Raw genomic sequence first — 288,358 nt, 5'->3', positions numbered from 1 at the left:
GAGGAGCTGGGGCACACACACAGACACACAAACATTACAAGAGGGGCTGGGGGCACACACACACACACACATTAAAAGAGAGGCTGGGAACACAAACACATTACAAGAGGGGCTGGAGGCACACACACACACACACACACACACACACACATTAAAAGAGAGGCTGGGAACACAAACACATCACAAGAGGGGCTGGGGGCACACACACATTTCACAAGAGGGGCTAAGGCACACATACACACATCACAAGAGGGGCTGGGGGCACACACCCATCACAAGAGGGGCTGGGGCATACCCATCCAAACACACATCACAAGAGGGGCTGGGAGCACACACATCCACACAAACGTCACAAGAAGGGCTGAGGCACACACACATCACAAGGGGGGCTGGGGCACACACACATCACAAGAGGGGCTGGAGGAACACGCACACATCACAAGAGGGGCTGGGGGCACACACACATCACAAGAGGGGCTGTGGTCACACACACATCACAAGAGGGGCTGGGGCACACACACATCACAAGAGGGGCTGTGGTCACACTCTCATCACAAGAGGGGCTGGGGCACATACACATCCCAAGAGGGGCTGGGGTCACACACTCATCACAAGAGGGGCTGAGGGCACATACACACAACACAAGATGGGCTGGGGGCATACACACATCAGAAGAGGGGCTGGGGGCACACACACATCACAAGAGGGGCTGGGGCACACCCATCCAAACACACATCACAAGAGGGGCTGGGAGCACACATATCCACACAAACGTCACAAGAAGGGCTGGGGCACACACACATCACAAGAGGGGCTGGGGCACACACATCACAAGAGGGGCTGGAGGCACACGCACACATCACAAGAGGGGCTGGGGGCACACACACATCACAAGAGGGGCTGTGGTCACACTCTCATCATAAGAGGGGCTGGGGCATATACACATCACAAGAGGGGCTGAGGGCACATACACACATCAGGTAGACTGTTTTTTTTAAAATAAGTCCACCGCTCTTTACATTATCATAGAAGGAAAATTGTCCCAAACGGGAACACTCACCATGCACCTCCTCCATATGAAATTTCAGTTTAAATGTGCCGCGCTCCAAGACCATAGGCAGCGCCATTTTATATCACGCGCACCTGCGCAGTACACCCTATTCAAGCAAGTGACGCACACACCGGAGACACGTAATACCGGAAGTTCGTACGTCATCTCCCACAGCCGACACATCATCCGATAGTGCCGGTGACTACATCCGGTGACGCTCCATCCGGACTGTGGAACGCAAACCGAACAACACATCATATTGATCACATCTGCATCCCACCAGGGCTTGTGTTCCATCCATTGAAACATACCAATAAATAGGTACAAGACCCATCCATAAACATTTTATAGTCTAACCCGTAACGGTATACAGACCTCTTCATATTACAAACATACACCAAAAGTTACAGTGATATTACGGCGATAGAAAACCCCCTCTCCTCCTACAGAAACAGTCATACTCCACATGTTCAAAAAATTCAGGAAGAAAAACCTCTTCCATCATACTCACCACATAGAGTACCATGAAGCTGGGCCAAAGGAAAGAAGATGGTAGAAAAAAACCTAAAGATGTATTGCTATTGCTCCCATCCCAGCGCGGCACATTTAAACTGAAATTTCATACGGAGGACGTGCATGTCTGCGTCCGGTAATGGGCGGTCAGTATGATCTAGGACCAGGATCCAAAGGATTTATTTGTCCGGCAATAAATGTCTATTGAGACTGATTGCCTTTATGAATATGGAAAACTCTGATTATTAATAAACTTCCCTGAAGATTCAATGAAACGCGTCGGAAGTAGGTTGCTTTCTATTGAAGTAAACCGAAGTAATGAGCATATTGGATGCAGGTTTACTAATTTAATGAAGCCCGCCTGGATGTGGTGAGACCTTTCCTTTTTTGCTACAGTAGGACCCCCACGGTTGGATGAGGGTGGTTTCCTGAACTTTAAGTGGTATGTTTGGATCTCATTTTCCATGACCACTCCAAGGTCCATTATATGAGTGGGCTAAATTTATGTTTGGAGTGGAGTGGGTCCTCGATGACCACTATATGCATGGATTCAATCTGTGTCGCGTGCACTGGGGTCGATCTCTGAATGGCCTGAGTCAGATGCTGTATGTTTTTTGCATTGATCATACATGACGGTATTGACTCATATAAGGCTGGGATCGTACTCCAGATGTGTGTTATTTTCTTTTAACATAAATCACGATTACCAGTGACCCTGTTCACTTTTTATTTAAGGTCATTAATAAATGTTAAGTTTTATATTAGTGTCTCCGAGGAGATTTTTGTATTTTCAACCTTGTTGCTATATTTATTTTATTCACATACACACATCACAAGATGGGCTGGGGGCACACATCCATCATAAGATAGGCTGGGGCAAACACACACACATCACAAGAAGGGCTGGGGACACACAGACACACATCACAAGAGGGGCTGGGGGCACACACATCCACACAAACGTCATAAGAAGGGCTGGGGGCACACACATCACAAGAAAAAGTGGGGCACACACATCTCAAGAGTTGCAGCACACACACATCACAAGAGGAGCTGAGGGCACACACACTTCACAAGAGAGGCTGGGAGCACACACACATCACAAAAGGGGCTGGGGCGCACACACACACACACACACACACACACAGACATTACAAGAGGGGCTGGGGGCACACACACATGGACACACACATTATAAAAGGTGCTGGGGGCACACACACATCAAAAGAAGGACTGGGGGCACACACATACATCACAAAAGGGGCTGTGGGCACACACACACAACACAAGAGGGGCTGGGGCAAACACACACATACATCACAAGAGGGCCTGGGGGCACACACCCATCACAAGAGGGGCTGGGGACACACAGACACACATCACAAGAGGGGCTGGGGGCACACACATCCACACAAACGTCATAAGAAGGGCTGGGGGTCACACACATCACAAGAAGGGGTGGGGGCACACACATCTCAAGAGGGGCTGAAGGAACATACACACATCACAAGAGGAGTTGCGGCACACACACATCACAAGAGGAGCTGGGGGCACACACACATCACAAGAGGAGCTGGGGGCACACACACATCACAAGAGGGGCTGGGGCACACACACACACATTACAAGAGGGGCTGGGGGCACACACACACACAGACACATTAAAAGAGAGGCTGGGAACACAAACACATCACAAGAGGGGCTGGGGGCACACACACATTTCACAAAAGGGGCTGGGGGCACACATACACACATCACAAGAGGGGCTGGGGGCACACACACACACATCACAAGAGGGACTGGGAGGGCACACACAGATCACAAGAGGAGCAGCGGCACACACCCATCACAAGAGGGGCTTGGGCAAACACACACACCTCACAAGAGGGGCTGGGGACACACAGACACAAATCACAAGAGGGGCTGCGGGCACATACATTACAAGAGAGGCTGGGGGCACACACACATTACAAGAGGGCTTGGGGGCACACACACACACATCACAAAGGGTGAGGGGGCACAGACACATCACAACAGGGATGGGGGCACACACACATTACAAGATGAGCTGGGGGCACACACACATCAGAAAAGGGGTTGGAGGCACACACACATCACAAGAAGGGCGGGGGCGCACACACATCAAAAGGCGGGCTTGGGGCGCACACATTTTAGAAGAGAGACTGGGGGTACACACATCCACACACAGATAACAAGCGGGGCTGGGGCACACACATTCAAACACCCTTCACAAGAGTGGCTGGGAATCTCAGAAATCCACACAAACGTCATAAGAAGGGCTGGGGCACACACACATCACAAGAGGGGCTGGGGCACACACACATCACAAGAGGGGCTGAGGTACACACACATTACAAGAGGGCCTGGGGGAACACACACACACGGACACACACACATTACAAAAAAGGGGCGGCGGGCACACACATTAGATCACAATAGGGGCTGTGGTCACACACACATCACAATAGGGACTGTGGTCACACACACACATTACAAGAGGGCCTGGGGGCGCACACACATTAAATGAGAGGCTGGGAGCACACACATCACAAGAGGGGCTGGAGGCACACACACATTTCACAAGAGGGGCTGGGGGCACACATACACACATCACAAAAGGGGCTGGGGTCACACACCCATCACAAGAGGGGCTGGGGGAACACATATCACTAGAGGGGCTTGGAACACAATCACACATCACAAGAGGGGCTGGGGCAAACACACACAAATCACAAGAGAGGATGGGATCACACACACACATCACAAGAGGGACTGGGGCAAACACACACACATTACAAAATCAGCTGGGGGCACACACAAACATCAAAAGAGGGACTGGGGGCACACATATATCACAAGAGGAGCTGCGGTACACACACATCACAAGAGGACCTGGGGGCACACACACATCACAAGAGAGGCTGGGAGTGCGCACACACACACACACACACATTACAAAAGGGGCTGGGGGCACACACACACACATTAAAAGAGAGGCTGGGAGCACACACACATCACAAGAGGGGCTGGGGCACACATACACACATCACAAGAGGGGCTGGGGGCACACACACACATCACAAGAGGGACTGGGAGGGCACACACAGATCAGAAGAGGGGCAGCGGCACACACACATCACAAGAGGGGCTTGGGCAAACACACACACCTCACAAGAGGGGCTGGGGACACACAGACACACATGACAAGAGGGGCTGCGGGCACATACATTACAAGAGAGGCTGGGGGCACACACACATTACAAGAGGGCTTGGGGGCACACACACACATCACAAGAGGGGCAGGGGGCACACACACATCACAACAGGGATGGGGGCACACACACATTACAAGATGAGCTGGGGGCACACACACATCAGAAAAGGGGTTGGAGGCACACACACATCACAACAGGGGCTGGGAGCACACACACATCACAAGAAGGGCAGGGGCGCACACACATCAAAAGGCGGGCTTGGGGCACACACATTTTAGAAGAGAGACTGGGGGTACACACATCCACACACAGATAACAAGCGGGGCTGGGGCACACACATTCAAACACCCATCACAAGAGTGGCTGGGATCACAGACATCCACACAAACGTCATAAGAAGGGCTGGGCACACACACATCACAAGAGGGGCTGGGGCACACACACATCACAAGAGGGGCTGAGGTACACACACATTACAAGAGGGCCTGGGGGAACACACACACACGGACACACACACATTACAAAAGGGGCTGCGGGCACACACATTAGATCACAATAGGGCCTGTGGTCACACACACATCACAATAGGGACTGTGGTCACACACACATTACAAGAGGGCCTGGGGGCACACACACATTAAATGAGAGACTGGGAGCACACACATCACAAGAGGGGCTGGAGGCACACACACATCACAAAAGGGGCTGGGGTCACACACCCATCACAAGAGGGGCTGGGGGAACACACATCACTAGAGGGGCTTGGAACACAAACACACATCACAAGAGGGGCTGGGGCAAACACACACAAATCACAAGAGGGGATGGGATCACACACACACATCACATGAGGGACTGGGGCAAACACACACACATTACAAAATCGACTGGGGGCACACATACATCACAAGAGGAGCTGCGGTACACACACATCACAAGAGGACCTGGGGGCACACACACATCACAAGAGAGGCTGGGAGCACACACACACACATTAAAAGAGAGGCTGGGAGCACACACACATCACAAGAGGGGCTGAAGGCACACACATACATCACAATAGGAGCTGTGGGCACACACACAACATAAGAGGGGCTAGGGCAAACACACACACACACACATCCCAAGAGGGCCTGGGGGCACACACACATCACAAGAAGGGCTGGGGACACACAGACACACATCACAAGAGGGGCTGGGAGTGCGCACACACACACACACACACATTACAAAAGGGGCTGGGGGCACACACACACACACATTAAAAGAGAGGCTGGGAGCACACACACATCACAAGAGGGGCTGGGGCACTCATACACACATCACAAGAGGGGCTGAAGGCACACACATACATCACAATAGGAGCTGTGGGCACACACACATTACAAAATCAGCTGGGGGCACACACAAACATCAAAAGAGGGACTGGGGGCACACACACATCACCAGAGGGGCTGAAGGATCACACACATCACAAGAGGAGCTGCGGTACACACACATCACAAGAGGAGCTGGGGGCACACACACATCACAAGAGAGGCTGGGAGTGCACACACACACACACATTACAAAAGGAGCTGGGGGCACACACACACACACACATTAAAAGAGAGGCTGGGAGCACACACACATCACAAGAGGGGCTGGGGCACACATACACACATCACAAGAGGGGCTGAAGGCAAACACATACATCACAATAGGAGCTGTGGGCACACACACAACATAAGAGGGGCTAGGGCAAACACACACACACATCCCAAGATGGCCTGGGGGCACACACACATCACAAGAAGGGCTGGGGACACACAGACACACATCACAAGAGGGGCTGGGGGCACACACATCCACACAAACGTCATAAGAAGGGCTGGGGGCACACACGTCACAAGAAAAAGTGGGGCACACACAGAGTTGCGGCACACACATATCACAAGAGGAGCTGGGGGCACACACACATCACAAGAGGATCTGGGGCACACACACAGACACACAAACATTACAAGAGGGGCTGGGGGCACACACACACACACACATTAAAAGAGAGGCTGGGAACACAAACACATCACAAGAGGAGCTGGGGGCACACACACATTTCACAAGAGGGGCTGGGGCACACATACACACATCACAAGAGGGGCTGGGGGCACACACCCATCACAAGAGGGGCTGGGGCACACCCATTCACACAAATGTCACAAGAAGGGCTGAGGCACACACACATCACAAGGGGGGCTGGGGCACACACAAATCACAAGAGGGGCTGGAGGCACACGCACACATCACAAGAGGGGCTGGGGGCACACACACATCACAAGAGGGGCTGGGGGTACACACATCACAAGAGGGGCTGGGGCACACACACATCACAAGAGGGGCTGTGGTCACACTCTCATCACAAGAGGGGCTGGGGCACATACACATACCAAGAGGGGCTGGGGTCACACACTCCTCACAAGAGGGGCTGAGGGCACATACACACAACACAAGATGGGCTGGGGGCATACACACATCACAAGAGGGGCTGGGAGCATACACATCCACACAAACGTCACAAGAAGGACTTGGGCACAAGCGGATACATATTTAAACTTGGAGACAGTTCAATCTCCTGGTCTAGTAGAAAACAAGTATCTGTTGCTTTGTCATCTACAGAAGCTGAGTATGTGTCCGCAGCCTACGCAATTCAAGAGATCATTTGGCTAAGACAACTGATGGATGATCTTGGTAAACCGTTAACTCAGCCAACGGTGATATATGAGGACAACCAAGGATGCATTAAACTTGCATGCAGTGAAAAGATCAGTGCTAGAACTAAGCATATTGACGTCAGATATCATCATCTACGTGATTTGATAGATCGTGGCATAATTCAGTTTGTTTATTGTGAGACTGATAAAATGATAGCTGACATTTTGACCAAGCCATTGCCACGACCTAGGTTCCAAGGATTGAAAACCACTATGGGACTAACAGAATAAGTAGTTGTTGAGTGGGGGTGTTGGCCTAATGCATATTTATCTGTATGTATTACAACAACTATTGTTTGTTTAATATGATGTGATTTTATGTCTGCATGCATATTATTCAGATGTTAACAAAGTTAAAAAAAAAAAAAAAAAAGGGCCTCATTCACAGACAGGATGTTCCTTCTTCTTCTCCCAGTGTGTTCATTCTAGTGTGGAGCTGGAAGCTGAAGGTCACAGCAGATTTCTCTCTCCCTCTCCCAGAAACCAGACTGATCCTATTCTCATGTTGTAAGCTGGATGTTCTTAATTCTCAATAAATGAACATTCTCTGTTGCTCTCTGTGGACATCACGCTGATTAAGGCTAGTTTCACACTTGCGTTCAGCGCATTCCGTCACTATGGAGAATAGCGCAGTCCGTTAACGCACTGCGCTATTCTCCATAGACTTGTATGGATGACGCACTGTAACGCAAGTGTCTGCGTTGCATCCGCTGAATGACGCAGCGTCGTTATTTTGACGCTGCGTCGGGCGGATGGAACGCTGCATGTAGCGTTTTTCTGCGCTTGGCGGAGTGTCAAAAAAACGCAACCTGCAGGAATCCGTTTGGCGTCCGTTGTTTTTATAATGGACGCCTATGGTGGCGGATTCCGTTAGAATGCGTCATTTGACAGATTCCGTTAATGCATCCGTCTTTACACAACTGCGCATGCTCAGATGTGTAAAGTCAAGGAAAAAAACCTATAACGGATTGCGTTATTTTGTACAATCCGTAGCATCCATTGTGCCACTATATGCAACGCATCTGTTGCATGCGTCACACAACGCAATGCTACGGATCCCGTCCAGCGCAAGTGTGAAACTAGCCTAACCCGCTGCTAACAAATACCAATACTGAACATGTGCACGAGGCCTTACACATACTGAGGTAAATACCAATACTGAACATGTGCACAAGGCCTTACACATACTGAGGTAAAAACTCACCAATACTGAACATGTGCACGAGGGCTGAGGCTAGTTTCACACTTGCGTTGGCAGGACTCCGTCAGGCCAGTAGCTGCGTTAAAACGACGCATCCGTCAACCAACGGATCTTCAACGGACCCACTGATGCGTTATTTTACTGGAATACGTTAACGCATTCCAGTAAAATAACGGATCCGTTACGTCCGTTGCATCTGTTATGCATCCGTTATCCGTCAAAAAAACGGAATCCGTCGGGATCCGTGTTTGTGCAAATTGGATAATTAAGGGGCGTTCCTCATGAAATTTGCATTTTCCAGTGTATATATATGGGAGGAGGCACAGTCTATCTAAAGCCCGCTTTACACGCTTCAATATATCTCACAATCCGTCGTTGGGGTCAAGTTGTAAGTGACGCACATCCGGCATAGTTTGTGAGGTATCTGCGTGTGACATCTACGTGCGATCAGGATTGAATGCAAAACCGTTGATCGCAAACACATCGTATCTTTGTCTAGAATTGAGCGTTTTGTTGCACGAACCTAGTGAATTGTAACATGTGACATCCCTCATACGATTTTGGTGTCTGAGGCTATGTGCGCAGGTGTGCGCTCTGCACCGCAGCTTAAAAAAGGTCCGCTTCAGAGCGCAGCTGAAAAGCTGCGTTCTGAAGCGCCTCACAATGTCTGTCATTCACTAATCTCTGTCAGTCGGTCACTATCTCTGTCCCTCACTCTCTGTCCCTGTCAGTCTATCCCCCTCTCTCATATACTCACCGATCCCCGATCCCCGGCGCTGCACGGCGTTCACACTGCTCCGGCGGATTTTACTGTTTTGAAAAAGCCGGCCGCCCATTAAACAATCTCGTATTCCCTGCTATCCCCGCCCACCGGCACCTATGATTGGTTTCAGTGAGACACGCCCCCACGCTGAGTGACAGGTGTTACACTGCACCCAATCACAGCAGCCGGTGGGCGTGTCTATACTGTGTAGTGAAATAAATAATTAAATAATTAAAAAAAACGGCGTGCGGTCCCCCCCAATTTTAAAACCAGCCAGATAAAGCCAGACGGCTGAAGGCTGGTATTCTCAGGATGGGGAGCTCCACGTTATGGGGAGCCCCCCAGCCTAACAATATCAGCCAGCAGCCGCCCAGAATTGCCGCATACATTAGATGCGACAGTTCTGGGACTGTACCCGGCTCTTCCCGATTTGCCCTGGTACGTTGGTAAATCGGGGTAATAAGGAGTTATTGGCAGCCCATAGCTGCCAATAAGTCCTAGATTAATCATGTCAGGCGTCTATGAGACACCTTCCATGATTAATCTGTAAATTACAGTAAATAAACACACACACCCGAAAAAATCCTTTATTAGAAATAAAAAACACAAACATATACCCTGGTTAACCACTTTAATCAGCCCAAAAAACCCCTCCATGTCCGGCGTAATCCAGGATGGTCCAGCGTCGCTTCCAGCGCTGCTGCATGGAGGTGACCGGAGCTGCAGAATACACCGCCGCTCCTGTCACCTCCACGCAGCTAATGAAGGCAATAGCGCGATCAGCTGAGCTGTCACTGAGGTTACCCGCTGTCACTGGATCCAGCGGTGGATGCAGCGGTGGCCGCAGGTAACCTCAGTGACAGCTCAGCTGATCGCGCTACTCACCTCAGTTGCTGCGTGGAGGTGAGAGGAGCGGCGGTGAGTAGCACGATCAGCTGAGCTGTCACTGAGGTTACCCGCGGCCACCGCTGCATCCACCGCTGGATCCAGGGTGGGGAAAGCAGGGAATACGAGATTGTTTAATGGGTGGCCGGCTTTTTCAAAACAGTAAAATCCGCCGGAGCAGTGTGAATGCCGTGCAGCGCCGGGGATCGGGTATCGGTGAGTATATGAGAGAGGGCTCCTAAACTCAGGAGTTTAGCGGTCACCGGTGAGTCTTCACTGGTGACCGCTAATCAGGACGCGACACAGACAGAGCCGCAGCATGACAATGAAGTCGGGTGAGGTTCACCCGAGTTCATTCTGACAGTGCGGCTCTGTCTGTGTCTGCTGTCATCTGCCATTCAGCTCTGCTACATGGCTGTCTGTGTCTGCTGTTAGCGGCCATGTAGCAGAGCTGAATGGCAGATGACATAGTAAAAACGCATCTCTACACATTACACACGCTTGGCAAGTCAATAAATAAAAAAAAAAAAAAAGGTGCCCAATGCATACGTCACAGAACACATGATCTAAAGGATCGCACACAAAATTGATCAATTTAACATAGACTACTAACGCACGTGTGACAGCAAATGAACGACCTACGTGCAATCTCATAAGATCCCGTATGCAACCTGGGCGTGTCACATCGCAAATGCGATTGTACAACTAATTGCAACGTGTAAAGCAGGCTTAAGACAGCCCAGAGAAGGAGAGAAATGGATGTCATAATGGGGAAGATCGTCCAAGCCTATATCGAATATTCCTATCAAGCAAATGTCTTGGCGTATCGATTTTCCGTAGAACAACAGCAACGTCATCTTCAACATAGAAGGTGCTGCTATTGGGTTCACCTCATTAATGAAAGCAGGATTTTCCGTGGTGTCTTCCACACTCTGTACCTTGAATTGAGAAGGGTACTTTGACTTTCGGAAGGGTGAGCTGAACTACTTTTTCTATTTTCTGTATTTGAATTGAGAAGGCACCCTGAAAAATTTGTCAACTATGTGCGCATGCCTTTTAATCGTCTGTTGGAGCGGGTGGATCCTTTTATCAAGCGCAAAGACACATTTTTCTGTAAGGCAATTAGTCCTGCCGAGCGCCTCCTCATTATGTGGCGCCCCTGACCTGGTCAGGCACCACTGAGTACTGCACCCATGCTGGGGACAGTACAATACAGGTAATCCAGAAGGCTGACCGGGGTGTGGAACACAGGCGCATAGTGATCAGCTCTCACACATGTACCCATGAGAGGACCCCTGGGGATCCCAGGAGGGGGAAAAGCCTTGACCTTCACTGGAATAGTGGAGGGGGCTAAAAGCCTCCATCTCCTCTCAAGGGGTGTGGTAAGAGAGTCTGGTTGCTAGGTGGCGTAGGCAAGAACAGGAGAGGAGGGGCAGTGAGTCAGTTAGAGCTGAACTCCATAGGGCTCAGTGAGGAGCAGACCTGTGGGGCTGTTGCTGTCTAACAGCGCCCGCGCAGTGGCTACTGACGGGGGAGAACGGTCAACTAGGAGTGCTACCCGAAATCCATCTTCAGCTAGAGAGAGAGCAACGGAGTGGGAAGTAAGGAGACTGCTAGAGAGTACCAGGCCCAAACGGGCGGCAGATCCCGAAGCGGAGATAGATTCAGCTTTCTTTTGCTAAACCTGCCGGTGTGGGGCTCTCAAAGCCCACGCCACAACACCACAAAAAGCCGCAGCCACGTAGCCACAGTTAGGGCCCATAGCTCACAGGAGGCAAGAAGCTGGAGTGATCTGGCCCAGGCAACAAGCACACGGCAAACGAAGGGGAGTGAGGCTTCAGCAACTTCCCTGGGTGACCCCCATAGGGACTCAAAGTCGGGGTCACCCCAAACCACCAAGGGCTAAGGAAGGCGAGTTAGTAGTCACCCTCACAAGTCAGCCTGAAGGACACCTGGTTCCCGCCTGGTTCATCCCAGCTACGCCCGGGTTACTCACCCTGCCACCTGAAGTGAGTAAAAACCCTGAAAGACATTCTGCCTGTGTGGAGTTATTCTGCGCCTTGTAGTTCTACACATCTACACAGGGCCCTGGGGCTTGCCTCACTCTCAGGAGGCTACTACAACTGGCTGCACCCACCATCAGCCCCAGGCATCCCTTAACCTGCAGTGGCGGTCCCCCACTGACCGCAAATCTGAGAGTGGCGTCACGACAAACTACAAAGAAGGTTTCCTACCTGTGACCAGACAGATCCAGCTGAGTGGAGTCCCTGAAGGTAATGCACCGACACAACACCTGTGGGGCTTCACATCTGGCGTCACGAACAGGATAAGGACTAGACCTGTTGAGACAGGTGACCATGTGCCTGGGCGGTCCGCTTGAAAAATTGGAAGCGCCGCCATATTGCCACCATGAAAAGCGCGCTGAAAAACAACAGCAGCCCGCGCCGGAAGAAGTTACCGCCCACGAAGAGGTGTGGCTACCCAGAGATCCCCTGCAGAGTTCTGACCTCGCTTGTGAAGAGAGCGGAAGCGTCCAGAGACGTCGGGACAGAAAGGGAGCCAGAAGCCTGCTGCTGGGAGAGGAGCTGCTGAAAGAGGCAGAGCGGAAACTGAACAGCTTGCTATTAGAGGCAACGGCGAGTCCACAGCTGGAGAGTCGTGCAGAAGAGGGCGCAGAAGAAATGGCGTCTGACCGCAGAAATCCAGAACCGGGCTCCGCTGCCTGGTGGTATCGGGAGCTGGCCCAGTTCTGCGACCGACTGGAGACCCGGGTTGTGGAGCAGATCCGGGAAGAACGAATGGAAATGCTGGAGATGACCGCGGCGGTTCGGGCCTATGAAAGGAGAGCCGCGCGCCGAGTGCCAGACAGGACGGCGATGACGCAGACCCCGATGCTGCCACCGGTGGGTGAGTCGAGTGATGCCCCGGCCAGCGCCAGTGCCCCGACCCCTGCTGCCACGCCCGCGGTCCCCGAAGAGGCGTCCGGTGCGGCGACGCTGAAGCAGGCCGCAGCCACGCCAGGTGCGGCCTTCCAAGTCCCAGCGGCCGCAGCGATGCCCTGCTCGGCCCACCAAGACCCGGTCCCTGCAGCAACGCCCAGTCCGGCCCGCAAAGAACCGGCTGCCACCGCGACCCTCATCCGCGCCGCAGGCGTAACGCTGACCCAGGCCGCCGCCCTGCTAGGCCCGGCCCGCCGAGACCCCACCGCCGCAGCAACGCTCGTCCGCGCCGCAAGTGAGGTGCTGAACCAGGCCGCAGCCACGCCAGGCGCGGCCCGCCAAGCCCCGGCCGCCACAGCGATGCCCTGCTCGGCCCACCAAGACCCGGTCCCTGCAGCGACGCCCAGCCCAGCCTGCACCGATTCCATCGCGACAGCGACGCCAATCCAGGCCGCCGCCAAACAGGGCGCGGCCCGCCAAGACCAGGCCGCCGCCATGCCGGGCGCGGCCCGCCAAGACCAGGCCGCCGCCATGCCGGGCGCGGCCCGCCAAGACCAGGCCGCCGCCATACAGGGCGCGGCCCGCCAAGACCAGGCCGCCGCCATACAGGGCGCGGCCCGCAAAGAGATTGCATCACCATTTACCCCGGCCTGCAAGGCCAGAGCAGACACCGCTCCCCAGTCCAAAGAGGTCCCTGCTAGGAAGTCCCTGATAGGAGAGGACCCCGAATACTGGAAGCTGAAGGCTGACCTAGAGGCCCAGTTCCCACAAGAGATGGTGGATCGGTATCTGCTCCCTCCGCACACCCCCAAGAGGGTTCCGGCAACCCCTGCAGCAACCACGCCAAAGAGTCCCCCGCGTGGGCCTGCTGAAGAAAGCCCATCCCCAGCACTGCCACCAAAGGAGTGCCAAGAAGAACTAAGGGGGAGAGGAGGCCAGGAAGCTGAGGAGCTGACTCCGGAGCCACCGGCAGTGGAGCAATACTCAGAGCCGGAGATGTTACCCTATTCCCGTTGGGATGAGGAGGACTTGACACCGTCTGCTGATGAAGACCAGCCCAGAAACCTCACCTGGGGCCCTGCAGGCATTGAGGTAACAGCCCAGCAGAACCCAGCCCGCAAGACCAGGCGTCGCAACAGAACAACGCTGTCCCCTGCACCACAGTCTCCAGAGCAGAGAGAAGTCACAGCCAGAGACCTACAGGAGAAAAGGTTCCTGAGAAGAGCCAAAGCCCAGGTCAGAGGACCCCTTTGCAGAGGAGTAGTGGAGGATTTCAATTTGAGAAGTGGATATGGATTCATTGTAGCACCTGGTGTGAAGGAAGGGATATTTGTCAACCGAAGAGATGTGAGCGCTCATCTGCCTAGAGGACACCCTGGCAGAAACCTAAAGATGGGGGATTCAGTACAGTTTACCATGCATCAAGGCGAAAGAGGACTGTACGCGCTTGACGTAGCACTATGTACCAGCAAACCTTACAGCCACCCCATGCTACAGGAAAGAGAAACAGATACAGGAAAGGAAACAGATGAAGATAGAGAAAGCAGAGACAAGGAACCTGCAGATGAGACAACAACAGATGAAGAAAGAGGCCAAGAAAGCAGCAGGTGCCGCAGCCCAACAGGCCAAAGCCCTGGTATGGAGGAGTAAAGGAAAGTAAGAAGTTCAGCAGTTAGAAAGTTAAAGTTTTGAAAAGTTTGTTTTGCAACGTTTACGTTTAAGCATGTGCCCACAAAAACTATTGTGAGAAAACCATAAACCTTAAGGCTATGAACTGGCTATAGCCACAAACTCTCGCAGTGTAAATAGTTACACCAGAGGGCACCACCGCCACCAGAGTCAGCCTGTTTAGGGGCTTGGCTCGTCTGCAACCAGGAGGAGCCCGTCCGTATATAGGGCCTTGGCTCACCTGCGACCAGAGAGCATGCCTGTTTATGGGGCCTGGCTCTCCACCACAAAGAGGGTACCTGGTCAGCACCAACTGTGGAGGCCGCCTCTACATCCTGCCAGAAGAGGCTGAAGGCGCGGATCCACCAGGCCAGGTATACCCTGAAACCACCAGCCCATGTAAGCCGCCTCTACATCCTGCCAGAAGTGGCTGAAGCCGCGGCCAACGTGAAAGGGTTTTGGGTGGGTTAACGGACTTGTGGGTGGAGGGTGGTGATGTATGGTACCTGGTGCTTTTAAAAATGTTTTACATGTTTTAATGTTTTATGCATTTTAAAAATGTTGTCTTGCAGCCCGAGGACGTGCTGGTGATAACTAAGGGGGAATGTGGCGCCCCTGACCTGGTCAGGCACCACTGAGTACTGCACCCATGCTGGGGACAGTACAATACAGGTAATCCAGAAGGCTGACCGGGGTGTGGAACACAGGCGCATAGTGATCAGCTCTCACACATGTACCCATGAGAGGACCCCTGGGGATCCCAGGAGGGGGAAAAGCCTTGACCTTCACTGGAATAGTGGAGGGGGCTAAAAGCCTCCATCTCCTCTCAAGGGGTGTGGTAAGAGAGTCTGGTTGCTAGGTGGCGTAGGCAAGAACAGGAGAGGAGGGGCAGTGAGTCAGTTAGAGCTGAACTCCATAGGGCTCAGTGAGGAGCAGACCTGTGGGGCTGTTGCTGTCTAACAGCGCCCGCGCAGTGGCTACTGACGGGGGAGAACGGTCAACTAGGAGTGCTACCCGAAATCCATCTTCAGCTAGAGAGAGAGCAACGGAGTGGGAAGTAAGGAGACTGCTAGAGAGTACCAGGCCCAAACGGGCGGCAGATCCCGAAGCGGAGATAGATTCAGCTTTCTTTTGCTAAACCTGCCGGTGTGGGGCTCTCAAAGCCCACGCCACAACACCACAAAAAGCCGCAGCCACGTAGCCACAGTTAGGGCCCATAGCTCACAGGAGGCAAGAAGCTGGAGTGATCTGGCCCAGGCAACAAGCACACGGCAAACGAAGGGGAGTGAGGCTTCAGCAACTTCCCTGGGTGACCCCCATAGGGACTCAAAGTCGGGGTCACCCCAAACCACCAAGGGCTAAGGAAGGCGAGTTAGTAGTCACCCTCACAAGTCAGCCTGAAGGACACCTGGTTCCCGCCTGGTTCATCCCAGCTACGCCCGGGTTACTCACCCTGCCACCTGAAGTGAGTAAAAACCCTGAAAGACATTCTGCCTGTGTGGAGTTATTCTGCGCCTTGTAGTTCTACACATCTACACAGGGCCCTGGGGCTTGCCTCACTCTCAGGAGGCTACTACAACTGGCTGCACCCACCATCAGCCCCAGGCATCCCTTAACCTGCAGTGGCGGTCCCCCACTGACCGCAAATCTGAGAGTGGCGTCACGACAAACTACAAAGAAGGTTTCCTACCTGTGACCAGACAGATCCAGCTGAGTGGAGTCCCTGAAGGTAATGCACCGACACAACACCTGTGGGGCTTCACAATTACTTTGAGGTAAGCATGTGGTACACAAAATGTAATGTAATTATTTTCCATGTATGATTGATTATTAATTTTTCTTTTGTTCTTTTACAGATTTCTTGCTACTGGAGAATCATACTCCTCCTTACACTTTCAATTCCGAGTGGGGATTTCTACAATTTCTGGAATCGTCAACTCCACATGCCAGGCTTTGTGGGAATGTTTGAAAGATGAATATATTCCTCACGCCACAGAACAGCAATGGATGGATACAGCTGAGAAATTCTACGAAATATGCAACTTCCCTAATTGCTGCGGTGCCGTGGACGGCAAGCATGTCAGGATTCTTAAGCCACAAAGCACTGGATCTGAGTACTACAATTATAAAAAAAAAAATTTCTGTTGTGCTAATGGCAATTGCCGATGCACATTATACATTTTTGGCCGTGGACATTGGGGCATTTGGCCGAGCAAATGATTCACAAGTTTTAAAAAATTCGGCAATTGGCCGAAATCTTTATGGAGGACATTTTGCTTTCCCGCAACCAAGACCGCTTCCCCAAAGTGAAGGACCACCACTCCTCTTTGTATGTTTGGGGGATGAAGCCTTTCAATTGTCCCAAAACTTATTAAAACCATACTCAAGTCGTGGGTTAACACATGAAAAAAAAATATTTAATTATCGTTTAAGTCGAGCAAGGCGCATGGTCGAATGTGCTTTTGGGATCTTAACCGCTCGATGGAGGATCTTGACAACTGCAATAAATGTTAAAGTAGAAACTGTTGACGAAATCATCAAAGCCTGTGTCATATTACATAACTTTTTGTTGTCCAATGGCGTTCCTCCACTGGAAGAAGAAATGACAAATTGTTCCTTAACACAATACAGCAACGTATCTTTCCGCACCACCAGAGAAGTCTTGCGTATTCGTGACGAGTTTGCGGCATATTTTGTGTCGGATATCGGTCGGTTGGAGTGGCAGGATAGAATGGTTTGATGTACTTAGATTTTAATCCGTGTTTGAGAATGTATATTTTGTTATTTTGTGTTAGTTAGAATTAAATCCGTGTCTGAGAATGTTTATTTATTTTGTGTTATTTAGATTTTAATCCGTGTCTGAGAATGTTTATTTTGTTATTTGTTGTTATTTAGATTTTAATCCGTGTCTGATGTTTATTTTTTTATTTTGTGTTAGTTAGATTGTAATCCGTGTCTGAGAATGTTTTTGGTTATTTTCATTGTGTTTATAGTGTACATTTTCCTAAAAGTTCTTACAAATATGATATAAATATTGCATTGAAAATTTGATATTGGTTAATTTTTTTTTTTTTTTTAAATAAGATTTTTTAAAACACAAAGTTGGTTTCAGTTTTTTATTACTATGACTGAAACTAAAACCAGTAGAACTCCAGCCAAGTTCATACAGTGAAAGTGTGACACCCGGGCAAACCTGGTAGTCATAGATGACTGTACCCCCCTGTACAGGAATCGCCTTCCTCCTTGTGAATTCACACCACACATCACATCTGCCACAAACGTCGTTATGCTATACTATCCCCGTGTCACCACAACTCCCACTGGGCCCTGAACTACACCTCCTCTACCCGTGTAGTGGCATGCATCTTGCTATCCCACAACATCGGCACCAGGCACTGTATGTGTACCATTATCCCATTTTTAATATATATTACATTTAAATAACGAAAAATTTAAATAAAAACAAACACAATGTAAAAGAAAAAATAATGATTTATTAAACATAAATGTGTGGTGCAGGGCATACAGTTTTGCTGTCCCACATCAGAAGGGCAGTGAGCCCCATAGGGGTGAACAGGCCCATGACGATTGGGAGGGTGCAGGGTAGTAAGGAGTTAAAGGTTTTGGTTAGGATGGGGGAAGTAGATGGGGGCATATGATTGGTGGATGGTACTGGAGGAGGGAATGGAGGAGAGCAAGGAAGGGGTGGGGGTGTAGTAGGAGGTATAAAGGGGGTGTAAAAATATGTTACCTCCCCTTTCGTCGCCGTGAACTTTGTGCCCCAGGACGTCCGTGCTGCATCCTCCTGCGATGGCTGACCTGGCCGCTTTGATGGAGATGGTGCGCGGGGCGTCGGAGGTCCTTGGGGTGGACGTGCTGCGGGAGCAGCTGACGGCAGTCTGCGGTGCTGGAGCAGTGTTGCCTGCTGCCCCGGCGCCCGGGCCTATTCTACGTGCTCGGCGGGCGCGGCCGCCGGAGCGCTACTCCCCCAGCGGGGGGGGGGAGCAGGAGATCAAGGAGCCCCTTTGGGGACCCTCCGGGGCAAGGGAGCTCCGCATCTGCCTCTGTGGTGCTGCCGGCCGCCGGGAGGAATCCTCGCCGGAGATCCTGCGGGTCGGAGGTGGGCGGAGCTTCGGCGAGGCCTACTTCCGGTCCGCGGCCTGCGAGGCCCGGACCAGAGTAGCGGCAGCCCCCGGTGATGTGCGGGCCGGGGGTGGAGCCCAGCGTCACGGATCTGCGGAGGAGACTCCCTGCAGGCAGCAGGGGAGGAACTCAAGACGCGCAGCGGAGGTGGAGCGCAGCGGCAGCCAGAGACGAGCGGGGGAGGTGTACGGTGGCCCGGAGGGCCTGATGCGGTCCCGGATTACGGTCCCCCCCAGCGAGGATCGGGCTGGGGGGGGTTCCCAGCGTCTGTCAGGAGCAGCACGGCCTTCCTGCAGCCGGCAGGGAGGGAGCCCACTGAGCGGGGAGGATGTAGCGGCGGCGCAGCCGTCACACAAGAGACCGGCAGGGATGGACGGCGGTAAGGCGCCACGTCGCGCAAAAAGAACGAGATCCAGCAGGAGACGCCCGGAGGCGCGGGGTGCGGTGACCGTGGGGGTCGACGGCCGCCAGGTGCGGGCTGTCCCCTCGCTGGTCCCCCCTGTGGCCTGCAGCGGCAGTTCGGACTCCGGAGAGGAAGAAGGGTCGATGGCAGTGGCAGGTCGGACGGAGCGGCAGCAGGAAGATCGTGGCACGGCTGTGCCGACTTCGGTTAAACGGCAGCCTGGTGAGCGGACGACAGAAATGTTTAATGCTGTGGGTAGTGCGGGCGGGGGTTCCTCCGCGGGAAGCGTTACGCAGGGGGCGAGTGCGGTCGGACAGTCTGGTTTACCGGGCCCGGAGTTTTGGGGGCAGCTTTTGGGGGTGTTGCAGGGGTTGTCGGCGGAACGGGTTAGTCGGATTGGGCCTGGGGCTCCGGTGGGGGCGTGGGTGGGCCCCTCGGAGGTGGTGCTAACAGAGGCGCCGGTGCGCGAGGTTGCGGCGCGGGACCCTGCTTCGGCGGTAGGTGCGGGACAGGCGGTCGGTGGGGCGGCTGACGTGGGTGCGAGTAAGGAGGCGGAAAAGGAAAAGGAGGATGAGGTTGTGTGGTTGGATAATAGGGCGCGGAGTGAAATTTATGTGTGTTTTGAAAGTCAGTTAGGGGTCCATTTGAAAAAGGAGGTGAGGGAAAAGATTTGGAAAGGGGAGTATGTGGAAATTTTTTCCCTGCTTCCCTTGGAGAAGTTTAATTTGGATAAAGTGAAACCCAGTGATACAAAAAAGGAGAAAGAGGATGAAGAAAAACGAAGGTATAGGTTGATCCCGAGGACGTTTACTAACTGGCTACAGGCCTTTGCGATCTTAGCCAGCGTGATCGGGGAAAAGGAGCCGGAGCATTGTTCCGCCCTATTTGGATATATGGACGCGATAGGGGAGGCGTATAGAGTGTACGGCGGTTTAGGGTGGTTAAGATATGACGAGCAGTTCCGGCAACGGAAGCCTCTGCGGCCTGGTGTCCAGTGGGGTCACAAAGATATTTCTTTGTGGATGCGGTTAATGACGGCTCCGGCTCAGCCCTTTCGAGGGGGTGCCGGGAGCCCGGGTGCGAGCGGCGGGTCCCCGGCTGGACAGAAAAAGGGGGCTTGTAGGCAATATAACGAGGGACAGTTTAAGTTCGGGGCCTCATGTCGGTTCAAACATGAGTGTTCCGGATGTGGAGGTTCCCACTCCTTGGCCAGGTGCTTCAAGAAAGGAAAGGGAAAGGCGGGGGAGGGGTCTGGAAAAAGGGAGGACGCCAGTGAGGGTAGAGGCGATGCTTCCCTATTTAAATAGATACCCGGATGTTCGGGCGGCAGAGTTGTTGGCACGTGGTTTTACGGAGGGTTTATGGATTCCGTTTGAATCTGAGGTGCCGGTGTTTCGCCCGGGGAATTTGAGGTCCGCGAAAGAGCATCCGGAGGTGGTGAAGGAAAAGCTGCAAAAGGAGGTGGAGTTGGGGAGGATGGCGGGCCCATTCCAGGACTCGCCATTCTCCAACTTACGGATTTCCCACCTTGGGGTGGTACCTAAGAAGGAGCCGAAATTTGTTTCATCATTTATCGTATCCGGCGGGACTGTCGGTGAATGATGCGATATCACCAGAGTTGTCGGCGGTATGTTATGTATCGTTCGATAAGGCCTTGGAGTTGGTAAGGGTTGCGGGGCGGGGGTCCTGATGGCAAAGGCGGATGTAGAAGCAGCTTTTCGTTTACTCCCGGTGCATCCAGAGAGCCTTCATCTCTTAGGGTGTATGTGGGATGGTGATTACTATGTGGATCGCTGCCTGCCGATGGGCTGTTCCATTTCGTGTGCTTATTTTGAGGCATTCAGTACTTTTGTGGAATGGGTAGTCAAGGATGTGGCAGGAGTTCATTCAGTGATTCACTATTTGGATGATTTCTTTTGCGTTGGTCCGGCGGGCTCTTCGGTTTGCTCCTTGTTGTTATTTACGTTAGAGCGGATCGCGCGGAGCCTAGGTATTCCGTTGGCAAAAGAAAAAACGGAAGGGCCGGTGACGGCTCTATGTTTCTTAGGTATCGAAATTGATACACTGGCGATGGAATGCCGGTTGCCGGAGGGGAAGCTTATGGATTTGAAGGCGTCGGTGCGTTTTTTGTCTCAGGCCAAGAAGGTGCGGTTGCGGGATTTGCAGTCAGTGCTCGGGAAATTGAATTTCGCTTGTCGCATTATGCCGATGGGGCGGATATTTAATAGGAGACTGGCGAGCGCAACCGCGGGGGTGAAAGCTCCAAATCACTTTGTCAGAGTGACCAAAGTGATGAAGGGGGATTTGTTGGTTTGGGAGGAGTTCTTGGACCGGTACAACGGTCGGACCCTTTGGATGAGCGAGGCATTGTCCAATAGCCAGCTGGAATTGTATACTGATGTGGCTGGCGCGACAGGTTTTGGAGCAATTTTTCAGACGCGCTGGTGTGTGGGAAAGTGGCCATGGCTTTGGGTGGAAACAGGTTTGGTAAAGAATTTGGCGCTGCTGGAATTGTTTCCCATTATTGTGGCGGTGGAGTTGTGGGGCCCCGTTTTTTCCGGAAGAGGGGTTTGCATGCATTGTGACAACATGGCGGTGGTGCATTCCATTAATGCACTGTCGACAAAATCCCCACCGGTTGTGGGGTATTTAAGGCATCTGGTGTTGCGTTGCTTGGAGTTAAACATTTGCGTGGTGGCTCGGCATGTGCCAGGGGTTCGAAACGAGGTGGCTGACGCGCTATCACGGTTTCATTTTTGCAGGTTCAGGACACTGGTGCCGGGAGCGGACGCGGATGGAGAACCTTGCCCGGAATGGCTGTGGGGCCTGGCATCGGTATAGCATTTGAAGGAATTAGGAGATCGGTGGCTGAGGCTACTTGGTGCCGATATCAGGCGGTGTGGAAGGAATGGGCAGAGTTGGAAAGTGGGGACTTCATGGAGTCGGGTTACAAGGGCCGAGTGTTGGGGGTCCTGATGTTAATTAGTGGGGACTTTTCGGCAGGTCGGTCCATTTCGGTGATTGGTTACAAGTTGGCGGCGTTGGTCTTCTTGTTTCAGATGCAAGGGGTTCGGGACTCGACTAAGGATTTTCTGGTGCGGCAGGCAATGAAGTGTTTTCGCAAAGGGGCCCAGTCGCGTGACATGAGGCGGCCGGTGTCATTGCCATTGTTGGTTCGTTTAGTGGGGTGTTTAGGGGAGTTGTGTTCCTCTCCTTATGAGCGGGTGTTGTTTTCGGTAGCTTTTGTATTGGCGTTTTTTGGGGCCTTTCGCATTGGTGAATTGGTCAGCCTGACTAAGCAAGCGATGGGTGGTTTGCTGATGGAGGATGTAATGCTGGGGGAGGATAGAGTGGAATGTCGGCTTCGTTTTTCAAAGACGGATCAGAGGGGCCGGGGGCGCTTAGTACTGTTGTTTGCTTTACCGGGGCACCAGTTGTGCCCGGTGGTACAAGTTTCAGAGTTTTTAAGGGTGCACGGTGGTTACCCCGGCGTTTTCCTTAGGCATGCGGATGGATTGGCTTTGTCGCGTTACCAATTCAATGCGGTGCTGAAGATGGCTTTAGCACGGGTGGGGGAGGAGCCAAGTGAGTACGGGTCTCACTCCTTCCGGATTGGGGCGGCAACGGAAGCCGCTAGGTGGGGTTTGAGTGAGGATTGTATCCGGCGGATTGGGAGGTGGGAGTCTTCCAGGTTTCGCTTGTACATCAGGCCTCACTTGGTCAGGTGATGGTTCGAGGGTGGGGGATTCCTTGTTTGCGTTTTGATTCTGGTATGTGATAATTTTCTTGTTTTGTTGCTGTTTTATTCGTGGTCTTTGTATTTTGTAGGTCCATGCCTTGTGTGGATCCTCGGGCACTCCTATGTGTATTGCGGAGCGTTGCGGGCGGATGTTCGTCGCGACGGTCGGCAGCTTGGAGTGGCGGTGACAGAAGCCCGAGTAAAGTGGCTTGGAATTCGGGGCATGACCTGGGGTAGAGTGCGCCCCGAGGTGGCTTATTATTGCCGCATGGATCGAGACCCGGATGTGTTGATTTTACATGTGGGGGGAATGATTTGGGAGTAAGGTCGGCAAGAGAATTAAAAAGGGACATAAAGCTGGACCTGTTACATTTGTGGAGGGCGTTCCTGGGCATTGTTATTGTGTGGTCGAATATTATAGCTCGGTCGCAGTGGCGTTTTGGTAGGTCGGTGGACCGTATCAACAGGGCTCGGAGCAAATTAAACCGGGCAATTGGCAGGTTTGTGGCGCGGAATGGTGGTTTGGTGGTGCGGCACAGAGAACTGGAGGAGTCCACGGAACAGTACCTAAGGCGAGATGGGGTCCATCTCACGGACGTGGGTTTAGATTTGTGGATGTTGGGATTGAGGGATGGTCTGGAGCAAGCGCTGGGGGTGTGGAGGGCCCGGGCCAAGTAAGGTGTCACGTGGCCGGTCTGTGGCGGGGTGATAGGTCCGTCTGAGAGGTTGGGAGTACCGATAGTCGGTTTGTTGGTACGAAGTCGCTCAAGGGGAGTGGCTTCGGATTGGATGGGAACTTGTGGGCGGAGGTCCTGCAGGTTCTGGGTGGGGGTAATTAACGATGGAACGTTATTACCCCTCACCTCGGCCGGTTGGTCACGGCCGGGGTGTTAAGAATGATGGTTTCCCTCTCGGATGGATCTATCAGTGGGTTTGGTTATAAGGGGGGTATATACAGTTAGGTCCAGAAATATTTGGACAGTGACACAAGTTTTGTTATTTTAGCTGTTTACAAAAACATGTTCAGAAATACAATTATATATATAATATGGGCTGAAAGTGCACACTCCCAGCTGCAATATGAGAGTTTTCACATCCAAATCGGAGAAAGGGTTTAGGAATCATAGCTCTGTAATGCATAGCCTCCTCTTTTTCAAGGGACCAAAAGTAATTGGACAAGGGACTCTAAGGGCTGCAATTAACTCTGAAGGCGTCTCTCTCGTTAACCTGTAATGAATGAAGTAGTTAAAAGGTCTGGGGTTGATTACAGGTGTGTGGTTTTGCATTTGGAAGCTGTTGCTGAGACCAGACAACATGCGGTCTAAGGAAATCTCAATTGAGGTGAAGCAGAACATCCTGAGGCTGAAAAAAAAGAAAAAATCCATCAGAGAGATAGCAGACATGCTTGGAGTAGCAAAATCAACAGTCGGGTACATTCTGAGAAAAAAGGAATTGACTGGTGAGCTTGGAAACTCAAAAAGGCCTGGGCGTCCACGGATGACAACAGTGGTGGATGATCGCCGCATACTTTCTTTGGTGAAGAAGAACCCGTTCACAACATCAACTGAAGTCCAGAACACTCTCAGTGAAGTAGGTGTATTTGTCTCTAAGTCAACAGTAAAGAGAAGACTCCATGAAAGTAAATACAAAGGGTTCACATCTAGATGCAAACCATTCATCAATTCCAAAAATAGACAGGCCAGAGTTAAATTTGCTGAAAAACACCTCATGAAGCCAGCTCAGTTCTGGAAAAGTATTCTATGGACAGATGAGACAAAGATCAACCTGTACCAGAATGATGGGAAGAAAAAAGTTTGGAGAAGAAAGGAAACGGCACATGATCCAAGGCACACCACATCCTCTGTAAAACATGGTGGAGGCAACGTGATGGCATGGGCATGCATGGCTTTCAATGGCACTGGGTCACTTGTGTTTATTGATGACATAACAGCAGACAAGAGTAGCCGGATGAATTCTGAAGTGTACCGGGATATACTTTCAGCCCAGATTCAGCCAAATGCCGCAAAGTTGATCGGACGGCGCTTCATAGTACAGATGGACAATGACCCCAAGCATACAGCCAAAGCTACCCAGGAGTTCATGAGTGCAAAAAAGTGGAACATTCTGCAATGGCCAAGTCAATCACCAGATCTTAACCCAATTGAGCATGCATTTCACTTGCTCAAATCCAGGCTTAAGACGGAAAGACCCACAAACAAGCAAGACCTGAAGGCTGCGGCTGTAAAGGCCTGGCAAAGCATTAAGAAGGAGGAAACCCAGCGTTTGGTGATGTCCATGGGTTCCAGACTTAAGGCAGTGATTGCCTCCAAAGGATTCGCAACAAAATATTGAAAATAAAAATATTTTGTTTGGTTTTGGTTTATTTGTCCAATTACTTTTGACCTCCTAAAATGTGGAGTGTTTGTAAAGAAATGTGTACAATTCCTACAATTTCTATCAGATATTTTTGTTCAAACCTTCAAATTAAACGTTACAATCTGCACTTGAATTCTGTTGTAGAGATTTCATTTCAAATCCAATGTGGTGGCATGCAGAGCCCAACTCGTGAAAATTGTGTCACTGTCCAAATATTTCTGGACCTAACTGTATGTATAAGGTTATGTTTAACAATGGGTGGCATGTTTGAGCCACGAGTTTGGTATACATATATACGGTTAAAATAAAGCTGTGGCCATTCCTGCAATAAAGTCGTGGTTATCGTCTTTATTTAAGTAAATATGGTACAGGGGGTGTGGAACCTGGTAACCTGCCTATCCCTTATAGATGCGTCAAGTAGCAGGCACTGTAATTTTTATTAAAATATGATTAATAAGTATACACTATAAAATTTAAAAAACAAAACAAAAAACTACAAATTTTGGTAATGTGGGGTGGAGACATCGCTGGAACCGCTCGCAGGATTGTTCCCTCCAACAGTTGGGGTATGAAGTGTTGATTGGGTAGGTGAAGGTTGGGCCAGAGGTAATGGTGAGGGTGTAGAAAAACTAAGAGAAGTGGTTGGTAGAAAAGGGCTTGAAAGACAAGATAGTTGAGGGCTGGGAGATGGGTGAGAGCTGGTAGATGGGTGAGGTATTGGAGTTGTTTGAGGGGTGGTATAAGGCTGAGTGTTAGAAAATTGAAAGGTGGAGGTTGGAAAACATGTTGGGGTTCAGAAGGAGGAAGAAGAATGATGGAACTGGTTAGGAAGTGCAGGAGACAGTGCGGTTGGGGATGGAGTTGTGGAAGTGTTGTCGTGTGGGCTTGAAAATGGAGACGGGGAATAAAGGCATCAGAAAAAAAAAAAAGAAAAAAGAAAAAAAAAACAAACACTCACATTGCTGCGACCACCGCCATGCCGACGACGACTCTGGGAGCAGCGAGGAGGACCTCTAATGTTCGGAACCTCGACCTGAAAAAAAAAAACATTAACTAATGCAATACAATAGCTAATTGTAGGTAGGTAGTGACGGTACCTCCATAGCTAACGTAGCTACGGTACCTACGTAGTTACGGTGACTACGCGTCGCTATGTGTGTAGTTAGGGTAGCTATGTGTCACTAGGTATGTAGTTATGGTAGGTATGTAGTTAGGGTAGGTATTTGTTGGTAGGTATAGTATGTAGGCATGTATAAAGCTATGTGAGGTATGCATGTATGTAGGTAGTAGATATGTCGCATTATTTGTGATGTCAATCAAGTGGATATACTTACATCCTGCGAGCTCTCTCCATGCATATCTGCACCCCTTGCGCGGACGTTTCCTCCAACCTCTGGTGTGCGGCGACTGCCGCTGCTGCTGCTGCCTCCTCTGCTGTAGTTTCCTCCTAAAAAGGTATTTAATTTTAATTACCTGGAATAGGTCAGAGCTTTGTGGGCTTGTAACGGGGTGCCAGGGGTGCTTCGGGGGTTGTAGTCGTGGCCCCTTTGTATGCCCGGCTAACCCCCGGCTCCGCCGTCACTATTGGGACAGGAGATTGCTTGGTGGGGCAGAGTGTGGTGGTACAGAAACCGCTGTCAGATGAATAAAGACTTTGCAGATGAAGATCAGCTGAATCAGAAGGCATGTTTATTGCACACATCTTCACAACAGTGGCAGCAATCTGATAGCGTCGTTTCACAACTTCTGCTGGGGGAAAACCTCTTCTTGTCGTCTCCTCTCGTGGGGATGTGCCCGGCTACTCTACTTCACCTGGGCTCCCACTCCGGCTACCGCAGACTTGACCCACTCAACTCTGTTTCACCATAGAGGACACTTTCTCTTTCCCTTTTCTTCGTTAGCTGTTCACCTGGTTCCCACACCCTGCCCCCGCTGCTCCTTCTCTCCTGTCCCGGACTCAACTGCCTCAAACTCCCACTCTCTTCCTTACAGCACTTTTTCACTCTCCCCTTTAAGCTGCCGGCTCCTCCCCTCTCCTGCACTGTTTCTATGGGGACAGCCGTCCCACCCGGCCACTAGGGGAAACCCATCTATACAGTAAAAATACAATTAATCAATAACATTAATATTAACAGCTTTATCTACCCCAGCGTGGGGTATCTTCAGGGGGGGAAACTGCGCCTCCTTGTAAGGGGTCCGTCCACCCCTTACATTCCTCCCCTCTTTTTGCCTTAGCCTCCCTGGAAAACACAAGCTTAGCAGCAAGGCAACCTTTAATAAAACTTTAAAACCTTCAAGAACACATAAACAATCACTGAGCGCACGAGTTCTGCGCCCGGAGTCCCTCCAAGGGAGCTCCCGGTCTTTGTAGGCAGTTTGCCCGGAGGCCTCCAACAGGCACTCCCGGTCTTTGCTGGTCTTCTGCCCGGAGGCTTTCACAGCACTCCCGGTCTTTGCAGGCAGGGGAGCACGGATAATAAAAGTCTCCTTCAACATCACAGAGGGAGTCCTTGCACAGTCCGGCATCAGGCTCCTTCCGGGCTCGGTAACTTAAACGTGGTTACAAACTTTAAACCTTCACCGGTTCTTCAACAATACCGGTTCTTAGCACAGATACGTCCCTCACCTCCGGTCGCTGGGATTCACACGGGGTGGTAAGCTCGTAGCCATTCGGCCCGCTGGGCCTTCACATAATCGGAAAGGGACTGACCTGGCAAGCGGCGCAGCCTCCGGAACGGTTCGTAGTTAACCGGTGTCTCCGATTCTTCTGGCTCTGGCTTTGGCCCCTCGGCTCCCGGCGGAGGTGACGGGGTAGCTGGACGGGACGGCTGTGGACTTCCGACGACGACCACCAGATGTGTCACCATACTTTGATGAATTGTCAATACCGCCGGCGTCTCCTTTTCCGGCTCAGCCATCAGTCCTGTACTGACTCCTGGCGATACTGCAAGTCTCAGCCAGCACCGGTCTCTGTTGCGTACGTCTCCGGTACTGACACTCCTCCCATTCAATCTCTTGTTGCCATTGTGCGGCCTCCTGGGCAGTGGGCATCCGGGTCACTCCCATGGCAAATAGGCCCCGGCATCCAACTTCTCTCCGGAACTTTACTTTCTCTCCCGGGTACAGTGTATGGAGGCGTTGAGGTAATCCTTCAATGTCCAAATTGACCCGGTTATAGAAAAAATTATCCCCGGCCTCGTCATCTTCAATGAACCTGTAGCCTTCAGCCTGATTGAACTTGACCACGGTGCCAACGGTACACTGCCGCTCAAACTCGTCGCTAAGGGGACCGGCCATCATCTCACGGGCCACGGTCTCGGCCAGCAACCTCTCTTGCACCGGGTCGGTTTCAGGGGGCAGGGACTGTCGACGGGTCAGGGGCGCCGGTTTCACCGGCTCCCAGAAAAATCCCCACTCGTCTTCCTCTAACTCCGGGGCATGCTGCTCCCCCGGGGTCGGAACTGCTGTGTGGGCTGGAGGTCCCACCTCCGAACTCTGGAGGGGTGTTTCCAGGGTTTCGCTTCCCGGCTGTAGTTGTGTTTTGTAGGTGGCCCGGACTTCCGTGGTTGTTTCGCCAGTCACGGCGTCGCATGAAGTGACCCACGTTACTTTTGCGAGCCGCTCCGGACCTCCTGGCACAGCCGGTAGTCTAACAGTAAGCGCCTCTTCGGCTGCAGTCTGCCTCGGGCGTCCTCTTCCCAGGCTGGTTGCCACCAGCGTGTCCGCTGCAGCTCGCTGCTTTATCTGAGTCTCCATCTCGCTCCTAATCGGTTGCTGAGTTGGCGTCTCTTGCAGCTCTTTCAGTAATGGCGCCGGGGACAGTGGAGATGCTGGGGAAGGTGGAGGCGGGCCTTCTTTTCCCGCTCTTGTATACACTCCACCCCCAGTCTCGCACATCAAATCGACCCAGCACAGGCGACACCTCTTTTTTTCTGTAACGCCGCCCTTTTCACATGTCTTCAGCAACATCTTGGGGCCAGCACCTCCCCTCTTTGGGCGGCGCACTCTGTACTTCTTTTTCTTCGCCGGCCAGCTCAGGGTTCTTCGTTTGGCGCCAATTCTTCGCGCGCTCGCTGTATTCGTGAAGACGGCGGCCATTTTACTACCGTCCTGTGCCTGGTCCAACGCCTTAGGCACCACTTGGTCTTCACATTCAGGGATCGGGACCCCCTGCAGATAATCCGGATCCTGCCGACTACGCCACATGTAACGGGGTGCCAGGGGTGCTTCGGGGGTTGTAGTCGTGGCCCCTTTGTATGCCCGGCTAACCCCCGGCTCCGCCGTCACTATTGGGACAGGAGACTGCTTGGTGGGGCAGAGTGTGGTGGTACAGAAACCGCTGTCAGATGAATAAAGACTTTGCAGACGAAGATCAGCTGAATCAGAAGGCATGTTTATTGCACACATCTTCACAACAGTGGCAGCAATCTGATAGCGTCGTTTCACAACTTCTGCTGGGGGAAAACCTCTTCTTGTCGTCTCCTCTCGTGGGGATGTGCCCGGCTACTCTACTTCACCTGGGTTCCCACTCCGGCTACCGCAGACTTGACCCACCCAACTCTGTTTCACCATAGAGGACACTTTCTCTTTCCCTTTTCTTCGTTAGCTGTTCACCTGGTTCCCACACCCTGCCCCCGCTGCTCCTTCTCTCCTGTCCCGGACTCAACTGCCTCAAACTCCCACTCTCTTCCTTACAGCACTTTTTCACCCTCCCCCTTAAGCTGCCGGCTCCTCCTCTCTCCTGCACTGTTTCTATGGGGACAGCCGTCCCACCCGGCCACTAGGGGAAACCCATCTATACAGTAAAAATACAATTAATCAAAAACATTAATATTAACAGCTTTATCTACCCCAGCGTGGGGTATCTTCAGGGGGGGAAACTGCGCCTCCTTGTAAGGGGTCCGTCCACCCCTTACAGGCTTGGTTCTGAAGACATTGTCCAAGATCTATTTGGGGGGAAAATAAAAATTATTTAGCACAAAAAAGAATTTAGAAAAGTGGTTGCTATTAACACTCAAAGTATACTTACATGTTTTTTATCGAATTCAAAATTTTAAATCACAGACCACAAGTCTGAGGATTCAACCGCGTATGAAAGAGCTTCTCCAAGGTGGCGTAGAATCTTTTCTTTGATTTAACCTATATTTAGGGAAATAAAAAAAAAAAAAGTAAAAAAAAAAAGAAAAATAAAAGGTGGGGGTGAGGTGGTTTGGTGGGGTAGGTTTGATGGTGAGGGTGTTGTGTGGTTAAATTTTAAAAAAGGAAAAAAAAAGCTTGAAGTTTTAAAAAAAATTTTTACAAAAAAAAAAAAAAAAAATGCAAAAAAAATAAATTTAAGCCAGTGACAGTAACTGGCATATTCTACCTTCAATAGTGCCGTTAGCATGATAAAAAAAAACACACCTATGTATAGTTATTTCGCTCAACCACAGAAAATTAAAGTTTAAATTGCATCTCTTTACCAAAATCCATTAAACATAGGCTAAACAAGAGATAAAATGATGTGAAATAATGCAACAAACACTGCTTTTGAAAAACTTTGTTTTTTTTTTTCTTTTTATTTTTTTTAAAAGGTAAATTAACTCTTTATTGATCAAAAGAAAAAAGCAATACAAAGAGGGGGAGGGGTTGGGGCCTTAGGGTGGTGGTGGTGGCGGCTGAGGGTGGTGGGGGTGGGGTGGCTGAGGGTGGTGGGGTCAGGAAGGTTGTCGGCTTTTCTCACCAATGGAATCCCTCATCCGTCCGTCCACAAGATGAGTAGTCGCTCCAGGCAGGGCTCCAGGCAGGGCTCCAGGCAGGGCTCCAGGCAGGGCTCCAGGCAGGGCTCCAGGCAGGGCTCCAGGCAGGGCTCCAGGCAGGGCTCCAGGCAGGGCGTTTGGAGTGATGATTATTCAGGATCTTGATCTTGCTGCTTCTTGTCACCTTCTGAAGATTGCCTGCCTCTGAGATGTTTATTTATACCCCATCACTAATTGGGAGCAAACAAGATAATTGCCATAGCAAACAAACCCTGCAGGATTCCGTTAACGGATTCCGCCTCTTAACGCAGAGCGCAGGAATCCGCTAACATAGGACAACATTAGACACCTTGACGGATTCCAATGGAATCCGTCATGGTGCGATATTTTAACGATCAAAAAAAGTTACATGCTGCGTTCATTCCGCTCGACGCAGCGTCAAAATAACGACGCTGCGTCGTGCAGCGGTTGCAACGCAGACACTTGCGTTACAGTGCGTCATCCAAACAACTCTATGGAGAATAGCGCAGTCCGTTAACGGACTGTACTATTCTCCATAGTGACGGAATGCGCTGAACGCTAGTGTGAAAGTACTCTAAGCCTTGTGCACATGTTCAGTATTGGTGAGGTTTTTCTTTACCTCAGTATGTGTAAGGCCTCGTGCACATGTGTCGCCCTGGGCAAGCCAGGGGATACAGGTCACACACCACCACACCCTACATCCCAGCTAGGAACACCACAGCTAACCGAAAATCCTTGTTGCCTTCCTCCAGAGGCTGATGATTCACACCAGGGGGTGGGCCAGGCGGTTGGCTCCGCCCACCGAGGAGGACACAGCTCTGGAGGCGGGAGAAACCAGGCAGTCCAGTGAGGGACACGAAGGAGAAAAGAAGAGTCAGCTCAGGGACGAGCTTGAGTAAACAACTAAGTGAAAGTAGTGAAAGTAGAAAAGTGGTAAAGGAGGAAAGCAAGTGAGGTGACAAGAAAGAAGGAAAGCCTGAAGGGTCCAGCTTTGTGTAGGACCAGGTCAGCAAGGTCAGCAACGGCGGTGACTGTCTGGAGGGGGACCGTTTGGAAGTTCCTGGAAGGACCCCGTTGGCTGTGTGCCCGGCGGTCTGGAGCAGTGTTCCGAAGGACAGTCAGCACCAGGGCAGGGGCCTCTCGGACCCCGGCAAGGCTTGGAGTCGCCACAATTTGCCGAATCCGTCAGTGAAGGGGACGTAGATCCCCCAACAACCAAGTCCCGATTGAAGGCAACAGCCCAGCCAGTATAGAGGAGACACCGCCACCGCCAAGGCACCTGTTTCTTAGGGCCAGTGCCTGCGGGCAAAGAGTAGAGCTCCCCCGGTCCAGCTTGAAGCCGGGGAGCGGGTTACCGGTGGGGACCCATCGCAACCAACAAGTACACCAAGGTGCAAGGAAAAGGGACATCACCGTCACCTACTGGGAGAGCAAGTGCAGCCGTCCGTGGGACCGTCTATCCAGCCGTTTGGTTTACCGTAAAAACTGTGTCACGTCTCAGGCTGAGTGAGTACCACAGTGCCACAAGGCACAGCGCTGCCCCCGCGTCCCTGCGCCCACCAGGCCCTGCACCTCCCTCACCATCACCGGGCCCCGGGACCACCAACCCCTACCCACGGAGGGGCAACACAACACCTGGCTGCTCCGCATCACCATCCCCGGGAGCCCCGTATAGAGCAGCGGTGGTGAAATCACCACAACCGTGGGTGGCGTCACGGACAATAATCATCCCCACACCCAACAACCCCCTTTCACTCACGGGCGAGGAGTGCCGCTCGAGAAACCCCCGGGATCCGGCCCACCGCTCGAGCCACCACTGAGCAGCAGCCGCCGGACCCGAGCAGAAGGGGGTGAGCGTAGTGTGCTGACACCCTCCTCCCCGCCTGCGAAAACTTGGCGTCACGAACAGGATCTTACCGCTCTGCCGCCTGGTAGAGGTGCGCCTTGTTACCGCCGGAGGTATCCGGCAGAAAAATTTCAGAAGCCGCCATCTTGGCGCGAAAAGTTCCCGCTCGAGCGTCTTCTCGAGTAGTGAAGGCGCGAAGGCCAAAACCCCGCCCCGGGAGAGGAGGGGCCGGAAAGAGCTAAGGGGGACGCGATGGCGGCTGGCCGCATGTGAGCGCGGCTGTGGAAGCAGGGACGCCAGGACCCTGCGGCCATTTATTGGTTCCTGGAAGAGGCCGCTGCTAAAGATGCTGAGTCCGACCAACAACACCGTGGTCCCCGCGCCCGGCATGGCGGCGTGGGTGGAAGTCCGGACCGCCCAGCTAAGCAGCCGTCTGCAGGTCCGCATGTAGCTCCTCCTGGAGGAGTGGGAGGCCGACATGGTGGAAATGGTGGCTGCTACGTGGAGATGTGAGGTGGAGGAAGATTTGGAGGAACGGGTAAGAGACCCACGTCCCTGTATTCCCGAGGGATCGGCCGCTGCGGCTGAGGGGCCCGGCCTACACCCGTTCACCCTGCTGCCTCTCCCGCTACCCGCGTTAGCTGCTGCTGTCCCGCCACTAGGCCCGCTACCACCACCACCGGTAGCGGTACCCTGCCAATCCGCCCCGGCGGACCGACCTGCAGCAGAAGCTCATGACCACCCTGAACTGCTTCTATGGAAGAAGCCAAAGGCTGAGCCTGTCAGCAAAGATGCACCGGAGGCACGGCGGGGATGCAGCTGCCAGGAGGCAGAGGAGGCCATGTCACAGCGGGGTCCCTCATTACTGAAGGTGCCGGTCGTAGCCGACACGGAGGGACTCTGGCTGGGTCCGTCCCCCGCACACGCTGAACCGGAGCAAACAGAAAGTACTCCCGGCTGGGAGCGGCGGCAACAGCAGCTGCGCAGGGAGATCGATGCCCGAGAGGGGTGTAGAGCGGATGTGCATGCCCGCATGAATATGGAAGATCGCCTGCAGCGAGCTACCATTGGGGTCCAGAGCGGTGCACCATGTGAAGGTGGCACTAGAGCCCCACGATTGAGGATGGACTGCTAAGCCGGCGGTCCTCCGCCTAAAAGTTGTCCCCGTTGGGACCACCAGTCAGCATGTTTACAAGTTTGTTTAAAAGTTGGAAAAATGATAAAAAATGATGATTACCGAGTACCTCACCTGATTTGCTTAGTGATTTGCAACCGGCTGGAGCCGGCACCGTTGTCCCCGTGGGGACCGTTTAAAGTTTTGCATGGGAACTATCCATGGACAAGCCCGTGAACTTGCAGGGCAACCACAAACGTTAGTGGCTTGTAAATATGTTGTTTACCTTTACCGTTGTCCGCAATGCCGCCTCCGGAGAGGCAGGTTGGAGGGAGGGCCCTGAGCAGAGCAGGCTAGGGCCCAGCCACCAAAGGAACCGGTGGCTACCCTCTGGAGGGAAGGACAGATCCCGCTCGGGTACCGTGTGCTGGACTGTGGGTCAAGGGGTGCTGCCTGGGTTTTAGGGGCAGCATCAGGGCCAGGTTACTTGGGTGGGAGAGAGCGGAAACCATAACCGTAAACCGTTTGCAACGTTAAAAGAAATGTGCCTCCCGTCTTGTGAAGAGTTATTATTAAAAATGTAAATATGTTATATTATTATTATGTTATCTTTTTCAGAAAAATAAAACCGGTGTTGGACGGCAGCCCGCGGACGGTCTGCATTTTGCTAAGGGGGAATGTGTCGCCCTGGGCAAGCCAGGGGACACAGGTCACACACCACCACACCCTACATTCCAGCTAGGAACACCACAGCTAACCGAAAATCCTTGTTGCCTTCCTCCAGAGGCTGATGATTCACACCAGGGGGTGGGCCAGGCGGTTGGCTCCGCCCACCGAGGAGGACACAGCTCTGGAGGCGGGAGAAACCAGGCAGTCCAGTGAGGGACACGAAGGAGAAAAGAAGAGTCAGCTCAGGGACGAGCTTGAGTAAACAACTAAGTGAAAGTAGTGAAAGTAGAAAAGTGGTAAAGGAGGAAAGCAAGTGAGGTGACAAGAAAGAAGGAAAGCCTGAAGGGTCCAGCTTTGTGTAGGACCAGGTCAGCAAGGTCAGCAACGGCGGTGACTGTCTGGAGGGGGACCGTTTGGAAGTTCCTGGAAGGACCCCGTTGGCTGTGTGCCCGGCGGTCTGGAGCAGTGTTCCGAAGGACAGTCAGCACCAGGGCAGGGGCCTCTCGGACCCCGGCAAGGCTTGGAGTCGCCACAATTTGCCGAATCCGTCAGTGAAGGGGACGTAGATCCCCCAACAACCAAGTCCCGATTGAAGGCAACAGCCCAGCCAGTATAGAGGAGACACCGCCACCGCCAAGGCACCTGTCTCTTAGGGCCAGCGCCTGCGGGCAAAGAGTAGAGCTCCCCCGGTCCAGCTTGAAGCCGGGGAGCGGGTTACCGGTGGGGACCCATCGCAACCAACAAGTACACCAAGGTGCAAGGAAAAGGGACATCACCGTCACCTACTGGGAGAGCAAGTGCAGCCGTCCGTGGGACCGTCTATCCAGCCGTTTGGTTTACCGTAAAAACTGTGTCACGTCTCAGGCTGAGTGAGTACCACAGTGCCGCAAGGCACAGCGCTGCCCCCGCGTCCCTGCGCCCACCAGGCCCTGAACCTCCCTCACCATCACCGGGCCCCGGGACCACCAACCCCTACCCACGGAGGGGCAACACAACACCTGGCTGCTCCGCATCACCATCCCCGGGAGCCCCGTATAGAGCAGCGGTGGTGAAATCACCACAACCGTGGGTGGCGTCACGGACAATAATCATCCCCACACCCAACAACCCCCTTTCACTCACGGGCGAGGAGTGCCGCTCGAGAAACCCCCGGGATCCGGCCCACCGCTCGAGCCACCACTGAGCAGCAGCCGCCGGACCCGAGCAGAAGGGGGTGAGCGTAGTGTGCTGACACCCTCCTCCCCGCCCGCGACACACACACTGAGAATTTGAGTATTTTATTTCAGTATTTGTTAAACTATGTTCACACAGGGAGTTTATGCTCAGTGTTTTCATTATTTATTTGGGCAATAGTCTTGTTTATATATTAAAGTTGGACTGTTCAATACTAGGCCTTAGTGTTTTTGGTTTTTTTTTAAACTGAAGGGTATATTTATTAGATTAGTGGATGTTTTTTACATTATACTTTCGTCAACTATTTTTCAGAAATTATCTGTTTCAGGTGTTTGACACATGACCTGTCACATGACCATGGGTTAGGGATGGGGGGCCCACAGGTCCTGAACAGCTCGGGGCCCTGGTTACCCTTAATCTGCCCCTGCATGTGACTCATTACTGTTACAAGGGCTTAGGTGTGAATGGGGGGCAGGGGTGTTACATTTGGTGTTATCTCTCACACACACTCTCATACTCGTCACTTGATGTTCAACATGGCTCCTCATGGCAAATAATTCTCTCAGGATCTGAAAAAAGGAATCGCTGCTCTACATAAAGATTGCCGAGGCTATAAGAAGATTGTCACAACCCTGACACTGAGCTGCAGCATGGTGGCCAAGACCATACAGCGGTATAACCAGACAGGATCCACTCAGAACAGGCCTCATCATGCTCAACCACAGCTGAGTGCATGAGCTCAGCATCTTAGCCAGAGGTTGTCTGTTCAAAATAGACGTGAGTGCTGCCAGCATTGCTGCAGAGGTAACATGGGTGGGGGTCCGCCTGTCAGTGTGTAACGGGGTGCCAGGGGTGCCTCCGGGGTTGTAGTCGTGGCACTTGCTATCAGGCTTACCCCTGGCTCCGCCGTCACTTTGGGGACAGGAGATGTCTTGGTGGGGCAGAGTGTGGTGGTGCAGATGTCGTCCGACGTATAAACACTCTCCAGGCATGCTTTGTTGCAAATAAAAGACATTCTTTATTTTCACAAAATAAACCGGCAGTTGCAGATGACTTCACGTTGTTCTTCCTTAGCTGGGGAAAAAGCCTGCCCTGACGTTCTCTCCAGTGGGGATGTGCCCGGCTACTCTTCTTCACCCGGCTCCCACTATGGCTACACACAAACCGGACCTACACCAGTCTGCTTCGCTCTCGAGATACCGTCCTCTCCTGTTCTCTCCGGCTTCCCAATTCTTCCAGCTCCCACACTCTGCCCCGGCTCTGCTCTCCTTCTCCTGTCCCGGACACACTGCCTTCTCCCTCGCACTTTTACTAACACTACTCCTCCCTCCCCTTGCTTCTGCCGGCTCCTCCTCTCCACTGTGGTGACATCCGTCCCACCTGGCCACTAGGGGGACCCACTAACACAATACAATAATAATAAAAACATTTTTATTAATAACAGCATTCCGGGTAAACTATGCTTCCTTTGTAAGGGGTCTGTCCACCCCTTACAAGTGCTCAGACCATAGACCGCACACTGCAGAGGTTACAGGGGTGGGGGTCCACCTGTCAATGCTCAGACCATACACCACACACTACAGAGGTTACAAGGGTGGGGAGGTCCACCTGACAGTGCTCAGACCATACAACACACACTGCAGAGGTTACGGGGGTGGGAGGGTCCGCCTGTCAGTGCTCAGACCATACAACGCACACTGCAGAGGTTACAGGGGTGGGAGGTCCACCTGTCAGTGCTTAGACCATACGCTGCACACTGCAGAGTGTATAGGGGTGGGAGGATATGCCTGTCAGTGCTCAGACCATATGCCGCACACTGCAGAGGTTACAGGGGTGAGGGGGTCCGCCTGTCAGGGCTCAGACCATATGCTGCACACTACAGAGGTTACGGGGGTGGAAGGGTCCGCCTGTCAGTGCTCAGACCATACAACGCACACTGTAGAGGTTACAGGGGTGGGAGGTCCACCTGTCAGTGCTCAGCCCATACAACGCACACTGGAGAAGTTACAGGGGTGGGAGTGTCCACCTGTCAGTGTTGAGACCACACCACACAGACTGCATCACATTGATCTGCATGGCTGTAGTCCCAGAAGGAAGCTTCTTTTAAAGATGATGCACAAGAAAGCCGCAGTTTACTGAAGACAAGCAGACCAATGACATGCATTACTGGAGCTCTCCTGTTGTCTGATAAGACCAAAATAAACTTATTCCTTTCAGATGGTGTCAAAGTGTGTGGCGGCTCCAGGTGAGGAATACAGTGACACATTGGTGGACAAAGACAGAAAAGGGCTCCTGTGCAAGAACAATATATGGGCCCATTGCAGTCTAAGAGCTCATTATTATGGACAATTCCACCTGCTTAGTCACACATGCTGCACCAATGATATATTCACCCCTGCTAAGACAAGTGTGTCCTGCCTACAGTCAGGAATGGTGGTAGAGGTTCATGGTTTAAGGCTGCATGAGTGCTGCGGGCTGTGTGGGCTACAGATCATTGAGGGAGCCATGAATGTCAACATGTCCTGTGACATCCTGAAGCACAGCAGGATCCCCTCCCTTCATATTCCAACATGATAATGACCCCCAAGACCCCCACTGCCTCGCTACAGAAAATGAGGGTAAAGGTGCTGGACCGGCCGAACGTCTCTAGACCTAAACCCTATGGAGCATCTGTGGGGCCTCATCAAACAAAAGGTGGAGGAGACATCTACCAGCTCCGTGATGTCATCATCGAAGAGGATCCAGAGGCTCCTTTGAAGCTCTAGTGCCCTCGAGGCCCAAGAAAGAAAAGGCTGTACTGGAAAATAATGGTGGTCACACATGCTATTCACACCAAGGGCACAATTTAGCCATGTTCACTCAGGGGTGTACTCACTTTTGGTTCCAGCGGTTTGGACATTAATGGCTGTGCGTGGAGTTATTTAGAGACCAAATTTACACGGTTATACAAGCTGCACACTGACACTGTACATTGTATCACAGGGTCAGATCTTCAGTGCTGTCCCAGGAAAAGATATAATAAAGTATTTACAAAAATGTAAAGGGTGTACTCACTTTTGTGACATACTGTCCATTACATTACAGATCCTCCTGTATTATACTCCAGAGCTGCTCTCACTATTCTGCTAGTGCAGTCACTGTGGACATACATTACTGATCTTGAGTTACCTCCTGTATTATACTCCAGAGCTGCACTCACTATTCTTCTGGTGCAGTCACTGTGTACATTCATTACTGATCCTGAGTTACTTCCTGTATTATACTCCAGAGTTGAACTCACTATTCTGCTGGTGCAGTTGTGACGCCCTGGGCAAGCCAGGGGTCACAGTTTATCACACCACCACACCCTACACCCCAGCTAGGCACACCAGCTAACCCAAAAATCCTTGTTGCCTTCCTCCAGAGGCTGATGTTCACACTAGGGGGTGGGCCAGGCGGTTGGCTCCGCCCACCGAGGAGTTCACAGCTCTGGAGGCGGGAAGAACCAGGCAGATCAGTTAGGGAGGTGAAGGAGTAAACATGGAGAACAGTTAAGGAAGTGAAAGTAGAAGGAAGTGAAGTGGTAGAGGAGCAAAGGAGAAAACTGGAGTAAAGGAGTAAAAGTGACAGTAAGAAAGCCTGAAGCTGGTCCGGGTGTGTGCCCCGGACTGAGACAGCAAGGTCAGCAGACGGCGGTGATTGTCCGCAGGGGTGACTGCTCGGGAGTTCCTGGAAGGACCGCGGACGGGTGGTGACCTGGCGGTCTGGAGCAGTGTACAAAGGACAGTCAGCACCAGGGCAGGGGCCTCTCGGACCCTGGCAAGGCTAGGAGTCGCCATAATTTGCCAAATCCGTCAGTGAAGGGGACGTCTGTCTCCCAACAACCAAGTCCCGATTGAAGGCAACAGTCCAACCAGTAAAGTAGAGACACCGCCACCGCCAGGGCACCAGTTTCTAAGGGCCAGCGCCTGCGGGCAAAGAGTAGAGCTCCTCCGGTCCAGCTTGAAGCCGGGGAGCGGGTTACCGGTGGGAACCCATCGAGACCATCAACAACATTAGGTGCAGGAAAAGGGACATCACCGTCACCTACTGGGGAAAGCAAGTGCAGCCGTCTGTGGGAACCGTCTTTCCAGCCGTGTGTTTTACCGAGAACTGTGTCAACGTCTCAGGCTGAGTGAGTACCACAGTGCCGCAAGGCACAGCGCTGCCCCCGCGTCCCTGCGCCCACCAAGCCCTGCATCTCCCACCTCATCACTGGGCCCCGGGATCACCAACCCCTACCCACGGAGGGGCAACACAACAACTTGCTGCTTCACACCATCACTCCCGGGATCCCCACACAGAGCAGCGGTGGTGTCAACAACTCACCACAACCGTGGGTGGCGTCACGGACAATAACCAATCCCTACACCAAAAATCCCCTTTCACTCACGGGCGAGGAGCGCCGCTCGAGAACCCCCGGGATCCGGCCCACCGCTCGAGCCACCACTGAGCAGCCGCAGCTGGACCCGAGCAGGGGGGTGAGCGCAGTGCTGACACCCTCCTCCCCGCCCGCGACAACTTGGCGTCACGAACAGGATCTTACCGCTCTGCCGTCTAGTAGAGGTGCGCCTTGTTACCGCCGGAGGTGTCCGGTAGAAAAATTTCAGAAGCCGCCATCTTTGGCGCGAAAAGTTCCCGCTCGAGCGTCTTCTCGAGTAGCAGAGGCGCGAAGGCCAAAACCCCGCCCCGAGAGAGGAGGGGCCGGAAAGAGCTAAGGGGGACGGAAACAAGATGTGTGCGCCCGCTGGAGGAGCGGCGGTCGCAGCCGCAGTGGCACCCGCGGATGGGAATGGGCCTGCCCAGGCACCGGTTGCGCTCACGGGAGGGGCCGCGGCCCCCGCGCTCGCTCAGGTGATGCCGTTCTCCTTGCCCTATGCGCCCGGAGCTGCCTGGCTACCGCAGTATGACGGGAAACCTGATGCTTTACAGGTCTTCCGGAAAAAGCTTAACCCGTTGCTAGAACTGTACCCCCTGACCGATAAGCAACGTGCGGCGGTAGTGCTGGGCCAGTTAACCGGCACGGCTGAGCAGGAGGCGGAGACCTGGGCCGAGGGGGACCGGCTCTCTGTAGCCACCATCTTTGAGAAGCTACAGACTGCCTTTGAGACCCGGACTGAAGCTGAGCTGAGGATGCAGTTTTACCAGTGCCGGCAACGGGCTGTGGATAGCATTCGGGACAATGCTTTACGTCTGCAGACCGCCCTCCGCACGCCAAAACGGGTGAATCCTATCAATGAGGCCGATAGCAACAAGATGTTACTAGAGCAATTTGTGCAGGGGATGAGATCCCCTGAGGATCGCAAGCAACTCCGGCTGTGGGCCCTGGAACACCCTGATGTGGACTTTGCTGTGTTAAAGGAACGGGCCATTAAAGCACTACAGCCCCCAGCTGCAGAAGTCCGGGAACCCGCCCCGTGGCCCGTCGAGACGGCCCCCGTTGTGGCGGCCCCTGCCCTACCAACCTCTCCAATACCTGCAGCCCCAAGCAGCACAGTGGAAGAACTGGCAGCCCAGGTCCGTCGCATGGACGGAGACCTCGCCAAGATCCTTGCTGCACTACAACCTCTGACCAGATCTCAGCCTCCAGCACAGATACAGCTTGCTGACAGCCCCGAGGATGTTCCCTGGATGCAGCGGAGAAGTGCTAATAACCCGCGGAGCAGACCTCCAATCTGCTACAAGTGCCGTAAGCCTGGTCATTACTTCCGACAGTGCCCGTTAAACGAGCAACCCCTGGGGCCCCGGGCCAATCCTCAGGAGTAGAACATCGTGGCCCCCCGGACTGGCGGGACCGATATATCGGGGCCCGCCCCATCATCCCCGTGGCTGTGGACGGCATACCAGTGATGGCTCTCTTGGACACTGGATCACAGGTAACCACCATACCATACACGTTGTACCAGCGGTATTGGGGAATAGACAAGCTGGCACCCCCAGATAATAGTATAACGCTAATTGCTGCTAATGGACTCCCATTGACCCAGGTGGGGTATAAACAGGTGGCTATGACAGTGGGGCAAGCTGAACTGCAACACCAGGGTATGATTGTGATCATGAATGAACCCAGTGATCATAACCCGAAGATAGTGCTGGGAACCAATGTGATGGAGCACTGCATGGCTGATGTGTTGACCCTATTGCAACAGCTAGCCGCCACAGCGGCGGGGAGCCGGCAGAGAGCTGTGCAGCGTGAGATCCGAGCTCTGATGTACCGCCAGCATGTAAGCTCAACAGGAGGGGAGATTGGTGGAGTGAGAGTGATGGATGTTGCTCCATTGACTGTGCCCCCTCGGAGTGAGATGATGATTTGGTGTAGGGCAGCAGTAGGGCCTCAGGGGCGTGACTACCCTGCTATGATGGAGCCCATGCCCTCCGAGCACTGGCCCACTGTAATGGCCGCCCGAGGGGTGGTGGAAGTAAAGAAGGGGAGAGTGTCTGTGAGGGTGTTGAACTGTGGAGAGGAAGAAGTCAGGCTTCCCCGGTATGCCACCATTGCCAAGCTGCTCACCCTGGATCCCCACACCATCACCGAAGCCAGTCCCTCAGTCTCCCCACCTAACACCAGCACTTCCCCGCCTCAAGGGGTGGTAAAGGAGTGGCATCAACAGCTACACGTGGGTACTGACGATACTCCTACACACCACAAAGCAGGGGTGTACAGGGTGGTGCAGGAGTATGAACAGGTTTTCAGTAAACATCCACTAGACTTTGGGCAGATCAAAGGGGTCCAACACCACATCCCCACCGGTGAACACCCCCCTATCAAAGAGAGGTACAGGCCTATTCCCCCTGCACATTACCAGTGTGCCAAAGACATGTTGAGGAATATGAAGGAGGCAGGGGTTATTCGGGACAGCTGTAGTCCCTGGGCCGCTCCGTTGATACTGGTCAAGAAGAAGGATGGTACCATGCGGATGTGTGTGGACTACCGGAAGATTAATCAGATAACCCATAAAGATGCCTACCCACTGCCTCGTATTGAAGAGTCTTTGGCCGCACTGAGAACTGCAAATTACTTCTCTACCCTTGACCTCACCAGCAGGTACTGGCAGGTGGCCGTGGCCCCGGAAGACCGGGAGAAAACCGCCTTCAGCACTCCGATGGGGCTCTGTGAATTCAATAGTATGCCATTCGGGCTGTGCAACGCCCCAGGAACCTTCCAACGGCTGATGGAGTGCTGTCTGGGACACCTAAACTTCGAGACCATCCTATTGTACTTGGATGACGTGATTGTTTACTCCCAGACGTATGAAACCCATCTGGAGCACCTGGCCGAGGTGTTCGCGTCCCTTGCCAAATACGGGATGAAATTGAAGCTTTCTAAGTGTCACCTGCTGAAACCCAGAGTGCAATACCTGGGGCACGTGGTAAGTGCAGAAGGTGTCGGTTTCTAAGGGCCAGCGCCTGCGGGCAAAGAGTAGAGCTCCTCTGGTCCAGCTTGAAGCCGGGGAGCGGGTTACCGGTGGGAACCCATCGAGACCATCAACAACATTAGGTGCAGGAAAAGGGACATCACCGTCACCTACTGGGGAAAGCAAGTGCAGCCGTCCGTGGGAACCGTCTTTCCAGCCGTGTGTTTTACCGAGAACTGTGTCAACGTCTAAGGCTGAGTGAGTACCACAGTGCCGCAAGGCACAGCGCTGCCCCCGCGTCCCTGCGCCCACCAAGCCCTGCATCTCCTACCTCATCACTGGGCCCCGGGATCACCAACCCCTACCCACGGAGGGGCAACACAACAACTTGCTGCTTCACACCATCACTCCCGGGATCCCCACATAGAGCAGCGGTGGTGTCAACAACTCACCACAACCGTGGGTGGCGTCACGGACAATAACCAATCCCTACACCCAAAATCCCCTTTCACTCACGGGCGAGGAGCGCCGCTCGAGAACCCCCGGGATCCGGCCCACCGCTCGAGCCACCACTGAGCAGCCGCAGCCGGACCCGAGCAGGGGGGTGAGCGCAGTGCTGACACCCTTCTCCCCGCCCGCGACACAGTCACTGTGGACATACATTACTGATCCTGAGTTACTTCCTGTATTATACTCCAGAGCTGCACTCACTATTCTGCTGGTGCAGTCACTGTGTACATACATTACTGATCCTGAGTTACCTCTTGTATTATATTCCAGAGCTGTTCTTCTGTGTGTGGGCGACACATACAAGTCACCATTTGAAGACCTGCTCTTCATAGCCTGTTGTAGACAGCCACGAGCCTCACATCGCAGGCCTGGGATCCGCAGGTTGGAGCCCCCTGGTCTACAGGAATAGTTAGGAGCGCAGGGAGCTTTCGTGCGGCCTCTTATTCTCAGTAGTGATGGGGATCGGGAGTTTGAGCCTCCACCAGTTACACTTCTATGGATGATCTACTAGACAAGTAATGTTCACCATGAAGACCAGCCCTGCCCGTGTGTTACTGTGTAATATGGAGGTCATGCAGCAGTCCTCCGCTTCACACCTCCTAATACTGGAAAGACATTGATAAGCGGAGCTCTCATGTGGTTTCTGGCCATTTCTGCCTGTAATAACATCTAATCTTTGGTGGGTTTTGTAGCAGAAACTCGGGGTCTGATGGGATGAATCCGATTATTATCAGGCAGGAGCCATGAACTCGAAGTCTGAGGGAAGAAAATCATGGCCGATCATAAAACCTGTGATCAGTATATACAATATATTATGCGGCATCTACTCTATATACAGAACATGGGTATGGCAGCTGGGAACAAGCGGAGGGTAAATATATAAAAGACTAACTCTATTACTATACTGCACCCCAAATATCCTGGGGTCACCACCTTCCATACTAAATATAGTCAGGATGAAGGAGACTCGTACACACGGCCGGTTATAATAATAATAATATAATTTATTCACTTATATGGCGCTATTAATTTCGCAGTGCTTTACATACATTGGGAATATTGTAAGGTCCCTATCAATATGTCTTTGGAGTATGGGAGGAAACCGGAGACCCCGGAGGAAACCCACGCAAACACGAGGAGAACATACAAACTCCTTGGAGATGGTGTCCTTGGTGGGATTTGAATCCAGGACCACAGCTCTGCAAGACTGCAGTGCTAACCACTGAGCCACCATAAGATTGCAGTGCTAACCACTGAGCCACCGTGCCGCCCATGTGCTGGATAATGGCAGCATGTGCCGTAGATGGTGGTGGACGCAGCAGAAGAGTCACTTACTCTGTGATTACATCTGACTGCGGAAAGTAACGAGAAGAGAGACCTCGTACCGAGGAGCGTCATCTGCTCCTGACATGGCGGCCGCCACATCATTGACTTGTCATAGTCGTCTTCCCCAGCCGTACCCCATCTTCATTGTGGGGGCATAGCGGGCCCCCCGCTCTGGAGCAGTGATCTGTAGAAAAAGGAAACAGAACTGGTCATGGAGCAGCCGAATATTACATATCAGAGAGGGGCACACGATTTACTCCCGGTCACTACCAGTTATTATATTCATCTTACCTGGAAAATATTTGGGTCCATGGGTCCCGCGTTTTGGGGGTTGCTCTTGTTCTTGTTCACACCCCTGTGTACAAAATAACAGAAAACACTTTATAATTCTGCATAAATTAATCTCATGGTATTTATTTCCAGGATAATCTTCACCCTTGTGTCGGCACAATGTGGCGTCATGGCCGCTGTTATTATCAGCTAAATATAAAAAATAGCAACAAAAAGAGGACAATGTCCTCCAAAAATTAAGTATTACTCACAGCAAGTTGGGCTGTAGTGTGTACATCGCCCAGGCCAAAAGCTAATGCTCTACCAGGATACAGCTAAACCCCCACTAATGTGGAAGCGTCACAGGTGCAGGAGAAGCAGATCACACACACACCTCCATGGAATGGAGGGGAGGCGAATGCTAGATGATAAAACTGCACACAAGTGGCTTGCATAGAGCGCTGTTCACATGCAGATGGCACAGTCACAAACCCGCAGCCTATTAGGTGACGCCCTTCTATTAGATCAGGCGGGCTGCCAAGCCGTACCCCACTGTGTATCATGCACGGACAGACACTCTACATTGCAAGGCCCAACAGAAAGGGGCCTGGCTGTATCCTGTACAAACAAAAAAATATGAGGTTTTTGTTGGTATTTATGGCCATAAAACGTAAGCCTACACCCTCGTCACGGGACCTCATGTCTGTAGGTCCCTACACTAAATATAAAAAATAGCAACAAAAAGAGTTGGCAGCCCGCCTGATCTAATAGAAGGGCGTCACCTAATAGGCTGCGGGTTTGTGACTGTGCCATCTGCATGTGAACAGCGCTCTATGCAAGCCACTTGTGTGCAGTTTTATCATCTAGCATTCGCCTCCCCTCCATTCCATGGAGGTGTGTGTGTGACCTGCTTCTCCTGCACCTGTGACGCTTCCACATTAGTGGGGGTTTAGCTGTATCCTGGTAGAGCATTAGCTTTTGGCCTGGGCGATGTACACACTGCAGCCCAACTTGATGTGAGTAATACTTAATTTTTGGAGGACATTGTCCTCTTTTTGTTGCTATTTTTTATATTTAGTGTAGGGACCTACAGACATGAGGTCCCGTGACGAGGGTGTAGGCTTACGTTTTATTGCCTTAAATACCAACAAAAACCTCATATTTTTTTGTTTGTACAGGATACAGCCAGGCCCCTTTCTGTTGGGCCTTGCAATGTAGAGTGTCTGTCCGTGCATGATACACAGTGGGGTACGGCTTGGCAGCCCGCCTGATCTAATAGAAGGGCGTCACCTAATAGGCTGCGGGTTTGTGACTGTGCCATCTGCATGTGAACAGCGCTCTATGCAAGTCACCAGTGTGCAGTTTTATCATCTAGCATTCGCCTCCCCTCCATTCCATGGAGGTGTGTGTGTGATCTGCTTCTCCTGCACCTGTGACGCTTCCACATTAGTGGGGGTTTAGCTGTATCCTGGTAGAGCATTAGCTTTTGGCCTGGGCGATGTTATTATCAGCTCCTGACATTAATCACATTACACACTGAGGATCTTACCTTATGTGAGGTTTTGTGGTCGCACGATGTGACCTGTCTCTGGTCGGGAGTCACCGCTGAGACGAGGAGAGGGTTGGACTCTGCGCCTCGCTTTGTCCATTACAGATTCTGGTGAAACAGAAAACAAAAATATATTTATAGAGAAAGTGACAGAACATCAGTATACAATGAGGATTCAAAGAGACAGAGACTTCAACATATCTGACAGGAAACCTGTTCTTACACATAGCAACCAATCACAACACAGCTTTCATTCTACCAGAGATGTTTAAGGTCTTTACATGAATGTAACACCCAGTGGCGAAACTACAGTTTGATGGGCCCTGATTCAAAATTTGGCCCTGCCCCCCCCCCCAGGTTTCCTATGTTCTGCTATGCATCTTTCCCTCACAACTCGGCTTTGCCATGCTCTGTTATACATCTTTCCCTCGACACCCTGCTTTTCCATGTTCTGCTATACATCTCTCCCTCAGCTGCCAGCTTTCCTATGATATCAGAGCATTGGAAAGCTGGGTTCTGAGAGAAAGATGTATAGCAGAGCATGGAAAGCTGGGTTCTGAAAGAAAGATGTATAGCAGAGCATGGAAAGCTGAGTGAGGAGGGTTGAAGTCTCTTTCCCTCAGCAACCAGCTTTCCCATCCGATGCTTGTATCTTTGTTTGCCATCCTCATATATGTGTCCACATCCTGTTATTATATGGCCCCATCATGGTATTATAGGGCCCCATCCTGGTATTATATGGCACCACATCCTGGTATTGCATGGCCCCCATCCTGATATTACATGACCCTCATCCTGGTATTACTTGGCCCCCATCCTGGTATGATATGACCCCCCCATCTTGGTATTATATGGCCCCCATCCTAGTATTACGTGGCCCCATCCTGGTATTATATGGCCCTCATCCTGTTATTTCATGGCACTCATCCTGGTATTACATGGCCCCCATCATGGTATTAGATGGCCCCCATCCTGGTATTATGTGGCCCCATCCTGATATATTATGGCACCCATTCTGGTATTACATGGCCCTCATCCTAATGTAATATAGTTCTGCCCCTGATGTGACACCTGTCCTCTGATTGTCCCTATGTTCACAGCAAAGGAATCTTACTGGAAAGTTATATATAATGAGAGGATATGACAATACAAATTATTAATCCTGTAAGAAGGAACTTACGTGATTTAGTGTTTGCTGAGGGCGTCCATTGTGATCAATCTCTGGGCCTCCATGACAGTGAATTTACTCTTTGTCCTCTTTTTCTAATACAAAATAAAAACAATGACGATCAGACGCCCCCAATAATGGCAGCACCCCCCCTCCCCAGCCACCATATTTCTACATTTGCTATATATAGGCATAATGGAAATTCCATGGTTACTTAAGGTGGCTTTACACACTGCAACATCGCAAACGACATCGCTGTAACGTCACCGGTTTTGAGACGTAATAGCGACCTCCCCAGCGACATTGCAGTGTGTGAAACACATCAGCGACCTGGCCCCTGCTGTGAAGTTGCTGATCGCTACAAATCGTTCAGGACCATTCTTTGGTCCTTTTTTTCCCGCTGTGCAGCAAAGTCTCAGTGTGTAAAGGGGACTTAAAACACTGGAAACGAGTGATGTGTCACAATATCTGTCAATCACTATTCTCTGTCAGTCGGTCTCTCCCTCTCGGTCTCTATTCTCTCTCTGTCGGTCCGTCACTATCTCTGTCCCTCTCTCACAGTCTGTTGGTCATTTTCCCCTCCTCTCTCATACTCACCGATCCCCGGCGCGGCGCTGCACGGCATTCACACTGCTGTGGCGGCTTTTCCTCTTTTGAAAAAGCCGGCCGCTCATTAAACAATTTCGTATTCCCTGCTTTCCCCGCCCACAGGCGCCTATGATTGGTTGCAGTGAGACACGCCCCCACTCTGAGTAACAGGTGTCTCACTGCACCAAGTCACAGCAGCCGGTGGGCGGGTCTATACTGTGCAGTGAAATAAATAATTAAATAATTAAAAAAAACGGCGTGCGGTCCCCCCAATTTTAATACCAGCCAGATAAAGCCATACGGCTGAAGGCTGGTATTCTCAGGATGGGGAGCTCCACGTTATGGGGAGCCCCCCAGCCTAACAATATCAGTCAGCAGTCGCCCAGAATTGCCGCATACATTATATGCGACAGTTCTGGGACTGTAGCCGGCTCTTCCCGATTTGCCCTGGTGCGTTGGCAAATCGGGGTAATAAAGGAGTTATTGGCAGCCCATAGCTGCTAATAAGTCCTAGATTAATCATGTCAGGCGTCTCCCCGAGAAACCTTCCATGATTAATCTGTAAATTACAGTAAATAAACACACACACCCGAACAATCCTTTATTAGAAATAACAAACACAAACACATTCCCTCATCACCAATTTAATAAGCCCCAAAAAGCCCTCCTTGTCCGGCGTAATCCACGGACCTCCAGCGTCGCTTCCAGCTCAGCTGCATGCAGGTGACAGGAGCAGCAGAATACACCGCCGCTCCTGTCACCTCCACGCAGCTAATGAAGACAGCCGCACGATCAGCTGAGCTGTCACTGAGGTTACCCGCTGTCACTAGATCCAGCAGTGGATGCAGCGGTGGCCGTGGGTAACCTCAGTGACAGCTCAGCTGATTGCGCTACTCACCGCCGCTCCGGTCAGCTCCACGCAGCAACTGAGGTGAGTAGCGCGATCAGCTGAGCTGTCACTGAGGTTACCCGCGGCCACCGCTGCATCCACCGCTGGATCCAGGTAACCTCAGTGGCAGCTCAGCTGATCGCGCTATTGCCTTCATTAGCTGCGTGGAGGTGACAGGAGCGGCGGTGTATTCTGCAGCTCCAGTCACCTCCATGCAGCAAAGCTGGATGCGACACTGGAGGTCCGTGGATTACGCCGGACAAGGAGGGCTTTTTGGGGCTTATTAAATTGGTGATGAGGGAATGTGTTTGTTATTTCTAATAAAGGATTGTTCGGGTGTGTGTGTTTATTTACTGTAATTTACAGATTAATCATGGAAGGTTTCTCGGGGAGACGCCTGACATGATTAATCTAGGACTTATTAGCAGCTATGGGCTGCCAATAACTCCTTATTACCCCGATTTGCCAACGCACCAGGGCAAATCGGGAAGAGCCGGGTACAGTCCCAGAACTGTCGCATATAATGTATGCGGCAATTCTGGGCGGCTGCTGACTGATATTGTTAGGCTGGGGGGCTCCCCATAACGTGGAGCTCCCCATCCTGAGAATACCAGCCTTCAGCCGTATGGCTTTATCTGGCTGGTATTAAAATTGGGGGGACCGCACGCCGTTTTTTTAAATTATTTAATTTTTTATTTCACTGCACAGTATAGACACGCCCACCGGCTGCTGTGATTGGGTGCAGTGAGACACCTGTCACTCAGCGTGGGGGCGTGTTTCACTGCAACCAATCATAGGCGCCGGTGGGCGGGGAAAGTAGGGAATACAAAATTGTTTAATGAGCGGCCGGCTTTTTCAAAAGAGGAAAAGCCGCCGCAGCAGTGTGAATGCCGTGCAGCGCCACGCCGGGGATCGGGGATCGGTGAGTATGAGAGAGGAGGGGAAAATGACCGACAGACTGTGAGAGAGGGACAGAGATAGTAACGGACCGACAGAGAGAGAATAGAGACTGAGAGGGAGATACCGACTGATAGAGAATAGAGATTGACAGACATTGTGACACATCACTCGTTTCCAGTGTTTGACTAGCTAGGTCGTTCTGCAGGTCCGGATCGCTGTTGCGTCGTTGGCCAGGTTTGCCTGTTTGACAGCTCACCAGAGACTCACCAGAGACTTTGTAGCGATCCCTGGCAGGTTGGGATCGCTGGTGGGATCGCTGAGAATCTCAGTGTGTAAAGGGGCCTTTACCTGTGCAGGCTGGTCTGTAGGCCCAGGGTCGTGGTCAGTTGAAGGTCAAGGCAGTCATTGACTCTACATGTCGTTTATAGACATGGAGTCACTTCTGATAGACTCTACATGTTGTTTATAGACATGGAGTCACTTCTAATAGACTACATGTCGTTTATAGACATGGAGTCATTCTCAACCTTTTTTGGAAATTCGCTGATCCTGCCGTTCTGCAGGCAGGATAGTAGATGAGCTCTGATCTCCTGATGCTGGAACTGAGCTGTGGGGTCACCGCCATCTGCCAGAAACTCGTAGGCAAAAGCTGTAGCAAACACCCCGCAGTCATAGCAGTTTTTCTGCTGGTCCACATTGAGAAAGCTCAGATGTTTCAGGGGCTCATCGACCACTTCATCGTACATGTTGATAATCTGCTGACGGATGGAAGGCGACAGTTTTCTTCTATTGATGCTGTTGGCCACCAAGATTTTGCCATTTTTGAAGCAAGTAGTCAGCCAGTGCCCCCTCTCCTCATCGTAGTGGATTTGTACGGCATTCTTCAGTACGCTGCACCCTGGCACTAAAAGAACCGCCGGGGGCTGCAGGCCATCAAAACCCTCAAACTGATGCTGCAGAAGCTCCTGGGCCATGCCGATGATGTTGTCATCCAGCATGCCCGCCGGGCCTTTGCTATTCAGGATGGATAATTGCGCTGGAGACAGGTTGTCCTCCTGACTCTTGAAATCAGGCATCTCCACTGGTGGGATCTCCACTGGTGGGGTCTCCTCTGGTGGGGTCTCCTCTGGTGGGGTCTCCAAATCGTACTGAGAAAAAAAATCGCAGCATGCTGCTTTTTTGCGAGTTTCTACTGCGAGTCTCTCCAATGCAAGTCTATGGGAGCGTGTAAAAAATCGGATGTCACGGGACGGCACTCACACCATCCCAGTGACATCCGATTTTCTAAATACATTTCTCGCATGTTTCTTAAAACACTGGAAACGAGTGATGTCTCACAATGTCTGTCAATCACTATTCTCTGTCAGTCGGTCTCTCCCTCTCTATTCTCTCTCTGTCGGTCGGTCACTATCTCTGTCCCTCTCTCTCTGTCCATGTCGGTCTATCCCTCTCCCCCCCTCTCTCATACTCACTGATCCCCGATCACCAGCGCGGCGCTGCACGGCGTTCACACTGCTCCGGTGGCTTCTCCTCTTTTGAAGAAGCCGATCGCTCATTATTCAATCTTGTATTCCCTGCTTTACCCGCCCACCGGCACCTATGATTGGTTGCAGTCAGACATGCCCCCACGCTGAGTGACAGCTGTCTCACTGTAACCAATCACAGCAGCCGGTGGGCGTGTCTATGCTGAGCAGTAAAATAAATAAATAATTGAAAAAAACGGCGTGCGTTCCCCCCCAATTTTAATACCAGCCAGATAAAGCCATATGGCTGAAGGCTGGTATTCTCAGGATGGGGAGCTCCACGTTATGGGGAGCCCCCCAGCCTAACAATATCAGTCAGCAGCCGCCCAGAATTGCCGCATACATTAGATGCGACAGTTCTGGGACTGTACCCGGCTCTTCACAAATTGCCCTGGTGCGTTGGCAATCGGGGTAATAAGGAGTTAATGGCAGCCCATAGCTGCCACTAAATCCTAGATTAATCATTGCAGGCGTCTATGAGACACCTCAATGATTAACCTGTAAATTAAAGTAAATAAACACACACAGTGAAAAAATCCTTTATTTGAAATAAACAATAACAAAGACCCTCGTTCACCACTTTATTAAGTACGCAAAAAACCCATCCTTGTCCGACGTAATCTACGGAGGTCTCTCGTTGCTTCCAGCTCTGCTACATGAAGGTGACAGGAGCTGCAGAAGACACCGCCGCTACTGTCACCTGCACGCAGCAACTTAAGTGAGTATCGCGATCAGCTGATGATGTCGGTCAGGTTACTCGCAGCCACCGCTGGATCCTCCAACAGTGACAGCAAGTCGCCCGAGTGATAGCGATGAAGTCACAGGTGAGTTGCTGTCACGGGGGGGAAGATCCAGCTGGCCGCGGGTAACCTGAGTGACGGCAGCGCTAATCGCGCTGCTCAGTTCAGTCACTCAGGGGATTAGCGGTCACCGGTGAGTCCTTCACAGACAGAGCCGCGGCATGACAATGAAGTCGGGTGCAGTTCATCCGAGTTAATTCTGATCGTTAAGTCTGTGTCTGCTGTCATCTGCCATTCAGCTCTGCTACATGGCTCTGTCTGTGACTGCTGTCAGCGGCCATGTAGAAGAGCTGAATGGCAGATGACAGCTGCTGAGAAAAAAAAGGAACACACACGGATCACACACACATTGCACACGCACTGCAATCATGAGGAAAATCTCAGGATCACAGTGCAGTTGCATTGCACTCTGACCTAACGTGAACTAAAATCAGCCGAGTTTTTTTTCAGCCAACTCGGACCGATTTTACTCGCATAGATGTGTTTCCAGCCTTAGAAGAACGATATTGACGGAGAGAAGACACGAGATAAATGGGAAAAACATTTCTGTAAAGGAAAACTCATCTATTTAGATGCAGAAATTTTTCTAAAAAATCTGTAACAATTGTAAAAATAAAATGTTCATTTTTCTCTTCCACTTTCAGTTGATTTTGATAGAAATATTTTACGTTTGTTTTTTGTTGGGATTTTTTATGAATTTATATATTTTGTATTACCAGTCTATCGGTGATCTTTGTTACCTTGAACCAATGGAGGTTGTTGGATTTCCACCTCCTGCACTGAGAACACAGCATGATTGACAACACACAGCCATTAAGGTATAAACTGCTGGCAACAATAGTGAGTACATCCTTAAGTGAAAATGGCCAAATTGTGCTCAATTATCAATTTTCCCTCCCCGGTGTCATGGGACTCATTACTGTTACAAGGGCTCAAGTGTGAATGGGGGCCGGGGTGTTACATTTGGTGTTCTCTCTCACACACTTTCCCATACCGGCCACTGAAAGATCAGCATGGCTCCTCATGGCAGAGAATTCTCTGAGGACCTGAATAAAAGAATTGTTGCATTCCATAAAGATGGCCGAGGCTATAAGAAGATCGCCACCACCGTGAACCTGAGCTGCAGCACGGTGGCCAAGACCATACAGCGGAATAACCAGACAGGATCCACTCAGAACAGGCCTCACCATGGCCGACCACAGAAGCTGAAGGCATGACCTCAGCGTCATATCCAGAGGTCGTCTGTTCAGAATAGACGTATCAGTGCTGCCAGCATTGGTGCAGAGGTTACATGGATGGGGGGTCCATCTGTCAGAACTCAGACCATACGCCGCACACTGCAGAAGACACAGGTGGGGGTCCACCTGTCAGTGCTAAGACCATACACCGCACACTGCAGAGGTTAATGAGGTGGGGGTGTCCACCTGTCAGTGTTGAGACCATACCCCACAGACTGCATCACATTGATCTGCATGGCTGTCATCCCAGAAGAAAGCCTCTTCTAAAGATTTTGCACAAGAAAGCCGCAGTTTACTGAAGACAAGCAGACCAATTACATGCATTACTGGAACTCTCCTGTCTGATGAGACCAAAATAAACTTATTCCATTCAGATGGTGTCAATGTGTGTGGCGGCTCCAGGTGAGGAATACAGTGACACATTGGTGGACAAAGACAGAAAAGGGCTCCTGTGCAAGAACAATATATGGGCCCATTGCAGTCCAAGAACACATTATTGTGCACAATTCCACCTGCTTGGTCGCACATGCTGCACCAATGATATCTTCACCCCTGCTAAGACAAGTGTGTCCTGCCTACAGTCAGGAATGGTGGTAGAGGTTCATGGTTTGAGGCTGCAGGAGTGCTGCGGGCTGTGGGGGTACAGATCATTGAGGGAGCCATGTATGTCAACATGTCCTGTGACATCCTGAAGCAGAGCAAGATCCCCTCCCTTCATATTCCAACATGATAATGACCCCAAACACCTCCAAGACCCCCACTGCCTCGCTACAGAAAGTGAGGGTAAAGGTGCTGGACTGGCCGAACGTCTCCAGACCTAAACCCTATGGAGCATCTGTGGGGCCTCATCAAACAAAAGGTGGAGGAGACATCTACTAGCTCTGTAATGTCATCATGGAAGAGGATCCAGAGGCTCCTGTGAAGCTCTAGTGCCCTCCATGCGCAAGCTGGAAACTAATGGTGGTCACACATGCTATTAACACCAAGGGCACAATTTAGCAATTTTCATTCGGGTGTACTCACTTTAAATTCTAGCGGTTTGGACATTAATGGCTGTGCGTGGAGTTATTTAGAGGAGACCAAATTTACACTGTTATACAAGCTGCACACTGACACTGTACATTGTATCACAGGGTGAGATGTATAGTGCTGTCCCATGAAAAGATATCATAAAATATTTACAAAAATTTGAGGGGTGTACTCACTTTTGTGACATACTGTACATTACGTTACAGATCCTCCTGTATTATACCCCAGAGCTGCACTGACTATTCTGTGAAGTCACTGTGTACATACATTACATTACTGATCCTCAGTTACCTCCTGTATTATACTCCAGAGCTGCACTCACTATTCTGCTGGTGCAGTCACTGTGTATGTACAGGCCTGAGAGGGGCCCAGCCGCTTCTCCGCTGCTCGGGCCGAGCCGCTCGAGGTCCGGGCTCGGGTTGTCGGTGGCACGAGCGCCTCTGGACCGGGGGCCACGTTGCTCTGTTAAGGGGAGGCAGTGGGGTGTTGGTGGTGTGGGACGAGGCATGCAGCCGGGGATAGCCGCGCTGTCGTCTAACGGGTCGTGACGCCACCCACGGGTCGTGGTGACGGGATGCACCACCGCTGCGGCTGGAGTGAAGGCGGGCTCATCTCGGATCGGTGTTGCGGCCACAGCCTAGATGTTAGCCCCTCCGTGGGTAGGGGCGGTATGTCCCGAGGCACGGTGGGGGACTGGAGCGCTGATGTTGTTGTCGGGGTGCAGGGTGCCGTGCTGCGGTGCAGTGTCGTGCCCGGATGGCACTGGTGTACTCACGATTAATTCACACTCAGAGTCACTGGTAAATCAAAGTTCGGGTATGGTCGGATCCCGCAGCCGGCTGTTCGTGTCCCCTGTGAGGTTGACGGTGGCCCCTTTCCCTTGCACCTCTTGTGGTTTTTCGGCTCCCCTGCCTGGACAGTGGTAGCCCGCTCCCCGGCGTTGAGCTGCCGGATGAACCCTCGGTTGCCCGCAGGCGCCGGCCCGTCGGATGTTTGGCCCTTGGCGGTGGCACTCACCTGGTATCGGTGGGCTTTTGCCTTCTTTCGGGACTTTGGGTGTGGATGAACCCTTGAGGTCCAGCCAGCAATCAGTCAATTTGCCTAAACTCAGTGGCTTCTAAGCTAGGATGGGGTCTGAGTACCCGGTTTCTGGTGCTTCGGTACACGGTTGACTCCCCGGTTCAGGGCCGGCGGGCTCCAACCCTGGCCCGGTGCCTATGGTTCTGCCGGTTGCTGTACCAGTACTCCTGCAGGCGGCCCCCACCGTCTGCCTGCCTGACGTTTCAAGGGTCCCAGGCTCCTACCCGGGTCCCTGACAGCTCTGCTCCTCTACACCTCCTGTCACTGTCCACTCTACAATTCATCTAACTGTTTGTATTTCCTGCCTCAGGACAGTAGTCTCCTCGGTGGGCGTGCCTTTCCGCCTGACTCCGCCTACCTGGTGTGCTCTACTGGCCCTGAGGGAGGCATCAGGTCTCCCTTTCGGGCGACGTGTATGTCCTCACAGGGGGTGGGTGTGTGTGTGTGTGTGTGTGTGGTAGGTGTTATTACCTGTGAAACCTGGGGTCCAGGGCGTCACATGTACATACATTACATTACTGATCCTGAGTTACCTCCTGTATTATATTCCAGAGCTGCACTCACTATTCTGCTGGTGCAGTCACTGTGTACATACATTATGTGTCGCCCAGGGGTCGGGGGTACTCAGATCTGGACCAAGGGGTCGCTTCTGAAGGTATCACGGTGGCGTGACCCGGTCTGTGATCCCAGGCACCACAACAAAAGGGGCATTATATACAGGGGAGATTTTGTAGTCTATGTTCCGTGACGCCATCCGTGGTGTGCGGTGAGGTAATGGAGCACCGCCGCTACCGGTCACAGGATCCCGGGGATGGTAATGGGCAGCAAGGTGGTGATTTTCCCTCCACAGGTAGGGTGTTGATGTCCCGGGTCCCCGGTGTGATGGATTGGGGGGTAACGGGTACAGTCCACGGTTTGGACCGGGTGGTGCAGTAGTACTCACAGGATAAGGCAATAACTAACATGAGTCCAAGAATTAACCAAGTTGCTGGTAACTGGTGCCCACGGCCGCTGTGAGGACGGGTCCCACACCCGTGTGTGTAATTCGGGTGTTTTTCTCCTGCCTGGTGTCTGTGTCTGCTCCATACACAGGAAGCAGCTGGCCTATTCCTGAGGCCCTCACTGCCACTTCTCCTAGCCCCACACAGGGGCTGCTTCCAGACCTCTCTCCTCCTGCAGACTGACTGAAACTAGACTCTGCTCTCCCCAAGCTCCTCTCCCCCTCCCCTTTTCCTGAGGAGGGGGCGAGTGGGGCATGATTGGCTGGTGTGTATTGGTGTGGGAAACTCCCCAAGGAAGAGTGAGATCTGCACCAAAAAGATGGATGCAGACCTCTGTGACACCCTGGTTTTGCCAGGGCGGCACAATTACATTACTGATCTTGAGTTACCTCCTGTATTATACTCCAGAGCTGCTCTTCTGTGTTGGGCAACACATGCAAATCACCATTTGAAGACCTGCTCTTCATTGCCTGTTGTAGACAGCCACGAGCCCCATATCACAGGCCTGGGAGCCGCAGGTTGGAGCCCCCTGGTCTACGGGAATAGTTAGGAGCGCAGGGAGCTTTCGTGGCCTCTTATTCTCAGCAGTGATGGGGATCGGGAATTTGGGCCTCCACCAGTTACACTTCTATGGATAATCTACCAGACAGGTAATGTTCACCATGAAGACCAGCCCTGCCCGTGTGTTACTGTGTAATATGGAGGTCATGCAGTAGTCCTCCACTTCACACCTCCTAAGGCCCTGTGCGCACTGGAAAACGGAATTTTCTTAAGAAAATTCCGCAGAGTCTGAAAGATTACCGCACCCGCGGTAAAAAACCGCGGCAAACCACACCCGAAAACAGCATGCGGTTTGCCGCGGTATTACCGCGGTTTTGCCGCGTGCGAGTTGGTACATGTGTTTTAATGCATTCAATGCAATAAAGCACATTAAAAAAAAAAAAAAGAAAGTAATTTCCTTCTGAGATAGATAGATAGAAGAATAGATAGATAGAGGGATAGATAGAGGGATAGACAGAGTCCCTGTGAGCACACGCTGCATTTCTCCCGAGCGGTAATGTGTGTTCACATTACCGGCCGTGGGAAATTCCCTGTGATTACCTCTCTGCAGTCTGTCTCATTGTGAGGCTGCATTCAGTATGTGTCAGTCGCGGCTGGATGCAAGCATCGCAGGACGTGGATTATGCCGGACCTGTGGATTACGCCGGAGCTGTGTGTTTTGGGGGGGTTAATAAAGGGGTGAAAGGGGCTTTTTTGTGTTTTATTTAAAATAAAGGATTTTTCGGTGTGTGTGTTTTTTTCACTTTACTTACGGGTTGATCATGTCAGCTGTCACATAGACGCTGCCATGATCAAGCCTGGACTTAGTGGCGGCGATCCGCTGCCATTAACTCGTTATATTACCCTGATTGCCACCGCATCACGGCAACAGGAAGAGCCGGGGACACTCCGGGACTGTCGCATAATGGATGCGACAGTCCCGGGGCAGCTGCGGGCTGATATTTTCGGCTGCGGGAGGGGGATGGGCAGTAACCCTGCTCCTCGCCCTCCCCAGCCTGAGAATACCGGGCCGCCGCTGTGTGCTTACCTCGGATGTACGGTAAAAATACAGCAGAGCTCATGTGTTTTTTTTCTATATGTGTGACGCCCTGGACCCCAGGGGTCACAGGTAATAACACCTACCACATACACACACACCCCCACCCCCCTGTGAGGACACACACAGTCACCCAAAAGGGAGACCTGATGCCTTCCTCAGGGCCAGTAGAGCACACCAGCTGGGCGGAGTCAGGCGGAAAGACACGCCCACCGAGGAGACTACTGGCCTGAGGCAGGAAGTTCAAACAGTTAAGTTTTGGACAGAGAGAGTGAAGTGGTAGAGGAGCAGAGCTGTCAGGGACTCGGGTAGGAGCTTGGGATCCCTTGGAAAACATCAGACAGGCAGACGGTGGTGGCGTCTGCAGGAGTACCGGTACAGCAACCGGCGGAACCGTAGGGACCGGGTCTGGGTTGGAGCCCGCTGGCCCTGAACCGGGGAGTCAACCGTGTACCGGAGCACCAGAAGAAGGGTACTCAGACCCCGGCCTAGCTTAGAAGCCACTGAGTATAGGCCAATTGACTGATTGCTGGCTGGACCTCACGGGTTCATCCACACCCAAAGTCCCGAAAGAAGGCAAAAGCCCACCGATTCTGGGTGAGTGCCACCGCCAAGGGCCAAACACCCAACGGGCCAGCGCCTGCGGGCAACGAGGGCTCCTCCGGTAGCTCAGCACCGGGGAGTGGGCTACCACTGCTCAGGCAGGGGAGCCGAACAAACCACAGAGGTGCACGGGAAAGGGGCCACCATCAACCTCACAGGGGACACGAGCAGCCGGCTGCGGGACCCGACCATACCCAAACTTTGGTTTACCAGTGACTCAGTGTGAATTAATCGTGAGTACACCAGTGCCATCCGGGCACGACACTGCACCGCAGCACGGCTCCCTGCACCCCGACAACACCAACGTTCCAGTCTCCCCCAAACCACCGGGCCCCGGGACACACCGCCCCTACCCATGGAGGGGCTAACATCTAGGTTGTGGCTGCAACACCGATCCCGGACCAGCCCGCCTTCACTCCAGCCGCAGCGGTGGTGCACCCCATCACCACGACCCGTGGGTGGCGTTACACGACCCGACGGGCGACAGCGCAGCCCTCCCCGGCTGCGCGCCTCGTCCCACACCACCACCACACCGACTCCCCCTTAACAGAGTGACGTGGCCCCCGATCTGGAGGCGCTCGTGCCACCGACAACCCGAGCCCGGACCTCGAGCGGTTCGGGCCCAGCAGCGGAGAAGCGGCCGGGCCCCTCTCAGGGCGGTACACATCTACTCTTCTGGCGTCACAAGCAGGATTCAGACAGTCCACTTACCTGTGGAAAGTGCGCCTTAGAAGTTTCCGTCAGCGGCGTCCTGCCGAAAAAGTGTAAAAAAAAAAAAGTCCTGCCATCTTGGCGCGAAAGTTTCCCGCTCGAGTCGTCTTCCCCGAGCAGTGAAGGCGCGAAAGTGAAGCCCCGCCCCCGAAGGAGGAGTGCGAAGAGAAAACCAAGGGGGAAGCGGGCGAGAAGGCTGCCTGATGTAACCGAGAAGATAAAAAGGCAGGGACTCTAGGACCCTGCATCCGTTCTGTTCCTGGACCCAGACTGTGCAGCATGGCGACTCCCGTCCAGCGTCCCGATACCCCGGAGCCCGGGCAAGGAACGGCGGCGTGGGTGAAGGCCCGGACAGAGGAAATGTGTCGCAGCCTCCAGCACCAGGTAAGCTTCCTGGTGGAGCACTGGGCGGCGGAGATGGGAGAGATAGTGGCTGCCGTGCGGGCCCGTGAAAGGATGATGGTGTTGGCAGGGTGGGGAGGCGACCAACGTCCCTATGCCCTTGAGGGGTCAGCCATCGTGGCTGAGGGACTCGGTCTGCTGCTGCCCGCCATACCGCCTCCTCCATTGCCCGCAGCGGTTGTCGCTGCCCCTCCACCCGTATCCCCACCCCTAACACCAGTGGCGGAGTACGTCCCGGGCGCTCATGGGAAGCTGCTTGAGGAGGCTGGCCTGGACCTGCAATGGAACCCGGCCGCGCTGTGCCTGTTGCCCGAGGGGACCCGTTACCGGTCAGCACCTGATTCCAAGGCGATGCCGGATGTCCCGGAAGTGACTGCGCCCAAAAGTGCCCAGGCTCCAGCAACCCACCCGGCCAAGAAGACCCAGAAGGCCAGGCAAGCTGCTCCAGGGTCGCGGGCCTCGGCTGAGGTTCCGCGGGGAGGCACCTGCAAGGCAGCAGAGCCGGCCGCGACACAGCGGCGCTCCCCTACGAGGGTGCCAATCGTGGTCGACACCGGGGAGTGCCGGCTGGGCCAGACTCCCACAGCAATCGACCCTGGGCGTGCAGGTGCCCCGTACTGGGAGCGACAGCCCAGCCAATTGAGCCAAGAGATAGTGGCTAGGGAAAAGAGGAGAGAAGAGGTGCTGGCCCGTACCATCGAGGGGAAGGAGCACCTGAGGAGCGCTGACTTCTGGGGGCGGGGCCCCACCTACCAGGGCCAGGTCCGGCGATTTAACAAGGACAAAGGCTGCGGGTTCCTGTACGACCCCGAATTAGACGGAGAAGTGTTCTTTTCCCAGCGGGATGTGAATGCCCATCTCCCGTTCGGGCACCCAGACCGTGACCTCCTGCCCAGCGATCTGGCGCACTACACCCGGCACCGAGGGGAGAGGGGCTGGTTTGCCCTAGATGTCCGGAATGGCAGACAGCCCCTTCCTCCACCGTACAGCTCCGAAGTGGAGGTTGAAGAAGAGTTCCCCACTGTGGAGTAAGATGGTAGCCCATTAGCTACAAAGAGACCCATCCCCGTTGGGACTTGTGTTTGAAACCCTGTTTTACACCTTGTTGCGTCCACTGCTCATGGACAAGGCCGTGGACTTGCCGGCCACCCAAAAACTTTTGGACTTGTAAATATTGCCCTATCTGCCCCCTTTAACATGCCTTCCCATTCCATTAGCCTCCGGAGAGGCAGATTGGAGGAAGGACCCGCAGCAGAGCAGGCTGGGGTCCGGTCACCACTGGGACCGGCGACCATCCTCCGGGGAGCCCTTGAGCAACTGCTGGGTGCGCGCACTGTACCCGTTCCCGCCTGGGGGATCTGGCCATGTTCCTGTTTCCGGACTGGGGAAAAGGGGTGCTGCCCATTTCTTAGGGTCAGCATCAAGGCTAGGTTGTTTGGGTGGGAAAGGCGGAAGGACATGAACCCGTTCCGTTAATAAAGTTATGCAACATTAAAGCAAAATGCCTCCCGTTATGGGAAGACCTTCAGTAACTATAGTTTGTGTAAATGTTATTATAATTGTAAGTGTTTTCCCGTTTTTCCCGTTTTACAGTTAAAATGCAGGAGTACCGGTACAGCAACCGGCGGAACCGTAGGGACCGGGTCTGGGTTGGAGCCCGACGGCCCTGAACCGGGGAGTCAACTGTGTACCGGAGCACCAGAAGAAGGGTACTCAAACCCCGTCCTAGCTTAGAAGCCACTGAGTATAGGCAAATTGACTGATTGCTGGCTGGACCTCACGGGTTCATTTACACCCAAAGTCCCGAAAGAAGGCAAAAGCCCACCGATTCCGGGTGAACGCTACCGCCAAGGGCCAAAGACCCAAGGGGCCAGCGCCTGCGGGCAACGAGGGCTCCTCCGGTAGCTCAACACCGGGGAGCGGGCTACCACTGCTCAGGCAGGGGAGCCGAACAAACCACAAACAGAGGTGCACGGGAAAGGGGCCACCATCAACCTCACAGGGGACACGAGCAGCCGGCTGCGGGACCCGACCATACCCGAACTTTGGTTTACCAGTGACTCGGAGTGTGAATTAATCGTGAGTACACCAGTGCCATCCGGGCACGACACTGCACCGCAGCACAGCCCCCTGCACCCCGACAACAACACCAACGTTCAAGTCTCCCCCAAACCACCGGGCCCCGGGACACACCGCCCTTACCCACGGAGGGGCTAACATCTAGGCAGCGGCCGCAACACCGATCCTGGACCAGCCCACCTTCACTCCAGCCGCAGCGGTGGTGCACCCCGTCACCTTGACCCGTGGGTGGCGTCACGACCCAACGGGCGACAGCGCAGCCCTCCCCGGCTATGCGCCTCGTCCCACAAAACCACCACACCGACTCCCACTTAACAGAGTGATGTGGCCCCCGGTCCGGAGGCGCTCGTGCCACCGACAACCCGAGCCCGGACCTCGAGCGGCTCGGCCCGAGCAGTGGAGAAGCGGCCGGGCCCCTCTCAGGACGGTACATATGTCCGTTTGATTTGTATGTGTATTCTATATATCTGTGTCAGTGCGATCTGTGTGTCTTATATGTCTGTGTCTGACATGTGTGTGTTCTATGTCTGTGTGTGAGTGTGACGTATGTGTGTTTACTCTGCTCCGCTTCCTCTTCCTGTCATAATGACATCACTTCCCTGCAAACTGCAGGCAGCGATGTACATTACCGCAGGTAAACCGCAAAATACTGGAGGGAATAACGCAGGAAAACGCAATGAACCGCACAGAATTTGCTGCCTGTGTTATTCTCTGCGGGATTTCACGATTACATGGCAGTCAATGGAGTGAAATCCCGCAGCGATGTGCGGAAAAGAAGTGACATGCAATTGTTTTTGCTGCGGGAATCCCGCAGCAAAACATGCAGCTGTCAAAATCCGCATAGTGCACACAGCATTTTTTTTTCCCATAGGTTTTGCTGGTGAATCACTGCAGAGATGTTATGAACATAACATGCAGCAAAACCGCATGAAATCCGCGGCAAAAACCGGCAAGTGCACACAGGGCCTAAGGCTGTTTACTTTGAGATAAACAGAATCCTTATGCTGGTGACACTACTGATCTCTAGTGCGGAGGAAAGCAAAAGTACTGAAGAAGACAAGCAGTAAAGCATTGTGGGCATGAAGCAGAGGTTTCAGATTTTGTTCTCTACTTTTTTTCTGTCCTAATCTTCTTTTTTTTGTCAATGATATTTAATAAAGTCTTGTGTCAAAGGCAATAATAGTGCAGAGAATGTTTGCTTTATTTTGTCACGCTTTAGTTTTTCTCTTTTGTTATCTGAATATAATTACCAGCAGTCGGGAGCGTCGTGAACACTACTGCTACAGATATTTTAGCGCAATTTTTGTGCCATTTTGCAAAATGTGAAACTTTTCGCACTGAAAGTCACAGAAAAATTACAAAAAAATCAAGACCATTTTGACTTTATGTAAAATTCATGCACTCCGTGCGCAATTTTGGAACCCCCCCCCCAGAAAGGAATACCACAAGATAAAAAAAGAATATTGACTTAAAAAAACTTAAATGATATAGCAGACTCTTATTACTAAATCTTAATCCAGGTTTGTCAGCATCAACACAGGTGTACTGCAATAGAAAAAAAATTGTCTCATTCATTTATATGTAAAAAAAACGACTTGCTGTTCACATGTTCAGGCTTCTTAACGTCTTTTAAACACTTAAAGCTTTCGGCCCTGTGCGCACGCTGCGGATTTACCGCGGATTTTGCCACGGATTTGCTGCAGAAAATGTGTCTAACATTGCTGCAGTCATTTCCCAGCAAATTCTATGGGTTTGAAAAAATGCTGTGCGCACACTGCGTTTTTTTATACTTGCGGATTTACCTGCGGATTTTCCGCTGCGAAATTAATGAGCATGTCACTTCTTTTCCGCACCTGCGGTTTTTGCCATAGATAATGGTAAAAATCTGCAGAGACCAACTTGCGGAAAATCCGGAGGAAATGCGTGGCAAATCTGCACAAAATCCGAGGCAAACCGCGATAAAACCGCATGCGGATTTCGTTGCAGTTTTGGTGTAGTTTTTTACCGCGGGTGTGGGATTCTTTAAGCGGGTCCTTTTTTTTCTTAAGAAAAAGGCACTTTCTAGTGCACACATAGCCTTCAAGTGCTTAAAAGAAGGAATTTGACCATTCTTCAGGAGTTTTCCGCTAGGAAGATGCTCAATAGTTTACAATATACCGTAAGTCAGCGCTCCGGTGTTTCAGAGTAAATATGGGTAGAAGAGCCCTCACCACTTTAATTGATTGACAGATTTTTCCCATTTATGTGCTTGGCAAGAGGCCTGTCAATTAACTGCAATGGGGCTGGGAAAAGCTGTCCGACTTTTCAAACTATATTTTCTCTGAAATTCCAGCGCGTCATAGAAAAATGTATCTGGCTGCAATTAAGTAAACAGGCTCCGATTCATGCTGGCCAAACTGAATCGAATGACAGGATCCCTTTAAAAACAGGTACCTTAAAATCAGTCCACACATTGAATCACATATGCCTATTCCAACCCCTCCATGCACACTATAACAACCATCAGCATGATACGACTGCCATTCGATAACCCTTTACTAATCGGCGATCGTTTAATGACCTGTTTATACAGATAGACCTCAGTAAACGATGCGCACTGACTAGTCTGTAGTAGATCTGTATTAGGTCGCTCAGTGCACATAGGCTCACCAGTACAAAGCCTGTTTAAGGGACAATGCATCGCCGAAAAGAATGATCTTTTCCACTGCACAAGAGATCATTTCACCTGAGGAATAAGTGTTTTGCTTGTTTTGTTCTACAGGTGATCGGCAGACAATCTACACTGCAAAATAATCATGAAACAAGCGGTTTGAAGAACTCTCGTTCATAATTATCTTTCAGTGTAAAGGCAGCTTCAGGCATCATTCACATGTCTATGTTTAAACAGTAACAAGAAAAAATGGTCCCTGGGTCATTAGTAAAAGCGGACTTGTCGCCATGTGTTTTGCATGGGCACATGGGTCGTGAAAAATCACGTACATGTAATAGCGCCATAGAATATAATGGGTACATGTTCTGTCCGTGAAAAAAATGATAGAACACTGTGCCACATGGAGGTCTGAATGAGGCCTAAGGGTACGTGCACACGATTAGTGTTCACAGCATTTTGGACGCAGCATGTTTCAGCTGCGTCCAAAACACTGCGTTCTTCAGTACAAGCACAGTGAATTGGATTTCTAGAAATCCCGTGCCCACTGTCCTTGTTTTTTTCTGCAGCACTGACCTGCGGTGCGTCTTTCCGAGCTGCAGCATGTCAATTGTTTGCAGCGAAGCCACAAGCGTCCTCCGCAAGAAGAACAGAAGCGAGAGACCGCAACTGCCCAAGCACCGGATCATGCACCCCGGCAGCTGCATTCTCCTGCGGTGGAGACTCGCAGACCCGCCAAGTCCAGGACACAGCAGGTCCTGATTGAGGGCACGTACCCTAACAGTGTGAACATACATAATTGTATTTATAATATTGATTGCATGGCCTTGTTAGCTGATCCTCCCCATTTGCACAGCAGGAGCCGAGTGTCATGCTAGTATCCCTGCGACTGCGGTCCGATTGTGCGATCGGACCTCAGCTGCAGGGGGCGGGCTGGTTCTGAGGAGGGGCGGGCCAGCGCTGAGGAGGGGCGGGCCGGCACGGAGGAGGGGAGGGAGGGATTTATCTCCCTCTCTCCTCCGTAACCGGCTATTGCGATTCTCGCTCTGAACACGCGGTACACCGGTGTATCGCGAGGGCAGTGCGATATTTCTCTCGCCCCATTCACTTGAGAGAAAAAAGTCTCGCATTACAATCGCAACATGCTGCGATTGTTTTCTTGGTCCGATTAGGGCTTAGAAAATAATCGCTCATGTGCGCTGACACACAGGCTAGAATTGGTCCGAGTGGAATGCGATGTTTTATCGCACTCCACTCGCACCGATTTTCTCGCCGTGTGGCTTAGGCCTTAGGTCTATTACAGAATATACATACAGAAATCACAAATTAGAAGAAATGCTTTGTCAATGAAGCAGTGGCAAAAGAAAGATTCTTTAAAAAATAGAGAGACTGTGCAAACTAATCATTAAGAAATACATTTGATCACGATCATAGAGTAAAAAAGTACAGACAACATTATTCCAAGGTTTCACATTCAAGCAGAACATTTATTAAAGACTATACAAATCATTAAAAACGTTCTAAAAATACAGTTAATTATTACCGATTGCTGCCAGAAACAGATGGCTGTTCCTTCTTCGTTTGCCATCTCACTGGTATTTGACTTCCAGTCCAATAAAAATTTGACCTAATGCCAATAATAAGTCTATGGCAGGAAAAGGTATGTCTTTTTCCACAGTAGGCAGCAAGGGAATTTTCCTCTGTTTTGTGCATTTTGGAATTAGAAGTGTTAAATCATTTTCAGATGTCATTTGTGCAGCTTGAAGCCTACAGCATATTTTAAAGGATAATGCACCTTGCCCAAATCATAGTGCCACTGGCTTGCATCACTGGATTAAAGCGTTTTTGGTGATCTTGCATTTTCTGTATAAGGCACTTAGTTGTACTTAAAGGGATTGTCACTTGACGCCACTCAGATCACTAGGTGGACCAAAGTCTTGCTTCTCTAACCCCTTCCCTTTAGCTTTAAATACAAGGGAACACACATCTGGCCATTTAGGGTAACTAAAACAGTAGCAGTAATAAATGGATGTGCCATGTCTCCTAGAGCAAGAGGTTCATAGATATACAACGCTCGAAAACCCCATCATGAGACAAGCTACATTTCTCAACATTGAAATTGTGACACCAAAAATCAAAAGTTGTGGATATATGGAGTATGGAGATCCCAGAATGGATAGATGTGTTAGTGATATGCAAATGATCACAAAATGGAAACCAAATTTTCAAAATATCTCAATTTATTCAGTATTGAGCATGATCACCATGGGCAGAAATTCACACACGTAGGTGCCTTGAAATCAGTGAGATTATTAATGGTTCTCTAAGGATTGTTCTGCCACAGTGCACTCGGGCACACTCATCCTAAAGATCTTCTGCTGCCAGCTACTTCTGCAATAGCTAACCAATGACGTCCCATTAGGAATTGGAGACAAGTCCAGAGACTTTGTGTAGGACCTTGCAGCGCATTTAGGCCATGCAAGTAGCTCACAGCGGTACATGCAACATACAGCCTGTGTTGTCATGCTGATGAATGGCCCCAGGGACACTGGAGAAATGGCCATGACCAAATCAATGTAATGCCGAATTTTTAGTGCACCTGGAATGAAGACTAGAGTGGTCCAGCTACTGTACATTATGCTGCCCACATCATCATTCCAGGAGTAGAACAGGTGTGATGTTCCCATTTGAAAGCCTCTTTACTGCATTGTACACAAGGTCACCAGGTGGAGATCAGAGACTGGAATGGATGTATATCCTCTTTTGTGAGAAGTCCTGCTTTCTCTTGGAGGTAATGATAGTCAAAGATTGGTTTGTAGACCTTGTGGGCGATGCCATAAAGAAATTTTCACAAAGGAGCATAATACTAGTCCTACTCTTGAGATTGTGTGGCCTGAAATGTACTAACATGGTCTACTATAACACCCATACTGGTGCCCCTGAACTGTCTTCCCCCCATTCCCAGTGGGGACGCTGGCTCTCTCACCTTCACGGCTGCCCAGCGGTGGCTGCCCCGTCCCCGATCTATGCTGCTGTGTCCCGTGGCATGTGCACGCTGCACAAGCTTCCTGGGAATAGCCTAGAGTGCGTGCATGGACACTCCCCTTTTCTTAAAGGGCCAGTATACCGTGCACAGTAAATGGCTCTCAGCTCGGCTGAGAGGCATCAGGCATTTAAGGCACCTTCCTTTTAAGGAATTTTGTTTGGAAACAGAACTTTTCAGCTCACCTCCCATATACTTGTAAAGGAGTAAATCACATGGATCCAGCACGGAACTCCTCGGGTGCAGAGAGCTCACAACTAGGAAAGAACTCGTTGCCCGGGCACTTCCTTAAGAGGAATTAGGAAAGAATACAAAATCCAGCGGATCCGGGTATGGGTAAATTCATTAAAACTCACTGTTTATTGATCTATTAAAAATATAATTTCAGGTCACAAGTGTTCCACAGAGTTACAGATCGAGTCATCCGACGCGTTTCGACATAACTTGTAGTTGTACTGTCTTATTCATGGATTCATTCATGTCGAAACGCGTCGGTGACTCGATCTGTAACTCTGTGGAACATTTGTGACCTGAAATTATATTTTTAATGGATCAATAAACAGTGAGTTTTAATGAATTTACCCATACCCGGATCCGCTGGATTTTGTATTCTTTCCTAATTCCTCTTAAGGAAGTGCCCGGGCAATGAGTTCTATAAGTTACTAGTTCTCAGGTTCATTGTGCTGCTGCTGCTGCTGTCATTGTACGGTGGGTTGATTTGTATCTGTGTTTTAGTGGATTACAAGTCCACTGCTGCAAATATTCATGCCTGCCACCTGCCACGATATCTGCTGCCGCTGCTGCAAGTGTCAATGCTGGCCGCCTACCATGATATCCGTTGCTGCAAGTAACCATATCGGCCACTGATACTGCATCCATTCTAGCTGATTCCATGACACCGGCTGCTGCTGTTTCTACAACCAAAAACTGTATTGTATCTGTGGCGCCAGCTACCGAGGTGCCAGTGATCCCCTGGTGCTGTCCTCTGTCGGCTATCTAACAGCATGTGTGCCTATCGCCGCAGGAGAGGAGATGCTGCATGGGTGACTTCACCAGAGTCCTCCCATGACTAAGTAAATATTCAAACCCTAAAAAGTGAGTTCAGTTTTCAGAGTTCGGAGACCCTTTTATTTGGACCTCAGCACTGTTATTTTGCCAAGCTCTTTTTAAGCAGGTTCCTCTTTGGTAATACCGCCAGGGACTGACATTAAACACGTTAGATGATACTTCCATGCAGCAAATAGAAACAGACAGGTATGTCTTTTCTCAACTGTGCTATGTAGCAATGTAAGATGCTCTGATGGTCCTCCCAGTCATTGCTTAGAAGTTAAATAGTAACACTAAAATAAGGTTACACACTGACATGATGCATTCATGGTCAGCGCAAATAAGGATGTGAGACCAAGTGAAAAGCTCATAATAGGGGACACAAAATACCATAGCATAAGATATACAGTAATTTAGGAATAATGAGGTGAAACTTCAATGTAACAAAAGAAAACTAGAAAAACACTAAAGCAGAGACATGAGCTGAGACTTGTAGTGTTATTATAAACAGTATAGTAATGAGGATAGCAAACAAAAACAAACAAACAAAAAACAATATGATGTGACAAGTAATCTAATATATAAAGCTGAATGTGTGTGTGTGTGTGTATGTATGTGTGTATGTCCGGGATTGGCATCTGCACCGTCGCAGCTACAGCCACAAAATTTTGCACACTCACACATCTGGACCCCGAGAGCGTCATAGGCTATGTTCTGAGGCGAAATTTTAACCCCGCGCGTTCCAATTTACCAATCAATTTTGCCCCTATCTACATAATGGGGAAAAAGTGAACCGAAAAGTGTATCCGCACCGTCGCATTTAGGCTATGTGCGCACGTTGCGTAAAAACATGCAGTTACGCTGCGCTTTGTAGCGCAGCGTAACTGCATGCGTCCTGCGGCCCCTGCACAGTCTATGGAGATTGTGCAGGGGCCGTGCGCACGTGGCGTCTAAGAGCGCAGCGCTTCGGCTACTGCCGAAGCGCTGCGCAAAAAGAAGTGACATGTCACTTCTTTCCTGCGCTTTGCCGGCAGCTCCTGCTCTGTCTATGGCAGGAGCTGCAGGCAGAGCGCATGGAATCGGCGCTCACTACGGACATTTCTGCAGCGATCTAAAGCGCACATGTGCTCTTCAGATCGCTGCAGAAATTTCTGCAGGGCTTGTACGCAACGTGCGCACATAGCCTTACAATCACGAAATTTTGCACAGACACCTCATGTGACCCAGGGAACGTCGTAGACTATGTTTTGACAGGAAAATTTAACCCCGTGCTTTACAGTTACTCTCCAAAAAACATGCCTCCATTAAAGTAAATGGAGCCTGGAACTACAGGTTATTAGTAGGAGCTGTGATTGGTTGCTATAGGAACAAAAGACATTCATAGTATAAGAAGCTTATATGTGAGGTAATAAGATGTCGATGGGGAGACAGATAGAGAGAGACAGACACAGAGACAGACCGGGGAAAGAGACAGACCGGGGAAAGAGACAGACCGGGGAAAGAGAAAGAGACAGACCGGGGAAAGAGACAGACCGGGGAAAGAGACAGACCGGGGAAAGAGACAGACCGGGGAAGAACAGACCGGGGGAAAGAGACAGACCGGGGAAAGAGACAGACCGGGGAAAGAATCAAAGAGATAGAGACAGACAAAAAAAAGAGACAGAAAGAGACAGGCAGGCGGGGAAAGAGACAGACCTAGAAAGAGCTTAGTTTTTGCCTTTTAATAATTACATTTCTATTTGTTTTGTGTTTTTTGTGAGCAGAATACATTTTTGTTAATACATTCTATTTTGTTAACAACAGTTATTAATCCGGGCTAAGACAAGTAGTACAGCTAGTAGAGTAATATTGTTGGAAGGAGAAACAGCAACAACAAAAAGGAAGATAACTAAAATGTATATGCTAAATTAAAATGCTGGGAGTTATGGTATTATACTGTATATACTAATGAGATCCAAATGCTACAACGGAGACTGATAAAAACAAAAGTATACAGTAGTTTAAAAGTTTGACTTGAGGTTTTGTTGCAGCCAATGGCACAGGTAACATTTCACGAGTAGAGGGAAGAATGGATTCAATGAAATTTCAACAAATCCTTGATGCAAACACAACATCATCTGTAAAAAATCTGACATGGATAAGAGGATGGCTTCTACTAATGGATCATGATCCTAAACACACTTCAAAATCCAAAATATAATGCCTCAAAAGGCGCAAGCTGAAGCTTTTGAAATGTCCCTCACTATCCTCTGATCTGAACATCATTGAAAATCTGTGGCTAGACCTCAAAAGAGCAGTGCATGTAAGACTACCCAGAAATCTCCCAGAAGGGGAAGACTTTTCCAAAAAAGAATGGATGAAAATCCCTCAAACAAGAATTGAAAGACTGTTGGCTGGCTATAAAAAGCGTTTACAAGCTGTGATACTTGGCAAAGGGGGTGCTACTAGGTACTAATCATGCAGGGGGTCCAAACTTACCCATTTTCCTTTTTTGTTATATTTTGAACTTTTAAATTTTAAAATTATTATTTTTGCCTAAAATATAAAGGAAATATGTCATCTTTAATTTGATACCTTTTTAGAGATCATTTCATCTTCATCATGCTTAACTGTTCACAATAACAGTAATTTTGACCAGAGGTGCCCACGTTTTATATGCCACTGTATATATAAACAATATCAGTTGTGTGAATCTAACCCACTTCCAGATTATTTCTATGGTCCATAGATTTGCACGGGCAGCAAATTGAGGCAGCAAGAGCAATACATGGGGCACAATAAAGGTTAATAGAACCTTCAAATATCCTGTTGCCTCAAGTTGGAGCCTGTGAAAATCTATGGACCACAGAAATACTTCATTTGGAATTGGGTTAGATCCACACAATTTATATTCTGAGAGATTGGACATAACTGGACGGTATCTTTGTGCTGTAGGAATTATAGTGCTACATCAAAGGATAAGGTGACAAAATAGCAATCGCTAAAATGCTGCCTAAAGGTACTGTCACACTTACCGACGCTCCAGCGATCCAACCAGCGATCTCATCTGGCAGGGATCGCTGGAGCGTTGCTACATGGTCGCTGGTGAGATGTCAAACAGGCAGATCTCCACAGCGATCAGAGATCAGCCACCAGCGACCCGTGTAACGACGCTGTGCTTGGTAACCATAGTGCACATCGGGTTACTAAGCAAAGCGCTTTGCTTAGTATCCCGATGTGTACCTTGGCTACGTGTGCAGGGAGCAGGGAGCCGGCTTCTAGAAGCTGCGGACACTGGTAACCAAGGTAAATATCGGATAACCAGCACAGCCTTTGCTTGGTTACCCGATGTGTACCTTGGTTACCAGCGTCCGCAGAAGCCGGCTCCCTGCTCCCTGCACATTCAGATCGTTGCTCTCTCGCTGTCAAACACAGCGATGTGTGCTTCACAGCGGGAGAGCAACGACCAAAAAATGGCCCAGGACATTCAGCAACGACCGGCGACCTCACTGCAGGGGCCAGGTCGTTGCTGGATGTCACACACAGCGACATCGCTAGCAAGATCGCTGTTGCGTCACGAAAACCGTGATTCAGCAGCGATGTCGCTAGCGATGTCGCTTAGTGAGACATGGCCTTAATAGGAAGGATGAGATGGTAAAAGTAATGTGTATTGATAAGGACAAGGCTAAAAAACAATTGCTGGGACTTGGGATGCTGCTTGAAGAAACAATCAGTAACTAGAACATATCGGAAGGCTGTCTCATATACCTCATTGTGCCCATTGGGTGCAAACAAGTCTCAGCTCATGTCCCTGCTTATAGTGTACTTCTATTTTTCTTTTTCACATTATTCCTAGATTATATCTTACACTATGTTATTTGTGTCATCTGATGTGAGCTTTTCACTTGGTCCCACTTTTCTTATTTGCACTGACCCGTTAATCCATGATGTCAGTGTATTACCTTATTTTAGTGCTCTTATTTTAACACTGTATATGTATATTATTATATTCCTACTTTAGATTGCCCACCACCATGTGTCAGCATTATGTATTATGTACTTGACCCTTGACCCCATGATGTCAGTGTATGACTCTTTTCCCTCTTTTTTGGCCATTTAAACCCAGTCTGTTGTACTGCTAGCATATATGCCTGGCCTGAGGAAGACATCTGTCCAATGTTGAAATACTTAGCAGCGCTATTATCACCCTCAGTTTTATTTTAATGTTACTATTTATCTGGAATATGGCGGTTCCTGGACTGGACGATTACCTGGGGCAGCTGCAGCTGATTGCTTCCATCTCTGGATATGAATCAGGGTTGTACCTGGTATATGACCATCCGTCCGAGGTTACTGGACTACCATAAATTAATTTTAGTCAATAAATCTTGGATTAATATGTCTCACAAATAATCTTAGTTATGTGTTCCTGCTATGTACTGTGTAATGGCTGTGTCTGACCGTACAGGGACATGGTCTGATCATACTACAACTCCTGGGCGGAGGAGAAAGTAAAAAAGTATACAGACATTACAGGAAGGGATCATAGCTGATTCCTTTTGTGAGGTAAAACATTTCCCTGCCTGTTTTTTTAAAATGTGTTTTACCTAAAAGAAAGAATTATTTGCGATCCCATGCTGTAATGTCTGTATACTTCCTCCCTGGCCCAGAAGATGAAGAATGATCAGACCATGCCCCTGTATAGTCAGACACAGCAATTACACAGTACTTAGCAGAGTCAGATATATAAGATTATTTGTGGGACTTATTATTATTCCAAGATTTATTAATTAACATTAACTTTGTTCGCGGGAAAACCCCTTTAACTAATGTAAAATATTTTCTATTTCATGGTTAATCTTTGCTGTTAAAAGGCTTGTCCACTGAAACCAAGTTATCACCTATGCGCAAGAGAGGATTATATGATGATAGGTGGGTATAGGACCACTGGGACCCGCACCAATCAGCAGAACTGGGAATTTTTATACTCAACATGGCATTATAAAATGGAGGGGCAGAACAGATGCCTAACTATTGTTCCGTTCATTTCCTACGGGTCTACTGGAAGAAGCTTTGTGCGGCTTGGATACCAGTTCCTTCTGCAGATCCATTCAGGTCCCAAAGGTCAGACCCCCACCGATTCATAAGTTATAATCTACCTAGTGGACAGGTGATAACTTATTTTCCCTGGACAACCCCTTTAAGGCCCTGTGCGCACACTGCGTTTTTTGCTGTGTTTTTGCAGCGTTTTTGGTGCAGAATTGGTGCAGTTTGTGTTCATAAACTTTATGTAGTCCTTCCCCAGCAAAGTCTATGAGAAATCCAAAATGCTGTGCGGACGTTGCTTCTTTTTTCCTTACAGCTTTCGCTGCAGAATTTCTGCAGCAAAAATAAGCAGCATGTCACTTCCTTTCTGCAGGTCCCTGTGTTATTTATGGCATTGCTTATGGTTAAAAGGCATAAAAAACCCGCAGGGACATAACGCACCCATGCGTTTTTTGGGTGCGTTTTTTTCGGCCAGAGGTGCAGTATTCTGCCAGAGGGTGCGATTTTTGCTGAAGAAATGAATCTGCAGTGTGCGCACAGGGCCTAAGATTGGTTTCAGTCTGTTACTACCTGCTATTACAGAGCTATAAGGCTATGTTCACACACTGCGTTTTTTACCTGCGTTTTGGGTCCGTTTTTGCTGCAGAAATTTCTTGAGAAATTCTTGTAACCTTTCTGCAGACATTCCCCAGCAAAACCTATGGCAAAAAAAATTAGCTGTGCGCACACTGCGTTTTTTTCTTAAGAAAATTCTTTCAGTAGATTTTCTTAAGAAAAAGAATGAGCATGTCACTTCTTTTCTGCAGCTAACTGCGTTATTTGCCATAGATAATTGGCACAATAACGCAGGGAGCAACCAGCGGTAAAAACGCACTGAAAACGCGGCAAAAACGCAGGTGCGTTTTTTAACGCAGGTGCACTAATCCTTCACTCTTAAGAAATTTCTTAAGAAATTTCTTAAGAAAAATCATTTTTCTAGTGTGAACATAGCCTAAGGGTGATTCACATGACCTATTTCTGCTGCAATCATTCTTGTATAAAAAACCCCAAACAAATGTCCACACAAAGTGACTAAAGACTCGAGTTAAGAATACACAGCAGTGTCTTAAAAACCACAAGCTGGTCTATTTCTAAATTTCTAAAAGAATTCAACTGGACATGGGAAAGCATAACATCCAAAACTGCTTGCAAAAACACCGTTCAAGTAATGAAATCACATATTTTTTCTAAAGACGCAATTCTAAAAACATTTCTGTACTAATCCACTAGGGCGAAAAGTGGCAACACTAATACAGGTACATGTGAATAATGCTGTAACAGATTTATGAGTGCCCACTTTTCCAGTCGCTGGAGTGCCAATGATGAGACATTTAAAGGGAACCTGTCATCAGAAATTTAGCTTGAAACCTAAACGTTTCCCCCTCTGCAGCTCCTGGGCTGCATTCTAGTAATGTTCCTGTTGTTCTTGTGCCCCCTTTCTGACCAAAATAAAGACTTTATAAAATGGTACCTTTTTGTATTCAGATCTTGATAATGGTACACGGGGACGGGCTCTCTGGTGGCCGTTAGTCTGCCTCCTGTCGCTTTAGGCCATCCCCCATCGCGCCATTCCATACTTCAGGACGCCGCCCACTGCGCCCGAGGTGCCGCGCACGTGAGGACCGCTGGTCACGTGTGTTGCAGGCACGAGATTATGGGCGGTGCTGAGATTGCATCGCAAGTGCCCGCCCATTATCTCGTGCCCGCCCTTTCCCCTCTGCCTTCAGCGTTCCGCGCAAGCGCTGGCCAGATGACCTAACGTCACCTCTCGTAACCGGTGGTGTTCTGCTCCGCTCCTCCCATCTATTTCCTGCTGCAGGGTAAGATGGGAAAGAGGTGACATCGGGTCATCTGGCCAGCGCTTGCGCAGAACGCTGGTGACAGAGGGGACAGCGTGGCCACGAGATGATGGGCGGGCACTTGCGATGCAATCTCAGCGCCGCCCATAACCTTGTGCCTGCGCACACGTGACCAGCGGTCCTCGCGTGCACGGCACCTCGGGCGCAGTGGGCGGCGTTCTGAGATATGAAATGGAGTGATGGGGGATGGCCTAAAGCGGCAGGAGGCAGACTAACGGCCACCAGAGAGCCCGCCCCCGTGTACCATTATCAAGATTTCAATACAAAAAGGTACCACTTTATAAAGTCTTTATTTTGGTCAGAAAGGGGGCACAAGAACAGGAACATTGCTAGAATGCAGCCCAGGAGCTGCAGAGGGGGAAACGTTTAGGTTTCAAGCTAAATTTCTGATGACAGGTTCCCTTTAAGGTATGTCCTAATAAAATGCTACATACTGTATGTCCCCAGTGAGAACGTCCAATGCTCCTGGCAAAACTGATGCACTGTGTAATGCCACATGCAGGGACGCCAAGGAGGGAAACCTTGTATTTCCCCTTTGCCAAGAGTGTTCCTTTAAAAGGACTGTCAGCAGCTTTCTGCAGTGTTGCAAGTGTTAAAACAGAGACTTCAGCCCTGCATCTGTTATCTCACAGGCTTTTTTTGTTTACCTGCAATGTTAAGGCCCCGTCACACTAAGCAACATCGCTAGCAACATCGCTGGTAACGAACAACTTTTGTGACGTTGCTAGCGATGTTGCTGTGTGTGACATCCAGCAACAACCTGGCCCCTGCTGTGAGGTCGTTGGTTGTTGCTGAATGTCCTGGGCCATTTTTTAGTTGTTGCTGTCCTGCTGTGAAGCACAGATCGCTGTGTGTGACAGCGAGACAGCAACAACTAATGTGCAGTGAGCAGGGAGCCAGCTTCTGCTGAGGCTGGTAACTAATGTAAACATCGGGTAACCAAGAAGCCCTGTCCTTGGTTACCCGATATTTACCTTTGATACCAGCCTCCCCCGCTCTCACTGTCAGTGCCGGCTCCTGCTCTGTGCACATGTAGCTAGCTGCACACATCAGGTAATTAACCCGATGTGTGCTGTAACTAGGAGAGCAAGGAGCCAGCACTAAGCAGTGTGCGCTGCTCCCTGCTCTGTGCACATTTAGCTGCAGCACACATCAGGCAATTAACCTGATGTGTGCTGTAACTAGGAGAGCAAGGAGCCAGCGCTCAGTGTGCGCTGCTCCCTGCTCTGTGCACATTTAGCTGCAGCACACATCGGGTTAATTAACCTGATGTGTGCTGTAACTAGGAGACTGGGGGCTGGTCACTGGTTGCTGGTGAGCTCACCAGCAACTCGTGTAGCCACGCTCCAGCGATCCCTGCCAGGTCAGGTTGCTGGTGGGATCGCTGGAGCGTCGCAGTGTGACAGCTCACCAGCAACCTCCTAGCAACTTACCAGCGATCCCTATCGTTGTTGGGATCGCTGGTAAGTTGCTTAGTGTGACTGGACCTTTAGCTTAAACATGTTATCTTTATCATTAGTGGGTCTCAGCAGGTGTGAGTTGTAGTCGAATCCACCCCCTCTGTGATTAGCAGCTTCTGTATATGGAAATGTACACTGAAAGTCTGGTGTGGGCAAGGGCAGCTCTCAATGCTCTGCTACATGCAAAATCCAAAATCTTTCACTGTGTCAGAACGGCTGCAGCCACTAATCTAAGTGATACATCATTGAACTCAGGGCCTCTTTGCCTACACCATGCTGCTTTCAGATGAGGTAGCAAAAACCTGCTGACAGATTCCCTTTAACTAAAGTATAAAATTACAAGGCAAACAATAATCTGTAATTTTGTATGTATTAAACTACATGATACCTGTTTAAAAAACATGGGTTTAACCTTTTGATTGGGTTTGTGATGTTCAATGTCGAAAATCAAATAGAAAATATCTGTTTAAAAAAAATTGAGATAAAAGGCTTCGAGGGAATTATTACTATTCAGTCCCCTTCAGACTATGGGCTGTAATATTTATCTAGCTTCACACGGCTACAATCTTACTATACTGCTGCTTTACATCTAGTCACAGTAATTGCGGCTTTATGTGTAAATTAAGTCTGGGCTAATGGACGACACTACTAACTTTTCATAGCCGAGCACCTGATCCAGTCCATATTCTACTTTCTACAAGCCTACAAAAAGAGTGTAAAAGAAAAAATATAGCATGATATGAGTGTGGTCATAGTAAGCATCTATAGGGGAAGACAGCGGGAGAAGTGGTCGGCTACGTGTGGCTCGAGAGTTCAGCTTCTTTTCCAATCCTCATTTTAGCTGTTTCTCCATTATTTCTTTCAGTTTAAACTTTTGGACCTAAAAATAAAAGCAGAGAAAATAGAAAAACCATTACCATATATATAAAAAGGGCAACTGAAGGAGCGCTCTTGTTAAAACTGATATGTGTTATACCTAGTGCAGGACGTAAGTGCCATCACAGGTCGTACACAAATCATATGGGTTTGCTCACACCACCGTATAACACAGACGAGTGTTATGCAATGTTTTATCGAATAGCACTTGCTCCAATGTTATATACTATGGGGCAGTGCCAACCAGCGTTTTTCTTCTCATGCCAATTCGGCATGAGAACAAAATCGCAGCGAGTCTCCGATCACGCACACCCATTCAAGTCTTTGAGTGTGTGTGAAACACTGGACTCGCACTCCAATATACGGCGAGACAAGCCATGGAGAAGATGGAGAAATGAATCTCTCCATCTTCTACACACCAGTAATCTGACTCTCACATGCAACAGAATAGGATCACAGTGAATGACACTCTGATCACGCTTATAGCAAAGTTTCAGCCAAGTGTCATTAGCATATCACATCCACTTCTCTCACATCGGATGCAATACACTCATGTGACCCTGGCCTAATGGGTAGGCATAGTCAGTTTTGCCTGGAGTGCTCCTTGTTGGAGTCACACATATGTAGATTTTTAGCTGAATTGCATATAAAAAGAACAAAAAGTATAAAGAAAGTAATTTTTTCTTCATTATATCCACTTTTTTGTTTGCCTCAAAAACTGCAAATGTGAATGCAACTACTGTATACAGTTCAACTATCTTTTCCCCGTTGATAAATCTTTTGCTTTCCCCATGACTCACAATCCAGAAGCGTTATTGGCTGGATGGAAGATGCAAGAGTCTGTCTGGATCCCAGAAAGTCACTCAGCTTTTATGCACACACCACTGATTACAGCAATCAGGTCACAGGTGAGGATGTTACCTTCATTAGCCATTCATATCCATTTGTGTCAACTTCTGTGCATGTTATCAGGCCAAAATCACCAGGGTATGTGAACTTTTGATCAGGGTCATTTGGCTGTTTTTGGTTGTCATTATGACTTAAAAAGAGAACACACAGTAGTTTGACAATAAATGGCTTCACCCGACCACTAACCATGAGTGGAAAAAAAAAACCTGTGTTATCACTCATATTCTCTGAAAAAAGGCCAAGGAAGCAAAAAATCTGCCCTGGTATGTAAACTTTTGAGCACAACTGTATATACTGGAAGGTTGTGACTGAAAAATACTTTCACCTATGGGAAAAGAACATAAGGACGGAGCTGTGAACGCAACACAAGATATAGTCACTGACGGGAGCAGATACCATTGTAAGGTTATGTGCACATAATGTCTATTAGATGACAGTGTTTCTACACCGTTTTTGCTGTAGGCCAGCGGTGTTTTTCCTGAAGAGTCTTCCTTGATGTTTTTTTGCGTTGATTTTGGCATATTTGCCACTGGATTTTTTTTTATTTAATATATAACACAGTAGTGGCTTCCAAATGGGATTCTCCTGAAGAATAGACAGGTCACTTCTTTAAGCCGATTCGCAGCTTTTGCAATCTGAAGCAGTTAGAAAAAAAGTTAGAAAAACAGAACATTTGCACAGCAAGTCATTTTCACATTGCTGTACATATGTTCATTATGTTTGCTATCTTTTTAGCACTTCTAAATCCACCTGAGAAAGATGTTGTGTGCACATGCCCTGAAGGAGCTTTTTGGCCATGACAACCCGCATCAATATGCTCTATGAGGGTGCGACCACACTTTGCTTTTTACCTGCTTTTTCAACTGCAGCGTTTAATGCCAAAATGGTTGTGTTCTGCTTTTCAAGCAAAGTCTATGGGAATTTGGGTTTCTAGACCGCACTATGCAGTTCAAACTACAGCCTTTTTCTGGCAGAAATTTGGGCAAAAACTCAGCTTTGCAGTGCAAAACCCAAATGCCAAAAACAATTAACATGTCAATTGTTTTTGCCATTTGGGTTTTGAACTGCAAAGCTGAGTTTTTGCCCAAATTTCTGCCACAAAAAGGCAGCAGTTTGAACTGCATAGTGCGGACAAGAAACCCAAATTCCCATAGACTTTGCTTGAAAAGCAGAACACATCCATTTTGGCATTAAATGCTGCAGTTGAAAAAGCAGCAAAAAAGCAGGTAAAAAGCAAAGTGCGGTCGCACCCTTAAGCTACATGGACATCATAGGCAGGGGATCCTGACTACGAATGCTTCTTTTTGAGCCAAAATGAAGAGTTGCTTTACAACACCAACGCAAACTCTGACAGATCTGGCATATCCATACATTGTGTTGTCCGCCATATTTTTAGATGGAAAGATATATTATTTCTGCAGTGGTTTTCCTTGACAATAATTAATAGAGGTGATATATGACAGACCATTCATTTAAAAAAAGGTTGTCTTCATGAAACGACTCCACTAAAAAAGTTGTCCAGCTTTACTCTAGGTGACTGCAGACTTGGAAGTCCTCACAGCCCATGTATTCCATGCTGTGGAACACAGGTATGTGATTGCATACTTCCGGCCACATTCCGAATAGTCGTATGCAGCTTCATTCAATTCATTTGCAATAAGTGATTCTGTGAGCGTCTAGTCGACACTTGACCGTATGTATTCAAATCACATACTTGAGGTCACTTCGTCAGCCAAGAGAATACTCACAGTGTGGAGTGCGAATGCTGTGATGAGTCACAAGTTTGCTGTCACTTAAGGTACCGTCACACTAAGCAACATCGCTAGCAACATCGCTGCTGAGGCACGACTTGCTAGCGATGTTGCTGTGTGTGACATCCAGCAACAACCTGGCCCCTGCTGTGAGGTCGCCGGTTGTTGCTGAATGTCCTGGACCATTTTTTAGTTGTTGCTATCCCGCTGTGAAGCACACATCACTGTGTGTGACAGCGACAGAGCAACAACTAAATGTGCAGTGAGCAGGGAGCCGGAGCCTGCTTCTGCAGACGCTGGTAACCACAGTAAACATCGGGTAACCAAGAAGCCCTTCCCTTGATTACCCGATATTTACCTTAGTTACCAGCGTCCGCCGCTCTCAGCTGTCAGTGCCGGCTCCTGCTCCCTGCACACGTAGCCGGAGTACACATCGGGTAATTAACCCGATGTGTACTGTGGCTAGGCGTGCAGGGAACAGGGAGCTGGCACTGACAGCTGAGAGCGGCGGACGCTGGTAACGAAGGTAAATATCGGGTAACCAAGGGAAGGGCTTCTTGGTTACCCGATGTTTACCGTGGTTACCAGCGTCCGCAGAAGCCGGCTCCCTGCACACATAGCAGAGTATACATCGGGTAATTAACCCGATGTGTACTGTGGCTAGGTGTGCAGGGAGCCAGCGCTAAGCGGTGTGCGCTGGTAACCAAGGTAAATATCGGGTTGGTTACCCGATATTTACCTTAGTTACCAAGCATAGCATGCTTCCACGTGTAGCGACGCTCCAGCGATCCCTGCCAGGTCAGGTTGCTGGTGGTATCACTGGAGCGTCGCTAAGTGTGACATCTCACCAGCGACCTCCTAGCAACTTACCAGCGATCCCTATCAGGTTGTATCGTTGTTGGGATCGCTGGTAAGTTGTTTAGTGTGACTGGGCCTTAAGGCCAGACAAACCCTTTAAAGGCTTCTTAAACCCAAACAACAGCAGTTGTTACGAGGGGAAGCAGAGTTTTTTCACAGATTTTCCCACGGCATATACCAGCCTTTCAAATAAATAGGCAATCATGGTGTAAAAGGGCACATTGGGTCTGTAGGAATTGTATTGTAGTGTGCATGCGGTCTTTGACCTTCCCTCACACTTGCGCATTATAGTACTTTGTGCTGCCCTCAGCAGGACAGATCAAAGTGCGCCTGCACAGGACCGCAATGCTGGCCTGTGTGGATGACGTAGGACGCGTAATCCACATGGGGCTGAGAAGAAGGAGGCCGGCACTTACAGCAGAGAAGAGGAGTTGGACCGCAGAGGAGAGGTATTTCAATCTTTTTCTTGTCTTATGGCTTTTGCTGTGCAAAGTGCCGACTGGTGCCGACTACATAACGCCACTAGCATCCACCATGTATGTATCAGTAAAGATAGTTGCAGAATCCAGCTCAAAACGTACAAAGTCCCTTTATACAGTATATAGTGCATATTAACAACATCAACGTGTTTAGAGTGCAAATAGCAATTTTAGCCATGATCATGACTAAGAGTGCTGTTTGCACTTGAAACGCGTTGATGTTTGCCGTTAACATGCACTATATGTAAACAAGAAATAAAGAAACCTTGTATGGTTTGAGCTGGATTCTCAAGCTATCGTTACTGATTTGAAGCCATGGTGGGGCTGGATCCGAGACTCCATACAGAGGATGAATAGACACAGTGGAGAGCTGGACTTTTTTTCTCTTTCACATGAATTTCGCTTTCACATGTGGGCTCAGCTCCTGAGCCCGCTCCATATACCTGCACCAGATATGTGACTTACATGTCAACTACATCTGTATATATCTGCAAAAAAAAATGACGGTTTAATTTTAGAGCCAGGCAATTCATATTGTACCAACTTACCTTTCCAGAAACGGTAAGCGGATAGTCATTTACAAAAACGATGTAACGAGGAATCTTAAAATGAGAGATCTGTTGAGTAGAAAATAATAAAGCAGATCGATTATAAATAGTTTGCTTGACAAAACTGTCTGTATGTGTTATAAACCAATGCAACCACAGTTAAGACTTGTTTATGTGGTATTATTACAGGAGACATGCAGTGATAGCAAACATATTATAGAGGAATGGTCACTTGCCATAAATATGTCTGGGATTTTTTTACTAAGTGTAAATGATCTTCTGAATCTGGTGGTTATTTTCTTATTTTGCTCTCCTTTGTTCCTGGGATATTCCCTTTCTTCCTTGTATAGAAACCTAATCTTGTTAGCTAAATGGATGTAGCTTTCAATTCTTCTCAGTGGATGTCTTTTTGAGGATTACACACTCTAAAGGTACCGTCACACATAACGAGATCGCTAGCGAGATCGCAGCTGAGTCACGGTTTCTGTGACGCAGTAGCGATCCTGTTAGCGATCTCGTTACGTGTGACACCTACCAGCGATCAGGCCCCTGCTGTGAGATCTCTAGTCGTTGCAGAATGGTCCAGGCCATTTTCTTCAAAGGTGATGTCTTGCTGGGCAGGACGCATCGCTGTGTTTGACACTGTGTGACAGGGCCACAGTGACTGCTGAGATCGTTATACAGGTCGCTACTGCGACCTGTATCGTTCCTGCATCGTTGGTAAGGTCTGACCGTGACATCTCACCTGCGACCTCCCAGCGACTTACCAGTGATCCCTATCAGGTCGCATAGTTTTCGGGATCGCTGGTAAGTCGTTGTGTGTGACTGGGCCTTTAGCTAACAAGACTAGATTTATATACAAAAAAGTGGGCTATATCTTAATATAAAAATATAAAAAAATAACGCAAAACTCAGGGGAATAGCTGCATTTTGAGCAGATAAAACAATTATAAATTAATAGCAAGTGGCAGGTCCACTCTATAGGGGTTGTCCAATTCCTTTTAATTTAAAAAAAAAAGAAACAAAAAAAAAAACCAAAAACAAACAACAATATACTCTCCTACATTGCAGAGAAGCAGATCACGTGGTCTTAAAGAAAAAAAGGGAAGTGGAACAATTCCTTTTTTATTTATTTTATTCACTTATCGCACCATTTTGTATACAGCGCTTTACAGACATTATCGTTATCCCCATTGAGGCTCACACTCTAAATTCCCTATCAGTAGGTGTGTATCAGTATCAGTATGTCAAATGTTCAGAGATCACTGTATTCGCTAATAGCTTCTTGTAACACTCATACTGGCGTCCCCACACTGTCCTGCCACTCTCCCCCAGCGGGAATGCTAGCTCTCTCTCCTTCCCGGCTGCCCATCCCCGGTCCATGCTACTGTCTTCCAGAGCCTGCGCATGCCGCACAGGCCCATAGGGTGTGTGCGCGGCCATGCTCCTTTTCTTAAAGGGCCAGTACGCCTGACACGGAAGTGCCTCTCAGTTCAGCTGAGAGGCTTCAGGTATTTAAGGCACCTTCCCCTTAAGGGAGGTGCCTGGGCAACAGGTTCTATACGTTTCTAGTTCTCAGGTCTATGCTGCTGCTGCTGTAATTGTGCTGTAGTTGATTCGTATCTGTGTTTCAGTGCATTACAAGCCCACTGCAGCAACTTTGCCTTCCTCTGGATCAACATGTTAGGCTATGGGTTGAACTAGATGGACTTAGAGTCTCCCTTCAACCTTAAAAACCATGAAACTTATCCACACTGGCCGCCTACCACGATATCTGCTGCCGCAAGTATCCACATTGGCCGCTATTACCGCATCCATCAATTCATCCCGGCCAAATCCACAAAACAGGCTGCTGCTGCTGTTTCAATAATCAGAGACTGTCAGTGTTCGTACCCTAGGGCCAACTGTCGCAGCATCAGTCATCCTGAGTGGCACCCGGTCTCACACCTGCAGCACAACACCCTCACCATCAAAGGCTCTGGGGAAAAACAGGTGTCAAGCCCCTTTGGGTTTTCTGTCTCCAGTGGCTCAGTGGGTCTGCTAATCCCTTGCTCTCTGCGAGCATTACACTCCTATTGCCCAAACCGGTTAGCAGTCCTGCCCCTAAAGAGGGCATCCTTTTACACTGGTAGAGCTGCTTTGGAAAATCGAGGTGCCTAAATATTTATCCATCTAAATGTTTCCCAATCACTGATCACAATATGAAGTAATATAGTGTAGTATAAGAATCTGTACATTTCTGCCGCCACACATAAGAACATACAAAAACGTTTCCTCTGCTCACCTTTCCTTTACAGTATTGTTTGATCTCTTCTGCAGAGCAATTTACATTATGATGGACTCTGATGGCAGCACATATCTCCTCTCCCATCCTTTCATCTTTTATTCCAACCACCTACAACACAATAATTAAAATTGTTAAAAATTTCAATCATCGCCATTAACGTTACTTGTCAATTTCACACTATTTACCTGAGCTTCCGCGATTTTGGGATGGGTATGCAAGAACTGTTCTATTTCAGCAGGGTATATATTTTCACCCCCTCGGATAATCATATCTTTACACCGTCCAACAATCCGACAGTATCCATATTCATCCATTGTAGCTACATCTCTGATAGAGAGCACAACATTGTTTTAGACCATGAATTGCTACATGAGCTGATTTCATCCCCCTCCTGGGTCTCTCTTGTCTTGTATAGTATTTCCAAATGAGAATGTCCTATATTCTGATCTAGAAGTTTGTAATATTTAAGTGAACATATCTCAATGTGTGCTGGTAAGTAGGGTTGGACAACTGAACCTAAAAATCATGGACGATCCCGAATTATGGATATAAATCACATCCCTTTTAAATAAATACACCTACACCTCCATGTTACATCCGCAATAAAAACAGAATTAAAAGAATAGATTATACACAGTGTATATAGTGCTAAGGAAAACCTGTCATGTGAAAAAATGCTATTAAGGCCCCCTTCACACGTCAGTGATTCTGGTACATATGTGCTTTTTTTTACGTACCAGAATTAATGATATACGCAGACACATTATAATCAATGGGTCTGCTCACACATCAGTGATTTTTCACTGAACGTGTCTCCGTGCAGTGTACACGCGTGTCCGTGATTCTGCACGGAGACAAGTCAGTTTTTTCTGGCATCACTGATGACCCATGGACCACACTATGGTGTGATCCGTGTGTGATCCGTGAAACACGTACCAGAAAAACACTGACATATAAAATAATAAACATTTTCCACTCACCTTGCCAGCAACGCGCTGTGCAGCCTCCGCTCTCTGCAGCTCCTGCCCGGCTCATGAATATTCATGAAAAAAGGAACAGCCGACCTGGAAGTAGGTGCAGAGAGCGGTGGGCGGATGCTGCAGAGCCGAGGAGTTCAGCACCATGGACAGCAGGAGCGAAGGCAGGTGAGTAATGTTTATATGCAATCACGGATCACGGATTGCACATGGACAACCCACGTGTGCCGTGAATCACGGAACACGGAGGGACATGTGCGTGTTTTACACGTCAGTGAAGAAGGTCAGTGTTTTTCACTGACGTGTGAAACGGGCCTAACTTGCAGTTTACTTGCATTATGGCGCCAGCACTTACAACCATGCTGTCAGGAGGAAATTAACTTTATTCCTCCCGGCAGCATTCGGCTTTCTGGTATAGGGGTGGCACCGGCACGGGTTCAGTCACCGTTCATTGCATGGTGAGCAGCGACTATAAGCGTGCTAATTCACTGACAGCCGCTCAGCATTAGGCTGGTTTCAGACGTCCGTGTTTCAGGTTCGTGTGACATCCGTTTTAAACATGGATGCCACACGTACCCATGTTATTATTTGCCGTTACTCACACAGCCGTGTTTTCACACGGACCGTGTGAGCTCTCATGACCTCGCACGCACACACATAGACATGTCCGTTTTTTCTCCAGCAGCACGGGTGTCACACGGATTGCACACACATGTGATCCGTGTGACGTCAGTGTGACACATACCTGAGAAAACACGGGTCTTTTTAATAAAATTATATTTTCTATATTTACCTGTATCCAGCAATGCCAGCTCCGTCTCTGCTGCCTCCAGCTCCTGACCTTGCTCATTATACTCACTGAATATTCAGTGCCCTGTGGAGCTGGAAGCCGTAGCATCGCGGGGATGTCTGTGAAGGGGACCGCATCGTTGGGTGAGTATACAGCAGAGTGAGTGTGTGTGTGTGTGTGTGTGTGTGTGTGTGTGTGTGTGTAGTGAGAACCTGGAAGCCGGAGTATCATGGGGACAGCATCAGGGACTCATGATAGTTCCCAATAAACTCTGATGAAGCCGTGAAGCTGTAGGGGTCATCAGGATGTCATCAGAGTTCATTGGGATCTCCGATGACCTCCTGGATGTCACTGTGCTTGCAGGATACTCACCTGTCCCCGCGGTGCTGTCTTCAGCAGTGCTGTATCCAGCGATGCTCCAGCTTCCAGGTCCTGAGTGTGGTGAATAATCGATGACTATAATGAGTGGCGGTCATGAGCGGGAGGCAGCAGAGCCGAAGAAAGCAGGTAAATATGGAAAATCTTTTTATTTCACAGACCCATGTTTTCTCCGGTACCTGTCACACGTATGCAAACACGGATGTCACACACGTGACCCATGTATGACCATAACCATGCGTGTGACTGGTACCTGATTAAACACGGACGTCTGAAACCAGCCTTAGATCCAGCTGTCAGTCAGTGTCAGGGACGCTCACTCTACACTAACTTAGCCCTGCAGTGGGGCTCTAAGTGCCGGCACTGTACAGATTCAAAACGCTATTAACCTGCAGATTAACCCCATATCTGCAGATTAATAGCATTTTTTTTCACATGATGGCTTCCCTTTAAGACCGTACATTCAATGTGAGGTATATTGTGACTGCAACTTTGAATGTATGGGGAGATAAGGTATGCACACCAGTGACTATGTAAGGGGAATACATGTAATAGCAGAAACTGCTGTGTGAATACTGAAATGAAAAATTCAATAGCTATATGTAAGAATGAAATGTGAAAAATGGAACCTGCATTACTGCCATGAACATATGAATCAAGAGAAATTTAGCTACTGAATTGATCAATGCAATAGAGCCCCAACACTACGCCAAAGTATTTCTCTACGTTGGGGTCCCTAGCTTGTGTGTGTCCTCTCATGCAGTTAAAAAACTTACCGTGTATGGGAAGCTGAGACCCAGGCTATATATACGATGTGGATTGGCAATAGGTGTGTATGGGGAGGGTTCACAAACGAAAAAACCCTCCCCATACACACCTATTGCCAATGCACATCGTATATATAGCCTGGGTCTCAGCTTCCCATACACGGTAAGTTTTTAGTGTATGGGAAGTGTTGGGGCTCTATTGCATTGATCAATTCAGTAGCTAAATTTCTCTTTATTCATATGTTCATGGCAGTAATGCAGGTTCCATTTTTCACATTTCATTCTTACATATAGCTATTGAATTTTTCATGTCAGTATTCACACAGCAGTTTCTGCTATTACATGTATTCCCCTTACATAGTCACTGGTGTGCATACTTTATCTCCCCATAGTGATGTTTTTTTAGGTTTTTGCACCCAGTTCAGACATAGAATGGAGTTCCAAACGTTATTTCTTATTTGCAACTTTGAATGTGACTGCAAGTTTGGATGTGACTGCAAGTATAAGTAATAAACATATGAAAAAAGAGAGCTCTTCATCAGCTGTCCATGCCTGTCCCGTCGCTGTCGCTGTGTGTGACATCCAGCAACGACCTGGCCCCTGCTGTGCGGTCGCCACTCGTTGCTGAATGTCCTGCTTCATTTTTTGCTCGTTGCTCTCCCGCTGTGAAGCACACATCGCTGTGTGTGACAGCGAGAGAGCGACGAACTGAAGCGGGCAGGGAGCCGGCATCTGGCAGCCTGCGGTAAGCTGTAAGCAAGGTAAACATCGGGTAACCAAGGGAAGCCCTTTCCTTGGTTACGTGATATTTACCTTCGTTACCAGCATCCGCCGCTCTCACGCTGCCTGTGCTGCCGGCTCCCTGCTCCCTGCACGCCAGAGTACACATCGGGTAAATAAGCAAGGATTTGCTTATTAACCTGATGTATACTCTGGCGTGCAGGGAGCCAGCGCTAAGCGGTGTGTGCTGGTAACCAATGTAAATATCGGGCAACCAAACCCTTGGTTACCCGATATTTACCTTAGTTACAAAGCGCAGCACCGCTTCCACCCGTCGCTGCTGGCTGGAGGCTGGTCACTGGTGAGATCTGCCTGTTTGACAGCTCACCAGCGACCATGTAACGACACAGCAGCGATCCTGATAAGGTCAGGTCGCCCATCGTGATCGCTGCTGCGTCGCTATGTGTGAACCCAGCATTACTCTTGTGGCACACCCCAGTCCTGGCTCGTCAATCTGTTAGTGTGTATGTGCTGCGCTATCATCTGATGTGCAATACTACCTTTGATAAAGAAAAATTAGTCACAAATGGTGTTTTTTTCTGTTAGATTCTACAGATGGCAAAAAAAAAATGTCTGTGAATTTAAGGATGATTGGCACACTAGCCATGTTTAAAGTTTGGACAAAATAAAAATCTCCAGGATAAATTTGAGTAGTTATTGGAGTAGTATTGTCAGGAAACACAATGGTGGGACATGTGAATTTCATCATGTCTCTATTGTTCTCATAAGGCATAAGCTGCGACCCACCAGAGGTGTTTGGAATATGGGAAACACATGCAGACTCAGCTGAGCCACGATTCATGTGTATGGGGATATAGCTGCTGGCCAAGTCATCTGGCAGCCATCTAAAGCCACCTAGCAGAAGCCTGAAGAAATTTGTTTAGATCCTGTGCTACAATATTCTTTATTCAATTTACAACCGCAGACAAGATGTATAACAGAGAAGTTGCTTCATGGTTTACACTTGGGCATTTATAAACTGCAATGTATATAACTGAATATAAACCCTCCAGTGTCCTTTCCTCCAACAGTAGTCGTGCTGTCACTTACCCGGTTTTGTACCATTTATCTGCAGTAAATGTATCTCGGGTTTTCTCTTCATCTGCCCAGTAGCCCAGCATCACACAGTAACCTCTAATCTGCAGCTCGCCTGGGCTATTCAGTGGGACTATTTGGCCTGTGTTGGTGTCTACTATTCTTGCCTGAAAGGAACAATTAGCGTAAGTGTGGTGAAGACTTAAGCCTGCTTTACACGTTGCAATTAGTTGTACAATCGCATTTGCGATGTGACACGCCCAGGTTGCATACGGGATCTTATGAGATCGCACGTAGGTTGTTTATTTGCTGTCACACGAGCGTTAGTAGTCTATGTTAAATTGATCAATATTGTGTGCGATCTTTTAGATCATGTGTTCTCTGACGTATGTTGGGCACTCTTTTTTTTTTTTTATTTAATGTCTTGCCAAGCGTGTGTAATGCATAGGGGATCAGTTTTTACTATGTCATCTGCCATTCAGCTCTGCTACATGGCCGCTGACAGCAGACACAGACAGCCATGTAGCAGAGCTGAATGGCAGATGACAGCAGCCACAGAAAGAGCCGCACAATCAGAATGAACTCGGGTGAACTTCACCCGACTTCATCCTCATCCCGCGGCTCTGTCTGGGTGTCGCATCCTGATTAGCGGTCACCCGTGAAGGTCTCACCGGGGACCGATAATCCTCTGAGTGACTGAAGTGAGCAGCGCAATTAGCGCTGCCGTCACTCCGGTTACCCGCGGCTTGCTGGATCCTCCCCCCGTAACCGCAACTCACCTGTGACTTCATCGCTGTCACTCGGGTGACTCGCTGTCACAGTTGGAGGATCCAGCGGTGGCCGCGGGTAACCTCAGTGACAGCTCAGCTGATCGCGCTACTCACCTCAGTTGCTGCGTGGAGGTGACAGGAGTGGCGGTGTCTTCTGCAGCTCCTGTCACCGTCATGTAGCAGAGCTGGAAGTGACGAGGGACCTCCCTGGATTACGTCGGACATGGATGGGTATTTGGGGCATAATAAATTGGTGAATGAGGGTCTTTGTTATTGTTTATTATTTCAAATAAAGGATTTTTCGGTGTGTGTGTTTATTCACTTTACTTACGGGTTGATCGTGTCAGCTGTCACACAGACGCTGCCATGATCAAGCCTGGACTTAGTGGCGGCGATGCGCCGCCATTAACTCCTTATATTACCTGGATAGCCCCTGCATCACGGCATCTGGAAGAGCCGGGGACACTCGGTTACTGTCGCATAATGCATGTGACAGTCCCGGGGCAGCTGCGGCTGATATTCTCGGCTGCAGGAGGGGGGAGACATTAACCCTGTCCCTCGCCCTCCCCAGCCTGAGAATACCGGCCCGCCGCTGTGTGCTTACCTCGGCTGGAAGGTAAAAATACGGCGGAGCACACGTGTTTTTTTTTCTATATGTTTGTTTGTTTTGTACGTGTATTCTATATGTCTGTGTGTGAGTGTGATGTGTGTGTGTGTGTGTTCTTTATGTCTGTGTCTGTGAAAAGTTGTATTTGCAAAATCTTTTGATTGATGTCACACGTTACAATTGACTAGTATCCTACAACAAAACGTTCAATTCTACACAAAGATACGATGTGTTTGCGATCAACGTTTTTGCGTTCAATCTTGATCGCACGTAGGTGTCGCACGCAAATACGTCACGAACGATGCCGGATGTGCGTCACTTACAACTTGACCCCAACGACAGATTGTAAGATATATTGCAACGTGTAAAGCGAGCTTTAGATGTAGAAGGCATATTGAAGAGTTTGGAGACAGCCTCACCTCCGTGTGGGGCATAACATGGCCTACAGTCTCACATCTTCGAGATAGCTCATCATAAGGAAAGCCAGCAAAAGTCACTGGGCTGTTTTCTGTTGTGCCATATCCGACCTGTAACACAAAGACATTAATGTGGTCTCGTGAACATGAAAGTCAAGAGAAAGGAACGTTTTGAGACTAGAGCCGCTATGATTTTCAGGGGTTAAAGGTCTGACCAGGGACTGTGTTTGTGCATATTTCAGGGGCTGCTCCCTTTCACTCCAAATACATATTCCTGGATGCTTTCCAGGTGCCCCTCCTTTGTCTCATAAGCAAGAGACATGTGGCAGCTTCACGAGAGGTCTAGGGGACTTTCTAAAACACTTCTGCTGCCAGAATGTAAGATGAGCAGTCTTATGTAAGATGATTTGGGTCAATCATTAGGCTGTGGGGTTTAAAATACGTAAACCTACAGAAATACTGCCTTTTAGTACATCATCGGCAGTAGATGTTATGAAGTAATGCAATTAATTATAACAAAAATGACAAGTCAATATATAAAAAAAGAGAGAATAACTGAGCCAGTCATCTAAATGCTGTGAACCAGACGGTAAGCCCACAAACTGCCATTAATAGACAATATAAATACTGCTTTTGCCAAGAAAGTGTCTCCTGCTGGCCGAGCATTGGCTATGCCCAGCTCCTACATAAACAGCATGAAGACGTCTTGCCAGGGTACGGCAATGCATCAGGTCCTGCTGAATGTCATCTGTCCAGAGTGCCATCTCTTTAAAAACAAATTTCTTTCTTATTAGTATAGGTATACAAACTGTTGTCCTAGACTTCTGCTTTATGTCTGAAGCTATTATCAGGATTGTTCAACCAGGACAACCCCTGCCCATATTCCCTACTAAAGTATATGAACATTATCAAAAGGACCTCACTCAGGAAACCCATCAGCCACACAGGAGAATGTGTACATATCTAATATATAAAGCTGTGTGTGTGTCGGGTGTGTGTGTGTGCGTGCGCGTGTGTGTGTGTGTCCGCTAAAGAGTCCACATCATTGCATTTACAATCACAAAATTTTGCACACCCACCTCATTTGACTCAGGGAACGCCATAGACTATGTTTTGAGGGGAAATTTTAACCCTGCGCTTTAGTTATTCGCTTTCTTATTGTTTGGATGTGTGAGGTAATATATTGGCTGTTTTGATAGTTAGCCTGGAAATTTATCAGATGGCCTCTAACAACCAATCACAGCTCGGCTTCTATTTAGAACCGATCACTAATAAGAGCTCTGATTGGTTGCTATAGGCAACAAAGGAAATTCTTAGTATAAGACGGCTTAAGTGTCAGTTAATATGATTTTAGTGGTCAGACGGAGACAGGGAGAGTGGGAAACAGAAAGAGAGAGAGAGAAAGAGACGGACGTAGTTACTATCCCTGGCAACACGGGTACCACAGTTAGTGTATAACAATATGTTGTTGTCTACCTCTTCCCAAACAGTATTAGCTAATCACAAGGGGATTGGCAGCCAGATCTTAACAAATAAGTAAAATATACTATAATCATCACTAGTTGGTCTCCAGTTTACGGCAATTTATATTAGAACATTACATGGAAACAATTGTTTGCTCAAACTACCTACAGGCCACCCACCACACATTTATGAATTGCATTTTAAGGCCCCGTCACACACAGAGATAAATCTTTGGCAGATCTGTGGTTGCAGTGAAATCATGGACATAATTTTCCATTTGTACATAGCCACAAACCTGGCACTGATTGTCCACAGATTCACTTCAACCACAGATCTGCTACAGATCTGCCACAGATTTATCTGGGTGTGTGTGACAGGGCCTTTAGGGGTACTTTCCACACTACGACATCGCAGGTGCGATGTCGGTGGGGTCATGTCGAAAGTGACGCACTTCCTGCTTTGCTCTCGACATCGTAGTGTGTAAATCCTAGATGATACGATTAATGAGCGCAAAAGCGTCGTAATCGTATCATCGGTGTAGCGTCGACGAATTCCATAATTACACTGACACAACGGTCCAATGTTGTTCCTCACTCCTGCAGCACACATCGCTGTGTATGAAGTCGCAGGAGCGAGGAACATCTCCTACCTGCGTCACCATGGCTCCCGTCGGCTATGCGGAAGTAAGAAGGTGGGCAGGATATTTATGTCCCGCTCATCTACGCCCCTCCGCTTCTATTGGCCGCCTGCCGTGTGACGTCGCAGTGACGCCGCACAACCCGCCCCCTTAATAAGGAGGCGGTTCGCCGGCCAGAGCGACGTCGCACGGCAGGTGAGTGTATGTGAAGCAGCCGTAGCGATAATATTCGCTACGGCAGCTATCACAATGATATCGCAGCTGCGACGGGGGCGGGGACTATCGCGCTCGGCATCTCAGCATCGGTTTGCGATGTCGCAGTGTGCAAAGTACCCTTTAGGTGGCCTTTGCACATTGCGACATCGCAAGCCAATGCTGCGATGTCGCACGCGATAGTCCCCGCCCCCGTCGCAGGTACGATATCTTGTGATAGCTGGCGTAGCGAAAATTATCGCTACGCCAGCTTCACATGCACTCACCTGCCCTGCGACCGTCGCTCTGGCCGGCGACCCGCCTCCTTATTATGGGGGCGGGTCATGCGTCGTAATAGCGACGTCACACGGCAGGCGGCCAATAGCGGCGGAGAGGATCAGGATGTAAACATTCCGCCCACCTCCTTCCTTCTGTATAGCCGCCGGCGGCAGGTAAGGAGATGTTCCTCGCTCCTGCGGCTTTACACTCAGCAATGTGTGCTGCCGCAGGAACGAGGAACAGCATCGTACCTGTCGCGGCAGCGTAATTATGAAAAAGTCGGAGCCTGCACCGATGATACGATAACGACGCTTTTGCGCTCGTTAATCGTATCATCTAGGATTTACACACAACGATGTCGAAAGTGACGCCGGTGTGACCCCACCGACATCGCACGTGCGATGTTGCAACGTGCAAAGCCGCCCTTAGTCTAATGATCCTCCCCAGATGGGCAGATGCACAGAAGCTGGAAATCTGATCTAGCAAAAATCCAGTGTATGACCAAGTTCAAATAGAAATCACACACAAACACATGGAAGGCACTTACATAAATAGTGAAGGATCATTTAAAATTAGTAAAAAATCTATATATATAATTGCCTTATTCTGTCTGTCTGTCTGTCTGTCTTGCTCCAAAATTGTGTCCTTACGGTGACACAAAGCTGATTGGCCGCTGGGCTCGCCATGGCCCCGCCCCCCCGCACGGATTGGCCGCTCGCCCAGGCTGCGCCCCCACACGGATTGGCCGGCTGCTCACCCAGGCTCCGCCCCCCCACAGATTGGCCTCTCGCCCCGGCACCCTGCAGGCATTGGCAACTCGGCCACGCCCCGCCCCCCTCACGCAATGCACGCTAGCTCTGGCCCCGCCCCCCCCACGCATTCCCCGAACCGACACGGTCACGAAGCCACGACAACCAGGTGAGTACTGTACCCCCGGGAGCCCACATCAGCGTACGCCGCCAAACCAGCCGACACATACCCTCGCATTGCTGGGGCTGGCCGGCGTATGCTGGTGTGGGCTCCCGTGTGAGCGGTGGACGAGATACGCTGGTAACCATGGTAGCATAGTTACCAGCGCATCAAGGTCCTGCAGCGGCGGAACATACACACACGCACACACATAACAGCACACACACACATACACACAGACATCACATCGCATCCACATACTCACAACATCCTGGGATATCGCTTGCTTCTCGGCGGCGATACTGTGCTGTGAGCTTCCAGGACCTGCCGGAGGATCACATGGCCAGAAGCATGTGGTATCTCCGGATGTTGTGAGTATGAGCGCGTATGTGCAATATCGTCAATGTGTGTGTGTGTGTGAGTGTATGCGATCGGGTGTGTGTGAGTGTATGGGATCGGGGGTGTGTGTGAGTGTATGCGATCGGGTGTGTGTGTGAGTGTATGCGATCGGGTGTGTGTGTGAGTGTATGCGATCGGATCTGTGAGTGTCGGCAGAGGAGCACGGCGTGCTGGAGGAGGCTGGGAGGAGAGAGGCTGATCCTGGGGAAGGCTGGGATGGGGAGGCTGAGAGAAGAGAGGCTGATGCTGGGGGAGGCTGATGCTGGGGTAGGCTGGGAGGAGAGAGGCTGATGCTGGGGACCGAAAAGGCTGATGCTGGGAGGAGAGAGGCTGATGCTGGGGACAGAAAAGGCTGATGCTGGGAGGAGAGAGGCTGATGCTGGGATGAGAGGCTGATGCTGGGGACAGAGAGGCTGATGCTGGGAGGAGAGAGGCTGATGCTGCGGGTAGAGAGGCTGATGCTGGGAGGAGAGAGGCTGATGCTGCGGGCAGAGAGGCTGATGCTGCGGGTAGAGAGGCTGATGCTGGTGCAGCATGGGGGATGGAGCACGATGGGGGGTGCGCAGCATGGGGGATGGAGCACGTTTGGGAGTGCGCAGCATGGCGGATGGAGCACGTTTGGGAGTGCGCAGCATGGCGGATGGAGCACGTTTGGGAGTGCGCAGCATGGCGGATGGAGCACGTTTGGGAGTGCGCTGCATGGCAGATGGAGCACGTTTGGGAGTGCGCAGCATGGCGGATGGAGCACGTTTGGGAGTGCGCAGCATGGCGGATGGACCACGTTTGGGAGTGCGCAGCATGGCGGATGGACCACGTTTGGGAGTGCGCAGCATGGCGGATGGAGCACGTTTGGGAGTGCGCAGCATGGCGGATGGAGCACGTTTGGGAGTGCGCAGCATAGGGGATGCAGCACGATGGGGAGTGCGGAGTATGGCGGATGGAGCACGATGGGGAGTGCGGAGTATGGCGGATGGAGCACGTTTAGGAGTGCGCAGCATGGCGGATGAAGCACATTTGGGAGTGCGCAGCATGGCGGATGGAGAACGTTTGGGAGTGCGCAGCATGGGGGATGCAGCACGATGGGGAGTGCGGAGTATGGCGGATGGAGCACGTTTGGGAGTGCGCAGCATGGCGGATGAAGCACGTTTGGGAGTGCGGAGCATGGCGGATGGAGCACGTTTGGGAGTGCACAGCATGGGAGATGGAGCACGATGGGGGGTGCGCAGCATAGGGGATGGAGCACGATGGGGAGTGCGCTGCATGGGGGATGGAGGACGATGGGGAGTGTGCTGCATGGGGGATGGAGCACGATGGGAAGTGCACACCTCCCCCCAACACACACACACACACACATGCGCGCGCACTGCACAACACACCACACACTGGGAACCACAAACAACTGCCTTACAAAGACACCCACACACACAGACAACGCTGCACACACACAACACACAAACACCGCGGCACACACAAATATACGCACATACCGCACAACACACACATTGCACAAAACATACCTCCCCACAAAAAACACACCACACACACACACACAACGCTACAGACACACAGCGCTCCACAAACAACGCAACACACATACAACACCGCTCTCACCCCCCGTCACACCCAGACAACACCCAGAACATGTACAGCGCCCTACACAAACACTTGGTAACTACACACAACAACATCTATATATATATATATATATATATATATATAAAACAAAAATCATACATTAACTACACAATACGTAAATTCTAGAATACCCGATGCGTAGAATCGGGCCACCTTCTAGTATATAAATTATATATATATATATATATATATATATATATATATCAGTACATCCACCAACTATGGAACAGGACAGCACAAGAATGTAATAGACATTTCTAGAATTTAGTAATCATATCTCTAGAAACTGGTAAAATGACATGATAGAATCAGTAAAACCTGTGAATACTTTTACAACTATTTTGCAAATCCAATTCAAATGAAATTAAGAAAAGAAAACAACTTTGCAATAGTCATTAAAAAAACAGCATTGTGTCTTAGCAAAGACAAGGAACAGCATCAGACTACACATGGAGATTATGGTCTGTAACCTTAGAAACTCATGGGTCAGGATAAAATATATATAGATGAATAGACCAAATATGTTTGGGTTTTTTTTAATGACGATTGACTGAAAAACTACTTTTATTTTTATTATTATTATTTATTATTTAGTTTTGAAAACAATTTAGCAAATAGAAACTAAAATCCCAATTGGTCAATGTATTTCCACTATTTAATGTAAACCACCTGGAAACTTTGCAACATTTGGGGAACTTTTGGTGATATCACACCATTCCAGGCCAGAACTGCCAACGTTTAGAAACATGGGATGGTATTGGGAAGGGTGGGGGTGGGACTAAAAGATTTGGCTAAGTCATCTTCAATCTTGATTGAAGTAACATTTCTACAGTGACACATTGCAGTTGAAGGATGCGCCAAATTCATAAGAGATGCAGGCTTCTTAAGGAATTTAGCACATCTTACTGCAATGCATAGTTCATCAAGACTATTGTAGTCTTGATGTATAAAGCCCTAAGAATTGAATATACTCTATAAAAATAAATATTAATTAACGGGAGAAATGGATGCCAGTATCCTTTTAGCATTATGAACTAATAAAAAACAATCTCAATATGTAAAATGTAAATAATCTGGGTCATGTGAATGAATGCAAGTGTGACTTTGAAGAGAAGATTTTAGGTTTTCTAGAATGGATTTCTAATAATCAAACATTTCATGACAAAAATATGGAAAACAGAGTGCACCGATGCCTGTATTTCATTGTCACATACAGTACTGCTAATATTCTAGTATCTGTTTACGTGCTAAGAATGCAAGAAGACATAGAAAACGTCTGGATGTATATTTATTCTAAAAATGTAAAATGTTTGAAATTAAAAGCAGAGATCAGATATCCAGAGGAAAGGGTGGGAACGAACAAATTCTGAAAGTTGTTAGCTCTCTGATGTTAAAATTCTTCAAACATTTTCTGCCTCTTGAAGAGAACTACTTTTAACAGGTACTTCTTACTTCACTACCATGGGATTTATAAGATTCACATTCTGCTTGTCATAGTGGGTTAATTTCACACTCAACTCCCAAAATCTGCCTCCTCCACATCACTGTTTGGCGCGGTCTGCCTTTTTTTTTATTTAATATGATATAAATAGGTCTGTGTGTGAAGGTCTCGCTCACACTGCCAGTACTCCCTGCTCGCTATGGAACATCTCAGTTTCTTTCTCATCCTTAGCGTGCTAGCTACTGTCTGCCCCATCCTGAAGGCATGTCCCACAAACTGTCACTGTCATGGAGGAGATCTGCAGCATGTGATCTGTTACAGCTCAGGGTTAACTAAGCTTCCAAAGGTATCGGAGCAAACTCGTCTGCTAAACCTACAGAAAAATTTATTTCCAGTTCTAGCTCCTAATTCGTTCAAAGAAATGAAAGGACTGGTGTCTTTGCACATGCAGTACTGTCAAATTCGAGAGGTTTCAACTGGGGCATTTCGAGGTTTGAAGAAACTTGTCTATCTGTATTTATCGCACAATGATATCAGTGTGATTGGTGCCGGTGCCTTCGATGAACTATCTGAGCTTACCTATTTATACATGGATCACAACAAAATCCTCGAGATTCCTAAGGGGCTGCTGTCACCACTTCTCAACCTATTCATCTTCCAAATGAACAACAACAAGGTGCGTGAACTTAAAGCAGGCACCTTCACCGGTGCCAAAGATCTGCGGTGGCTGTACCTGTCGGAGAATGACATCACTGCACTGCAGCCAGGATCTCTGGATGAAGTAGAAAACCTGGCTATCTTCCACGTAGAGGGAAACCAGCTGAGTACTTACCCACTAGCTGCCATTAGCAAGCTGAGGGTAGTAGAGGACTTTAAAATATCCCGAAACCCAATCAAAGTCATCCCCGACTATGCCTTCCAGTCCTTTGGTCGATATATGGAGTCTCTGTCGATGGACCACATGGGTTTGGAGAAGGTGGGTGCTTAGTATTAAGAGTTAACTGCAGAATTAGTTATAATAGGGCTCGTACATCAGATTTCACAAAGAAATCTGCATACATTTTAATAGACCTCTGAGGCATATTAAGGCTGGTGTACTTTGAAAGTATATGTGGAAATAACTGTATAATCCCAATGCTAAATTTTCCCATCTGATATTAACTAGATCTGGACTCAAAAATGTTCATTTAAGAAAACTTTCAATAATGATCACACAGTTATTCTGATGTAGATATCTAATGTAAGAAGACCAGCCTCATCAGGCCTGTTTAATGATGTATGCAGTTTGCATGATTAAATCTGGTGACAGATCCGTATTGAAATAGACGTCAGCATTTTTTATTCCAAACACATTACGTCAGTTACAAATAACATTCGAATACAGAAATCTGTGGACACGTTATGGTATCATGATAGAGTTAAGTGCGGACTTTCATACTATATACTTTCATACTGCCAGGGTTAGGATATTTCTTTACCCTCAATAACAGTCTGTTTATTGACAAGATGTCTCATAGGCAGCCGTGTCTCTGAGATTCACAAAGCAATCCCTGTCTGTGACTCCACAGCTTGGAGGAGGGGACTCGCATCGCTCATTTAAGACTAGTAAAAAAATGAAGGGAACATAGAGCAGCTCTCTGTAGAAGTTACTGAATTCCACAACATGCTATGTCAAGGAAAGCGGGAGCCACCAATTATGAATGGGCAGGTTGGTGTATGACTCTGCTGGAGATTTTCTTCTACATAATATTACAGGAAAACTCACAATCAAAGGTGGAAATTTCCAGTGAGATTCCATTTAAAGAGATGGTTGGGAGCCCAAGCAGTGGGTGAGATTCGGTGTAAAGGATGTGGACATTTGTAATGAGCAGGGAAGAGGTGGAATGTTTGTTTCTCAACTAGTAGCCAAACCCACATATTTTTGGTCTAGTTTTCAGAAAAAGCTTTTGTTGGAGTCACAACCCTGAAGAAGCTTAATATTGAAGGAAACAAGCTGAGCCAGCTTCCTGCCAACGCCCCATTTTCTACCCTGCAAAATTTAACATTGGCAAATAATCCTTGGCACTGTTCCTGTCAACTGGCAGCTGTGAGAAGGTGGGTCTGCTTGACATGTTTAGGTTATTAAAATACCATGAGTCCCAAAACTTGAATACAATCTAACACTATTTGTTTGGAAACAGATGGATGGACAGTAGCCGATCCCGCCCAAATGCCACTTGTGCAAGCCCAGCCCAGTACCGTGGGCAACAGATAAGAGACGTGGGAGCTTTTCGTAGCTGTAAGCAACCAACAAAGAAATCTCGAAAGGGAGACCGTCACTAAAAGGTATCCTGGCTGTATAACTAAGAGAAAGCTAGATGAAATGGTATGTGGTTAAGTACAGCATGCTTAGCATTAGCTGTAGATGTTGTGACATTTTTTTTTAACCAGTCACTAATCTTGGAACTTTTTCAAGAAAAAAAAAACATCTGGGCATCAGTGACCAAGCAATCATTTTAGCCTCTGTAGGAAAATGATTCCCTAATTAACACCTATGTAAAGAGGGACATCCAAATTCGACTCAAAATCCTGAAAAAAGTCTTGGGACCTAATCAAACATTTAGCACTTACAATAGCCCAATCGCAAAACACACAAACAATGTTTAAAAATTGAGATTCTTAATTCCTAAACCAAATGCTCAATAAATGCGTTAAGAAAAACTTATAATGGACACAAAACCATACAATAACAACAACCAGAAGGAAAGGAACTCATCATTAAATCATACTAAAGGCTAAAAGGTGTGAAACAGTACAGTATATGAGCTACATAAGAGACCAAGTAATAACCTGCAGGCAGTGACAGTAATACCAGTATATAAAGGGTTAATATCCAATCAGATACAAGGGTTCAAAAATACATCAACAGTAATAGATACCACAAAGTAATTATGCTGAAAGTAACACTGATCCCAAAAGCAAGAATTAGAAGGGTTAGGTGGAGCATTGATAATCCAGTTCTGTACGGATTCTTATTTCTATTTCTTGCTTTTGGTATCAGTATGACGTTCATAACACTTAAGCCGGCGTCACATGGTACGATATATCGGGCGATATGTCGTTGGGGGTCACGGATTCCGTGACGCACATCCGGCATCGTTAGAGATATCGTGCCGTGTGACACCTCTGAACGACTGTGAACGAGCAAAAATACTCACCTTATCCTTGCTCGCTGACATGTCATTCATTTTAAAAATGTCAGTCCTCCTTCTGTGCTCCGGTTCTTAATCGTTCCCGAGGCAGCACACGTCGCTCCGTGTGACACCCCGGGAACGACGAACACAGCTTACCTGCGTCCCGCCGGAAATGCAGAAGGAAGGAGGTGGGCGGGATGTTACGTCCCGCTCATCCCCGCCCCTCCGCTTCTATTGGGCGGCCGCTGAGTGACATCGCTGTGACGCCGAACGTCCCTCCCCCTTCAGGAAGAGGATGTTTGTCGCCCACAGCGAGGTCATTTGGATGGTAAGTACGTGTGACGGGGGTTACCGACTTTGTGCGACAAGGGCAACAAATTGCCCGTGTCGTACTAACGATGGGGGCGGGTACGATCGCACGATAGATCGTCCTGTGTGACGCCGGCTTTAGTTTGTGGTAGTTGTTATTGGCTGTTTATTTTTCATACCTTCTGTCTGGTTGGGTATTAGTGCTTTATATATTAGTATTGCTATCCCTGTCTGTAAGTTTTAACTTGGTCCCTTACACGGTATATCTAATATACAGTGTGTCCACCTATATCCTGTCCACCGCCATAACTTGAGAACGGCGGCAGCTATAGGAATAGAAGTGGTTCCTAGGTATAGTAAAGTAGCCATGCGCTACGCAATGAAACCACCTATAGCGCCACCTGGTGCAAAACAACGGAGTTAGTATTTTTATCTCGAAAACGGAACTAGATACAGAAAAAAAGTGAATTAAAAATTGTAGGGCAACATCAATTCGATACGAATCAACACTTTGCATACAGAAGTGCTATGATATGAATCCCATGACCCCCCCAAAACATTGAATGCTGGTCACGCATATGGCGCTCATTTAACTTTGATGCTCAAAGTGGGCACCGTCAGCTGCAATGCACATCTGGACAGCATACTATATCTTGCTGCATATTGTGCAATATGGTAGGTGACACGTTTTCATAAGCATCTGTGATACGTCGTCGTAGGTCCTGCAATATCGGTGGAGGAGTCGCATACAGCTGCTGTTTGATGTGACCTCACAGAACGAAGTCCAATGGGGTCAGGTCAGGTGGGCGTGGAGGCCACTCCACGCAGCCACCATACCCAATGACTTGTAGGAAGGTCTCCATGAGGTATTGCTTCACGTCCGCAGCCTTGTGAGTTTTACACGTTCTAATCATAGCATTTCTGTATGTAAGGTGTCGATTTGGATTGAATTGATGATGCCCTACAACTTTGTAATTCACTTTTTTTCTCTATCTCATTCCATTTTCAAGATAAAAATGCTAACTCTGTTGTTTTCCACCAGGTGGAGCTATAGGTGGTTTGATTGCGTAGCGCATGGCTACTTTACTATACCTAGACACCACTTCTATTCCTTTAGCTGCCGCTGTACTCAAGTTATGGGTGGTGGACAGGATATGGGTGAACACACTTTATAAAGCTGAGTGTATGTGTGTGTGTATGTCCGCTAAAGGAATCCTCACCGTCGTATTTACAATCACGAAATTTTGCACTGACGCCTCACTCATATGACTCAGGGAACGTCATAGACTATGTTTTGATGGGGGAGAGAGAGAGCGACAGATAGAGAGACAAACCGAAACAAACAGAGAGATAGAGAAATAGACAGACAGGGAAAGAGACAGACAAACACACAGAGACAGAAAGACAGATAGATAGAGAGGGACAGACAGAGAGACTAAGAGAGAGATAGACACAGACAGACAGAGACACACACAGACAGAGACAGACAGACACACAGAGAAAGACAGAGACAGGGAAAGAGACAGAGACAGACTGGCAAAGATACAGAGACAGACAGGGAAAGAGACAGACAGAGAGACAGACAGAGACAGACAAACACAGACAGACAAAGTGATACAGAGACTGACAGGGAAAGAGACAGACAGACAGAGACTGGGAGAGAGGGAGAGAGACAGTTACTATCCCGGGCAATGCCTGGTACTATAGCTAGTCTTATATATAATGTACTTTTTCAGACCATTTACCTCTTGACATTACACTGTGTTTCCCCAACTCTGTTTTTCTTCTACGGATGTCCTTGTGCCCTTTTCTTCAGCAGTAGATTTACAAATAAACATACACTTTTTCATACATTTTGGGTTGTGTGTTTTGCGCTTAGACTATTGTATGTGCTAAATTTTTCTCAAAAGGTTTCAATATTTTTCCAGAATGAAAATGATCTTTATACTTTCTGTTAATCTGTAAGTGACAGAAATACAATACAAAACATAGAAAAAAATCCTTTATTTTAAATAAAATACAAAAAAACACCCTTTCTCTCCATTTTGGTAAGCCCCAAAACAACCAGTTCCAACGTAATCCATATGAGGTGCCACGACGATACCAGCTCTGCTACATTACTGAAGGCACAGCATGCGGGCACAGAACATGACCGCATGCTGTGGGCTTCAGGAAGAGACTGATCTGCAGTGATGAGTGGTGAGGTCACTCAGTTTATTTGCAGTCACAGCTGGAGGTTCTCACAGTCCTACACCTGTGACCACGGTGATCTGACCTCAGGTGACCTCATTAAACTCAGTAATTTCTATTTGTGGTCACAGCTGGAGGTTCCCACGGTCCTCCACCTGTAACCACATTGATCTGACCTCAGGTGACCTCATTAAACTCAGTAATTTCTATTTGTGGTCACAGCTGGAGGTTCCCACGGTCCTCCACCTGTAACCACATTGATCTGACCTCAGGTGACCTCATTAAACTTAGTGACCTCATCTCTGGTGAGGTCATTGCGTTTACAGACCTGCAGCTCCTGGCAGAAAACTGCTTTTTTTTCCAAGAGATGCAGATTTGGTGATGAAATGTCTGCACCAGATTTCTGCACCAAATTTGCACATGTGGTTTTGATATGTTTTTTTGTGCCTGGAGATGCAGATTTGGTGCAGGAATATGGTTTATAAATTTCAGAACAAAATCTGCATCTCTTGGCAAAAAATGCAGGTCGATTTTTTTAATTATTTATTTAAATAATTAAAAAAGTGGCATGCGGTCCCTCTTATTTTGATACACAGCATCTGAATGCAACCAATCAGAGATGACAGGACTGCTGGTGGGTGGAGGAAGCAGTGCATATGCATAAAGGATAATGAGCGGTCCCGGAAGTAGTATTAGCGGCCCCGGAAGCAGTGTTATAGCCTGCTTTTCCCTTATTTTCATTAGCTTTCCTTTTTTTCCCATTACCAGAGTTGCGAAATCCTGATTGGTACCCGGAGTTCCCTGAGAATTCTGGGCCAAAGCTGGTGCCTGGGTACTTTTGAACCCCTGCGGATTTGGACTTTTACAGTCCGGGTCCGCCCATTACTATTCAGCATCTGTCTCCTCCTCTTAGTGTTGTGTTTATCAGAACAATTTCCTACAGCGTATTGCCAGAGTTAGTGAGACACAGGTGCTGAGTTAAGTCTATAACTGCCAGCATCTGTGCTCCAAGTGAGTACATTCTGATATCATTGCAGCTGAAGACAGGCAAATAGCCTGGGAAAAAGTACGGTTTAAAGGCCATGTCAATTCAATTTTTTACAGGGATGAAGACAAATCCCCTAATAAAGTGATTTTCAAAGTCTGGTAACTTTCCAGACTGGATAAAAGTATAAAAAAAATCAAACAAAAACAAATCTATACCAAGGCCCATTTCCTTCCAAGTGTCATTTATAATACTGCTGTTTTTTTTACATGGCATAGGGACCATGAACACCCCTTTAGGCTTCAGAACCCCATTGTTACATCGCCAGATACCCCATTCCTTAGTTATTTGCCTAGTTTGAATCTTCTCCAAATCTCCTGTGTACGTCTGATACTGTAAAGCCTAAAGATGAAATCTGCGTCACAAAGTCAATTACAAAATCAGTTTTCTTCTGCGTAAATTTTCTTTCTAACAGTCTCCTTTCAATAATGAGTAAAAAAATGTCATAACGTTAAAAGTGGTCAGTTTTTACTCTTATTTTATTCACAATGCTGCTTAGTATGCTGGGGTTTGTTTTTGTTTTTTGTTTTTAATTCACCATACATTTCCAGAGATATGAGCCCTTTAATTTAGTGATAATTTGTATGGTCTTTACCTAGGGGGCGTGACTCACAGGGTAATAACAGAGCAGCCTAGACACCCCCCTCCTCCCGAAGAACCCTGTGAGCAACACCTGCTTAGTAAACTTTGCACTAAATAAAAAGGTCCATATCTCTGGAACCATATGGCAGAAGTAAAAAAGTGAATAATAGAATATATAAACTGCCCACTTTTGACCTGTGGACAGGTCCTCTTTAATGCATTAATATGATGCTAAATACAGTTGAAACCAGAAGTTTACATACACTATCTAAAAAGATAATCTTTCCCGTTTTAGGTCAATTAGGATTCCCAAAATTATTTATATTTGTCAAATGCCAGATAATAAGAGATAGAGTATGTTTTAAGGCACTTTTATAATTTTATGCAAAGTCAAAAGTTTACATACTTAGGGGTACTTTGCACGCTGCGACATTGCTAGCCGATTGTAGCGATGCCGAGCGCGATAGTCCCCGCCACCGTCGCACATGCGATATCTTGTGATAGCTGCCGTAGCGAACATTATCGCTACGGCAGCTTCACACGCACTTACCTGCCCTGCGACGTCGCTCTGGCCGGCGACCCGCCACATTCCTAAGGGGGCGGGTCGTGCGGCGTCACACGGCAGGTGGCCAACAGAAGCGGAGGGGCGGAGATGAGCGGGACGTAAACATCCCGCCCACCTCCTTCCTTCTGCATTGCCGGTGGATGGCAGGTAAGGAGATGTTCCTCGCTCCTGCGGTGTCACACCTAGCGATGTGTGGAGCTGCAGGAACGACAAACAACATCATACTTGTGGACGCACCGACATTATGAAAATGAACGACGTGACACAGATCACCGATTTTTGACTGTTTCACGCTCGTTCATCTTCTCTTCTAGGCTTTACACATTGCGACGTCGTTACTGGCGCCGGTTGTGCATCACTTTCGATTTGACCCCGACGATATCGCAGTAGCGATGTCGCAACGTGCAAAGTACCCCTAAGAGTACTATGCCTTTAAACAATATGGGACTGTCCATATGATGGTGTCATGTCTTTGGAAGCTGCTAATAGGTTTATTGTTAACATCTGAGTTAATTAGAGACACACCTGCGGATATATGTTAATACACGCCTGAAACACACTGTTTTTTTGTGTAGCATCATGGGAAAGTAAAAAACAAATCAGCCAAGATCTCAGGAAAAAAAATTGTGGACTTGGGTGCAATTTCCATATACCTTAAGGTGCTTTGTTAATTTGCATAAACAATTATACACAAGTGCAATCAAGATGGGAATATACAGCCATCATACCGCCCAGGAAGGAGATGGGTTCAGAGCACCAGAGAGGAATGTGCTTTGGTCAGACATGTATATTTCAAACCAAGAACAAAAGCAAAAGGCCTTGTGAAGATGCTGGTGGAAGCTGGAAAGATTGTGTCATTATCCACAGTGAAACGAGTACTGTTTCAACATGGGCTGAAAGGCCACTCTGCCAGGAAGAAGCAATTATGTGCCGCCCCCACGTTAGCATTCGGGCTGCTCGGATCCGGATCCACAGTGGCTCAAGGGGTTTCCGGACCCAGGGGGCCGTGCGGACACTCAAATAAAAAGGGACGTATATGTAGGGGGATTGCTGTAGATACTTCGTGACGCCACCCACAGTGTGTGGTAATATGGAGTACCACCGCTGCTGTTAGGAGGCACCTGGGGGCGATGGAGTGGCAGCTGGTTGTTTAACCCCTCTGTGGGTAGGGGTGGATACCCCAAGGCTCAGTGTCCAGAACACAGGGAGTGATGTAGGCTGGAGGTGTCGCATTGGGCCGGACCGGGGAATGTTGGTGTACTCTCTGTTGAATAATTGCACTCGAGTCTGTTGGTAAACCAAGGCGTCAGTGGCCAGCTGCCGCGTCCGGGTGTACTCGGGTCCCACACCCGGCTGGTGTACCGATGTCCCTTCCTCCGGCACTCTGTAATTTTCCTCACTTCTGGACAACTCCGTATGGAACGGGGAAGTCCGCTCCCGGTATGTTCTGGTTGGGAGACATGCCCGTGAAAACTGACCCTTGGGATTTTTTTGATTATTAATTTAACTAAAACTTAAAAAGGTTTATTCTGATTTCATGTCAGAGAGTGAGAAAAATATGCATATGTGTCTTTTTACACAGTGTATGGAAACTTCTGGTTTCAACTGTAAGCATGACTATTACCAGAGTTTGTGAGCTACTTTCATTGGTTATACGTACAGTACACTTTCAAAATATAAAACCTAGGAACATGCACTTTATAAAGAATAGCAAAATTGTCAAATTTCTGTAGTTACTGCAAATCTAATGACTGTAATAATTAAACAGGCTCCTAATGGACCGTCTTGGTAACTGTGATGCTGTTGACCTGCAAACTACTGACCTGTAAGACGTTCCAGAACCTCTCTCAACTTTGACCCGAGCCATCTCATATGTCTACATCAGCCATTCTGAATCTGCATTTACCAAGCCACACCATCCTTTATGCAAGTACTAATGTGATCAGCTAAAAGCCATTGCACTTCTAACTGTGTGGCCTACTGGGTATGTACATGTACAGCAGACATGCTATTCAATATATGAACATTTAGGCATTTATTACAGATAATTGATACATTAAAGTTGATCATTCTATTTGCTAATAATTATATATAGAGAGAATATAATAGTGCTGACACATGCGTGCCATATATACACACCGGTACTTTTAATACACTATAACACAATTGTAAGTAACACTATTGATCAATATTATTATTATTATTATTATCTAAATAATGATTTAAGAATCCATAAAATGTAAAGCCACAGCTATGATGTACAGCCAGTTATCTATAACATATGACAAATATGTCGCCTGTAAAATGTAAAGCTGTTAAAATATAACAGAAAACAAAAGCTAAGTGAACCGAAATGAATAGGTTTTTGTTGTCTTACTTAATAAAATATATTTCTATATTATCGGAAGCAGGTGTATATAGAACGATTCTGCTTTCTCTACTATAAGGACATAGAACATAAATCTTATGTGCTGTTATCAACTTTTACTACAGTCCAATAAAAAATAAAAAAAAAAACACCTTACATATGGTGGTTTATTTCAGGGTCCATCTAATTTTCAGGGTCAAAATAAGTTTGGACTCCAAAGGGAAGCAAAAATTATACACACGTTAGACAGATTATAAATAGAGCTCAGCGGACTCGTAAAAAAACGGGATTGGCGGGTTCCTGCTCATTTTCTTAAAAAATTTGTATCCAGTCCAGAATCTGGTACCCATATAAGTCTATGGAAACCAGAATCCAGGGTTTAAAAATGTTGGTGATAGAGATAGGAGGATAAGGGCGCGTGGTGTACTCACCCAAGCTACGTGTCAAGGCGGCATGCTGCTTCCAGGTCGCGCATTCACTTCCGGAGCTGCGTGGGTCTAGATCGTGCACTAAATGTAAAGGCAGATGCTAGAATGTATGGGCTCCTTCCAGGTATGACGTAATTTGTCACGTGATAGGGGGAGTGTTCAAAATGTAGCCCGTGATGTGTCCTGCTCTGCTCAACCTGAGTGGCCTGCTTTGTGAAGCAGGCCGCTCAGAATGAGCTGCGCCCATGATGTGTACTCCTCTGTTCAGTCTGAGCGGCCTGCTTCATGAAGCAGGAAGCCCAGGATGAGCTGCGCCCGTGATGTGTACTCCTCTGTTCAGCCTGAGCGGCCTGCTTTATGACGCAGGCAGCCCAGGATAAGCCAAGCCGGCGATGTTTCCTCCTCTGCTCAGCCTGGGCCACCTTATGCATGAATCGTGCACTGGGAGGCCAAGGATGAGTTGCGCCGGCGATGTTTCCTCCTCTGCTCAACCTGGGCCTCCCAATGCATGAGTCACGCACCGGCAGGCCTAGGATGAGTCGCGCCGGCGATGACCCGCAGACAGCGTCTGTGAGCGGAAGCAGTCAGACGCCGTCACAAAAGTTGGGAGCGCATCTGACTGCACCAATCACAGACGCCAGGCCGGCCAGTGGGCGGGGAAAGCCGTGCATATAAAATGAGCGGGACATGGGGGCAGCAGGAGCAGCGGACAGCCGGGTCGAAGCCTGGGTAAGTATGAAGCACTTGCTTCATTTTTATTTTCTTTATTTTTTTATTTTCTAGAGTGCCAGATCAAACACCCAGAATCCCAGGCCCAGGTCCTGCACCCGGGCAACTTTGAAACTGTGCGGATCCAGACTTTTACAGTCCGGGTCCACTCAGCCCTAATTATAAATAAACCAGACTATGTGGCTGCTTGAAAAAACTGGATCAAGCCCTAATTGGCCGGAAAATACATGTACAACACACTGAGGTCTCCTAGGATTGTATTGAATCCCTTTTAAGCAATAAAAACTAAAAGTGACAAAGGTGCTCTTACTGTAGTTTATCATAGATCAATCAATTCAATCACACTGACTACACAGGTCCCGCACATCCTAATCACATTTAAGCTCATGTTAATAGTATTCAGTACACAGCTGCCATCATTGCCAGTGATTCTGATTAATCCCATATAAAGTTTACCTGTTCTAGTAAGATTTTTGTGACATTTTCCTAGTTGCATTTTACAGCAAAAGCCATGGTCTGTAAACAGCTTACAACACAGCAAAGGGATCTCATTACTGAAAGTTATCAGTCAAAAGAAGGAGGCAAGCCACGGAATTTTTTAGAACAGAGCAAATATTCCACTTTATCCAATCCCTTAAAATTAACTCGGCACATCCCAGGCCTGTGGGATTTGAAACAAAATATCTACATGATCCACTTGGAATAATCTCTCTCCTAGGGGTTACCTTGATTGATAGTCTGTATCAGCACTGCCATAGTAATATCACGAAAGTCATCAATAAAGTATCCCTGACAAAGACGTCCCTTAAGCTTTTCCACAGAACCTATCGAGTCCCAACGTTCTTACACAGTATCTACCCAGGGGTCTCTAATAAATGTTTCAGAGGACGTAATTCTCCGGGTAGTCTGGTACACATCTGGTGGACCTGCCCAACAGTCAAAGCACTATGGAAAGAAGTGATTAAATTGATAACATGGACACTGGGCCGGGGAGTCCCACTGCCACCCACGGTATTACTACTCAAGGATAAGCTGCCGGGGATAAATAATAAAACATACCGCCTCATCAGATTAATCTCTATGGCGGCTAGAATTCACATATCTAGTCAATGGAGATCACCGTCTTTCTCTTTTACTGCTATTAAAAATCATATTAATCTTATTATGTTATATGAAAAAATACAAGGTATTAGAAACAACAACTTGGAACAATTCCGCGCATTCTGGGACCCTTGGTTTGAAAATAATGCTAGCCCAGCCTTTTCTAGAATACTATCCCTCTCTATGTAAAATGTACTAACCCCTTTATCTTACTATCGGCTCTCAAGCTGTTCTAAATAACTATAATTCATATATTTAAGTATTTCTTGGTATAACAATGTGATGTATCATGGTATTTTTTTTCCTCTCCCTCCCCTCCACCTGGTTCTCACCATTCCTTGTTTTTTCCTTATTCCATTCTTTTTTACCTACATTTCCATGACTAGATTTTTGTTATTCTTAGAATCACTTTACTTTTGAGTGTTGTATCTAAGCCCCTTACGTGTGGACTATTGTCATTAAAGGAAACCTGTCACCGGTTTTTCGGCATATAAGCTGCAGCGAGCACCACTGGGCTCTTATATATAGCATTCTAACATGCTGTATATAAGAGCCCAGGCCGCTGTGTAGAACATAAAAAACACTTTATAATACTTACCTAAACGGTCGCGCTGCGGTGGATTTGAGTCAGATGGGCGTCTCCGTTGTCCGGTGCCGGAGCCACCTCTTTCGGCTATCATCGTCCTCCTTCTGTAGCCGTGGTGCATGATGCATCTACGTCATTCACACTCGCCGGCATTCAGGTCCTGCGCAGGCGCACTTTGATCTGCCCTGAGAAGGGCAGAGCAAAGTATTGTAGTGCGCCTGCGCGGGACTGGCGAGTGTGTATGATATAGGATGCATCTTGCACACAGGCTTCAGAAGGAGGACGAAAATGTGCGAAAGAGGCGGCGCCGGCACCGGACAACTGAGACGCCCATATGGTCCAACTCTACTGCATCGCGACCGTTAGGTAAGTTTTAAAAAGTGTTTTTTATGTTCTACATAGCGGCCTGGGCTCTTATATACAGGATGTTAGAATGCTGTATATAAGAGCCCACTGGTGGTGGCCACTGCATATATGCCGAAAAACCGGTGACAGGTTCCCTTTAATGTAACACATGTTATTTATTTTGCAAATTCTTTATAATAAAATTTTGTTGAAACTATAGGAAGAAGGCAAACATTTTTCCCAAGGGGTTAGATATGCAGTACTATGAAACACTGCAAAGACGATCATCAAAAAGTGGCTTAAATTAGGCACAAGTAGAATTGCATGTGCCTAAAAAATTGCTGAAGAGACAAAAAGAAAATTGGTCCAGAAGAATGCCAAGAGGCCTACAGCAGCATTAAATGAGCTGCAGGAATTACTAGCAAATATTGATTATGTATTTCCTATGACAACAATCTCACGTATTCTTCATATGTCTGGAGACCAGAAGGAAGCCTTTTGTTACAAAAAAAAAAAACCATCCAAGCCCATCTATGTTTTGCCAAAAGCTACATCAAGTCTGCCAATAGCATGTGGTTATGAGACAAAGGTTTAACTTTTTGGCCACAATTCCAAAAGGCAAATGTGGACCAACCTGGAACCTCACACAAGCAACATAGCCCATTGAAATGGCTGATTGGCGGGGGTACCAGCTGTTAAGGGTGCTTTACACGCTGCGACATCGCTAACGATATATCGTCAGGGTCACGTCGTTAGTGACGCATATCCGGCGCCGTTAGTGACATCGCAGCATGTGACACCAAGGAGCGATGATCAACGAGTGCAAAAACGTGAAAAATCGTTGCTCGTTGACACGTCGCTCCTTTTCCAAATATCGTTGCTACTGAAGGTATGATGTTGTTCGTCGTTCCTGCGGCAGCACACATCGCTATGTGTGACACCGCAGGAACGACGAACATCTCCTTACCTGCGTCCACCGGCAATGAGGAAGGAGGTGGGTGGCATGTTCCGGCCGCTTATCTCTGCCCCTCCTCTGCTATTGGACGGCTGCCGCGTGACATCGCTGTGACGCCGCGCAAACCACCCTCTTAGAAAGGAGGCGGATCGCTGGCCAGAGCAACGTCGCAGGGAAGATAAGTCCGTGTGACGGGTGTTAGCGATGTTGTGCGCCACGGGCAGCGGTTTGCCCGTGACGCACAACCAACGGGGCGGGTGCGCTCACTAGCGATATCAGTACCGATATCGCAGCATGTAAAGTACCCTTTAAACCCCCACAATCCAGTGATAATGGCTTATCTGAAGGATAGGCAATTTATTTTAAGAGGCAGTATAAGCCCTTATCAGATATCTCAGATGTTTATGTAGGTTAATGCATAAACCCAGGAATGCTAACAGTCTAGAATGAAGACCTACAATAAGAATAGAAAGTATTCAACAATATATTTGTGTGGTTGCATGCATACAAATCAATAAAAATATCATACATTAATTGATGGATGGTGCATCTGTTATGACACAATACACACTCCAAAACACTGAAATTGCCATATCAAGATGGAAAAATCGTTAAGAAAATCACAGGAAGGACAGACAAGTTAATGATATGCAAATGATGAAAAAATGGGAACAAGATTTTTAGAACATTTAAATTTATTCAATATCAAGAATAAGTGACACATGCCAAAATACACACACACACACACACACACACACACACACACACATTGGCATGCTATTAACTATAATACTTTAATCGGCCCTGAGCAGGGCAGATCAAAGTGCGCCTGCACAGGACCTCAGTGCCGGCGAGTGTGTATGATGTAGAACGCATCATGCACCTCGGCTTCAGAAGAAGAAAGACCAAGATGGCCAATAGAGGAGGCGCCAGTCCCGGAGAACAGCGCCACCCATCTGACCAGTCTGCACCGGAGTGACCTTCTAGGTGAGTATTATAAATTGCTTTTTACATTCTACACAGCGGTCTGGGCTCTTATATACAGCATGTTAGAATGCTGTATATAAGAACCCACTGGTGGTGGCCGCAGCTTATAGGCCCCAAAACTGGTGACAGGTTTACTTTAAAGGAAACCTGTCAGGTGCAATATGCACCCAGAACCATGAGCAGTTCTGGGTGCATATTGCTAATTCCTGCCTAAGGCTACAGTTAGGTCCAGAAATATTTGGACAGTGACACAAGTTTTGTTATTTTAGCTGTTTACAAAAACATGTTCAGAAATACAATTATATATATCATATGGGCTGAAAGTGCACACTCCCAGCTGCAATATGAGAGTTTTCACATCCAAATCGGAGAAAGGGTTTAGGAATCATAGCTCTGTAATGCATAGCCTCCTCTTTTTCAAGGGACCAAAAGTAATTGGACAAGGGACTCTAAGGGCTGCAATTAACTCTGAAGGCGTCTCCCTCATTAACCTGTATTCAATGAAGTAGTTAAAAGGTCTGGGGTTGATTACAGGTGTGTGGTTTTGCATTTGGAAGCTGTTGCTGTGACCAGACAACATGCGGTCTAAGGAACTCTCAATTGAGGTGAAGCAGAACATCCTGAGGCTGAAAAAAAAGAAAAAATCCATCAGAGAGATAGCAGACATGCTTGGAGTAGCAAAATCAACAGTCGGGTACATTCTGAGAAAAAAGGAATTGACTGGTGAGCTTGGGAACTCAAAAAGGCCTGGGCGTCCACGGATGACAACAGTGGTGGATGATCGCCGCATACTTTCTTTGGTGAAGAAGAACCCGTTCACAACATCAACTGAAGTCCAGAACACTCTCAGTGAAGTAGGTGTATCTGTCTCTAAGTCAACAGTAAAGAGAAGACTCCATGAAAGTAAATACAAAGGGTTCACATCTAGATGCAAACCATTCATCAATTCCAAAAATAGACAGGCCAGAGTTAAATTTGCTGAAAAACACCTCATGAAGCCAGCTCAGTTGTGGAAAAGTATTCTATGGACAGATGAGACCAAGATCAACCTGTACCAGAATGATGGGAAGAAAAAAGTTTGGAGAAGAAAGGGAACGGCACATGATCCAAGGCACACCACATCCTCTGTAAAACATGGTGGAAGCAACGTGATGGCATGGGCATGCATGGCTTTCAATGGCACTGGGTCACTTGTGTTTATTGATGACATAACAGCAGACAAGAGTAGCCGGATGAATTCTGAAGTGTACCGGGATATACTTTCAGCCCAGATTCAGCCAAATGCCGCAAAGTTGATCGGACGGCGCTTCATAGTACAGATGGACAATGACCCCAAGCATACAGCCAAAGCTACCCAGGAGTTCATGAGTGCAAAAAAGTGGAACATTCTGCAATGGCCAAGTCAATCACCAGATCTTAACCCAATTGAGCATGCATTTCACTTGCTGAAATCCAGAGGTAAGACGGAAAGACCCACAAACAAGCAAGACCTGAAGGCTGTGGCTGTAAAGGCCTGGCAAAGCATTAAGAAGGAGGAAACCCAGCGTTTGGTGATGTCCATGGGTTCCAGACTTAAGGCAGTGATTGCCTCCAAAGGATTCGCAACAAAATATTGAAAATAAAAATATTTTGTTTGGGTTTGGTTTATTTGTCCAATTACTTTTGACCTCCTAAAATGTGGAGTGTGTGAGACTGTGACCGGGGTTATCTATGACGGCCGGTATGTCTCGCCCCGGTTGTGCTCACTCCATGATAATCCACTATAGGGTTAATGCTGTTTTCCCTACAGGCTGAAGGGAGGGATAAATAGATTCAGGAACAAGGGCAGGTGTGCCGGGTGTGAGGGGGTGATCACATCTCCCTGAGTTCTCTGCCGGAAAGGCACCTATGTACTATTGTGAACTTTTTCTTTGGAATAAACCGTGTGCTGTGAACCTTGGTGCCTGGATCCCGTGTCTTCTGCAGCGCAGCCGACGACGCTACCTCACATATGGTGGAGAATGCGGGCATGACAGCCGGTGAGGTGTAGCATCCATCCCTGGTGACCCAGCTGCGCATGTCCTGGATTCGAGCGGCTATACTACAGCCCAAACCCGGCGACGCCATGGAGGACATACTAAAGCATTTGGCTCAGGCTAATGCACAGCAGCAACAGGCTAATGCACAGCAGCAACAGACCAATGCACACCTGCTCCAATCCTTGCAAATGCAGGAAAAAAAATTCCAAGAACAGATGGATCAGGCCAATGCACGTCAGCAGCAATCCTTGCAAGTGCACCAAGAACAGATGGAGCAGGCCAATGCACGTCAGCAGCAAGCCTTGCAATTGCAGGAAAAAAGGCACCAAGAACAGATGGTTCTCCTGGCCAAGTCGATCCGTGCCAGACCGGCAGCAACAACCCCGGGACCGGATGACGACGGCAGCGTCCGGAAAGCGGTGAGACAAGCGTTGCAAAAGATGACCCCGGGTGATGATGTGGAAGCGTTCCTGGCGGTGTTTGAGCGGGTGGCCGAGCGGGAAAAGCTGCCGACCCCGCAGTGGGCTGAGGTATTGTCGCCCTATCTGACGGGGGAACCCCAAAAAGCGTACCTGGACCTCTGTACCGAGGACGCCATTGACTATGTGACCCTGAAAGCCGAAATACTGGCTCGGTTGGGGGTGAATACCTATGTACGGGCTCAGCGGGTAAATCAGTGGTTCTTTGAGGAAGCCAAACCCGTACGCTCCCAGGCCTATGACTTGTTGCATCTTGTAAAAAAGTGGTTGCAGCCTGACACTCTGAGCCCGGCGCAAATGGTGGAAAGGGTAGTAGTGGATCGTTTTGTGCGCACTTTACCCGTCACCGTTCAACGGTGGGTCGGACAGGGTGACCTGAGTACCCTGGACCAATTAGTGTCCCTGGTAGAGCGGCATGTGGCTACGCAGGACTTGATACGGGACACTGAGACTTTGCGTACCGCCCGTCGGTCCGGCCCCTCCAAGCCTAGGGCCAAGGACCCACCGCTGACACCGGTGCGGGAGTCCGCTACCGTCCCGTCTGAAACCACACACTCCGTCCCTGAGGTCCGGAAAACTATGTACCCTAAACGACAACTCGTCAAGGGGGTGTCCTTCCCTATTAGATGTTGGCGGTGCCAGCGGGTGGGACATATGGAAGCCCAGTGTCCACTCACCCCGGAGCCCATGGATTGTGGGGTTACCCGGCGGGGTTCAATGTATGCTCAGGTGGTGTGTACCGCTGACCTGGTCTACCCAGAGACTGAGCCCCACTTGTGCCAAATTCAGGTGAATGGATGTCCGGTTACAGGCTTGTTGGATTCCGGAAGCTTAGTGACCCTTGTGCGATCAACCCTAAGGGCTAAAGTAAAGGCCACAGGACGTACCGTGGGGGTGGTTTGCATACATGGGGACCGCCGAGACTATCCCACGGGGATAGTCACCATCACAGCACCTTGCGGTCAGGTGCAACATGAGGTGGGACTTATTAATACTCTTCCCTATGATGTGATCCTAGGAAGGGATCTGCCCTATTTTTGGACTTTATGGAAGGGACCTCCTAAGTCCCCTCAGATATTGGTCAGTCCGGGACCTGAGCCCTACAATCCTGAATCCGGGACGCCTGCCGTAGGGGTCCCCATGATAGGGACAGGATGTGAACCTGATAGGTCGCCCCTAGAGGTATTGGCAGGAGAGGCTGAGACGGTCGAGCCCATCCCGGAGTTGGAGGCGTCCCCGGATACGTTTGGGACAGCCCAACTCCAGGACCCTACATTAATACATGCCCGGAGTCGGGTGACAGTAGTTGACGGGGTGGCACAGCTGCCTGGTGCCCAGGTAAGATACCCCCATTTCGCTCTTAAGCAGGATTTACTCTACCGGGTGGATGAAATACGGGGCGTAGGGGTGGAGCAGTTGGTGGTGCCCCAGCCGTATCGCCGGCGGGTCCTCGACTTGGCTCATAAACACCTGATGAGTGGTCACCTAGGGGTCAAGAAAACGCAGGAGCGAATATTGCAAAGGTTCTATTGGCCCGGGGTCTTTGGGGAGGTAAAACGGTTCTGCGAAACCTGCCCGGAGTGTCAGCTTACCGCACCCCTGACCCACTTTCGCAGTCCGTTGGTACCGTTACCCATTATAGAAGTCCCTTTTGAACGGATAGGGATGGATCTGGTGGGGCCCCTCGTAAAGTCTGCTCGAGGGCACCAGCATATCCTAGTGATCGTTGACTATGCCACCCGGTATCCAGAGGCGATACCTCTCAGACATACTGCAGCCAAGCTTATAGCTCGGGAGTTGTTTGCTGTGTTCTGCCGGGTGGGGTTGCCCAAGGAGATCCTTACGGATCAGGGGACCCCATTCATGTCTAAAGTGACCAAAGAGCTATGCCGGCTACTCCAGATCAAGCAGTTGCGTACGTCTGTGTATCATCCTCAGACGGATGGTTTAGTGGAACGATTCAATAAAACCCTTAAAACCATGCTCAAAAGGGTGATTTCCAAAGACGGGAAAGACTGGGATATGATGCTTCCCTATTTGATGTTTGCCATACGAGAGGTGCCACAGGCATCCACGGGGTTTTCGCCTTTTGAATTGTTATACGGGCGACATCCCCGGGGATTGTTGGACCTGGCAAAAGAAACCTGGGAGCAGGAGCCCACCCCCCATAAAAGTGTGATTGAACACATTTTGGGTATGCAGAACCGCATAAGCGCGGTCATGCCAATTGTGAAGGAGCATTTACAGGAGGCTCAGGCCGCGCAAAGCGGCCGCTACAATAGACAAGCCACCGTGCGGACCTTTAATCCCGGGGATCGGGTGTTGGTATTGATTCCCACGGCGGAGAGTAAATTCCTGGCTCAGTGGCAAGGCCCCTACGAGATAAAGGAAAGAGTCGGGGTGGTTAACTATAAAGTATTGCAGCCCGGTAGGCGGAAACCTGAACAAATATACCATGTCAACCTATTAAAACCTTGGCAGGAACGGGAAAGCCTGATGGCTGTTTTTTCCCCACCTCCCTCCTCTTCGGGTCGTTCACATCCGGCTCCAGCGACCTCCGGAGAGGACGAACCGGAAGTAAGGATTGGAGAAGCCCTCACCAAGACTCAGAGGCGAGAGGCCAGACGGTTGGTTCAGCAGAACCCCGATGTCTTCTCCGAGCTGCCCGGTAGGACCAGTCTGATACGACATGATATTGTCACCGAGCCCCACCTGAAGGTACGCCTGAAGTCATACCGAGTACCGGAGGCTCGACGACAAGCCATATCGGAGGAAGTAAAGACAATGTTACGCCTGGGGGTCATCGAAAAATCCCGGAGTGAATGGGCTAGTCCGATTGTCCTAATACCAAAACCCGATGGCTCCTTAAGGTTCTGCAATGACTTTAGGAGATTGAACGAAATATCCAAGTTTGATCTCTACCCCATGCCCCGGGTGGATGAGCTGATTGATAGGCTGGGACAGGCGCGATATTTTACCACGCTCGACCTGACCAAGGGGTACTGGCAGGTGCCACTAACGGAGTCCGCCAAGGAGAAAACCGCTTTTGTTACGCCGGAGGGTCTCTTCCACTATGTTGTCTTGCCTTTTGGGTTACATGGCGCTCCGGCCACGTTCCAGAGGTTGATGGACTTAGTGCTGGAACCCCACCAGGCGTATGCATCAGCGTACCTTGATGACATCATTATTTACAGCTCCGATTGGCAGACCCACTTGGAACAGGTACAAGCGGTGGTGGACGCGCTTCGAACAGCCGGATTGACAGCCAATCCCAAGAAATGTGCGTTGGGACTCACGGAAGCCCGTTACTTGGGCTACGTGATAGGCCAAGGAGTGATTAAGCCCCAAATTAACAAGGTTGAGGCGATCCAGAAGTGGCCTAGACCCCTGACCACGAAACAGGTTAGGGCCTTCCTGGGTATCGTGGGGTACTACAGGAGGTTTGTAAAAGATTTTGCGGGACTATCAGCCCCCTTGACGGACCTTCTCAAAGGCAAGAAGTCCGTCATGGTGCGCTGGACTCCGCAGGCCGAGGACTCCTTCCGGGCCCTGAAGGAGGTCCTGTGCGGACAGCCCGTTCTGGTCAACCCTGATTTCCGGAAGGAGTTCATAGTACAGACTGACGCCTCGGAGGTCGGCCTGGGGGCAGTGCTGTCTCAGGTGGTTCAGGGGGAGGAACATCCCGTCACCTTTTTAAGTAGGAAGCTCACCCCTCCCGAGCGGAATTATAGCGTAGTGGAGAAGGAGTGCCTGGCGATCAAGTGGGCCTTGGAGTCCCTACGCTATTACCTGCTGGGACGTCAGTTTCGCTTGGTGACGGATCACTCTCCACTGGTCTGGATGAGGTCCGCCAAGGAACGGAATGCCCGGGTTACCCGGTGGTTCCTTTCTCTGCAGAACTTCCGGTTTACGGTTGAACACCGGGCCGGTAGGTTGCAGGGCAACGCCGATGCCTTGTCCCGCGGCCCGTGTTTGACGGCAGGAGTTCAACCCCGCACGCTTGAACTGAGGGGGGGGGTATGTGAGACTGTGACCGGGGTTATCTATGACGGCCGGTATGTCTCGCCCCGGTTGTGCTCACTCCATGATAATCCACTATAGGGTTAATGCTGTTTTCCCTACAGGCTGAAGGGAGGGATAAATAGATTCAGGAACAAGGGCAGGTGTGCCGGGTGTGAGGGGGTGATCACATCTCCCTGAGTTCTCTGCCGGAAAGGCACCTATGTACTATTGTGAACTTTTTCTTTGGAATAAACCGTGTGCTGTGAACCTTGGTGCCTGGATCCCGTGTCTTCTGCAGCGCAGCCGACGACGCTACCTCACAAGTGTTTATAAAGAAATGTGTACAATTCCTACAATTTCTATCAGATATTTTTGTTCAAACCTTCAAATTAAACGTTACAATCTGCACTTGAATTCTGTTGTAGAGGTTTCATTTCAAATCCAATGTGGTGGCATGCAGAGCCCAACTCGCGAAAATTGTGTCACTGTCCAAATATTTCTGGACCTAACTGTATGTGCGCATGTGTGTCTTGCATGCAGTTACGCTGCGTTCTGCACCGCAGCGTAACTGCATGCGTCCTGCATCCCTAGCACAATCTATGAAGATTGTGCATGAGACGTGCGTACGTCTTATTATAACGCAGTGATTCGGCTGCTGCCCAAAGCGTGCATTCTAAGAAGTGACATGTCACTTCTTTCGTGCACTTTGCATGCTGTCTATAGGGAGAGGCAGCATGCAGAGCGCACAAATTCTGCAGGCACTAGGCGCTTCAGAACGGAGCTTTTCAGCTGCGCTCTGAAGCGGACCTTTTGTGTGCGGTGCAGAGTGCACACATGCGCACACAGCCTAACTGTCCCTGTATACACTACCATAGATAAAGGCATCTTTAGAAAAAGTACTTTTAAAGATTGTTTCTTATATGCTAATAAGGCTAGGGACTAGTCCCAAGGACATGAGTTCCCCTGGCTAGTCGGCCCCTTAGCATGTTAGCACGCTCCTGTGGGCGTACTAACATGCTAGTGAATGTGCAGTGATGCTGCACATACCTCACTCTTCCTGGCGGGCGGCATAGGATGGATGCGCGTGATCTGGAGTGCCCTGGATTTTCAATCATGCACACTAAATTGATGCCAGGTGATGCTTCCCGGCTTCAGTGAGGAATAGTGTACATGACCGGAAGTTCTGGGACAGTGCGCATCCGGCCGCCAGTAAGACTGAGGTATGTACGGCGAAGCTGTGCATTCATCCGCATATTAGTACGCCCACAGGGGTGTGCTAACATGCTATATGGGCCAGCTAGCCAGGGGAACTCACGCCCTTGCGACTAATCGTGGGCCTCATTAGAATATCATAAACAATATTTAGAAATACTTTTTCTAAAGATCTCTTTATCTATGCTAGTGTATACAGGGACAGTTAGGCAGGGATTAGCAATATTCACTCAGAACTGCTCGTGGTTCTAGGTCAGTGATGGCGAACCTATGGCACGCGTGCCACCAGGGGCACGCAGAGCCCATTCTGCTGGCTCGCGCGCTGTGTCCTCATCCTGCCGCTTTGAACTGCTGGTGCGGTGGTGCCGGCAGTTCAAAGCTGTGTTGGAGCAGAGGAGACATTTCTCCACGCCCTGACACTCCTCCTTTCCCAGGCTGCAGGTCTGTTGCCTAGGAGACGGAGAAGCGTCAGTAAGGGGCGCCGGCGTAATGATTAATGACGTCTTCTGTCCGCGTGGGAACTGAGGACCCAGCGTCGCGCAGCAGTGGAGCGAGTGCTGGAAGGTGAGTTGTGTTTTTTTTTTTTTCTTAGAACTTGTGTGCGGCTGAGCCAAGGTGGGGATGGGGGGGCCAGTGCCAGCATGGGGGGAGGGGGGAGCACACATGCCAGCATGGGGTGGAAATATGGAAACATACATGCCAGCATGGGGGGGGAGGACATACATGCCAGCATGGAGGGAGGAGAACACACACATGCCAGCATGGAGGGAGGAGAACACACACATGCCAGCATGGAGGGGGGAAAACACACACATGCCAGCATGGAGGGGGGAAAACACACACATGCCAGCATGGGTGGAAACATACATGCCAGCATGGGGGGAAACATACATGCCAGCATGGGGGGGGCGACATGCATGCCAGGATGGGGGAGAAACATGCATGCCAGGATGGGGGGGAACATGCATGCCAGGATGGGGGGAAACATGCATGCTAGCATGGGGGAAACATGCATGTCAGCATGGGGAAAACATGCATGCCTGGATGGAGGAAACATGCATGCCAGGATGGGGGAAAACATACATGCCAGGATGGGGAAAACATGCATGCCAGGATGGGGGGAAACATGCATGCCAGGATGGGGGGAAACATGCATGCCAGTTTGGGGGAAATATGCATGCCAGGATGGGGGGAAACATGCATGCCAGGATGGGGAAAACATGCATGCCAGGAAGGGGGAAACATACATGCCAGGATGGGGAAAAGATAGATGCCAGGATGGAGGAAACATGCATGCCAGGATGGAGGAAGCATACATGCCAGCATGGGTAAACAAACATGCCAGGATGGGGAACAATGCATGCCAGGATGGGGAAACATGCATGGCAGGATGGAGGAAACATACGTGCCAGGATGGGGAAAACATACAGTTAGGTCCAGAAATATTTGGACAGTGACACAATTTTCGCGAGTTGGGCTCTGCATGCCACCACATTGGATTTGAAATGAAACCTCTACAACAGAATTCAAGTGCAGATTGTAATGTTTAATTTGAAGGTTTGAACAAAAATATCTGATAGAAATTGTAGGAATTGTACACATTTCTTTACAAACACTCCACATTTTAGGAGGTCAAAAGTAATTGGACAAATAAACCAAACCCAAACAAAATATTTTTATTTTCAATATTTTGTTGCGAATCCTTTGGAGGCAATCACTCCCTTAAGTCTGGAACCCATGGACATCACCAAACGCTGGGTTTCCTCCTTCTTAATGCTTTGCCAGGCCTTTACAGCCGCAGCCTTCAGGTCTTGCTTGTTTGTGGGTCTTTCCGTCTTAAGTCTGGATTTGAGCAAGTGAAATGCATGCTCAATTGGGTTAAGATCTGGTGATTGACTTGGCCATTGCAGAATGTTCCACTTTTTTGCACTCATGAACTCCTGGGTAGCTTTGGCTGTATGCTTGGGGTCATTGTCCATCTGTACTATGAAGCGCCGTCCGATCAACTTTGCGGCATTTGGCTGCATCTGGGCTGAAAGTATATCCCGGTACACTTCAGAATTCATCCGGCTACTCTTGTCTGCTGTTATGTCATCAATAAACACAAGTGACCCAGTGCCATTGAAAGCCATGCATGCCCATGCCATCACGTTGCCTCCACCATGTTTTACAGAGGATGTGGTGTGCCTTGGATCATGTGCCGTTCCCTTTCTTCTCCAAACTTTTTTCTTCCCATCATTCTGGTACAGGTTGATCTTTGTCTCATCTGTCCATAGAATACTTTTCCAGAACTGAGCTGGCTTCATGAGGTGTTTTTCAGCAATTTAACTCTGGCCTGTCTATTTTTGGAATTGATGAATGGTTTGCATCTAGATGTGAACCCTTTGTATTTACTTTCATGGAGTCTTCTCTTTACTGTTGACTTAGAGACAGATACACCTACTTCACTGACAGTGTTCTGGACTTCAGTTGATGTTGTGAACGGGTTCTTCTTCACCAAAGAAAGTATGCGGCGATCATCCACCACTGTTGTCATCCGTGGACGCCCAGGCCTTTTTGAGTTCCCAAGCTCACCAGTCAATTCCTTTTTTCTCAGAATGTACCCGACTGTTGATTTTGCTACTCCAAGCATGTCTGCTATCTCTCTGATGGATTTTTTCTTTTTTTTCAGCCTCAGGATGTTCTGCTTCACCTCAATTGAGAGTTCCTTAGACCGCATGTTGTCTGGTCATAGCAACAGCTTCCAAATGCAAAATCACACACCTGTAATCAACCCCAGACCTTTTAACTATTTCATTGATTACAGGTTAACGAGGGAGACGCCTTCAGAGTTAATTGCAGCCCTTAGAGTCCCTTGTCCAATTACTTTTGGTCCCTTTAAAAAGAGGAGGCTATGCATTACAGAGCTATGATTCCTAAACCCTTTCTCCGATTTGGATGTGAAAACTCTCATATTGCAGCTGGGAGTGTGCACTTTCAGCCCATATTATATATATAATTGTATTTCTGAACATGTTTTTGTAAACAGCTAAAATAACAAAACTTGTGTCACTGTCCAATTATTTCTGGACCTAACTGTACATGCCAGGATGGAGGAAACATGCCACGATAGGGTACATTTACCAGGAAGGGGAACATTTACCAGGATGGGGAACATGCCAGGAAGGTGGACATTTACCAGGATGGGGGTACATGCTAGGAAGGGGGACATTTACCTGGATGGGGGTACATTAACCAGGATTGGGAACATTTACCAGGATGGAGGACATTTACCAGGAATGGGGTACATGCCAGGATGGGGGAACATTTACAAGGATGGGCAATATGTCAGAATGGGGTACATTTACCAGGATGGAGGACATTTACCAGGATGAGGTATATTTACCAGGATGGGGCCATGATGGGGACAAAGATACCAAAATGTAGGAAATATATATCAGGATGGGGGACATGTTTACTAAGAAGTGGCCCAGGATGGGGGACATAACTACACAATGAAAGGGGAGGGGAGCAACTTGTACGTCTTTATGGGATTTCAAGATGTTCAGAATTTGAAATGTAGATGTGGATTACAGGGTGACATCTGATTGCATTCCAGGCTAAAATCTCTGTCTAATATGCTGCAATTTTTCCAGAAAGATCAATCCAACTGCTGTGTCTGGAAAGGGCTCAGTTTCAATGTGTGGTAAGCAGGCATGAGCGTGATGCCCCCTGCTGAGGAGAAAACTGCAAAGGTAGGATTAAAATCAATTATTTACATAATAGGATTGGTTGGCACTTCGGAAAAAAAATTGGGTTTAGGGCTACAGTTTGGGCACTCGGCCTGTGGAAGGTTTGCCATGACTGTTCTAGGTGAATGTTGCACCTGACAGGCTCGCTTTAATCATGATATGTCATGATTCTTTTCCTGTTGCGGATCCATTAGCTTTGGCACAGCTGAATCCTGGACTCCATGGTGATTTGGGACTAATAAGCGATGAGCTGGATTATACATTATACAGAATATGTAATACTGCACTATTCTGTAAATAGCCAATTAGTGTATGCACTTCCATAATATAGGTGTTGTACAAGTGAAATTGATGGTTGAATAAGCCAGTCACCTGACTGTGGTTTTTCATTTACAGAACAGGAAAAACAATATACATTGCATTTAAACCTTGGCTGTGCATTAACAAGGAAAACGGTGTTGTCTTGAACTATGGTAGTTATGTAAAATGACTACATGAACATTCACAACATTTAAAGGGCTTGTCCAGTTAGACGTTTTTACTCCATTGGCTTCCTATGCTTACAAATGACAGCCGGACTGCGGCTCCTGCGCCCGATCCCTCCTGCAGCCTCCGGCCTTTGCTGAGATGACTGCAGCCATGACGTCACATGGACATCACTAGTATAGCTGTCTGTCATTTAGGCTACTTTCACACATCAGTTTTTTGGCATCAGTCACAACCCGGCGTGTGCCTGATGCAATGGATCCGGCGCAGAATATGCAAAAATGGATGCGCCTGATCCTTTTTTTTCACAGATCCGGTATACCTAATCCGTCAAAAAAAATGGATCCGGCGCATCCGTTTTTGCATTCGTTTTGTCTGTTTTATTGCCGGAACCGTTTTTTCCAATACATTGGAGCATGCTCAGTTTACAAAAACGGATCCGCCGGCCGCATCCGTTTTTTGCCGCATTATGCCGGATCTGGCGTCCATAGGCTTCCATTGTAAATCTCGCCGTATCACGCCGTAACGCGATGCGTTTTTTTGTCAGAGACAAAAAACGTTACAAGAGACATTCCATCCAGTCGCCGCATTAGCCAATTAAAGCCGGATGCAACACAAGGCCATCAGGCACAATCCGGCGCTAATACAAAACAATGGGGATAAAACGGATCCGGCGCCGGATCCGTTTTATCCGTTTTCTTCCGGATTGTGCCTGATGGAAAAAAACTGATGTGTGAAAGTAGCCTTATAGAACAGGAAGCTCAGAATGAAAAATAAATTACTCAGAGAACCCCTTTATCTGCTTCATATTATATTCTCCATTTTTATATGCTAGAGAGAAAAACAGCCATCATTTCTTGTATCAAAGTGAAATAAGAATGGTGGCCCAACTGTCAGCATCGGTTCATATAAACAAGAAAAACAGTACACAATGAAAATAATTAATATAAATTATACTTCTGTTGGTTGCACCAGAACACATTATGTGGATAAATATATTGTTCCTTTTCAAAAAATGTGAAATCTCTTCAACATACTGCTCTGATTCTGGACGGTGGGTTAACCGTCCGGTTGTAAGAGTCCATTCAATGCAATGTAATCCCACACTGCTGGCCAAATACCTGTGCTTTTCACATAATGATTTAATCTCCAGATGCAGCAATTATATAAACCAGAGAATCTAAAATATCAGTCGTCTTACAGCTCCTGTAATAATGCCATCCGCATATGTTAGGCCCCAGGTGTGCTGGAAATTTAAGAAGCAGTTCCCTGCATGATTGTTTTCTGTTCTCCATAGCAAAACAGTCGGAGGGGCATGGAGTCTTCTTAATCTTGGATCACTGGTTGCACTGTATTCTCAGGGAATGAGAACTACAAACAGCCCCAAGCAGGAATATTGACAATATACAGTGTGTCCACCTATATCCTGTCCACCGCTATTAACTTGAGAAAGGCGGCAGCTATAGACATAGAAGTGGTGTCTAGGTATAATAAAGCATTCATGCACTACGCAATGAAATCACCTATAGCACCACCTGGTGGAAAACAACGGAGATAGCATTTTTATCTCGAAAACAGAACGAGATAGAGAAAAAAAGTGATTACAAAGTTGTAGGGCATCATCAATTCAATACGAATCGACACCTTGCATACAGAAATGCTGATATGAAACCCCTGACCCCCCAAAACATTGAATGCTGGTCATGCATATGGCGCTCATTTAAGTTTAATACTCAAAGTGGCCACCGTCAGCTGCAATGCACATCTGGACTCTGGACAGCATACTGTATCTTGCTGCACGTTGTGCAATATGGTAGGTGACACGTTTGCACAAGCATCTGTGATACGTCGTCGTAGGTCCTGCAATGTTGCTGGAGGGGTTGCATACCCCTGCTGTTTGATATGACCTCACACAAAGAAGTCCAATGGGGTCAGGTCAGGTGAGAATGGAGGCCACTCCACGCAGCCACCATATCCAATGACTTGTAGGAAGGTCTCCATGAGATATCGCTTCACGTCCGCAGCCTTGTGAGTTTTACATGTTCTAAATCATAGCATTTCTTTATGCAAGGTGTCGATTCGTATTGAATTGATGATGCCCTACAACTTTGTAATTCACTTTTTTTCTCTATTTCGTTTCGTTTTCGAGATAAAAATCCTAACTCCGTTGTTTTCCACCAGGTGGCGCTATAGGTGGTTTCATTGCGTAGCGCATGGATACTTTGCCATATCTAGACACCAAATCTATGCCTATAGCTGCCGCCGTTTTCAAGTTAATGGCGGTGGACAGGATATGGGTGGACATGTATAGAGTCTAAGGGGAGAACTTTTGTTCTTGCGGAAACTGACAAACCAATCTGGCTGTCAGTGGTGAGGAGTCTTATAGCTACAATGCTCCTCTGGGATATATTCAAATTGTCTCTTCACGGAGCAAGGAGACGATCTCTAGTGCTGCCTATTGGAAGTAGCAATCCAAAAAGTCAAAAATGGCCCTTTAACAAGCCTTTTCATATGACCTAGGATTTATGCCAGATCAGAACCTCAATTTGCAGACATAGTGTTTCGGGATGATTGTCCTTCGTCAGTGCAAAGTCATACTTTGCACTGATGATGGACAATAATCCTGAAACACCAGGTCTGCAAATTGAGATTCTGATCTGGCATAAATCCTAGGTCATATGAAAAGGCTTGTTAAAGAGCCACTTTTGACTTTTAGGATTGCTACTTCCAATAGGTGGCACTAGAGTTAGTCTCCTTCGTCCTTGAAAAGACAATTTGACAATATATAGGCACTTGGCGCCAATAATGCAGAACAGAATAAGCAACTTTGCAGAGATAAAATAGTTTTCCCACTAATCTAAATGACACTAATTCATTAAAAAGAAACAAAAATATTGCAGCCTATCATTTAATTCATTTTAGAAAATGCCCCACTCCAAAAACTGTTTTACAACATGTGTGTCTTGGCTCTTTTTTAATTAGGTCAGTTGGTGCTGGTCTCTCTGCCCTTACATCGCCTGCAATTCTCTAAAGGCCCAGTCACACACAACGACTTACCAGCGATCCCGACAACAATTCCACCTGATAAGGATCGCTGATAAGTCGCTGGGAAGTCGCTGGTGAGATGTCACACAGTCAGACCTTACCAACGACACAGTAACGATCAGCAACCTGTATAACGATCTCAGCGGGCGTTGGGACCGTGTTAGGAGGTCTTTGGTAGGTGTCAAACCCAGCGATGTGTACTGCCCAGCAGGACATCGCCTTTTAAGAAAATGGTCAGGACCATTCAGCAACGACTAGAGATCTCACAGCAGGAGCCTGATCGCTGGTATGTGTCACACATAACGAGATCGCTGGCGAGATTGTTGCCGCGTCACAGAAACCGTGACTCAGCAACGATCTCGTTAGCGATCTCATTGTGTGTGACGGGGCCTTAAGAGCTCTCTGTTCAGTGCTTGCAGAAGCCAGCTACCCCAGGGTTCCTTTATATTCCAGCAATCTGTTGATATTGGCCTTGCACTGGCAATGTGTCAAGCCACCGATTTACATCATGGCAGTGGTCTATGACCCCTGTTATTCTCTTCCTAACTGAACACAGACAGAAAAGATTGTAACCCAGATCTTTTAGTAGGTACTGGCTCCTCTATACAAAGGCTACATGTTATGAGGAAACAGGCAGCAAGGAGAATAAGTTGGATCCATAGTGGGCAAGGCAAATGCTTGCTCTTCACATGAGAAGTAGCCTTCACACTACAGCATTTTGAATTGTGGATGACTACGAGATACCCTTGAAAGCAAAGCAAGGTCCGAGGCTGCCCACATTTCACCGAGACAACCCAGAAGTGAGCAGCTTCCATGGGGCAATAAGAATAATATGCAGTCATGGCTACAAGTGTTGGCACCCTGGAAATTGCTCCAGAAAATGTAATATTTCTCACAGAAAATTATTGCAATTACACATTTTGCTATACATGTTTATTTCCTTTGTGTATATTCAACAACACCAAAAAAAAAAAACAACAACAACAGAAAAAGGCAAACTGGACATAATTTCACACACAACTACAACATTTGGCAAGACAAAACTTGGCAAATTTCCAAACTTTGTTTCAAGCATGTGACGCATGGTCAAACTCCCCTGTGGCAGGTAACAGGTGTGGGCAATATGAAAATCACACCTGAAACCAGATAAAAAGGGGAGTTGACTCAGTCTTTGCATTGTGTGTCTGTGTGTGCCACACTAAACATTGAGAACAGAAAGAGGAAAACAAAATTGTCTGACGACTTGACAACCAAAATTGTTGAAAAATATCAAGAATCTCAATGTTACAAGTGCATCTCCAAAGATCTTGTTGTTACTTTGTCTGTGGTGTGCAACATAATCAAGGAGTTTACAACCCATGGCACTGTAGCTAATTTCCATGGATGTGGATGATAGAGAACTGTTGATGTGAGGTTGCAACCGAGGAAAGTACGGATGGTGGATAAGCAAACCCAATCAAATTCCAAAGAAATTCAAGTTGTCCAGCAGATTCAGGGTGCATGAGGGACAGTGTGAGCTATCTGTCAACATTTAAATAAAATGAAATGCTATGGCAGGAGACCCAGGAGGAGCCCACTGCTGAGACAGAGACATAAAAAAGCTAGACTGTAGTTTGCAAAAATGTACATGAGTAAGACAAAATCCTTCTGTGAAAGCGTCTTGTGGACAGATGAGACCAAGATAGAGCTCTTGGGTACTGTTTACTGAAAATGGAATGTGGCCTTCAAAGAAAATAATACAGTACCTACAGTCAAATATGATGGAAGTTCAAAGTTGTTCCGAGGTTGTTTTGCTGCCTCTGGCAGTGGGTGGCTTGACTGTGTACAAGGCATAATGAAATCTGAAGAATACCAAAGGATCTTGGATCGCAATGTAGTGCCCAGTGTCACAAAGCTGGGTTTGCGTCCTAGGTCATGGGTCTTCCAGTAAGACAACGACACCAAACATAATTCAAGAATCCCCCAGAAACACATGGAAACAATTGCTGTTGAGAGAAGGCGCCTTCAAGTATAAGAGACCTGGAGCAGTTTACAAAAGAAAAGTGGTCCAAAATTCTAGATGAGAGGTGTAAGAAGATTATTGATGGTTAGAGGAAACAATTGATTGGTTGCGCACCCTTTGGAATAAATATCTCCAAATATTAAGTTGAGGGTACCAAAAATTTTGGCCAACCCATTTTTAATCTTTTGTGTGAAATTATGTCCAATTTGTCTTTTTTTGTGTTGTTCCAATACACACAGAGGAAATAAATATGTCTAATTGCAAAAAATTTCTGGGAGAAATACCGTATTTTTCGGACCATAAGATGCACTTTTTTCCCCCCAAATATTGGGGGAAAGTTGGGAGTGCGTCTTATTCGTCTGACTATAGGGCTGTGGCTGGGAATGAGGGTGCTGCGGTGGAGCGGGTCATCGGGGGCACGACCAGGCTGTAGCAGCCTGCTGTGACCACGTGGGCCCGCTCATTACATATGCACGCCCATCCTCCCGCCCATCTCTCAGCGCAGAAGCCGGCGCTGACAGGTGGGTGGGAGGACGAGCGGGGACACGCGCATAGTAAAGAGCCGGTCTGCATGATCACCCCTGGCAACTACAGACTGGAGTGATCATGGGCGGCTGTATTCACTGCCCCCCACATGTCATCATCAGTGCGGGGTGCAGTGAATCAGTGTACTCACCCGTCCCCGTGTGTGGAACCGTCCCCCTGCAGCACGCAATGTCTTCCTGTCTGTGCCGGTCAGCTGATCTGTGCTGATCAGCTGATCGGCACAGACAGGAAGACATCGCGATGCTGCAGGGGAACGGCTCCACACACACAAGTCAGCGTGCCAGAGAGGAAGATGATCGGTGCTGCAGAGAGTGAGGAAAAGGTGAGCATAAACGTTTATTTTTTTTCTCTGTGCTATAGGATACAGGCCATATACCAGGATGGTATATGAGCACGATGGGGTCATATAGCAGGATGGGAGTATATGAGCAGGATGGATGGGGGTATATGAACAGGATGGGGGTATATGAACAGGATGGGGGTATATGAGCAGGATGGGGGTATATGAACAGGATGGGGGTATATGAGCAGGATGGATGGGGGGTATATCAATAGGATGGGGGTATATGAACAGGATAGGGGTACATGAGCAGGATGGGGGTATATGAACAGGATGGGGTATATGAACAGGATGAGAGTATATGAGCAGGATGTATGGGGGAATATGAGCAGGATGGATGGGGGTATATCAATAGGATGGGGGTATATGAACAGGATGCTGGTATATGAGCAGGATGGGGGTATATGAGCAGGATGGGGGTTTATAGCAGGATCATATACAAAGCAGGAGGATCATTACCAGGATGGGGTACCTTAGTAGAGAATTTGGGGACATTACCCCATAACAGTGTCAGCAGCAGATCCTCGCCCCATAACAGTGTGTCATGACCACATTTTTTTGCTTAAAGTTTTATTTTCCTATTTTCCTCCTCTAAAACCAGGGTGCGTCTTATAGTCCGGTGCGTCTTATAGTCCGAAAAATATGGTACTTCATTTTGTAGAACAATTTCAAGGGTGACAACACTTTTAGCCATGACTGTATGGGAAGCATTACCTTAAAGGGAACCTGTCAGCAGAAATTTCCCCTAAAACCTCACAGATTCCCCCTCTGCAGCTCGTGGGCTGCATTCTAGAAAGGTCCCTGTTAGTATTGTGCCCACTTTCTGACCAAAAAAAAGAGTTTATAAAGAGGTACCTTTTTGGCTTCGGATTCTATAAATCAGACACGGGGGCGGGCAGCCTGATGGCCGTTATTCTGCCCCCTGGTCCTGTATGCCGCCCCCATCGCTGATTTCCATACTTTTGGACGCCGCCCACTGCTCCAGCCATCCCCGCGCATGCCCAGTGCCAGTCTCACGGGACTGAGCACTGTGACTGCTGGTGACGTGTGCGCAGGCAAGTGATTATGGGCGGGACTGTGACTGTTATCAGCAAGTACCCGCCCATAATCTCGTGAGCGCGCAAACCTCTCCAGCGTCACACTGTGCTCAGTGTAGATGCTAGACTGTATGGGCTGCTTCCAGGTATGACATCCCTTTGTCACGTGATAGTATTTTGAACACGCCCCTATCACGTGACAAAGGGACGTCATCCCTGGAAGCAGCCCATACAGTCTAGCATCTACACTGAGCACAGTGTGACGCTGGAGAGGTTTGCGCGCTCACGAGATTATGGGCGGGTACTTGCTGATAACAGTCACAGTCCCGCCCATAATCACTTGCCTGCGCACACGTCACCAGCAGTCACAGTGCTCAGTCCCGTGAGACTGGCACTGGGCATGCGCGGGGATGGCTGGAGCAGTGGGCGGCGTCCAAAAGTATGGAAATCAGCGATGGGGGCGGCATACAGGACCAGGGGGCAGAATAACGGCCATCAGGCTGCCCGCCCCCGTGTCTGATTTATAGAATCCGAAGCCAAAAAGGTACCTCTTTATAAACTCTTTTTTTTGGTCAGAAAGTGGGCACAATACTAACAGGGACCTTTCTAGAATGCAGCCCACGAGCTGCAGAGGGGGAATCTGTTAGGTTTTAGGGGAAATTTCTGCTGACAGGTTCCCTTTAAACCGTTCCTGTATTACTTCTTTTATCTGCTTTAGAGTTTCTAAAGACCGCTTTACACACTACAATTTATCTGACGATCTCATTAGCGATGTGACACGCCCAGATCATAGTTACGATTTGCCGAGATCGCACATAGGTCGTTTATTAGCGGTCACACGTAACGATCTCACAAGCGACGCAAAATCGTTCAGCGATATATTGTTTGCCCAAGGCGGTCGTGTGGATGTTGCTCGTCGTTTGCAGAGTGTCAAACGTACCAATATGTCTGCTGCGTTCCAAACGATGAACAATATTCTGAAAGTGAACGACGTGTCAACGATCAACGATTTTCACCCTATTTGCGATCGTTCGGAGTCGCACGTAGGTGTCACACGCAACGACGTCGCTAACGATGACGGAAGTGCATCACGGAATCCGTGACCCCGATGACATATCATCAGATAAATCGTAGCATGTAACGCTGCCTTAAAACTTAAATTTTTTATCAAAGTGACGTAAGATGGAACATGTGCACAGCAATTTTGTTTTGACATTGCTGTGCATTATACTCATTTTTTGCGGTGGTTCTGCTGAGCTCTTTCAGGCGGAATAAGCCTAAAAAAGCCGTAGTGTGTACATAGTCTTAGGGAGTTTTTATGTTCTCCTACTAGTATATTTCATACATTTTTTATTAGAGTGAGTCTGATTGCCAGGAATATGCAAGCCCCGAAAAAGAGGTGGTCTGTACATCTATACTCTGTGCATGTGTGATTAACCTCTATCATAGTATATGCACAATACAGAATTATCAGAGTTAAGGCTTCCATACACATCACATGAAAAGTGTCTGAACCCCCTTATTTCGATGCTACCGCCTAACCCAAATGCTCCCCCAACAGATGTTTTCAGAGGAGGTAAGCTGCTGTCACGGGTAATGGCAACAGTTTTCTCCCCTCTCCCCATTGAAAATACATGAATGCTAAGCCGAAATGAGCGCTTATGTATGCGGGTGAGTCGGGAGTGATGGCTAACCATCTCATGTGTGCTCAGATTCAGTTGCTTGCAAGATTGCTTATCTTGCATTTAATAGAACAGCTCCTGATCACACACATATGGGTATCACTCTGACATGAACTGTAAATGAGGCACTCTATTTTCAAGACTGCAAAGTCCCAATAGTCAGATTCTTACTGGCAAGACACATATGGGAAAGCTAATAAATATTGCATACATTTAATGGAAACACCCAGTCAAGGGCCCCCAAAACACCTTGTGTGCCCCCAACCTAGTAGCATATTATTGTCATGCGATGTTTGGCTCTGCACGCACTTGGTAGCATGGTAGCGTCAGACTCTGTTCACACTACAGTAGTCTGACAAGCAACTTGATGCTTCAGAATTGTTCAGCCAGAGCTGGGCATTGACTGATTCAGGTTCACTGGTCTTCAGCCCTGCAGGAGTTGATTCCTGCAGACTGGTGACCAGAATCTAGGAACTCAGGTTGCTTGTTGCCACGTGCAGCTGTCTCTTTCATATTTAAGGTATGGGTTTTGTCCAGTATGTGCCGATAATAGCTTCAGCATAGCTCCAGCGATTCCGGTCTTAATGGTGATCCAGTTCATGGTGATCTGTGTTGCGATTTTGCGTGGTGTGGAAATTCCCCTGTTGTGCGTTACTTTCTTCTCTATTTGTTGTTCCCCTGTACACATATTGTCTCTCCTGTGTGTTTTGAGTGGTTTGTACGCGTTTTCGTTCTCCCTTGTCCATGTCGTTTCTGTGGGGTTTTGTTATTGTGTTTCTGGCCCGCTCCAAGGGTGTAGGAGAGGGGGAGTAAGATCAAGGTCCAGTCAGGAGTCAGGGTCACGCTGGGGGCTCTGACCAGGCTACATCAAGTCTACCTCCAAAATAAGGGACAGCGCAGGGTCTCGAGTATGAGGGCCAGCATAGGGGCCCTTGTTCTGTCATTACATACACCATGACAATTATACATCTACACTGGGATGGAAGTAAACATCACTCAGTAGCTTTATATTGGTAGAAAATGAAAGTAACTTACCAAAATATTTTTCATCGCCGTCTCAAAAGCAAATTTCTTCACAATTTCAGGAGGGGCAATGGACCCAGCAATCACTCCTGCAATTATGGTCAATGACAAGTTATCACAATCTAGTTTTCTTGTAGACCTCATTCTTATTTTATGATAACATCCATATCAATAAGGTAAAAAAGATTCCTCAGAGCATCATTTCGATTTAACACAATCAATATAAAGGCAGTGGAAGAATATCATAATGACGCAATTAAACCAGGTATTAGATTACTTATACATGGATTTCCAAGCACATAGTATCATTGGTTAGACTTGTGAGTACTCCAGATTACATTACATTTACCTGGTGACATTTCCAGGTAATGACATCATTATCCAATTACATAAGAAATATAAAAAATATAGGGAAAGGGAGGAATCACGGAAAAGGGTGCGGGGAAATAGTAACATATTACACACGCAGTTAACCCATGAACGGAAAGACCCAAATGGACGCAAGAACTTTGTTGTCCAAATACCTAGTACGGCTGAAACAAGATTTCAATTTCTCATTAATATATGGTGGCATAGTAATAAATCTTTCCAATAATTTTTATTTAGAAAGTGATTCAATCCATTCCACTTGGAAGAGGAGACTTTATCTGGGAGACTATGTAAGTGGAGTGGTACCTGTCCAGCGTTACAAGATTGCCTTTTCTGCATCTGGGACCAAATCATCGAGAGCAAACTGGTAACAGAAAATCTAAGTATGGTCTGTCCAGTATATTCAGACAGAAGTAATGTGACATCTCCATATGTAAACCTCTACAATGGTTTTTGAAAGTTTGTGAACCCTTTAGAATTTTCCATATTTCTGAGTAAATTTGACCTGAGCCAAAAGCTAAGGGCGCACAGAGTCTTTTTGCTAAGTTTTCAGGGCAGAAACTGAGCAAAAACTCCCAAGTAACGAGGAGTTGTGAGATTTGGAGGAGGTTATCTGCTCCAAACTCTTATTATTCACCAATGTGATTCCTTGGAAAATGTGTATACAGTGGAACCTCGGTTTACGAGTAACTTGGTGTGCGAGTATTTCACTATACGAGCAAACCTTGCTGTAAATTTGTAACTCAGTTTACGATCAAGCTTTGCTGTACGAGCAAATAGTCACCGCACATACTTCTGGTTCCGTACTTTCACCGCACTCTGACCCGCTCTTGCAGTCCGCACAAACACACACAAACACACACATATTATGCTCACCTTACTTTCCGTTCCATTGCCGGCCTCCCGGTTCTTGTAGTTCGCTGGCACAGGATGTGTATCGGGTAACCATCGCAATGATGGAGGAACTTCCACTGTCAGCTGCTTCTCAAAGGCAGCGCGCTGACCAATCAGAGGCAAGCGGCTCCTGCCTTTGACGTCAGCGCTCTGGCAGCGGAAGTTCCTCCATCGTCGCGATGGTTACCCGATACACATCCTATACCGGCGAACTACAAGAATCGGGAGGCCGGCAATGGAACGGAAGGTAAGGTGAGCATAATATGTGTGTGTGTGTGTGTGTGTGTTTGTGTATGTGTGGAATGGCACAATAGGGGGACCAGGATGGACATTGAACAAGTTGTGAAATGAATTCTCTGAGCTTGCATTATTTCCTATGGGAAATTTTGCTTTCCTAGACTAGTAAGGGTGGCTTTACACGCTGCGACATTGCTAGCCGATGCTAGCGATGGCGAGCGTGATAGCACCCACCCCTATTGTTATGACGATATGTGAAGATCGCTGCCGTAGCGAACATTATTGCTACGGCAGCGTCACACGTACTTACCTGCTCGGCGACATTGCTGTGACCGGCGAAGCGCCTTCTTTCTAAGGGGGCGGTTCGCTCGGCGTCACCGCGACGTCACTAAGCGGCTGCCCAATCAAAGCGGAGGGGCGGAGATAAGCGGGACGAACATCCCGCCCACCCTCTTCCTTCCTCATTGCTGGTGTTTAGCAGGTAAGGAGAGGTTCCTCGTTCCTGCGGCGTCACACGTAGCGATGTGTGCTGCCGCAGGGACGAGGATCAACTTCGCCCACGTGACAGCAGCGATAATTGAGAATGGACCACCATGTCAACGAGGAGCGATTTTGGATGTTTTTGCAACGATCCAAAATCGCTCCTAGGAGTCACACACAACGAGATTGCTACAGCGGCTGGATGTGCGTCACAAAATCCGTGACCCCAACGAGATCGCTGTAGGAATCTCGTAGCGTGTAAAGCCCACTTAACTTGGTTTAAAAGCACACTCCCAGAACGGATTGTTCTCGTAAACCGAGGTTCCACTGTATTTAAATTAACAACAGCTGAGAATTTTAGAGTTCATTAAACCATATGGGGACGATGTGGTTTTGACGGAGTTAAGTTTAAACACTTGGAACGAGGGCACACCATGATGATGAGTTGGCATTCATTTTTTTCTCCAAAGAAAGCATACAAGAAATACCAGGCACTGTTTAACAGACCCCACAAATATCTGAAAGAAAAATAATCAGCAAAAACCCTGGAAATGTGTCCTGGAATTTTATATGAATGGTAAAGAAAAATACCCCCCAGTTACAAATGGAAATCCATAACCAGTTTTCATATTTTAACCACATACCAGAGGTTAGAGTAGAGGTATTAGCAGCAAAGTCCGGCTGTCCCAATAGGTCTATATACATTGTAGGAGTCCCGTACATGAATGTACATCTGTAAGAGATTAAAAGAACCACGCATGGAAATTCAGGACACACAAGAGACCTTCATAATAACTTTAAATCATTACTGATGTTTATTCAAAGAGGGTTTCATAGAAATATATTATGCATACTACAACACACATACATACATATATACATATATATAAAAAGGTAGCCTAGGATTTTGACATTGATTTCCTATGCTTAGGATAGGTCATCAATATCTGATTGGTAGGAGTGCGACACCCGCACAAACTGTGGGCAGTATAATTCAGAACCAAGTATTCTAGTCTCAGCCCACCCCTCTCCAGGTTATTGACAGGTCTGTCTGTATGTACACACATGGTAGAGACCTGTCAAACAACCAGAGCATCATTCAAATAGTCACATCTCTCGCTATAGTCTAGCTCAGTGTTTCCCAAACTCCAGTCCTCATGGCCCCCAACAAGTCATGTTTTCAGGATTTCCTTACTATTGAACAGGTGATGGAATCGGAATCATTATCAAGGCATCACCTGTGCTATATTAAGGAAATCATGAAAACATGACCTATTGAGGGTCGTAAGGACTGGAGTTTGGGAACCACTAGTCTAGCTTTGTTTCCTACTAACCTGGAGCAATTCAAAGATAAACATGCCTGGTTGCAATTGTGCAGCCTGCCTCTGACTTGTGCTGTGCATGGCACGAGCAGCATGAATCAGGTAACAGGTTCCCTTTAATATAAAACATAACGTTGTGTGTGCCTGCAGCCACTACCAGTGAGAGCAGCAAGCTTAGTACTGTTGTAATATTAAAGGGAATCGATCAGCAGGTTTTTGCTACCTCATCTGAGAGCAGCATGCTGTAGGCAAGGAGATTCTGAACCCAACGGTGTATCACTTTGATTACTTGCTGCAGCCGTTCTGACACAATCTGAATTTTTACATTTAGTTTACCCCGCCTACACCAGACTCTCTATACTGATTGTACATTGACAGTGAGGTGTCAGAGAAGGGGGTGTGTTGGACTTCTCTGCACCAGAGTTTCAAGACCTGTAATGATAAGGGTCCTACTGCTTAAACAAACATAGCAAATACACAAAAGATTGAACTGTGACAAGACAGGCATGCTTGAAATTTGTGTTAACCCTTGCAGAATGCTGGCTTCAGCTTACATAGCAAAAACCAACTGACAGATTCCCTTTAAAAGGGTTATGTACCTGTGTACATTAAATCATGACTTTGCATAGTCCTATGTACAGTCCTATTTTGTTACTCATAGGTACAAGTTCTGCTTCCAATGTTGCTCTTTACTTTGGGAATTGAGACTGCAAATCCTAGCATCCCTTGCACCTCTTATTTCATTACCCTCCCACCTCCTTCTCTAGTATTTCAGTTTCTTCTCCACTAGCTCAGTGATCGACTAAGCCAACCTACTGACTATCCCTATAGTTGATGTTGAGACGTCAGCGATCATGTGACCGCAAGGGGCTGGCAGTCTTTGTTCAAACCTTCTGCAATCATGTGATCAGTGACAATCAAACAGACCGGAGGGGGAGACAGCCCTCATATGGAGCTTTATTCATATGTCACTGCCCAGGGACCAACTACAAAACCTGTGCCACGTAGGTGATGAAAAGCGCAGATACAGAACTAAACTATTAGGCCTAAAAAACATAGTACATGTGCTTTGTACCAATAAAACAAGGGTCAATCTGATTAACCCTAGAACGCGCAACCATAGAAATCTACCATAGAAAACAAGTGACCTAGCAGGCCTACGAGGCCCCAGGTATGCGTTCTAGTGTTAAAGATATAGTAATTACTAGTCACACTGCATTGTCAAACTATTTGGTGAGGGGGGAAAGCTCAAGTCATCTGTACACATAGAAACTTATAGTCTAAACTGCAGCATTATTACATGTACAGAAACAAACAACTTATAGATGTAAGGTGCATAAGACAAAGGAAAATAAGACAGAAAAGCCTTAAAAATATATAAATATATGCATATATACTTCTCCTGTGATATGGCCTGCAGTAAGGCTCGAGCATCAAAGCTTGGCGATGGAAATACCATAGTTGGGCCATAGACGGCCATCACAAGGCTGCCTAAAACAGAGCCCATGCAGTGGTACAGGGGCACCGGAAGTGCCACCCGGTCTCCCTGGGATAGAAAAGAAGCAGCGGTAAGTCTGCAGAATGGTCTACACACAGGTATGTAACAACAGTAAGCACCTGATCTCACCTTCCTCCAGCTGAAGCCCATCCTCACCCCGACCATAGTTGCATTGTTTACAATATTGTGGTGGCTCAGAGACGCCCCTTTGGGATATCCAGTTGTTCCCTAAAAAAAAAAATAATTAAAAAAATTTAACGAGTATGTCATTTTATTTTTTATTTCATAAATCAATAGTGCACATGAAAATAGGCAACTTTGTAATATATCTGATCAGACAGATTTTGCTTCTTTCTCTACCAGAATTGATCAGTCAATTATCAAAAGTCTCAATTCTGCGGTAAAATCTGTATTCAGTGCGGACTTTCCCAATACTGAGATATGAGATGGCAGATGTTACTGATGAGGTTCTATGTAGATAGAAGAGGGGGCGGGGCTTTCTCTAACTCCTCCTTCTGCCCCTAGCTCCTCCCGTCATCCTAGAATCTCATCAGAAGCAAGTGCAATCTCCTATCTCAGTAATGGGAAAGATGGACACTAAAAAAGTCAAAACTCTATTTCTTAAGTATTTGAGATAAAAACCAGTGTACAGATTTACACTAATCGTAATTATATGGAAAAAATGATCCATCTTCTAAACAGAATATGCTAATAAAACTGGTGTTAGGCTATGTGCGCACGTTGCGTACAGTTCACTGCAGAAATTTCTGCAGCGATCTGAAGAGCACATGTGCGCTTTACATCGCTGCAGAAATGTCCGTAGTGAAGCCGATTCCATGCGCTCTGCCTGCAGCTCCTGCCATAGACAGAGCAGGAGCTGCCGGCAAAGCGCAGGAAAGAAGTGACATGTCACTTCTTTTTACGCAGCGCTTCGGCAGTAGCCGAAGCGCTGCGCTCTTAAACGCCACGTGCGCACGGCCCCTGCACAATCTCCATAGACTGTGCAGGGGACGCAGGACGCATGCAGTTACGCTGCGCTACAAAGCGCAGCGTAACTGCATGTATTTGCGCAACGTGCGCACATACCCTTAGAGAGTTCTGGCATCCTCCAGAAGTGAAGAAAAAGCAAATGGGATGCTCCTGCCTCTTACTTTTAGCGCAGTGACTGGTTATTTATAATGCTTGCTTAAATAGCACCAACATATTCCGCAATGTAGCAATTTACAGACCTTGTCATCACTGTCCCTATTAGGCGCACAATTTAAATTTCCTAGCAGTATGTCTTTGCCGTTTTGGATGAAATCGAAGTAAGCAGAGGAAACCCACACAAACATAGGGAGAACATGCAAACTCCTTGTAGATATTGTCCTTAATGGGATTTGAACCCACGACCCCAGAGCTGCAAGACCACAGTGCTGATAAGGGAGTCGATGCTGCCCAACTTTTAAAAAGGATCATAATTTGATTCCCTAATATATGAAAGAGGTAATACTTTGTATTACATATCCAGTGAAGAATTGAGCAAAGGAGTGAAATCTCGAGAGAATCTACATGTATTTCATGCAGACTGCAGTGGATGTCACAGAACTGCAGGAAAATCCATGGAGGATAGTATTCCTCTTAGGAGGACACGTTACTTGTGTAACCAAATAAGCTGCAGAAGGAGGCAGCGGCCTGCACCCCTCACTACACCGAGTCTTAAAGGGAAGGTATCGTCAAAAAAAAAAAAATAATAATAACTGAAAAAAATGTAAAGTAATAATGTTTAAATGTTTTGTTTAAATATTATTATTATTTTTTTTAATTGTGCAAAATATAAAAAAAAAAATTAAAAAGTTTTAAATTTTCCACTGTTAAACACTAGGGGAGCAGCTTCTGAAATCCTACTGAATTTCCACTGTATAAAAAGCTCAGATTACAGCCTGCCGTAAAGTGGGAGGAGTCTGCTCTCCTGTGTGTGATGTCGCCTCCCTCCTCCTAATCAGAGTGTATACAACAGATAACAGAGAATGACATGTAAGGACAAAGTGCACAGCCATTTTCCTGGTGACCAGAAATGCCTAAAGTGTCACCAAGGACAGCAGGAGTATCACACAGGATAGGATTAGATACACGGCTCTGCAGACAGTATCACACAGGAGAGGATTAGATACACGACTCTGCAGACAGTATCACACAGGCTAGGATTAGATACACGGCTCTGCAGACAGTATCACACAGGAGAGGATTAGATATATGGCTCTGCAGACAGTATCACACAGGATAGGATTAGATACACAGCTCAGCAGACAGTATAGGCCCCTTTACACACTGAGACTTTCTAGCGATCCCACCAGCGATCCCAACCTGGCCGGGATCGCTACAAAGTCTCTGGTGAGCTGTCAAACAGGCAAACCTGGCCAACGACGCAACAGCGATCCGGACCTGCAGAACGACCTAGCTAGTCATTGCAGACGTTGTAAAGCAGCTTTTTGAAAGGGAAGTCGCTAACGAAGTCGCTGCAAAGTCCCCTTTACACACTAAGGGTACCTTCACACTTAGCGATGCAGCAGCGATCCGACCAGCGATCTGACCTGGTCAGGATCGCTGCTGCATCGCTACATGGTCGCTGGTGAGCTGTCAAACAGGCAGATCTCACCAGCGACCAGTGAACAGCCCCCAGCCAGCAGCGACGTGCAAGCGACGCTGCGCTTGCACGGAGCCGCCGTCTGGAAGCTGCGGAGACTGGTAACTAAGGTAAACATCGGGTATGGTTACCCGATGTTTACATTAGTTACCAGTGTGAGCAGGGAGCAGGGAGCCGCGCACACTGAGCGCTGGCTCCTTGCTCTCCTAGCTACAGTACACATCGGGTTAATTAACCCGATGTGTAATGCAGCTACATGTGCAGAGAGCAGGGAGCCGCGCACACTGCTTAGCGCTGGCTCCTTGCTCTCCTAGCTGCTGTACACATCGGGTTAATTAACCCGATGTGTACAGCAGCTACATGTGCAGAGAGCCGGAGCCGGCAGCACAGGCAGCGTGAGAGCTGCAGAGGCTGGTAACTAAGGTAAATATCGGGTAACCACCTTGGTTACCCGATGTTTATCTTGGATACAGCTTACCTCAGCTGTCAGACGCCGGCTCCTGCTCCCTGCTCGCTTCATTTGTCGCTCTCTTGCTGTCACACACAGCGATCTGTGTGTCACAGCAGGAGAGCGGCTTTGAAGAAAACGAACCAGGGCTGTGTGTAACGAGCAGCGATCTCGCAGCAGGGGCCAGATCGCTGCTCAGTGTCACACACAGCGAGATCGCTAATGAGGTCACTGCTGCGTCACAAAAAGCGTGACTCAGCAGCGATCTCGGCAGCGAGCTCGCTGTGTGTGAAGCACCCCTAAAACTTTGCTGCACAGCGGGAAACAAAGGACCAAAGAATGGTCCTGAACGATTTGTAGCGATCACAACTTCACAGCAGGGGCCAGGTCGCTGATGCGTTTCACACACTGCAATGTCGCTGGGGAGGTCGCTATTACGTCACAAAACCGGTGACGTTACAGCGATGTCGTTTGCGATGTTGCAGTGTGTAAAGCCACCTTATCACACAGGAGAGGATTAGATACACGGCTCAGCAGACAGTATCACACAGGATAGGATTAGATACATGGCTGTGCAGACAGTATCACACAGGAGAGGATTAGATACACAGCTCAGCAGACAGTATCACACGAGAGGATTATATACACGGCTCACCAGACAGCATCACCCAGGACAGGATTAGATACACGGCTCAGCAGACAGTATCATACAGGATAGGATTAGATACACAGCTCAGCAGACAGTATCACACAGGAGAGGATTAGATACACAGCTCAGCACAGTATCACACAGGAGAGGATTAGATACACAGCTCAGCAGACAGTATCACACAGGAGAGGATTAGATACACGGCTCAGCAGACAGTATCACACTGGATAGGATTAGATACACAGCTCAGCAGACAGTATCACACAGGAGAGGATTAGATACACAGCTCAGCAGACAGTATCACACAGGAGAGGATTAGATACACGGTTCAGCAGACAGCATCACCCAGGACAGGATTAGATACATGGCTCAGCAGACAGTATCACACAGGAGAGGATTAGATACACAGTTCAGCAGACAGTATCACACAGGATAGGATTAGATACACAGCTCAGCAGACAGTATCACACAGGATAGGATTAGATACACAGCTCAGCAGACAGTATCACACAGGAGAGAATTAGATACACGGCTCAGCAGACAGTATCACACAGGAGAGGATTAGATACACGACTCAGCAGACAGCATAACCCTGGACAGGATTATATATACGGCTCAGCAGACAGTATCACACAGGATATGATTAGATACACAGCTCAGCAGACAGTATCACACAGGAGAGGATTAGATACACAGCTCAGCAGACAGAATCACAAAGGATAGGATTAGATACACAGCCCTGCAGATAGTATTAGATACACAACCCTGCAGACAGTATCACTGGTACACACACAGGTACTCACATGCAGTGGCGCGCGCGTGCACACACACACAATCACCCCTGATGGGGACCTTGTGCCACACAAACACACACCTTTCACATCATTCCTCCCTGTGACCTCCGGTGGGTGCTCCAGGCAGCTGTGCTGCATGCCATCCTCCCCTGCGTCCGGCCGACATTTCACACATCCGATCGCATACACTCACACATCCGATCGCATACACTCACACACACACTCACGATATCGCACATACCTGTACAATCGCGCACGCACACACACACACACACAGCAGCGGCGGGCAGAGCTGGGGGAGCTGCGGCAGCGGGCAGAGCGGGGACTTGGGAGAACGGCGGGAGGGGGGTGTCATTGGAGATGGTAACGGCGGCGGCAGAAGCTGGGGCAGAGCAGGGGCTGGGGAGAACGGAAGGATAGGATGTCATCGGAGACAGTAAGGAGGGGAGGGGAGGGGAGGGGAGGGGAGGCGGCCCGTACTCACACATCCCGGCGGTTGACAAGGGTAAAGTGGAGCAAACAGCACACGCTGTGAGCTCCACAATAATGGCGCTGAACTCCTCCCTCTTGTGTTCTGGACAGCCCAGGGGGCGCGTCCACGTCACAGCAGACGCCCACTGTAACGTATGGCAAGGGGTCGGAGCCCGACTATCAGAGTCTATGCACAGGGGCTGCCGTAAAGGAAGGAGTTACTGTCGTTACACACAAGGCAAATCCAGCATGGCAGCCCCCAGTGCCTCCAGTAAAATAAGAATTACATAAAAACTAAATAAGCTGCGATTTTCATTTTGTATTAGAAATACTTGATTTCATAATCACTATTTTTAATACAAAAATAAAAAACCGCGATACCTTCCCTTTAAAGAGTTGTCCACTACTAGGATAAACCCTTCTGATTCCAACTTACCTCTAGGTAAAATAATAAAGTCTTTACTCACATCCCATAACGATATGGTTACAGCGGTGTTGTGGCTCACGATTCCAGGGCTCACATGACGTTATTATGTTAAGCGAGCCCCACGTCCAATCCGCATCGACTTCCTTCTCCCAGCCTTTGGACCAAACGAGTTAATCAACAGGACCTGAGCGCTGCATCAGGGCTCACTTCCTGTTGATTGTTCACTTGCTCCGAAGGCAGAGAGAGGGAAGCTGAAGCCAATTGGATGAAGAGCTCGCTTGACATCACTGCCTCACATGAGCTCTTGCACCGCAAGCCCAGACACTGTTGGAACGGCACCAGTACGGGAGGTGAGTATAAGCTTTATTATTTTACCTACAGAAAACATGGAATCAGAAGGGATTGTCCTAGTAGTGCACAACTCCTTTAAGGCAGGGTCTAGATGCACTCTCAATGTGGATAGGATCATTTCCAATTCAAGTAACTCATTTTACCAAATCAGGCATAGGCATAACGCCGGCTGTCTGTGAAATTTAATGGTGGGGCTGAGGCGATGCCAGCTTCCATAAGGATATGGGGTGTGGAGGTAGGTAACCAGCAAGGGCACTATTACAGAGATTATTGGCTTGATTCATTATTGCCCTTGCTCCGCTCTTTTGCAGTTTTTCAGATTTGTTTTTATATGCGCTATATTCATCTTTCCATTAGTACCTTTTTAAAGTCATTTTTTTATGTGTTCATCTTTTTTTTTCAGTTTGCTACTGTGGGTAGAGTTTAGAGTTTCCAGACATTTACGCCTAATTCATCATTTGTAACTATTTCAAAAGTTGCAAATTTTGCTGTAAATTTATTACATTTCCCCATGGGGTGATTTTTTTGTATACCAGAAAGACAGAAATAAAGGGAAGTTTTAATTTTGCACAAAATTCATGAACCACTTGCACAATTTGATTAATTTGGTGCAAAATCCGTCAGTGACTACCACAAGATAAAAAGTGAAAAGTGACTTTAAAACATTGTAAATGATGGATTGGGCCCGACGTGCCTGCACACTGATGAAGATCTATGTTAGACCGAAACATCAGTGCTGTATGTGGTCAAGTTTACTCAATAAGGCTAAGTTCACATTTCCGTTGTTTTACATCAGTCACATGCGTCGCTTGACGCATGTGACTGATGCGCTGTACAACGGATGTGACAAAGAACAGAATTCTTTGTCGGACTCCGTTGTGTGTGGGGGGAGGAGCGCGAGGGGGCGGAGTTCGGGGTGGGTGGAGCCGACCGGGGCCGTGGCACTGAGGACGTCAGTGCCGCGGGGACTGCAGGGCTGGGGACAGGTGAGTGTGTGAGTGTGTACATACTGAGTGCGGGAGGGGGCGCAGCCGAGCGGGGAAGTGTCAGGCTCCCTGCACAGCTAGGTTAAATATCGGGTATAAGCAAAGCACTTTTTGCTTGGTTACCCGATATTTATCTTGGTTACCAGCATACACCGCTTAGCGCTGGCTCCCTGCACACGTAACCAGTGTAAATATCGGGTAACTAACCAAAGCGCATTGCTTGGTTACCCGATGTGTATCCTGGTTACGTGTGCAGGGAGCCAGAGAGCGCATGCGCAGCGAAATCCTACGGATCGCGCTGCTCAAAAAACGTTACATGCTGCGTCCCTCCCGCCCCGCGGTCAGTCGTTCCACGACTGATCAGTCGGGCGGAGGGTGCAACGCAGCATCATCAGTCACAATCCGCCGCTCATATAAGTCTATGGGAACAACGGAATCCGCCAAACGGATTCCGTTGTTTACCAGAGCAGCGGATTGTGACTGATACAATTTAACGGACGTGTGAACCTAGCCTAAAATACCAGTTTCTTCAACTGTTTGAGTGCCAAGTATTTGCTTTTTGTCTGACCCTTGTCTGGATAAACTGGTGACCAGTATAGAGTAAATAATTGAAAACAATTCCAGATACACCATTTTTAGTTAGAATAAAATACTTCTTGACCTCTTCAGGTGGCAGCGACCTGGGTAATGATTTAAAATCCATATACATAGTGACTTATCAAATGCTGAGCTGCTACCTGTGAGGGACAAGGTCAAATTAAGTAAAATCAATTACTTATAGACACAGAGTAAAGCCAACCACAAGGAGGTCAACAGAAGCGGAAATCTGACTTTACAACTTAAAGGTAACCTGTCAGGTCTGATAATGCTATTATAATAGCGGTAGGAAGGTGCCGGGCTGCAGTACTATAGCGTTATTTAACTTGACAGGTTCCCTTTAAGATTATGTAAGTGGAAACTGATTTTGTAGAAATGCACTTGTCGCGGGCGGGGAGGAGGGTGTCAGCACACCGCGCTCACCCCCTTCTGCTCGGGTCCGGCGGCCGCTGCTCAGTGGTGGCTCGAGCTGTAGGCCGGATCCCGGGGGTTTCTCGAGCGGCACTCCTCGCCCGTGAGTGAAAGGGGTTTGTTGGGTGTGGGGATGATTATTGTCCGTGACGCCACCCACGGTTGTGGTGATTGCACCACCGCTGCTCAGTATGGGGGTCCCGGGGATGGTGATGCGGAGCAGCCAGGTGTTGTGTTGCCCCTCCGTGGGTAGGGGTTGGTGATCCCGGGGCCCGGTGATGGTGAGGGAGGTGCAGGGCCTGGTGGGCGCAGGGACGCGGGGGCAGCGCTGTGCCTTGCGGCACTGTGGTACTCACTCAGCCTGAGACGTGGACACAGTTTGTACGGTAAACCAAACGGCTGGTAGGACGGTCCCACAGACGGCTGCACCTGCACTCCCGGTAGGTGACGGTGATGTCCCTCTTCCTTGCACCTATGGTTGACTTGTGGTAGCGGTGGATTCCCTCCGGTTACCCGCTCCCCGACTACAATCTGGGCCGGAGGAGCTCTACACTTTGCCCGCAGGCGCTGGCCCTGAGAAACTGGTGCCGTGGCGGTGGCGGTGTCTCTCTGCTTCGGGTTGGGCTGTTGCCTTCAATCGGGACTTGGTTGTTGGGGGATCTGCGTCCCCGTCACTGACGGATTCGGCAAATTTGGCGACTCCTAGCCTTGCCGGGGTCAGAGAGGCCCCTGCCCTGGTGCTGACTGTCCTTCGGAACACTGCTCCAGACCACCGGGCACACAGCCAACGGGGTCCTTCCAGGAACTTCCAAACGGTCCCCCTCCAGACAGTCACCGCCGTCGCTGACCTTGCTGGTCTGGCCCTACACAAAGCTGGACCCTTCAGGCTTTCTTTCTCTTCTGTCACTTCACTTGCTTTCCTCCTTTTCCACTTTTCTACTTTCACTCTCACTTTGCTGTTTACTTTCGCCCTGTCTAGACTACTCCTCCACTCCTTCCACTTCCTCCTCCCTGACTAGACTCTGTTGTTCACTCTTTCATGCCCCTCACTGGACTGCCCGGTTTCTCCCGCCTCCAGAGCTGTGACCTCCTTGGTGGGCGGAGCCAACCGCCTGGCCCACCCCCTGGTGTGGATCATCAGCCTCTGGAGGAAGGCAACAAGGATTTCTGGTTAGCTGTGGTGTTCCTACCTGGGATGTGGGGTGTGGTGGTGTGTGACCTGTGTCCCCTGGCTTGCCCAGGGCGACACACACTCAAAACTTTCCAATGGGTAAAATTATCATGTTGGGTAGTGAAGAAGAACAAAAACACACACAGAAGGAAAGAAAGGACATAACAGTCCTTCTAAGGATTCATGAGAACTAGATTATAAGGCATTGCTCCCATGTAATATAAATGTTTTCTTGTGCAGAAAATTCAATTAGTTTAACAGATCAAGCAAGGTGGATGTGAACCTAAGAACATTCAAGCACTCTGTGCATGTAAGAGACGCTGTAGAACAGTGGGCCCGATTCATCCAAGCCTGCATGCCATTGTTCTGGCAAAAAACGTCAAAGTCAACACTTTTCCGCAACTTTTCAACTTTAGGCGTTCTCACGCCATTCTCGCAAAGTTCCAACAAAGTGAACACAGCTGGGGCAGGACAGTGGCTATGCTACAGATCTTACTCCAGCAAGGACTGGGGAAGGATTTGGGCAGATGCACACAGAGGTCTATGCCACTCGCCTGATTCTCCACTAGACAAATCAGGAACAGGAACTTTCCTCCAAAATTTGGGGGAACAAATGTGCGTCTTATAAAGCGAAAAATACGGTATTTATCTATTTTATTGTAAGATATAGACCCACCCACTAGTGGCTGTGATTGGTTGCAGTCAGACAGCTGTCACTCAGCATGGGAGCGCGTCTGACTGCAACCAATCACAGACGCTGGTGAGTGGGGGAAGCAGTGAATATGTATCAGCCTAATGAGTGGGGCCGGCTCGGGAAGAACAAAGAGCTGCCGCGGGAGCAGTGTGACAGCTGCGCCGCCCCGGTGATCACTGATTATGTAGCGTTTGGAGAGAGAGAGAGAGAGAGAGAGAAACAGAGACATAGAGAGACACCGACACCCCAAAATCTCTCCAGCATTGATTTTGTCATTCTGAAACTAAGTTTGTGAGCTGCGTTTTTGTCGACAAAACCACGGGTAAAATGTACGCAGAACACAAACAATGTGTAACCATGCGTTTTGTCATGTAATTTTAGACCCTTATTGATTTCAATGGGTGACAAAAGTTGAGAAAAACGCAAGAAGAATGAACATGCTGCTTCTTTTTTGTCACAAAATTTTGTCAAAAAAAGCGCTGACAAACTGCAACGTGCGCACAGGAGATCTGACTTCTCAAACTTTGCTGACAAAAAAAAGCACCAAAAAATGCAACAAAGATGCAACATAAAACGCAGCGTGCGCATTTTGCCTTAAGGACCAAATTGCAGGAAGGATCTGACTGTGGAAAAAGTATCTAGAAGAAAAACATTGTCCTCCAAAAGTTCTGAACCTCAAAACATAAGTGGAACTATGTGTATCTGAAACCGTAGGACCACCAGCATGAGCCAAGGCTATACGGTAATTTGTGGAGAAATTCTGAGGTTTTATCAATTGGAAACAAATTTTAATGTGTAAATTCCAAAATTTATAAAAGTATTGCTTACAAATAATACAGTATGTGGCAGTTCTGACGAGCTCCAACAAGGTGACTTAAGCTGCATTTACACAGCGAGATAATAAGTGTTTGTTTTACGATAATCATTCAGTGTAAACAGGCAGGCGTTCACCAGAAGACTGAACAAAACGCTCCTTCATCTTGCCAAATGAGCTTTTGAGCAGCATAAAAGATCATCATAAAGAACAATGCATTCGATATGCACTGAGCGATTTACTACAGATCGCTCAGTGCGTATGGCTTACTTTGGTCCGACCTCCTATTCATAAAGGTTTACCGGTCGGCAGACGTATTGTGCCTCTGGTCGGTCCATGTAAACAGGTGCTTAGTTGTGGCCATCTTGAAAGGTCTGCCTCAACGTTTTTGAATGAAGTGATAAGATTGTAATAGAAGAGTTGGTTTAGATCATGTGTTATTAGGGTTCCTAGATACTTAATTTAAGACATTCCCTGAAAGGCGAAAGAGGCACCGACCAAGGTCAACCACAAATGGAGTAAGGCTATGTGCGCACGTTGCGTACTGGCCCTGCAGAAATTTCTGCAGCGATTTAAAGAGCACACGTGCGCTTCAAATCGCTGCAGAAAATGTCCGTAATGAAAAAAAAAAGCCGATTCCATGCGCTCTGACTGCAGCCCCTCCCATAGACAGAACAGGGGATGCAGGCAAAGCGCAGGAAAGAAGTGACATGTCACTTCTTAGAACGCGCGCTTTGGGCAGCAGCCGAAGCGCTGCGCTCTAATACGCCACGTGCGCACGTCTCCTGCATAATCTTCATAGATTATGCAGGGGACGCAGGACGCATGCAGTTACGCTGCGCTTCAAATCGCAGCGTAACTGCATGTAATTATGCAACGTGCGCACATTGCCTATAGAGACAATAAGGAGTTCTAAATTGTGGATGTGGACCATGAACATTTGGATTACCGTGTGATGCTAGATGTTTAATGGTGAATAAATATAATAGGGGGACAAGGAGCACCCTAGTAACGCATTGTTAGGATTTGAACCTGTTGCAAAGCAACAGTGCTGACCACTGAGCCACCATGCTGTCCCAGTCATGTCACCACCACAACTGGTCAACAGGTGTCAGGAGCAGTGGCAGAGTGCCATTACTGAAGCTGCAAAGTGTCATTACAGCTGTTTATATTATTTATACTTACAGCAAAAGCCTCTCACCAGCCAAATCATATCTCGTGCATTGCACTGACAAGGGGCAACACCCCAAAACACGTGCCTGAAAATTAACATTTTGGTTTGGCTTTTATCCTAAGTCATATGGCAAGGCTCATTAAAGGGTCGATATTGACTTTTATGATTACTACTTCCAATATTCCAATAGATGGCACTAGAGTTCAAGTTCTAGTCCTCTCTGAAGAGGAAATTTGCATACTTACAGCAAAGAGTAAAAAAATATGTTCATATATTGGACTTGTCCAAGTGGATATTTTCCTTTTAGTCCCTAGTTACATGGTCTTATTCTTTCCTTCTCGGTCTCTTTCTTTCTCTAATTTATAAGCTCATATTCAGATATACATGACTACAATAGCTTTTTGTATGCTGTATTGTTAAATGCTTGTTGTTGAATGAAAATCAATAAAATCTTAAAATTGAAAAAAATATGTGTCTAACCTTCTTTAATAGGTATCTGTCAGCAGGTATTTGCCACATCATCTCATAGCAGCATAATGTAGGCAAAGAGATTCTGAATCCAACGATGGATCACTTAGATTACTGGGTGCAGCGTTTGTGACACAATCAAAGTTTTTAGATTTAGAAATGCAGCAGAGCTCATAAAGTTAACCTCGGTCACACCAGGCTCTCTGTGTACAATGTGTCTTGACGGTGAGGTGCTAATCAGAGGGTTGGGGCATGGTCGGTCTTGTGTAGGGTAATAAATAACACATTGTTGAACTCTATATGTCAGTCTCTATCTCCTGCTGTCTTCAGATTACACAGCAAAAACCTGCTGACACATTCCCTTTAAACAAAACAAAATATGAATCATTTTTCCTTTGTAGACTTTATAATGGCATGTGAATGAAGCATACCAATCTTGAATAAAAGGGCTATCTGGTCATTTATCCAACTCAGACATATTCTTCTTCAATACGGTTGATGGTATTTACAATGGCTTATTACAAGAAAACTATTTAGAGGGTAAGGCCTAAGCAACACGGCGAGAAAATCGGTGCGAGTTGAGTGCGATAAAACATTGCATTCCCCTCGGACCAATTCTAGCCTGTGTGTCAGCACACATAAGCGATTATTTTCTCAGCCCTAATCGGACCGAGAAAACAATCGCAGCATGCTGCGATTGTAAGCTGAGTCTCTCTTTCTCTCGCACCCATTCAAGTGAATGGGGCGAGAGAAAAATTGCACTGCACTCGCAGTACACCGGTGTACTGCCAGTGCAGTGCGAGAATGGTAATAGCCAACTACGGAGGAGAGAGGGAGAGAAATCCCTCCCTCCCCTCCTGAGAGCCAGCCCGCCCCTCACAGCTGAGGTCTGCTCGCAGGTTCGGACCTCAGATGCAGGCACACTCGTATGACACTCGGCTCCTGCTGTGCTGCCAGACTAAGCTGAGTCTCATGCGAGGATCGCAGTAGTCCCCGTGTGGCCCCAGCCTAACATTATTTTTTTCAAATCATATTTGCATGGTTCCTCTATTATTCAAGTATTGAACTATCTGTATCTCCAAAATATTATGATAGGACTGCCTAAACATATCCAATGATACACTACGCTTGCCGTAAGTAGTGTGTGGTTCAAAAACTCAATTAATGCAACTAAACATTTATTGCAGCACTAATAATACAGCAGGCAGGTAAAAATAGGCTTATTTACCCAGCATTTATTTATACACTGTGTGCACAGTTATTTGTTTCAGTCTATTTTTACCTGTCTGCTGTATTATGAGTGCAGCAATACCTGTTTATTGTATTTTATTGACATCTAAATCTTGTATACAGAAACCTTGATGAGTGCAGATCAGAGGATTGGTATGACCAAACTATTAGGCTATGTACACACATTGCATTTTTTACCTGCGTTTTTGGTCCGTTTTTGCTGCAGAAATTTCTTGAGAAATTCTTGTAACCTTTCTACAGACATTCCCCAGCAAAACCTATGGGGAAAAAAAATTAGCTGTGCGCACACTGCGTTTTTTTCTTAAGAAAATTCTTTCAGTAGATTTTCTTAAGAAAAAGAATGAGCATGTCACTTCTTTTCTGCAGCTAACTGCGTTATTTCACTCCATTGACTGTAATGTAATCATGAAATAGCGCAGGTATAACGCAGGTAGCAAATGATGTGCGCTATTCCTGCGTTATACCTGCGTTATTTCGCGTTTTCAAGACATAGTGTACTTCCCTGCACTGCGTTTTGCAGGGAAGTGATGTCACTAGGACAGGAAGAGGAAGGAGAAGAAAAAATAAAGCGTGGGCTCCGCTGTATTTTTACCTTCCAGGCGGGTAAACACACAGCGGCGGCCCGTTATTCTCAGGCTGGGGAGAGCGAGGGACAGGGTTAATGTCCCCTCCCCCTCCCGCAGCCGAGAATATCAGCCGCAGCTGCCCCGGGACTGTCGCATCCATTATGCGGCAGTCCCGGCGTGTTACCGGCTCCTCCAGATGCCATGATGCTGGGGCAATCCAGGTAATATGGAGTTAACGGCAACTAATAGCTGCCGCTAAGTCCAAGATTAGTGATGGCAGCGTCTATGACACGCCGTCACTAATCTGAAAGTGAAAGTAAAGAAACACTCACACACCGAAAATCCTTTATTTTGAATAAAAGACAAAAAGCCCCTCTTTCTCCAGTGTATTAACCCCTCCCAGACATAGCTCCGACGTAATCTACAGCGATGTCCCCCGGCGCTTCCAGCCCTGCTCCAGCCATGTGTGACAGTTCTCCACTGGTCAGTGAGCGACTGCTGAATGCGGCTCCTGAGCGAGGCTGCGGGTAACTTCAGGTCATTTCTCACGGCCGGTGATGTGAACACACTACCGGCCGTGAAAAGTGCAGTGTGTGTGGGGAAACATCATAAATAAAGCTGGAATATCCCTCTATTATCTATCTATCCATCTATCTATCTATCCCTCTATCTATCTATCTATCCATCTATATCTATCCATCTATCCCTCTATCCATCCATCCATCCATCCATCCATCCCTCCATCCCTCTATCCCTCTATCCATCCATCCATCCCTCCATCCCTCTATCCCTCTATCCCTCTATCCATCTATCCATCTATCCATCCATCTATCCATCTATCCATCTATCCCTCTATCCATCTATCCCTCTATCCCTCTATCCCTCTATCCATCTATCCCTCTATCCATCTATCCATCTATCCCTCTATCCATCCCTCCCTCCATCCCTCTATCCCTCTATCCATCTATCCATCTATCCCTCTATCCATCTATCCCTCTATCCATCTATCCCTCTATCCATCTATCCCTCTATCCATCTATCCATCCATCCATCCATCCATCTATCCATCTATCCATCCATCTATCCCTCTATCCCTCTATCCATCTATCCATCTATCCCTCTATCCCTCTATCCCTCTATCCCTCTATCCCTCTATCCCTTTATCCATCTATCCATCCATCTATCCATCTATCCCTCTATCCCTCTATCCCTCTATCCATCTATCCCTCTATCCCTCTATCCCTCTATCCCTCTATCCATCTATCCCTCTATCCCTCTACCCATCCCTCTATCCCTCTATCCCTCTATCCATCTATCCCTCTATCCCTCTATCCATCTATCCCTCTATGCATCTATCCCTCTATGCATCTATCCCTCTATCCATCCATCTATCCCTCTATCCCTCTATCCATCTATCCCTCTATCCATCTATCCCTCTATCCCTCTATCCATCTATCCCTCTATCCCTCTATCCATCTATCCCTCTATCCATCTATCCCTCTATCCCTCTATCCATCCATCTATCCATCTATCCCTCTATCCATCTATCCCTCTATCCCTCTATCCATCCATCTATCCCTCTATCCATCCATCTATCCCTCTATCCCTCTATCCATCTATCCCTCTATCCATCCATCTATCCCTCTATCCCTCTATCCCTCTATCCATCTATCCATCTATCCCCCTATCCATCTATCCATCTATCCCTCTATCCATCCATCTATCCATCTATCCATCTATCCCTCTATCCCTCTATCCATCTATCCCTCTATCCCTCTATCCATCTATCCCTCTATCCATCTATCCCTCTATCCCTCTATCCATCCATCTATCCATCTATCCCTCTATCCATCTATCCCTCTATCCATCCATCTATCCATCTATCCCTCTATCCCTCTATCCATCCATCTATCCCTCTATCCCTCTATCCATCCATCTATCCCTCTATCCATCTATCCCTCTATCCCTCTATCCATCCATCTATCCATCTATCCCTCTATCCCTCTATCCATCTATCCCTCTATCCATCTATCCCTCTATCCATCTATCCCTCTATCCATCTATCCCTCTATCCCTCTATCCCTCTATCCCTCTATCCATCTATCCCTCTATCCATCTATCCCTCTATCCATCTATCCATCTATCCCTCTATCCCTCTATCCATCCATCTATCCATCTATCCCTCTATCCCTCTATCCCTCTATGCATCTATCCCTCTATCCATCCATCCATCTATCCCTCTATCCCTCTATCCATCCATCTATCCATCTATCCATCTATCCATCTATCCCTCTATCCCTCTATCCCTCTATCCATCTATCCCTCTATCCCTCTATCCCTCTATCCATCCATCCATCTATCCCTCTATCCCTCTATCCATCTATCCCTCTATCCCTCTATCCATCTATCCCTCTATCCCTCTATCCCTCTATCCCTCTATCCATCCATCTATCCATCTATCCCTCTATCCCTCTGTCCATCTATCCCTCTATCCCTTTATCCATCTATCCATCTATCCCTCCATCCATCCCTCTATCCATCTATCCCTCTATCCATCTATCCATCCATGCATCCATCTATCCCTCTATCCCTCTATCCCTCTATGCATCTATCCCTCTATCCATCCATCTATCCATCTATCCATCTATCCCTCTATCCCTCTATCCATCTATCCATCTATCCATCTATCCATCTATCCCTCTATCCATCTATCTATCCATCTATCCATCTATCCCTCTATCTATCCATCTATCTATCCATCTATCTATCCATCTATCCCTCTATCTATCCATCTATCTATTATTTATCTATCTATCTATCTATACCCTAAATATCTATTATCTCTCTATCTATCTATCCCTCTATCTATCTATCTATCTATCCTTTTATCTATCCATCTATCCCTCTATATATCTATCCCTCTATCTATCCATCTATCCATCTATCCCTCTATCTATCCATCTATCCCTCTATCCCTCTATCCATCTATCCATCTATCCCTCTATCCCTCTATCCCTCTATCCCTCTATCCATCCATCTATCCATCTATCCATCTATCCCTCTATCCCTCTACCCCTCTATCCCTCCATCCATCCCTCTATCCATCTATCCCTCTATCCCTCTATGCATCCATCTATCCCTCTATCCATCCATCTATCCATCTATCCCTCTATCCCTCTATCCATCCATCTATCCCTCTATCCATCCATCTATCCATCTATCCCTCTATCCATCTATCCATCTATCCCTCTATCCCTCTATCCCTCTATCCCTCTATCCATCTATCCCTCTATCCATCTATCCCTCTATCCATCCATCCCTCTATCCCTCTATCCATCTATCCATCCATCTATCCATCCATCCATCTATCCCTCTATCTATCCATCCATCTATCCATCCATCTATCCCTCTATCTATCCATCTATCCCTCTATCCATCTATCCCTCTATCCCTCTATCCATCTATCCATCCCTCTATCCCTCTATCCATCTATCCATCCATCTATCCATCCATCCATCTATCCCTCTATCTATCCATCCATCTATCCATCCATCTATCCCTCTATCTATCCCTCTATCTATCCATCTATTATTTATCTATCTATCTATACCCTAAATATCTATTATCTCTCTATCTATCTATCCCTCTATCTATCTATCTATCTCTCTCTATCTATCCATCTATCCCTCTATCTATCCATCTATCTATCCATCTATCCCTATATCTATCTATCCCTCTATCTATCCATCTATCCTTCTATCCATCTATCCCTCTATCCATCTATCCCTCTATCTATCCATCTATCTATCCATCTATCCCTCTATCTATCCATCTATCTATTATTTATCTATCTATCAATCTATACCCTAAATATCTATTATCTCTCTATCTATCCCTCTATCTATCTATCTATCCTTTTATCTATCCATCTATCCCTCTATCTATCCATCTATCCCTCTATATATCTATCCCTCTATCTATCCATCTATCCTTCTATCCATCTATCCCTCTATCTATCTATCTATCCATCTATCCCTCTATCCATCTATCCATCTATCCCTCTATCCATCTATCCCTCTATCCATCTATCCCTCTATCCATCTATCCCTCTATCCATCTATCCATCTATCCCTCTATCCCTCTATCCATCTATCCATCTATCCCTCTATCCCTCTATCCCTCTATCCCTCTATCCCTCTATCTATCTGTCAGAGTTCCGGGATTTCCAGTTTTCTTTTGAAGGATCTTGCCCTTTGTTAACATGGAGTTTTCTGTTCTGTTGCCCTACTTCCTGTCCATCTGTTTAAAAGCCGCCCGTAAGCTTAGTCTAGTTGCCTGAGTATACTGCTTCCTGTGTACTCCTGCCCTGCTGCTCTCATCTCCTGATTGCTGTTTGGATCCAGTGGAAACACCTGACACCAGCTCTGGACTTCACCTCTCATCCAACTGTGCTCGGACTCTGTCTGCCGTCTCTGGTCGGCACTTCTGCCCGGTCCTTTCCGTTCATATCCACCCTAGGACTCACATCATGTACGGACATTTTTGGACTATATCTGTTGCCCTTTTTGTGTCCCGGCTGCTGCGCATTTAGGCCTTCTGGGGTGATTGCCGGACAGCCCCTGTATAGGGGTTCGCTCCTGGTGGTCTCCCTGGGGGAGTCCGGTGTGCGGCCCCGGGAATTCCCCTTTGCTCTGAACCCGGCAGGTATTTACTGTGTTTATGTTCCACTGTGTATATACTGTTCTGTGTGCATATTGCGGTTACATATTACTGTGTATATTCTGTTCTGTGCACATATTGCGGTTACATATTATAAAACGTCTTTTGCACCAAGAACTCGTCTCTGGTTGTCATTGCCCTAACGCAATCGAAATCCTCAGTACATACAATAGTATTACACTATCTATCCATCTATCCCTCTATCTAGCTCTGTATTATCTATATTTTTTTTTTTTTTTTCAATGTGCTTTATTGCTGTAAAGGCATTAAAAAATGCAGGGACCAACATGAAAGAAAAGCACCTAAAATGCACCAAAAACGCACCTGCGTTATTGGTGCATTTTTTTAACGCAGGTGCGCTAATCCTTCACTCTCAAGAAATTTCTTAAGAAAAATCATTTTTCTAGTGTGAACATAGCCTTATTATGATCAATGGAAACAGGAAGATCGCTGCTGGAGAATGTAGTCACCTGTAATTGTAGTGCTCAGCAAACATTGCGCAACGTTAGCATACAATGCTGTCAGCTGTGAGGCGCTAGCCACCAATTAAAGACTAGTGGACTATTTCAGCACAGAGCGCTGGTTACATTGATCTTATTGTTGTGTTTGATTAGAGATTTGCTTGCTCTCAGTTTAAGATGCTCTTGACAGAGTGTGTCAGGGGCCTGCATTAAGCCATTGTTCTCCCTTAAAGGCCGGGGCCACACGGGGACTAATGTGATCCTCGCATGATACTCGGCTCGCACTAGCAGCACAGCAGGAGCAGAGTGTCATGCGGGTATCACTGCGACTGAGGTCCAATCATACGTTTGGACCTCATCTGCTGGGAATGGGCCGAACCGAGGAGGGGCGGGCCATTGCTGAGGGGTGGGCCGGCACGGAGGAAGAGAGGGAGGGATTTATCTCCCTCTCTCCTCCGTAGCCGGCTATTGCCATTTTCGCCCTGCACTCGCGGTACACAGGTGTACCGCGAGTGCAGTGCGATCTTTCTCTCTCGCCCCATAGACTTGAATGGGTGCGAGAGAAAGAGTCTCTCATTACAATCGCAGCATGCTACGATTTTCTCGGTCCGATTGGGGCCGAGAAAATAATTGCTCATGGGTGCTGACACACAGGCTAATATTGGTCCGAGTGGAAAGTGATGTTTTATCGCATTCCACTCAGTCCAATTTTCATACCGTGTGTCTTAAGGCCCCGTCATACACAATAAGATTGCTAACGAGATCGCTAATGTGATCGTTGCTGCGTCACCGTTTGTGTTACACCTACCAGCGATCAGGCTCCTGCTGTGAGATCGTTAGTCGTTGCTGAATGGTTGGGACCATTTTCTTCAACACTATGTCCTGCTGGGCAGGACGTATCGCTGTGTTTGACGCCTACCAACGACCTCCTAACTAGAGATGAGCGAACCGGTCGTGGTTCGGCTTGAGTTCGGTTCGTCGAACGGAGGTCCCGTTCGAGTTCGGTTCGTCGAACGTTTGACGAACCGAACTCGAACCGCATAGGAAACAATGGCAGTCAATCACAAACACCTAGAAAACACCCTCAAAGGTGTCCAAAAGGTGACAAACAACTCACAACACAAACACATGGGAAAGTGACAAGGACATATACTCATGCGAAAACAAAAGAGCTGGACAAGGAAAAAGAGGAGGACACACAGATATAGGCATGGCACGCCCTTCTAAAATCATGTAAAACACCACAAGGTGACTCCAAGCGGAGTTCTCCCTTTTTTCCAAAAATTGGGCCACACAGGCACTCACCCCTTCAGTGGCAGCACTTGTGCCCCAGTTGTACATTTCACAACTAGATTTGCATCAAGCACATTAAAAAATACGCCATTCTTAACCGTCCCCAGGAGGACACCGGGGTAGGTAGCCAAGTCTTTCCTGATCCCAGATCTGTTCATCTTGGATCATTTTTAAAAACACGGCAAGCAAGGGTTACTCCAAGCGGAGTATCCCTTTTTTTTAAAAAAATTGGGCCACACAGACACCCCATCAGTGGCAGCAGTTGTGCCCTAGTTGCAAACAGGATGTTTTGCATCAAGCACATTCCAAATCCACAAGCATTTACTCTCCCCAGGATGACACAGGGGTAGTAAATTCCTTGTGGATCCATGACTTGTTCATTTTGATGAACGTTAGTCTGTCCACATTGTCACTGGACAGACGCGTGCGCTTATCTGTCAGCACACACCCAGCAGCACTGAAGACACGTTCAGAGACAACGCTGGCAGCTGGACACGACAAAATCTCCAAGGCGTAAGTTGAGAGCTCTGGCCATTTTTCACGATTTGAAGCCCAAAATGAGCAAGGCTCCATTTGCAAAGTCATGGCATCAATGTTCATTTGGAGATACTCCTGTATCATCCTCTCCAGCCGTTGACTATGTGTCAGACTTGTTGTCTCTGGTGGCCTTGCAAAGGACGGTCTAAAAAAATTATGAAAAGATTCCATAAAATTGCTGTTACCAGCACCAGATACGGTGCTACTGGTACGGGTAGACTGTTGAAGATGACGAGACCGTCCCATGTTTGTCAAGTTACAACTGGGAGATTCACTCCCTGCACCTGCACGGTTGTTTGGTGGAAAAGCCGAGCTAAGATCGAGTAACAGCTTCTGCTGATACTCCTGCATACGTGCGTCCCTTTCTATTGCTGGAATTATGTCACAAAATTTGAACTTGTACCGGGGATCTAATAGTGTGGCAAGCCAGTAATCATCATCACTTCTAATTTTGACAATACGAGGGTCATGTTGGAGGTAGTGCAGCAAGAAGGCACTCATGTGTCTTGCGCAGCCATGCGGACCAAGTCCACGCTGTGTTTGTGGCATAGAGGTGCTAACCGTTCTTTCTTCCTCTGACATCTCCCCCCAACCTCTTTCAACAGAAATTTGACCAAGGTCTCCCTCATCCGCTGAGTCTTCCATGTCCATGGACAGTTCGTCCTCCATTTCTTCATGTTCTCCTGCACCTTCCTCAACATTTCGCCTGCTACCATGCGCCCTTGTTGATCCCTGTCCCCCATGGTCCCATGCCTGCCGCGTTGGTGATGATGAACGTCTGGACCTTGGTGATGTTGTTGTGTCTTGCGCATATGAATCCTCCTGTAGTTCCTCCCCTTCCTGTTGTCCCACCCCCTGACTCCAAATAGTGTTTAGCGTGTGCTGTAGAAGAAAGAAAAATCCAGCTTCCGGCGTAGTAGTAAAACTGATGCAATTTTATTAGAGGACGTAAAAATTAATGCGATGACAAAAATAGGGAGCCTATATGCGGCGTAAGGCTACGCGTTTCGAACGCTGCCTGCGTTCTTTGTCAAGCCTGTCTGGCTTGACAAAGAACGCAGGCAGCGTTCGAAACGCATTAATTTTTACGTCCTCTAATTTTTACGTCCTCTAACAAAATTGCATCAGTTTTACTACTACGCCGGAAGCTGGATTTTTCTTTCTTCTACTGGACCCTTGCACTGCCAGAGTGTTATCCCTGCATGCCGGACTTTGCCCCAGTTGAGCTGGATCACTTGTTTTTCCTTCTTTAGTGTGTGCTCCAGCATGTAAATGACTGGAATTGTCATGCTGATAATGGCATTGTCAGCGCTAAACATATTCGTCGCCATGTCGAAACTGTGCAGAAGGGTGCATAGGTCCTTGATCTGAGACCACTCCATCAGGGTGATCTGCCCCACCTCTTCATCTCGTTGGCCCAGGCTATACGTCATGACGTATTGCACCAGGGCTCGGCGGTGCTGCCACAGTCGCTGTAACATGTGGAGAGTCGAATTCCAGCGTGTCGGCACATCGCATTTCAGGCGATGAACCGGCAGGCCGAAAGACTTCTGGAGCGATGCAAGTCGCTCAGCTGCGGCGGTTGAACGGCGGAAGTGAGCAGACAGTTTTCGTGCCCTGGTCAGAAGGCCATCTAGGCCGGGATAGTGTGTTAAAAATTGCTGGACAACAAGGTTCAACACGTGAGCCATACAAGGCACATGTGTCACCTTGCCCAGGCGAAGGGCCGCACCCAGGTTTGCAGCATTGTCACACACGGCCTTACCAGGCTGCAGGTTGAGTGGAGACAACCATTTATTAAACTCAGTCTCCAGAGCTGCCCACAACTCAGCCGCTGTGTGACTCCTATTTCCAAGGCATGTCAAGCTAAAGACCGCCTGATGCCGTTGCGCTCTGCTGCCAGCATAGTAATGAGGGGTGCATGATTCCTTCTGCGCAGTGCGAACGCTGGTGGCCTGACCAGGCAGGCTTGGTGCGGAGGTGGAGGACCCAGATGAGCTGGAGGAGGCAGAAGCAGTGGCGGAACTTGGACAGACAGAGGATTGACACAAGTCGTGGGGACGGCAAGACTTGTGCAGCAGACCCTTCACCATCTATCACCATAGTTACCCAGTGCCCAGTCAGCGACATGTAACGTCCCTGTCCATGCTTACTGGTCCAAGTATCGGTGGTGAAATGCACCCGTTCACACACAGAGTTTCTCAAGGAATCCGTGATGTTGTGTGCGACATGCTGGTGTAGCGCGGGCACACCTTTCTTAGAGAAGTAGTGGCGACTGGGCATCTGGTACTGGGGCACAGCGACAGACATAAGGTCTCTAAAATCCTGTGTGTCCACCAGGCGGAAAGGCAGCATTTCGGTAGCCAAGAGCTTACAGAGGGATAAAGTCAACCTCTTAACTTTGTCATGGGTCGCAGGAAATGGCCTTTTATTTGTCCACATCTGAGGGACAGAGATCTGGCTGCTGTGTGTAGACGGTGTTGAGTAGGGTGTCCCTGGAAAAATGCAGCTTTGTGAGGAAAGTGCAGGCGTAGACATGATGTCGCCTTCATCTAACGTTGGTGCTATCGATGTCTGAGAGAGCTGTATACACGTACTTGTTTCCCCTTCCAAACCAACTGACGACCTACCAAGCAAACTGCCTGTTGCGGTTACAGTGGTCAAAGTTGTGCGTGGAAAACCAGGTGTGACAGCTGTCCCCACAGTCCTAGAAGATGAAGAGCGCGCGGATGCACTAGAAGGGGCAGGCGGTGGATGGTTCGCTCCGCTAGGCCGCATTGCAGCACGGTGAGCTTCCCACCGGGACATATGATATTTATTCATGTGACGATTCATGGAAGAAGTTGTCAAACTGCTGAGGTTTTGCCCTCTACTAACAGAATCATGACAAATTTTACAGATCACATAATTTGGGCGATCTTTTGCTATGTCAAAAAAGGACCAGGCTAGGCAAGGCTTAGAGGGCATGCGACCTGCTGATCCACCCCGACTAGTGCTCAGAGGCACAGTGGTGGCTGAGGATGCAGTTGTAGACGTGCTACCAGTACTCCGACTCTGTCCAGGAAGGCGCAAGGTAACTTCGTCATCAGTTGCATCCTCCTCCACCGTCTCTGTTGACCTCCTCGAGGGCCTGACTGTGGGTTGACAGTAGGTGGGATCTAGAACTTCCTCATCAATTGTTGTGTTTGCACTCCCCTCACCCGCAGACCGAGCCTCTTCTTGCCCTGACCGAATATTTAAGTTGTCATCCCAATCTGGTATCTGCGTCTCATCGTTATCAGTATGTTCCTCATTGTCTATAACAACAGGTGTTACAGTTTGTGAAAAAGGGTCAACATTATGCTCAGAAACTTGGTCCTCACGGCCTGAAACAGAGTCACAAAGGTTCTGGGCATCACTGCAGACCATTTCCTGGTCTGTACTCACTGTAGATTGGGAGCAGACCTCTGATTCCCAGGCTATAGTGTGACTGAACAGCTCGGCTGACTCAGCCATCTCAGTTCCACCATACTGTGCAGGGCGGATGGAGACTTCAGAGCTGGAAGAATGCAAGTGTGATTGGCCTGACAACTCAGAGGACTGGTGTTTTTTGGATGCGGTAGTTGAGGTGGCGGAGAGGGCACTTGTTGGACCACTTGAGATCCATTCAAGCATTTTCCTTTTTTGGCCATCATCTACCTTTGTTCCAGTTGTTCGTGTCCGTAAAAAAGGGAGCACATCGGATTGTCCACGGTAAGTAGTAGACATCTTACTTTTGCTGGAAGATGGTCTATCTTCAGCAGATGTTAATGGAACTTTGCCACCTTCCCCATGGACAAACCCTTTTTTTCCTTTTCCAACACGCTTCTTCCCCTTTCCACCAGCATCTGTCATTTTGCCACTCATTTTGATTGCGACAAGATTATGCACTTAAAATGTGGTAGTAAAAATTGAGAGGTGGTGTACATTTCAGCGGTGGTCTAGCTTTATTAACAGCAGAATAAACAACAATAACTATCCCTGACAATGCAACTACGGCCCTTAAACTGGCAGCAGTGTTTGCTAGTATAATTGCTTAGTAACAAATGAGTTTGAGTGTGCAATGCAGGCAGACGTGCTGCAAATATCTTTGCACTAGTGGGACAATACAGAAGTCCAACAGCCATGTTTAGGATGCCACTAAGTTCACTCAGTGTTTGCTAGTATAACGGCTTAGTAACTATAAGTTTGAGTGTGCAATGCAGGCAGACGTGCTGCAAATATCTTTGCACTAGTGGGACAATACAGAAGTCCAACAGCCATGTTTAGGATGCCACTAAGTTCACTCAGTGTTTGCTAGTATAACGGCTTAGTAACTATAAGTTTGAGTGTGCAATGCAGGCAGACGTGCTGCAAATATCTTTGCACTAGTGGGACAATACAGAAGTCCAACAGCCACGTTTAGGATGCCACTAAGTTCACTCAGTGTTTGCTAGTATAATGGCTTAGTAACAATGGGTTTGAGTGTGCAAAGGGCAGGAGGGTACAGTGGCAGGGTTGTGGGTCTCTGGGTAGAGGAAAGGAAGCCTGCCTTTCTATCCCTCCTAATGGGGAAATGCAGCGAGGAAATCCCTGACCTTAGCTACACAGACGCTGTCATCTTGTGTAGCTGTTAAACTCTGTTTTCACGGACCAGTCACCTATGGCTCTGACCCTGCCGGGATTAGCCCTTAAAAGGACTGATAGAAACTTCTATCCCTATTCTGTACAGCGCTGTGTATGGAGCGTACACAGCAGTATCGGAGATGGGAGCTGCGCCAGTGATGACTGACACCAAGGACGCAGAAGGCAGATAATGGCGTGCTGGAGGAAAATGTCCGTTTTTATAATGCAGGGACATGTGACATGGACATCCTATCACACATGCCGTTGCTTCTCTGGCTAAAAGTACACTTAGCTGTGTGTGTGTCTGGGATTGGCTGACATGCTGGCCCTCCCCACTACACGCGCGCGCTTAGGGAAGGAAGACAAGGAAAAAAAAAAAAAATGGCGATCGCCATTATCCATACAGCAGTGATCTGAATGCGCTGTTCCCGCACACTATACACTGAAATTTCATAATAGTGTGTGAGTCACAGAGTGACTTACACTATTACAGCGGAAAGCCAGCTAGGAATTAGCTGGTCTTTTTGCTGCTAGAACCGTTCTCGAACGTATCTAGAATTATCGAGCTTTAGCAAAAAGCTCGAGTTCTAGTTCTATCTAGAACAGCCCCCAAAATCACTCGAGCCGCGAACTGTAGAACCTCGAACTTCGAACCGCGCTCAACTCTACTCCTAACACAGTCCCAACGCCGGCCGAGATCATTATACAGGTCGCTGATCGTTACTGCGTCGTTGGTAAGGTCTGACTGTGTGACATCTCACCAGCGACCTCCCAGCGACTTACCAGCGATCCTTATCAGGTTACATTATTTTTGGGATCGCTGGTAAGTCGTTAAATGTGAAAGGGGCTTTAGGCCTAAGAGAGGTTCAATTCCAACCTGTCTCCATGGACTCTAATATAATCAGGCCTACAGTAGGATTTATAACCCTTCATCTGGTGGTGGGGTTCTGCGTCTTTGTTCAGCTCTACAGGGGGCTTCACCAATATACAACATTTCAGACTGGTCTTCTGGAACCTTCTGCATACTTTGAGCTACATGTAGAAGATGTTTATGGGGGTGGGTGTGAGCACTTTTTCCAATCCAGGGGGCTGATCCCAGGAGAGGGAGAACAATAATCCACATGTTTGGTCAGACAGGGTCTGTTGCTGCGGCCAGGTCCTAGTGCCCATGAATGGACTATAGAAATTTAAACCAGATACACGTGCTACGGTCGTGATATCCATTGGATAGTTTTGAGAAACTATCCTAAGGACTATTGGTGCTATCGGGAGCTTGATACATGACTTATGGTCATGATATTATAAGGACTGTTGTTGCCGGCTGGAGCTGGATACACTTGCTACGGTTGTGGTATTCGTCATCTGGAGCAGCATAGGCTGTGACTGCAGACCATGCCGGAGGGAGATACAAAAGCTGTGGACCAACGAAAACTTGGGAGACAGTGGGTATCACCTGGTACCGGAGCAGTGGAACTACCGTTCCCGATTTGGGATCTCAAAGACTAGGGACATCTCATTTTGGTCATCTACCTAAAGTAGCTATAAGACTGTAGATGGAAGATATAAAGATAATTGCATTGTTAACCTGCCTAGGGAAAGAATACAACTCACAACCTGAGATCATCACATCATCAGAGGGCAGTATTAAAGAATCAGAACTGTCTTTTGTGTTCAGTGCACATTGTCAGCAAACTGTTAATCAGTGGTACGGGTGGGGTTACAAATTAGCTTGACTGCTCTGCATGTGTGACCAAGTCAAGCACTGATAATCTACTGCTGATAAAATACTGATTGACTGGCTCTCTTGTGTCACACCGCTCTGATATCTGGAGACCACAACATCCCAGGCTATTATGCCATTTTGAAAAAGGAAAAATCTCCTGATGAGCTCCGTTGGTCATTTATATGGAGTGAAACGCGTTGAGATCAGACCTTAAGGAAATTATGACATAAGAATTTGAATATTCTCTAGGCACCTCGAATTTTCCAGATAAGTGCAAAATCTTATTGTTGAAAATATTGAGAAAAGAATTTCTAAATGATTATTTTCTGGTTCATCAACCAGGACTATAAGGGCCACTTTAGGGCCAGCCGCCGAGGAGTGGGGGCACCGGAAAAATAAGGGTGTACTCCATTGGCTAGGTAGGAGTGAGACTGAGGGACAGCCCACACTGAGGAATACTGTTATTGTATATGTATCATATGTACTAGGTGCCAGAGATTTAGGTGGTCCTTTTCACTATAGAGACTTATTGTTGATTATTGTTTGAGAGGGAAAGAGAAGGGACACACAAGTGCGAGCCGCCGAGGAATGGGGGCATCGGTTAACCCTAGAACGCGCAAGCAATTCAATCTACCATAGAAAACAAATGACCTAGCAGGCCTGCGAGGCCCCAGGTATGCGTTCTAGGGTTAAGTAAGGATGTACTCCATTGACAGGCAGGGGAAGCCCTTGTGAGGGTTAGGCTACTTTCACACATCCGGTTTGAGCAGTGCGGCTCAATCCGGCTGTGAAACCTATGCAACGGATGCGGCGAAAACACCGCATCCTTTGCATGTTTTTACATGTGGCCCGTCCGTTTTTTTCCGGTTGCGGCACGCTACTGAGCATGTGCAGTGGAAGAAACCGCATGCGGCGGCCGGATGCATTTTTTCCGCATCGCGCCGCATCCGGCGTCCATAGGCATGCATTGAAAAATGCGCCGCAACGGCCGGATGCGGTGCGATGCGTTTTTTTTGCCGGAGCAAAAAACGTTGCAGGCAACGTTCCATCCGGCCGCGGCATCGGCTAAATCTGCCGCATGCGTCAAAAACCGGACCGAACGCAAGCCCATGCGGCACAATACGGCACTAATGTAAGTCTATGCAAAAAAAACGCAACCAGCGGCAAAAAAAACGGTCGCGGTTTTTCTGCAGAGCGCCGTATTGTGCCGCAGAGCAAAAAACGGATGTCTGAAAGTAGCCTAAGATTAAGGACATGGTTATACAGTCAGGGCCAGAAATATTTGGACAGTGACACAAGTTTTGTTATTTTAGCTGTTTACAAAAACATGTTCAGAAATACAATTATATATATAATATGGGCTGAAAGTGCACACTCCCAGCTGCAATATGAGAGTTTTCACATCCAAATCGGAGAAAGGGTTTAGGAATCATAGCTCTGTAATGCATAGCCTCCTCTTTTTCAAGGGACCAAAAGTAATTAGACAAGGGACTCTAAGGGCTACAATTAACTCTGAAGGCGTCTCCCTCGTTAACCTGTAATCAATGAAGTAGGTAAAAGGTCTGGGGTTGATTACAGGTGTGTGGTTTTGCATTTGGAAGCTGTTGCTGTGACCAGACAACATGCGGTCTAAGGAACTCTCAATTGAGGTGAAGCAGAACATCCTGAGGCTGAAAAAAAAAGAAAAAATCCATCAGAGAGATAGCAGACATGCTTGGAGTAGCAAAATCAACAGTCGGGTACATTCTGAGAAAAAAGGAATTGACTGGTGAGCTTGGGAACTCAAAAAGGCCTGGGCGTCCACTGATGACAACAATGGTGGATGATCGCCGCATACTTTCTTTGAAGAAGAACCCGTTCACAACATCAACTGAAGTCCAGAACACTCTCAGTGAAGTAGGTGTATCTGTCTCTAAGTCAACAGTAAAGAGAAGACTCCATGAAAGTAAATACAAAGGGTTCACATCTAGATGCAAACCATTCATCAATTCCAAAAATAGACAGGCCAGAGTTAAATTTGCTGAAAAACACCTCATGAAGCCAGCTCAGTTCTGGAAAAGTATTCTATGGACAGATGAGACAAAGATCAACCTGTACCAGAATGATGGGAAGAAAAAAGTTTGGAGAAGAAAGGGAACGGCACATGATCCAAGGCACACCACATCCTCTGTAAAACATGGTGGAGGCAACGTGATGGCATGGGCATGCATGGCTTTCAATGGCACTTGGTCACTTGTGTTTATTGATGACATAACAGCAGACAAGAGTAGCCGGATGAATTCTGAAGTGTACAGGGATATACTTTCAGCCCAGATTCAGCCAAATGCCGCAAAGTTGATCGGACGGCGCTTCATAGTACAGATGGACAATGACCCCAAGCATACAGCCAAAGCTACCCAGGAGTTCATGAGTGCAAAAAAGTGGAACATTCACATTCTGCAATGGCCAAGTCAATCACCAGATCTTAACCCAATTGAGCATGCATTTCACTTGCTCAAATCCAGACTTAAGACGGAAAGACCCACAAACAAGCAAGACCTGAAGGCTGCGGCTGTAAAGGCCTGGCAAAGCATTAAGAAGGAGGAAACCCAGCGTTTGGTGATGTTCATGGGTTCCAGACTTAAGGCAGTGATTGCCTCCAAAGGATTCGCAACAAAATATTGAAAATAAAAATATTTTGTTTGGGTTTGGTTTATTTGTCCAATTACTTTTGACCTCCTAAAATGTGGAGTGTTTGTAAAGAAATGTGTACAATTCCTACAATTTCTATCAGATATTTTTGTTCAAACCTTCAAATTAAACGTTACAATCTGCACTTGAATTCTGTTGTAGAGGTTTCATTTCAAATCCAATGTGGTGGCATGCAGAGCCCAACTCGCGAAAATTGTGTCACTGTCCAAATATTTCTGGACCTAACTGTATTTCAATTTGTCCCCCTCTAGTATTAATGCTTTTTTGAAAAGTGTGAATTTTCCTTTAACTTCCACCTCTCAATTGTCTGAAGTAAAGTGATCTAAACACCTTCTTAAACTTCCACTTTATATGTATTTTTGTTGTTTGTCTTGGTTTGAGGATTTTTAAGATATATGAATAAAGAGATAAATTTTAAAATTATTATAAAGAAGTAGGTATTTTCTGACACAATACTAAAATTATATACCCGCAAAAAAAAGTATTTTTCTGAGAGTTTTGACTGGCTCTCTTGCCCTATATTATATTATATTTCTTTCAGAATAAATAACAAAAACTTGATGACAGATTTCCTTTAATTTGAAGTTTAATAAGATGGCAGTTTTTAGACCACATTCACACATGCATGTGTCAGTCAATGATTAATGCACTGGCAGTGTGATCACTGATTAAATTACTGGGCAGCCACTGATTTCAATAAGGAAGATACACTGGTAGTCTAGCAGGACAAATCCAATAAGATTGACTTCAGGGGCAGCCACTCTCAATACAATCTATAAAGTCTATTTAAGGCTAGTTTCACACTTGCGCTATTTTGACGCAAACGGAATCCGCCAGTAATGTAGTACAGTTCATTTATTTACAGTGGAAGCGCGTTAATATGCCGCGTGAGTGTGTCATGCAGTACCCGCTTGTGTCCACATGGTGTCGCGCTTCCACTGTAAATAAATGAACTGTACTACATTACTGACGGATTCCGTTTGCGTCAAAATAGCGCAAGTGTGAGTGGGGCCTAAAGGGGTATTCCCACCTTCGAAAACTGATAGCGTGCCTCATGTGAGGGAAAGCTTAATGTGTGTTCACAATGAGGTTTTTTTGCTGAGTTTTTGGAGCAAAAACTCTCCAACTATTCAGTCAAAACTCAAGGTTGTTTTAACTCCTTGTGGTTTTTGGAGAATTTCTCCTGAAAAAACTCAGTGTGAACATACACTTAGAAGAGGACAATGTCCATTTCCTTGCAGCATCCACGGCACAGTGAGATGTTGTCGTGCCGAGTCCTTATCATTATCATGATGAATATTTACTTACAGATGTAAACTGGATGTTGACAGGATCATCACAAGATATGGTCTTCTGTAAATCATGCACCTGCTTTACAAACTGTGTACTTCCCGCAGCCATCACTTCCTGGAACTCAAAGGCACCTGGATGCTTTTTGTCCAAGACTATAGCAATCCGAAGATCAGGGAGTCTGGAAAAAGAAAACACCAAATAACATGGCTTCAGAAAAGTATGTATTTTACAAAAACAGACTTTGTTACCTGATGTGGATGGTAGCCCTCGGCTCTGGCTTAGGCTATGTTCGCACGTTGCGTTTTTTACCGCGTTTCTGCAGCGTTTTTAGCGGTAGCGTTTTTGCGCTAAAACGCATGCGTTTTTGTTTTCCAGCAAAGGCTATGGGAAAAGCAGAAATCCTGTCTGCACTTTGCTTTTTTTTCTGCAGCGTTTAATTTGCATATTTTGGGTCAAAAACCATGCTGAAAAAGAAGCAGCATGTCAGTTGTTTTTGCCATTTCTGCAGCGTTTCCTTAACATTGGAGTCAATGAGAAATGGCAAAATGCAACCAAAAGCACAATTCCTGCGTTTTTCATGCTTTTTACCTGCTTTTCCACTGCGTTTTTGACTCCAAAAACGCATGCTTTTCTGGCCAAAAATTAAAGGGTTCTAATGTTCCTTTACACACACACAATAACCGAAAATTTAAATGCTAAAAAATAATAAACTTTACCTATTTTTCTGTTAAAATGTGCATAACCACTATTATTTCATTAAAATTGATAATTTTACATATAGTTTTATTAAAAGTTAATTTTATCCTTTTTTTCTCTTTTTTCATTCTTTTTGACTATTTCAACTTTATTTCTCAGTGTCTTGATCTACAAAACGCATCTGCAGAAACGCAGGTGAAAACGCAGGTAAAAAGCGCTGAAAACGCACTAAAAACACGGTAAATACGCATGCGTTTTTAGCGCTAAAAAATGGCCAAAAGCCATTTGGTCAAAAACCAAGGGAAGGAAAACGTGCAGAATAAACTGCAGGTACTCCGACGCAACGTGCGCACATAGCCTAAGGCTGGACCCCCACTTGCGAGTGACTCGCACAAGTCTCGCATTGCATCACCCGGCATGGCCGCACACTCTCTGGACAGGAGTGGGTCAGCTGCATAGAAATACATGCAGCCGACCAGCTCCTGTCAGAAGAGTGTGCGGCTGTGCCGGGTGATGCAATGCAAGATTCACGCAAGTTACTCGCAAGTGTGACTGTCCTAATAGAAAGGCAGACCTGAGCAGGGGACCACCAAGTCTGATGTCTTCTAGGCCATGTGGACATAATTTATTTCTGAAACAATCCCTTTAAAGGGATAAAACAGGGTGACCTCTCCATAGAATAAGCTATCAAGAGTATGACTGGTAGTCATCCTGGGGTTTGATCCCACTGATCATACAATAATTGCTAATTCTGAAGATCAGCAATAAGAACGGGTCACCAGAGTACAAAAAAAATGTTGGGTTTTCAGGCAGTTTCATAGTTAATATATTACAATGTTGCACAATGATACAACTGTAGTTACATAGTAATATTTAGTGTGTGGATGCCAACTAGCACAATGCATCACATTCAAAACCAACAATCTATACAGAATACAATGTAAGCGCTGATGATTTTACTAATATATAAACCCAGAACTTTCCCCTCCTCCCGATGTCCGAAGCGCCTGTCGGGAGTTTCCATAATTTTCTGTACATATTTCGATACAGGAATTGTCAGCTGAAAGTACCATGTTCATCATGTGTTGCTGTGTTGGCTGCACTTACGACTGTCCAGCTGCCAGAATTAACAAGGTCAAATGAAGCCAGATGAGAACAAGTAAAAGATTAATAAATGGAAAGATCCAGAAATAGTCAAGTAATGGATAAAAAAAGGGGAGGTTGAGGTAAATAATAGAATAACTATTCTAATGTGCCATTATGAAATAACAACTGATAACATTCATTACCTTGTGACAAGGCAGCAAATGAACAGACAGTTTCCAAAGTTGATCAGTTGGAAGTGGGGAAAAGTGGGCAAGTGTAAAGCCCCCCCCTTCCCACACACCTTAGGTGAGTGACCGCTCACCTGGCAGCTACAGTATCTCTCATGACTCTCCCATACACTCTACCAAGCACTCCTGTGCTCTCCTGTGACATCTCTGACAATAATCTCAGGGAGAACAAAAGGATCAACAATCAGAAATGCCAGATCCTTATCTCCACTGACATCATCTGTTGAGGGCCACATACATCATATTTGATTATCGAGGAAACCCATTGACATCGGTTTGGCTGACGTCAGGGTTTTAGGATCTGAGTGACTCTGGCAAATGCCACATTGTGATGGGTCTCTAATGCACTCTCCTATGTGTGTGGAACAATGACATAAGCCCCTGTCACATTTAGCAATTTATCAGCGATCTCAAAAACGATACGACCTGATAAGGATCGCTGGTAAGTCGCTGGGAGGTCGCTGGTGAGATGTCACAGTCAGACCTTACCAAAGACTCAGTAACGATACAGGTCGAAGTAGCGACCTGTTTAACGATCTCTGCTGTCATTGGGACCCTGTCACACAGTGTCAAACACAGCGATGCGTCCTGCCCAGCAGGACATCTCCTTTGAAGAAAATGGTCCAGGACATTCAGCCACGACCGGCGACCTCACAGCAGGGGCCAGGTTGTTGCTGGATGTCACACACAGCGACATCGCTAGCAAGATCGCTGCTACGTCACAAAAAACGTGACTCAGCAGCGATATCGCTAGCGATGTCGCTTGATGAGACGTGGCCTTAACTCATCTGGTTGAGCAAACAGTTTAGGTACAACCTCACAAATAGTTAAATAGTTCTTACAAGTTATGATAGAAGAGAGTCAGTACACTGTACATGTCACGCTCCCCGGGTCCCCTGCGCTGTCCCCCGGCTCACCTGTCACGCGTCCCGGCTCCCCTGCCTCGCTTCCCGGTTCCTTGGTCCGGTCACCGCCGCTCCCCGCTCTCCAGCGTCCATTACCAGCCCGTCCCCGGCGTCCTGGTCCCCGCTCCCGGCGCCCGTCGGCTTCTCAGCCCCAGCCCAGCCCTGCTGCTTCCTCCTCACAGCTTCCTGCCCTGGCTTCTGGCACTCGGGCCGCGCGCATGCGCATTAGGGCGCGCGGTCATTGACCCTTTCTTAAAGGGCCAGCGTCCATTAACAGGAAATGATGCAAACAGGTACAGGGTATAAAGGAGTTTAATGTCCAAGGGGGCGGGGCCTGATCTTCGTGTTTCCCAAGCTAGGAGTCAGGTCTCCTGGTGTCTATATGATATACTCACCTATCTCTCTTGTAGAGCCGTGCCTGCCTCGCCATCCGGTCCTGCCGAATCCCGAACCCCGAACGCTGTCCATCTGCCATCCTGACAGTCCGTACCATCTCGGATCCCTGCGGTGACCCGTCATCTCGCTCCGAAGGTTCCGGACCCCGCCTGACATCTTCTCGGCTTCCGAACCTGAGCTACGTCACCCGGACTACCTACAATGACTCCGTGGTCCCAGGGACTTCTCCGTTAAACTCATATGCACGGACTGTTCTGCTGCCTATAGTGCTCCAGCTACCGGACCCCTTACCACCATCTAGGAGTTCGGCCCAGTGGATCCACCTCCTGGGTCTGCCCGTCCACCTGGCCCTGACAGTAAGATCAGGCCATGGATCCCGCTGCAGCACTAGCAGCCGTACAGGAGGAACTCCAACGCCAGCGTGAGACTCAGACCCGCATGCTGCAGTTCATGTCTTCTGTGGACGCCCGCCTGAACACGCTACAAGCAGCAGTTGCGTCTTCAACATCCCGGGCTTCCACTAGTCAAGCCACGGCTCCAGCTCCCGTGGCGACTTCTTCAGATACTTCCAGACTTCGTTTGGCCTCACCACCCCGGTACGCCGGAGACCCCAAGACCTGCAGGGGATTCTTAAACCAATGCTCCCTCCATTTCACGCAGCTGCCGCATTTGTTTGCCTCCGACCAAGCCAAGGCCGCCTTCATCATGTCCCATCTAGAGGGTGAGGCACTGGCGTGGATGAACCCCTTGTGGGAGAAGGGGGATCCTGTGACCACGAACATCCAAGAGTTCCTGCAGGCATTCCGTGGCACCTTTGATGAGCCCGGACGCGCCTCCGCGTCTGCTTCGTCTCTTCTCCGCTTGCGTCAGGGGACTCTGACGGTGGGTCAGTACGCAGTCCGGTTCCGCACCCTGGCTTCGGAACTCGGCTGGAACAACGAGGCCCTAACCGCCGCCTTCTGGGAAGGACTCTCGGGGCGAATTAAAGATGAGCTGGCGGGTCGTGACGTACCGACCACCCTGGATGCCCTGATTGCCCTAGCGACACGAGTAGACATTCGCTTTCAGGAGCGAGCCAAGGAAGTGTCCCGTGAGAGACGTCCGGTACGGCATTCCTCTCCTCCGCAGAAGCCCTCCGTACTTCAGTCATCGACAGCTGGGGTCCCCGTCCACGAGCCCATGCAGATCGACCGAGTGCGGCAATCTGAACAACGTCGAGCAGAGCGGCTCGCCAAGGGTCTCTGCTTTTACTGCGGAGAGGGCACACACCTGCTACGCTCCTGTCCAGAGAGGCCGGGAAACTCCAAAGCCTAGGGTTGGTAGGAGAGGCCACCCTAGGTGCTGGGACTCTCTCAGACCCGGTTACGTGGACTGTGCAAGTGACAACGGGAGAGACGCGGTTCACGGCTGAAGCATACCTCGATTCCGGGGCAGCAGGCAATTTCATCCAGCAGGCCACGGTGGACAAGTACCAGGTGCCTGTTACTCCACTCGACAAGCCCCTAGTGATTGCCTCTGTGGATGGGAGACCCCTCTCTGACACCATCTCCTGGGTCACCAGGCCGGTCGAACTGCGTATCGGTGCCCTGCACACCGAGAACATCGCTCTCTATGTCCTTCCACGCATGTCCCATCAGATCCTGCTGGGACTTCCCTGGTTGCGGACACACGAACCATCAGTCAGCTGGGGCACTGGCGAAATCACCCGATGGGGCTCTTCGTGCCATGAGAAGTGTCTGAAGTCCATACAACCCATCCGACGGCCTCCGGTTCCAGAGAACCTACCGGGACTGCCCTCGGCCTATTGGTCCTTCGCAGACGTCTTTGATAAAAAGGAGTCTGAGGTACTTCCGCCACATCGTCCTTACGATTGTGCCATTGACCTGCTCCCAGGAACAACACCACCTCGAGGACGGATATATCCATTGTCTCCAGCCGAAACAAGGGCCATGTCTACTTACATCACAGAGAGCCTGGCAAGGGGATTCATTCGGAGATCCTCCTCTCCTGCTGGAGCAGGCTTCTTCTTCGTGAAGAAGAAAGAGGGCGACCTACGCCCATGTATAGACTACCGGGGATTGAACCAGATCACCGTGAAAAACAAGTACCCTCTGCCACTCATCCCCGAATTGTTTGACCGGCTTAGGGGAGCTCGTGTGTTCACCAAGCTGGATCTTCGGGGTGCTTACAATCTGGTACGCATCCGCTCTGGGGACGAATGGAAGACTGCGTTCAATACTCGCGATGGGCACTATGAATACTGCGTGATGCCCTTCGGCCTGTGTAATGCCCCAGCCGTCTTCCAAGAACTGGTGAACGACGTTTTCCGGGACCTTCTCTACGTCTGTGTGGTAGTGTATCTGGATGACATCCTTGTCTTCTCTCCGGACCTCCAGACCCACAGAGAGAACGTACAGCTGGTTCTACAAAGACTGAGAGAGAATCGTCTGTACGCCAAGTACGAGAAGTGTGTCTTTGAGCAGTCCTCTATCCCCTTCCTGGGGTACATCATCTCTGATACCGGACTGCAGATGGATCCAAAGAAGGTCTCCTCCATTCTCAACTGGCCTCCTCCTTCTGGACTGAAGGCAATCCAACGTTTCCTGGGATTTGCCAACTACTACCGCCAGTTTATCCCTCACTTCTCTGCTCTGACTGCTCCTCTCTCCGCTTTGACCAAGAAGGAGGCTAATCCAAAGGACTGGTCACCTGCGGCCGACGCCGCGTTTTGCTCTCTGAAGCGGGCATTTGCCTCCTCTCCTGTACTCCACCGTCCGGAGTTAAACCGCCAGTTCACCTTGGAGGTGGATGCCTCCTCCTCGGGAGCCGGAGCAGTCCTCATGCAGAAGTCCTCCTCCGGGAAGATGGTGACTTGCGGTTTCTTCTCCAAGAGCTTCTCTGCGCCTGAACGCAACTACACCATCGGTGACCGAGAGCTCTTGGCAGTCAAACTGGCTCTGGAGGAATGGCGCTACCTTCTGGAAGGAGCAGTGTACCCCGTGATTATTTACACGGACCACAAGAACCTGGAATACCTGCGGTCCGCTCAGCGACTGAACCCACGGCAAGCCAGGTGGTCCTTATTCTTTGCCAGGTTTGATTTCCAGCTCCATTTCCGACCTGCGGACAAGAATGTACGCGCTGATGCCTTGTCCAGGTCTTTCATGCCCATGGAGCAGGAGGAGGAGACTACCCAACCCATCATCTGTCCTAGCAAAATCATTCCGGTGGCCCCTGTCACCCTGGCCCAGATACCGCCCGGGAAGACCTATGTCTCTGAGACTGACAGGCAAAAAGTGTTACACTGGGGCCATGCCTCGAAAACAGCCGGTCATGCTGGTCAGAAGAGAACATGGAGCACGATTGTACGTCACTACTGGTGGCCATCTCTTCGCACGGACGTCGCTGCTTTTGTCTCTGCCTGCTCCTCTTGTGCCAGGAACAAGACGCCCAAACACCTGCCATATGGCCGTCTTCTGCCTCTGCCGATACCCTCTGTTCCATGGCAACACATAGCGATGGACTTTATTACGGACTTGCCATTGTCCTCCGGACACACAGTCATATGGGTCGTGGTGGATCGGTTCTCTAAAATGGCACATTTCGTCCCTATGACTGGACTGCCCTCTGCTCAGGAACTCGCGGACGCCTATATACATCACATCGTCCGCTTGCATGGCTTTCCATCACACATCGTATCCGACAGAGGAACTCAGTTCACCTCCCGCTTCTGGAGGGCGCTCTGCAAACATCTGGGAGTGACTCTGGACTTTTCTTCAGCTTACCATCCTCAGTCTAATGGCCAAGTGGAGAGGGTCAATCAAATCTTGACCTCCTTCTTACGTCATTATGTCAACGCCCATCACGACGACTGGTCCACGCTTCTTCCTTGGGCGGAATTCTCCCATAACCACCACATCAGTGAGTCGTCCTCCAGCTCTCCCTTCCATGTCGTTTACGGACTTCAGCCCTCCGTCCCATTGCCTGTATCCCCTTCTTCGGATGTCCCTGCTGCCGATACTGTAGCCCGTGACTTTGCAACCATTTGGGACTCTGTCAAGGCGTCCCTTGGGCGTGCTTCCCTACGGATGAAGAGACACGCAGACAAGAGACGTCTGGACCCTCCGTGTTTCTCTCCTGGAGATCTAGTCTGGCTTGCTTCCAAGTATGTCCGATTGAAGATACCATCCTACAAGCTGGGTCCTCGCTACATCGGGCCGTTTAAAGTCCTCAACAAGATCAATGAGGTCTCCTACAAGCTACAGCTCCCGGCCACGATGAGGATACCCAATTCCTTCCACGTCTCCCTGCTCAAGCCGGTTGTCCTTGGTCCCTTCTCCGCTGCTGCCAGTTCGGCTCCTCCTCCTATTGCCGATGACGACATCTATGCGGTAAGGGATATCGTGGCCATGAAAACCGTCCGGGGTCGACAGTTCTTCCTGGTGGACTGGGCAGGGTATGGTCCTGAGGATAGATCCTGGGAGCCCCGGGAGAATGTGGGTACTCCGCTGATCCGTGCCTTCCTGTCCCGGTTGCGGGGAGGGGGGCGTGGGGGGGGGGGTACTGTCACGCTCCCCGGGTCCCCTGCGCTGTCCCCCGGCTCACCTGTCACGCGTCCCGGCTCCCCTGCCTCGCTTCCCGGTTCCTTGGTCCGGTCACCGCCGCTCCCCGCTCTCCAGCGTCCATTACCAGCCCGTCCCCGGCGTCCTGGTCCCCGCTCCCGGCGCCCGTCGGCTTCTCAGCCCCAGCCCAGCCCTGCTGCTTCCTCCTCGCAGCTTCCTGCCCTGGCTTCTGGCACTCGGGCCGCGCGCATGCGCATTAGGGCGCGCGTGCGGTCATTGACCCTTTCTTAAAGGGCCAGCGTCCATTAACAGGAAATAATGCAAACAGGTACAGGGTATAATGGGGTTTAATGTCCAAGGGGGCGGGGCCTGATCTTCGTGTTTCCCAAGCTAGGAGTCAGGTCTCCTGGTGTCTATATGATATACTCACCTATCTCTCTTGTAGAGCCGTGCCTGCCTCGCCATCCGGTCCTGCCGAATCCCGAACCCCGAACGCTGTCCATCTGCCATCCTGACAGTCCGTACCATCTCGGATCCCTGCGGTGACCCGTCATCTCGCTCCGAAGGTTCCGGACCCCGCCTGACATCTTCTCGGCTTCCGAACCTGAGCTACGTCACCCGGACTACCTACAGTGACTCCGTGGTCCCAGGGACTTCTCCGTTAAACTCATATGCACGGACTGTTCTGCTGCCTATAGTGCTCCAGCTACCGGACCCCTTACCACCATCTAGGAGTTCGGCCCAGTGGATCCACCTCCTGGGTCTGCCCGTCCACCTGGCCCTGACAGTACACAGTACATTGTGGTTTTATCTGTATGGGGCCTCATTCATAGATGCAGACCAGTCAAGAGTGCTCATGGAAGGTGGCCTGGGTAATGTTCTGCAGGGAAATCTTAGGGATTTACATTCATCTACATGTTTCTTTCAAAAAGTGTCCTCTTTCAACAGAATAATGCACTTTGCCACAGTGCAAAAATTATTCATCAGAGGTTGGAGGAACATGACAAAAAATTAATTCTGTAGACTTGGCCTCCAAATGACCTAGATCTCAATTCTGTCAAGTCGGATCCATGGAAGATCACAACTTACAGGACTAAACAGATCTGCTACTAATGTCATGGTGCCAGATAGTACAGGACACTTATAGGAGGTGTTGTGTCTATGCTTCAAGTGATTAGAGCGTTGCTGGTGGCATGAGGGGGACTTACACAATATTAGGCCTCCTTAACACATCTGTGTCTCCGGTATGTGTGATGTCCATTATCACACGTACCGGAGACACAAATCACACGTAGACCCATTAAAATCAATGGATCTGTGCACTCGTGCGTGTTTTGCCATGGATCGTGTGTTTGTGTGGAGCATACGTCTGTCCATGTGCTCCACACGTAGACATGTCCGTTTTTTCTCCGGCAGCACAGGTGTCACACGGACCGCATGAATGTGATCCATGTGACATCTGTGTGACACGTACTGGAGAAAACACACGTGTCTGTAAAATAAAATTAATTTCTATACTCACATTCTCCAGCTCTGCTGTCTCTGCCGCTGCTGTCACTTGCTTCCGACCCCTGCTCATTATGCTCATCGCATATGCACGGCACAGAGGACCGGAAGCAGTAGCAGCAGCGGAGAGTTGGCAGGCCTGGAGACTGTAGATCAGCACCACAAACAGCAACGCCAGGGACAGGTAAGCAGAAAGTTCCTGTTCTCCGTGTGTTATCACGGATAGCACACGGAGAACACACGTATGCCAAAATCACGGCACACGGAGGACAACACGCACCTTTCACACGTGCGTGCAAAACGTGCGTGGTTTTCACAGACGTGTGAAAGAGGCCTTACGCAGATTGTTTATGGTTGGTCAGGGTTTGTTCACACATTCAGTATTTGGTCAGTATTTTACACCAGTGTTTGTAAGCCAAAACCGAGAGTGGGTAGAAAATGCAGAGGTGGAACACATTTCTATTATACTTTATCTCTGATTATTTGGCTTACAAATACTAAGGTACAAAACTCACCAAATATTCAACATGTGAACGTGGCCTTACACGAGAAAAGAAATCTTAACATTAAAGCGGGCTTTACACGCTACGACATCGCTCAAGTGGTCTCGTTGGGGGTCACGGATTTTGACGCACATCCGGCCGCATTAGCGATGCCGTTGCGTGTGACACCTATGAGCGATTTTGCATCGTCACAAAAACGTGCAAAATCGCTCATCGGTAACATGGGGGTCCATTCTCAAATATCGTTACTGCAGCAGTAACGAAGTTGTTCCTCGTTCCTGCGGCAGCACACATCGCTCCGTGTGACACCGCAGGAACGAGGAAGCTCTCCTTACCCAGCCACATTGCGGAAGGAAGGAGGTGGGCGGGATGTTCGTCCCTCTCAGCTCCGCCCCTCCATTTCTATTGGGCGGCGGTTCAGTGACGCTGCTGTGATGTCACTGTGACGCTGCACGAAACGCCCCCTTAGAAATGAGGCGGTTTGCCGGTCACAGCGACGTCGCAGGGAAGGTAAGTCCGTGTGACAGGTCCAGGCGATGTTGTGCGACACGGGCAGCGATTGGCCCGTGTCGCACAACCGATGGGGGCGTGTACGCACGCTGGCGATATCGATACCGATATCGCAGTGTGTAAAGCGGCCTTTAGTATAAGAGGTGATTTAGACAAAATTTCAATGATGTTTAAAATTTCTCCTTCTCCTCACTTGTGCTCTGATTCTCACATGCGAGATAATCGGATCACAGTAGAATGACACTCGGATCACGCTCGCAGCAAAGTCTGAGCCGGGTGTCACAGGCATTTCACATCCGATTCTTTCTTATTGGATGCTATACGCTAGTGTGACCCCCGGCCTTAAAAGAATAATAATTTTCTGCTATTAGGCCCTGTGCGCACGCTGCGGATTTGCCGCGGATTTGCTACAGAAAATGTGTCTAATATTTCTGCGGTCATTCCCCAGCAAAACCTATGGGTATAAAAAAATGCTGTGCGCACACTACGTTTTTTTATACCTGCGGATTTACCCGCGAAATTTCCGCGGCGGAATTAATGTGCATGTCCCTTCTTTTCTGCAAGTACCTGCGTTTTTTGCCATAGATAATGGTAAAAAACCGCAGGGACAACCGCCAGAAAAACAGTGGCAAAACCGCGTCAAAAATGCGGCTGCAGTTTTACCGCGGTTTTTGCTGTGGGTGCAGTATTCTGCCAGAGTGTGCGGATTTTTCTTAAGAAAAGTTCACTTTCTAGTGCGCAGATAGCCTCAGAGTGGGATCCAATCTCATCCTTGCAACCAGTAACACAGCTCCTGCACCTACTTGTACTGAAGCCATGTACACAATACAGAATAAAAGTGTCCAAATTGCCAAATATCATATTTTAGAGACGTATTTGGGACATCTGAGTAACTTTCTAAATGTACAGATTAGAAGCTTGCAGAATTTCACAGGAAAATCTATACAGGTGTACCACGGCAGCAAGTATACAGGTGGGACACAGCAGATTAAACAGGTGCGCCACCACAGCAACGTTCCCCCAGAGATGTAATGCTAGTTATAGTATGATCATATGAACATATTTTCACTTTATATAAAACACGGACCTCACATGAACAGGCCAATGTTAGCCTATGTGCTAGTGACTTCAGGTCCGTGTGAAAATAATTGCAGCGTACTCTACCGTGGTTCTATTCACGAGCCAGACTTGTGCATGTAAGTAGCAGGCAGCTCCTACACCCATCCACTATGCAAGTGGGCACACGGAGCCAGTCAGGTCTGCGATTAAGTCCAATAAATGCAGCGACCATGTGAACATAGCCTTAATGTGATACTTTGAGGGAACAATACCAGACAGAAATGATTCCTAGAAGACAGAAATACACCTACAGTCCACTTACGTCTTACTCTTGATATCTCCAGCCGGACATTTATCTATCTCTGGACAAATATGCTTCAATATTTCATAATATCGCTGAGTTTTAAACTCTGAAGGAAAAACAAGGGCAGAACAGCCAACCTGCAGACAAAGCTCAGAGTCAGAATATATAGGTTATTTAGTACAATCATGTATAATCTATTTTATCAATGCAATTTGAAAATGAAATTATCTTGGCCACTGAATCACTTCTACTATGTTCTTGTTCAGAAATGCAACAAATATGTGTTCTGGATCTTTGTCATGTTGGAAAAGTGCACGTCTGCCAAGGGCACGAAGTAGTAGGAGTATCTTTTCCTTCAATATAGAGCAGCACATCTGTGAATTCATGATCCTATCAATGTATCAATTAATCAATGTATCTCCTATCAATGTAGCTCCCAGCAACCAGTAGCACACATGCAGCTTCACATAATGTCAGTGACACCATCATGTTTCAGTGTAGTCTTCATGAATTTTTCTATAGTCATTTTCATAAATGCATGGTACCTACAGTAAAACATGGTGGAGGCAGGGCCTTATGTAGAGCTGCATGAGTGTTCCTGGTGTTGTCAACTGCATTTCATTGATGGTATCATGAATTCACAGATGTACTGCTCTATATTGACAAAGATGTATTCGTTTTTGATGTGGGCTGTATTTATTTTTGCACCAACTAATTTGAGTAGAACTGAAGATTGTGTAATGAAAGTTATATTATTAACCTTACTTTCATGTTATGGGTTTAAAAAATGTTCTATGACACTCCGCCTTGCCAAAAATTTGGAAATTGTTCTTCTGTTCAGTGAGATAATGATTAAAATCTTAGTTTTCAAAGGGGATGTACTCATTTATGGTGAACACTGTATCGATACAAAAAAAGTATGGCACCCAGGCAGTTGTTAGTAAAAATTAACTATCCTGTATTAACCTGTTGCTGCCCTGTCTCGTGGCTACTGTGCACGGGAGGTGTCCTACAAGAGGGGCAAGCTAATACTGTCTCTGCTATAAACATACAAAAAGCTACTTATAAAATGTAAGTAATCCTTCGAGTACCACAACAAGCTTCCTAAATACGTTGCTTTAATGGACTGGCACAGATCTAGAGTTGTAATGGATATTCTGTGTATCTTAACCCTGTCACCCCCGTGTTTTTTAAATTTCATTTTTTCCTCCCCTTCTTCCAAGAGCCATAACATTTTTAGTTTTTTGGCAATGTTCCCATATCAGGGCTCATTTCTTTGCGGGATGAGTTGTACTTTTGAATGACACCATTCAATTTACCATATAGTGTACTGAAAATGGGAAAAAATCTAAATGTAGAAAATTTGTGAAAAAAATGAAATTCCACAATGGTTTTTTTGTTTTTTTTTATTCACTGATCTGGCATTATGATTCTCCAGGTCAGTACGAGTTTGTAGATACCAATCATGCATAGTTTTATTTTTATCTAACCGGTGAAAAAAATTCAAAAGTTTGTCCAAAAAAAAAATTGTGCTTTGATCGCCATTTTCTGGGACCCGTAGTGTACTCATTTTTCAGGATCTGGGGCTCAGTGATGGCTTATTTTTTGCATCTTGAACTGGCGTTTTTAATTATACCATGTTTCTGTAGATGCGATATTGCAGCAACAAAAAAAAACAAACTAATTTTGGAGGTTGGAATTTTTTTCTCATTATGCCATGTACCCATCAGATTAAATTGATTTTATATTTTGATAAATCGGACATTTCTGAACACGGTGACACCATATATGTGTGTTTTGGTTTTTTTTGTTTTCAATGGGGCTAAAGGGGGATGATTTGAACTTTTAGTTTATTTACTCTTTCATATTTTTTAAAACTTACTTGTTACTGTTTTTACTAGTCCTCTTAGGGAACTTTATGACTGTACACTGGGATTACTTCTCCTGATCAGAGCAATACTGTAGCATCGCTCCGATCAGGAGAAATGCTGATCTTCTGTGAGTGCTGGAGCTTTGCCGCCTCTCACAGGAAGTGATTCATGACAGCATCAGGGGGTCATCATCGTCATGGTAACATATTGGCGCCCCATGATCGTGGTTGGGAACAGTGCGATCCCTGCCACAGTGCTTTAAATTGTACTGTCAGAGTTTGACAGCATGATCTAAGTGGTTAAGAGGCATGAGTGGATCGGAGATCCATCTGCGCCTGTTAGGCTGCTTTCACATCAGATACCGGATCACAGTAGCGGACACAGAAGAGGAGAGAGAGAGAGAGGAGAGAGTTTTTGAAAAAAGTTAGCATACCGCAAAACAACGGATGCAGTGTATGACACACGCAACCGAATGTGACCGCAACTTACCGCGTGTCCATTGCAAATTAATTGAAATGACAATGCATTTGTAAAGGATCCGGTTTTGTGGCAAAAAATCCACTCATGCCGCAGTTAAAAAAAAGCTGATGTGAAAGCAGCCTTAGCCGCACATATCTGCTGATCAGATCAGCAGATATGTGCATGGATTACCGCAAGCTTACTGCCAGAGCCTGCGGTAACTGAAGGAACACAACTACTGACGTACTAGCACGTCATTGGTTGTTAGGCCTTGTGCGCTTGTTGCATTTTTTCATGCGTTTCCGCAGCGTTTTGAGCAGCAGTGTTTTAATGCAAAATTGCATGTGTTTTGATTTCCAGGCAAAGTCTATGGAAAATAGGGCTGTCTTGTGCGTACGATGCTTTTAAAAACGCAGTGTTTTTGGTGTAAACAAATTTCCAAATTCTCTGCGTTTGAAGAAGCAACATGTCAATTGTTTTTGCCATTTTGGAAGCATTTTGGTAACATAGAAGTCAATGAGAATTATCTAAACACATCCTAAAAGAAATTTCTAGTGTTTTACATGCATTTTTGATGCTTAACGCATGCTTTTTTGTCATTATAGTGAGGTCAAGAGGTTTCCATTTGCCCTCACATCCATTCCGACTTTAAAAAAGGAGTCAAACAATACTTTTACTTTATTTTGAATATAATTATTAAATCTCATTAATCATTTTCGGTAAATTATCATTATAGTGTATGATTTAAAGGTTATCATTTTTTTTTTCAATTTTTTCATATTGTTTGAATGTTCAAACCTTATTTAGTTGTGTATTTGTATTGAAAACGCATCTCAATTTAAGCACTGAAAATGCATGTAAAACGCGGTCAAAACGTGGCAAAAACGCTATAAAAATGCTTCCGTATTTCCTGCGTTTCTGTGGTCAAAACCAAATTTGACAATGACAATTTCTGCCAGAGGATGCGTTAATTTCTGCAAGTTACTGAACGCAGGGGTTAATAAGGACCTGTCCCCAGGCCAAGAGTTACGGTACTTTCACACTTGCGTTTTTTTCCTTCCGTTAACGTATCCCGCTGTTTCCCATAGACTTGTATGGAGGATGGATTGTGCCAAAAGTACCTGCGTTGCTTCCGCTGGCCGACGCTGCGTTGCTTCCGCCGGGTGGAAGGAACGCAGCATGTAACGTTTTTTGAGCAGCGGAATCCTTAGGATTTCACTGCGCATGCTCTCTCTGGCTCCCTGCACCCGTAACCAGGGTACACATCGGGTAACCAAGCAAAGTGCTTTGCCTAGTTACCCGATATTTACCATGGCTACGTGTGCAAGGAGCCAGTGCTAAGCGGTGTACGCTGGTAACCAAGCAAAGTGCTTTGCTTAGTTACCCGATATTTACCCTGGCTACGTGTGCAGGGAGCCCGACACTTCCCTGCTTGGCTCCGCCCCCTCCCGCACTCCACTACGCATGTACACATGCAGGCGTACACACACGCACTCGTACACACACACACACACACACACACACACACACTCACCTGTCCTCAGCGCCATGGCCCCGTTCGGCTCCACCCACCCCACACTCCGCCCCCCGCACACATTCTCGGCGGCCGAAAGATCAGCTGATCACCCGGCGACCGGCTGCTATGAGCGATCAGCTTATCACCCGGCGACCGCATGCTGTGAGCGATCAGCTGAGCGCCCGGCAGCCGGGTGATCAGCTGATCGTTCACAATAGTCTGCCACCGGTAACTGTAAGAAAAAAAAAAGCTGATTCCGTTGTTTTGTACGATCCGTTGTGCCACTATATGCAACGCATCCGTCACATAACGCAATGCAACGGATGCCGTTCAACGCAAGTGTGAAACTAGCCTTACCAGTTTTGCTCTTGTTTGATTCCTGCTGATCACTGATTGATTTGGCTTTGTTTTCATTGGTCATGTGGTTCCAGAGATATGGCCTATTTATTCAGTGAGAATATTTATGGTCTTTCCAAGGTAGCATGGCTCACAGGATAATAATGCAGAGCAGCCTAAGGCTTCTGCCACACTCACGTGAAATTCACGCACGTGCCGAGAGACACGTATTTTCCCTGCGTGTTGCGTGCAGGTAAGTACGTGTCTCTGGTACGTGCGGGACACGTGTGTTCTACGTGTGCTATCCGCGATAGCACACGTAGAACCGGTAATTATTATACTCACCTGGTCCTTCCTGATGTCCGCGCTGCTGTCCATGGTGCTGATCCTCGGTCTCCAGCCCTCCCGTCTCCCCGCTGCTGCTGCTGCCAGGCAGTGAAGTGAATATTCAATGAGAATAATGAGCGGCGGTCGGCAGCAAGAGGCAGCAGCGGCAGAGACAGGAGGGCTGGAGAAGGTGAGTTAATGTTTTTTTATTTTTCACTGACATGTGTGGTTTCTCCGGTGCGTGTCACACGGGACCGCATCCACACTACACCCGTGTGGTACGGGTGCGGGCCGTGTGACACCCGTGCTGCGGGAGAAAACACTGACATGTCAGCGCTTTCAAAAAAGCACACACGTACAAACGCACACGGACACACGTTCCGTGTGGTTTTACGTGTGTGTGCCTGCTACAATAGGGTAGCATTGGTTAAAGTGTCTCCGTGCCGCCGGTACGTGTAAAAAATGACAAACACGTGCCGGCAGCACGGATGTGTGGCGCTAGCCTAAAGCAATGCCTCCAGAGAATCCTGTAAGACACTGCCTATTGGTAAAGACCATACAAATTAGCACTAAATAAGGCTATGTGCGCACGCTGCATTTTTTTTACGCTGCGTTTTTGTGCGTTTTGGTCGCTAAAAAGGCACAAAAACGCATAAAAACGCACTCGCGGCAAAAACACGCAAAAAACACACCGGTAAAAACGCATACGTTTTTACCGCGTTTTGGTGCATTTTTGATCTCTGCATTGCATTGCATGGGGGAAAAACGCATAAAAACGCAGGAAAGAATTGACAAGTCCCATTTTTTCTTTTAAGCTCAAAAACGCAGCTTAAAAAAAAGTAGTGTGCGGACAGCAAAAATGAAAAGTCATAGACTTTGCTGGGGAAGCAAAGTCATGCAGTTTTGAGCCCAAAAACGCACCCGAAAAACGTGCAAACCTAAACAGCTGAAATCTTGGGAACCATATGGCGGGTTTAAAAAAAAAAAATCTAAAAAAAAAAAAAAATGGAATACTCAGGACTGAGAAAAAGTGGAAATAAAATAAGAGCAAACTCTGGACTCTTTCCACCTGGTGACAGGTCCCCTATGAAGCTACATTCACACCCAGTAGCCAAGTTTCTCTACTGCAATAAGGAGAATTCATTTTTTACACCTACTACATATTAGGATAGGATCTTTGAGATGGAAATACCCCTTTAACTGTCAATGTCCAATATTGCGCTCTTGTCCCTGGTTTGGGCTCAGCTCCACATCTGACTTTGCAAGTAGCCCGTTTCTTAATACGATGAACCGCCTTGGCTTATTTAGGGGCTTCTTGGACTTGCACGTGGACCTAGTATTGACAGAGATTACCCCTTTTTGAGTGGGTTCTGAGGGGCTGAACTAGAGTTGGTTTGATATGCTATATTGCGGCTTCTATTGAACTCCGGAGTCCTGTCTGCAACCTGCCCCGGGTCTTTGGACCTTCTGTCTCGTGTCCGCCTTCGGTTTGGTGCAATTTTTATCTTATTTGATTATGGATGTGCCGATAATTATCTTTTCAAGTTCTCTTGGCAAGCTTTCTATCTGAGCACTCAAATCAATGAATGATAACCTGCACAGCTGAACGTGTCTAGCTTCTCCACCCTCCTCCTCTATCCTGTTAGGCTGCTTTCACACATCCATTTTTTTGTATCAGGTACAATCCGGCTCAAATACCTATGCAACGGATGCGGCGAAAAAAACGGATCCGTTGCATACGTTTTTCCAAGCAGACCATCCGTTTTTTGACGGATCCGGTATGATACTGAGTATGCACAATTAAAAAAAACGCATCCGGCCGCCGGATGCGGTTTTTGCCTCAGGACGCAGCATCCGGCATTTATAGGCTTGCATTGTAAATTGAGCCGCATCACGCCGAATCCGGACAAAAAACGCTGCAAGCAACGTTCCATGCGGCCGCCGCATCGACTAAATATGCGCATCCGGCAACAACTGGACGCAACGCAAGGCCATGCAGCACAATTCCGCGCTACTGCAAGTCTATGAGGAAAAAACGCATCCGGCGGCAAAAAAACCCCAGATGTGTGAAAGCAGCCTTACCAGTCTACAGTCGTGAATAGCTCTGCTTCCTGTCTGCCAGCGGCCTCCAGTAACCCTTTTCCCTGTTTACAGTCGTCTGTATTTCTGCTGTGCTTCTGAGGTCCTTCTGCTATTTCGCTATCTGGTTATGTCCATCCGTTATGTAATCCCAGGACTTTATTAAACTACTGTATTATTTTTTGCATTTTTAGTGTCCATGTTCCGCTTGCTCCATCTGGCTGCTGCACCGGCGCTTGTATGTCCACCTTAACCAACAGGCTTAGAGGATCCACCGCCACTGAGTCGGCCTCATGCACTCACGTAACATCTTAAGCAATACATAATGCATGTGGCCCTATCCTAAAAGTGTGATTTCAAGTGTCATCACACTCGTAATCACACTTCAGTTCAGTTTGTGCACAATTACTAAAAACTGAACCTCCATAAACAATTTTGAACGTAAGTGTTTTTTAATGTTAAGGGTTGTCCGAAAAGGCTTACCTTCCTCAGTACATACTCCAGCTCGTTTGCTTGGTACGCTGGATTCACAGACACCTGGAAATAGCAGAAAATTAAGATGAGACGCAGGTAAGTAGGGCAACACGATGACTCAGTGGTTAGCACTGCAGTCTTGCAGCGCTGGAATCCTGGGTTCAAATCCCACCAAGGACAACACCTGCAAGGAGTTTTTATATTCTCCCTGTGTTCGCATGGGTTCCTTCTTGGTTCTCTGGTTTCTTCCCACACTCCAAAGCCATACTGATAGGGAATTTACACTGTGAGCCACAAAGACAAAAATGATACATGCTTTGCAGTAATCCGACGTACTAGTCTGGAGAAATCAAGCTTTTACACCACATGCAAATTAGCCTGGAAAATCATTGGGTGTCAAAGCTTGATTTCTCAGTGTGGAAACATCAAAATACTGATTTATATGAGGTATAAAAGCTTGATTTCTCAGTGTGGAAACATAAGAATACTGATTTCCATGAGAGGTAACAGCTTGATTTTTCAGTGTGGACATATCAGAATACAGATTTCTATGAGATATCAGAGCTTGACTTCTCAGTGTGGAAACATCAGAATACAGATTTCCATGAGAGGTAAAGCTTGAATTCTCAGTGTGGAAACATCAGAATACTAATTTCCATGAGAGGTAAAGCTTGAATTCTCAGTGTGGAAACATCAGAATACTGATTTCCATGAGAGGTAAAGCTTGAATTCTCAGTGTGGACACATCAGAATACAGATTTCCATGAGAGGTAAAGCTTGAATTCTCAGTGTGGAAACATCAGAATACAGATTTCCATGAGAGGTAAAACTTGAATTCTCAGTGTGGAAACATCAGAATACTGATTTCCATGAGAGGTAAAAGCTTGAATTCTCAGTGTGGACACATCAGAATACAGATTTCCATGAGATATCAGAGCTTGATTTCTCAGTGTGGACACATCAGAATACAGATTTCCATGAGATATCAGAGCTTGATTTTTCAGTGTGGACACATCAGAATACTGATTTCCATGAGAGGTAAAAGCTTGAATTCTCAGTGTGGACACATCAGAATACTGATTTCCATGAGAGGTAAAAGCTTGAATTCTCAGTGTGGAAACATCAGAATACTGATTTCCATGAGAGGTAAAAGCTTGAATTCTCAGTGTGGACACATCAGAATACTGATTTCCATGAGAGGTAAAAGCTTGATTTCTCAGTGTGGAAACATCAGAATACTGATTTCCATGAGATATCAGAGCTTGATTTCTCAGTGTGGACACATCAGAATACTGATTTCCATGAGAGGTAAAAGCTTGATTTCTCAGTGTGGAAACATAAGAATACTGATTTCCATGAGATATCAGAGCTTGATTTTTCAGTGTGGACACATCAGAATACTGATTTCCATGAGAGGTAAAAGCTTGAATTCTCAGTGTGGACACATCAGAATACTGATTTCCATGAGAGGTAAAAGCTTGATTTCTCAGTGTGGAAACATCAGAATACTGATTTCCATGAGATATCAGAGCTTGATTTCTCAGTGTGGACACATCAGAATACTGATTTCCATGAGAGGTAAAAGCTTGATTTCTCAGTGTGGAAACATAAGAATACTGATTTCCATGAGATATCAGAGCTTGATTTCTCAGTGTGGAAACATCAGAATACTGATTTCCATGAGATATCAGAGCTTGATTTCTCAGTGTGGACACATCAGAATACTGATTTCCATGAGATATCAGAGCTTGATTTTTCAGTGTGGACACATCAGAATACTGATTTCCATGAGAGCTAAAAGCTTGAATTCTCAGTGTGGACACATCAGAATACTGATTTCCATGAGAGGTAAAAGCTTGAATTCTCAGTGTGGACACATCAGAATACAGATTTCCATGAGATATCAGAGCTTGATTTCTCAGTGTGGACACATCAGAATACTGATTTCCATGAGGTGTCAAAGCTTGATTTCTCAGTGTGGACACATCAGAATACTGATTTCCATGAGAGGTAAAAGCTTGATTTATCTGTGTGGAAACATCAGCATACTGATTTCTATGAGGTTTAAAAGCTTTATTTTTCAGAGTGACTACATCAGAATACTGATTTCCATGAGAGGTAAAAGCTTGAATTCTCAGTGTGGACACATCAGAATACTGATTTTCATGAGAGGTAAAAGCTTGACATCTCAGTGTGGACATATCAGAATACTGATTTTCATGAGAGGTAAAAGCTTGACATCTCAGTGTGGACATATCAGAATACTGATTTCCATGAGGGGTAAAAGCTTGATTTCTCTTTGTGAAGTGGACACATCAGAATACTGATTTCTATGAGGTGTAAAAGCTTGATATCTAAGTGTGGACACATGCAGCTTATCTACATACTGCACAGAATTTCCAAGCTGACGGTTTCCCTTTAAAGGGGTTCTTTGTTATTTTTCTTGTATGTATAGAGCTAAAGTAACATATATGCTCATAGTTTTAAACCCTCCTCAGCTCTAGCACTGACACTGCTATGATCCTTAAGCAGCCTCAGTTTACATCTCTAATCCACCATATCAACATGTGAATCATGCTGCTAATAACTTGGCATACTAGTCGCATGCTATACATGTGAACGTCCCTGCTACAGTCAGTGATTAGCTGCAGTGCTGTAAGCAGAGACTGGGGGAGCCTGGGGGGAGTTTAGGCATACTTGTTATTTTACCCCATAAATAGGCTGTCCGAAAAAAAATCTACTGTTAATGGTTATGGTTTATAAGTAAATCTACGTAGAATACAGTAAGGTGGGCACAACTTTGTCTTACCAAAATTAGACCAGCTAGAGCTGTTCCATACTGCATAACGACCCACTCATAAGAATTTGGCCCCCACATTCCCACGCGGTCTCCTCTCTTCAAGCCAAGAGCTAAGAGCCCTGCAGCAAGGGTCTCTGCCTGATGAGAAAAAACACCCAGAGATGTTACTGTACAGATACTTGGCAATTCTCCTAAAAAAAACAACAGCCAATTTTATCCTTGGCATTACTCGAAAATCAAATCAGCAAGTCTCCCTGGGATAGTAGCCAGAAGATGGCGGGATCCGTACTACATATAAGAAGTTCTGTATTTTAATATAAAGTATGCACCGCATAGGCTCCAAATCATAGATTGTAAAGAGTAAAAGTACAATAGTGTACCTATTAGCTTTATTATCATTTTTAATTTAAGAGAGTCCCATATTCAATACAGTTTTTTTTTCACAATAAGGCTGCTTTCACACTATGTTTTTTTTAACATGCGTCATGAACGTTTCTTTGCTGTAAAAGTGGATCCTGTTTTTACAAAGAAAAACGCATGTGTTATTTTGCAGGATCCTGTCACTTGAAGTTTATGGGCGGGCATTGAAGTCATGTCATTGGGAGTGAGGGGAACTGACCGTGATAGACTGGGAGCCGGCATCTGAAAGCTGCTGACGCTGGTAACCAAGGTAGACATCGGGTAACTAAGCGAAGTGCTTTGCTTGGATACCCGATATTTACCTTGGTCACGAGCGTCCGCAGCTGCTAGGAGCCGGGCTGCCTGCTCCCTGCACACGTAACCAAGGTAAACATCAGTTAACTAAGCGAAGCGCTTTGCTTGGTTACCCGATATTTACCTTGGTTACGAGCGTCCGCCGCTCTCAGGCGGGGGAGAGAGAAGGGGGAGAGAGGGAGAGAGCGAGGGGGAGAGAGCGAGGGGGAGAGAGAGACTGATCACGCCAGGCTGGTTTCTGGGCATGCTCAGTAGAGCAAGCAGGATCCTGTCTATCAGCATGCCAGCGTTCACATGTGTTTGCGTGCAGTATAGTCTGGATCCAGTGAAAAACAGTATTTGGACGCAGCTCAAAGACGCTACAAGTAGCGGTTTTGAAAAAAGTTAAAAAACTGCAAGTCGCTGGATCCTCACTATAACACACGCAAACGCATGTTGACGCGAGTCCATTGCAAATGCATTGAAATGAAGATGCATTTGCACTGGATCCGTTTTTGCGTTAAAAAAACGTTCATGACGCATGTTAAAAAAACGTAGTGTGAAAGCAGCCTAACTGGAACTAGAGCTCCATGGTTTTTGTTGCAGAGCTCTAAATCCCTCACATCTCTTCGTGGTTGACAACCACCACAACCAGGGGGACAGTCTTAAAGGGGTTATCTGAGGTTTTAAGAATTCCAAGAAAGTGTTGACTCGGCACAAACTATTAAAATAATAATGTTCTAATCACCATATACACCTGCCGGGCGCAACTTGCTATCTTCTTAGATATCTGACTTGTGGGCATATCCAGCAGTGAGCTTCAAACTATCAAGTTACCAAAATGACTTTTCGGCCAGTGACATGCTGGTATAGATTACATGCCAAATTATGTGATGTACAAAAAAAGGGGGAGCAGAGCAAGTGGGTGTCTTATGGGAATGCCAAAATAGTACTGATTTTGTTTAGGGTCCAAATCGCAAACTTGCAATCCTCTGCATATTGTAAATACTGGTAATACAGGATTTATTTCAGTTAATGAGAGCTGTATACCATATTAGAGGGGTTTACAAGAGTCAGACCCCAAAGATCTGATATTGATGGCCTATCCTAATGTCTCTCTAAAGTTGGTTACAGATTGCCAGATCTTTTATAGTAAAACAAAGCGCTGACCTCCTCAAAAATTTATTCTGAAATCAGAATTTTTTTTTACCAAAATAAGTACCATACCGGTCAAAAGTTTGGACATACTGTCACCTGGAATATCTTCCAATGAACAGTTATGCCTTGTTAAGGGTTCACTGGCCTTCAAAAGTTGTTTGCAACCATCAGGTGTGTTTTGCAGAGGCAGTACCGGTACATAGATGCATACAATAACTGGGTCCTATTCCACAACTGTTCTAAACCAGAATATGGAAAACACCACTGAACCAAATGAGATGACAGTCCATTATTACTCTCAGACATGATGGTCAGTTAATCTGAAAAATTGCTAGAACCTTGAAGGTATCATAAGTGCATCATAAAAACAGTCAATCACTATGCTGAAACTAAGGGTACCGTCACACTTTAGTGACGCTCCAGCGATCCCACCAGCGATCTGACCTGGTCAGGATTGCTGATGCGTCGCTACATGGTCGCTGGTGAGCTGTCAATCAGGCAGATCTCACCAGCGAGCAGTGACCAGCCCCCAGCCAGCAGCGCTGCGTGGAAGCGATGCTGCGCTTGGTAACTAAGGTAAATATCGGGTAACCAAGTGCTTGGTTACCCGATATTTACCTTGGTTACCAGCGCACACCGCTTAGCGCTGGCTCCCTGCACTCGTAGCCAGAGTACACATTGGGTTAATAAGCAAACCGCTTTGCTTATTTACCCGATGAGTACTCCGGCTACTTGTGCAGGGAGCAGGGAGCCGGCACTGGCAGCCTGAGAGCGGCGTACGCTGGTAACCAAGGTAAATATCGGGTAACCAAGCAAAGTGCTTCGCTTGGTTACCCGATATTTACCTTGGTTACAGCTTACCGCAGGCTGTCAGAAGCCGGCTCCCTGCACATTCAGATCGTTGCTCTCTCGCTGTCAAACACAGCAATGTGTGCTTCACAGCGGGAGAGCAGAGCAACGTCCAAAAAATGAACCAGCACTGTGTGTAACGAGCAGCGATCTCACAGCAGGGGCCAGATCGCTGCTCAGTGTCACACACAGCGAGATCGCTAATCAGGTCACTGGCGCGTCACAAAAATCGTGACTCAGCAGCAATCTCGCTAGCGATCTCGCTATGTGAGAAGTACCCCTAAGGGTCATGAGGAATAACCAGTAAAGGAAAACAAAGAATGACCTCGACTGCAGTTGATAAGTTCATTAGTTACCAGCCTCAAAAACCACAAATTGACCATAACTCAGATAACAGTCCTCATAAATTACACAACTATCAAGCATCAGACACATGTCAACATAAACTAGCCATAGCAGACTGCGAGAAGCAGACCTTTACAAAGAAACCACTACTGAGCACTGTAACCAAGGAAGACAGGCTTGTTTGCGTCAAGAAAACCAAGGACTAGACATTCAACCAGTGGATAACTGAACTGTGGTATGATGAGTCAAAGTTTTAGTTTTAGTACCAACTGCCATGTCTCTGTGATATACCGAAAAAATGAGCAGATGTTTTTCACTTATGTAGTGGCTACTGTGAAGTATGGAGTGAGAGATGCGATGGTGAGGGGCTGCTTTGCTGGTGTCACTTGCCGCCAGGGATGAGGCAGTGAGCGGAGGGATAGCAGATCCCACAGAAACGGACAAGAAGACAGGACAACAGACACAGGAAGTCATCAGGCTCCAAATCAGGCAAGGCTCTAGACATCGGGGAGAAGTCATCAGACACTAGACATCAGGCACAGCTTCAGGCATCGGACAAAGGTCGTCAGGCACCGGACATTGGGCATGCCTCCAGGCATCGGGCAGAGGTCATCAGACATCGGGCAAGGCTCCAGACATCAGCCATGACAGTGAAGGCACAGCAGTCGTGGACCACAGCAGGATGGTGCAAGAACAGCAGGCACTCTGGACTTCAGGTTAAAACACAAACAGGACTTTATTCACAAGTACAGGACACAGAAGGGTTACAGAAATAGGACACAAACTAGTACCAGGGGAACACATGGACAGAACAGGTCCAGGGCAGACATCAGCATGCCAGAACTAATTACAGACAGGACTGGTGCTGGATATGGGGAGACCAGAGCAACATGGCAGGACCAATACAAGGTTACCAGATGCCTCTGAGCCATAGGTTGGGGACACCAATTCAAGGTGCGCACACCGCCCCAATATAAGCAAGGAAGGACCCAGCAGGACAAGCTCAGGGCCAGAGACCTAGGGACCAGACACATGTGGATGGCCATATGGGACAGCAGAGAACCACACAACACGTGAGTGGCAGTGCAGAGGAGAAGGGAACTGCGTAAGTAACCAAAAGGAAACGGCAATGGTAACCCAGCTGGGTATGGGGGAGGAGAGTGTAGAGACATCGGCGCTAGGACGGGGTGCCGCTGTAAGTATGGAACCAGAACACCAACGCTACAGCTGGTGACACTGTTGGTGATTTATTCTATATTCAAGGCACACTTGCCCTTCATGGCTACCACAGCATTCTGCATAGACATGACGTCCTTTCTGGTTTGCACTTAGTGAGTGGGACCATCATTTGTATTACAACAGGACAATGACCCAAAACACACATCTGGGCTATGTAAGGCTATGTCACCAAGGAGGAGAGGGATAAAGTGCTGCATCAACAATGGCCTCTGCAATCACTAAATCGCAATCAAAATGGTTTTGGATGAGTTGAATCGCAAAGTAAAAGCAAAGCTATCAACAAGTGCTCAGCACCTCTAGGATCTCCAAGACTGTTGGAAGCTATTCCTGGTGACTTCTTGACAAACTTACATGAGAGAATACTAGCTATCATCAGAGTAAAAAGGTGGCACTTTGAGGAATCTAATGTTTAACACGTATTCAGGTTGGTTTCACACATTTCTTTACTCCTTGTTTCTATTTGTGTTCCTTCCAAGTTTTGCTGCCTTCAGTCTGAATCTACAATGTGCACATTCCAATAAGAACTAAGAAAACCATTCCATGAATAGGTGTTTCCAAACTTTTCAATGTTACTGTATATTTTAGGTTTATATCTTGGATATCATGGATCATTTGATTGAGCAGACAAAGTACAAAAGCATTTTAACACCTCGCCCTCTATTGCAAGTTAACTGGCAAGTGAGCTATGAGCCCAGCAGTTTACTAGCTTATATTAGGAGCACAGGTCCTAGTCTGGTTTGACAAACCAGATAGATCTTGTTGGGTTCATATGTCAGCGGAGTGCAATCTACTGCTCATGATCACTGCTTTATCTAATATTTCTCCAGTTCTGAAAATCTCCGGAATGACTCACAAACACAGTTATAAATGTCAGCAGCTCTCTTCATACACTCTGCTTTTATTAGCTGTATATTCTAGTTTAGCACTCTTTTAAGTGGAGATTAAACAATAAGAATGCGCCTGCCAAAACAGGCTGGATGGATTTCAATTCTGCTGCCGACACTCAATTGGCACAATGACAACCTTCCTTAGGCTATGTGCGCACTAGAAATGTGAATTTTCTCAAGAAAATTTCTTGAGAAACTTCTGGGAGTGGAAGATTTCCGCACCTGCGGAAAAATCCACGGCAAAAACGCATGCGGATTTGCCGCGGATTTACCGCGGATTTACCGCAGGTTGCTCCCTGCGGTTTTGCAATAAATAATATAGATAATCGATAGACAGATAATGGATAGAGTGAAAGATGGATAGATGAATAGATAGATAGGCCTGTTTCACACGTCAGTGATTCTGATACATTTGTGCTTTTTTTTAAACGTACCAGAATCACTGACATACGCAGACCCATTATAATGAATGGGTCTGCTCACACGTCAGTGATTTTTCATTGCACGTGTCTCTGTGCGGCGTACCCGCGTGTGCGTGATTGCCGCACGGAGACATGTCCATTTTTTTCTGGCATCACTGATGTCCCACGGATCACGCAGTGGTGTGGTCCGTCAAACACGTGCCAGAAAAAAACGTGCTTTTAAAATAAAAAACATTTTTACTCAACCGGCTTCAGCGGCGCTCTCTGCAGCCCGTGCAGCCTGCTGCTTCTAAGCCGGCTGATTACTGTCGCGCATATTCATGATGCACGACACAGCCGACCCGGAAGCAGCTGCTGCGGGGGTCAGCGCCGGCCGGATGCTGCACCGCGGGAGCGATCAGCACCATGGAGAGCGGGAGCGCGCACAGGTGAGTTGATTTCTAAGTGCAATCACGGGCCACGGAGAATGGAGCCCGGATTGCACTTAGACAACCCACGTGTGCCGTAATTAACGGCACACGCAGGGACATGTGCATGTTTTACACGCCAGTGAAAAACCTCAGTGTTTTTCACTGACGTGTGAAACGGGCCATAGATAGATAGATAGATGAGAAAGACCTATAGAATGTCCCACCTCCCTGCATTTTCTAAGCTGGCACCCTTTAGTGACTTTCATGTGGCACTAAAGGGTGCTTAGCCTTGTATTTAGCCATAAAATAAATAAATAATTAAAAAAAAAACGACGTGAGGTCCCCCCATCTTTTGTAGCCAGCTAGGGTAAAGCAGTCGGCTGCAGCCTGCAAACCACAGCTGACAGCTTCACCTTGGCTGGTAATCCAAAATAGAGGGCACCCCACGCTGTTATTTCACATTAAATAAATAATTTAAAACAAAAAACGTGGGGTCCCCCCCAAATTGGATCACCAGCCAAGGTAAAGCGGACAGCTGTGGTCTGGTATTCTCAGACTAGGGAGGTCCACTGTTATTGGACACTCCCCAGCCTAAAACTAGCAGGCCGCAGCCGCCCCAGAAGTGGCGCATCCATTAGACGTGCCAATCCTGGCGCTTCGCCCCAGCTCATCCCGCGCCCTGGTGCGGTGGCAAACGAGGTAATATATGGGGTTGATGCCAGATGTGTAATGTCACCTGGCATCAAGCCCTGGGGTTGGTGAGGTCAGGCGTCTATCAGATACCCGACATCACCAACCCAGTCAGTAAGAAATAAAAAATAGACAACAAAAAAAGTTTTATTTGAAAAAACACTCCCCAAAACATTCCCTCTTTAACCAATTTATTGAAAAGAACAATCAATTCCACATCCGGCGTAATCCAATAAGGGGGGGGGGCACGGCGATCCATACCATAGTCGCTGTCCCAGTCAATGAAGAACAGAATGTTCCCCATTGGCTGGGAGAGCAATGCAGTGACCGGAGCTAACATCAATAGGTCAGCCCAGGTCACTGCAGGGGATGCCGAGCGCTGCCATCAGGAGCATAGATGAGATCATTACCTTCTGTGATCATCTCCTGTACTGCTGACGTCAGCGCTGTCACTGACTTCTATGCCCGCCGCGTTGTCAGAAGTATCGCGAGAGCCCGTGACGTCACCGCTAGTGACAGTCTCGGGCCGCTCGCGAGACGGGCATAGACAGCAGTGACCGCGCTGACGTCAGGAGGCAGGAGATCGTCACAGCAGGTAATGATCTCACCTCTTGACAGCAGCGCTCGTCATCCCCGCGGCTCCCAGCACTGCAGGGTGTCAGTGTCTGCCTGCGCTGCCGCGTGACAAGCTGCTGACACTGCGGGCAGTCACTGACACCCTGCAGTGCAGGCAGCCGCGAGGCCGGAGCAGGACACACGGACGCACGGGACAGACCTGGAGGTCGCACGGAAGCGCTTCTGTGCGGCGTCCAGGGAGTGTGACGTCTGTGTTTACTCTGCTCCGCTTCCTCTTCCTGGCATAATGACATCGCTTCCTGCAAAACCGCAGGCAGCGATGAGCATTACCGCAGGTAAATCGCGGCTATACCGGGGGTATACCGCACATCATTTGCTACCTGCGGTATACCCCCGGAATTTCGCGATTACATTACAGTGAATGGAGTGAATTTCCGGGGGTATACTGCAGGTACCTGCGGAAAATAATGGACATGCTCATTTTCTCAAGAAAGTTTCTCGAGAAAATTTTCTCAAGGAAATTTCTTGAGAAAAATCCGCAGTGCGCACAGCTATTTTTTTTTCTCATAGGATTTGCTGGGAAATGTCTGCACAAAGATTGCAGACATTTCTCAAGAAATTTCTGCAGCAAATCCGCGGGTAAATCCGCGGGTAAAACGCACTAGTGCGCACATAGCCTTAAAGTGTAACTGTACTTTTAGAAAACTCTGACGTCATAGACAAAAAATGGCAGAACCTTTGGTCTCTGGAGGTCCAAGTCCAACAGCTGCTAAAAAAAAAAGGTGAAGAAGAGCTGAACAAACACATTCTATGGGGCTTGTGTTATGTCCTGGATGAGAGCAGCTCTGCACTTCTACCTAAGGCTATGTGTCCACGGGAGAATGTATCTGCGGATTTTTCTGCCTCAAAATCCGCAGCTTTCCCGCAAAATCCGCACCTTATCATAGGTGCGGATTTGATGCGGCGGATTTTGGTGCGGATTTTTTTTTTTTTCTTCCAATTTTAAAGCCAAAATCCGGACGAAAATCCGCAGCAAAAATTGACATGTTGCAGATTTTTCCGCACGAAAATCCGCACGATTTCCGCTGCAGAAAAATCCGCAGCGTGGACACAGCATTTCCCAAATGCCATAGAAGTGGCTGGGGAGTAGCTGTGCTGCAGATTTTCGGAAAATCCGCGGCTTTTCCGCGAGAAATCCGCGCATTTTCCGCAGCGTGGACACATAGCCTTATTCTTCCTAAAACACCACTCCTACCGGTTACATCACCTCTTTTGCATTCTTAAGGTAACCTTATATGAACTGTAGATCAGGATTGTTTAATAATAATAATACAAAAAAAAAGCCTTACAATCTCTGCAGAAACAGTATGTAAATGCCTTTCTGGATTCATAGTTGCACAGATTGAAAAAAGACATGAAACCATTGAGTTAAAGGGGTGGTTCACTACGTAGCATAGTGGCCACACATCGATGTAAACCTTATAGAGAAGGCTTTTCTCAAATAACTTGTTTAGCCAATTCTGCCTCTGAGCAGCGCTATTGCGGTCCGCTCGTCCCCATCACGTGCCCCCAGGCTCCGTGACCTCTGAGATCCGGTGATATCACATCAATTTCCAGTTGACCCGATATCACCGAGGCTGGCCCCAGTCTTCCTGAATGACTGGGCTGTGCGCGGAGTTTCACTGCTTGCCACAGCCCAGCATCTCGCACGCGCTCTCCTTCACTGCAGAGCGCTGCAAGCAGGGGCAATGCTGGGCTGTGACGAAAGGTGAAACTCCAGCAACAGCCCAGTCACTCAGGAAGACTGGGGCCAGCCTCGGTGACGTTGGCCCAACTGGAAGTTGACGTGATACACCGGATCTCAGAGGTCACGGAGCCTGGACGTCACTTCATGGGGATGAGCAGACCGCAATAGCGCTGCTCAGAGGCACAATTGACTACACAAAGCATTTGAAAAAATCCTTTTTTATAAGGTTTACATCAATGTGTCGCCACTATATGAATAGTGAACCACCCCTTTAAACCTTTCAAGTCAAGGAAGTGTATTATATGGGAAGATTTAGGGATAGAGTGCTCAAAACTCACTTAATCTGGTTTGACAGACATCCCCGGTACAATATTTCAAGCTGAAACCCTATGCATGCGCCATCTTCTGTTTCCAGCACATGCACAGTGAAGGTGGGTGGACCAGCGATGGTCTCAGTGATGCATTGTGCGTGCAAGCAGAACCCGTCTACCTGTCTGAAGAAGATTCCTGTTAAAAGTCCACAAGATTCCCTAGGTATGCACCAGAATTATAGGACAACAGCGCATGCACACATTTTCAGATGGGCTTGAGGTGACGTACCGTGATCTTAGGGACAGGGCGTTGATCAAACGCTGGTTGGGTTTTTCAAGGAGCTCTAGCTTTTTGACATCCCAAATGTAATACAGATACAGTATGTGCAGTGTTTTTTAAGGCTTTTTTTAGTCAATCCTAATCCATAACAGAACATCTTCAGAATGTAAAGCCAGTGCAGTCAGTCTAGTAGTGAAAACCGAGGTAACAGAATTTGATGTTGTCGGATACTGAATATCTGTTAGATATGGAAACCTGAGATTAAGGGGTACTTTGCACACTGCGACATCGCTAGCCGATTGTAGCGATGCCAAGCGCGATAGTCCCCGCCCCCGTCACAGATGCGATATCTTGTGATAGCTGCAGTAGCGAACATTATCGCTACGACAGCTTCACATGCACTCACCTGCCCTGCGACGTCGCTCTGGCCGGCGAACCGCCTCCTTCCTATGGGGGCGGGTCGTGCGGTGTCACAGCGACGTTACACGGAAGGCGACCAATAGAAGCGGAGGGGCGGAGATGAGCAGGACGTAAACATCCCGCCCACCTCCTTCCTTCCTCATTGCAGAGGGAACGCAGGTAAGGAGATGTTCCTCGTTCCTGCGGCTTCATACACAGTGATGTGTGCTGCCGCAGGAACGAGGAACAACATCATACCTGTCGCTGCAGTGAAATTATGGAAATGACCGACACTACACAGATCACCGATTTTCGACGCTTTTGCGATCGTTTATCGGTGCTTCTAGGCTTTACACGTTGCAACGTCGTTACCGGCGCCGGATGTGCGTCACTTTTGATTTGACCCCGACGAGATCGCAGTAGCGATGTCGCAACGTTCAAAGTACCCCTTAGGCCCAACTTATGCACACTAGATATGTACATTTCCAACTCAGTTACAATATAATACGGTACTACACATGATATGATAGGATTATATTCACTTTACTTCTTACTACTGCTGCTTTTAAAGTAGGGCCTTGGACCAAAAGTGTAGAACAATGGTTTCATGTCAATTCTATAGTAATTTATGGCAGTTAAAAGGTAAATGTTGACCTTACCTGGCCAATCACTGAATGAGTGACAGTTAAGTTTGCATTAGGGGTACTTCACACACAGCGAGATCGCTACTGAGATCGCTGCTGAGTCACGGTTTTTGTGACCTCATTAGCGATCTCGCTGTGTGTGACACTGAGCAGCGATCTGGCCCCTGCTGTGAGATCGCTGCTCGTTACACACAGCCCTGGTTCTTTTTTTATTGTTGCTCTCCCGCTGATAAGCACACATCACTGTGTGTGACAGCGAGAGAGCAACAATCCTGAATTTGAAGGGAGCAGGAGCCGGCGTCTGACAGCCTGCGGTAAGCTGTAACCAAGGTAAACATCGGGTAACCAAGGTGGTTACCCGATATTTACCTTCATTACCAGCCTCCGCAGCTCTCACGCTGCCAGTGCCGGCTCCTGCTCCCTGCACACGCTAAGCTAAGCGGTGTGTGCTGGTAACTAAGGTAAACATCGGGTAACCATACCCGATGTTTACCTTAGTTACCAGTGTCCGCAGCTTCCAGACGCTGGCTCCGTGCAAGCGCAGCGTCGCTTGCACGCCGCTGCTGGCTGGGGGCTGGTCACTGGTGAGATCTGCCTGTTTGACAGCTCACCAGCGACCATGTAGCGATGCAGCAGCAATCCTGACCAGGTCAGATCGCTGGTCGGATCGCTGCGGCGTCGCTAAAGTGTGACGGTACCCTTACTCCTACAACCTCAGTGGAGCAGCTGCCTAGCTTGCTGCCCTCCAAAACATTTCTTATACACCCACCATACAATCCCCAACACATTTTCTGTCTATTCTGCACATACATCTTTACTTAGTTGGCTGAAGCTTTTCCGTGTACCATCGTAAACAACTACAATGGCATCTTGATCTGGTACGCGCTCGGTTGTGGCCATCAGACACTGCTGCATAGTCTTGCTGGAAAGTGGTACGTCAGATATTCCATGGATGTAACTAGTGGATGTGATTGGTCGGGTAGGAGGAGAATCTCTCAGCAAGCGGCTGTGGATTGAAGAATAAAGAATTCATTTAAGTATATTTGAGTAAAGTAATTGACAAAAAATTAGACATTTTTTTTCTAGATGCATTTGTGCAAAGACAAGTCTGCTACATAGAATACATAGGAAGCTGAGATATGTAGACACTGCTGACCTTTTCAAATGAATTTGTCTCGGTGCCAGAGATGCTCTTTCAGTCATGGACTGGAGTAGCATTTCTGGTGTAGAAAACAATGTGATGAATTCGACAGGGGTAACCATGGCCCTGACCCTCCTCAGCTCGGCAAAGCTGATCCAAAGTGTTGTGAAAATGCCAAAAGTTGCAAAACCATTGCGCAGCTCTGCCTTTTCCAAACATTTTGCGACATTCAAAGCTTTTGCTCAACTTTTGAGGCGTAAGAGACCATCGATGAATCGGCCCCAGTATTTCTTATTAAGGCAAAGATACTCACTGAAGTCACTCCAGGAACAGAGACAGCCAAAGGAGGAGGACCCTGTGATGGACGTGCATGTCCACCACAAACTCTAGAATACACACAATACGTAATGTGTTTTTGGGGTTACACGAGATTTCACAGCTCCTTGTGGCCCGATTTTTTAGTCATTAGTGAAAAATGTCCTTCTTTTCCCCACTTATCAGTCACTTTTTGTATGCTGTATGGATCATTTGCTCTGAAAAACTCAAATTTATCTTCAGATGGGTCTTCACAGTGATGGATCAGATTACAGCTGCTGCTTATAGAAGTCGATGAAAAGAGGAAGGGGAAAGAGCAGGAGGGAGATAGCAGCTGCCTAAGTTTCTAGTTATTAGAGCCTAAATAAAGAGAAAACTGCTAAATACTAATGTACAGTAATGTCATATATCGGTCAGAAGTTGCTACTCGTCTGTCCCAGCTCTAGCATCAACCTCTTCATTCTCTCACTGCTGTGGCTGGCTAGCTCTGCTCCTGTGCTGCTCCAGTGATTATGAAGGCAATGAAGCGGGCACCTCTAATGTTGTCCCTTAAGACCTCATAGGCCAAATCAGGCATTGGAACACCTCCTGAGTATTCAGGTAGTTGGCGTCCTCATCACTAGTACTTTTCAGTGCTCCACAATTTGCCACAGTAAAGCCTTCATAGAAACCCAGATATGGTGCTATCTCTGGACTCTATTTTCTCCAAGCGAGTTGCCTACAAACAACCCCAGCTCTGCTACAACTGCTGCACTCTGCTATAACCACTAGGCTGCTTTCAGTCAGTCACCTGCTAAATCCGACTACAACCACTGGAACTGACTGTCTATGCGTACAGACATACCCAGCGCTGCCATACCACTTGAATCTGCTTATTGTCAGACTAGAAGGTGGCCCGATTCTACGCATCGGGTATTCTAGAATTTACGTATTGTGTAGTTCATGTATGATTTTTGTTATATATATATATATATATATATATATATAGATGTTGTTGTGTGTAGTTACCAAGTGTTTGTGTAGGGCGCTGTACATGTTCTGAGTGTCGCGGGGGGTGAGAGCGGTGTTGTATGTGTGTTGCGTGTGTTGCGTTGTTTGTGGAGCGCTGTGTGTCTGTAGCGTTGTGTGTGTGTGTGTGTTGTGCGGTTTGTGTGTGTGTGGTGTGTTTTGGGGGGAGGTATGTTTTGAGCAATGTGTGTGTTGTGCAGTATGTGCGTATATTTGTGTGTGCAGCGTTGTCTGTGTGTGTGGGTGTCTGTGTAGGGCGTTGTTTGTGATTCCTAGTGTGTGTGTGTTGTGCAGTGCGCGTGTGTGTGTGTGTTGGGGGGAGGTGTGCACCTCCCATCGTGCTCTATCCCCCATGCTGCGCACCCCCCAAACGTGCTCCATCCGCCATGCTGCGCACTCCCAAACGTGGTCCATCCGCCATGCTGCGCACTCCCAAACGTGCTCCATCCGCCATACTGCGCACTCCCCATCGTGCTGCATCCCCCATGCTGCGCACTCCCAAACGTGCTCCATCCGCCATGCTGCGCACTCCCCATCGTGCTCTATCCGCCATGCTGCACACTCCCAAACGTGCTCCATCCGCCATGCTGCGCACTCCCAAACGTGCTCCATCCGCCATGCTGCGCACCCCCTATCATGCTCCATCCGCCATGCTGCGCACTCCCAAACGTGCTCCACCCGCCATGCTGCGCACTCCCAAACGTGCTCCATCCGCCATGCTGCGCACTCCCAAACGTGCTCCATCCGCCATGCTGCGCACTCCCAAACGTGGTCCATCCGCCATGCTGCGCACTCCCAAACGTGCTCCATCCGCCATGCTGCGCACTCCCAAACGTGCTCCATCCGCCATACTGCGCACTCCCCATCGTGCACCATCCGGCATGCTGCGCACTCCCAAACGTGCTCCATCCGCCATGCTGCGCACTCCCAAACGTGCTCCATCCGCCATGCTGCGCACTCCCAAACGTGCTCCATCCGCCATGCTGCGCACTCCCAAACGTGGTCCATCCGCCATGCTGCGCACTCCCAAACGTGCTCCATCCGCCATGCTGCGCACTCCCAAACGTGCTCCATCCGCCATACTGCGCACTCCCAAACGTGCTCCATCCGCCATACTGCGCACTCCCCATCGTGCACCATCCGGCATGCTGCGCACTCCCAAACGTGCTCCATCCGTCATGCTGCGCACTCCCAAACGTGCTCCATCCGTCATGCTGCGCACTCCCAAACGTGCTCCATCCGCCATGCTGCGCACTCCCAAACGTGCTCCATCCGCCATGCTGCGCACCCCCCATCATGCTCCATCCGCTTGGGAGTGCGCAGCATGCCGGATGGTGCACGATGGGGAGTGCGCAGTATGGCGGATGGAGCACGTTTGGGAGTGCGCAGTATGGCGGATGGACCACGTTTGGGAGTGCGCAGCATGGCGGATGGACCACGTTTGGGAGTGCGCAGCATGGCGGATGGACCACGTTTGGGAGTGCGCAGCATGGCGGATGGACCACATTTGGGAGTGCGCAGCATGGCGGATGGAGCACGTTTGGGAGTGCGCAGCATGGCGGATGGAGCACGTTTGGGAGTGCGCAGCATGGCGGATGGAGCATGATGGGGGGTGCGCAGCATGGCGGATGGAGCACGTTTGGGAGTGCGCAGCATGGCGGATGGAGCACTTTTGGGAGTGTGCAGCATGGCGGATAGAGCACGATGGGGAGTGCGCAGCATGGCGGATGGAGCACGTTTGGGAGTGCGCAGCATGGGGGATGGAGCACGTTTGGGAGTGTGCAGCATGGCGGATAGAGCACGATGGGGAGTGCGCAGTATGGCGGATGGAGCACGTTTGGGAGTGCGCAGCATGGCGGATGGAGCACGTTTGGGAGTGTGCAGCATGGCGGATAGAGCACGATGGGGAGTGCGCAGCATGGCGGATGGAGCACGTTTGGGAGTGCGCACCATGGGGGATGCAGCACGATGGGGAGTGCGCAGTATGGCGGATGGAGCACGTTTGCTCAGCCTCTCTCCTTCCAGCCTCCCTCAGCATCAGCCCCCCCTCCCAGCCTTCCCCAAGATCAGCCTCTCTGCTCCCAGCCTCCTCCAGCACGCCGTGCTCCTCTGCCGACACTCACCCACACCCGATCGCATCCACTCACCCACACAACCGATCGCATCCACTCACACACACCCGATCGCATACACTCACACACACAGACACTGACGATATTGCACATACGCGCTGATACTCACAACATCCGGGGATATCACATGCTTCTGGCCATGTGATCCTCAGTCAGGTCCTGGAAGCTCACAGCACAATATCGCCGCCGAGAAGCAAGCGATATCCCAGGATGTTGTGAGTATTTGGATGCGATGTGATGTGTGAGGTGTGTGTGAGTGTGATCTGATTTGTGTGTGTGTATGTGTGTGCTGTTATGTGTGTGCTGTTATGTGTGTGCTGTTATGTGTGTGTATGTGTGTGTGTGTGTGTGTGTGTGCTGTTATGTTATGTATGTTCCGCAGCTGCAGGACCTTGATGTGTGGATGCGATGTGATGTGTGTGTGAGGTGTGTGTGAGAGTGAGTGTCAGCCGGTGTACACTGGTAACTATGATACACATCGGGTAACTAAGGGACCTTAGTTACCCGATGTGTATAATGGTTACCAGCTTTCACGGCCTCCGTTAAGATCCCAGCATCGCAAGGTTATGTCTGGCGCTGCCGGGATCCTGACGGAGCCGGTGTAGAAGCAAGCGATATCCCAGCATGTTGTGATGTGTGAGGTGTGTGTGAGAGTGAGTGTGAGAGTGAGTGTGATCTGATGTGTGTGTGTACTCACCTGGGAATCGGAGCCCCGTGTCAGTTGGGCCAGAGCGAGCGTGCATTGCATGAGGGGGGCGGGGCCTGCAGAGAGCCGGGGCGAGAGGCCAATCCGTGTGGGGGGGCGGGGCCATGGCGAGCCCAGCGGCCAATCAGCTTTGTGTCACCGTAAGGACACAATTTCGGAGCATGACAGACAGACAGATAGACAGACAGACAGACAGACAGACAGACAGACAGACAGAATAAGGCAATTATATATATAGATATATCCCACTCTACAGTTCTGAAATGGTACTCCACTCTACTCCATCTTTAACGTGTCATCTGTTCCTCCCAATTCTGCTTCATCTATGAGGCCATTTTACTGCGCCAATAAACCCAACACACAGGCTTTCCAGAGTCTAGGGCCTGTCATCAGTCCATGCTGGAGGCTATCTGCTCCTCAGGACAAGTGCTCATACACCTCACCAGGTGAGACATGACAGAAATAGTGTGAGGCCACCGCACACGTTGAATATTTGGTGAGTTTTTTAAATTAGTATTTGTAAGTAAAAATCAGGAGTGGAACAATCAGAGGAAAAGTATAATAGAAACACGGGCACCACTTCTGTATTTATTACCCACTCCTGGTTTTTGCTTAGAAAGACTGAGGTAAAAAACTCACCAAATACTCAACATGTTCACATGGCCTAACACCACTTACACACATTGAGTATTTGTTGAGCGTTTTACCTCAGTATTTGTAGCCAAAACCAGAAGTCGAACAGTCAGAGGAAAAGTATAATGGAAACACGTGCACCACTTCTGTATTTATTACACACTCCTGGCTTTGGCTTCTTAAGGCTAGTTTCACACTTGCGTTGGATCCGTTGCTATCCGCAGCCTTGAGGAATTACGGTAACCGTTACAGGAAACCGTTATATTCCTCATAGACTTCTATTAGCTACGGATAGCAACGGATGGTCTTGCATTGCATCCGCCCCGCAGCGCATCAGTTGTTTTGACGCTGACCGTCAGTGAGCGTCGGGCGGATGGAACGCTGCATGTAGCGTTTTTCTGCACTTGGCGGAGTGTCAAAAAACCGCAACCTGCAGGATTTCGTCGGCGTCCGTTGTTTTTATAATGGACGCCTATGGTGGCGGATTCCGTTAGAATCCGTCATTTGACGGATTCCGTTAACACAGCTGTCTTTACACAACTGCGCATGCTCAGATGTGTAAAGTCAAGGAAAAAAACCTACAACGGATTGCGTTATTTTGTACGATCTGTAGCATGCGTTGTGCCACAATATGCAACGCATCCGTTGCATGCGTCACACAACGCAATGTTACGGATCCCGTCCAACGCAAGTGTGAAACTAGCCTAATACTGAGGTAAAAAAAAAAAATCACCAAATACTCAACGTGTGCATTTAATCACAATATATAAACATTGTCCAAACTGTCCCAATTCAGCAGGTGTTAGGGGAAAGAAGGATCGGGCCTGTTGGTTTGCAACATGCTCAATCCTTTGTCCTCTTGGAGGGTAATCTGCCAAGTATGGAGCAGTTCCTTTTTATTTTCCTACTCAGCTAAGTTTCCATTGGCCGGTATACATCTTTTACTCCTGTATTTTATCTGCACTAGAAGCTGAGCAATAGAGATGGATGGGCGCATCCTCAGATGTTAAAAATAAAAAAAGTCTGGCTAGGGAAAAGACTTGAACCTTATTATCTGCCCGGACCCCAAACTCCATATAAATCTATGGAGGCCCGAACATTGTTCTGTAAAATGGTGTTAGAAAGGGCTGAGGGGCTGCTGGACAATTATACTTACAGAGTCTCCTGTGCGACTGTCACACTGCTTCCGGGTCTGCTCATTAGCTTTCATGCATATTCACTGCTTCCCCAATCATCCACTGTGACAGCGTCTATGATTGGTTGCAGTCAGACTGCCGACATCTGTGATTGGTTGTGGAGTGTAAACATAAATTGATAATTGGAAAAAATGATGGTCATCCCAGGTGTGACCTCAGGTGAACTGACCTGAGCTGAACTCATTGAACTCAGTAACCTCTCCTCAGAAGAAGTTATTAAACTCAATGCTGGATTAACGAATTAGGAAATGGGTACACAGTGAGTATTTTGGTGCAGCCATTTCTTCACCAAATGTGCATCTCTTGGCAAAAAAAAACGCACCAAAACTGCATCAAAAACGCATGCAGTTTTGGTGCGGTAATTTGCCAGGAGATGCAGTTTTGGTACACATATGTCTGCACACAAATATTCAATGTGTACACATTGTTTAATCCAGCATTGAGTTCAATGACTTCACCTGAGATGAGTTCACGGAGTTCAATCAGTTCACCACAGGGCAGTTCACCTGAGGTCACACATAGGGTGCCGTGAGAACCTCGAGCGGTGACCTCAGGTGAACTCGTGAAGTCAGTGATGTCACCACTAACAACTGCAGCTCCGTCAATATGTCCCTGACGCCGCCGTGAGCAGTCACATTTTCTAATGTAGTTTTCAGATGTAGCTGAGCTGGCACTGTCATGGGACCTTGTGTGGATTATGTCAGACCTACAGGGGTGTTTTGGGGTTAACACATTAAAGAGGGTGTTTTGTTTTTTTTAAGTAAAATTTTTTTATCTGTTTATTTCCTTTTACTTAGTATTAGTAATGGAGGGGGTATCATAGACCCCCCCCATTACTAACCTTGGACTTGATGCCTCCCCCCAGACTGAGAATACCAGCCCCCAGCTGTCCGCTTTATCTTGGTTGGATATCAAAATTGGGAGGGAAATCGCTCACCGCTTTTTAAGGCCTCTTTCACACGTCCATGAAAAACCACGCACGTTTTTCACGGACGTGTCAAAGGTGCGTTTTGCACTCCGTGATCCGTGTTTTATGGCACACGTGTGTTCTCCATGTGTTATCCGTGATAAAACACGGAGAACGGGAACTTTCTACTCACCTGTCCCTGGCGTCGCTGTCCGTGGTGCTGATCTTCGGTCTCCGATCCTGCCAACTCCCCGCTGCTGCTTCCGGCCGCAGTGAAGTGAATATGCAATGAGCATAATGAGCGGAGTTCGAAAGCAAGTGACAGTAGCGGCAGAGACAGCAGGGCTGGACATTGTGAGTAAAGTTTTTTTTATTATTTTCTCAGACACGTGTGTTTTCTCCTCCGTGTGGTCCGTTTGCGTTCCGTGTGACACCCGTGATGCCGGAGAAAAACGGACATGTCTACGTGTGGAGCACACGTATGCTCCACACGTACACACGGTCCATGGCAGAATGCGCACGTGAGCGCAGACCCATTGATTTAAATGGGTCTACGTGTGCCCGTGTCTCCGGTACGTGAGGAAACGGATCAAACACGTACCGGAGACAAGGAGGTGTGAAAGAGGCCTTAATAGTATTTATTTTAATAATTAAAAAAAAAATAAAAACACATGGGGTCCCTCGTATTTTGATACACAGCCAAGATAACGTGCACGGCTTTGAGCTGCAGCCATCTGCTTTATCTGTGCTGGGTATCAATATACGGGTCATTTTTTTCCAATTATTTATTTTTACACTCCACAACCAATCACAGACATCGGCAGTCTGACTGCACCAAATCACAGACGCTGTCCCAGAGGCTGGGAAGGGGAAGCTGTGAAAATGCATGAAGGCTAAAGAGCAGACCCGAAGTAGTGTGACAGCCGCACGGGAGTCTTGGTAAGTACGGCATAACTCTCCTGCTTTAATTTCTATTTTGCTTTTTTTTATTCAACCCGAACATGGACTTTCCTGAAAAGTCTGTGTTCAGAGTCCGTGCACAGACCCCAAACTTTACTACTCAGCATTCTTCCCCTTCACTCCTCATAAACTTATAGGCAGCAGGTGGTATTTCACTGAAGACAGAATCGTAGACAGATTAGAGCAATTTTTGAGAGTGAATGATCAATGCCGGAATTTAGAAGGGACTGATAAATTGGGAAAGGGGCATTCATTTCTTTAGTATGACATAATACAATGTTACTTATTTTTATTTGTACTGTTGATGTATAAAACAAATGGCATAGTTATTATTTAACTGAAAAAAAGAAGAAATGTTAACATATGAAGTCAACATGTTTATAATGATATTGATATCTCACTGCTGAGGGCCTCGGTACTATCAGTGTGTTTCTGGGAAGTGTGTCAGTGTATTTTTAGATTGCTAGTGAAAGTAATAGCAAGGATTAATTTATCGTATCCTCTCATTCATATAACATAACTAGTGATGAGCGAGAACTCCCATACTCGGCTGCTCAGTACTAGTGATGAGCGAGCACTCCCATACTCGGCTGCTCAGTACTAGTGATGAGGGAGCACTACCATACTTGGATGCTCAGTATTAGTGATGAGTGAGCACTACCATACTCGGATGCTCGGTACTAGTGATGAGGGAGCACTCCTATACTCGGCTGCTCAGTACTAGTGATGAGCGAGCACTCCCATACTCGGCTGCTCAGTACTAGTGATGAGCGAGCACTCCCATACTCGGCTGCTCAGTACTAGTGATGAGCGAGCACTCCCATACTCGGATGCTCAGTACTAGTGATGAGGGAGCACTACCATACTCGGCTGCTCAGTACTAGTGATGAGCGAGCACTACCATACTCGGATGCTCGGTACTAGTGATGAGCGAGCACTCCCATACTTGGATGCTCAGTATTAGTGATGAGCGAGCACTACCATACTCGGATGCTCGGTACTAGTGATGAGCGAGCACTACCATGCTCGGGGGCTCGGTACTAGTGATGAGCGAGCACTACCATACTCGGATGCTCGGTACTAGTGATGAGTGAGCACTACCATGCTCAGATGCTCGGTACTAGTGATGAGCGCGCACTACCATACTCGGATTCTCAGTACTAGTAATGAGCGAGCACTACCATACTCGGATGCTCGGTACTAGTGATGAGCGCGCACTACCATACTCGGATTCTCAGTACTAGTAATGAGCGAGCACTACCATGCTCAGATGCTCGGTACTAGTGATGAGCGCGCACTACCATACTCGGATTCTCAGTACTAGTAATGAGCGAGCACTACCATACTCGGATGCTCGGTACTAGTGATGAGCTAGCACTCCCATACTCAGTTCCTCGGTACTAGTGATAAGCGAGCACTCCCATACTCGGATGCTCGATACTAGTGATGAGCGAGCACTACCATGCTCGGATGCTCGGTACTAGTGATGAGCGAGCACTACCATACTCAGATGCTCAGTACTCCTAAAGAGCAGTTGGATGCTCGGATGGGTGCAGCTCGAGTTTAATGGAAGTCAATAGGGAACTCAAGCATTTTTCTGAAAGATTTTAACAGAAAAATGTTTGAATTTCCCATTAACTTCCATTAAACTCGAAACACGAATCGAGCCCGTCCGAGCATTCAGCTTCTCATTATGAATATCGAGCATGGGTGTGCTCGCTCATCATTAAACATATCCTTATTAAAGGGACTGTTCCATAAAAAAAACAAATAATGTAATTACAGTATATTGCAGAAATGTAGTACCAGAATTAACAAGATTGGATGACAGAGATCTATAGTAACAGTGATTGATGATCTAACATTAGAACACCATCAAGATGTTGTGGCTCTTCATTCTCATCATCAGCTGGTTTCTGAAGGGCCAAACTCATATATTGATGGAATCCCAGTGATAGTCTATTATAAGAATGAACCTCTAACACACTTCATTGATCACCTGCCTAATTATGTGTGCATAAGTAGATTTGAGGTCAGAAAGCCGCAATCATTTTCAGTGTAACATCCATAAGTTCCACCAGTAGGGGCAGTGTAGCAGGAAGACCTCAGGGTGTACAGGGAATGCAAATGATGATCTCAACCTAGCCTGAGAGCAGCATGATGTAGAGACAGAGACCTTGATTCCAGGGGTGTGTCACTTACTGGGCTGCCTAGTATAGTTTCAATAACATTACTGTTTTATCAGCAGGAGATTATCACCAGAGGACCAGTAAACCTACTGCTAAGTAGACCTCCATATTCATGAGCTCTGTATATCCACGCCCCATTACTGATTGTTTATACTGTGCATAGACTGAAATCTGCCAAACAGCTTCCATTCAGTGGTATGAGTGTGGTTATTCAGAGAACTTGTATAGCATAGGGAGGTAAAACCATGATTTTAAGAAAACTACTGCAAGCAATGAAGCAATTGATACATTGTTGGAATCAGATTCTTTGCCCTACGTTATGCCTGGTGACAGATTCTCTTTAAATACTCCTCCAATCTTCTGGCTATCATGGATGCTTTCTCCCTAGTCAGGTGCAGCACATCTATACAGTACAACCTGTCCTGTAATAAATGGAAAAATCACCCCTATTCTCCAAGAACCCCAAATCCTCTTTTCTGCACCAGAGATCTACAATGACAGGAAAGAGCTCCACTACAAGACGTTTTTCTCAGATCCTCCACCTTCATTGTCACCACAGGAAGCATACACGACACTCACACACTAAACACATGGTGCATACACGACTGTTGTGAATACATTTTCCAGTTTGGGGCTCCCTCTTGTGGTCAGTGCTGGCGGTGCAGTTCATTTGTGGAATGAAAGCCACACACCTGTGGAGGACTGGCAATCAGTTATTTCAGATTGGACTATATAACTGAGCAGTTTTCTCCTGTTACTTGCTGGTGCTCAATGGATATCCTGTGTGTGAAGGACATTCTGAAACTAGCCCCGCTCACTACCAGAACTCCTCTCATATAAGTGGTTTTTGTACCTCCTGCTTATTGTTTCCACTTTCTTGTTGTTTTTTCTGCTTTGTTACTAATGCTTGATTCTTATTTTGTCTGTGTGGAGTTCTTGGTGGAATTGGATTATTTCCTGCTGGGAGTGTCTGTATAAACTTAGCTCCATGATTCTGCAATGTGTTTTGTCATGCTTGGTATTAATTCAGTCCCTCATCTATATTAGTGATTTTGGATTACAGTAACATAGTGCTGATATAGTGGGGGAGAGGTTGTGTGGCCTCAGGATTTTTCCATATGAGGCGTGCTAGTATTTATTAGGGTTTTTACGGATGCAGACAGTACTCCTTCCTATCCTTTCCTATAAAGATAGTTTGGGCTCACCTTTGCTGAATCTGTTTTTCTAGCTTTGTATTGTGTTTTCCTATATCACCGTAGTCTTTACATGTGGGGGGGCTATCTATATCTTTGGGGATTGCTCCGAGGCAATGTCGCTTTCTTATATCTCCATCTGTAAGAATATTTAGTTCTCCGGCTGTGTCGAGATGACTAGGTCATCGTAGGCACGTCCCACGGCTACTTCTAGTTGTTTGTCAGGATTAGGTCTGCAGTCCGCTAAGGTTCCAGCCACTCTGTTACCTTTTGGGTTTCCACATTTTTTGATCCTCCTCGGTCCCTGAATCATAACACACGACACTCACATACTAAACACAGGAAGCATACACGACACTCATATACTAAATATGAGATGCATACACGAGACATGCCACTTAAACATTATACAAATAGCACTTATTACAAGAAAACCTGTCAGCAGGGTAGGCAGTTTGTATTGTGATATCTGGTGACATGTTTGATTCAAACACTTAACATACATCACATTATCACTTTCTAAATGTACCTGCTTTTATGCACAAGTAAGACACATATCGATGCTTAGATGTTATCAGGCAAACCTACTTGCTGGTTAAACTCCATCCTCTTGTGGAGTGACTGACAAAGGCTTCATTCGTCTCCTTTTCTCTTGTTCTTTAGCATTGGAACCTACAACCTTCACGTAACACCACTGTCGGTGGCCAAGTGCATCTGAAACGCTGGGTACTCCCAGTTATCCGAGATGTGTCCAGTGCCAGGATGACAATGCACCGTTCAGGATCCTGGTCTTTGTGATACATTGCCTATTTCCCTAATAACTGGATTCCCCAATAACTGAAGCACCTGTCTGGCCTGCCCCGTGCTATCATTCTCCTCCTTACTGGAGCAGACATTCCCCTGGCTTTCAGAGGACACGGGAAGTGATGTCATTACAGGAAGAGGAAGCGGAGCAGAGAGTAAACACACAGATCACAGACACAGACACATCACAGACACAGAACACATCACAGACATAGACACATAGAACACACATAGAAAGAAAACGGAAATATAGAAAACAAAGAACGTGGGCTCCGCTGTATATTTACCTTCCAGCCGAGGTAAGCACACAGCGGCGGCCCGGTATTCTCAGGCTGGGGAGGGAGAGGGGCAGGGTTAATGTCCCCCGCCTCACTCCCCCTCCCACAGCCGAGAATATCAGCCGCAGCTGCCCCGGCACTGTCGCATGCATTATGCGGCACTACCGGCATGTCCTCGGCTCTTCTTGCCACCGTGTAGCAGTGGTGGCAAGGTAATACAAGGGGTTAATAGTAGTGGGGGACCACCGCCATTAACTCCAGGCTTGATCATGGCAGCGTCTATGTGACAGCTGACATGATCAACCCGTAAGTAAAGTGAAAAAAACACACACACCGAAAAATCCTTTATTTTAAATAAAACAAACAAGCCTCGTTCACCCTTTTATTAACCCCTCCCGCACCAAAGCTCCGGCGTAATCCACCGCTCCGGCGTAATCCACAGGTCCTGCGCTGCTTCCATCCAGCCGCGACTGTCACAGACACAGCGCTGAATGAAAGCAGCAGACAGCAGAGGTAATTACCGGTCATTTCCCACGGCCGGTAATGTGAACTCACTGCCGACCGTGGGAAATGCAGCGATCTGTCATCTATCTATCTATCCCTCTGTCTGTCTATCTATCCCTCTATCTATTCTTCTGTCTATCTACTATCTCAGAATTAAATGACTTTTTTTTTTCAATGTGCTTTATTGCATTGAATGCAATAAAGCACATCCCAACCCGCACGCGGCAAAACCGCGGCAATACCGCGAATAATACCGCAGCAAACCGCAGCAAACCGCATGCGGTTTTCGGGTGCGGTTTCCCGCGTTTTTTTACCGCGGGTGCGGTAATCTTTGAGAGCATGCGGAATTTTCTCAAGAAAATTCCATTTCCCAGTGCGCACAAGGCCTTAGGCAGTATCATTGCCACATACTGTTCGCTCCTGATCTGGTCAGTATCAGTGCTTCTGCGCTCCTCCGATGCTGCAGAGGTAAATCTCCCTCATATAGCCACATGGGATAGGGTACTGGTCGCTCCTGATTTGGTCAGTATCAGTGCCCCTGTGTTCCTCCGATGCTATAGAGGTAAATATCCCTCATATAGCCACATGAGATAGGGCACTGGTCGCACCTGATCTGGTCAGTATCAGTGCCCCTAGGCCCAGATATTGCATTGTTTTAGCCAGCACCACGGCAATGCTGCAGGTCTTTTTTCCCTTTTTGTATGGCATATGCAGCTTTTTTCATATTTTCATATATATTTTCCAGACTATCTCTCACCAGATTTCTCAATATAAACTGTATCCATTAATCGATCTGAGTGGTCAGCTCGAATGTATAGGTTTTGAAACACAAGCAAGTAAAGTTTGTAAAAGCAGCAGCTTGTTGAGTGACAGCAGCTGAGGAACAGCTGATAGCTGTGGTGGATATTCATAGTGATTCCCGCCCCCTGCCTGTCCTCCTCACCCTGTTACTTATGCTAATTCTATTATACAATCGTTTTACTTTGTGACTAAAAGGACCTGTGCTGATGTCATACCCATGTGACCAGAAGAGACGGGGCCTCAGCTAACATAAAGACGTTGCTTCCTGGTATAAGCTATGTTAGCTGAGACCTCACCCTTTCTGGTCACATGGGTATGACATCACCGCAGGTCCTTTTAGGCACAAAGTAAAACGATTGTATAATAGAATTAGCATAAGTAACAGGGGGAGGGGATAAGTATGACTACCCCCCAGGTATTATCTGATCCTCAGCTGTTGTCACTCAACAAGTTGTTGATTTTACAAACTTTACTTGCTTGGATTTCAAAAACTATACATCCGAGCTGACAACTAAAGGTATGTATAGAATCAGCCTGATAGTGCCAGTATAGCACTGGCTTTAGTTTATATAGGAAAATCCTGGTGATTGGTGCACCTTAACTCAGTTTTGGCAATATATTCTCGCTCCAAAACCCACTCACCTATGTATTTTAGATATCAATTTCAGGTCTGGGTCTCCTGTAATAAACCTGATTTTCTATCTTTACAAACATCTCCAACATCTGACAAAGGAATTTATTACATAGGAAATGTCGTCAAAGGCCATCTAACACCACAGTGCAAAGCCATTTATGCCTGTCTTGTGTATGGTGTCCCTCTAATTCAGCTTTACCTTTCTCCTTTACCTTTCATATTGACCATAGCAACAGTAAAGAGTTTTACTGGCATGGGAAAATGTTTATTGCTGCAATTCACACCAGAAATAGGAATACTCAGCAGACCAAGCGAAAGTAAACTTGGGCAAAGTCCCCTATATGTCCTCTAAGACAACCTACTCTAGTAGTACCTATGAGTTACTCATTCTGTATGTCACTAGTAGGCCAAGTGCACACGTTGAGTACTTAGTGAGTTTGAGACAACACCAGGAGAGGGTAGAGAAGTTTCCTGATTGTTCCACTCCTGGTTTAAGGCCGGCTTCTCACTTGCGATTTTCTCGCAGTAGTGCAATGTGAGAAATTCTGGCATTGCACTTAGACAGATGTTATTCAATGATTCAGCTCTCATCTGCGATTTTTTTTTTTTTTTTCTCACTCCAAATCGGACTGAGAAAAAAATTGCAGCATGCTGCGATTTGGAGAGCTTCTCGCGCAAGTCTCTTCAATGAATCTCTATGGGAGCGGGTAAATAATCGGATGTCACACGGACGGCACACACACCATCCTAGTGACATCCGATTTTCTAAATACATTTATCGCATGTTTCACAAAACACTGGAAATGAGTGAGGTCTCACAATGTCTGTCAATCTCTATCTCTGTCAGTTGGTCTCTCCTTCTCGGTATCTAATCTCTCTCACTCTGTCGGTCTCTCTCTCTCTCTGTCCATGTCGGTCTATTCCTTTCCCCCCCTCTCTCATACTCGCCGATCCCTGATCATCAGTGCGGCGCTGCACGGCATTCACACTGCTCCGGCGGCTTCTCCTCTTTTGAAAATGCCGCTCATTATTCAATCTTGTATATCCTGCTTTACCCGCCCACCGGCGCCTATGATTGGTTGCAGTCAGACACGCCCCCACGATGAGTGACAGCTGTCTCACTGCAACCAATCACAGCTGCCAGTGGGCAGGTCTATATCATTTGAACAAATTTTCATAGAAGAGAAGGGGTATAATATGTTATGAACATACATGTCAGGAAAAAACATCATCTGACTATAGTAAATCCCCTTGATAGGATCTAATTATGGGAGGAAACATTCCAGTCTAACTGGAATGTTTCCTCCCATAATTAGATCCTATCAAGGGGATTTACTATAGTCAGATTTACTATAGTCAGATGATGTTTTTTCTGTTTTTCCTGACATGTATGTTCATAACATATTATACCCCTTCTCTTCTATGAAAATTTGTTCAATTGTTATTGTTGTGTTATCCACAGTTCTATTTTCTAGATCCATGGATTTTAGGGCACGCGATAACACGTGGCGGTCCCATATTAATGAGGCGTTTAAAGAGGACCTCACCTGTGGTTTTAATAGCAAGCCCGACAATCAGGCGGATATGCAAAGATTGAAGCAGCTCTTACATAAGAGAACAAAACTTTGGTGGAATAAAGGTTTTTTGGAGCAATATGTTGCCAGGGGATTAATACCACGTGGCTTACGCATACAGGTCTTTCCCTCCTTCCCCATCCAGGAAGAGTGGTTTACTAGTGCATGGGAGAAGTGCGCAGACACATGCTCCAAACAATTTATGGAGCTATTAATTAAACTAAATGAGGTGAATGTGGGGGAATTGGAGGTTGAGATTGAGACCATACAAGAAAAACTCAAAAAAGATCTAACGGAGGAGCAACTAACCAAATTTAATAAAGATATTGATGGGGAATTTGTAAAATGGGAGAATGAGATAAGGACGACTAAAACCAAGAAACTCCAAAGAGACATTAATGATCGGGCCAACAAGCAAATGTATAGATGGAGAAAAGGTCGGGCATACCAACCCAATCATAATAGACCTAGATCCATCTCTATCTCATCCCGTACCTCGGGGGATAGTACGGAGGTGGAGGATAAAGAGGAGAACCATGTACCTTCAAATTATAATAATATAAAATCCAATGGAGGCCCCAGACAGACCCGAGGAGCTACTCAGGGGAAGAGAAAGGGCATTTCTCCTACAACATCACAGGAGCAACCGAAAAATAAAAAAAGTCCACTGGAGGTAATTAACCTATCTACCCATTCCCTGACTAAAGCCCAGGTGCAGGTCCTTCAGCTGGGACTGTCATTTGTGCCTACGGGCACATTTGACTTGTTTACCGCTGTCAAGGACCTCCACCTGTTCGCCCGAAAATTGGTGTTACATAAACTCCATCATAAGGTCGATAAAGGGGAGGAGTCACTGACTGAGAGGGAGAGGGAGGCCATCGCCACTCTGGAGGAGTTGGAGAGAGAGGCAGAGGGTGGCCCATCCGTGACTTTCCCGAGGGAAATATTGCCGAGATCAACCACATTTCCCCCTCTATCCATCTGTCCACAAATTGAGATCTTTGTCAGGTTAGTCACAAAGGAGTTTGAAAAGATCCCGAGATACAGCTCTGGTGACAACCTGACCAGGCAACAGCGTGATGCTATACAAGAACTACGCAATATGTCTGATATAGTAATAAAAAATGCGGACAAAGGGGGAAATGTGGTTCTCTGGCCTATAGTAAAATACGAACGGGAAGCTTTCAAACAATTAAACAATCAGGAGACATATGTGAAGCTTACCACAAATCCAACCCCTATGTACAAAATGGAATTGATGTCCATCTTGGAAGAGGCCTTACTAGAGGGGATCATTACACCAAAAATTAGGGACGGTCTCCTGGTCAAAAATCCTCGGTTACCAACTTTTTATTTGTTACCCAAGGTTCACAAAGATGCCGCCAATCCCCCGGGACGCCCCATCGTCTCGGGGATTGGTGGCCTTTGTGAACCCATCTGCACCTATGTGGATTTTTATTTAAAACCACTGGTGCAGAATTTGCCATCATATTTGCGGGACACAAATGACCTACTGAGGAAACTAGACGGAGTACATATGGAGGACGATATGTGGCTGGTCACAGCGGACGTAGAGTCCCTATACACCTGCATCTCGCACGAACAGGGTATTGAGGCGTCCAGATATTTTCTGTCCTGTAGCTCATGGGGAGGACCTCTGTGTGGATTTATTCTAGCACTACTGGACTTCATCCTCCACCATAACGTCTTCACTTTCAAGGACCGGTACTTCCTGCAGAGACGTGGTACCGCCATGGGGGCGGCATGTGCACCGTCGTATGCGGGGCTGTTTCTGGGCAGATGGGAGCAGACGGTTTTACACGAGCTGCCACTTGCCCAGAATATAGTATGCTGGTATAGGTACATCGACGATGTGCTGCTCCTGTGGCAGGGGACACGGTCTTTGCTGGATGTGTTTATGGAGGAGGTTAACCGGAATGAGTTCAATATTAAATTGACTTATAAAGCAGATCAACATAAAATGGAGTTTTTGGACGTTATGGTGGAGGTTGGAGAGGGTGGTCTGATTGAGACGGATTTATTTAGGAAAACCACTTCCGTGAATGCATTATTACATGCATCGTCTGCACACCAGAGGTCAACCATTCGAGCTATCCCTGCTGGCCAATTTTTGCGGGCTAAGAGGATATGCTCCACACCCCAAAAATTTGAACACCAGGCTAATGAACTTCGTGCGAGATTCAGGGAGAGGGGGTACGGCATCCGCGGAATTAAACAAGGGTATATAAGAGCTAAGCAAACACCCAGAGAACAACTTCTATATGGGCGCAACATAAGACCATTGGATGGTGGTGTTAATCAGACTCGATTTATCTCCACTTACAACGGTCAGTGGAGACGGATCGGGGATGCACTATCCAGACACTGGTCTGTGTTACAGACTGATGCTGTCCTGGCTAACGACCTGCCGGGGGCACCGCTGCTAACCTCAAGGAGAGGTAGGAGCTTGCGGGACCTCCTGGTAGATAGCCATTATGTGACCAAGACATCTGGGGGCCTTTTTGGACATAATGTCCCAAGGATGGGAAGTTTCACATGTGGTGATTGCATTTCATGTAGGTCGGGCAACATCATTAGGGGCAAGGATTTCACCTCGGCAGATGGTAAACAATGTTACCGGATTAAGAAGTATATTTCGTGCAGTAGTACGCACGTAATATATTATGCCAAGTGCCCCTGTGACTTAGTGTATGTGGGCCTGACCACAAGACAATTCCGCATTCGTATACGCGAGCATGTTCGCGACATCTTGAGGGCACCTACCGTTACGGACCTATCGCTGTTGAGGACTCTCCCCAGACACTTCAAGGTCCACCACAACTGTGACCCTGGTGGGCTGAGGGTGGTGGGGATAGACCTCGTCGGCGGTGGGATCCGTGGAGGTGACCTCAAGATGGCCGTCTTGAGATTGGAAAGTAGGTGGATCTTCTCCCTGGGGACCCTTGCTCCGGCAGGGTTGAATGAACAATTGAGTTTTGCCCCATTTTTGAATACTTAGATCCCCTGGTAGGGGAACCTTCTGCTATATAATCTGTATAGGGGTTAAGCTTCTCTGTTTTTCGTCCTAAGGACGATTGTGATGCATTTTCGTCTGATTGTCGTGCTGCTTTTTAATTGCATGTTGTTTTAATTCCAGTAATTGTTCATCTGAGGAATTGTGGACTTCTTGTTGTTCCCCCTCCCCCCCTCGTGTGTCCTCCTGGTGATGAGATGGGATCTTGGAATCAAGGATAAGGATGGAAAGACCTGACAGCTGCCTCATGAAGCACTTTTTGGACATCACCAGCTTTACTCCTAGTGTGGTCTTGCGATGTCGCTTAGCCACGCATAATTATTAAATGTGCATTTGATGTTTTTGGGTGACATTCATGATGTTAGGATGTTTGGTTGGGTGTATGTGGGCGTGTCCACGGTGGGGCTTTTTGGCTGTAGCCGGGGGGCACCGCCGTTGGTCACGCCCACATGCAGGAATTAGGTGGATTTGGTCCTATTCTGGATATGGACTTATAACCCATTTGGGACGTATGGTCTCTTCTGCCTTGTACCTTGACGTGGTGGTGACCACCTCGGGACTCCTGGCTATGTCTGGGGGTTCCCGATTGTGGTCGCGTCCGTGTGCATGGATGAGGTGTATAAATGCACTGATCCGTCAATATGATGTCTCCTTTGATTACTGTGAGACTGTGTAGATCTTTTTAAGATAACCTTTTGTTATATGCTACTATACTTATGGGTCCATCCGAACGTATATGCGATCAGGTGATTGAGATATGATTTGCATATGGTTTAACCGTTCGGATGTGCCCCTGATATGATTATGACCCATAACTGAGCCGGCATGTACTCTTTATATGAGTTGTTATACGGCTGTCTAACTATGGATACATCGTGTTGATGTGATTGGTGCACAGACATTTATAATACGCCATATGTACAGCCTATAGCTGTATATGTGGAGAAGGTACGTCTGACCTTTTATGTTACCAACACCATGTGCAATATGCAATATATCTGTCACCTTGGCCCGCCCATCCGTGATGTCCTTCTTGTCCCTCCTAGCGCGCCGTCCAGACGAGAGTCTTGGGTGTATGCACCCGGCGGCATCTTAGGTGGCCATGCGCATGCGTCAATGACGTCACCGGAGCATTTTCTCCAACGCATGCGCATTTGGGCCGCCGCTGACCGCCGGTCTGCATACGATTCTCCCATGACGCGATGGGCGCGTGCGCACGGCGGACGGTGAGATGGACATCACCTGGAGGCAACGGGGTATTTAGGGGAGGGGGAAAGGAGTCCACAACAGCGTGCGGTGCCCCTGAAAAAGGTATCCGAAACGCGCGTCGGGCGTGGACTCTGGACCGGCTCCCCTACCTACTTCGGCCTCCGGTATGTACTTATAACATATGTGACCCGATCGTGCATTTGCAATTCGGGTCAGTACTGTATCACCCGATATCTGAGTTAGGTTGAGGGAGTTACTCTCTATGCTTGGGGATAACCTAGGGGTATTGTGACTGGCAAGTTGCCGTTTATTCTCCTAAGCACAGTGGATATACTGTCTATCCGGTCCTGGTCCCCACGTTAGTGAGGTTACAATGTCCTCATAAGTGATGAGTATTACTAATCAGGAGTATGTGTGTGCACTCCTGTTTTTAATCTGTATGTATATTTAAGGAATAAAATTGGATAAATCATTCCGTTGTGTGGTTTCACATAATTTTGCAGGTCTATATCATGCAGTAAAAAAAATAAATAAGTAATTAAAAAAAAAACGCGTGTGGTTCCCCTCAATTTTAATACCAGCCAGGATAAAGCCACATGGCTGAAGGTTGGTATTCTCAGGATGGGGAACCCCACGTTATGGGGAGCCCCCCAGCCTTACAATATCAACCAGCAGCCGTCCAGAATTGCCGCATCCATTAGATGCGACTGTTCTGGGACAGTACCCGGCTCTTCCCGATTTGCCCTGGTGCGTTGGCAAGCGGGGTAATAAGGAGTTACTGGCAGCAGCCCATAGCTGACACTAAGTCCTAGATTAATCATTGCAGGCATCTATGAGACACCCCCAATGATTAACCTGTAATTTAAAGTAAATAAAACACACAGTGAAAAAATCCTTTATTTGCAATAATAAACAGTAACAAATACCCTCGTTCACCACTTTATTAAGTCCCAAAAACCCATCCATGTCCGGCGTAATCCACGGAGGTCCCGCGTCGCTTCCAGCTCTGCTACATGAAGGTGACAGGAGCTGCAGAAGAACACTGCCGCTCCTGTCAGCTCAACACAGCAACTGAGGTGAGTAGCGCGATCAGCGATGATGTCACTCAGGTAACTTGCGGCCACCGCTGGATCCTCCAACTGTTACAGCAAGTCGCCCGAGTGACAGCGATGAAGTCACAGGTGACTTGCGGTCTCGGGTGAAGGATCCAGGTAGCCGTGGGTAGCCTGAGTGACAGCAGCGCTAATTGCGCTGCTCACTTCAGTCACTCAGGGGATTAGCGGTCACCGGTGAGTCCTTCACGGGTGACCGCTAATCAGGACGCGACACCCAGACAGAGCCGCGGGATGACAATGAAGTCGGGTGAAGTTCATCCGACTTCATTCTGATCGTGCGGCTCTGTGTCTGCTGTCAGCAACTATTCAGCTCTGCTGAATGGCAGATGACATAGAAAAAAGGGATCCCATATGCATCAAACACGCATTACACACGCTCGGCTAGTCATTAAATAACTAAAAAAAAGCATCGCACTTGCATTGCACACTGACCTAACGTGAACTAAAATCGGCCGAGTTTTTTTCATGCAACTCGGACCTATTTTACTCGCATAGATGTGTTTCCAGCCTAAGGGAACCTGTCTTCAGGTTTTTCTTTTTTCTTTTCATGGCCTTCAGCTTGATCTGAAGCCATGACGACTTGATGGATGAATGCTCTGTAGGAAGATCGATCTTGTGCAAGCCTAGATAGGTCCTCCAGGGTCATCTACACCTTCTTTTTGAATGTATCAAGCCAACTAGTTGCTGGTCTTCCTCTTCTATTCTTCCGACCATGATGTCCTTCTCCAGTGATTGCTCTCTTCGTATGATGAGTCCGAAGTAGGCAAGATGTAGCTTGGTGATCCTTGCTTCAAGTGACAGGTCTGGCTTCATTTGTTCCAAAATTGATTTGTTTGTTTTTCTTTCCATCCAGGGTATTGATGTGCTCCTAAAAGGTACAAGGAGTGCTTTATCAGCCTCCTTATACCCTCTTTAATGATGCTTGTATAAGCCCTAAAAGCTAAACGTAAGGCACCTATTCATCAAGACCTGTGACTGGAAGATCTGTCACCAAATTGTACATTATAAGGCTCCACATATTATCATAAGGATCTCTACGACCTGATGTAATTGGTGTACTTACTTTGATAGTCCATTTTCAGAGTGGATGTATAAACCGGATATTCAGATACGCATTTTTTGAGTCCAGCTATAGAATGAAATCGCTCATGAGACCAACTGTATTAAATCTCCCCCACCGACCCACCTAGCCTGACTGATAGAGCAGGGAGGCAGGACACTGAGGAGCAGAAGAGAATGAAGCTGGATGGGAAAAGATTCAGTTAGAGGGAATCTGTCACCAGGTTTTCACCACCTAATCTGAGCGCAGCATAACATAGGGGTAGAAACCCTGATTCCAGCGATGTGTCACTTACTGGGCTGCTTAGTGCAGCTTTGATAAAATCACTGATTAATCAGCAAGAGATTATCATTAGAGGACTACTTGGCCTGCTGCCAGGTAGTCAAGGATATTCATTATCTCTGTATAACCCCATCCCCAACAATGATTGACAGATTTCCGTGTACACGGTATTTGGGCACAAAGCTGACAATCAGTGACGTGGGCAGGTTATATAACTCCACATTCAAACAACTGCTAGATCTGAAGCAAAGAAAACATTGATTTTATCAAAATGACAGCAAACAGCTCAGTAAGGGGTGCTTCACACATAGCGAGATTGCTACCGAAATCGCTGCTACGGCATGGTTCTGGTGACGCAGCAGTGACCTCATTAGCGATCTCGCTGTGTGTGACACTGAGCAGCGATCTGGCCCCTGCTGCGAGATCGCTGCTCGTTACACACAGCCCTGGTTCGTTTTCTTCAAAGGCGCTCTCCCGCTGTGACACACAGATCGCTGTGTGTGACAGCGAGAGAGCGACGAAATGAAGCGAGCAGGGAAGCAGGAGCCGGCATCTGGCAGCTGCGGTAAGCTGTAACCAAGATAAACATCGGGTAACCAAGGTGGTTACCCGATATTTACCTTAGTTACCAGCCTCCGCAGCTCTCACGCTGCTCTCACGCTGCCTGTGCTGCTGGCTCCGGCTCTCTGCACATGTAGCTGCAGTACACATCGGGTAATTAACCCTATGTGTACTGTAGCTAGGAGAGCAAGGAGCCAGCGCTAAGCAGTGTGCGCGGCTCCCTGCTCTCTGCACTGTGACATGTAGCTGCAGTACAGATCGGGTTAATTAACCCGATGTGTACTGTAGCTAGGAGAGCAAGGAGCCAGCGCTAAGCAGTGTGCGCGGCTCCCTGCTCTCGCGGTTATGATCGCTGCTTCGGCTGCTGTGTTTGACAGCTAAGCAGCAATCATAACAGCGACTTACAAGGTCGCTGTTACGTCACAGAAAATGGTGACGTAACAGCGACCTCGTTGTCGATGTCGCTTAGTGTGAACCAGCCCTAAGTGACACATCACTGGAATCAGGGTCTCAGATGGGGGAGCAAAAACCTGGTGGCAGATTCCCTTAAAATCTTTCTAAAATATTTGACAGTCTTTCTGACATGGATTTTCAAAGTAAATACACCAGCCTTATCAGAGACTATTAAGTAATATGTGTAGATTGTATTGTGAAATCTGGTAACTGTTGGAGTACAAGCCTTCTGCAAATATACACAATTCATTCAAGGTCTAGATTCAATAGTACTGCTGTGATGACTGAGATAGTAAAATTCCCCATGGGGCCTCCTTGGTTCTGTCACACAATGTTTCAGGGTTTTTAAATGCATGTAAAAAAATTCCATTAATATCAAGTGTTTTATAGTGGTTTTTTTACAAGCATTTCTGGTAGCACTTTTTACTTTGTAACATTTAAAAGATGCATTTTTGCCAACATTTTTGCCCAAAAATGAAAACGCCATCATCAGGACATGCTAGGTTTTAAAAAAAATTAATAAAGCTATATATAAAAAAAAAAGTGTGATTGCAGTAATCAATACTGTATAATTGTAAGCAAAGCCAAACTAGGGATGCAAATACACTGGACGATTATCATTTCCCGATAATCAGGCAGCGTAACCGGTGATGAAATGATTTCTAGTCTTGGCACACAGAGAAAAGTGCTGCCGAGACAATGACAGCCCTGTGTATAGAATAAGTGTACCGCCCTGGGGCTCAGCCGGCTGCCGAGCCGCTCAGATCCGTGCTCGTCAGTGGGTGGCTCGAGCTCCTCCCGGACCCAGGGGTCACGTCGTTCTGAAGGGAAGCTGGCGCTACGTGTAGGGACTTCGGTGGGGAAGGTTCACGGCCGAGGCGTTTAGGGGTGTAAGTTCGTGACGCCACCCACGGGTTGTGGTGAATGTGGACACCACCACTGCCGTTGACTAGGCTCCCGGGGACGGTGTTATGCAGCCTGGTGTTGACCCCTCTGTGGGCAGGGGGTGATGGTCCCGGGGCCCGGTGGTTGTGAGGTGCGGGCGGGATGGTGCGGTGCGCGGCCCGAGGGCACTGTTGTACTCACTGACAGATACACCGGAGTCTCTGGTAAACCAAAAAGGATGCTGGTCGGTGCCCGCAGCCGGCTGCACTTTGCCCCTTACTCAGGTTGGTGGTTCCCGCCTTTCTCCTGCACCTCTGTGGTAGAACTTGACTGCCTATGCTTCAGCAACGGTAGTCCGCTCCCCGGCTTTATGCGTATCGGGGAAACAGTTTGCCCGCAGGCGCTGGCCCGTGGGATCTCTTTGCCTGTGCAGTCGCTTTCTATCCCCCTCGGTGGGCTGTTGCCATCTTTTGGGTCTTGGGACGGGAAAGGACCTAAGGTCCAGACCTCAATCAGTGAATTGGACGTGGTCCAGTGGCTTCTGGACCTCGTTCTGGGTCTGAGTACCGTTCCTGGTGCTCCAGTTTCCAGTTGGTTCCCCGGTTCGGTACCGGCGGGCCACTACCCTGTCCCGGTCCCTTACGGTTCCACCAGCCGTCTTTCTTCCTGACTCCTGCAGGCGGCAACCACCGTCTGCCTCCTGGTCACAGGGTATCTGGGCTTCTACCCAGATCCCTGACAAGACATTGACACACTGCTACTACTATCCTCCCTAACAGATCTCTCTCCGTGTTTTTCCTGCCTCAGACTATCCGAACTCCTCGGAGGGCGTGGCCAACCGCCTGGCTCCGCCCCTGGGTGTGAACGTCAAGACCTGAGAGGGGTGACTCAGGGTTTTTAGGTTGGCAGGTTACACCTTTTTAGGGGCTGGTGTTTGTGCAGGGGGTCTACCTGTGACTACCTGGCTAGTCCAGGGCGTCACATAAGCTATTATCGATTGTTCTGTGAATGCAGTCGGCCTGTCTTAACCTCTTCCTGACTAGGCCAATTTTCGTTTTTGCTTTTTTTTCCTCGTCTTCTTCCGAGAGCCATAACTTTTCTATTTTTCTGTCCCCATAGACATATGAGAACTTGTTTTTGCAGGACGAGTTGTACTATTGACTCACACCATTCATTTTAGCACATAGTGTACTGTAAAATGAGAAAAACTTCCAAGTGCAGAGAAATTGTGAAACAAACCCCACAATTTTGACATTACTTTTTGGGAATTGTTTTAAAGGCATACAATATATGGTAAAGTGACCTCGGAATATGATTCTTCTTATCAGTACGATACCAAACATGTCCAGGTTTTTTTTTTATTACTTTAGTGGTAAAAAAAATTAGAAGTTTGTACTAAACAAAGATTTTTTGGATTGTGTCCCCATTTTCCAAGACTTTTCATTTTTCATTTGATGGAGCTATTTGATGGCTTATTTTTTTTGCGTAGCGAGACGTTTTTATTGATATCATTTTTGGGCACATATGATGTTTTGATTGCTTGTGACAGCATTTTTTGCAGAAAAAAACCCTTAATTTTGGCTTTCTTGATGTTTTTACGGTGTACTGTTCGGGTTAGTTATTTTTACATTTTGATAGATCAGACTTTTCTGAAAGCAGCAATACCAAATATGTGGGGGTTTTATTTTTTTTTTTTATTTTTATTTTTAATTGAGAAAATTTATTCAAATTTTGTAAAACAATTTTTTTTTTTTTACTTTTCACTGTTCTTTATAGTCCCCTTTGGGGCTATATAAGCTGCGACTGTCTGATCCCTTATGCTATATACAGCAATGCCATAGCATTGCTGTATATAGTGAAAATCACCTTTGAAGCCCGGTCACAGGCAGATTCCAAGAAAGCGCCATAATGACAAGCACAGAGGTCTTCAGCAGATCCCCTGCTGTCATAGCACCCCATCTGCACCCCGTGATCACAACACAAGCATAACGATGGGACGTATGGAATGAGGCCCCCCAATCCTGGCATGCTGTTAATGCCACAGTCAGAGTTTGACAGCCGCATGTAACAATTGCAGGCAGCGCTTTGTGCCTGCCGTGATTGGTAAAGTTATGTCCTGGCTCTAACACACAGCCATTACCTGCCGAGTATGGGGTGAGGTCATCCCCTGAGCCCACTCCATAAACCCGCTTCCGACTTGCACCGTACATGTACGGTGGATGCCATGAAGGGTGACACAAGCTATTAACGAGTGACGATTGGCTTGCAAGTTTGTTTAACCACCATGATGGTATAGTGTAAAGGCCCCGTCACACTAAGCAACATCGCTAGCAACATCGCTGCTAACGAACAACTTTTGTGACGTTGCTAGCGATGTTGCTGTGTGTGACATCCAGCAACAACCTGGCCCCTGCTGTGAGGTCGTTGGTTGTTGCTGAATGTCCTGGGCCATTTTTTAGTTGTTGCTGTCCCGCTGTGAAGCACAGATCGCTGTGTGTGACAGCGAGACAGCAACAACTAAATGTGCAGGCAGCAGGAGCCGGCTTCTGTGGAGGCTGGTAACCAATGTAAACATCGGGTAACCAAGAAGCCCTGTCCTTGGTTACCCGATATTTACCTTTGATACCAGCCTCCTCAGCTCTCACTGTCAGTGCCGGCTCCTGCTCTGTGCACATGTAGCTGCAGCACACATCGGGTTAATTAACCCGATGTGTGCTGTAGCTAGGAGAGCAGGGAGCCAGCGCTAAGCATTGTGCGCTGCTCCCTGCTCTGTGCACATGTAGCTGCAGCACACATCGGGTTAATTAACCCGATGTGTGCTGTAACTAGGAGAGCAAGGAGCCAGCGCTAAGCATTGTGCACTGCTCCCTGCTCTGTGCACATTTAGCTGCAGCACACATCGGGTAATTAACCCGATGTGTGCTGTAACTAGGAGAGCAAGGGGCCAGCGCTCAGTGTGCGCTGCTCCCTGCTCTCTGCACGTGTAGCTCCGTGCGCTGGTAACCAAGGTAAATATTGGGTTGGTTACCCGATATTTACCTTAGTTACCAAGCGCAGCATCTTCCACGCGGCGCTGGGGGCCGGTCACTGGTTGCTGGTGAGCTCACCAGCAACTCGTGTAGCCACGCTCCAGCGATCCCTGCCAGGTCAGGTTGCTGGTGGGATCGCTGGAGCGTCGCAGTGTGACATCTCACCAGCAACCTCCTAGCAACTTACCAGCGATCCCTATCGTTGTTGGGATCGCTGGTAAGTTGCTTAGTGTGACTGGACCTTAAGTGTGACGCCCTGGACCCCCAGGGGTCACAGTACACTAACACCACACACACACCCCCTCCCCTGGTTAGGTGACACCAGTCAATCAAATCCTTGTTGCCACCCTCCAGACTTGATGTCCACACCAGGTTGGGCGGACCCAGGCGGTTGACCCCGCCCACCGAGGATTTCACAGGCCTGGAGGCGGGAAAAGACAGTAGTGAGTTGGTGGTAGACAGTGAAAGTGAGAGGAGTGAAAACTGTGTGTGTCTGGGTTGGAGCCCAGGCACGTTCAGCAAAATCGGCAGACGGTGGTGGCCGTCTGCAGGAGTTGGTGTAGGTCAGCGGAACCGTAGGACCGGGGTCGGGCGGTGGCCCGCCGGTATCGAACTGGGGAGCAGATTGAAGCCAGCACCAAGGCAGGGTACTCAGACCCCGACCAGGCTAGGAGCCGCCGTAAAGGTCAAATTATCTGATTGCGGTCTGGACCTCAGGGGTTCATTCCCAACCAAGTCCCGTCAGAAGGCAACAGCCCAACCCGTCCGGATAAGTGCCACTGCCAAGGGCCAGAGATCCAAGGGCCAGCACCTGCGGGCATACGGGCTCTTCCGACTCGTACACGCCGGGGAGCGGACTACCCGTGGGAAGCCATAGGAGTCAAATACACTTACACAGGTGCAGGAAAACGACAGCCGCCATCAACCCGTCCGAGGAGAGTGAAAACACCGCAGCCGACTGTGGGCCCCATCCATCCAGCCGTTTGGTTTACCAGAGACTCTGTCCTTCTGTGTCTGAGTGAGTACAACAGTGCCATCCGGCACCGCGCTGCACCGCAACATTGCACCCGCGCCCACGCTGCCTCCCCGCCTCGGCACCTATACCTCCTACCTACTCCCCAACCGGGGCCCCAGGACCAACAGCCCCTACCCACAGAGGGGTCAACACCTTAGCTGCTCTCCGCCATCGCTCCCGAGATCCTCCGTCACCAGCAGCGGTGGTGCCCACCATCACCACAACCCATGGGTGGCGTCACGACCGACATCCCAAACATCCACCAAAAACATCCCCTTTTCACTCGTGGGCGAGGAGGCGCTGCTTGAGCCCCGGGTCCGGCCCCGTGCTTGAGCCACCGAGGAGCAGAAGCACCGGCCCCGAGCGCCAGCGATTCCAGACGAGCGGCGTTCCTATCCCCTCCGCCCGCGACATAAGCGCACCTTAAGGGTGGGAACACATCTATGCGAGTAAAATCGGTCCGACTGGGCTGAAAAAAACTCGGCTGATTTTAGTTCACGTTAGGTGCGAGTGCAACGCAAGTGCGATGCATTTTCTGAATAAATTAATGATTTTACTAGCGTGTGTAATGCGTGTGTAATGCGTATTTTTTACTATGTCATCTGCCATTCAGCGCTGCTACATGGCCGCTGACAGCAGACACAGACAGCCATGTAGCAGAGCTGAATGGCAGATGACAGCAGACACAGACAGAGCCGCACAATCAGAATGAACTCGGGTGAACTTCACCCGACTTCATTGTCATGCTGCGGCTCTGTCTGTGCCGCGTCCTGATTAGCGGTCACCAGTGAAGGGCTCACCGGTGACCACTAATCCCCCGAGTGACTGAAGTTAGCTGCCCTTTCTCATACTCACTGATCCCCGGCGCCGTGCTGCACGGCGTTCACACTGCTCCGGCGGCTTTTCCTATTTTGAAAAAGCCGGCCGCTCATTAAACAATCTCGTATTCCCTGCTTTCCCCGCCCAGAGGCACCTATGATTGGTTGCAGTGAGACACACCCCCACGCTGAGTGACAGGTGTCTCACTGCAACCAATCACAGCAGCCGGTGGGCGTGTCTGTACTGTGCGGTGAAATAAATAAATAAATAATTAAAAAAAAATGGCGTGCGGTCCCCCCCAATTTTAATACCAGCCAGATAAAGCCATACGGCTGAAGGCTGGTATTCTCAGGATGGGGAGCTCCACGTTATGGGGAGCCCCCCAGCCTAACAATATCAGCCAGCAGCCGCCCAGAATTGCCGCATACATTAGATGCGACAGTTCTGGGACTGTACCCGGCTCTTCCCGATTTGCCCTGGTGCGTTGGCAAATCGGGGTAATAAGGAGTTAATGGCAGCCCATAGCTGCCACTAAATCCTAGATTAATCATGTCAGGCGTCTATGAGACACCCTCCATGATTAATCTGTAAGTTACAGTAAATAAACACACACACACATGAAAAAATCATTTATTAGAAATAAAAAACACAAACAAATTCCCTCATTACCAATTTAATAAGCCCGAAAAAGCCCTCCATGTCCGGCGTAATCCACGGACCTCCAGCGTCGCATCCAGCATGAAGGTGACAGGAGCTGCAGCAGACACCGCCGCTCCTGTCAGCTCCACGCAGCAACTGAGGTGAGTAGCGCGATCTTCTGAAGTGTCACTGAGGTTACCCGCTGTCACTGGATCCAGCGGTGGCCGCGATTAACCTCAGTGACACCTCAGCAGATCGCGCTACTCACCTCAGTTGCTGCGTGGAGGTGACCGGAGCGGCGGTGTCTGCTGCAGCTCCTGTCACCTTCATGCTGGATGCGACGCTGGAGGTCCGTGGATTACGCCGGACATGGAGGGCTTTTTCGGGCTTATTAAATTGGTAATGAGGGAATTTGTTTGTGTTTTTTATTTCTAATAAATGATTTTTTCATGTGTGTGTGTGTTTATTTACTGTAACTTACAGATTAATCATGGAGGGTGTCTCATAGACGCCTGACATGATTAATCTAGGATTTAGTGGCAGCTATTGGCTGCCATTAACTCCTTATTACCCCGATTTGCCAACGCACCAGGGTAAATCGGGAAGAGCCGGGTACAGTCCCAGAACTGTCGCATCTAATGTATGTGGCAATTCTGGGCGGCTGCTGGCTGATATTGTTAGGCTGGGGGGCTCCCCATAACGTGGAGCTCCCCATCCTGAGAATACCAGCCTTCAGCCGTATGGCTTTATCTGGCTGGTATTAAAATTGGGGGGGGGACCGCACGCCATTTTTTTTAATTTATTTATTTCACTGCACAGTATAGACACGCCCACCGGCTGCTGTGATTGGGTGCAGTGAGACACCTGCCACTCAGCGTGGGGGCGTCTCTCACTGCAACCAATCATAGGCGCCTGTGGGCGGGGAAAGCAGGGAATACGAGATTGTTTAATGAGCGGCCGGCTTTTTCAAAATAGTAAAAGCCGCCGCAGCAGTGAGAAAGCCGTGCAGGGCCGCGCCGGGGATCGGTGAGTATGAGAGAGGAGGGGAAAATGACCGACAGACTGTGAGAGAGGGACAGAGATAGTGACGGACCGACAGAGAATAGAGACCGAGAGGGAGAGACCGACTGACAGAGAATAGTGATTGACAGACATTGTGAGACATCACTCGTTTCCAGTGTTTTAGGAAACATGCGAGAAATGTATTTAGAAAATCGGATGTTACTAGGATGGTGTGAGTGCCGTCCCGTGACATCCGATTATTTACACGCTCCCATAGACTAAAATTGGAGAAACTCGCAGTAGAAACTCGCAAAAAAGCAGCATGCTGCGATTTTTTTCTCAGTCCGATTTGGACTGAGAAAAAAATCGCAGATGAGAGCGGAATCATTCACTAACATGTGTCCGATTCCAATGCGAGATTTTCTCGCATTGCTCTACTGCGAGAAACTCGCAAGTGAGAAGCAGCCCTAAAGGTATGTGCACACGTTAGGTATTTGCTGTGGAAATGTCTGCACCATTTCTGCATTTCTTGGCAGTAAAAGCGTTACAGGAAAACAGGCATGTTTTGCTGTGTTTTTTATGTGTTTTTTTATACGCGTTTTTGGTGCAGATTCTTCACCACTCATTAGAAGATATGAAATCTGCAGCAGAAACACTGAAAGAATTGACATGCTGCAGATTTAGGTCCTGTGCGCACTAGAAAAAGGATTTTTCTCAAGAAATTTCTTGAGAGTCTGAAATATTAGCGCACCTGCGTTCAAAAAAACACACCAACAACGCACCGAAAACTGCATGCGTTTTTACCGCGCTTTTGATGCGGTTTTTCCTCAGGTTGTCCCTGCGTTTTTTTACCATTATCTATAGCAAAAAACGCAGGTACCTGCAAAAAAGAAATGACGTGCACATTCTTTTTCTCAAATTCTGCAGAAAGAATGTTCTTGAGAAAAAAAAACATAGTGTGCGCACAGCTATTTTTTTCCCCATAGGTTTTGCTGGGGAATGTCTGCAGAAAGGTTACAACCATTTTCTCAAGACATTTCTGCAGCAAAAACGCAGCAAAAATGCGGGTAAAAGCGCAGTGTGCGCACAAAGGCCTAAATTCTGCTGAAAATCTGCAAGGAGAAAATAAGCAACATGAAACGTCAAGAATTTCATACGCTTCACTGGGACTAGGAAATCCTTCAGATTTGTGACAAAACTGCACAGAAAAAAAAGTGAAAAAAATTAGACAAAGCTACAACATTTGTACTGACCCTTAGGCGGGCTTTGCACGTTGCGACAACGCAAGCCGATGCTGCGATGTCGCACGCGATAGTCCCCGCCCCCGTCGCAGGTACGATATCGTGTGATAGCTGGCGTAGCGAACATTATCGCTACGCCAGCTTCACATGCACTCACCTGTCCTGCGACCGTCGCTCTGGCCGGCGACCCGCCTCCTTCCTAAGGGGGCGGGTCGTGCGGCGTCAGAGCGACGTCACACGGCAGGCAACCAATAGCGGCTGAGGGGCGGAGATGAGCAGGATGTAAACATCCCGCCCACCTCCGTCCTTCTGCATAGCCGCCAGCGACAGGTAAGGAGATGCTCCTCGCTCCTGCGGCTTCATACACAGCGATGTGTGCTGCCGCAGGAACGAGGAACAACATCGTACCTGTCACGGCACCGGCATTATGGAAATGTCGGTGAATGCAACGATGATACGATAACGACGCTTTTGCGCTCGTTCATCGTATCATCTAGCATTTACACAGTACGATGTCGAAAGTGACGCCGGATGTGCGTCACTTTCGATTTGACCCCACCGACATCGCACATGCGATGTCGCAACGTGCAAAGCCGCCCTTAGACTAAGCAGTCTTTAAAAAGTGCCAAATCCATTGACTTGGGTTGGATTTTTGTATTTTATTTTAAATAAAGGATTTTTTCGGTGTTTGTGTTTATTTCTTTTCACTTATAGTATTAATAATGGGGGATGGGTCTCAGACACCTTCTATTACTAATCTAAGGCTTAGTGGCAGCTGTTAGCTGTCATTAACCCCTTATATTACCCCTTGCTACTGCAACAGGGCAATCGGGATGAGCTGAGTAAAGTGCCAGAATTGTCACATCTAATGGATGTGACTATTCTCTGCGCCTGCAGGCTGCTATTTTTAGGCTGGGGGGACCCAATAATCATGGGTCTCACCAGTCTGAGAATACCAGCCTTCAGCTGTTGGCTTTATCATAGCTGGGATCCAAATTGAGGGGGACTGTATGCCGTTTTTCTAAATTATTTCTTTAAATAATTAAAATAATATAGGGTCACTCTTATTTTGATACACAGCCAAGATAAGCATTCAGCTGGGGGCTGAAGCCTATAACCGTATGCTTTATCTGCACTGGGATGGGGGGGACTCTTTGCCAATTTATTTATTTTTACACCACTGTAGGGACACAGACAGTGTGTGTGATTCCAACCAATTACACATGCTGTCACACAAGGTAGGGCATGGTGCGACTGCGAATATTAACAGATCCTGGGACTTACAGTGGGTGGGGGAAGCAGTGAATATGTATGATGGTTAATGAGCGGACCCCGAAGTAGTGTTACAGCTAGGAATGAGCGAACCTTTGGAAGCTTGTTTGCCAGGTACAGTCAAACCTTAAAGTTCAGCTTGTGACCCCGACTTGATTTGAACCTCAATGCAAGTCAGTAATTGGACAGTTTGTGGCTCCACCTACATGCTGCCAGTCATAAGCAGAACACTTCTGGAGGAGGGTGGGCATGGGTTATCATTTTTTTTTTTTTGTGTGTGCACACAATATCTGATCACGCTAGTTTTACCCCAAGTGCTAACCATTCAAATACTTCAAGCAGCTCACACGGGGCTGAGCATCACTTATACCCAAGCACAGCGCTGCTTGTCTGAGTGGTTTGCACTCGTGACTCACTCAAACTTTAAACCCAAACCTTGTTTTTTCAGGTTCACGCCTCTCTAGTTGCAGCTGCGAGGGAGGCTTGATAAGTGTAACTGTCCTGCTCTAATCCACCTAGCCCTTTCTACCACCATTTTACAGCACAATGTTCGGGTCCCCTTAGACTTATATGGGGTTTGGCGTCCGGACAGATGTTTGGATTGAAGTCCGGTCCCGAACCGGATATTTTTTTTAAAGTCCAGCCGGACCCGAACATCTGCAGGTTCAATCATCTCTAGTCATCACCGATCCATCGCTGGAGGCCAGCACCCTCAGAATGGCAGCTCTGATAGAACTTATCAATATCAACCACCGACTCTTGTCCACCGTGGTAAGTATTGTCACCAGAACAGCTTTCCATTTGTGGTGGCTGCTAAGCAGCAACTGAACATAATTGTTCTGCAGCTTATCTGACAGGACATGTAAAATTATTCAGCAGGGATGAAGACGATTCTCTAAAGAATAATCACAATGGAAGCTTCACTTAAAAGGGAACCTGTCATGAGTCATGACCCAAACACAAATGCTATGCAGTTAATCTCAAGGCTAATAGCATTCCAAAGCTGCCTGGCTGCTCCTATAGGGTTAATCTGCAAGTTTATAGTTTTCCAAAGCTGCCCAGCCGCAGGTTTATAGTTTTCCAAAGCTGCCCAGCCGCAGGTTTATAGTTTTCCAAAGCTGCCCAGCCGCAGGTTTATAGTTTTCCAAAGCTGCCCAGCCGCAGGTTTATAGTTTTCCAAAGCTGCCCAGCCGCCTCCGGCTTTCAGTCATAAAGGGCACGACCTGAGCAGTTTCCATCTCTGCTAACGACACTCTGCACAGATATACCAGCTGTCACTGTGTCCTTAGAGTTGACTGAAGCCGTTTCGGCCAGAGGTTACCAGGAGGAATAAACTTCATTTCATTCCAGTAGCCGTGCTTCCATTGCCACGGTCGAGCAGATTTAGAACGTTATCAATCAGCAAATTAACCCTATATCCGCATGTTAATAACGCCTGTGCACATGACACATGAATAGGCCCCGATGTGCAGTAATGAGCAACGACCACAGCATAGTGCACAAGGCTGTGCTGCCCTGGCTCTGGACGCCAATTGTGGTGGTCCTGACACCCTCCGATCTGATAGTGATCACCTATTCTAGGTCATCAATACCATAAGCTTGAAGAAACAGTTAACTATAACATGGAGCTAGACGCATCAGGAAAAGGGCTAAACCAAGTTATCTCCTAGCCACAAGATAGCTGATAACTTTCTGATTGGTGGGGGTCCGACCACTGGGGGCTCCACCAATTGGAAGAATAAAGAAGTTTTATCCCTGTTGCAAAATGGATCTAGATGCCTGACCACCGCTCCATTCATTCCCTTGGGGTACGCTGAAAAAAGCCCAACGTCCAGCAGGTCCAGGCAGAGCACTGTGCTCTATTCTAAAAGTTCCCCGATCTGCTGATTGGTGCAGGCTCCATCGATTGAATCCCCACCAATCATCCTACAGCGGGGCAAACTTGTTTTCACAGGACAATTCCTTTAAACCATCTAAAGACAAACACTCGCAGGTCAAATTAGCTGCAATTAAATGGACAGCAAACTTGACCCAGAACACGCAGGCAAACTGGCCAGATTCTGGAATGCTTTTATACTGGATTTCATTAGCCTATCCCGGCATTTCTAGCTCTGTAGATGACGTGTCGACAGGGGCGTAACAATCGCGGTCGTAGTGGGTCCAACATGGAGGCCTGCCAACACCAATTTCCCCTGGATGTGTGTCCTTGGACAAGTTGCCAAAATGTATTGTGGCACAGAGACCCGCTGGCTCAGTGTGCTGCAGTACACGTCGTTGACCAATTAGAAGCCGGCAGCAGACGTCAGCTTGACACATGGCAGTGACGTCATGCTCTGCCCGTGTCTGCAAGCCAATCAGGCGCTGGCTACAGAGGGCGACGCTGCACCTCGTGGGAGCGAGAGAAGGTAAGAATAATTGTTTGTTTCTTTGTGCTAGGCTAGGGCCCAGAATGGGGGGGCATTGTACCAGAATTGGGCATATTATACCATGATGTGTGATATTATACCAGGAAGGGGCCCAGTATAGCGGACATTATTACAGGAAGGATGCACAGTATGGTGGACATTATTACAGGAAGGGCCAGGATCGGACATTATTACTTGAAGTGGCCCAGTATCAAGGACATTATTATAGCATGGGGTCCAGAATGGAGGACATTATTAAATAAAGAGTCCAAGTCAGGGGACATTATTACATAATGGGGGACATAATACCAGGAAGGGGCCCAGGATGGGGGACACTATTATTGTAAGAATGCAATATGGGGGACATTATTAAGCGAAAGGGCCAGAATAGGAACATTATTACAGGAAGGGGCCGAGGATGGGGACTATTACAGGAAGGGGCCATGATAGAGAGAGATAATTAGCACAGGACAGGGAGCATTATTACATGTGGGAGTGAACATGCATATTTTTATAGACAACATGTAGGTCCAAATTTTGCACTGGGACCCATCAGACTCTAGTGACAACACTGCGTGTCAACATGGAACCAATAAGGCTACATGCGCATGCTGCGGGGTTTTTTACGCATTTTTGGTGCAGTTTTTTAGTCAGCAAATTCTGGATTTTGACTTCCCAGCAAAGTCTATGAGAATTCAGATTTGCTGTACGCACGTTGCAGTTTTTTTGTCTGCAGTTTTTTCAAAACCTTTTGACAAAAAAAGCAGCATGTTCATTTTTTTGCATTTTTCTCACATTTTATCGCCCATTGAAATCAATGAGGTGAAAAACGCAAAGAAAAATGAATGCTACCAAATGTCTTGCCTGTTTTTTTACTTACGTTTTTGTCACAAAAAATGCAGGTCACCCCAGGATAAATTCATTCTCTCTCTCTCTCCAAGCGCTCCATACTCCCCGATCACCGGGGTGGCGCGGCTGTCACTCTGCTCCAGCGATCTCTCATTTTTGTTACGGGGCCACTCATTAGGTTCATACATATTCATTGTTTCTCCCGACCCTGGCGTCTGTGATTGGTTGCAGTCAGACCCGCCCCCACGCTGAGTGATAGGTGTCTGACTGCCACCAATCACAGGCGCCGGTGGGTCTATATCGTATAGTACAATAAATAAATAATTAAAAAAAAAAACAGCGAGCGGTCTCCCTCAATTTTGATACTCAGCCAAGATAAAGCCCCACAGCTGGGGGCTGATATTCTCAGACTGGGGAGGCCTATGGTTATTAGGCTCTCCCAAACCTAAAAATATCAGCCAACAGCCGTGCGGAATTGCTGCATCCATTAGATGCGACAGTCCCGGCACTTTACCCAGCTCTTCCTGGTTGCCCTGACGCAGGAGTTACTAAGAGCCCACAGCTGCTACTAAGCCCTAGATTAGTTATGGCAGGCGTCTATGAGACACCCCCCCATCATTAATTTGTAAGTGAAAGTAAATAAACACAAACACCTTAAAAATCCTTTATTTGAAATAAAAGACAAATAAGCATCTTCTGTCACCACTTTATTACCCCAATAACACCCCTGCAGGTCCAACGTAATCCACATGAGGTCCCACTATGCTTTCAGCACTGCTACATCTGACACTCACAGCGAGTGCCATAGAACATGACTGCCCGCTGTGAGTTCCATGCAGCAACTGAAGTGAGCCACTCGGTCAGCGGTGACATTACTCAGGTTAGCTGCAGCCACAGCTGGAGTCCTCCACCTGTGACAACAAATCACCCAAGTGACTGAAGTGAGTCGCGCGATCAGCGGTGACGTCACTCAGGTGATTTCAGTTCACAGCTTGAGTCATCCACCCGTGACAGCAAATCACCCGAGTGACTGAAGTGAGTCGTGCGATCAGCGGTGATGTCACTCAGGTGATTTGCAGCCACAGCTGGAGTCCTCCACCTGTGACCACAAATCAGGACACGACTGAAGTGAGACGCAAGTGGAGCACTCACCTGAGTGACATCACCACTGATCACACAGCTCACTTCAGTCGCGACCTGAACCTCACAGTGGTGAACCAGTGACATCACTGCCGCGACACACGTCGTACTGCGAGGCCCGCAGCTGTGACATCAGAGTTTCACCCGAGTTCATTCTGATCACTCGGCTCTTTCTGCACTCACAGAGGGAAGTCAAGCTCTGACACTTGCTGTGACAGGACAGGGATGTAGCAGAGCTGAATCGCCGTGGGACCTCGTGTGGATTACTTCGGACCTGCAGAAATGAGGGTTAATAAAGTTGTGAAAGAGGAGGCTTTTTGTATTAAATTCCAAATAAAGGATTTTTGGAGGGTTTGTGTTTATTTACTTTAACTTACAGATTAGTGATGGGGGTGGGGTCTCAGACACAAAGCTGTGGGCTGCCATTAACTCCTTATTACCCCAATTGCCACCACACCAGGGCAACGGGAAGAGCTGAGTCCAGCGCCAGAATTGGCGCATCTTATGGATGTGCCATTACTGGGGTGGCTGTGGGCTGCTATTGTTAGGCTGGAAATGGTCAAATAACGATGGCCCTTCCCACCTTAATATTATCAGCCCCCAGTTGTCTGCTGTACCTTGGCTGGTTTTAGAAAAATGGGGGGAAACAAGTCTTTTTTTTTTTTTTTTTTTTTTAAATAAATGAAATAGTTAAAAAAAAAAGGGTGGGATCCCCTCTATTTTTCATAACCAGCCAAGGTACAGCATACAGCTGAGGTTTACAGCCTGCAGCTGCTGCTGTTCCTGTGCTGGATATGAAAAATGGGGGGACTGCATGCCATTTTTTTTACCAATAAAAATAAAAAAAAAAATAGCTGGTCAAGCTAGCTATCCCTTTATTGAGGGATTCTGTTATTTCTTTCTATCTATTCTATATGTTCTTTCTATCTATTCTATTCTTTCTTTCTATCAATTATCCTATCCTATAATATGTATGTAAATATGTTTCTCCTTTAAAAAACGAATTAACAAAATCGCGACAAAATGACAACAACAACGCACCATCATTAGGAGCATTTTTTTACATTTCCAGGCTCTCTGTGACAAGGTGCAGTTTTGGTTGCAGTTCGTGTCCTGAAACAACTGCAGAGTGCGCATATAGCCTAAAGCCTGTGAATGGCTGCAGCAGTAAGGTGTGGAAATATCACTAACACACGGGGAACAGCGGAGCCTCGCTATTGGGGTGGCAGCTGCTGAAGCTGCAGACTGGAGACAATTGGCAAAATCCGCACACAATTCCATCCCGGCTTTTTCCGCAGCAGAAAGTGAGATGACACCGAATGGAGAATCTGCAGCTACAGGACAAGTCCCAAGTGGAACACTTGGATGTTGGGATTTGCTGCTGCTGCAGGCAACTGTGGAATTTTAGACCCATGTGTCCTAAATCTCCAATCTCCTGCCCTGTCACAATGTCAAACACCACATCTAGCACCAGTGATCCAAACCTGATCGATCCATCAATTATAAGCCGTCCCTGCCAGAAGTGACCCTAAGCCGTCCCTGCCAGGAGCTGTGACCCTAAGTAGTGCCTGCCAGGAGAAGTGACCCTAAGCAGTCCCTGCCAGGAGCTGTGACCCTAAGTAGTGCCTGCCAGGAGAAGTGACCCTAAGCAGTCCCTGCCAGGAGCTGTGACCCTAAGTAGTCCCTGCCAGGAGTAGTCACCATAAGTAGTCCCTGCCAGGAGAAGTGACTCTCAGCCGTTCCTGACAGGAGTAGTTACCCTAAACCGACCCTACCAGGAGTAGTTTTACCCTAAGCTGTACCTGCCAGGAGTAGTGACCCTAACCAGTCTCTGCCAGTATTAGTGACCCTAAGCTGGTTCTGCCAGGAATACTTATCCTAAGCCGTCCCTGCCAAGAGTAGCTACCCTAAGTAGTCCCTGCCAGCATTAGTGACCCTAAGCAGTCCCTGCCAAGAGTAGTAACCCTGCTGTCCCTGCCAGCAGCCCCCCTAAGCAATCCCTATCAGGAGTAATGACTCTAAGCAGTCCCTGCCAGGAGAAGCTCCCCTAAGCAGTCCCTGCTAGCATTAGTGACCTTAAGGAGTCCCTGCTAGGAGTAGTCCCCATAAGCAGTCCCTGCCAGGAGTAGCTACCCTAAGCAGTCCCTGCCAGTAGTAGTTACCCTAAGCCGTCCCTGCCAGGAGTAGTTACCCTAAGCCGTCCCTGCCAGGATAGGAATAGTTACACTGAGCTGTCCCTGCCAGGAGTAGTTACCCTAAGCCGTCCCTGCCAAGAGTAGTTACCCTAAGCCGTCCCTGCCAGGATAGGAATAGTTACACTGAGCTGTCCCTGCCAGGAGTAGTTACCCTAAGCCGTCCCTGCCAGGAGTAGTTACCCTAAGCAGTCCCTGCCAGGAGTAGTTACCCTAAGCAGTCCCTGCCAGGAGTAGCTACCCTAAGCAGTCCCTGCCAGGAGTAGTTACCCTAAGCCGTCCCTGCCAGGAGTAGTTACACTGAGCTGTCCCTGCCAGGAGTAGTTACCCTAAGCAGTCTCTGCCAGGAGTAGTGACCCTAAGCAGTCTCTGCCAGGAGTAGTGACCCTAAGCAGTCCCTGCCACGAATAGTTACACTGAGACGGCCTTGCCAGGAGTAGTTACCCTAAACCATCACTGCCAGGAGTAGTTACACTGAGACAACCTTGCCAGGAGTAGTTACCCTAAGAAGTCCCAGCCAGGAGTAGTTACCCTAAGAAGTCCCTGCCAGGAGTAGTTAACCTAAGAAGTCCCTGCCAGGAGTAGTTAACCTAAGAAGTCCCTGCCAGGAGTAGTTACCCTAAGAAGTCCCTGCCAGGAGTAGTTAACCTAAGAAGTCCCTGCCAGGAGTAGTTGACCTAAGAAGTCCCTGCCAGGAGTAGTTACCCTAAGAAGTCCCTGCCAGGAGTAGTTAACCTAAGAAGTCCCTGCCAGGAGTAGTTAACCTAAGAAGTCCCTGCCAGGAGTAGTTACCCTAAGAAGTCCCTGCCAGGAGTAGTTAACCTAAGAAGTCCCTGCCAGGAGTAGTTGACCTAAGAAGTCCCTGCCAGGAGTAGTTACCCTAAGAAGTCCCTGCCAGGAGTAGTTACCCTAAGAAGTCCCTGCCAGGAGTAGTTGACCTAAGAAGTCCCTGCCAGGAGTAGTTACCCGGCGTTACTGTTCCACCTCAGGGTGAGCATTCCCTCGCTGCGCTCCGTGCATTGTGTGATGCCAGCTGTTCTCTGCACCACTGCCGGACCCCACACCACGTCACATACAGCCCGATACCACAAACGGAAAGCAACGACTCCGGAGAAGCACAGTGCGCATCAGACTCCGGGGTGCGCCCTTACCTTCCCTGGTGAATGCCCCGAAACCACACTCTCTTCACCCCAACACTCAGAACCTTCCGAGTCAGAATCTGCACCAACGCTAGGGGCGCCATGGGACCCGTGTGCTGAGCACAACAACTTCTCCACAGAGAGACCGCCCGCCAGTGAACCGGGTCCTTTAAAGAAACCACGCCCACACCCAACATACCCCGCCCCTCTGGGAGTGACTTTGCCTGGTTCCTGTTCGCTTTAGCAGAGGGGATATTTACATATCCACGCCTACTTTCTTAGTTACTCTACAGAGGGAGGTCAATTAGGGACCGTCTGAAAAGTTCCTGCCTGATGATGTGACGCAGGTTGGTGGCAGAAGCTTTCGGACCAGTGTGGCGTTAATAGTAAATCACACACTTGTTACTCTGCTCTTGTGATATTCTGCCTCTGCTCACTGTACAAAAGTGAGAACAGGGGCAGACAATCCGCAGCGTGTGACAGGGACCTGTGCAGACAATCCGCAGGGTGTGACAGGGACCTGTGCAGACAATCCGCAGGGTGTGACAGGGACCTGTGCAGACAATCCGCAGGGTGTGACAGGGACCTGTGCAGACAATCCGCAGGGTGTGACAGGGACCTGTGCAGACAATCCGCAGGGTGTGACAGGGACCTGTGCAGACAATCCGCAGCGTGTGACAGCAGCTGCAGTGACAGACAATCCGCAGCGTGTGACAGGGACCTGTGCAGACAATCCGCAGGGTGTGACAGGGACCTGTGCAGACAATCCGCAGCGTGTGACAGCAGCTGCAGTGACAGACATCTCATCCCGCTGCAAGGGAAATCCACATCCCATATGGCCGCCACTGATTTCACGCTTTGCTATGATGCTGCTGGTTTTCCCAGTGCAGATTGCGCTCATAGCTGATGGTATGAGACAGCTGTGCTTTGTGACTGGCTGCAGCGGTCATGTCCTGGAGTCGTGATGTCACTGGAGCCGCAGGGAACACTGATCGTGGTATTTGGGGTGGGCTAGGTGTTTTTCCTCACGGATTGACACAGCATGCAGTATTGGGACCGTGTACAGAGGAGTGTTTGCAATAGAGTGTGAGTTCTCGGAGCAGGACTAGTGGCATCCGTGTGCCGCTCTGTACCATAGAGCACAATGGAAACTAATGCTGTGGTCAAGTGGGATTTATGCTTGTCCAATCTGGATGTGAATGGTTACCTGATGCATGTTGGCATTGTGTCACCTGGCACTCCTATGCGCCTACTTGTGCTGGCACTACTGTGTTGATACAGGTGTAACTCCTGAATACTTCTGCCTAAACAGTGTTATATTAAAGGGGCTGTCCACCTCTCATACTCATATCTGTGTTTAAAGGGAACCTGTCAGGTGCAATATGCAGCCAGAACCACGAGCAGTTCTGGGTGCAAATTACTAATCCCTGCCTTCCCTGTATACACTAGCATAGATAAAGATCTTATACCATATGCTAATGAGTGAAGGGACTAGTCCCCTGGGCGTTAGTTCCTCGTCTAGTCGCCCCATTAGCATGTTATTACGCCGCTGTGAGTGTGCTATCATACTAATACGCAGCGTCACAGGATGATTTCACTCACCTCTCCGCCACCATCGCATCCGACGCTGGATTTCGGCTCAGTGCACATGACCCCGGAGTTTGGGTCATGCGCACTATGAAGCCGGGTGTACGTGTCCTCACTTCAAACTGAAGTAGTGCGCATGTGTGACGCCCTGCACTAGCCAGGTAGTCACAGATAGACCCCCGCACTACACTTGTCCCCCAAAAAGGTGTCAACAGCCAACCATTAAAACCTAGTCACCTCCCTCAGCGCTTGATGGACACACCAGGGGGCGGAGCCAGGCTGTTGGCCACACCCACCGAGGAGTTCAGAGGGCCTGAGGCAGGCATTTTAGTCGGTTCAGTTGAGTGGAGAGTGAAGTGGAGTGAAGGAGTCTGACAGGTGCCGGGGTTGGAGCCCGGGCACCTTTGGCTAGGAGGTAAACGGTGGCCTTTGCCTGCAGGAGCCGGGAAGACGGCCAGGTGGAACCATGGTGGACCGGGACAGGGTAGTGGCCCGCCGGTACCGACCCGAGGAACCGACTCGGAAACCGGAGCACACAGGGGGGTACTCAGACCCTGAAACGAGGTCCAGAATCCACTGGACTGAGTTAATTAACTGATTGCGGTCCTTTCCCACCCAAGTCCCGACTGAAGACAACAGCCCACCAAGGGGGATAGAAAGCCACCGCACAGGCAAAGAGATCCCACGGGCCAGAGTTTGCGGGCAAAAGGGCTCTCCCGACATCCACAAAGCCGGGGAGCGGACTCCCATCGCTGAAGCGCAGGCAGCCCAAATACACAACACGGTGCAGGAGAAAGGCAGAGACCACCGAACCGGGTGGGGGACCAGACGCAGCCGGCTGCGGGCACTGACCACCATCAACTTGGTTACCAGAGACTTGTGTGTGTCAATAACTGTGAGTACAACAGCACCCTCCGGCCGCACACCGCCCTGCACCGCCCAGCTATCCCCAACGGGTCCCGGGGCCACCATCCCTGCCCACGGAGGGGTTAACAACTTGCTGCATAACATCTCCCCCGGGTGCCCCGTAACTGCAGTGGTGGTGTCTACCTTCACCACATCCCGTGGGTGGCGTCACGAACTCAAGCGCGGCTCCGGCCGTACACCTACCTAACCCCCACCAAAAGCGCCAGCACCCCCTTCCCCCTTTCAGAGCGAAGTGACCCTGGGTCCGGAGGCGCTCGAGTCACCCACCAACGAGCCCGGATCCGAGCGGCTCAGCTGCAGCCAAACTCCTCGATGGCGGCGGAGAGGTGAGTGAGATCATCCTGTGACACTGCGTATTCATTAGCATGATAGCACATCCAGAGGGGCGTACTAACATGCTAATGAGGGGCGACTGGCAAGGGGAACTATAATAAACTTAGCTCTGGCACACTATAGTGATCAATAAGATGAGAAAAAGGACTCCTTGGAATGCTGAAAATTCTTTATTAGTGCAAAAGATGATGAATCGTCCGACGTTTCGACCTTATTTTTAGGTCTTAATCATGGACATGATTATCTATATGAGTAACAGGATGGTGTGTATTCAATTGTATAGCGTCATCACCAATATGGTACAAATAATAATAATAATTAATAATAATTTTATTCATTTATATAGCGCTATTAATTCCATAGCACTTTACATACATTGGCAACACTGTCCCCATTGGGGCTCACAATCTAGAGTCCCTATCTGTATGTCTTTGGAATGTGGGAGGAAACCGGAGTACCCGGAGGAAACCCACGCAAACACGGGGAGAACATACAAACTCCTTGCAGATGGTGTCCTTGGTGGGATTTGAACCCAGGACCCCAGCGCTGCAAGACTGCAGTGCTAGCCACTGAGCCACCGTGCCGCCGGAAGACTTGTAATCCTCAGTACCTTATGCACTTAAAGTTTCTAATGTGGATGATGCGAGCCTATTCCAAAACTGGAATGGTGAATAATGATGGGTAGAATCTGTATCCCCACGTAATAATGGCTGGTGGATGTCACTCCACAATTTAGGTGAAAGGGGCTCTTATATCAAAGGATTCTCAGTCGCCTCAGAAACATCAAAAACTGATTCTACTACTATATGCCCTCATATTGGAATTTTACAGTTACATACATACAAGAAACCGAGATACCTAATTAAAGGAAATTAAATGGCATAGTTAGACCTAATAATACCCTAGAAAATTGATTATTATGCAATAAAACACAATGTAATCATGTAAGAAGACCTATAGAATCTTGTGAAAGGAATGGATCATTTGTAAAGGAGGTTATAGGCACATATCATGTTCTCGATTGAGACCCCTGGGCTCTAATGTATTGAGGGTGAAAATCCAATAGGATTCTCTTTCCTTAAGGGTACGTATACGATTACCTCCCCTCCTAGGGGGAGGGACATGTTCAAGTACTTGATACTTCAGTTGGGCAATAGTATGTCCATATGTGATGAAATGATGCGGGATGGGTAGTAGGATCTGCTTGCACCTAATCGTGGACTTATGCTTACTAATGCGGTCTCGGACATGCTGGGTTGTCTCCCCAACATATCCGAGACCGCACGGGCACTTGATCAAATAAACCACATAAGAGGATTCACAAGTGAAAAATCCATGTATCGGAAAAACGCGACCTGACAGAGGATGGGTAAAAGTGTCCCCCCTGGTAAGATTATTACATTGCACACAATGATGACACGGGAAATTTCCTCTCTTTGGGGTACCCAAAAATGTTTGTCTCTGTACGGTCTTATTAGAACCAATATCGGCTCTAACTAAATTATCGCGAAGATTCTGTGGTCTTTTATTACAGAACAAAGGGAGTGATTGAAACTCACTCACTTCCGGGTAGGCCTTGCTCAAAAGTGGCCAATGTCTACATATGATGCTCCTAATTAAGGGCGAAAAGGGATGGTAGGTATTAATGCATGAAACCCGTGGAACATCCTTGTTAATGGTAGACCTCTGGGAAGATCTCCTATCTGCAATTTCAAGTGGATACCCCCTTTGAAGAAATTTATTGCACATTTCTGAGGATCTAATATTGCGTTGTGTAGGGTCCGATACAATACGTTCAACACGTTTATGTTGGGAGATGGGGAGTCCCTGTTTCGTGTGACGAGGATGACAACTTGTGTAATGTAACAGGCTATTCCGGTCGGTGGGTTTAACGTACAAATCTGTACTCAAGGTGCCAGCAGATAGCATCACCATAGTGTCCAAAAAGTTGATCTCATGTAGGTCATAATGGATCGTGCAAGCAGATCCTACTACCCATCCCGCATCATTTCATCACATATGGACATACTATTGCCCAACTGAAGTATCAAGTACTTGAACATGTCCCTCCCCCTAGGAGGGGAGGTAATCGTATACGTACCCTTAAGGAAAGAGAATCCTATTGGATTTTCACCCTCAATACATTGGAGCCCAGGGGTCTCAATCGAGAACATGATATGTGCCTATAACCTCCTTTACAAATGATCCATTCCTTTCACAAGATTCTATAGGTCTTCTTACATGATTACATTGTGTTTTATTGCATAATAATCAATTTTCTAGGGTATTATTAGGTCTAACTATGCCATTTAATTTCCTTTAATTAGGTATCTCGGTTTCTTGTATGTATGTAACTGTAAAATTCCAATATGAGGGCATATAGTAGTAGAATCAGTTTTTGATGTTTCTGAGGCGACTGAGAATCCTTTGATATAAGAGCCCCTTTCACCTAAATTGTGGAGTGACATCCACCAGCCATTATTACGTGGGGATACAGATTCTACCCATCATTATTCACCATTCCAGTTTTGGAATAGGCTCGCATCATCCACATTAGAAACTTTAAGTGCATAAGGTACTGAGGATTACAAGTCTTCCATTTGTACCATATTGGTGATGACGCTATACAATTGAATACACACCATCCTGTTACTCATATAGATAATCATGTCCATGATTAAGACCTAAAAATAAGGTCGAAACGTCGGACGATTCATCATCTTTTGCACTAATAAAGAATTTTCAGCATTCCAATGAGTCCTTTTTCTCATCTTATTGATCACTATAGTGTGCCAGAGCTAAGTTTATTATATTGACTTTTATTTTTTCTGAGCACCTACTGTATACACAGTGAGCCAGACATATTCTATTACAATTGTCTCTATTTTTTCTGAGCTCCAGTGTCCTTACCCATTATCTCCAATGTCCTTTACCACTTTTTCGTATAACGCAGATGAAGACAGCAGTATACTTTCCAAAGTAACTATACCGAATACTTTTTTATCAGTACCAAATGAAGAAGTACGTTCTAGAGATTATGAGAAAGAACTCAGAAGACACACCGCATTAGAACTACACTGTGCCACATTGGCTGAGTACCACCGGGTGCAGCGTATTCCCAGGGGACTACGTGTGTCACTGAAGCCAACACTTTTTTCAGATAAACCAGATTACTGCCTTAAATTTGAAAGTATAATTAATAAATGCTCGATGGACATCATAATTTTGACTATTGAATTTCTACAAAAAGAAATCGAGGACCTGGGACAGAACATTAGTTCTATTGAACTCCAACTCCAGAACACTTTACCCAGCACGGACTGGGATAAGATTCACTCTAAAACTAAGGAGACAATAGCCGAATTCAGAAGAACCTTACAGGAGCGAAAGAGGTCCAAATTTGTAAGAGATCAGGATGACTATTCCAGGAATCGTGTCTACCGTTGGCAATTCGTAGAGGACAACCCCAGGCGACCAGCTTTCTATAATCGCTATTCCTCATCGTCTGGATCAGATACGGAACAGTTTATTCCTCGACAACCCCGTTTTTTAGGCCAACGTTCAAATCAAAAAGGAAGACGCGGCGCAGCAAGAGGGGCCACAGGAACCATACCGACCTACCACGTGCAGACACGATCTCAGGTATTAACTTAGTGTATAATATTTCCTCCTACAATTTATCTGTAACTGAGTCACGTGTATTGCAAAAAGGTTTATCTTTTTGTCCCACTCCATCCTTTAACACATTTGTATTGGATCAGGAGATGAGGAGGTTTTTTAGGACCCTTAGGTTGAAAGCCCATTTCAGTACGGATAGGGACACACCTATTGAGACAACTCCATCCACTCCCGACAATATGTTTCGGTTGAAGCAGCTGGACTTGAGAATTCCCAGCTCCTTCAACCCGCCTAAGTCTTATCATCCGATTGAAACATAAGTTGCCTTGGTTTCTAGGGATATTGGTCAAACATTGAAATCAGTTGATGAGGGGCAGTTTAGGATAAAACATAACCTCACCATAGAGGAGAGCCGGGCAATGTCCGATTTGAAAAATAATCCTAAGATCGTAATTAAACCGGCGGATAAAGGTGGGGCCATAGTGGTACTTGACAAAACATATTACGTCAATGAGATATTGAGCCAACTTAGTGATGCTGATACCTATTGTCCCATTTCACGTGACCCTACATCTCATATACAAGGACTGATTAAGAACATGGTTGACCTCTATCTTACTAATAACACCATAGACCAGAAATTGGCGGAGTTTCTCATCAAGGTACACCCCATAACACCAGTATTTTACACGCTACCTAAGGTCCATAAAAATATGAACCAACCTCCTGGACGCCCTATTGTAGCGTCAACAGAATCCGTTCTGTCCCCACTTGCCATCACGGTGGAACGAATTCTCACCCCCCTGATAACTGAGATCAAATCTTATCTCAAAGACACCTCTGATTTTCTGACACACTTACAACAGGTCGGGGTATTACCTCCTGAGTGCCTACTGGTATCCTTTGACGTCAATAGTTTGTATACCAGCATCCAACACCTGGAAGGGATGCAAGCTGTCGACTGGTTTTTGTCCAAATATAGTTCTTATTCTCCCATACAGAATAAATTTTGCCTGGACCTTCTCCGTATTGTTCTTGAAAACAACTTCTTCTTGTTCCAAGATCAATTTTACGTACAGAAACGTGGGACCGCGATGGGCTCAAATTTAGCGCCCCCTAATGCTAATATCTATATGGCGTATTTCGAGGAGGTTTACGTTTATAATCACCCACTATGGTTAGAACATTCTGTAACCTGGAAAAGATACATCGACGACATATTCATGATCTGGCGGGGGGACTCTGTGTCCTTATCTCAATTTTTTACTGATCTCAATTCATTCAGACAGGGTCTTACTTTCACGATCCATTATGACCTACATGAGATCAACTTTTTGGACACTATGGTGATGCTATCTGCTGGCACCTTGAGTACAGATTTGTACGTTAAACCCACCGACCGGAATAGCCTGTTACATTACACAAGTTGTCATCCTCGTCACACGAAACAGGGACTCCCCATCTCCCAACATAAACGTGTTGAACGTATTGTATCGGACCCTACACAACGCAATATTAGATCCTCAGAAATGTGCAATAAATTTCTTCAAAGGGGGTATCCACTTGAAATTGCAGATAGGAGATCTTCCCAGAGGTCTACCATTAACAAGGATGTTCCACGGGTTTCATGCATTAATACCTACCATCCCTTTTCGCCCTTAATTAGGAGCATCATATGTAGACATTGGCCACTTTTGAGCAAGGCCTACCCGGAAGTGAGTGAGTTTCAATCACTCCCTTTGTTCTGTAATAAAAGACCACAGAATCTTCGCGATAATTTAGTTAGAGCCGATATTGGTTCTAATAAGACCGTACAGAGACAAACATTTTTGGGTACCCCAAAGAGAGGAAATTTCCCGTGTCATCATTGTGTGCAATGTAATAATCTTACCAGGGGGGACACTTTTACCCATCCTCTGTCAGGTCGCGTTTTTCCGATACATGGATTTTTCACTTGTGAATCCTCTTATGTGGTTTATTTGATCAAGTGCCCGTGCGGTCTCGGATATGTTGGGGAGACAACCCAGCATGTCCGAGACCGCATTAGTAAGCATAAGTCCACGATTAGGTGCAAGCAGATCCTACTACCCATCCCGCATCATTTCATCACATATGGACATACTATTGCCCAACTGAAGTATCAAGTACTTGAACATGTCCCTCCCCCTAGGAGGGGAGGTAATCGTATACGTACCCTTAAGGAAAGAGAATCCTATTGGATTTTCACCCTCAATACATTGGAGCCCAGGGGTCTCAATCGAGAACATGATATGTGCCTATAACCTCCTTTACAAATGATCCATTCCTTTCACAAGATTCTATAGGTCTTCTTACATGATTACATTGTGTTTTATTGCATAATAATCAATTTTCTAGGGTATTATTAGGTCTAACTATGCCATTTAATTTCCTTTAATTAGGTATCTCGGTTTCTTGTATGTATGTAACTGTAAAATTCCAATATGAGGGCATATAGTAGTAGAATCAGTTTTTGATGTTTCTGAGGCGACTGAGAATCCTTTGATATAAGAGCCCCTTTCACCTAAATTGTGGAGTGACATCCACCAGCCATTATTACGTGGGGATACAGATTCTACCCATCATTATTCACCATTCCAGTTTTGGAATAGGCTCGCATCATCCACATTAGAAACTTTAAGTGCATAAGGTACTGAGGATTACAAGTCTTCCATTTGTACCATATTGGTGATGACGCTATACAATTGAATACACACCATCCTGTTACTCATATAGATAATCATGTCCATGATTAAGACCTAAAAATAAGGTCGAAACGTCGGACGATTCATCATCTTTTGCACTAATAAAGAATTTTCAGCATTCCAAGGAGTCCTTTTTCTCATCTTATTGATCACTATAGTGTGCCAGAGCTAAGTTTATTATATTGACTTTTATTTTTTCTGAGCACCTACTGTATACACAGTGAGCCAGACATATTCTATTACAATTGGCAAGGGGAACTAACACCCAGGGGACTAGTCCACTCACTCATTAGCATATGGTAAAGATCTTTAGAAATCCTTTTTCTATAGATATCTTTATCTATGCTAGTGTATACAGGGACGGTTAGGCAGGGATCAGCAATATGTACCCAGAACTGCTCGTGGCGCTGGGTGCATATTGCACCTGACAGGTTCCCTTTAAAGGGAACCAGCCAGTAGGATTTCTTTCCCCATATAAAGTACAGGCACTGCCATACTGGTGCTAGGATGCTGATTCAGATCATACCTTCCCTTTAGAGATTGGAGGCTCATGCGGAAAAATCCTTTATCAAAGCTTCAGAAATTAAGCCATTGGTGCAGTAACTTGAGCATTAGGATGGGACTTTGTGGGCCGAGTCCTCAGGAATGATTCCGCCATGGAATGTCACGCAACCATTGCCTATGATGGCGGAGCGTGTGCATTAGGCTGCGGCCACATGAGCATTACTGCGAGTGCATCACGTGACACTTGGCTCCTGCTCTGGAGTGTAAGCCAAGTGTCATGGCACTGGGATCCGATCCTGCAATCAGATCACAGCCGCAGAGGAGAGGGCAGGCGCTGCGGATGTGAGGGAGGGACTAATCTCCCTATCTACTCCATTATCAGCTAATGCGTTTACGCATTGCACTCCGGTGTAATGCGAGTGAATCGCATAACCCTCGGCTCTCGCTCTGGAGTGTCAGCCAAGTGTCATTATACTATGATGTGATCCTGCGATCGGAGCACAGGTGAGGAGTTGAAGGTGGGCACTGCAGATGAGACAGAGGCATTTATCTCCCTATCTCCTCCATTATCAGCTGAAGCATATATCACACTGCACTCCGGTATCATCCGACTGCAGTTCAATGTTTTTCTTGCACCCAAAGATTTGTATGGGTGCGAGTGAAAACGAATCAGATTCCACCCGCATCATGCTGCGATTGTTTTCTCAGTCTGATTAGGGCTGAGAAAGAAATCACACATCGGAGCGACTCCATAGAGCAACATTGGTCTGAGTGGAATGCAATTTGTTTTATCGCATTCCACTCGCTCCATTTTACTCGCCGTCTGTCCTTAAGGTCCAGTCACACATAACGAGATTGTGAACGAGATCGCTACTACGTCACACTTTCTGGATCGTTTATGAGTCGTTGTTGAAATCGCATGTTGGGTGTCACACATAACGAGTTTATGAACGAGCATGCCTCCCATATAACGATCTTTCAAATCGCTGGGACCCTGTCACACAGCAACTATGTTAACGATTCCAATCCCATTAGGGGCGTAGTAAAATGCAGTGAGTCACGTAGGCGTGCATTTGCGTCGCCTTTTCCATACCCCCCTCCGCTTTCATTGGCGGCCAATACTGCGTTCTGATTGGGCATGCAGGGGGCGTATCTAGCGGTTAAATTTTGGATCGCGTCACCCTTTGTCACTTCTTTTGCGCTTTGCTTTGAGATAGAACCTGCGTCTCCACCCTGATTCCTTCGTCCATTGTACCCGGTCGCTTTGTTGGTGTGTTTTTCGGATCGAAGCCGCACCTGCACCTGGAGCTAACCAATCGGTGCAGAGAGGGGCGCGGAAACGGGGACGCAACAACACGCCTTCGTGCATCTCATCTAGGTCGTCAACGAAATCGTTAATAGGGTGTCAAACATACAGATTCATGCAGCCCAGCAGGACTCCAACGAGCCAGAAATGGCCCAAGCTGTTCGGCATCGATCAGCGATTTCGCAGCAGGGGGTGAATCGTTGGTACGTGTCAAACGTGACGAGATCGCAATTGAAGTCATTCTTGCGTCACAGAAACTGTGACGTAGTAACGATCTCGTTTACGATCTCGTTATGTGTGAAGTGGCCTTTAGCTTCACTATTGATATGTTATCTCCAGTAAAATGGTGCCGGTATCAGCGCATGTGCGAACCACGATCTCCAGCGCCATTTTATTGAAGACACTGTTGAGATCAATATAGGAGGCGGCAGCGCATGCACAGATCAGAATTGTTTTATTTATAAGTTTTTGTTTTTTTTTAAAAACAAACAAAAAAAACCCATTCATATAAATGAATAATGTTATAAAGGGCTGGTTAGGAAGGGAATTTGGGCATACAGGTATGAGCTGCTGGGTTGGAGGGCAGAGGGGACCTGCGCTGGTTCTCTTTAAAGGCATGGCATATTGCTACAAGTTGTCATTGCTTTAGAGCTCACTCACACGAGCCTACAGTGCCGAGTGCTATCATGTTTTATCAGATAGCACTCCTGTGATGGTGTGATATTGTGGGTTGTGTATCATTTTGTGTATCTTCATACTTCATCCTGTGTATTCCTTGTCTTGTCTGCAGGGTAAATAACTTAGTTCACTTACCATTTGCATGCCTTTTGTTGAACCCCTGCTGACATTTTCTAACTCTTCAAATACTGGAAATCACCCCCTGTAGTGCCTCCATCTCTAGGTCTAGGGGTGGGGGGCCTGAAAGCCTCCCAACCTGTCTGCTTATCCAGTGATATAGGGATTGTGCCTGAGAAGGACAAGAGAGAAGCAGTAAGGCTGGAAACACATCTATGCGAGTAAAATCGGTCCGACTGGGCTGAAAAAAACTCGGCTGATTTTAGTTCACGTTAGGTCCGAGTGCAACGCAAGTGCGATGCTTTTTCTGAATAAATTAATGATTTTACTAGCGTGTGTAATGCGTGTGTAATGCGTGTGTAATGCGTATTTTTTACTATGTCATCTGACATTCAGCTCTGCTACATGGCCGCTGACAGCAGACACAGACAGCCATGTAGCAGAGCTGAATGGCAGATGACAGCAGCCACAGACAGAGCCGCACGATCAGAATGAACTCGGGTGAACTTCACCCGACTTCATTGTCATGCCGCGGCTCTGTCTGTGTCGCGTCCTGATTAGTGGTCACCCGTGAAGGACTCACCGGTGACCGCTAATCCCCTGAGTGACTGAAGTTAACAGCCCTCTCTCATACTCACCGATCCCCGATCCCCGGCTCTGCACGGCATTCACACTGTTCCGGCGGCTATTTTGAAAAAGCCGGCCGCTCATTAAACAATCTCGTATTCCCTGCTTTCCCCGCCCACAGGCGCCTATGATTGGATGCAGTAAGACACGCCCCCACGCTGAGTGACAGGTGCCTCACTGCACCCAATCACAGCAGCCGCTGGGCGTGTCTATACTGTGCACTGAAATAAATAATTAAATAATTAAAAAATCCGGCGTGCGGTCCCCCCAATTTTAAAACCAGCCAGATAAAGCCATACGGCTGCAGGCTGGTATTCTCAGGATGGGGAGCTCCACGTTTTGGGGAGCCCCCCAGCCTAACAATATCAGTCAGCAGCCGCCCAGAATTGCCGCATACATTAGATGCGACAGTTCTGGGACTGTACCCGGCTCTTCCCGATTTGCCCTGGTGCGTTGGTAAATCGGGGTAATAAGGAGTTAATGGCAGCCCATAGCTGCCACTAAATCCTAGATTAATCATGTCAGGCGTCTCCACGAGATACCTTCCATGATTAATCTGTAAGTTACAGATTAATCATGGAAGGTATCTCGTGGAGATACGAGGGGTTAGGCTGGGGTGCTCCCCATAACGTGGGGCTCCCCATCCTGAGAATACCAGCCTTCAGCCGTATGGCTTTATCTGGCTGGTATTAAAATTGGGGGGACCGCACGCCGTTTTTTTTAATTATTTAATGATTTATTTCACTGCACGGTATAGACACGCCCACCGGCTGCTGTGAATGGGTGCAGTGAGACACCTGTCACTCAGCGTGGGGGCATGTCTGACTGCAACCAATCATAGGCGCCTGTGGGCGGGGAAAGCAGGGAATACGAGATTGTTTAATGAGCGGCCGGCTTTTTCAAAATAGTAAAAGCAGTGTGAATGCCGTGCAGCGCCGCGCCGGGGATCGGGGAACGGTGAGTATGAGAGAGGAGGGGAAAATGACCGACAGACTGTGAGAGAGGGACAGAGATAGTGACGGACCGACAGAGAGAGAATAGAGACCGAGAGGGAGAGACCGACTGACAGAGAATAGTGATTGACAGACATTGTGAGACATCACTCGTTTCCAGTGTTTTAGGAAACATGCGAGAAATGTATTTAGAAAATCGGATGTCACAAGGATGGTGTGAGTGCCGTCTCGTGACATCCGATTATTTACCCGCTCCCATAGACTTGCATTGAAGAGACTCACAGTAGAAACTCGCAAAAAAGCAGCATGCTGCGATTTTTTTCTCAGTCCGATTTGGACTGAAAAAAAAAATCACAAATGCGAGCTGAATCATTCACTAACATGTGCCCGATTCCAATGCGAGATTTTCTCGCATTGCTCTACTGCGAGAAACTCACAAGTGAGAAGCAGCCCTAAGATTCATCCTCTTTTGGAGAAGCGGAGGCTACAGCCAGCACCCCAGAGAGACTTGAAGAAACCCTGTCTCCCCTAGAAAAGACAGCTGGAGGAGTGTGACTCATCCCGTAACATGTATCCCATTACTGGACTATTTTACTCTCCGTGTGGTGGATTATTTTATGGACCTTCTGGTTTCCATGGAATAAAGGTTCTTGGGATTGTTCGCCTATCCCTCCCTCTGTTGATTGTGTGACACCGGAGAAGGACCCCGTGACAACTCGTTCCAATGTTATACTATAGGGAGAGCTAACTGGCGCATTTTTTGTCATGTGATAGAAATCGCACCATGCTGCGAATGCCTCAGATAATCTAATCACACCACCCATACAAGTCTATGGGTGTGTGGAGATCATCGGACTGCACTAGGATGTCATCCCACAGCAGTCTGCTAATCGCCAACACAGAGAAGGGACAAGATGGAGAAATAGTTTTCTGTCTTCTGCGAACCTGTGGTCCGATTTTTAAATGTGATAGGATAAAGTGGGTTTTACACGCTGCGATCTTGCTAGCGAGATCGCAAGCGATCGTACCCTCCCCCGTCGGATGTGCGACACGGGCAAATCGCTGCCCATGGCGCACAACCTCGCTTACCCCCGTCACACAGACTTACCTGCCCTGCGACGTCGCTCTGGCCGGCGATCCGCCTCCTTTCTAAGGGGGTGGTTCGTGCGGCGTCACAGCGACGTCACACGGCACGCGTCCAATAGAAGCGGAGGGGCGGAGATGAGTGTGACGTAACATCCCGCCCACCTCCTTCCTTCCACATTGCCGGTGGAGGCAGGTAAGGAGATGTTCCTCGTTCCTGCAGTGTCACACACAGCGATGTGTGCTGCCGCAGGAACGACGAACAACATCGCTAATAAGCTGAAAACGATTTTTTGTTTCAGGGCGACCTCTCCACGGCAAACGATTTTGACCGCTTTTAAGGTTGCTCATAAGTGTCACACGCTGCGATATCGTTAATGACGCCGGATGTGCGTCACAAACACCGTGACCCCGACGATAATTAATTAACGATATCGCAGCGTGTAAAGCCCCCTTATGAGGCAAGGCCGCTGTGTAGAACATAAAAATCACTTTATTATACTCAACAGGTGGTACTGTGCAGACTGGTCGGATGGGCATCTCCGTTCTCCGGTACTGGCACCTCCTCTTTCGGCCATCTTTGTCCTCCTTCTTCTGAAGCCTGGGTGCATGACACGTCCTACGTCATACACACAGGCTGATATTGAGGTCCTGCGCAGGCGCACTACAATACTTTGCTCTGCCCTGCTCAGGGCAGATCAAAGTGCACCTGCGCAGGACCTCAATGCTGGTGCGTGTGGATGACGTAGGACGCATCATGCACGCCAGCTTCAGAAGAAGGACGGAAAAGATGGCCGAAAGAGGAGGTGCCAGTACCAGAGAACGAATACATCTATCCGACCAGTCTGCACCGCCCTGCCCCTTAGGTGAGTATTATAAAGTGTTTTTTACGTTCTACACAGCGGCTTGGGCTCTTATATACAGCATGTTAGAACGCTGTATATAAGAACCCAGTGGTGGTGGCCACAGCTTATAGTTGCCAAATCTGGTGACAGGTTCCCTTTATGTGTGGTTCGTGCTGCATTTTAAATAAATTATTCGAAGTGTAGGGCCACACGATGCAATTGTGATGCCATCATGATTCAGTTGTTGGGGTCAAAATGCTGTATGCCGTTTACTACATGCAGTTTTTCTATACGCACCTGCTCACACTGTGTTTTTTGCCCATACTGTGCATCATGGTCCGTAGTTAAAGCCTGCTTTACACGTTGCAATTTCTCATACGATATTGTATGCGATTTGCAATGCTCCCATCGTATGTGTGGCACCTTCAATTTGTTGAACGTGCCGCACAAACGATTAACCCCCGTCACACGTACTTACCTTCCATACGACCTCGATGTGGGCGGCGAACGTCCACTTCCTGGAGTGGGAGAGACGTTCGGCGTCACATCGACGTCACGCGGCAGCCGGCCAATAGAAGCGGAGGGGCGGAGCTGAGCGGGACGTAAACCTCCCGCCCACCTCCTTCATTCCGCATTGTGGGCCGGGAGCTGCAGGACGCAGGTAAGATCTATTCATCGTTCCCGGGGTGTCACACACTGCAATGTACACTACCCCGGGTACGATGAACAATCTGACGTTCAATTCTAGAGACAGGTACGATGTGTATGCGATGAACGTTTTAACGTTCAATCGCAATCGCACATACCTGTCACACACTGCAATGTAACTTACGATGCCGGATGTGCGTCACTTACGACCTGACCCCACCGACACATTGTAAGATACATTGCAGCGTGTAAAGCAGCCTTTAGACCAAGAAACATGAAAGGGACGTGTGAATCTGTCCTATGGCTATTATGTGCACACGGTTTTTTGAGGATTTTTTTTAAAACAGAAATTGTGTGGAATCTAAACAGAAAATCTCCAAACTTCAAAATGACTAAAAAACTTTGAGTTTCCTCTTCGCTTCTGCTTTAAAAACGTTGTGCACATAGCCTAAGCATGATTGTTTATGCAAAAACTGCATATTATCAACTGCACAATTTCTTCATGGTGTCATGACCGTGTCACAACTGCGCTCTTGGCATTACCCTAATACAGTGATTTATGGTATGAGCACACAATCAGGAGACTGCAGCGGCCCGTTCCCACGATTCAGGCTTGGGCAGTTGTGGTGTCTTGCTGTGTTCTCCCTGCTGAGAACCCTCGCATCTCCGGAGCAAAAAATTGACATACTGCGGCTCAAGAGAGCACCACCGCAGGTCAGTTTACACTGCGGGCAATACACGAACAATGGGCAGGAGGTTTCTAGAAATCCCATCCATTGTGCTTGTACCGCCCCGCGGGCTCAGCTGCGACCGCCGAGCCGCTCGGATCTGTGCTCGTACGGTGGGTGGTGGCTCGAGCCTTTCACGGACCCGGGGGTCACGTCGCTCTGCAAGGGGGTTGGCGCTACACACAGGTACTTGACGGGGAAGTTCCACGGCCGGGGCCGCGGTGGTTTGGTTTGGGATGTAAGTTCGTGACGCCACCCACGGGTTGTGGTGAATAGATGGACACCACCGCTGCCGTTAACTAGGCCTCCCGGGGACGGTGTTGCGCAGCTTGGTGTTGACCCCTCCGTGGGTAGGGGATTGATGGTCCCGGGGGCCCGAGGGAGGTGCTGAGGCGTGGGAGCGGGTACGGGCGTATGCTGAAGCGGTGCGGTGTGGTGCGCGGCCCGAAGGCACTGGTGTACTCACTATGACACAATACACTGGAGTCTCTGGTAAACCAAACGGGATGATGAACGGGGCCCGCAGCCGGCTGCAGCTTCTCCCTGAACGGGTTGGTGGTTTCCGCCTTTCTCCTGCACCTTATATATGAACGTTTGACTCCTATGCCTAAGCAACGGTAGTCCGCTCTCCGGCTTGCTGATTGTCGGAAGAGCCCTGTTTGCCCGCAGACGCTTGCCCTTTGGGTCTCTATACCTTGGCGGTGGCTTTACCCTGTGTGGTTGGGCTGTTGTCTTCTAACGGGTCTTGTGTGGGATAGGTCCTAAAGTCCAGTCCTCAATCAGTTGATTTGACTCGGCCCTGTCGGTTTGGGGCTTTGTACTGGGTCTGAGTACCCCTCCTGGTGCTCCAGTTTCCAATAGGTTCCCCGGTTCGGTACCGGCAGGTGACCGCCCAACCCCGGTCCCTACGGTTCCACCGGCTGTAATCCCAGCTCCTGCAGGTGGCCACCACCATCTGCCTCCTTGCCAAAGGTGCCTGGGCTCCGACCCAGCCACCTGAGCAGACTGTTGGCAGGCCTGGTCACATTTCTACCCTTGAACTCGTCCTCCCTCCTGCACTATCAAGGCTACTCGCTCGACTGTTCTACAACTTCTCTGAACTTTTCCCGCCTCTAGGCCTGTGAACTCCTCGGTGAGCGGAGGCAACCGCCTGGCTCGGCCACCCTGGTGTGGACATCAAACCTGGAGGGTGGTGACAAGGGTTTCTTGGTTGGCTGCTGTCACCTACTCAGGGAGGGGGTGATGTGTGTGTGTGTGTGTGTGTGTGTGTGTGTGACTACCTGGGACGACCTGACTAGTCCAGGGCGTCACATTCCCCCTTGGTTTAATGCAGACCGTCAATCACCAGTTTATTTTTGTTTTTCTGAAAGATAAAGAACGGGAACACAGTACAAGTATACTAACGGTTGTATAAACTTCAAATGTTAACTTTTCAGATCTTCCCTTACGGGAGGCACATACTTGAACGTTACTAATACAAAAACATTTTTATTAATACAGGACGGAACCGGGTCCTTCACTCACCCACCCAAACAACCTGAACCTTGATGCTGCCCCTAAGAAGTGGGCAGCACCCCTTTTTCACAGTCCAGGAACGGGCCCAGGTGTTTTCCAACGGGACGGGTGCAGGTTTCACAACTGCCTGTCTTTTCAGAGGCCCCACGTCCAAGGGAACCCCTGACTTGGAGGATGGCCACTGGTTGTAGTGGTGGTGGGCCTCGGCCATCTATTTCCCGCAGGCCCATCCTCCAGTCTGCCACTCCGGACGCTGTGAAACCGGAAGGCCGGTTAAGGGAAGGTGTTATTTACAAGCTCAATAGTTTTTGGGTGGCCTGCCAGTTCTCGGCCTTGTCTTTTTGAAAACGGGGGCAAAAATAAAGTCCCAACGGGGACTGGCAGTATGGTCCCAACGGGGACTGTTCACTTTGGCAGCCGGGTTCCGCTGCCTTTAACTTTGGTCTTCATCTTCTTCGTATTCAGCCTCAACGGTCACTCCAAGGCTGTACGGTGGGGGAGAGGACTGGGAGCGCTCCGGGACATCCTGGCGCACCCTCCTTTTAACACTGAGGGCAAACCAGCTCCTCTCCCTGCAATGCCGGGTGTAGGTCACCAGGTCCCCTGGAACCAGATCCCGATCCGGATGACCCAACGGGAGGTGGGAGTTAACGTCCCGTCGGGAAACAAACACTTCGGCCTCCAGGCCCGGTTCGAAGATGAACCCCCATCCACGCTGGGGTTCAAACTGGCGGACTTGGCCTTGGAAGGTCGGGCCCCACACCCGGTAAGTAGCACTCCGCAGGTTGTCTTTCTCCCGGATTGTGTGGGCCAGGATCTCTGCTTTCCTCCTCTCACAGGCCTCGATCTCCCGGCCCAGTTGGTTTGGCCGCCGCTCCCAATACGGGGCGTCTGCATGCCCGGGGTCTCTACAGGTGGGGGTCTGGCCCAGCTGGAGTTCCCCGGTGGCGGCCACGACCGTCACCCTCTGGGGGGAACCCCGCTACGTCTCGGCCGGCTCTGCTGCCTTGCATCGGCCTCCCCTCGAAACCTCAGCCAAGGCCCTAGACCCGGGAGCGGCCTGCTTCACCTTCTGGGCCTTCTTCCGGGTAGCGCTCTCCCCCTCGGCCGGGTGGACTGCCGGGGCTTCTCTGGGCGTCGCCTTCTCCGGGACTGGCGGGATCACATCCGGGACGGGCACCTTCCAGGATAACGGGGTTGGTGCGGGCCGGGTATATGGCCGTCCGCGAGCCGCGTCTACAGGCGGGTCCTCATGGGCAGTTGGGACGGGTTCCACCGCCGGTGTCGGGGACGGCGGACCGTGCGGGAGGGCAGCCGCAGCTGGAACAGGCTGTGGAGGAGGCGACAGGGGAAGCGGGGGCAGACCAGGTCCCTCAGCCACAGTGACCGGTCCCTCCAGGACATAGGGGCATGGGTCGCCCACCCGCTCCTCCAAATTCGCCTCCATCTCGCGCACCCGCACAGCCGAAGCTATCTCCCCCATCTCGGTTGCCCACTGCTCCATCAGGTACCTCACCTGCACTTGTAGGCGGCAACACATAAGAGTCGTCCGGGCATCCACCCACGCCACTGTTCCGGGCGCGGGCTCCGGGAATTCGGGCTTCTCAAACGGGGCAGACATGTTGTTACTTGCTTGTCCAGGAACCAGACGGGTGGCAGAGTCCTGGAGTCCCTGCCTTTTATCTCCTCAGTCACATGAGGCTGGATCTTCACCCGCCCCCCCTTGGTCTTTTCCGGGCACTCTCTTTGCTCTCTGCACCGCTCTGCTCTCGGGGGCGGGGTTTCACTTTTCGCGCCCTTTCTGCTCAGGGAAGACGGCTTGAGTGGGAACTTTTCGCGCCCAAGATGGCTGATTTTGCAATTTTTCAGTGGGACGCCGCTAACAACAATTTCCAGGCACACTTCCACAGGTAAGTGGACAGTTCTATCCTGTTCGCAGACGCCAGAAGAGTAGATGTGTACCGCCCCGCGGGCTCAGCTGCGACCGCCAAGCCGCTCGGATCCGTGCTCGTACGGTGGGTGGTGGCTCGAGCCTTTCACGGACCCGGGGGTCACGTCGCTCTGCAAGGGGGTTGGCGCTACACACAGGTACTTGACGGGGAAGTTCCACGGCCGGGGCCGCGGTGGTTTGGTTTGGGATGTAAGTTCGTGACGCCACCCACGGGTTGTGGTGAATAGATGGACACCACCGCTGCCGTTAACTAGGCCTCCCGGGGACGGTGTTGCGCAGCTTGGTGTTGACCCCTCCGTGGGTAGGGGATTGATGGTCCCGGGGGCCCGAGGGAGGTGCTGAGGCGTGGGAGCGGGTACGGGCGTATGCTGAAGCGGTGCCGTGTGGTGCGCGGCCCGAAGGCACTGGTGTACTCACTATGACACAATACACTGGAGTCTCTGGTAAACCAAACGGGATGATGAACGGGGCCCGCAGCCGGCTGCAGCTTCTCCCTGAACGGGTTGGTGGTTTCCGCCTTTCTCCTGCACCTTATATATGAACATTTGACTCCTATGCCTAAGCAATGGTAGCCCGCTCTCCGGCTTGCTGATTGTCGGAAGAGCCCTGTTTGCCCGCAGACGCTTGCCCTTTGGGTCTCTATGCCTTGGCGGTGGCTTTACCCTGTGTGGTTGGGCTGTTGTCTTCTAACGGGTCTTGTGTGGGATAGGTCCTAAAGTCCAGTCCTCAATCAGTTGATTTGACTCGGCCCTGTCGGTTTGGGGCTTTGTACTGGGTCTGAGTACCCCTCCTGGTGCTCCGGTTTCCAATCGGTTCCACGGTTCGGTACCGGCGGGCCAGCACCCGACCCCGGTCCCTACGGTTCCACGGGCTGTAATCCCAGCTCCTGCAGGCGGCCACCACCGTCTGCCTCCTTGCCAAAGGTGACTGGGCTCCGACCCAGCCACCTGAGCAGACTGTTGGCAGGCCTGGTCACAGGTCTGCCCTTGAACTCGTCCTCCCTCCTTCACTGTCAAGGCTACTCGCTCGACTGCTCTACAACTTCTCTGAACTTTTCCCGCCTCCAGGCCTGTGAACTCCTTGGAGGGCGAAGCCAACCGCCTGGCTCCGCCCCCCTGGTGTGGACATCAAACCTGGAGGGTGGTGACAAGGGTTTCTTGGTTGGCTGCTGTCACCTACTCAGGGAGGGGGTGATGTGTGTGTGTGTGACTACCTGGGACGACCTGACTAGTTCAGGGCGTCACATGCTTGTACTATACAATGCAGTGTTTTGGACGCCAGTTAAACATGCTGCGTTCAAAACGCTCTAAACCCTGATCATGGGAATGCAGCCTTAGAAAAACTTTTAGTCCTGCACTACACGCAGTTTTTTTAATTACTCAAAGTGAACCATCAGGTCCCATATGCCCTCTAACCTAGCAGCAGGGGCATGTGTGGGCTACAAATCCCTGCCTAACCATCCCTGTCTAATCATATTATGTAAAAGCAAAGTATAAAAAAAGGGTTTAGAATTTACGTTTTCCCTATGCTAATGGGCGCCCCTTCTAGTCTGCCCTCTTTTCGTGGTATCACGCCCCTCTGGGCGTAATACCATGATATAATACTATTTGTCCTTTTAGACTACTCTGTTGGTAACGCACCTGTCAAGGCCTTCTGTGTATATAGAATTTTGATCTCTGTAAAGGCCCCATACACATTAGATAAAAGTCAGCCAAACCCATGGGTGCTCCGTACTCATAACGATTAGTGATGAGCGATTACTACCTTGCTCGGGTGCTCCGTACTCGTAACGATAAGTGATAAGCGAGCACTACCGTGATCGGGTGCTTGGTACTCGTAATGATTAGTGATGAGTGAGCACTACCATGCTCGGGTGCTCGGTACTCGTACCGATTAATGATGAGCGAGCACTACTATGCTCGGGTGCTCAGTACTCGTACCAATTAATGATTAGCGAGCACTATCATGCTCAGGAGCTCGGTACTCGTATCGATTAATGATGAGCGAGCACTACTATGCTCGGGTGCTCGGTACTCATATCGATTAGTGATGAGCTAGTGTGACGCCCTGGCAAAACCAGGTAGTCACACATCAGGCCCCCGCATAACACCATCCCTCACAGGGTTACATACAGCCGACCTGAAACCCTAGTACCCCCCTCAGGGCAAGACAGGCACACTAGTGGGCGGGAGCAGGCGGTTAGGGAACGCCCACCTAGGGGTCTAGACAGCCCGGAGCGGGAAAACAAGCAGAAGTAGTTAGTAGTTCAAGTGGAGAAGAGCGTGGGCTGGAGCTAGGTGTAACTCCAGCAGAGGAGAGAGTTCAAGTTGAACGGTGCCAGGGTCGGAGCCCTGGTGCCTTGGCTAGGTGGCAGACGGTGGTCTCCGTCAGCAGGAAGACGGCTCGGCAGAACCGAGGTGGACCGAGACAGGGTTGGAGCCCGCCGGTACCTACACCGGGGACCCGACCGGAAACCGTGCACAGAGGGGGTACTCGGACCCTGAAGCCAGGACCGGAACCAACGGCCTAGCTAATCAACCAATTGAGGGCAGGATTACAGGTCCTGTCCCAACCAAAGTCCCAAAAGCAGACAACCACCCACAGAGAGGGATAGGGCAACCGCCAGGGCCCATAGATCCCATGGGTCAGCGGGAGCGGACTCCCGTGTTCCATACCGGGAAGTCTAAAGACAAACACAGCCAGTGCAGAGGAAAGAGACGAGGGACCACCAGCCCGGGTGGGGGACCAGAGTACAATCTCCCGCGGCGGCCGGCCACCAACACCTTGGTTTACCAAAGGACTCGTGTGATTAATTTACTCGTGAGTAATCCAACATCCCCCGGTCCATCCGGGGCACAAGCCCCGGCCATCGCCATAACCTGCACAGAGACACTGGGCCCCGGGGCAACCATCCCTACCCACGGATGGGTTAACATCCGGCTGCACTTACATCTCTACGGGGTGTCCCGCAACGGCAGCAGTGGTGTCCCACTTCACCACACACCGTGAGTGGCGTCACGGACAATCTCCCTTTCTAAACAAAACCCCCTTTTTCACTTGTGGGCGGCGGACTGCTGCTCGAGCCCGGGTCCGGTTCGCGCTCGAGCCACAGCAAAGGCACCGGACCCGAGCGTCCCCGAGCAGCCCCCCTTGGCGGCGGTCTGGCCCCTGCTCGCAACAGGAGCGGTGGAGGAGTCAAGACCTGTGGTCTGGAGCTGCAGCAGCTCGGCCCAGGCACATGACAGAAAGGGGCCTAGAGCCCACAGGAAGCGACTATACTCCCGTGGCCTCGTTCCACATACAACGTACTGGAGTGGAGTAACTTGGCCACATAAGGGGACCAGCCCCTCAACTAGTGGAGAACTTCACGACTCATCTAGCTAACCGGAGACTGAGGTTACTTCAAGTGCCGAAGCTAAATCCACACACAACCAGTGAAAAGGAGACAATATAGGGCCAAAGGGATAGAGCTTCAATCCACCCGTCAGGGTCCGCGAACACCGGCTTGGGGCACTGTGTGTGCAGGCGCGGGACAAGCGGGAGAGGTCAGCGCAGAAAGACGACCAAGAAAGGCACACAGGGGTGTACCGGGTTGTGCCTCCGAACTATCCGGGATCGGCCGGAGCCTATCACAGCAGGGCTCAGCACCCCAAGGGCAGCATTTGTCTGGACGTGCTAACCTGGAACTCTGAACTGTGAGCAAAGATCTTGTGACTGCATCCTTGTGTCGTCTGATTATTCCTTGCGCCTCCGGCCCTGCACCCCACCATTACAGACTACTACTCCCAACAGCCCTGGGGCCCACCTCTACCAGTGGAGAGCGATTCCAACTCTGCTGCGTCACCACTGACCCCAGGGCAAACTAAACAGCAGCGGCGACTCTTATCTTGCCGCATACCACAGGTGGCGTACGACATCTCCCCTGTAAATAATCCCCACCGTCATCTTTATTTAATGATACCGCCAGGGTCACGGAGCCGTGCCCTGCCACCACGAGGTCCCAGAACAAAACCGCGGCCCGCTAACGAGTAAACCCCAGGCCCCCGTGCGGGCGTGTGATATGTCTGACACTATGGTGTATAATCCACCTTAGGCCCCCTTCACACGTCCGTGAAAAACACGCACGTGTGTTACGGGCCGTTTTTCGGGTCCGTGTCCCGTTTTTGTGTCCGTTTTTATGGTCCGTGTGGCACCTGTGTGAATTGCGTATGCTAGCCGTGTTTGTGTGCAGAACGTCCGTGTGTGCGTGTGGAATTAACGTGTATGTGTACGTGTAATGTCCGTGTGTAATGTCCGTGTGTGTGATGCACAATGTCGTTTATAAATGTCGGCTGACAGCAGACAGAGTTGCGCGATGAGAATGAACTCGGGTGAACTTCACCCGACTTCATCCTCATACCGCGGCTCTGTCTGTGTCGAGTACTGATTAGCGGTCACCTGTGAAGGATTCACCGGTGACCGCTAATCCCCCGATTGACTGAAGTGTCCCCCCCTCTCTCATACTCACCGATCCCCGATCACCGGCGCTGCACGGCATTCACACGGCTGCGGCGGCTTTTACTATTTTGAAAAAGCCGGCCGCTCATTAAACAATCTCCTATTCCCTGCTTTCCCCGCCCACCGGCGCCTATGATTGGTTACAGTGAGACACGCCCCCACGCTGAGTGACAGGTGTCACACTGCACCCAATCACAGCAGCCGGTGGGCGTGTCTATACTGTGCAGTAAAATAAATAAATAAATAATTAAAAAAAAACGGCGTGCGGTTCCCCCCAATTTAAAAGCCAGCCAGATAAAGCCATACGGCTGAAGGCTGGTATTCTCAGGATGGGGAGCTCCACGTTATGGGGAGCCCCCCACCCTAACAATATCAGTCAGCAGCCGCCCAGAATTGCCGCATACATTATATGCGACAGTTCTGGGGCTGTACCCGGCTCTTCCCGATTTGCCCTGGTGCCGTTGGCAAATCGGGGTAATAAGGAGTTATTGGCAGCCCATAGCTGCCAATAAGTCCTAGATTAATCATGTCAGGCGTCTATGAGACACCTTCCATGATTAATCTGTAAGTTACAGTAAAAAAACACACACACCAGAAAAAATCCTTTATTTGAAATAAAAAACACACACAAATTCCCTCATTACCAATTTATTAACCCCGACAAACCCTCCATGTCCGGCGTACTCCACGGACCTCCAGCGTCGCGTCCAGCTCTGCTGCATGGAGGTGACAGGAGCAGCAGAAGACACCGCCGCTCCGGTCACCTCCACGCAGCTAATGAGATGAGTAGCGCGATCAGCTGCTGTCACTGAGGTTACCCGCGGCCACCGCTGGATCCAGCGGTGGCCGCGAGTTACCTGACTGACAGCAGCTGATCGCGCTACTCACCTCATTTGCTGTGTGGAGGTGACCGGAGCGGCGGTGTCTTCTGCTGCTCCTGTCACCTCCATGCAGCAGAGCTGGACGCGACGCTGGAGGTCCGTGGAGTACGCCGGACATGGAGGGTTTGTCGGGGTTAATAAATTGGTAATGAGGGAATTTGTGTGTGTTTTTTATTTCAAATAAAGGATTTTTTCGGGTGTGTGTGTTTTTTTTACTGTAACTTACAGATTAATCATGGAAGGTGTCTCATAGACGCCTGACATGATTAATCTAGGACTTATTGGCAGCTATGGGCTGCCAATAACTCCTTATTACCCCGATTTGCCAACGGCACCAGGGCAAATCGGGAAGAGCCGGGTACAGCCCCAGAACTGTCGCATATAATGTATGCGGCAATTCTGGGCGGCTGCTGACTGATATTGTTAGGGTGGGGGGCTCCCCATAACGTGGAGCTCCCCATCCTGAGAATACCAGCCTTCAGCCGTATGGCTTTATCTGGCTGGCTTTTAAATTGGGGGGAACCGCACGCCGTTTTTTTTTAATTATTTATTTATTTATTTTACTGCACAGTATAGACACGCCCACCGGCTGCTGTGATTGGGTGCAGTGTGACACCTGTCATTCAGCGTGGGGGCGTGTCTCACTGTAACCAATCATAGGCGCCGGTGGGCGGGGAAAGCAGGGAATACGAGATTGTTTAATGGGCGGCCGGCTTTTTCAAAATAGTAAAAGCCGCCGCAGCAGTGTGAATGCCGTGCAGCGCTGCGCAGGAGATCGGGGAACGGTAAGTATGAGAGAGGGGGGGAAACTGACCGACAGACTGTGAGAGAGGGACAGACAGACAGAGAGACCGACAGAGAGACAGAGAGACTGACCGACGGACTCAGGGAGATTGACCGACATACACAGAAATAGAAAGAATAGCCGACATCACTAGAAATAAAAACACCAAACGGACACGGACTATAGGTATATGCATACGTGTTTACTAACGTGTGTGCACATACCCATAGACTTTCATTGTGTCCACGTGTGCGTGCTCCGTGCAGATAACGGACATGCATCCGTGCCAAACGCAAACACATACGGATCACGGACACGCACACACGGACATAATGAAATAACGGACGTGTGACCACAATCATAGATTAACATTGGTGCACGTTTGGCCGTGTCTCCGGTATATACGGAAATGGACCAAACACGCACGTGTATCACGGACGTGTGAAGGGGGCCTCAAGGAGAATGTGCTGTTGTGCAGGGGCAGACATATCATTAGTATTATCCACAGCCCATGTAGAAAATGTAATTTATTTAAACGTGTGCATAAAAACCGCGGGGAAGCGACTGGGTGCAGCTGCTCAGAGGACAACGGCTGTTTCGCACTTGCTTGCGCTACAACAGGTCATCATATTTAAATAAATTGGATTTTCTGCATGGGCTGTGGACAGTGCCACTTCTTCCTTCTACTGGTTTTAATCTTGGTAACATCCTAACTGTGGAGCATTCACCCTGAGCCAGCATTTACCTTCAGAGGTCTCAAGCGGACTTTATCCTTTTCCAGCCGTTTTACAAAGTAACCCCATAGTAGTGCAGGACTGTTTCCTCTTCGGTTGATACTAGACATATCTTTGGTGCAACCTTTGCGGTCACACAAGGGCCCAAGTGACGAGGGGGACTATTACCACTCACAACGAAGTTGGAATTGTGTATTATGATGAGCTATTGGGCTGCATATGACCTATACAGTTGAAACCAGAAGTTTACATACGCTATCTAAAAAGACACATCTGCATGTTTTTCTTACTATCTGACATGAAATCAGAATAAACCTTTCGTGTTTTAGGTCAATTAGGAACCAAAATTATTTATATTTGCCAAATGACAGAATAATGAGACAGAGAGAGAGAGAGAGAAAATGTTTTAAGGCATTTTTATTACTTTCTGCAAAGTCAAAAGTTTACATACACTAAAGGGGGCTTTACACGCAACAACATCGCTAACGAGATGTCGTTGGGGTCACGGAATTCGTGACGCACATCCGGCCTCGTTAGTGACGTCGTTGCGTGTGAAACGCAGGAACGACTGTTAACGATCAAAATTACTCACCTAATCGTTGATCGTTGACGCGTCATTCTAATCCCAAATATCGTTGCTGTTGCAGGACGCAGGTTGTTCGTCGTTCTTGCAGCAGCACACATCGCTATGTGTGACACCGCAGGAACGAGGAACAACATCGTACCTGCGGCCGCCGGCAACGAGGAAGGAAGGAGGTGGGCGGGATGTTACGGTCGCTCATCTCCGTCCCTCCGCTTCTATTGGGCGGCCGCTTAGTGACGCTGCTGTGACGCTGCACGAACCGCCCCCTTAGAAAGGAGGCGGTTCGCCGGCCACAGCGACGTCGCTAGGAAGGTAAGTATGTGTGACGGGTGTTAGCGATGTTGTGCGCCATGGGCAGCGATTTGCCCGTGACGCACAACCGACCGGGGCGGGTGCTCTCACCAGCGACATCGCTAGCTATGTCGCTGTGTGTAAGGTGTCCTTAAGAGTACTACGCCTTTAGACAGTATGGGACAGCCCATATGATGTCACGTCTTTGGAAGCTTCTGATTCTGGTTTATTGGTAACATCTGAGTTAATTAGAGACACCCCTGTGGATGTATTTAAAGCTGGTGTCACACATAACGACAACGCCAACGACGTCGCTGCTACGTCACCATATTCTGTGACGTAGTAGCGACCTCAACAGCGACGTCGCTGTGTGTGACACATAACAACGATCAGACCCCTGCTGCGAAATCGTTGCTCGTTCCTGAATGCTCCAGGTCATTTTTTGATCGCTGCTATCCCGCTGCGCCATGCTGATAAGCTGATAATCCTTGTGTTTGACACCGCAGCAGCGACGATCGCTATGATCCCTGCTCCGTCGCTGCTTTATATAACATTTTTGACAGCTTACTAACGATCATCTATGGTCGCTGCTACGTCACAGAATATGGTGACGTAGCAGCGACGTCGTTGTCGTTATGTGTGACACCAGCTTTAATGCCCATCTGAAATACACTGCTTCATTGTGTAGCATCATGGGAAAGTCAAAAGAAATCAGCCAAGATCTCAGGAAGAGAACTGTGGACTTCCACAAGTCTGGTTCATCCTTGGGTGCAATTTCCAGATACCTGAAGGTGCCTCATTCATATGTGCAAACAATGATAAGCAAGTACAAACAAGATGGGTTTGTCCAGCCATCATACCGCTCAGGAAGGAGACAGTTCTGTGTACCAGAGATGAATGTGCTTTGTTCAGACACGAGTTCTGTGTACCAGAGATGAACCAGAGATGAATGTGCTGTGTACAGGCGTGTTTATCAATCCAAGAACAAAAGCCAAAGACCTTGGGAAGATGCTAGCAGAAGCTGGTAAGATTGTGTCATTATCCACAGTGAAACAAGGGCTGAAAGGACACTCTGCCAGGAAGAAGCCATTACTCCAAATGAAACATAAAAAAGCCAGATTAATGTTTGTAAATGCACAGAGGAACAAAGACCTTAATTTTTGGAAACATGTCCTGTGGTCCGATGAAACTAAAATTGAACTATTTGGTCATAATGACCATCGTTACATGTGAGGGGAAAATGAAGCCAAGCACCAAGGCAGGGTACTCAGACCCCGACTAGGCTAGGAGCCGCCGAAAAGGTCAAATTCTCTGATTGCGGTCTGGACCTCAGGGGTTCATTCCCACCTAAGTCCCGTCAGAAGGCAACAGCCCAACCCGTCCGGATAAGTGCCACCGCCAAGGGCCAGCGCCTGCGGGCAAAACGGGCTCTCCTGACACGTACACGCCGGGGAGTGGACTACCCGTGGGAAGCCATAGGAGTCAAATACACTTACACAGGTGCAGGAAAACGACAGCCACCATCAACCCGTCCGGGGAGAGTGAGAACACCGCAGCTGACTGTGGGCCCCATCCATCCAGCCGTTTGGTTTACCAGAGACTCTGTCCTTCTGTGTCTGAGTGAGTACAACAGTGCCATCCGGCACCGCACTGCACCGCAACGTTGTACCCGCTCCCACGCTGCCTCCCCGCATTGGCACCTGCACCTATACCTCCTCCCTACTCACCAACCGGGGCCCCGGGACCAACAGCCCCTACCCACGGAGGGGTAAACACCTCAGCTGCTCCCCGCCATTGGTCCCGGGATCCCCCGTCACCAGCAGCGGTGGTGCCCACCATCACCACAACCTGTGGGTGGCGTCACGACCGACATCCCCAAACATCCCACCACAAACCTCCCCCTTTTTACTCGTGGGCAAGGAAGCGCTGCTCGAGCCCCGGGTCCGGCCCCGTGCTCGAGCCACCGAGGAGCAGAAGCACCGGACCCGAGCGCCAGCGATTCCAGACGAGCGGCGTTCCCACACCTCCGCCCGCGACAACTTGGCGTCACGAACAGGATCCTACCCGTCTACTTACCAGTAGAAGTGCGCCTTGCAGTCCCCACCGGCGGTGTCCGGCCGAAAAATTTGGGTCCGGCCCCGTGCTCAAGCCACCGAGGAGCAGAAGCACCGGACCCGAGCGCCAGCGATTCCAGACGAGCGGCGTTCCCACCCCTCCGCCTGCGACACATACACACACACATATATATATATATATATATATATATATATATACACACAAACACACACACACCCCTACCATTGATTCACACATAGGTGTTTTTAACAGATTATGTTACATCAGATACTTTCTGTTTGTCTCATGTAAAATGTGACTCAGGAAATGTTTTCTCTATTGTCCACATTCCCTAAAGGACGCTGACTACATATTCCTGTGGTATGGCCTTGTGTGGAGGGGCGGATCAGCAAATCCTCTGAAATTCTTCTAGTTACATCTCTGAAAGGAGGCTGTAAATGTGTAATTTCTGATTTCATCAGTAAAACAAACATTTGTATCATTTTGTATAGTATTTGTATAGTTGTATTGTTGGAAGTTTGCCTTGAATACAAGCCAGGAGCACATGCCGGCAGCAAATACTTTACATCACATATCACATAGTCCTATGGTATTTCGCCTGTGTGATGAATGGACACGCGGTGGTAAAATACTGTCCCTAGATTACACCTCAGACCAACAGGCCATCAGAATCCTAGACATGTTTTGCTTCTTATATTTTTCGCTCAGCTCATTGCCCCATCTTGGTAGTAAAATATGCTTGTAAAGTGACTTCTTCCACCCACTGCCCCCTCCCCATACACTTTCTGCCTCTTGGTCACATGCCATGCTTGCAAATTCCAGCTAGTTGTCCTGGACATATGTGTCTTATGTCTAAAGTCAGGTTACAAGAATGTATTTATTATCCAACGCATATGGAATATACAGGATACTAAAATAAATAAAAAAAAAAACAAAACTACAATCTAAAGGGGTTTGGAAAAAAAAATTGAACAAAAATGGAACAGTAGCAAATAAAAAAAAAACATACTTTTCCTATCCTGCATTGATCCAGCGCAGACACTCCGGTGGTCTCCCAGGTTTTGGCTTGCAGGAGGCATCCACGTGACCGCTGCACCCAAACAGTGGCCTCAGCGTCTCACTATATCTCTTATGTACGGGATGCAATTTTATGCATATTGGGATGAAAGTATACATCTCTCCTAAACACCTTAAAGGGAACCTGTCAGGTGCAATATGCACCTGTGCCGCCCCTGCAACGGATCAAACCACTCGGATCCGGGGTTGGTGATGACTCGTGGCTCGAGGGTCTCCGGACCCAGGGGCTAGGAGGGGCCACACTCAAATGTAAAAGGGGTTATTTACAGGGAAGAGGTATAGCTCATGACGCCACTCGTGGTGTACCGTAATTGGGAGTACCGCCGCTGCCGTTGGGAGTACCCGGGGTGATGGAGTAGGGCAGCAAGATGACGTTACCCTCCACGGGTAGGGGTAGGCCCCGGGACATAAGGGGTTGCAGTGCAGGGGTCAGTCGGGTACTCACTCAGCAATGAAGCAGACGCTGACATCAGGGTAAACCAAGTCTCTGGCTGCCATTGCCTCTCGAGGGGAGCTCATCAGGGTCCCGTCCCCTGCGGCACTGCCTGGGGTCCGTAACCTGCCTCCTGGCACAAAAGTTTAGAGTGTTCGTTGTGGCCCGGTAGCTTGGAGCTTTCCGGGCCCCGCTCCCCACTGTGGCTAAGTGAAGGAGCCTACTCTCAGGAGCTCACGCTTGGGATTTCAGTGGGCCGCTTGTTTGGAAAGCCCTATCCCCCTCGTTGCGCTAGTGCCCCCGATCTCTGAGCTTGGTGGGAACAGTCCATAAAGGCCCTGTCCTCCGCAGGATAATTGCCGGGTCGCCTGAAGCTAGGGTCCGTGTACCCCGATGTGCCTTCGGTCTCGGACCGGTGATAGGACCAGGCTGCTGACCGTCCAACTTGACGGGCTCCAGGCACCTAGCCTCAATCCCCTGCGACCGGGGGTCCGACTCCTCTAGGTCCAGACCACCGTCTGCAACCTAGTTTACTTCTCCCCTGGGAGCTCCAACTCCCAGCTTCCTCAGAGCTCCTCACAGCTCGAGGGCTACCACTCAACTGACTTGACACCTCCCACCTCCCTGCCTGACCCCTAGGTTGGCGGCCCTATTCCTGCTTAAGCAGCCCACTGGTGTGCCTGACAGGTGTGGTGCAAGATGTATCTAGGATTTGTGAATGCTGGTGGAGGCAGTACCGCAGGTTAGGTTCCCAGAACCATGGGGGTTTGAGTCCTGCACGGGAAGAGAAAGATTGTGCAGAACCCTGTGAGGACCTGAGTAGTCCGGGGCGTCACACACCCAGAACCACGAGCAGTGGGTTGCGGTGATGAGATGGTGGCACCGCCGCTGCCTCTGGGGACCGTGCCCGGGACTGATGGTGTGGGGCAGCAAGGTGGGATCCCCTCCACGGGTAGGGGAGTTGTAGTCCCGGTGGCCCAATTGGGAGTTGTGGTGGTGCAGGGAAGAGCAGGGTGGTGCAGGGATTGCAGGGAGCAGGAAACTCACAGTTCGGTTGTCTTGGTGTTGGATGAAGCTAGGCTGATGTGTGAGGTCAGAAAACACAGAGTCCTTTATAAACCAACTTGCCAAATGGCCGGTCACCGTTGGCAGGTGTCTTCGGGTCCCACACCCAGATGTACAGCCAGGGGCCCTTCCTTCTACACTCTTTGTCTGTCTCTCTCTTGTCTGGACTAGTCCGTTTGAACGGCCTCTGGATTGATTCCCTCTCTCGGCACCGGCGGGCTACAACCCTGTCCCGAAACCTTTAACTATCCTGCCACCCCCCACCTGCTGTGCAGATGGCCTCCTCCGGGAACTTGAGGACATTCAACAGGGGTGACAGTCCATGAAACAGTCATTCTTTAAACTTGCGGGTAGCCGTCCATGTCCCGTTACCATTGCTGCTGCTGCCGCCACTCCCAGTACGGGGCACGGGTTCCGTGCTCTGCCTCCTGCTCAGGAGCCAGGCCCACTCGGATGCCCTCGGCGCCGGCTACAACCGGCCTCGCTAACTGTCGAGGGCCCCATCGTTCAGTGGCCTGCTCCTCCTCTCTGCAGGTGCACTCTGGCTGCTCAACAGACGGAACGGGGCATTTGGGAGCAGCTGGCACTGCAGCTGGGGGCGAATTCAGGACGGGTGCTGCTGTCGTTGCGGCCGGGCGGACTGCCGGAGCCGACATCATCACCGTTGCGGCCATGCTCGGGGCCGGGTGAGATGTCATCGGGGTTGTAGCCTGGCTCGGGCCGGACGGGATGTCATCGGGGTTGCAGCCTGCTGTGACATCTTGCCGCTCTTGTGTCCAGGAACGGAATTTTGCAGAGTCCTGGCGTCCCTGCACTTCACAGTTCCGGTTACATGCCACCGCTTTTATGCCCGCCCCCCCCTCGGTCTTTTGCGAGCACTCCTTCCGGCCGTGTACCCAGGGGGCGGGGTTTCAACTTCACGCCGTTTTCGGAGAAGAAGAAGATGGTGCCATTGCTTTGGTGCCAAAAATGGCGGGCAAGATGGTGGCAGGTCAAAATTTTTCAAACAGTTCACGGATTACAAGGCGCTCGTCATCCAGGTCACGGATGGGGTAAGGATCCTGTTCGTGACACCAAATTGTGTCGCCCAGGGATAAGGGGTACTCAGAGCCGGGCCAATGGGTCGCTTCTAGAGGTATCACGGTGGCGTGACCCGGTCTGTGATCCCAGGCTCCACAACAAAAGGGGAATATGTAAAGGAGGATTGTCTGTGACGCCACCCGTGGGTTGCGGTGATGAGATGGTGGCACCGCCGCTGCCTCTGGGGACCGTGCCCGGGACTGATGGTGTGGGGCAGCAAGGTGGGATCCCCTCCATGGATAGGGGAGTTGTAGTCCTGGGGCCCAGTTGGGAGTTGTGGTGGTGGCAGGGATTGCAGGGTGCAGGAAACTCACAGTTCGGTTGTCTTGGTGTTGGATGAAGCTAGGCTGATGTGTGTGGTCAGAAAACACAGAGTCCTTTGTAAACCAACTTGCCAAATGGCCGGTCACTGTTGGCGGGTGTCTTTGGGTCCCACACCCAGATGTACAGCCAGGGGCCCTTCCTTCCACACTCTCCGTCTGTCTCTCTCTTGTCTGGACTAGTCCGTTTGAACGGCCTCCAGATTGGGTCCCTCTCCCGGCACCGGCGGGCTACAACCCTGTCCCGGTCGCCTCAGGTTCCCCACTGCTGGATCTCCGTCACCTGTGGCCCTCACAGCCACCTAGTCCGGTAGTCCAGGGCTCCAACCCCGGCTACCACTTTCTCCGGGGAGCTGCAAGCTTCCTCCGTCAGCTTTCCACTGACTACAGCACAACTCAACTAAATTCTGCTCTGTCACTTCCTTAACTCCTCTCGCCCCCTCCCTTTTCCTGGGGAGGGGGTGAGTAGGGCCTGTTTGGCTCATGTACATCTGTGTGCGGATTGTGTAGCTGCCAAGGAGGATTAACTCTTTCTGTGACTACCTGATTTTACCAGGGTGTCACATATACACTAGAATTCATAAAGAGAACTTTAGAAACAGTATTTCTAAAGACCCTTTATGATATGCTAATGAGTGCAGAGACTGGTCGCAAGGGCGTTATTTTCCCTGACTAGTCCGCCCTCTTAACATGTTCGCTCGCTCACAGTGGCATGCTAATGACTCGCCCACCCCAGGGCTGTGGGACACCCGGTGCTGGGCCGGACTAGTCCGGTGGTAGTCAGTGGTTGGCTGGGCCCGGCTCCGTGGCCCTGGTGGGTGTCAGTAGAATATGTGGCTTGATGAATACAGTTTGTGTTCGTGACGCCACCTGTGGTCTGCGGCTATTAAGCCGCCGCTGCTGTGTGAGGCCTCCGGGGTGATGTTATAGCAGCGGCGGTGGTACTGCTCCCCACAGGTGGAGCGGAGCCCCGGGGACACTGTTAGTGCTCGTGGAAGTCTATGGGGTTGTGTGGCTAACACGGTGCAGGGCCGACAGGCAATGAAAGAACCAGGCACAAACAACAGTCTCTTTACCTTTTCCTCTTTTACTTGGGAAACAGTCCAGTCCTGGGAGACCGTTACAGGTGGTGATGGGGATCCGGTCGGCCTGGAAGTACTTGGGGTGATCTTTCTGGCCAGCTGAGTATGAGGCCTACTCCTGTACTTTTCTTTGTTATGATAGGACCCTGCGTCTCTGAATCCAGCAATGGCCCTCTTTGCTGCTGGGACTGATGGTACGTCCCTTTCCCTCTGTAGCAGGCTGCGCAGGCCCTCTCTCTGGTGCTTCTCTGCTGGAGTCCACACCGGGCCTTGATGCTGCAGCTGTGCCTTCGGTATGTTTATGGGCCAGATGCTTGCAGCTCTCCTGCCCTTCGGATTCAGCTACCAGGGAGTATGTTTAAGCCCTGGTGGCCACAGACTCCGATGTCCGAGTCTCTCCGTTGCCTCTCAGCTACTCCTGCTTCTCTGGGCCAAGCTACTCTAGCTCTAGGCCCCAGATTCACAGGACAGCTCACTCTGCGTCTGTTCACTTCTAATGCTCTCTACAGACTGAACACTACTTCCTCCCTCAGATCAGACTTAAGGGATGCTCCCTGGAATCCCAGGTTCAGAGCTCCCCCTGCTGGCCGGAGGGAGAACTGCGTTGGATGTTAAACTTGCTGGCCAATGGACCTCCCAATTACCTCCAGGCTCAGCATTAACCCTTTGGGAGGGCAATGCTGTTGTGGCGACCAGGTCCTGGGGCGCCACACTCCCCCTTAGTTAAATTCAGTACTCCCGGACTGTGGAAACAAACATAACATGTTACATTTCATCCCATTATGGGAGGCGCATTACTTAAACGTTACAAACTTAAACACTACTATAAGAGTCCAGTGTGGCTCCCTGCCGGGTGTCCATTACACTGCTCCATGGGGGACCCGCCGCGATCAAACCCCCAACGTAGGCTCTGGGCGTGCGTCAGAGCATTGATGACCCCACTCTATGCACGCCGGACGGGTTTTTCTTCAGGGGTGTTGAGCACACTGGTGCTAACTATGAACAATTTAGGTGTTGGCCACCCATAGTCCAGTGGCCCAATTGTCCATTTACTTAATCGCCTAAGACAAAAAAGCATTTTATACACAACATTACAGACATTTCACATAACTATTTACATTCTGTTAGGTATTTTACTTTCTATGTTCTATACCTTGGAGGGGGCTGTCCCCGAGTGCTACGTTGGGACCGGCGTAGCTCTGGGGTTTGTCCCTGACTACTTAGAGTGTCTGCCCCCCCCCGTGTGATTGGTAGGCCTAACCCTGACAGGGATACATGTCGGTTGCCTACGGGATCTCAGATTCGCCAAGGGTACGGCACGTTCACCACTGGCAGGGGGTTGAACCTCCTGTTCCACTGCTGCCGTGTCACCTCGTGTTGGAGCGGACGGTTCTTTAGGTGGATCTGGAACCTCTTCTGTTTCTGGCTCAACCAACTGCGGGAACGTCAAGACTGGTACCACTATGGCATTGTTTATTCGGGTCCAAGTTTTGGGGAATTTTCCAAGGATTGTTTGGATCATCTCTTCCTCTTTTTCTTGACTTTGGGGACTTTCTTGTACTTCTACTTCTTTTTGGGTTCTGCACCGTTCAGGGCACGCTTTCAGGCGGTCCCGAGAAACTGCTTGATAGGTCTTGCCTTCATCCTTGCTTATGAGGCATACCTTACTATTGTCAAAGTTGGAGGGGATAATGGTGTAGGGCTCGTTCTCCCACTGATCATCCAATTTATGCGTCCTCCGCTTCCTCTTGAGGACTTGTTCTCCAGGTGCTAAGGGAGTTGCTGGGGCTGTTTGATTGTAATGCTGCTCTTGTCTCGTTCTTGCTTGAGACAGGCTCCTCTCTACGCATTCCTGGACCTTACGGTACCGCTGCTGCCGCTCTGTATCCCAATCCTCTATTTCCTGACCCGCCTCAGGTGAAACAGTCCCCATCTCAAAGTCTACAGGTAACTTGCCAGGTCTGGCTCGCATCAGGTAAGCAGGGCTGCAGTTGGTCGAATTTACCGGGATATGGTTGTACAAGTCTACCAGATCTGGTAACTTTTCTGGCCATTGGTTTCTTTCTTCCAAAGGTAGAGTCTTGAGCATATCAATAACCACATGGTTCATCTTCTCGCACAATCCATTGGTTTGGGGGTGGTACGGTGTGGTTCTGATTTTCTTACAACCGTACATGTTACAGAACTCTTGGAACACTTCTGCCTCGAATGCAGGACCCTGATCAGTCAGTACCCTTTCAGGGTAACCGTGAGGTCGACAAAAGTAGGCCTGAAATGCTCTCGCTGCTGTTCTGGCTGTCTGGTCCTTCACGGGCACTACTACCAGGAAACGAGAGTAATGGTCCACAATGGTGAGGGCGTACACATAGCCTGACCGGCTTGGTGTTAACTTCACGTGGTCCAGGGCCACCAACTCCAGGGGCTGCTTCGTGACAATTGGCTGTAGGGGAGACCTCTGGCTGGCATCATCTTTCCGCTTCAGGTTACACGGACCACAGTCTCGGCACCACTTCTCGACTGTCTTTCTCATGTGCACCCAGTAGAACCGATCACGGAGTAGGGTCTCCAACTTCTTCCACCCGAAGTGTCCTGCATTATCATGATAAGCTGCTAGGACCATTGGAGCATCCCTCTGCGGGACCACTATCTGCCAGACGAGTTCATTCGTTCGCCAGTTGACATATCTCTTGCAGAGCTTGCCTTGGTAGGTGAACAGTCGTCCCCTCTCCTTCCACAACTGCTGGGCTTCTTCTGGAGCATCTGGGCCAAGATGAGTCTCAGCTTGCGCTAGCTTTTCTTTGACCAATCGCACGGCCGGGTCACCGTTCTGTGTCTCTTCCCAATTATGGTGGAGTAATGGGTTGACCGAGACCTCGTGCTGGCTCGAGCGCTTCACTCCTACAGCATGCTCACACTGGGAAACACCTTGGTGATGGAAAGCCGGTAACTCTACCTCTTCGAGTTCATCCAGGTCTTCTCCAGACTCGGGTAAGTGAGGCATTCTGGACAGCGCATCAGCATTGTTATTCTTCTTGCCAGCCCGATACTTGATGGTAAAGTCAAAATTAGACAGCCGGGCCATCCATCGCTGTTCCAACGCACCTAACTTGGCTGTTGCTAGGTGTGTCAACGGATTGTTGTCCGTGAAGATGGTGAACTTGGCCGATGCCAGATAGTGCTTGAAGCGTTCAGTCACTGCCCAAACAATAGCGAGGAACTCCAGCTTGAAGGAACTGTAGTTTTCTGGATTCCTTTCTGTGGGCCGAAGCTTCCTACTGGCGTACGCTATCACCCTCTCTCTGCCTCCCTGCACCTGGGACAGAACTGCTCCCAGTCCCACGTTGCTGGCGTCTGTATACAGTACAAACGGCTGGCTGTAGTCAGGGTAGGCCAGAATTTCTTCTCCCGTGAGAGCCCCTTTCAGCCGGACAAAGGATGTTTCTAGTTGGCTGCTCCATTCAAATGGAGGGCTCTGCTTCTTAGCCTGCTTTGGCTGGCCCACCAGGAGATCTTGAAGGGGCGCTGCTATCTTGGTGAAACCATCAATGAACCTTCGGTAGTAGCCCACCAGCCCAAGGAACTGCCGCACCTCCTTTACCGTGGTGGGTTTTGGCCAGTCCTTGATTACGGTGACTTTCTCCGGATCAGGTGCCATACCTTCTGCGCTGACCACATGACCCAGGTACTGTACCTTTGGCTTCAAGAGGTGACATTTGGACGGCTTTATCTTCAGGCCATATTTCGACAAGGACTCAAACACTTCTGCTAAGTGCCTCAGATGGTCTTCATAAGTCTTGGAGTAGACTATGATGTCATCCAGGTACAACAGCACGGTTTCAAAGTTGTGGTGGCCCAAGCAGCACTCCATCAACCTTTGGAATGTCCCTGGGGCGTTGCAGAGCCCGAATGGCATAAAGTTGAACTCACAGAGGCCCATTGGTGTCGTGAATGCAGTCTTCTCCCTGTCCGCCTCTGCCACGGGAACCTGCCAATACCCACTGGTGAGATCCAAGGTGGACAAATAGTTAGCTGACTTTAAGGCTGTTAGTGACTCCTCTATTCTGGGCAGTGGATAAGCATCTTTATGTGTAATGCGGTTAATTTGCCTGTAATCTACACACATTCTCATTGTACCATCTTTTTTCTTTACGAGCACTAGTGGAGCTGCCCAGGGGCTACAACTATCTCGGATAACCCCAGCCTCCTTCATTTCCCGTAACATTTCTTTGGCACGCTGATACTGTGCGGGGGGTACAGGGCGGTATCTCTCTTTAATGGGATGATGATCACCCGTGGGGATTTGATGTTTAACCCCTTTCACCTGCCCAAAATCTAGGGGGTGTTTGCTGAAGACCCGCTCGTACTCCTGTACCACCCAGTAAACCCCATGCTTTTGGTGTGAGGGGGTGGAGTCGATGCCCACATGTAATTTTTGGCACCAGTCTTCCAGCTGCCCCTTGGAGCCATTGTCTTCCGCCTGGTCGGACGGGATCAAGGGTTCCACTGCTTTGATGGTATTGTTGTTGACAGTGTACAGTTTTGCTACAGTGGCGTACCGGGGCAATTTGGCTTCCTCCTCCCCACAATTCAGGACACGGACGGGCACTCTCCCCTTGCGGACGTCTGCTACTCCTCTGGCTATCAGGACTCCAGGCCTACTGTCTGAATACACCGGTTCTACCAAGGCATAGTAGTCCTGACCCTTGAGGCCTATTGCTGCCCAACACCATATCAACATTTCACTTCTTGGGGGTATTGCAATGGGGAGGGGGTCACTTACCCTCACACTGCCAATTTCTCCTCCGGCCAGCTCTACCTGCTGCCTCCTCATCAGGGCTCGGATCTCCCTCTGTAGGGCACGCTGCTGCCCGGAGCTGGCAGTTTCAGACGCCTGTTGCAACAAAATTATCACTTCGGCAATACAATTTTCTATCACATTTGTACCAATGGTTAGCAGTGGGTCAGATTCTTTGCGATCAATATCTACAATTATCATCCCCTGACATGGCAATTCTACCCGCCCCACTTTAATGGTTACTTCTTTGTACCCAATTTGAGCTAAGGGCTGACCATTACTGGCCACAATTGTTAAATCATCATCTGGGCCATGGTCAATGTCTGAATCAGCCCAATATCTTTTGTACAGTTTATAGGGGATGGTTGTTACCTGGGACCCCGTATCCAGGAGGGCATTCAAAGGGATCCCATCCAGCACAATAGGAAGGACCGGTCGTCCTCCAACATACTTGCTGCGGCTGGGGGTTGAGCCGGGCTTCCTTACACCTGGGGGTCGGCTCCTGGCCCCAGGCTCGGCCCATTTAAAGGACAGTGTCGTGCAATGTGGCCCGCCTGGCTGCAGCGGCGGCAGATCGGTTGTCCCGTTGAATCATACCGGTCTGTGTCTCTGCCTCGGGTCGGCGGAATCCTCCTCTGTCGCATCCATGGGACGTCATCTGGGCTGGAGGCCAACTCGATTCTTGCAGGTGATGAGGTCACTTGTAGAGACTGCACGGTCTTGGCAAGGGCAGCTACAGTCTTGGTCAGCTCCCGGACCTGCTGTCTGAGCTCTGCAGTGGGATCCTTTTCCAGGGACTGCGCCTCGGCCCCTGCAGCAGCTGGTGTTGCAGGCACCACCCCGGGGTACGTGATAGCAAGAGGCCGGAGGGATACTGGGTTCATTCGGTGTAGATTCTCTCAGTACCCGGATGGCCTGGTCCTTAAACTTTGCAAAGTCCAGAGCAGGGTTCTGCAGGACCATGATACGCAGCTGGGTCCTGTGGGCATCTGACAGGAGCCCTTCTATGAACTGCTCAGTTAGGAGTTTGTGTTCTTCACGTACACTCTCTGGGTCCACCTATTTAACTGCTTTCAGGGCCTCCTGCAAGTTTAAGACATAGTCTCTTATGCTGTCTGTGGCCCGTTGTTTGCACCCAAAGAATCTCATCTTTATTTCTGCTGCGGTGCGGGTGTCAAAAGTACTCTTTAGCTTGGCCAGTATCTGGGTTGCTGTCCCTTTATCTGTATCAGGCCAGGACTTCACTTCACGCTGGGCCGCGCCGGCTAGCTGCCCCATTAATATGCCCACCTTCTGGCTCTCAGTCAGAGGATACACCCGGAACAAGCTGTGCAGACTTTCTCTGAAGTCGCTCAAGGTATGGGACTCCCCGGAGTACTGCGGCAGCCACTCCGCTCCCGGGATGTACGGCATTGTGATCGGCATTACCGGCGCTACAGCGGGGGCTGGGGCGACGGCGACTGGGATTGCGTCGGCTGGTGCTGCGGCGTCTCGGGCTATGGCAGCCACCTGCCCTCCCTCCGAGTCGGACATCTTCCTCCCCCTTAGTGAACCTTACCAGGCTCCGTTCACTTTTCAAATTCCCTTCTGGGTCGCGCGGGGTTAACAGCGCTCTGCTCGGATGGCGCGCTCCCTTTGCGCTCTTTGTCAGGCACGCCCCCCTTCTTCCTGCGCTCAGTGGGGCTAATGGCGGCAGTTTCTCACAGTAAACACAGGCTATTTCACGATTCTTCAGGCGCACA

General features: G+C 48.4%; 2 protein-coding genes and 1 long non-coding RNA gene across 4 annotated transcripts; 1 reads left to right on the top strand and 2 right to left on the bottom strand.

Annotated features, from left to right (window-relative positions):
* Positions 1-45,134: 45,134 nt before the first annotated feature.
* On the bottom strand, positions 45,135-48,520 carry LOC142310024 (uncharacterized). The gene is made up of 4 exons (XR_012754060.1): positions 48,437-48,520; positions 47,257-47,364; positions 45,729-45,792; positions 45,135-45,621 (listed from the first exon to the last, which is right to left on the bottom strand). It is a non-coding gene; the product is annotated as an uncharacterized LOC142310024 (long non-coding RNA).
* A 29,457-nt stretch (positions 48,521-77,977) lies between these two features.
* On the bottom strand, positions 77,978-246,948 carry ACSF2 (acyl-CoA synthetase family member 2). The gene is made up of 16 exons (XM_075347503.1): positions 246,788-246,948; positions 205,270-205,465; positions 193,819-193,947; positions 191,019-191,072; positions 183,966-184,084; positions 172,188-172,350; positions 141,064-141,162; positions 140,834-140,982; positions 138,759-138,847; positions 136,147-136,223; positions 92,216-92,323; positions 90,435-90,586; positions 85,878-86,019; positions 85,690-85,800; positions 83,406-83,474; positions 77,978-78,864 (listed from the first exon to the last, which is right to left on the bottom strand). The coding sequence occupies exons 1-16, from the start codon at positions 246,877-246,879 to the stop codon at positions 78,817-78,819; spliced, it is 1,797 nt and encodes a 598-aa protein (XP_075203618.1). The 5' UTR covers positions 246,880-246,948; the 3' UTR covers positions 77,978-78,816.
* Positions 99,340-109,526, top strand: CHAD (chondroadherin). Of its 2 annotated transcripts, none has more exons than XM_075347501.1 (4): positions 99,340-100,144; positions 101,099-101,262; positions 101,349-101,493; positions 108,801-109,526. In XM_075347501.1, the coding sequence occupies exons 1-3, from the start codon at positions 99,368-99,370 to the stop codon at positions 101,488-101,490; spliced, it is 1,083 nt and encodes a 360-aa protein (XP_075203616.1). In that variant the 5' UTR covers positions 99,340-99,367; the 3' UTR covers positions 101,491-101,493; positions 108,801-109,526. The 2 variants fall into 2 exon arrangements, with proteins under 2 accessions (XP_075203616.1, XP_075203617.1); XM_075347502.1 differs by having other exon boundaries at positions 101,349-101,533.
* Positions 246,949-288,358: the final 41,410 nt, after the last annotated feature.

The sequence above is a fragment of the Anomaloglossus baeobatrachus genome, chromosome 5 (assembly GCF_048569485.1).
Source record: "Anomaloglossus baeobatrachus isolate aAnoBae1 chromosome 5, aAnoBae1.hap1, whole genome shotgun sequence".
Classification (NCBI taxonomy): domain Eukaryota; kingdom Metazoa; phylum Chordata; class Amphibia; order Anura; family Aromobatidae; genus Anomaloglossus; species Anomaloglossus baeobatrachus.
This window is presented reverse-complemented; position numbering and strand designations above follow the sequence as displayed.

Bases quoted from the DNA above. Each gene is read 5' to 3' on its own strand.
- CHAD (XM_075347501.1), top strand. From the start codon at position 99,368: ATGGAACATCTCAGTTTCTTTCTCATCCTTAGCGTGCTAGCTACTGTC. The intron at 100,145-101,098 runs GTGGGTGCTTAG...TTTTTGGTCTAG, and splicing joins ACCACATGGGTTTGGAGAAG to TTTTCAGAAAAAGCTTTTGT. The intron at 101,263-101,348 runs GTGGGTCTGCTT...GTTTGGAAACAG, and splicing joins CAACTGGCAGCTGTGAGAAG to ATGGATGGACAGTAGCCGAT.
- ACSF2 (XM_075347503.1), bottom strand. From the start codon at position 246,879: ATGGCGCCCCTAGCGTTGGTGCAGATTCTGACTCGGAAGGTTCTGAGT. The intron at 191,073-193,818 runs GTAAGACAAAGT...TGCTATTTCCAG, and splicing joins CTCTAGCTGGTCTAATTTTG to GTGTCTGTGAATCCAGCGTA. The intron at 184,085-191,018 runs GTAAGCCTTTTC...CTTTGTCTGCAG, and splicing joins TGGAGTATGTACTGAGGAAG to GTTGGCTGTTCTGCCCTTGT.